Below are 288,358 nucleotides of genomic sequence, written 5' to 3' on the forward strand. Positions count from 1 at the left end.
CTGCCACTGCTGATTCCACCTGGCATCGCTGCAGCAGGATCTGACACGTGAACCTCTTATTTCTCCACTCAGTAGCCAGGGAATTACAAAGGTAACTCCATGGGAACAGTCACGCTAGCCTGAACCACCTTACTCTCCTTGGTCTTGGTACGAATTTTGCTTCATTCACTATCATAACATTTAGCTCAAGTTAAAAGAGAACAAAAACCTCTATCTCCTTTTTGCTCCAAGAAAATAACTTCCATATACCTTCATGGCAGAATGAATTGTATGGGATAAAAACACCAACTTTTTTTTTTTTTCCAGGATCCCAAGCATCAAGTCCTGTTCCATGTCTGTTTACTGTGTGTGCGCTTGAGACGTGATGGACCTTTATTTTCTCTGCTGTTTAGTAATTACATGGTCAGGCACTGTCGCTGCAACCCAAGCCTTCAGACTTCTTGCCTCGAACTCTGCCACTGACTCGGTGGAGCCGGAGCCTGAGAGCAGGTGAAGGCACACCATGCTCAGTGACTCGTGCCCTGTGGATGTGGCTAGCCCCTTGATGCCTGTGCCCCCAGTTTAGCACCTACGAGCTGATTTCAGAGCAATGTGAGTTCAGGTCCCTTACAAAAAAACCCATAGTCCAGCAAAGGCAGCATCAGCTTTCCTAGCAGGGATTCCAGAACAGCTCTGCTGCCCCACATCTGGCCAGTCCAAAGCCAAATGAAAAAGAGTAGGAGAGAGTTGTGCCAACACTTTGCCTGATCGCACCGCGGTAATGGTTGTGCACTTGACACAATCAAGGGGTCAGTGCTCAAAATGTCTTCTCCATTAGTATCCAAACTGACCCAAAGCCTGCTACTGAGCAGCCTGAATCCTAAATAATCTTCTGTAGCCTTGAGAAATTCACTTAACTATGGAGGTTGGAGGCCCCACATATTTAGAACGTGTGTGATAACAAAAATTACAATATTCAATGTATTACTGTGAGTGGAATGTAGCAAAATCTCTACCAGATGGTAAATCCACTGAGGTTTCTACTTCCTCACCCTATGTCACACATGGATTTTAAAATCTGTAATAAAACCATATATTTAAAATAGCTTTTTATTTTCTCTTTGGTTTCACAGTCCATGAGGGGAAAAATTAGCCAGTTACTGACCATCTTGGAAGAGTTACTCAAGTTAGATGTTCAATTACCCAAAATAGACACTCTGCTTCTGCTTTGGTTGGAAATCCTAAGGAAAAGCGGTAACAAAAATTCCTCCCTGTTATAAAGTTAGCAGGGTCAGTGGACTTTACACTAAGGATAATGAATTCTGAATTACACACCTTCTACTACGGTTCCAAACATACACCCTTGTTGCATAGAAAACTGACTGGGATCCCAAGACACTGGATGTGGGTAACGTGTTTGCAACACGGCGTTAGCAATAGCCTTCCCCCGAACCTCTGCCAGATGTTCGCTCTTCAGGAAGACTTAAAGCTGCTGCTGCTTTCCCAAGTCTTGAGAGATGCTCACTGCTCCCATCGCTTCTCTCCTGATACGTGCTGCCCAGATGGCCTTTTGGGAGCAGGGTTTCCCACTGAACACAATGCAGAGGCAAGCACCGTTGCTAATGTGGTTTGTAGTCAGGCACACTTCCTTTGTGGCAGGAATGAATATAGTTAAGAAATGGTGTGGGAAACGCAGAAGTACACAAACTTCCATAGCTTTATGTTAGTAAGTCATTTAGCTTAAAACGCTTGGGAGCAGGGACAGGGCAATGTTTCTGAATAGAGAACGGGAAAGACAGCAAAATGTAGGAGAATCAGTTAGCACCAAGTCCTACAGACCATCCTGAGGTGAAAAATAAAATGGGCCCAGTCCTAAGGGCCTTACGCGGATCCTCACTGAAGTCAACAGAAACTTCGGGCTCCGTGAAGGGTGAAGCACACTGCTAGATTTGGCCCGCGGCTTTTGTACCTCCAGAGCTATTTCCAGATCTCCAGTGAACTTGTGTAAATACAAATTAGCTCTACACCTACAGTGGAATTTATCAAAAGTCCTAATCGGCAAAATCTGAGCCTGAATTTTCACCTGCCAAATACTAAGACCAGAATCTGGTCTATTGTTTCCCATCTCTTTCATCCAAGCAACACAGAATAGCTTCAAAGTATTAATGTAGAGAAAAGCTTCCCCCTGGGATTACTGGTGTAAAATCTGATCTAATTTTCCTAAAAGCCAAGCACAGCTCCTATAGCTCTACATGGGTCATTCGAAAGTATGGTCCATAGGAGTCATCTTTTTCCCTCAGCACCATGCCGCAAAGAGGTGCAAAAATCCCATTGCAAAACTACAGTGAAGGCTGCCTGGACGGGACCTGCACGGGTTGTGTTTCAAAGCTCAGTATTTCCAAGTTTTTGCAAGGAAAGCCCCACCAGCTGGCACGTGGAGCCAGGGAGTCAGTGCCCACTGCGGGTGATGTGCTGTATTGGTTGCCATCGTGTTTGGGCAGGCCAGCTTTTGATAAAAAGAACAGCAAGACAGAGATCCTGGGCAACCTGGGGTATGGGCGCTCTGACCGTCGAGTGACACCTGGTAGCAGAGTCTCTTGGTATCTGTCGGTGGCTCCACAGAGAGTCCGAGCAAAAAAACCCCACATTCTTCTTCTGGGCAAAGCTGAACTGAGGCAATGCCTCAACTACAGCCGAGGATCTCCAAACTGGCAGGAGGAGATCAGTCCTGTATTTAAACCTTATATTTAAATTACAGCAAACAGCAATTCAGATTAACATGCCAGGGTAATTAAGGATTGGAGGAGCTTCTGTACCTGTTTGCAACTATTTGTTGCAAACATCAGTCAGGTACAGACCCTGACTAATAGTAAGGGTCTGTGTTTCCTGGGACATATTTAAAAAATCTGGGGAATTAAAGAGGCAAATAGAATATGTGTCTCAGAAGTCTTAGTGTGGGCCAAAACCACCTCTGCCACCTCCACTGGGGCGGTTTTCTTTGGGCTTACTGGCAGATAAGCAAGATTCTGCTCCCGCAGCCCCTTTCCCTGTCGTTCCCTCCTAGCCCTTCCTTGCTCTGCTGCTTGGCAATCCCTTGTGCAACTTCTGTCTCTCTGCATGGCTTCCTTCACTTTTCCCCTTTTACTCAGGGTTTATTTTCCCTTCGTCCAGTTTTTATAATCTGATTTTTCGTTCTGTCACTCTTTTCCCCTCTGTCTGTCACAGGCAGATGTGGTTTGAGGACAGGAGTGTCTTACAGACCACGCAGACTGTGTGAGTTTGGAGTTCCTTCCAGTTTCCCACACTGCTCTCCTATTCACCGCATTCAGGCGGAGGATAAAGGAAGTGTGCCATGCTACAAGCTGAATTAGAAATGGTGTTTGACTTCCCTTTGTACTTCACAGAAACCTTGCTCTGGGTAGACCATCTGCATAGCACTCACTGTGGAGAGAACCATTGATCAAGGCCTGTCAGCCCAGCTGGGGGAACTTGGGAAAGTAATTCCTTGTGCCACTTCAGTTCTTTAGGGCTTAACATCTGGCTGGAGGGGGAGGCGACAGTTGATGGTTTAACAGTCTTGCTTCCTTTCAAGTTTGGGATGCTGTTTTGATCCCCGATAAGCCTTTCTGAAATCCTGATTTTAATAACATGGAAAGCATCCAGAAGCCTAGGAATAATGCCCTGGCTTTGCATTTTCAAAGTGCTTTACAAATACCAGCTAATGAATTCTCAGCAACCTCCTCTGTGAGATAAGGTTGTATTATTAGCAATGTTTTACAAAGGAAGAAAAATGAGGCAGACAGAAGAAAACCAAAATCTCAATATTTCAAATAGCCTACTGGTTGTAGTGCTTCTATTGCCAAGTGGTTATTTGAGACATCTGGTTTACAAAGATGCTCAGCACCCACTTTTGTTTTAATTAGCTCTGGCATCTCTGAAAAGGAGCCAACTCCCAAGCTTGTGGGAGAATTTGGATTACTGGCCTGGACCACACTCGCAGTCATGCACCACCTAGATAAGCAGATGCAAACGTTCTCCTTTGTACTCAAGTTCAGTAGTGGGTTTTGAAAACGTTGTTTAGTGCCATTTCTTTAAGCCCACGAAATGGCTGAAAAGGAAGATGCACTCAAATCCTTGATCAGGAAATACTTAATGAACTATTCAACAGAAAATAACTTTCTCTCTCTAGAAAGTAAACTAAGTTTTAATTTGTTTATTCATGCTCCTGAAGACCTACTAAACCTCAGTCTTAAGCTGCAGCTGTCCTTAGTCCTTGTGCAGATCTGTCTGTCAGCACCATCTAATTTTGATCAGCTGCCTCCCAGCAGTTACGGTTATTCTGGGTTTAGAGCTCCTCAGAGGAGAGGATGCTGTGTGCCCTGAATTACGTGAACTCTCTGAGTTTACAAGGGACTTTCAGGCCTTAGACACTTGGCCTGGATAAATTAAAAATGAGAGAGGAGCCACAGCGCTTTAGTTAGCAAGTCCAGTGCAGCTGCAGCGTTGTGTGCCCATCACTGGTCCTGTGCAAAAGGGGTCTGCCCAGTGTCCTGAGGGCAGCTCCTGGGGCTTCGTGCCACATGTCTGGTCCTTCGTGCTCCAGATGATTGTAGGGCATGGTTTATGCTACCAGCTACACTGGAGATGTTGAGGGGGGTCCTGGTCCTAGTCTTAACCCTCTCTAGACTGTTTCCTTTGGAGTCTGGCTCTGTTTACTGCACTAGATCCCCCTGATCCTGACACACCTTGCCCTGGGCATGGTGATGAGGGCACCCAAGCCTGCCTTGTGTGCCTTACGAGGACCACGGTCTGTCAGTTTGTGCATGTGCCCTCTGCTAGTGCTTTGCATGGCTCAGAACTAGGTTATCTACCTTCTGAAAAAACCTTCTTGCCTGCAAGGCAGGTGACTGCCTTTGTCAGACATGATCTCCTCATCCTGCTGCCAGCTGAACACGGCAAAGTTGTTCCTCAGTCCTCCAAAACCCACCTGCCTGCCAGGCTGGGACCTGACGCTGAGCCCCAGGACACTTTCACCAGACATACGTCCGTTGTGCTCTGCAGTGCGGTGTCTGGCAGCCGCCGAGCATGAAAAAGTGGATTCTGGTAGGAGCTTACATCTCAGAGCTCAGGCTGAGCTCAAGGGAAGGGGAGAAATTCGCTGTGGCATACGGGAGAGAGAATCAGCTTCAGGTTCCAAACTTGTTCCCAAGGTAGGGAACAATCAAATGAGGCTCGAGGGACGCCAGGGAAGCTTGTGACCATTATCTCCCCTCTTCACCGCTGCCCTAGCTAGAGTTGAGTGATTAAATATCTGACACATGCGGATAGGATTAATTGCTGCTCTTCTAAGGGGAGAGGTGACTGCCCTCCTATCTGGCACGAACACACCATTCCCATCTTGTCAGCGACAGCAAGCGGTTGTTGGGGCCAGACCTCAGGAGCCACACTCTCAATTCTCAACCTGCTCCTCTGAAATATTCTCTCTGCAGGATACCTTCTCCGTGCCAAATGCCTGGCAGCACTGTTTGGTAAGTCTTGTGAATTTTATCATGAGGCTCCCAATGCTTACGGCCTTCCGTAAGGCTTCACAGCCAAGCCTCATGATTCTGTAAAGAGAGAAAATTGACGATATCGATCCAAAAAAAGCCCAAATGCTCACTAATCAAAAAGTTTAAAAAAAATAAAAAAATCCATCAAAATACTTTTATGGAAACATTTCTGCTAAATCCTTATGACTTTCAGCCCACTTCTCAAAGCCAACTTTTGACATTCGAAAGGTTGGCGGTAACGCCAGATCCTCAGAGATGCTGACCCCGTTGTAAGAACTGGATACCATCATCTTCCAGAAAAAAACCACCCAAAACAATGAAGGAAGAGCATGAATTCAGCAGCTTCCGCGTTTGTTCCCTCCACTCCCTTAGCTAGCGACAGGCTGTTCCCCTTCCTTGGCCAGAGCCGAGGAGGTGACTGACTGACGGGGTCTGCGTATTTCAGAGGACTTTTGGGGAGCGTGTGTTGCCACCAAAGTCAGCGCTATTGGGGGTGTTTTAGGCAAAACTCAGCACTGTCTGGCAGCGTGTGTGGGAGAACTGCTGGGTCTCAGCCCTGTTGCTGAGATCGGAACTAATTTAGCACTGGCTGGCATAACCACAGAGCAAGGTGTAGCTGCGTCCCCTGGTAAAAGCGGAAGGATAGAATATATTCCGTGGTTGGTTTATATGGGTTTTTGGAGGAGGAGGGTGGTAAACACGTAACATGGTGGCTCCCGCAAAGCCTGCTCGCAGGGCAATGTGTTCCTTTGAGACATAATTGATTCCTGCCATCAGGCACCAGCCTGCTCTCCCCCAGGGTCAGCGCTTTCCCACATCCAACCCCATTATCCCACAGACCATGCCTTTTGTACAACACACTCCAGCTATTCATGTGCAAAGCAGCTGTAATCCCCAGGCCTTTCAGAGTCAATATACCAGGAAATAATAAATCCCTCTTGTGCACTCTTGAATATGCCAAGAAGTGACTTGTGGGAATTTCAGCTGGGCAGAAAAATAATAAATTCTCCTTAATTTTTAATTATTTGTCATACTCACTGTGGAAAGACTATGTCATTGGTGCATGACTATTTCAGGGTCACCCACACAAGCAGCTATAGAAATTGCTTTTTCCTCTAACAACCCTGAAAACGCAGATCAAATTGTCTCAGACGTTCCTTAACGATCAAAGTCCACTTTCCTTCACTTACGCACCTGGGAGTGGCAGTATATTAAGCATTCTGGATCTCAAGAAAACTAATTTTAAAAGGTTAAACCTGTGAAGAATGCACTTTACAGTAATAAAAGACCCCTTTTTGCCAGGGTTCTAGTGTCTAAAGGAGGCAAGATAATGCCGTGCTAATGACATCTAATGGAATATTTTATACAGTAAGTCTAATAACAACATAACCTTTTCCCCTGAAGGATGCAGATTTCACTACCCTTCCACTCTGTTGGTTCACACAGCAGAATTACACTTGACTTGTGAGAGTGGAAGAAGCCAATCCTGGTTAGCAAGTTTTGCAGGATAATCTCTTTACATATCGCCTCCCATGCCAAACAAGTTTTTAAACTATTTACTGTGTAGAATGTAATATCATTGAACCCCCCCGAGCAGAACATGGTAGGCAGGGTTAGGTGCACCTGGGGGGCGGGGAGAAGGGATCTTCCTCTGTGACACCAAAGCAAGCAGTGGCTCATAAGTTAAAAACTGTCAGAGGATCATTAGGGTTCACCTCGAACAGGCAGTACCCTGTCTTTTCTAAACGCTGTCCAAGAAACCTCCACAGAGCAAGTCATGAGGATGATGAGGGGATGTGGTAATACTGCAGAGGTTTGTGCTGCTAAAATTCAAAAATCTTAAACATTAGGACACATCCACCCAGCAATAGTAAGGTGTTGAGTGTGGCACAACATACAGACCCAACAGTTTCATCAAGCATTCAAAGATAATAATAATTTCCACACAGATGTGCAGCACAGGTCTGCTCGGGACCCTGGAAGGTGTTCTCATTGCTACTGTCTTCCTCGGTGGTGCTGCCACTAGCACATCAGCTGTGAAAGTGAGGTCAGAGCTAGCTTGGTCCCAAAAAGCCTCCTGTTTTACCTGGGGCAAGAAGCCTTTCCAGCCGTGCTGAGCGTGGGCTGGCCCGGGCAAGAGACGAAAGCTGGCTAGACTGAGATTGCACACCGGACAAACCCTGCAAGGCCCTGCAACTCAGACACGGCCTCGGCTCCTGATTCCAAGAGGGCTCAGTGAAAGAGTTTGTCAGCACCACTCCCATTTCCCAGAAGGGCAAACTGAGGCACGGTGAAGCAAACCAGCAGCCCCCGGGACAGCCAGGGCTGCAGCTGAGCTCGCTTATTCCTGCTGGCCACCCCAGTGGGTGCACCAGTATCTCTGCCCCCTTGCCCCACGTTGCCCCTTTCTCCTGGTAAACACAGAGCTCTGAGAAACCCCCGCCCGCCCGGCAAACAGGCACCTTTCAGCCTTCCTCGGTGAAAAAGCCGTGTGAGTTCATCGTGCCTTGACAGAAGTGCAGGCTCCACAAAGGAGTTATTAGCACCAGGCTGTGTGGGTTTGAATTTCTCTGCGTTTCCCATACTTTTCCCCTATTGATAACATTTCTTGTTGGGACAATAGAAGTGTGCCTTGCAACTACTCACGACATTAGTGACGGTGCTTGAGCCTGAATGATTTAAAGGGAAAGAATCCAACTCCCAAAAGACCATCTGGCTATCAGTTATAATACAGCAATAAAGGTCAGGGCTGCTTCTCAGGAGTTGGGAAAAAGATGGTTTTTGACACTGAAGAGTCTCTTCAACCAGCTCGGTACATGCCTACCTGTCAGCTCCTAGCTTCAAGGCCTGCCACCATCGCTCCCTTCCTAGGAAAGGGGTAACACAGGACACCAGCTTCTGGAAGACGGCCAGCCAAAGGACGCAGGAAAAAGGGCAACATCTTATTATAGCTGGCAGAAGCTAGGGCATAGTCTCTGAGCTGTATCTTATTTTGTATCATAATCCTTTGACTGCTTCAAAGTGTTCCTGAGATGTCTTGTCTCCTGGCTTTCCCACAACGCAGGGAATAAAGGCCTCCAAGGACAACATCTGCCCTTCACAAAGAGCTAAGCCCATTCAGGCCCATACAATGAAAACCACGAAGCTGGCTATTTCGGCGACACCTCCCTCCTTCCTGTCAACTGCCCATTAAACTCAGACTGCACTTCAGGATTTTCAAGTAAGAAATTGTCTTGGGCTTTCTTACCTCCCCACACGCTTCCCTCCACCATTTCCACTTCCACATTCTCAGCCACGCTCCTGCACACAAGCAGAGCACTGGGAGGAGCTCGCCTCTGCCTCGGGCTCTACAGGCTGGACCCTCGGATGCAGCACAGCTTGTCTCAGGTAGGCTCTGGGTTATATTCAGTTCTGCCTCAAGGACTGTATCCAGGCAGAGATTTTTCTCGTAATACAAAATCAGAACTGACCTAAAGCGTCCACACAGCTTCATTCTTTTTATTGCCTTTGCCACAAAAGAAATAATGTTTGCTTCATTTTTACTGACACAAAATTTTTATATCCAAAGATGGGTCTCGGCTACTAAATCCCATTCACAACCTGCCTCTGAGTTCCCAAGGCTTAGGGCTTCTGGGCCAAACCTGAGGCTATTCTTTAGTCCATCTTAACCACCACTCTTATAAATATCTGTATGAAAGAAAGAGAGTAGAAAAGGGAACAGAAAGAGCTACAACAGTGACAGGGCATGGGCCCAGTTCTGCTGGGAGGTGTGTGGCTGTCCTTAACGAAGGCAATGGGAACAGGGGTGCCATGGGCTCGCAGACCCCGGTGTGTCCAGGGGAAGAGAGAAACGGAGGTTACCATTTCTGTTTGCTTCCCATTTCCTATTTGATCACCCTGTCTATCCAACATCCTGCCATCCTGACTCTGGATTCTCCACAGCAGTTGGAAATGTCACGCAAACAAACCTGTTTCACACTGGTAACACTTTGCCTCACCCATTAAAAGTGAAATGACTGCGTGGACAAGTGCAAATACACCCTCGCTCTGGCAAACCAAGTGCCCCCTCTAGCCAGCAGAGATGTCCTTGGGGCTGTTGGTTTTAACCCTAACAGCGCTCCCCTTCTCCTTTTCCCGCCTTTCCCCAGAAGCGTGCCTCCTCCGCGCCACGAATGTGACTGGCACATGCAGGGACTCAGGAATGCAATTGATCCCAGACAACCAGCTGGAGGGTCAGTGTTTTCCCAGCTCCCTGGGCAGCCCCGAAGAGCCACGCTGCACACTCCACCAGCCAGCGTGGGCAGAAGGTTATTCTCTCCGGGGCATTTGCAATCAATGTACCATGCACTAATAGATGCTTCCTCTATTGTTCAGCTGTGTGCCTGGATTGGCTGAACGGCTGTGGGAAACACCAGCGATCCCCAGACTCACATATCTGCTGAAGCTCCCTGACGTATAAATAGCGGCAGTTGGGAGCTGCCAGAGCATAGGCGGACGCTCAGCACAGCGACCCGACGTGGGGGTCTGTGCCCAGGACTGAGAGCGCCAAGAATGGCTCCCAGTAACACTCTCCTGCTCCACATGGAGGAGAAGCTGCTGCCAAAAGAAAAGAATAAAGTAAGTAGAGCCCTTGACAGGATTGGAAAGGCTGGCCTGCGCTCTACGCAATGGTCTGCCTCTATCAAATAAACACTACATGAGATAAGGAGGGAGAAACTGGTCTGGGGGAAGGCAAGTAGGTCAGAGAGATAAAGGAGACTATATAGGTTTTTAAAAATTAAATTGAGCAGGGAACAGGTAGGCAGCATCTCAAAGCTCTCCTGCCAAAAGGAAGCATCTTTGAACATGTGTGTTTCGGAGCATCAGAAGGGGAAATTAGGTCAGGTCTCAGAAAATCCTCAACGATCTGCTCCATCTCTCTTACAGCTGAGGAAGCCGGTGGTGGAGAAAATGCGGCGTGACCGGATTAACAGCAGCATCGAGCAGCTGAAACTGCTGCTGGAGAAGGAGTTTCAGAGACACCAGCCCAACTCCAAGCTGGAGAAAGCCGACATCCTGGAAGTGGCCGTCAGCTACCTGAAGCAGCAGAGCCAGCTGCAGGACCAAAGTGAGTGCAGAGCACGTATTGCCCACGGCGTAGAGCCTGCTCCCGCGGGCCTCTGCCCTCCCACACAGCCCCGGGGGGCTCTAACACACCGGGCCTCGTCACATGAGTAAGGCTCGTGGACTCAGGCTCTTGAAAGAAACCTAACGCATAAATCACCACTGTCCCATGTTCTGGTCACGATCTTAACCCACTGCATTTGCTTGTTTCTTTCTTTTCCAGCATTCGTTCACAAGAATCTAGAGCAGGACTTCAACAGTGGATACCTGCGGTGCCTCAGGGAAGCTATGCATTTTCTGTCCTACTATGAACCCAAGAAGGAAACTCAGGTGCAGCTCATCAAGCACTTCTGCAAAGCTCAGATGGGTGCAGATGCCATGTACTCCCCCGCCCTGCGTAGTTCGCCTCTGTCACCCTGTCTGTTTGCCAGGAAGCAACCTGCCCAGAAGACTGTGCCTGCTGCTCCTACCATCTGGAGACCCTGGTAGACCTGCTGAACTTTGCTCTATTCCTTGTGTTTTGCTCCAAAAACTAGAGGGACCTGTGATTTAATAGTTCCTCTTTGAAGTAGGAAACATTGCTTTCCAAAGGTGGGAGGGGGGCAGTTACTGTTTTTCTGTCACAAGAAATGAGGGTCGCTGAGTAGTTTCCCTTCATAGTGAAGGACTGCGTGTGTATCTTGCAGCAAATTTGCTGCTTTTATTGGTGGCTCCTAGCCAAAGAGAGGACCAAGTTCTGCGGTGATTTAGAGCGCCAAATGCCCTTCAGTTTCCATCACACTTTTTGCTTGGCAAGGCTGTTGAGTCTGTGGCTGTCAGTGGAAATCTTTCTACTAACTCCCTGGGTCACTGGTTCAAGTGCTCCATTGTCTCTAGATAACGTATTGACCTTCCTAAAGAAGGAGCACTTTGAGGAATGTATTTTGTATCATAAAGAGAGTATCGAGCCTTTACCTTCTGAGTGAAAGACATTAAGAAATGCTGATTCTTCTGAAGGTCCTATGCTATTTTTGGTATATACCTTCTTACAGAAAGTTATGATAACAGATAGCTCTAGGGAAAAAATCTCTTAATGTCAGTATGCGCTACTCTCACTTGAGGGATAATTGATGCCTTTTGTAAAGGATATACCTGTGATATACCTTAAGGAAAAGAGGGAGAAAGGGAGGCAATAAGTACTTTATAATCATTCACTGAACATGCTAAAGAGCTTAAAAAGCTTTTATAAAGTTGTGATGTATTCATCCTGTGTGATGTTCAACTTTGGTGTCTTCACTGTACAATACAATAAAAGTGGTTTTAGTCATCAATCCTTTAGTTTGAAATTATTAAAATGGCTAATAATCCTGGACTAAGTGTTGCATGTGGACTCCTCCTGCAGTGAGGAAGCTCTCAGGAGGTGTCATATTGCTGAGTGCTTCGTTCCAGTACATAATTTATATTTGTGAAATTCATTTGGCAGAACAGGATCTCAGATCCTGCAAAGCAGCAACCAACAGAAAAGTTATCAAAAATTAACATGGACGTAAAAATGAAGTGACATATTGGGAGGTGTAGACCCAGATACCTGACAGCAGCCTATTCAGACTTCAACAAAACACTAATTTATCCCCCCCCCATTCCCCATTAATTTGCCCACCAACCTGGGTTCAGACTTAACGCTTTCTGCCCATTTGGGTGGTAGCAATGTGAAAACTCGTAATAACTTCCAAAGGGCTTGGCACCTGACTCTGCTCGGGGATCTTACCTTCCTCTTTGAAACTACCCACAATGGGGTGAACTCGTTTTTGTTGTCTTTCTGTGACCTAAACATGAATTTGGTTTGGCAATAAGAGAGTTGCTTTCTGAAGTGACGTGTGCCTGTATATGGCTACAAGTAAACATAATTTGACAGCAAACAGATTGAAAAAGCGTTTCCTCTCCTAAATTTTTTCCCCATACTCTTCTTCAATCATTTTATTCTTTTTCTTTTACATCCACCTGAGGGTCCCAAACATGCCATGAACAGGGCCTGTGCCTCAGAGTTGGGAAACAGCCACACTCCACCAGGCTTTCGAGTTTGTTTCTACTCCGCCTGTTGTAGAGATGGTCTCTTTGCCAAGTATCTTTTAAATGATCCCCCCTTGATTTTTTTACCCCACCTCAATTCAGAAAATAAATCCAGCATATCCTCTTACACGGAGATTTACAACCACCTGCCTCCTTGGCTTGCACCAGCTGAGTGACCCAAACTAAGCAGCCGGGCTTCCCGTGAGCTGCAGGGAGAGGCACTGCACAGATCTGTGCGCAGGCTCAGCTCGAGCCCTGTTAGACTCTGCTGCAGTTCTCTCTGTACCAGCCACGTGAGTCCTCTCTCCTGAGGATTAATTCAGCTGCACTCTGGTGATGTGAGGAAGAGGAGCACATATTGTAAAGGATGTGCCTGTCCTCCTCCCACACAGCTACAGAGGGAGTGGATGAGGTGAACCAGCAAAAAGGGATTCAGAAGGTATATGGGGAAGCAGGAAGAAAAGCACGAGAAGGGAATCCTAAAGCCGCCCTAGAGCACCTTAAATACCAACAGCCTCTCCAAAACACAGCACTTTCCCCGGTAACATTCACTCACTTCACCTTAGAAGAATTCCCATTCATGGCTCAGTGGGGAATATTGACCTTTTACTTTCCCTTCTCTTCCAAGAAAATAAATCTGCACAAATAATCAGTTTACAAAAACATCATCTAACTACAGTAACACATCGATTTGGATATATGGCAGGGAACCCTCTTCTTCTTCCAGAGATACAGTAACAGCATGAAACACCATTGGTCAACAATTTCAACTCTCCTCAGATTCCCTGGGAGATGCCCTTGAAAATCTTCATTTCTAGCACAGGCTTTTTTCCTTAAACAAAAGGAAACCTAGAATATCTGATCTTGTCAAGCGGCTGCTTAGTTAAGCAAACTCAGATCTGCTAAGCTGACAAGACCAAACTGCATCCAAACACTGCTAGCTGTACCTGGCCAGTCCTCACTTGCTCCGTGATGAAACCCTCGGCTGTATGGAAAGGCCCAAAAAACCAGCTAGCCAGGTCAACAACATATTGCTCTACCTCAATACGGTGGCAGGGATCCTGTTGGTTATTATTTTACCCTGAACACTGGAACTGGTTGAGTGCTCTTCGGCTGTCTGCCAGTGCAATACAAGGTGGGTTGTTGGCACAGTTCTGCAGTTCATCAGGGGCTGACACCAATCCTGCAGATAGATTTGCTCTTCCTAATGAACTACTAAGTAATTCGGTAGATATTTTTAGATTTTATGGTTGCTTAGCGATCTTGAAAAAGTCCTTTCACCTTGCTGTGCTCAACTTGTCTTTGTCAATTAGTAACAAGCTTCTGAATCCCAGCAAAATTCAAGCTGTTCATCCACGCCTGTACGTTTTTAAATCAAGCCTAATTAAGGCAGTTTGTGGATGGGAAGTTTGGGGGAGTTCAGACTCAGACAAAATGCAACGCACCCCAAAGCACACCGCAACCACAGGGACTGGGAAGAGGGTCACACGTGGCACGGAGAAGTCTGCTGCTATTATATGGACGGGTGTCTTCTGCAGGTAACGTGTTACCCCCCAAGTAAACCCCGGTGTGAACGTCACAGCTGGCAGCATCACTGCAGTCAGTTTAAAACTGACAGCGTAAAGGGAAAAGAGAAAAGCAAACCAAAGAAGAGCTGCACAAACAGAAGACTGTTGGATTTGAACCCAGTCCCTCTAGTTCTAAGCTAACACGGGGACGGGCCACAGAAGTGACAACTGTGCAAAACTCCTGTGAGATCACAGACAGTCTTCTAAGGCCACAGAGCTCCTGCCGCCCGCACTGGCACGTCTCTGGAGAGACACAGCTACTGTCACTCAAACCACGGGCTCTGAGTCTCGTTTACGCTGAGGCTGTATTACATGACTCTGGCTGTAGCGGGGAGTCGATCCTGCTTAGCTGTTAGTGTACACGGGGTTCAGACCTACTGAGAGGAACAGTCAGCGCTTCCTTTCTGGGCAGGGGGGAGAACCCAAACCCCACCAGAAAGCCCCCATTTGCTCCAGGGAGTCAGATCCACGGCTGGTGCAAGTGCACACCGCTTCTGCTTTCTGCCAGCCCAAGCCTTGCCCCTCTGGGCTTTAGTTTACCAGTTACCTGAGAGCTGAAAGCCAGATCTCTGCTTTCACCAATCCTAGCACAGCAAAGGTTATGTTTACAATTTATTAATTATTATCACTTTTAATAATTGAATGCAAAGCTTCTTATTGCTCCTCTGTCCCCTGGGGTGACTCTCCCCTGCTCCAACACATTCCCACCCTTAGGGAAGATGTTGTTTATTATGCTGATCCCACAGCCCAGGAATACTCTCCTGACAAAGCCCCTATTAACCTCAGAGTGTGGGCCTGAGTTTCTCAGAGTTTCCCACACTTTCTTCCCTATTTATGACATTCAGAGGGCCCACAAAGGAAGCGTGCCTCACAACAGCCCACATTAGTGACGCTTTTTGGCTCTGCATTGTGATGACCAGCAATTCCTGTCCCGATAGACCATCTGGAGAGCTATTTTCCCAAGGAGCACATTGATCGATCAGTATTATGTGAGAGCCCTTTTAAAACTTGGGAACATTATGCTCTTTGACACTAAATAGGTGTCTTGAGAGGCGTTGTCAGAAAGATTTTAAACCATTTAAGGAAGGCACAGAAAAAATAAAAATCGTAATTATTTCTTTAAAAAACACCATCAATGGCATTTGTGAGACAGGCTGACATGAATGTAGGAAATGGTCTAAAATAAAAATGCTCTGAAAGTGATATAGAAAGGAAAGCTCTAGGCCATCAAGTTTCATGCTGTAAGTACAGCCACAGACGTACAGAAGCGCTGCTTGTTAAATCTGCCTAACACAGACAATGCAAGTCTGGTTTTCTGGACTCTTTTCTGACAGTCTACCTTCCTCCAGACTTGTTGCTGCAGTGCAATACACTGGGCTCCCCTCCATGGAAAGCCAAGTATCAGATGGGCTAAGCAAGCTGCCAGTTGCTATTACAAGTAGTAGCAGCTTTAGTGAAAACAGTGTGTGTAGTAAGTCTGCACCTGGGCTGAAATCACCACCTACACACCAGAAGAAAGCTCCGTGGCCCAGTATCAATTTCTGAGGCTAGTGGTCCCCCAGCTGGTTTGATTTATGGACTCTAATGAACACAGGCCTACTGACGATAGTCTTGTGGTTGGTCCGTTACCCTTCCTGGATCCTCTGTGGCTGTTCCTCAACTCCGAGCAATCTGTGGCACGCAGATCACACGCTGTAGCTCAGGGTCAAATGGTGAGCATCTAGAGCTGGAGACAATTAACACGGGGGTTCTTGCCTTAGGAAAAGCTAGGACTGCTGCCCGGTGTGCAAGGGCTGTACGTACACTGACAATTGTTTGCACGTCTCTGTTTCCCCTTACACTCCTCAGTCTTTCTACCGAGTGGAGCCACCTCCCTGTTTCCACATGTGATTTTGCAGCTTCATGATGCAACTCATGACTGCTGTGATTTACAGAGACACAAGGCCACTGAGAGAGAAAGAAGCCTCTTTGTCCACAGCAGAGCTGTCATCTCTCCAGAGCGGGTCCAGATTTCACACCATCCTCCAAAGAAGGGAATTGTTGTGTCACATTGTTTAGTCATCTCCACATGTCTGGCAATTTGGGGGATTTGTTTCTTTTAATCCTTCATTCCAAAACCAGGGAAACCCATGCTTCTGAGCCTCGGACAATCAGTCTTTGGCTCTGCAGCGACAGTCAGAGGGGCACAAACTCCTCCCATGGATACGAAGGACAGTGACGAGGATTCGGATCACAAATGTGTTTCAGCCAGATAATTGTGCTAACAGCTGAATTTTTAAAAATCCCAAACTGGGCAAACTAGTTACAGACTTTTAACAGAGAGCAACAGGACTGCCTGCAGCACACGATCTTTTTTCCTTACTGAAATCCTTGCAGGACGTGCATATTGCACAAGTCCCCTACAAATAGATTCTAGGGACAGTCTTAGTCTAGACTATTTATTATCCTGAAACATCAGTTGGGAAATATTGTTGTCATTAAGTTTTCAGGCCTTAATAATCGAACCAGATGGGGGGGGGGGAATATTTTTTTTTCTCTTTTGTCCATCAACAGTATACAGAGGGTAGGTGAGGCAGGCAAGGGGGGAATGGAAGATTTGCTGTATCTTTTGAACTGACAGGGAGAGGGGGAGAGAAGCTGGGAGTTTGTGAGCGCAGAGGCTGTTGTTTTGTGTGCTCGCTGCAAGGCAGCATGCCTGGTTCACCATTCACATCAGATGGTGCAAGTCCACAGTTGGGAGGATTTCCCACATTGCCCCATTCACAGTGTTAAACTGTCAACAAAAGAAGTGTGCCTCTGTGGGTCCTGAGAAGAAAGCTCACGCCTGCTGCACCATCTGCCCAGCACTTAAAGGAAGGGATAATGCTTTAATCAGTGGGAGTTGGTTTAGCCCTTTGGAGTCCAGGGGCATTGTGCTGGGGATAGGATGGCATTACTGAAAACCACTCATTTCATATTTCCAGAACTGAAAATTGGGTCAAAGCTGCCCTTCCCATTTCCCTGTACCTGCTGCATACATATTCCTTCCCACGGCGTGCGTGGCAGGACCTGCTGTCCGTTCCATCTCATGCGACCCCTGAGAGAGATGCACAAAGCCCCGTGCTTGACTTCAGGCTCCAATAATGGCACAAACACATGCAGCCAGAGATTGCCCTGGCTGCGAGCAATACTGCTGATTACAAGCTGCCAAAATAATTCAGGGAACTGATTTTGAATAGGACCCATGCTCCCTGTTCAATTATAGGTTTTTGACAACCATCCACAATTAAAATTGTTACACCCTAAGTGATCCATCTAAATGTAAAATGTCTTTGGGCTGGGAAGGGAGGAGGGGAGAATGCCTAACCTATGAAAATCACTGCCATGAGAAGCCAGGAAGTTAAAAGGAGGGTTGTAAGCTTCAGGTTAATAACTAGTTACAGGATCATCTTTGCAGGATCATACCCTTCTGTGCAACAACCCCACGTGTGCTGGAACACGTTGCTATCTATGTACCCACAGAGAGAGGTGTTGGCCCTTATCAAGAGGGATGCTGAGGGCAGGTGAAACAGGCTGACTGCGGCTGACAGTGAAATGAAAGGTTTCCTCTCTGGTTTTGAAAGGCAGACACAGGAAATAGGGGTTTCATGAATGTTGTTGGTGTCAGAAACAGGTATTCAAAAGCGAACACCCTCAACCTGCTAACCTCTTAGCAACAATCTAGCTTTACTCCCTGTTCTAGCCCCTGACCATGGAACATGCATTAAGGAAAAAGAAAATGATGCCCATGCATGACTACCCTTAAACCCACAGAGCTCCACATGCTGCAGCTGAAACAGATATGCCATAAAGCATAACTGGGAATTTGTCAATATGAGGCCTCACACAAGCCTGACTGACAGAGTGACGAGCTTTGGATTGTGCTCGGGGGCGGGGGGAAGCAGACCTGAGTAGGCAACCTAGAGTAGCCTGAAAAAACAAATACATCTCAAAAAGGCAGCTCTAATCCTGGATCCTATCTGGTCCTTTCCACTTCATTACCTGTGTTCATTGCAATACACATGGCACATATACTGAGAAAGCCCAAGAATGAACAGTCACAGCATATCCTAGCACCCGTATTTACCTCCTGCGAGTGGGATAATACAAGCAGAGTAACAGACAAGAATTGACTTTTCACTGCACATCATCTGTAAAGAGAAAATATATTTAGGGGCTTCACGTGGAGTCTCAGGACCAAGGGAACAGTGAGGCATTTGCAAAGTGGCATGAAATTAAATAGGACATGTTTGGGAAAGGCATCACAATCGTTACATGTCACGGGCTGCCATAGGAAAGCCCAGATTACCCAAACAAAAGCAAGGAATTGCTCTGAATATCACTTATAGAGGCACTCTATTTAGAGAGGAAAATATTTCAAGCTAACTACTTGGCACAAATTGTTTTAAGGGTTCTTCCCTCGATTTTAGTCTCTAGTTGCCTGAAAATTATCTGGTACTGTATTCATCTAAGCATGGTTTAATGTCAATGAAAGGGTTTAGTCCCTCTAATTCTGCATCTTTTCTTTTTCAACCTCTCTTTTGGTCATGGGCACAGAGCATTATCTCTTCCTGGGATCAGTCTTCTGTGCTTAATTTCACCGCAGCCTGGGAAAAGGCAGCACATTGAGATGTTGACGTTCCCAACATCAGGCAGAAGTTTGATTATAATGACGGCAAACGCTTTCCCACGTTCCTACCCCAGCGCCGTAATGTCAAGCCCTATTGTGTCACACGCTGCCCAGTCCACCTGCTCCTTTGGGAGCAGGGTATTATCCCCAGGCAATTCACAGTCAATTTGCCATGCTGTAATAGATGCTTTCTCTATTGTCCCGGGGCAGGCATGGATTGGCTATCGACTGTGGGAAACTCAAAGTTGCTTAGGACCCATACATTTGTATGCAGCCACCACGTATAAATAGAGGAACTCCTGGCTCCCTTCTCCACCTGCTAACCAGCAAGCTCCGAGCTGAAACCAGCACTTGGGATCATGGCACCCAGTGCTCTCTCCCTGGAAATCCTAACGCCCAAAGAGAAGAACAGAGTAAGTATCTGCTGTCCCTGTGACCGCAAGGGCAAAGAGCTGAGAAGGGCCGAAGCCCCTTGGCAGCAGGTTATATAGAGATGGGAAGGGGAAAGCCTCACTGCTGACTGTCCTCTTCCCATTTTGTGTTCCAGCTCAGGAAACCCATTGTAGAGAAACTGCGGCGTGATCGGATTAACAGCAGCATCGAGCAGCTGAAACTGCTGTTGGAAAAGGAGTTTCAGAGACACCAGCCCAACTCCAAGCTGGAGAAAGCCGACATTCTGGAGATGACCGTCAGCTACCTGAAATACAGCCGAGGTGAGTACACCCCCGATCACACTTACTGCCCTTACTTTTAGGCAAAACTCCAGCCTGAGTCTCCTGTGTAACCCTTCTCTCCTCTTCTGCCCTTTCAGCTTTTGCAGCATCTGCCAAGAGCCTACAGCAGGATTATTGTGAAGGGTACGCCTGGTGCCTCAAAGAAGCTCTGCGATTTCTGTCTCTCCATTCGGCAAACACAGAAACCCGGATGAAGCTGATCTGCCATTTCCAGAGGTCACAAACAGTGCCTAAAGACACTGGTTCTTCTTCTGCACCCACTTCCACCCACCAGCCCCCTGCAAAACAAGCGGCACTGAAACCCTCCTGCAGCCTCTGGAGGCCTTGGTAGGCCAAGAGTACGCTTACGTGTTCCTGGACATTTGCTCATATTCCAGAGGAGATCGTGACTTGCTATACAAGTCCCCGCACTCCTCTCACGAGTAGGGAAGAATTTTTTTCCTTTTGCAGAGCATTACTATGCTTGGATATCTGCTTCCCTTCTTGCAGAAGGACTGAAAAGATCCCACCACGTGGAGAGAAAGTTATTCTAAAAGAATGTGAGATGTAATCCTCCAGCTAGGAGGACTGAGAGGCGATGTTCAGAGAGGAACACCGACTGTTCTTAACCTTAGTGAGGTTGAATGTGTACATCTGTTGAGAAAGCAGTAACTTCTAAGATGTTCAGGCTAGCATTTTCAGAAGTGTCCGTTCAAGAGGAGCCCTTTCCTCTGACCTGCCCCGCTTGAGACTCCTGAGCGTCCCAGATATCCACACCCACACTGCCTGGCTGCAGCTGTAGCCGGGGAGGGGGGGGCAAGGTGTCTCAAGCAGAGCAGCTAGTCTAACGGGACACATTTGAAAACCTAGCTTTCCTGCGGGTGCCATAACGGGTTCTATAATATTTGTAGACTGTACTGAGCATGCTCTGAAAGATGGTTAAACCATAACTCAAACTACGTAGAGGAAATTCCTCAGGATGTCTTGCTCACAAAGTCAGAGTACTGTTTGTGAGGTTCAGGATATGTCTGCCTTTTATAAAGGCAAAAGCTCATTTTTATATCCTTATAGGACAAAAAGTTACGGCTGTGTTGTCGATTTTACGAGAAATATTTATGAAAGTCTTTCATTAAAGGCAGGTGTACAAATTATATTTACTCTTTGGTACCCTACCACCAGGGGAGAATGTGAATTTGTTACTGTCCTTGGAGGATGATATGACATGTTGTGTGTGAGCTGCACCAATTGTATAACCCATGCCAGAAATGATCTTGAACTTCAGAAGTTGCAGACACTTTTAACAGCGCAAAAATAAATAAAAATCTAGTTAATAAACCCAGCAAGTTATTCTTTCTTGAGTAGTTCGCATAGCTGATTTCCCTGTGGTCCCTGGGGTTAAAGGACACGAGACGAAGATTTCAGTGAAAGCAAAGATACTCAGAATTCGTATTTAATAGCCTCACTGGGTTTGTGCCCCTTGGGAAGTCCTGCAGTGCTGTTCTGCACAGCAGAGAATACACAGCTACGAAATATCAAACCCCAGCCCTCCCAACGCGAGACAAAAATAGAGGCATGCCTAACCACCAAATTCTTTGGAAATTTAGAGCCGAGAGACTTGTCAAGAAAGGTCACAGCAAGGGCAAACTCAGGAAAATTCATGCCTGACTCCCAAACCTAGAAAGTACTTTTGATTAATAGATTTACGTTTGCCAAGGCACTTCACCTTTCGTCTCACGGATCTTGTGGTACGTACCCGAGTCACAAACCAGCCTGAACTGCAGGGAATTGAAATCTAGGTTTTTGTCTCGAGGGGAGACACGTATGGCTGCTCGATACGTCTCTACATGAGGCACGGGTCAGCAGTGCGTTGCCCTCGCTCGTTGCACGGGGAAGAGAGAGGCTGCCCGGGCATCCCCGAGCCTCGGGCTGCGGGCCGGGCACCGGGCACCGGGCACCGGCCCTCACAACGTCCCTTCGCCCCCCGGGGTCTCGTTTTCCCGCCCGCGAGGTGCTGGGGCTCTTCCCGCCGCACCCGGGGGTGCCCGGGCCCCCTCGGCGGGTTGTGCCGTGACATCCCCCCCCTCCCCGGGGGCGGCGGCCTTCGCCCGCAGGCGAGTGCCAGTCCCCGCCTCATTCGCATAATCTATGCGCCGACCTCGTTAGTATGTAGATGTATGCGCATACATTTGCATATCGATGAGGCCGGGCGACGAGTGGGTCGCGTTCAAAATGGCGGAGCGGGGCGGGCGAGGTAGCGGCGGTCACGGCAGTTTGGACAAGAGCATCACCCTCCCGCCCGACGAAATCTTTCGTAACCTGGAGAACGCCAAGCGCTTCGCCATAGACATCGGTAAAGCGGGCGGGACCGGCGGGACGACGGCGGCGGCGGCGGCGGGGGGGGGGGGGGGGGAGGCGATGGCCGAGGAACGGGCGGCGGCTCTCGGCCGCTGAGGGGAGTGGGCGGGGCCGGGCGGCGCGCGAGGCACGCTGGGAAATGCAGTCCCCTGAGGCGCGCCGGGCGGCGCGGGCGGCAGGTGGCGCACTACAGCGACCGGCATGCACCGCGGTGGGGGGCGCGGCGCGGGGCATGATGGGAGCGGGAGTCCCGCCGCCCGCCGGTGGCGAAGGGCCCGGCGGGCGGCGGCACTACAAGGCCCGGCATGCCGCCCGCCGCCGCTAACGGGCCGCGGAGGGAACCGGCTCAGGGGACAGCCTGGGGCTGCCCTTGGCGGCGAGAGGCAACCCGAGGCGACCGCCCGGAGCGGGCTGGCCTGCCCGAAGGGGAAGGGGGCCGGCGCCCCCCGCCTCCCCCCCCTCTGCGGCGGGGCCCGTGGGCGGCCGCGGGTAAGAGGACGGTGCACCGGCGGCCCTAGGCCCGAGAAGGGAGCAGCGCTGCGGATCCCGACCCTCGTAGCTGGCCGCTCCTCCAAGCTCCCGAACGGGGTCTTGAAGGAGAAAGAGGGCTGGGGAAAGCTGCTGTGCCGCCTGCCCCGCGAAGCGGGGTGGCTGCAGAGATGGGGGGTCTGGTGTCGGTCGGGGCCTGTAATGGCAGCTGGCTGCACTTGCTTCCTCGGTCACCCCCAGAAACACCCCACGTCCTGCATATAAGCCGGAGAACATAACAATCCTGGGTGTACAACAGCGAGAGCAATGCACATCAGTGACACCTGAGCACCACAGCAGGGAACCGTGCTGGTGGGGGGGGGCACACCGGGACACAGCTGAGATCAGCCCCTAAACAACAGTTTCACCTGGGCAGGGATTAGCATTAATTCTACGGAGATCTGCAAAACCAAAAATGCCGGTTCACACATTTTCCTTCCGTATTGCAGTTTCTAGGTCAGTTGAACTTTTAGTAAGAAAACCAGAAGAAAAGTATTCCTCAGCCACGGTACTGTGTGGTACTGGTGCAAGCCTCCCTTAGTCCTCTGGTTAACACTGCTCTGGGTGCTGTAGACTTACCGTGTAGTGGGAAGAATATATACACCATAACATACAGTCTTGTCATGTCACAAATCTGCTTAACTCCTTCAGAAGCTACTTGTTTCATGCCTGTTTAAATAACAGCTGGAATTGGTCCTTTCTGTGGGTCAGAGTGGAATTAAGAGTTGTGGGATTAGTTACAAAGCCACACATCTCAGCTGGTGTTCTGAATGGATTTAAGTCTTTAAAAACTAGGAGAGGAAGGGGAAAATGTATAAAGCATAGCTTGACATACCATTTATCTGTTGGTAAATTAATTGCTGAAGCACCTGTATCATTATCAGTGTAGTACAAACACTATGACAGTCTCAACACAAGATTCACTATTCCTCTATTTAGAGATTTGGAAGGAAGCTTTTTTCCTCAGCACAGAGCTACCGAGTTTAGTTTATTGGAAAAAGCTAAGAAAAACCTCACTTTTAAACAACAAGCTAGCAGAAGAGTTTGAATTTTGTTTACCATAAACTTTAAAGCGTTGGGTAGTACACTGAAACATCATCTGAGGTCAGGAAAGCTTTATTGCTTTTGTTACTATAAGCATTGGTCAGCAATCACTCTTTAACAACCTCATTTAAATTTTGCTGGAGAAAGCCACCAATTTTTCTCCTACAGGCTGCAAAAATTTTCCTGTTTGAGCACTATGGAAGAGATGAGACTACTGTTACGAAAGCAAAGCTATAAGCGCTAGCTGGTTATTTTTCACCTGCTGCATTTCTTGGTGACATTTATAAGGCAGCAGAATGAGAATGTAGGGCCACTGAATTTAGCTGTTTCCATCGTTGCCAGGTTTTTATTTACCATTAGGACTTTAATTTTAACGCAGTAGTTGGTCCTAATTACTTCCTGCCTTGCATGCAGTACGTTCTGTGAGATGCACAGTAAACTTGCCAGAGAAGTGGCATGTTACCCCTTTCAGCAAGAGGCAAGTAGCACATCCAGACTTAAATTCAGCTACACCTCAAGCCTGTAGCACTGAGATACCGACTGCCTGACTGCCTTGTGCTCCCATTCTGGCAGCATGGATGCAAAGTTTGAAGTGTCTTCCTCTAGAGGTAAGGGTGGTTTACCCCTGCAGCCCAGGGTACTTTTTATGCAGAATTAAAATTCAGGGTTTTTCCTCCAGCAGCCAAAGCAGCTTAGAGGTTTACAAAGCAAACCAAATACCTTAATCAGATCCTGATACTCAGGAGTGGTTGAAGAGGCATTTTTCTTTCTGAAGGGGGAAAAAAAAAATATTAAAAGCTTGTTTTAACAAAGATAAGCTGGCTTTGAGAGCTTCCTATTTTCAGGCTGAAATATCTGTTTGATTAAAGTGCCAAGAGGTATCAGGCACCAGCAGGTACTGCTTCGTCCTAAGGAAAATCGGTTAGTCAAGTTATTCAGTCTGACTTCATAAATTCACTTTTGCAGGTCAGATGCAGAGACAGCACAGGTAGGGCAAGGGCTTAAGTTCCATTTCAGGGTGCAAGTTGGAAGTTGTATTGCCTTGATGTAATCAAGGCCTGAAGAGAAAAGGGTGATGAGGCTGCTCTGCTCAGACTTGCATGTTGGTAATACCACTAACTGGTGTGCTTGGAGAGCATCATTCTAAGCGTTCTTTACCCCAAAGCCAAGAATAATCTTGCACAACAGTTATTCAGTACACAGAGTCATCATCTAACCAGCTGTGAATTCCTAGCTTGTCCTTGGAAGCAGGTTAAGAATATCTACTTAAGTGTTCTGATGAAGCACTTCTTGGTCGTGCGTGTGGCACGCGTTGCTCAGCTGTGACAAACCTCCTTATAAAATCTTCTTATAAGCAGCAGATTTAGGGGTTTATGAAGAGTTTTCAAACAAGATAAATGAGTGATACATGCAGTAGCCTAGCCAGTTAAATACTTCCACTTATTTCTGCTTATCTTCAGTCATCCCCACTTCAGCTGGGCCTAAGCTTAGCTCGTGGAGCTTTTCCCATAAGCATTTGGGGTTAACCATGCCAAATCTAGACAAGGGGTTTTTGGCTCACTGCTTTATGCATTTAGCTTAATTATATCTGTCTTTAACTGAGGAGATCCTTGAAACCAGGAACTCTATGGTAAAGCATACATAAACATAAGTTATATTGTTTGCTCTAAAGTGGGGCATTAGTCATAACTTGTCATTTTTTTATTAACAGGTGGTTCATTAACCAAATTGGCCTATTATTCAACTGTGCAGCACAAAGTGGCAAGAGTGAGATCCTTTGATCATTCTGGAAAGGTGAGAACATTCACCAGTTGCATCCAATTGACTCCTAAGGGTGAAGCACCAGACTGGCTTCTCATAGCAGGATAGAAGTTTCATCCGAAACCCATCTAGTAACTTGTTCTATATAAAACTTTATCTAGCACTTTCTTATAGTTTGACCTTCTGTTACTCTGAAGTTGTCACAGCCAAAATGTTTATTTTAAAAAACATTCTAGTACGTACTGACACAGCCATCCCTAAGCATTTATACTGCAGCTCTGGTGAGTGTGTGGCTCCTGTTAATAACCCTTTGCTATATTCCAGGGGAAATTAGCTGTTAGCATGGGTTCAGCAATTATTTTTGCTTTGCAAGCTTAGTATAGCTGAAGATCTAAATTCATGTGATGATACATCATACATGCTCTCTTTACTGAGAGACTGCTTGCAGGGCTTGAGTTGTGCAGCCCATGCCCAGACAAACTCAGTTACATTCTTTGCCTCCTTGGAAGTGCTGGCCAGTTAGTGTTTAAAATAGCTCTTTTTCTAGACAGTATGGTACTTGTGCCAAAAAAACAAACTCCCATGCAGACATAACTTTTTTCGCAGAGATGTTTCATGCGTGTCTAATGCACAGGAAAATTGATTATATTCTCAGCTTGAGGAGAATTAAGATCTGTTGAAACTATATTCCTTGAAAGGAGCTTGGGATCTTATGTTTTTAATAGCATAAACTTAACGCAGTTTCAAGGCAAAGGAAGCACAGGTGTGGATGTTCGGTAGTTCAGCATTTAACCTTGTTTCTCAAGGATTTTGAATGATCTATAAGGAATTCTTTTCTCTTTTAAAGGACATAGAAAATGAACCTTTATATGAAATATCTGTTCAGGAGGAGATTACAGCTCGACTTCACTTCATTAAATTTGAGAACACTTATATTGAAACCTGCCTCGATTTCATCAAAGACCATCTTGTCAATACAGAGACAAAAGTCATCAAAGCTACAGGTGGTGGTGCCTATAAATTCAAAGATCTTATTGAGAAGAAATTGGGGTTGAAGTAAGTGGAACTGTTTAAACTTACGGGAGTATATTTTTCCTTTGATGAGATTTCAGAAGGCTAACTTGCTGCTTTGCCCATCTGCTCTCAAGAGCCACCCACACCACAGGAGAGAAGCAGTAAGGATGGGTGTGTGCATCGTGGCCAGACCAGGCTGAACCGACTCGTTAGTGAACGTCAGCTGCAAAAAGGAGCTGTCTCCTTAACTGACATGGGAGCAGGGCAGGAGTAGAGCCAGGCAGGAACACAGGGCTCAGGACAACAACAGTAAAAAGAGAAAAGCAGGGCTTTTTTCTTTAAAGGATCTAAATTGCATCTACTCCATTTTTAAGTTAAATTAATCTCCATCATGAATAATCATGATATATAATATATATTATATAATACATAATATAATGATAATAGTTTTTACTTCTCACTGCCCAGCTAGCAGCATTGCAGCGATGGGACCCCAGCTATCAGGAGCTGGCTTTAGACACACTGTTGAACTCTGCTGGACTAGAGCTCCAAATACACAAAACCTACAGTAATGTATAAAATGAAGTAAAATTTGAAATAAAGTAGCAAGTAGTTAGTAAATTCATTACTAACAAGAAGTTTAATTGGGGATCTTTGATCAGTTACTGTGGTGAGGTGTGTTTAAAGGTGTCAGTCTTCCTACTTCAAGTTTAAGGATGAAAGCCACAAGACAGATTTGTTATTACAAGCCAAATTACTGCTGGCAAACACCTTTTTTCCCTGGCTATACCTAACCTCTGCAGTTGCCTAGGTTCTCAAGTTAGAGTTCCAAAAGCTTCTACCATGTTTCTGTGCCTGTTCAGGAGTGTGTAATTAATATGATATATTAACTTACTGTATGGCCTTTGCCTAAACTTCATGCAGAAGCATAGGCTTGCAGGAGCCTAAAGGGCAGTCTCGTGAATTTACAGCCTTATAAATTTACCATTTAAGCATCTTTATCAAACACCATATGCTAAAAAGCTGCTGTAAGTATAGATAAAAATATAATTCGTCTACACCAATATAAAATATTACCTGATGTTACTGGGGAGGGCTTCAGGGCACCTCTCACACAGTGATTCTACATAGTTATTCTTCAGTTTCTCAGGTACTGTGTTCATCTTCTTTTATACTACTTTTTCAAATTACTTTCTTCTTCTGATAGGTAGGATTCTGTTAACTTTTTTTCAGACCAGCCTACGTCAGTACTTGATTGGCTGTTACTAAGTAGCAATTAATCAAGGCAATGAGGCAATCCCCCCCTTTTCTCATGTGCTGCACCTGGTTTTTTGTTTCTTATTTCATTATGGCTTTTTGGTTTTTTATTTCATTATGTTTTATTTTGTTTTTTATGTCATTATGACATGCTTAATTGGTCCACAGGCCCCCAAAGCAGCACCTTCTCCATCCTGACAAGCACAAAGCACTCTCTATTAATGGAGATGTATATTTGTGCTTTGTTTATGTGTTTTCAACAAGGTTTAGGATATTTCGTGTAAGACATTTACCATAAATCAGCAACAATCCATAAGATACAGCATTTACAAGAGTCAGTAAGTGTTAGCTGACTCAGCTACATCCTTCATCTTACCTAAATTACATATCGTGTTGCCAGACTCTGTGCTCAGGATATGTTTTGTGAATCCTCTGATGGAGAAATCTTTTTTTCCTGTGTTTGGTAATCCCTGTAGTAGCTCCTTGCAGTCACTTTAATCTGTCATAAACAAGTGCTGAATTGTTGAAGGGACTTTTTTACCTTTGTTGAGAAGGAAGGGGAAGAGCAATGGAAAATTATTCTATGATAGGAGATAGTTTTGGTAGCTTAAATTTCCAGATGACTTTCCTGACCTGCTTTATTGCAGGAGTGCACATACACAGGTGCTGGCACCAGGGCACTAAAGAGGCAGTATAAACAAGCAAACAGGGGAGCAGGATTACTTTTAATGACAGCGTGGTTAATGCAAGATTAAAGTTACTGTGGAACAGCCTCATTTCAGACTGTGTGTTCTGGCATGGAGGATCAGCATCAGAACATATGGAGATGTAGGTTTCATGTTTTAAGACATCTGGACTTCTGCCATGTGGTGTGGGTCACTATCTCCTGTTTGTAAAGTCTTTAAAAACTACTGTTCTAAAAGATATTTGCTTATCAGTGGAATTCATGTAAGGGTTGTTTTTCTTCCCCTTCTCCTCAGAGTAGATAAAGAAGATGTAATGACCTGCCTAATTAAAGGATGCAACTTTGTGCTAAGGAACATACCCCATGAAGTTTTTGCATACCAGAAAGATTCAGATACAGAATTCCGATTTCAGACAAACCACCCAAATATTTTCCCTTATTTACTGGTGAATATTGGCTCTGGGGTTTCTATAGTGAAGGTGAGTGGTTGCTAAAATGTTTTATTGCAAAATTTAATCAAGGCGATCTGAAACATCTTGCTGTTTCAGTTTTGTAGTTGTTTACTCTTGGATAATACAAATTTTAGAAAGAAAATCATGATTGCTTTTTAAAATTTTCATGTTTTACATAATTATGAATGCTTTTATAGAAAAACCTACCATAGGGTTTTTTAATCACATTTAAATTGGTGTTTTGAGAAGTTGTTACACTAACTAATGAGGACAAAGGCTGTCAGATCAGAGTGATTTTTAATATTTGATTGCTTATTTTGGTACAGTGTTGAGGTGACCAAATTTTATGTCTATATTTAGGACTGCTGACAAGAATTAAATACTAAGATTTCAGAAACTTCTTGTGGTATAAATATGTGCACCTCTGGAGAAGTTCTCACCTGATACTTACACTATTAAATAATTCCACCTACACTAATTCCACTGTTCAAAAACCCCTGCACGCTCTCATACCGAACTGTGTGTTTATAGTTATCATGGGACTTTCTAGACAAATCTGCCTTGTTTTATGGACAGGTAGAAACAGAAGACAAATTTGAATGGATTGGAGGGAGCTCAATTGGAGGTGGAACCTTCTGGGGTCTTGGAGCACTGCTCACCAAAACAAAGGTATCCAAGTGTCAGTTTTAAGGGGTATGGGATTAAATGAGATGCTAAGAAGGAGCAGGAAGCCTTGGAATGCCAGATTCTGAATGGGGAGAAGTAATTATTTGAAGTAATGTTTCTATGGGAAACCAGAAGTCCAACATTAGTGTACTAGAAGATGAAAAAAATTATGTCTCTTGGGAGGGGTTTACCTTTTATTCAAAGAATTGCTGCCCTTGTGCAGACACAGAACAGGCAATGCTCAGGACAATTTTAATACTCTCCGTTAGGTGCTTGTGATCTTAGATAAGTCTGAATCCTTATGTTCATATTTTTGGTGCTTCTGATGCATAAAAGGAAGCTTTAAATGCAAAAGGATACTAGTCAAATGTAGGGACAGAAATTATAAGATGCTCATCAGTGGCAAAATAGTAATCCTGCTTGGGACTCGAGGAGTTTGTCAGCAAGGACAAATAATGTCTGTAATGCAGGGAACAGCTGCCTCAAAGCGGCCTGTTAATTTTCTGTACTTTTGTTCAGCGTGAAGTGCCTGCCTAGTTCCTGCAGTGCTCTCTGCAGAAGCCGAGCAGAGAGCACCCGATTACTGCAAAATGTCTGGGAATAGAGAGGAGAAATTCGAACTCTTTGTTTCACATTACGGTTTCAGGGGTTCATCACTTAAATCCCAGGTTGGTGATATGCCAGAATAAGGCCTGATTTAGTAATGCTCTGCCTAACTCAGCTCTTAAATCATGCTGGTTTTTCCTGTCTCAGAGATCCATTTGACTTAAATGAGTGTCCCTAGATGTCAGTGGTGTAGGAAAAGCTAGAGTTACATATACACCGAATAAGAAAATGCCAAAGGGAAGACCCATGCTTGGAATATTTTGCTTGATGCTTTTAAGAAAGAAATCTTAGAACAGGATAGTGTCTGCTTTTAATTGTCTCTGATTTTGTAGAAGAAGAAACTGGGGTTAACAGACTTCTAAATTAAGTATTGGGGTAGTGTAGGTTGTGTGCCAGTTTAATTTCAGGGGCGTTAATGCATTTCTGCAACAGTAAAGGCAGACTTAGTCTTTTGGGTTTTAACCATTTTTTTCTTAGGCTTCAGGAAGACATTAATTCTGTTTGCTCTTAGTTACTGCGTTTCTGACTTCGTTCCAAGATAAGAAATGCATGAGGCATATTTTGTATGTGCTGATCCATCTCTAGTTTTCAAGGGAAAATTCAACAAATTATTTGCAGATAATGGCAGATAGGATAATTGTGCTTTTCATCATTAAAGGAGCTCCACTTAAGATCAGTCTGTCTGATAAGATACGGGTCTGGACAAGTCCTTGTAATTAGAACTAATCTATTTCTTGCTGACAGGGTTGATTCTAAGAGAAGCCAAAACCCCTGGTTTTGGTCCGTAAAGATGCTGCAGAACTCTGGGTTTATGGGCAGGGTTTTCTGGCTGGCCAGGAAAGCTGCAGTAACTCTGCTTCTCCTCCTCAGAAATTTGATGAATTGCTGCAACTGGCTTCAAAGGGCCAGCACACAAATGTAGACATGCTGGTGAAAGATGTGTATGGAGGCGCCTACCAGACCCTGGGGCTGAGTGGAAATCTGATAGCCAGCAGCTTCGGGAAATCTACGACAGCAGATAAAGGTATTGGGGTATGAAAGATCTACCCAAGATTTGCTCAGCAGTTAAGACTTTATATTGCCTGTCAGCTCGGATTTGCTGCTTGTGCTAGCTTCCTGTGAACACTTACACGGGTGGAAAAATAGCTGCCAGCTTCATCGGCACAAACACATCTTGCCTTACCCAGTGCCCTGTGCTCCGTGTGCTGGGCTGGGGCAGCTGCTCGAGCTGCTCCAGTAATTTGGAGTTGTTGTTTGAAACTAAAGAGGAGTAGAAATGCAACCAGCTCCTCCGGCCCTTGGGCAGCGGATGTTTGTAATGATGGAACAAGCAGAGCTGCGAAATAACCACCAGTCCTTTTCATGATCTCACCTGCATGTGTTTCAGTATTTTACTGAATAAAAACGTTACACAGCACTGCTTTACAAACAGGCACGCACGTGTTCAGTTTGGGACTGTGTAAGTCCAGGCAAACAACACAAATAGCTGTCGAGTTAGCCCAATGTTAACTCATTCCTGTGGGAAATACATGTGGCTTTCTTGGTCCAGAAAAGGACCCATGGCAGTGATTTACTATGATTTGCAATTTTATTTGCAGTATTATAATGAAATGCTTGCAGAGCATCTCAGGTCAAGAGGGATGGGTGAACCATCATCTGTGGTTCCTAGAGAGAAGAAATGGAGTTCTTGCCATTTGCTGTTGGCCTTTCACGCAGGTTTCTTTCAAGCAATATTTCAGAGGCTTAGTGCTTTTTTTTTTTTTTTTTTTTTCCGTGATTATCTTCAGTCAAATACACACTCCTTGTTGTTTGAAGTGTAAAAGATTTTTGGTGGGGGGGGCACACCTTTCTTCTACACACATAGAAACCCGTCAAACTCCTTTTTTTTTTTTTTTTTTCCTTCCAGCTGTAGGCTATCTGTTAGAAAAGTCCATTCCATTTGAGCATTATTCAGCCGTTTTTAATTTGGTTTACTATTTCTTTCCTTTAAGAATTTTCCAAAGAAGATATGGCAAAAAGTTTACTACATATGATCAGCAATGACATTGGTCAACTCGCCTGCCTCTATGCCAAACTCCATAACTTAGATAAAATATATTTTGGAGGATTCTTTATTCGGGGTCACCCTGTTACTATGCGCACAATAACCTACAGTATCAACTTCTTCTCCAAGGTAATGGAAACAGAGATTTTCCTAATAGCACAATCATGTGTTTAGTTATCTTCCTAGGGTGTTGGGAGACTTTAATGAATGAATTTGCACATGAAGTAAGCTTAGAGGGTGCTGTTTAGGTAGGTAAGGCAGGGCTGTAAACATCTATTGTGGGAGGGGTAAAATCAATGTGAAATGCCTGGGAGTTCTGTCTGGCCTCTCTTTCCCTCTCCCTCCCTCCCTCTCTCTGTTATTATTTTTTGATTGACAGTCTGTCTTGTAGCTGCCAAGTAATGAGTTTTCGCTATTTTCTTAGACAGCTGCCATTGTTATTCAATTCCTCTTGCTGACTTGCATCTATTTCTTTTCACCCTCTAGGCTGTGCAATGTGGGATTGTTCTGCTGAGATAGTTAGCAGTTAGTATTGGGGGGTGGGGGTGGTGTTTGTTGTTCAAACGGAAAAAAAAAAAAAACAAACCCAAAACAACCGAGCTGTAGTTCTTTGCAGGTTTTGAAGCTGTGGAAAATACTGAAGATTTTTCACTAGAAAAACAGTCAAGTCCAAAAGCTCACTTAATGCTTGTTACAGGTAGATTAATTCCAGCACTTCTGCAATTTTATAGAATAGATGACACCTTTTTTTTTTTTTTCCCTCTCATCTGAGTGCTTCAGGCAAGAGACTCCTGTATGCTGCTTTTTTTTTTTTCCCCTTTATTTCACCATTGCAGTCCCTTTCTGTAAAACCTTGTTGGGTTTCACGTAAACTAAAACCAAAAACTTCCACTAAAACAAAACTGCAGCTTGAGATTCTTGCAAGAATAGCTTGGTTCAACCCCAGATCTCACCGTGGCCTGTAGCAGATCTTTCACTGTAGGTTACCTCAGCATTAACTGTTCTTCTCCTCTTACCCATTTTCCGTTAGAGAAGGCAGTGCCCCTCCCAGCCGGGCCTGGGGAAGCTGAGGGTCCCTGCTGCTGGGCTGGAGGGTGTTACTCTCCCTGGCATTCGTGTATTCCATTAACAATTAAACTCATGTGATGGGGGAAATGCTTGCCTGCGGGTAATATCCAGCGTGTCTGTATGTTGCTGAGCGTTGAATAGCTGTGTCAGGAACCAAAGATAACGAGCAGTGTCTGGAATGTGCGGGATGCACAGTGGCACACACCTTCGCTGAGCACCTCGAAATCAGATGACCAAATATTTCCAGCCTGCTCAAGCAAGAGGAGTTGAATATTCATGGAATGATGCAGTGGTCTTTTCTAGTGAAGGCGCTGGCTTCCCTCTGCTTCTGTGGTTGTGCAGGCTTAGAACACACACCACTTCTGCATGTGTTTTGTTTTTTTTTTTTTTTTCCCCAGCTGTTTAATGACGTGGAATGATGTATGTAAGCAGTTTCTCCTGAAGCTGTGTTTCAGAAGCACAGTTAAATAAAGTTACTGAATGTGTTAGAATGTAGCACAAATGAATATTACCATCTTCTAGTTGTTTCTATTAAATTTAAGTGTAAAACTAGTGACAAAGAAGTACATATTAGCCATCAGGGACCATCCAATTGCAATGTTTCATATTGTGGCAGGGAGAGGTTCAGGCATTGTTCCTGAGACATGAAGGCTACCTGGGAGCCATTGGGGCATTTTTAAAAGGAGCTGAACAAGACAGTAAGTACAGCACTGCTCTGTTCTGTATATGCTGTGTTCTGAAATGTCAGTGTAATGTCCAAGTTTCTCTTAAGAGGCTGCATGTAAGTTGTTGCCTAAATGAATACATCTGGCACTAACACACACAGATGCTGGGCTCTGGTTTTCTGTATTCTGGCAGGGACATCCTAACGTCTTGCTGGTTTTCCTGCTCACCTGTGAGAAGCCAGCAGGATTTGGCTCTTCTCTTTCCTGCATTTCTGCAAAGAGCAGTCCTAACTCTCAATCAAACCGGGGAAACGTGATTTCTGAGAACTTCCCCCTATTTAAGAGGCCAGCTTCTGCATTCAGTTAATGTTCTGAAGACAACCAGCATCTCAAAACTGTGTTTGTTTGAGAGTGAAAAGCCTCACAGACATTTATGAAGGATGAGACACCTCTGTCCCACATTCTTTGGGTATAGGGCGCTTTGGTTGAATTCTGCCATTTTCCTTTTCTTTTTTTTTTTTGTTGTTGATATACTAGCAAGCCAGTCAGCATAGTAATTACAGTGGAACAGAAAGTGAGGTTGTTAATGGTTCTTAGTTTTAGTAAATATCAACTATACCTCAGAATAATGGATGTGGAATTATTTTCTTACCCATTTTATAGCTATGGGCAAGGAACCAGCTACTGAGAAATTAAAGATGTTGCTTCTGGAGCATGTACTGTACATCTGAACGTGATTAAATAAAAAAAAAATTCTGGAAGTAACTTCAGTGTTTATATGAAACTTGCACTGTGATTTGGGAGTTTTGTAATTTTATTTGGTTAATAATCAATCTAGATTTGAAATTAGCAATTACCTCTCAGATCAGTGATAGTGAGTTGAAGGCATGCTGGTTATAGCCCTTAATGGCAAGGGAAGGGGGTTAAAGAGAAGAGTGATTTTAGAACTTTAATTGCTTTACATCTCATTCAGGTTGAAGCTCTTTAGAGCTCGCTAACTCACTGAGTGGTGAAACATTTCTTTTGGGGGTTAGAGGGAAGAATTATGTTTACTTATAAAGGCAAGGGAAGATGGCTTTTGTAGTGGAGCAGCTTCTCTGAAGGGATGCTAACTCATGGGAGACTCGCTCATGGGAGTATTTTCAGTTTTATTTTCAGATTATGTGTCTCTCTGTCTTTCTCTTTTCTAGATCCAAATCAGTATAGCTGGGGAGAGAATTATGCTGGGAGTTCTGGTCTTATGAGCACATCACCTGACGTTTACCCCATGCAGAGAACAAGGAGTGGTACAGTATGTGGTTGTCCTTTCTAGAACTAAGGGCCTTCTCTTAGTAACGGTGATTTGAAAACAGATGATTATTCTCAAGCTAGTTGCTTCTTGCCCCTGGGACTCCTGCTTACCAAAAAATACGGTGTCTTGTGTCATGTGTGATGTTGTCTTGTGTCTTGTGTGGTGGCTTGATGTCTCATAAAAAGAGATTGTGGCAGATTGTGGCTGCTACTGTGTCTTGTTCTCCCTCACCAAAGCATGGGAGGGGGGGGAACGTTCATCTCTTACCCTCTTTCTGAAGTAGCTGGATTTTGCTACAGGTGAAATACTGTGATTCAGAATTTTGAATCAGACGTTCCACTGTCTTTAAGCAGCGTTTATTTGCTTCCTATGAGAAGAGAGATAGATAATTGGACAGAAGAGCATGAGCCCAGTCATCTCTTAAATACACTGACAATACAGTAATTCCGATTTCACAGGGAAACTGGCATACAGTAAGCAGTCAGAAAATGCATTAAGGATCTTAAAATATTCTAATACCGCATCTACTGGAGCGCTTTTGAAAAGAAGCTCAAATAGTGGCGCTCGTTGTGTTTTACGGTCTCTTACCGGTGCACGTGTCAGTGTTTTTCACGTCACCTCTTTTTAAATATCCTCCATCACTGATTTATCTCCCGGCTTTCAGGAATGAGCCTGTACTTGCTGTAGGGTGCAGGGGCGGGGAGAGCAGGTCTTGGCTGTGCTTAGTTCTTTTCTGTTGGTTGCTCGGCTTTTTTAGGCTCAGGACAAGGCGCAAAACTCTTACTGAATGGTTTCCCAGACCAAACCTTAATATGAGCCCACTATGAGCTGCAGACGATGGATTTCATGGGATGTACTTATATGTAAAAAAAACCCTATGTAATTTTAAGCTCTGCCATAACTGAAATTATTGTAATGAAATTGTGAATTAGAAGTATGACCGCAAAAATGATGACATGATCCATCTTAATCACAAAATATATGACAGATTTTGAAAAGTATTTATTCAGCAGTGAATTTAATACTAAAACCAGTTGTTCTATAGCAGCTACTTTGGTTTATGTCCACAAACTCTTGTTACATTGTGGGCTCTAATCTTTACTTTGAACATTTCTAGGCCATGCTGTGTTCGCAAACGCAACACGATTAGATAGTGGCATAAAATAAAGATAAATGTGCACTTTTTTTTTTTTTTTCCCAGACACTAGAATTGAGGCACACTGCATGTACAGAGCTGTGTAATTATACCTGTTTCACATGAATTTAATCTCTAGCCTTAGAAATTTTAACCCAAGCATTGTTTTCGGAAGGCGTAAGGGACAGTTTTGGAGAGTCGATCAGGATTGTAACAGGTTGTAAAGCAGCACAGCAACGTCCCTTTACAAATAAGCCTGTGCTCAGCTCTTTGTGCTCCTGTCTCTGAACCTGATAGCCCAGCGGATTTGACACTACTGGGGAGGTAGGGAAGGAAAATAATCAAATAGAGAGGCTACAGTAAATTTTCAGTGTGAGACTTGATAATCTCTAAGGGTGGGCGTGGATAAATAATCCGTGCAAGGGAGTGGTGTATTTATGATGACACGTACTCGACTATAGGCGTCTGCAAATGTGTCAGTCTTAACTGTGGAGGGACGTCTGTAGCTCTTGGACTAGTTTAATTTGTTATGAATCAGTTTCTGAGTAAGTTCTGATAAATCTCTGTCATTTTTCCACCTAGTTTGACATGCTTGAAATGGATAGGTTGGAGAGACCGCTGGTTAACCTGCCACTGCTGAAAGACCCATCGACCTATATTCCGGACACCGTTGACCTCACAGATGATGCCATGGCCAGAAAATACTGGCTCACCTGCTTTGAGGAGGCACTGGACGGGGTAAATGTCACAAAACAGTCCTGTGTGTGAATGACACAAATATTTAGCAAATAAATCTGCTGTGGGCCAACATAGACCTGCGGGTCAAACCTATTGTAAGTACAGTTCCTCCTTCCCCTGTTACCAGAGGTGTCTGATGTTGTCCCAGGCTCCTAAGTTACCATGTGATACCTTCAAAGGCAGAAGTATTCTTCTCCTGTGGTGTGCCTTTTTTTTTTTTTTTTTTAAAGGTGTTTTCAAAGCATATTCTCTTTTAAATGGCACTGACCCCCCACTTTATGCAGAGCTGGCAAGCAGGGGGGGTTATACAATCAAAAGCTAAAAAGGCAAAGGCCAAAAATACTCACAGTGTTGTTAGTCCTGGGAGCAGCCCTACGGACCTACAGCCACTTTTGCATTCAAAGAGCCTAGTTACATCAGACAGGAGTTATTTTTTCTGCACTGTGAAACTGATTCAGCCCGTGTGTGCGGATACTTAAGAGCTGTGTATCCTGAGTAAGCAAATCCAAATCAGAAACATCATGTGTCAGGAGAAAAAAGGCTGGGAAAAACACAGGGGGAAACATTGACTCGACCTGACTGTAGTAAAGGCAAAAAAGAACTCGGAGGGTTGATGTGGACTGCTGAATTTCTGCCTGTTTCTCCTTTTGTGTGTGTGTGTGTGTGCATTTGTTATTTTTTTCCCCGCTCCTATAAGTTGTTAGAACTTGTGTTTCATTTCTGGAAGTACAGTCTTAAAAATAAACTTCCAATCTTTTGGGAAGAAAGAAGGGATTTAAAATGATTCTTTGGTGGCTGGAGTAAAGGCAAGCTGGAGGATGCTGCGTGGGAGGGACTAGATGTATGCAGGCACTGAGCAGTAGCAGATGGAGGGGTTAGTTTCCAGACTGAACTTCAGATCAGTTCCAGGGAAGAATAATTCATTTGGTAACTTCAGTCGTGCCTCGTTTGTCTACCAGGTGGCAAAGCGTGCTGCAGCCAGTCAGCCAGACTCTATTGACGCGCTGCAGAGAGCCGAAAAGTTCCGACAGAAATACTGGAATAAGCTCCAGACGCTCAGGCAGCAGCCTTTGTAAGTGCCTTTCTTTTCCCTTTTTCAGCACTTGCTGCTCCCGTTGAGCAGAGCAAATGCAAAGCTAACTGAAAACCAACAAAAAGCTAGATAAAGGCTCGTTAGGTTACGAAGCAGAGCAAACAGAGCTGAGTGGGCTGAAGGCTGTAGCAAGGTGATGTGTCAAACGGCAAGTCTGGGAGCTCAGATACTGGAATTATATCAGCAGAAAATTTATGATTAAAAATGGTAGCGTGTTGATTCAAGGATCCAGCTCGGCTCTGAACCTTTTCTCTCTCTATTTAAAGAAACTGTACAGCAGAGTTACCACTTGGAGACAGTCTTTAGCTCATGTGGCATGTAAAGACTTAACTCATGTGACCTGCTGTGCCTTATGGAGGAGACAGAGGGGAAAAATAACTTTTTTCTGTTTCAAGGAGTTGATCTCTTTTCCCCCCCCCTTCTCCCTTTTTAAAGTGCGTATGGTACCTTAACAGTTAGAAGTCTTTTGGATACAAGGGAACACTGTTTAAACGAGTTCAATTTTCCGGATCCCTATTCCAAGGTAAGTTCTTGCTTTACAGGGTGGACAACATGTAAGTTGAAGACGCTTTTTCCATACTCTGAAAGTCTGTATAAGTAACTGCTTGGCGGGGGGGGGGTTAGGAACTGGCTGCCTGCGGGGGTTTTAACCAGCTGGTGGTTGTTGCCAGAGTGAAACGGCCGTGGGTGAGGGGATGGGGAGCTGTTGGCCTCTAGCCCGGGGGTGGCCACCGTGTGGGACTGGGGGGCACAGAGCTGGGGCGTGTGGGGCCGTGGCAGCGCTGACTCGCTCCCGGGGCGAGGAGGCACCTCTGCCCCCTCGGGACTGGGGCAGGTGCAGGCACAGCCGGTGCTTCTGACCGTGGGGCACCTCACAGCCCACCTCAGGAGCTCAGCTCTGAGCACAGGCGGTGTGTACTGAGGCTGCCACTGCACTCTGGCAGACTTCGGGGATTCTTCTCATTATTCTCTTCGTGGTGTGGAAGCCATTTCCAAATTTAAAGCCCTCTGTAGCTCTGTAAGTACTTCCCAATAAATACCTTGATTGCAGGCAGGTGTAAGAGTCACCTGCATTGTTACCCTGTTAACAACCTCAACAGCTCCTCGCAGAGAAAAGGAAGAGGAGGGGGTGTGTTCATAAACAGCTCGTCATCCTCCCCCACCTCATCCCATCCAAAAAAAAAAAAAACCAAAAAAAAAAACCACCACCTGAAAAAACCCCAAACCCTTCACGCATTCCCTTGCTAGCTGAGGCAGTCGGTCCTTAAACCCAACTGTGCTGCTTTCCTGCACGTTGTCTCTGGATTAATTTGCTGCTGTGCTATAAATGACTTTTTTAATTTTGGAGGCACTCAGCATGGGTTGCCATATATACAAATCCATAACCTCTAGCTCTGAAAAAAATAGTTGTGGCTGTTGTGCAGCTGTTTAGTCTCTGTATTTTATTCTGTAACATAATACTTGTAAAGTCAGTATTTCTCAAAAATAACTTTTGGTAGGTCTGATCCTCACCACTTGTCTGTGTGGACATGTAAACAGTATCAGTGCCAGTGGCTGGTTAGAGGCTTTTTTCTGACTGTTGATGTATTTCTCCAAAACACGCAGAAGGTTCTCCCTAGCTGTATTGTCAGATGTTACATTCACTCTAAGACAGAGGTAAAAAAATATGGGAGATGGCTTTTACTTATGTTTGCTTTTTGGCAATTCAGACGAGGTACTGCCAAGAAAAGATCTTGATGAAAGATGGTACCCAGTATCACTTCTAAACCTTTTAAGATAACTAGCTATGTAACAGTGATCTCACCGGAGATAGAGGCACAGGAAAAAAAAATCAAGAGCTTCTAAGCATCTGGGGTGATAAAAGTCTTGATGACAAAATAATAATAAAAAAAAAAAAAATCTCCAGTTTTTGTAAGGCTGCTGGTGGTAAGCCTTCTGATGGTAATTACCCGGGTTTGATGGATTGTGTTACTACTAAAGGGGTTTGTGTGTGTGTCTGTTCTCCCATTTCCCAGTCTGCTCAAGATCTGCAGCTCTGGCTTATTAGGAAAATAATGCTTGGGCTACAGATCATGTCCTAGCACTAGTGAAGCTTTTTATTAGAATCCCAGGAAACTTTTTTCTTGTTGATACCAATCATGCTGATAACAGTAACTTGTTGGTCCATTAGAGGCCATGAACGTAGAGGAGAATGCTTGAACGTGGTCTTGGGACTGAGACAACCAGTGCTGGGTAAGAAATTTTTGTCTATAAATCCAATGTTTCATGTCTTTCTTACAGGTAAAGCAGAAAGAAAATGGCATAGCCTTAAAATGTTTTCAAAGCGTAATCGAATCTTTGGATTCATTAGGCTGGGAGGAGAGGCAGTTTGCTCTGGTGAAAGGACTTCTTGCGGGGAATGTCTTTGACTGGGGAGCAAAAGCAGTCTCAGAGTAGGTGTTAAATATTTTAAAAGCACCCTTTTAAGATACAGACTATCCAATTGTTCTTTTTTAAAAAAAAAAAAAAAAAGAAAAAATAAAGTGCACCAATCTAACTTTACTTGTAGTTCGTATTTCGCCTTACTCAAATGTTGGTTGTTTCTTTACGAGCATTGTTGTGGTGTGGGAGAGTTTCCATTTCCACCCTTCAGATCTGGCAGAATGTTTGAATTAAGCGACGGAGCGTTTAACAGTCCAGCCTGGCTGCCTCCCGTAGCACCGTTACCGTGTGGTACTGCCTTCCTAGGGCAGAAAATCCCCTTTGTCCCTGCACCCTCCAGCTGTCCTGCTGCCACGGTGTGTGTTCAGCGGGCTGCACGTTAGGGTGGGTGGTCTCTTGATGACCAAATACTAATTCTTTTTGATCAACGTACATTTCTGTTACCATTTGGAGAACTTTTTTCCTTATGTCCTGTCAGCAGCCAGGAATTTGTTTAAGCATATTAATGCCAACAGTCTTGAAATATTTTTGATTTTTCAATTCTAGAGCTTTTTTTTTTTTTTTTTTTTTTTTGTGGGACTGATAATACAGATCCAACAGCATGAGAGGACTGTACAGCTGACATTCAGCACTTCCTTTCCCTTTCTGCATCTTTGAGTTTTCCCTCTGATTAAATCAAGAAAAGTCCATTAAAAATAAGGTGATTTAGGGCTACATGGGCGTTCTTAGTCTTGTGGTACTTCCGACGTTGCCCACAACCAGAAACTTGAGCTGATGGTGGTTGGAGCATAATCCACTCGCCCCTGGTGTTGGTGTCGCTCTCATTCTCTTTGAGGAAGGAACGAAGAGATAGAGACTGAGTTAAATGTCACTTAGTACTAGATTTAAGGAACTTCAGGAGACCTGCCTGGCAAGCACTGCCCTTGTGGTGTCATATTTTAACTGGCAGAGTAGAATCGAAACCCTCCTCACCACCTGCGTCTTTGGGGCTGGTTTACTATCCATATAGCCACTAGTAGTAGCTTTTAAAACCTCTATCTGGTTATTTTAATTCCTTTTTTTCCCTGTGAAGGTACAACTTTAAAAAAAACCCACTTTTGTAGACCAGTCTTCAGATTAGACTTTGTAAAGCACAGTTTTACCAGGCAGATATTTTAGATCACGACTACATTTACGGTGGTCTGCAGACCAAAGGTGGTTTTTTTAGCCTGTAGTCTGGTGCCTGGAAACATCGATACATTGCTGAAGCTTTTTTCTTTTAGCATAAGAACTCTCAATTTAAGGTACAGCTGAGCTTTTTGTTTTTAACACGAGCACAAAGTATCTGTTCTCAGCCACTGGACCTACCACACTCCCCATTGTACCAATGCAGTCGCCTTGCTGAGCACCTGCTAAAGAAATGTTTGAGTTGTATTTATGCGAGGTGAAGTCGCTGAACTGCTTACCCTTTATTTCTCTTCTGGTGCAGCGTTCTGGAATCTGAGCCACAGTTTGGATTTGAAGAAGCCAAGTCAAAACTACAAGGTACAGGGAGCTCTGCGGCGGTGGTTGGAGCTGGGTGGTGTGAGAGCGGAGGGGAGCGCGCGGGTATCGGGGCAGTTCTGCCGCCCGGATGACCAGAACTCACTCGTGCTTGCCCGGGTTGTCTGAGAGGCTGCAGAGCTGCCGTGGGGTCTCCCTGTTCCTGTTCGTGTTCCAAAGGAACCGAAACCTGGAAACCTCTCTCCTTGAACAGAAGCCTCAGCTGCACAGCGATTCCCAGTGTTTTGCCCACGCTGTTTTTCATCACTGTTCTAACCCTGTCAAGGAGATACACCACCATCCATCCCGGGATGAGCTGTTCCAGTAGCCACCTTGCGTGACTCCATGGCTTTAGTCCAAAAATCCCACTTTGGGATTGCTGTAATTGAGCTATTCCTGTAATGAGGAGCTCAGGAACTCTTTGAATCTGCACATTTAACATTCGCAACCTGAGCCCAAATGCTTTAATGCTTAAGCACCTGTAAAGAGACGCCTCCTACTTTTCATAACGTACGGAATTACTGTTTGCCTGGAAGAAATGCTGACATGATTTTTGTCTGTGACACAGAACGACCCTGGTTAGAAGATTCCTACAGTCAGTGGCTGGAGCGACTGAAGGTACGACTCCATTGTTACCAACCGTTAGTAATTAAATTCATTAATCATAAAACCACTTCACTAATCCCAGGGTTTTTTTTAGCAGATTGAACAGAACTCTGTTCTGACAAAACAAATCCTGGTAACACAGTGTTGGTAATGCAGCAGCCTTACCATAGAGAAAGGAATAAAAGCAATTAGTCTGACACTTCATTACTTAGCAAGTTTCTCAGCTGAATTCCTTCAGAAACGGCAGCATTTGGTACCCAGCCGCCTTCAGAGCTGTTCCAAAGTGACCATATTGTCCCTTCTTTATAAGGGCACTTATTTCTATACAACTAGGCCCATCATTTTAAAAACTTGGGTCCGAACGTAATGTTTGGATTGTTCCTCCATCTGAGCAGCCAACCTAAAAAAGACTTTTAATTTGGGAGCTCGCTGAAAGTAATTAACTTACCAATTAGCAAAGCTTTTTCTGCCCCGTGTGATCTCTGTGACTCTTTAATTAAGGCTAATTGAAAAGCTTTTGTTTCTTTGTGTAAATCTGGTGTGTTGGAAATGATAGCCAAAAGGTTTGGTGTGAGCAGGCTACTGCAAATCGCTGCGTGTTACATCTTAGAACAAAAGTATCAGCTAATCTTGTCTAACAGCGATAATTAAGGAACTTCAAGCGCTGTCCTGACAAATTTTTTTTATTAGGAATTAAGCATTGTTCACTATAAAAGTTCCTCTGCCAGCATGAACTGGAGTGAACCGAGTATCGTAACATCAGATTTAGAACAAATGAAAAGGTTAATGGAGAATAGGCAATATCTTTTCATTTTAGGATGTCACTGCCCCCAGCAGCCCATCCTGCCCTTTCCTGGCAGAAGGGAATCCTGTTCACCCTACAGCTTGCTAGCTTAAAACGCCCGCGAAGGTAGGTTCACCCTGACCCCCAGCGCGTTCCTGCCGGGCGCTGCTCCCCCCCCCCGGCTGCGGGCGCCCCCACCAGCCCCCCCGCAGCGCGTTCCCGCTGGGGCCGGGCGCTGCCCTGCGCAGGGTTCGCTCACGGAGCTGCAAAGCCCCCTCTACCCCAAGAAAGGCTGGTTTAGAGAACTGGGCAAAGACAGCGCTAGGGAAAGCGATTTCCTCGAAGGCCGAGGGTAGGTGATTTCTGCTCTTAGGCTGCTGCCAGAGAACCAGACTCACTCGCCAGTCGTTTAAGGGTGTTGAATGTGGGGGCTGAAGCCAGTAGTTCTACGTGACACTGAACCGAATTCTGAACTCAGTCCTGAATACGTTGGTTTTCTCTTACAGGAGGGTCCCCCTCATAAATGTGCCTTAATTTTCGCAGATAACAGTGGAATAGACATAATTTTAGGAGTCTTTCCTTTTGTCAGAGAGCTCCTTTCTAGAGGGACAGAGGTAAGTGCTTTTCACTGTTTAATTCGCTTTGTAGTGGAGCTTTGGTAATTGGTGAAAGGTTCGTTAGCTACCTACCAGCAGGACTTTACCAGACGGGCTCCTAACATTTAAATTGGGAATAATCCAAATCCCTGGAACTCTCAAGAGTAACTCGAAGCAGGTTGGGAAAGGTGGCAAAGCAAAGGGAGCCTCTGCCAGAGCCGAGGCTGCTGCCCCAGGGTCTGGGAGGGCAAAAGACCTGAAATAGCTGCTCCAGGGAGGGAAAAGGAGGAGCAGGCCTCCAGCCTTGGTCTTTGCATTTCCCCTGTTGTGAAACAAGTCAGGCAAGGGGGATTTGCAACGAGCAAGCAGCTCTAACCCCGTCTGCGGTAACCGGGGAACTCTTCTGCCGTCTCGACCCCAGGTTATACTGGCTTGTAACTCTGGCCCTGCCCTGAACGACGTCACCTACAGCGAGTCCCTGATCGTGACCGAGCGCATCGCGGCGATGGATCCCGTCATCCAGTGAGTGGGCGACCCCCGGCCGTGTCTGTCGCACAGCACGGAGAGGGAAAACGTTCCTTCTTACGTAGTTCCTGTTTAACTCCGTTTGTCTGAAGCCTGCAGTCTGGAAGTAGGCTAAGGCAGATCTTTACTTTCCTTAAGGTGAAAAAAATGTAGAAATCAGATCTTTCTTGAACATCCATAATTGTATTTCTTGTGTCTTCCCTGATAATCACCGAAGCTACTAAAACAAATTTTCTACGTTAAAAAGAATAGAGGAAGCTGCACATATTTCACAGATAGTGTCCCCAGCAGAGGGTTTAGCTGACAAAATCACCCTTTTGCTCGTTTCTTGGTGAAGGCCCAGCAGGAAAAAAGCCTTTGCCAAGAGGCGTTAGAGACTCGCTGTAGAGCTGCTCGACCCTGTGGCAGCAGCTGTTTAACCTCTTTGCCTTTTTTTCCAACTAAAGATCTGCCCTGAGGGAAGAGAAGCTGCTCTTGGTTCAGACGGGCTCGAGTTCCCCGTGTCTGGATCTCAGGTAGGTTGGCAAAGCCCCGCGTTGTTGTTTCTCTCCGCCAGCAGCAGGATGCTCCGAGCTGGCTCTGGGAGGCTCAGCCCCCTTTGCTGAGAGGAGTCGCTTTCACACAACCACTCAGAGTTGCTTAGTCTGGATTTACAGACTACGCTTGATATTGATCAGGCCTTACTAAGCTGAAGATCTTTTTTCCCCGTCATTTCCACGAGCAGCGTAGTTACGGAGGATGTAAAATCCTTCATGTGACCACAAAATCCACTTGACTGTCAGAAGCGTTTCGTGTCATTAACGGGTTCATTTGTAATGACTCTGTTGGAGACTGAGCTTACCGGTGCTTCCTGGGAAATCCCAATTCTGCATGCCCTTGATGAAGCTTTTAATCTCACTTTGGCGCCAAGTGCTCCTCTTTACTGGCATCGCCAGTTCCGTGCCCGAGGCAGCCCCCGGGCAGGCTCTGTCCCTGGGGACCGCCCCTAACCCCGACCTCTCCTTCCAGCCGCCTGGACAAGGGCTTGGCCGTGCTGGTCAGGGAGCGGAAGACAGACCTGGTGATCATCGAGGGCATGGGCCGCGCCATCCACACCAACTACTACGCGGCCTTGAAGTGCGAGAGCCTCAAGCTCGCCGTTATCAAGAACTCCTGGCTCGCGGATCGTCTCGGAGGGAAAATTTTCAGTGTCATTTTTAAGTATGAAGTGCCATGTAAATGATACGGATCTGGTCAGCCGGGGGAACAGGAGCAGCAGAACGGACTTGCACTAGTTTTACTTTAACTGTAAAGAATGTATTTTTATTACAACAGGGAAAAGAGTTCACAGGAAATTCCGTATTTATATTGTGCTTTTGTGACTTAAAAAGCAACAATATGATTCACTCTATAGTATACACACTCAAATATATATATGTATATCACTCATTGTTTATTTTGGTAAGTGTTTATTTTAATGCTGCAGTATTTGTGATGAAAAGACTTTATTTTTTTGTTCTGTGAGACATTCATATAGAAATATATTTAAATGTCAATGAAACCTTTTTTTATACATCTCTGCCTACTCTGCCAGCAATGACATGGCACATACCAAATAGTTTTTAAAGTGCTAAGTGAATCTGACATTGCATTTTCCATGTCAGCTTTTAAACTTACCCAAAATGTTTCAGGCTCTTTGCAGTTAACGTGACTGAAGGACTGATCCACCCTCTAACCTAGCAGACCTTGCTCCACTGCATTTCCCAGGGAGCTGGCGGGACCCGGGGGCGCAGCAGGCACCGGGACAGCAGAAGGACTCCTGGTGCTCTCCCTGTTTGGCCTCACTAATGCTCTGGTGGGAGGGGAACTCTGCAGCTGGGCTGAGCCCCTTTGCAGCAGCTGGAAGTTGAGTCTCACGAGTTACCCTCCAAGCGGAGGTGCAGCGCTTTGGCCAGGAGCACCCAGCTATCTTCCTGTCACAGGCACGTTCGGTTTCTGTTGCCTTCGGTTATTTAATGCTGGGACTGGTAGGAACTGGCCTCTTTGTTCATGCAGTGCAGTTAAAGCCATTTCTAAGTAACTGAATTTGCTTTTCCCCCCCCCCAACAGATGTGCAGTACATAAATGGAGCAATTTAACCACGACTTTGCAAACCAACACGTGTTTGCATCAGTCGTTCCAGCTCTGAAATGAAAAACAGTTTTATTAGGAAACTGTTTCATAGGCAGCTGAGAGAACTGTTCCAAATGAATTTCAAAGATTCTTCTCCGAGAGCAAGAGAACAATGCAAACTGCCCATCACTCACTGCCTCGCCCTTGCCCGGTGACCCTGTACCTTGTTTTAATTGCCTGATGACTGGACTTCGTGCTCTGGAACTGCTGGATTTCAGCTGTCAGTTTTCTTCCTAAATCCTTCTCGATCAGGTTAACTCGGACAAAACCTCCTCTGCAGCTGAACAGGGAAACTCACCCTGCGCTGGGAAGTGAGAAAGGACAAGTCCGTGTCTTGCAGTTCTTAAGTCTCGTAGTCCCCTAATTGCGTGGGCTCCCTCTCTCGGGTTTTAGGCCACTGCAGAGTTAAGTCAAGCCCTGCACTTTTGGGGTTTATGCCACAGTCCTGTTGTTTCTGATTCAGAAATGACCTTCACAGTGACCAGCGTCTTCTGCTTAGAAGAGGGGAAGTGTACAGCCTATTTGCAACTGCCCTGTGTAAGCAGCAGTTGTTCCTGATCAGAACAGGCAGATGAGAGCTTTAATTTTTCAAGATTGTACCTCGTTCTGTAATTAGTAAGCAGAGGCTTCTTATTAACCTACCCCAAGTCACTTACTCCTACGGGCGTTCATGTACTTGCATATAGTAAACTTCTAAACTAAAATACGGCTCCACCACCTTCGCCATCTCCACTTTATTTTACCACGTTGTTAACCTCCCTTGTCTTTAAGACTACGCTCTATCCCTTATCAATTCAAATTCTTCCAAGCCACTTAATTTTCTTCTGTATCCAGCTCCACCACCAATCCAAAAGTGCTCTCTGTGTGTGTTTGTAATTAGAAAACTAACCCTCTAGACTTGCAGAAAAACATCTTTCTACATTGATGTAGTTCCTATGAAATATGTACGGTATAAACCTAACACGTGCCCATTCCTTAAGCAAAAAATTCTTAAGCATTAGCCCTCCCTGAAGTCTCCTGGCTTTGTCTTGTATTTTCTTTTATACGTAGACGCGTGCACATTTCTTCTGTGAAAACGGAGCAACAGGATTTCTGAAAAACAAAAGCGGGGGGGGGGAACAAGGGGGTGAGTGGCTGTGTGTGGTGGGACCCACCCGCGAGGGGTGCCCAGCCCACCCGCCGGGACGGAACACGCGGTGCACGCTCCGGTAACGGGGCAGTTTCATTTACATGTGTTTTTCTGCTTGTCAAATGACTTAAGAACAGCCATACTTGAGAATAAACTTGTTATTGATGACTCGCTGTCCTCTGTCCGCACTCAGCAGATCGGAATGCAGGTTGGCTGCCTTGGAATTACAGTGAACGTTTCTACTTCATATTTGGGGAGGGGTGGGGGGGGTGTGTTTTGTTATTGTTACAGATCTGTCACACAGCCCAAGCTATGAAATTTCAGCGCTGTAAAGAGTAAACACCTTTCTTCCCCCCACACCCTCACGTTGCTTTCCTTAGAAAACGAGGATCAGCGTGGAGCGCAGCAGCAGCGCCTGGCCCGTGCCTGCTGGGGAAGGGACACGCCACCGCCACGCACCTTCGCGTGCCCGGCAGCACGCCTGCTCTTGTGGGAGAGCTCCAGCACGGCCGCGATCACGCCCAGGGCCAGGCCAATCCCCAGCGTCAGGAAGAGCCCACCCAGAGCCTGGGGCTGCAGGGGGCTCCACCGCTCGCTGCTTTTGTGAAGGCAGCTGCTCTCCCACCACTTGTTGCGCAGGTAGTCGAGATCCCCCGATTCCCGCAGCTTGAGGACGGCGATGGAGAGCTTCTTGGTCCACGGGGACGCTGGCAGTGGTACCATAGAAGAGAGAGAAGAGATGGGAGAGATCCCACCCACCACAACGCTTTTAAGCCCCCCGCTGCTACGCTACCGGGCAGGGTTATTAGCTGGGGGCTGATTCCCCCTTGGCAGAGAGTTGTTCTGCAAACGGGGCAAAGACCGTTGGGCCAGAACCGATCCTGTCCTGTCGCGGGGGCACGGTGACACTTGCAGAACAACAACAGAGGGCAGGTACTTGGAGAAACAGAAGCAGTCACGGTCCACGAGAGAACACAGCGCCTGCCCTGCTGGCTGTGTGAGGAGCGTGGCATCCCGGGGACCGAGGCAAAGCAAAAAAACCCCACAGGAACTAATGACACCCCTGAGAGTTGGAATTTTTTGCTTATTACAGGTCAAAGGAAGAGTTGGTGAGCGCTAGGGAGAATTCATCTACAGAATGAACACACCGCGGAGCAGGTTACCAATTAGTTCATGCTGGGTTATTAGTGTTAACGCAGAAAGCGTGCGCAGGACTCGGCTCTGCCAGGCTTTGTGCTCTCTCAATCTGCTACTTCAGACCCATGAATCCACGTGGAGAAGCGGGACAGACGTGGTGCAGTGACTAACCCTGGGTGGTGGCAATGCCAAATCCTCTGGCTCCGATAACTTCAGGGGCCCTGATCAAATGGCAGTGCCTGGCAGCTGCAAGGTCCTGAGAGATGGATTCCCCGATGAAGGCGTAGTTGGATTCCATCACACGCTGAACAGCCTCCTGGTAGGTTTTGACTAAAACACGGTCTCGTCTCTTGTCCATATATTCGTAGATCATCTGGTGGATGGGATTCTTGGAGTTCTGCAGCCCAAAAATCCAGGCGTCAAACTGAAGCATAAAATAGTCATCCAAAAAAAAAAAAATCTGTGTATGTGTGCAAGGGCTGCAAAACAATTCGGAGAATAAGAGGATTTAAATCTTTGCCCTTTGAGCCCTCTGCTGAACAGCAGCACACGGCGAGCACAGATTTCCTCTCTAACTGAGCGTTACAGGGATAGAAATGTCGCAGACCACACGGAGGGGGGCGGGTGTTGCCCCGCTCGAGGGCAGGAGGCTCTGCAGAGGGGGCTGGGCAGGCCGGAGCCACGGGCCCAGACCAGTCATGTGAGGCTCAGCAAGGCTCAGTGCCAGGTCCTGCACCTGGGGCACAACCATAAAATTCCTTCAGCGAAAGGGCTGTCGGGCACTGGAACAGGCTGCCCAGGGAAGGGGTGGAGTCACGTCCCGGGAGGTGTTTCAAGACCTGTAGATGTGGCACTTGGGGCCGTGGGTTAGCGGTGAACTTGGCAGTGTGAGGTTTATGATTGGACTCAATGATCTTCAAGGTCTTTTCCAACCTAAGCAATTCTGTGATTCTATGACTAAATATTTCCCACCCACCCCCAACAAAAAACAACCTTTGCAGACACCCAGTTAACGGATCCAGAAATTACCTACGTCAGTCCTCGTGTTCAAGGTACACAAGGACAGCCCCTGAAGAGTAGGACCGCTTTCTTAAAAGAGAACACACTATGAAAATACAGTTCTCTGCATGCTTCTCTCTCTGAGAAAAGGTGGAAGAGACGCACAAAACAACAGATAGCAATTGTGTTATTTGAAATACTACAGGAAACCTGATAGAGTCTGCAGTGATGAGGGTGCTATAGCATGAGCTGGACGACTTGGCCCCAGGTTAGCAGTTCTAGGGCACGTGTGTATGAGCACAATGAGATTCTCTGCACCTTGAAGAAGTAGAAAGTAGAGGAGCCGTCCAGTGTCCCGAACTCAAGCTTTCTTTGCTTCACAAGATCTTCAAAAGTCTGGATTGGGAGCTGCTCGCTGCCAGAGCTCAGCAGCGCGGTGAAGTTGGCGACGTAGGCAGCCAGCAGGGTGATGGTGAAGAGCCACCAGACTGCAGCAATGACCCGCACTGAGAGCGCTTTGGGTCGAGGGGTGACACCTGCACGACCAGAGGAGATGATAAAACACACGGGACGGGCATACAGTGGGAGAGAGCCCAGGAACTCCAGAGCCGTGAGCCTCAGTGGAAGAGTTCCCTTTAAATAAAGTCCAAACTGCAGAGCCTGCCCTGCAGGGAGCCTGGACGGACCCCCTATGGCTGGTGTGACCTGCAGCAGTGCTGCCTGCAGTGCAGAGCTGGAGCAACGTCAGAGGCCGAGAGCAAGGACAAAAACTCCACTCTGCAAAGCACCGGGGCAGCGGTTAGCTCGACATTCCCCAGAGCAATTGCTACAGCAGAAAAGACACATCCCTCGGCTGACACCAGCCTTCCGGGCAATTCCAACGAGTCTGCAATCAAAACTCCCCGAAGCGGGGAGTTCTAGTGCTGCCAGGTGTCCCTACTGGGACACTTTTCCCCCAACAGGATAGCAGAGCAGCACTACGGACTGAGGAGAGCTGGATACAGCGTCAGGTCGGAGCCTCCAGCTCGCAGAGCTGCCCTGTGGCAGTCCTCCCGCTCACCTTGCAGGGCAAGTGCTCCTGCTCCAAACCAGAGGCTGTTCAAGAAGGTAAAGTGGTTCTCTTCATTCTTTGGCTCGTTCCATTCACAGGGGCTCAGCCTGTGGGAAAACGACAGGATAAAACCAGACATTCAGAGGGAAAAAAGATAATAAATAATCCTTCAGTGTGACTGCAGTGGTGCAGATAGCCTGGAAAGGGTAGCTCCTCCTTCACCCAAGTTCCAGTTTGACCAGTGCGGAGGAAAGCACTCCCGTTCAATCCCACAAGTAGTTTGCAACAGTGATGGCCCGGGGGTCCTGTCACAGGTTTGCCAGACACTTTCTTCCTGAGCCACTGCACAATCTGGTCTCCCAGGCACACCAGCAGCATCAGCTCTGTCCCGTAGTATCGGACTGAAGGCTGCTACTTGGAGCAAACCCTTACCTATGAAGATTGTGCATCACACCCAAAAAGCAGCACAGAGCTTCTGTTCAAAACTGCAGCTGCAGAGAGCAGTAGTGTGGCCTAATCTCTCGGGAAGGGGGTGGAGTGGTGGCAGAGAGAATCTCTTCCACAAGTCAGTGCAGGATACAGTGCATAAAAATACACCAGGAGAGAGACCTGCACGTAGGAACATGGTCAAAGTTCAAAACAAACTCTGTTAGAAGTGAGAAAGGAGCTGAAGCACAAACACAGAGACCTTTTAGCAACCCTCAGTTATCCACGTCAAGAGATACAGTGCTCTTTGTGGGGAGATCCTGCCCTTAATCTGACATGATTTAAGCTTTATTAGCCCTGCACAGAAGGTTCCTCAAGGCAAAATGCACCCCGGTAATTTCTTTAAAACTGAGATCTCTTCACAGCTGAGAAAGCACCTGAACAAAATCTGTGAAACAAATGAATTTGTACCTGGCAACAAGAAAGAGGCAGAAGCACGTCAGCACATAAGCAAATAAAAGGCCAGTCCAGGTCTCCTTACTGAAAGGAGCCAGGAAGTGGAAGAAAGACATCTCCTGCGAGACCGTGTCTTTTCGAAGCAAGATTCCAATCCCAGTCTGCAGGAACGGTGTGGTGAAGGAGACCACCTCTTCCCTCGCTGACGTGACGGTCAGAGGAGCCACTGCAATGTCTGCTTCCTGTAAGGTGGAGACAAAAAATAATCAACCATCCAACCTTCCTGAGGAGCTCCATCGCTCAGAGCACTTCAGCCCGAGTGGGCAGATACCTGCACAGCAAATCGCTCCTGTGTCAACAGCCAGCTATGGAGCTAGACCCTGAGCTCCACGAAAAAGCACTGGTTTCCACTTTGCACAGCTCATACCGGGGTGCTGGTTTCCTACTGCCACATGACACACACCCGCCGAGGCCGTGCGCCCTGAACCACGCTGGGTTTGTTTGCCAAAACCAGAAGGCACGTTCCTTTCTGCTCCTGGCTGCAGCACCTCACGACTGACAGCTGGACACAGTACTGCGTTCAGAGGAGCAGAGAAGGTTTAATTCCGATGTTACCAACAGATGACAGAATGCTAGCCATAGGGAATGGCTCAGGATGGGGCAAGATCTGCATTCGAGCACCTCCTTGCAGAGTCCAAGGGATTACATTCTGAGAGAGACTGTTTCACCTAGTGGTTAAATTCAGAGTAAGTTTTCCTTAACGCCATTATCTCTGTTTTATTAGTGAGATAAAATGTCTGTACGGTCTCCCAGACTAAAAGAAACACTGGGTAGCCTCTGAGATGAGACAAGCACCACACCATGCCTTGGTGTAACAATGATTTCCTACTGTGGCCACTGTTTCCTTCTGCCTTAGTTTCCATATTCGTAAGCCGAACCCAACTACAAGCCTTGCTATTCATTTGTTCTACACAATAGGCAGGATGACTCCAAGTTGCTCAGTCCCTGAGCAAATTCTAATGAGGACCAAGAGCTGTTCGCACTGCTCCTTCCTTCTAGAGCTGCAGTTTGTTGAAAATATAAATTGAAAATTACCTGTCTCAAAATTTCGCCAATCATCCCTGTCCAGTTGCCACTGGAAGCGACGGCGCCGTACCGCCCGTCGCCCACCACCTTCACCCTGTAGCTGAAGCGGAGCATCGTGGCGAGTGCTTTCAGCAGATCGATGCAGTAGCCCTCCAGTTCTGCACTTCTCACCATGACGTAGGGATCTTCCTGCATGTCGAGGGGAAAATACACAATTCCACGCTCCCTCAGTCCGCAGCGCCACTGAGGGTGAGTGAAGCCAGTTTTTTAGCAAACCCTCCCCAAAGACTTCTGTCCATGTTATCGGGGCAGGGCGGGGGACACACACAACATTTCCAAACTTGACAGACATTCACGGGACTCAGGTGCCACCACTAGTCACAGACTGCAGCAGGGCAGGTGCGTTCCGCAAGCCACAGGTACCACAGAAGTAAGTGCTAATCTCTTCTCACCCTAAAAGCCCAAATACATTTCATTTGGCCCATCAAAGCATCAGACAAGGGTCACGTGCTGGTGCAGGACTTGTCACCAGAATCAGAAAATTTACTGCTGCAGCTTCTCCTGAATAATCCTGCTTGTCTGGTGCATGTGGTTAATGCTTTTTTTTTTTTTTTTTTTCCTATGGCCCGTTTTTAATCCCTGCACGTGTCTACTCTTTACATATTTCCACTGCAGGACAAAACCAATATCTAGGTAACAGGACAACCCTTAGATGCAGCTAAACAGAGTGAAGAGGCCTGGCTGTCTTCACAGAGCAGTCCTTTATAGAAGTGTATCCCCAGTCCATTTTGTGGGCTGACTTTGATAGTTTATACAGAGCTTGCACCTCTACACCACAGAGCCAGCACTCTGGAAACACTGTGCTGAACAGGGCTATCGGTGTCACAGCCAGCCCCAAACCACCTGCAAATATATAGGGGGGAAAAAAACCTCAAGTGCAATTCCAGCTGCCTCCCAGCCAGTGTTGTGTCACTGCCTTACCAGGATTGTTGTGACAGTCAAGGTTGGAAGAGACTCTTCTGGTCCCCTTAAGTCAGTGCCCTGCAAATCAAAAAATGAAGAAGAAATAATGGATTTCAAAGTCCCAGAGGTGGCCCCGCTTAGCTAGGGCTTACACTAGAACTTGGGGTGGGTGTCAGGGGAGATGTGTGCGGGCGTTCAACCAGCTGTAAGTCTGCCTGTAAACTGCAGCATCTCCCCACTGCCGTTCCCTAACGGTAATTAGTAAATCACAAGCATTTCGCCTTACTGCCTGTTGTCAGCATACTTTGTCCGAATAAAAATCACTTTAAATGTTGTCACAACTTTTCAGGTGCAGAGTCTTCCACAGAAATCCATTCATGTTGCAGACAAAACAGTTAGCAGGCAATTAAGGTCTCATTAGAGAGCAATTCCCGGAGAGGCAGAACAGTAGGAAACCTGAGAGGAGAGGAAACACGGAGTCAGTTCTGCAGGGAACATCCACCCTTACCGAGTCACACAGCTCGAGATGATTTCTGATCAGTAATAATTCGGAACAAATCAAGCTTTTTGCCTATTTCTGTAAGATTTGTTGGCCTTAAATGTATTCTTTTATTCTAAAATGAGAGCAGTGATGTTTCTAGACAGAGTGAGAGAGCATGTGTGTGTAAGTGTATTTATATATTTATTCATGCATGCAGTACAAGATCTGCAAAAGAAGCTCCAGTTCCTCCAGGAGCCAAACGATCTCGCTTTGATTCTCTCTTTGCCATGGAAGGATTTGAGGGATGAGCGTTGTCTTTGAAGCTGTGATCAGCAGTTACCAAACGCAGGGTAACAAGTAATTTCATTTCCCAACGCTACTGTAACCAGCTCTCCCATTATTCTGGGTTGGAAAGTCCTTAGGACAAATACTGTCCTGTATAACGTGAATATATCCGTGTTCTAGCAAATTAGATTTTAAAGATGGCATTTGCCACCTTTCTTCTAAAGCCCGAGGAATTATGTCCCACACGGACCTTTTTTATGTTAAATGCAAGCTTTTAGAAATAAAACACACATCTTAAGAACTAATAAAGGTATCTCTGCATGTTTTATACATGTCTGTATTTTCTTTGATATTAAGAAGTTTATAAAAATCCTAAGTGATGCGATAATTCTGAGGTTTAAATTCTGTAAGCCATGAAGACAGGGCTATAGGCAGATTCTTCCCTGAGCCATGACTGAATTTTGAATTCTGGACAAAAGACTGAGTGAAATAAAAAAAAAGCACAGACACACAGACAGATTTAGATATGGCCATCGTTAGCCATGAAAAGCATATTGAAAATAATAACTCTTCACAATTAAAAGCACTGCACACTATGATCCCATCTATTTCTGAATTTCAAACATAACACCTTTTGCACGTACGCCTTCTTTGGGAGCTCTGCACCAGTGGACAAACTTACCTTACTCACAGCATCATCATTCCTTGTAGTTCCTGAAAAAATACAACAACATCATCATCAGCTTCTTGCAAGGTTTATATTATTGCTCCTTAAAAGTGAGGTTTCGTAGCCCCACTTCACACGGCACTTAAGCAAACAGAAGGATCCCCCGTGACCCACAGGCTCCCCGGGCAGCGGCCTGCAGCAGTTCTGCCAAGTGTGCTCCCTCCTTCCCAGCCCAGCGCGAGTGTGAGACACGTGGAAGCAGAAATGGAAACAGCCAGACTGAGGCTGCAGAGGTTCCTTGAGGATTCTGTCACTCACACACTGAGGAAGGGATGCTGCAGAATCCACTGCCTTACTTCCTCGTTGCCCTCCCCGACAAGGTGAAAAGCCAGCTCTCCGGCTACTTCACACAACTAAGATTTCCCCCTGACTCCTGCAAAACCTTGTCTGTACTCCTAGGGAGAAGCCCTGTAAACAACCAGAAGTTCATCACCATCAAGTTCCAAGGCACAAGATTTTCTTCTGCTTCCCCTCCCTTACTAATGACAGGGTCCTACTGTCAAAGCAGCCAAAGGGGTTGCAACCACTGGGGTAGTTCTCCACCACGTCCTACTCCGTCCCCCCTGATTTTTTCATTCCTGTGAAAATTAACACCTCCCAAAGGGCCACGACCAAAACCAGGAACCAACAGGTTCCCTAAAAAAAAGAAAGAGGGACCAGGAAGCCCATCTTGTGCTGCCTGTTCCCTGTATCCCATCAAGGAACAGAGAGGAAAACAGAAAATCAACAGAGTTTAAGTGTGATGAGAGCTGGTGAAACCTTGTAGACAGCACTGAACACCCAACGTCAAATCGTCAAACCCTTTTCTGTATTATTTCTCCCTCCCGTGTCTCTCTTTCTCATTTGTAAAACCAAGGTAATGAGAGTTCCCTCTGGTAAAAACACCAAGATCCACCCATAAAAGTATTATTCTTGAGGTTAGTCATGCTTCTGGGTTCTACTCTCTGCTCTGCTGTGTGATTTTTAACAAGTCCTGTTAAATTATTTGCTCCACAGCTTCCCTTTTCATCATACTCAGAATACCTCAATCCCACCCCAGCTGCAAGAGAGCTAAACTACAATGAGATGCAGAATTAAAACCACAATTGTGTCAATATATGACTCATTAATTGCCCGGGATGTTTTTTCTAGAATGTGCACGGCATTGCTCCTTGGAATCAAAGAGTTCACAGTGCAAAAGCCAAAAATCCCTCAAGATAAAACAAAAAAATTTAGGGTGTTTTCAGTCTTTCAAGTAAAAGCTGTGAGTTTTTCATTAAATATAACAACATATTCATTCATTATGTATTATTCATTATTTGGTTTTGCATTTTCTGGCCTTGTGCTGAACTCTACATTATTGTAAAACAAAACCTGTTTTTTCCCTCTCCACTACAGTTCTCCATGGGAGCTGGAAATCTTCACAAAGGAGTTCTCTTGTCTCCCTTTAGAAACTCATTAAAGCCAGTAAAAGCTTTTTGAGGCTCCTTTTTGAAGACCTGCTAGGGTTTCTTGGAAGAAAACAGCCTGTACTGAGGGCTCCAGCTCCCCCACAGCGGCACTGGATGCAGCTGTTCAAAGCCCCACTGTGAGAACTCCTCAAAGGACCATAAGTAATCAAGTTGCAGCACTAACTCGGAGTTCATTGCAGTGACACTTCTCAGAAGCCAAGTTGTCATTGTGAGAATCCTTTGTGAGAGTCTACAAAAGCATAAGACAAAGACGAGGCTCATCCCTCCACTCTTGTTCCCCACAGGCCAGTGGCTGCAGGAAATTACTTGTGGTTGCAAAAAATCAGCCTTGTCCTTACCCCTCTACCCTGCACATGGCCAGCCTTCTAAAGGGAGATGGCTCCCTGCTTAACTTCGTGGGGAAAAGCTGTAGCACTCTTAAGAACTGGGCACCTCACCCCTATTTTCTGCCCCACCCTCCCTCTCCAGGCACGCAGCCTTGCCTCCGTGCCCGCTGCCAGCACTTCCCCTCTTCCAGCTTGTGACCAGGAGACACAGCTGGACTAAAAGAAGAGGCGATGGGTCAGGTAGATTACAGTTCTAGAGCACACTGGGACCTTCAGGATGAGAGAATTCTCAGTATGAGAGAATCTGAGCGTTGCCACAGGAGCAAACGGCTGAAGTATCTCAGCTGCTACGGCAGCTACGCCGTGACCAGCTCTGGGAGACAGGAGGGGCGTGTGCGAGGAGACAGCCCAGGAAGTGAAGCTGCTCTCCCAACCCTCCAAACAGAGAACTAAATTTTATCTCCCAGTAATCAAGTTAGTACTTGGCCTGAGCTTGGCCTCCAGACACAGAACACCACAAAGCCACAATAAGAGTGAAACAATAGCATTTCTCGTTCTGTTGTGAAAGCAAGTTCCCCAGCTCCTCACGCTGAGAGCAAAGCAGGATCCAACCAGCTGAGCGCTGTGCTGAAGTCCCTGGCACGCTCCTGCTCCTGTCCCTGAGGAACTTCAGGGGGAATGGAGTGTTACCCGTTGTCTACAGAAAGTGGGGGGACTCACAGAGCTGACAACTTCCTTGCGCTAAATCTCTTACCAAAACACGCCATGAGCAGAGGGGCTAAACAACTAACGTGGAAAACTACTCACAGGGAACAAGTTAACCAGCGTTATCTTGCTGCAATTCAAGGGACCACAGACTCGAAAGAATGCAGCTTTAGTCACAACAAAGGTGTTCATGGACACCTAATAACCCTTTTCCTAGGCTCTTTCATCTCCCCATCTGATTTACAACTGTAGCAGCAAAGGCACTTTGTGACAGGACTCACAACGTGGTAAAGTCACAATCACATGCTGTAACAACAAGGTAGGCCCTGGTGATACCTTAATAACCAATTCCAAAGCAAATTCTGAGATTAAGACAAAATCCTGTAAGCACTAGCAGTTAAAGACTAAAAAAATGAATATTCCATAAAGAACAAAACCAGATTTGGCTTCAGCCAGCATTTTTGGATCATTTTTCTCACCTGTCTGGCTTGATTCTCTCAGGAGCAGCATAGTTGTAACCACACAGAACACGAAGTGAAGACCTTTGTCCATTGGAGCAGAAATATCTACTGTCTAAGGGAAACCTCCTGCTAGAGATGAAAGGCAAGTGGTTAAAGCTGGTTTTACAGTTCTTCATTGCTGGGTTAAAATCAGTACGTCCTGGATTTTCTGCACCACATTCTGAGGAGTCCCAATTCAAACAAAGGTCTCCAGGTGAAAACAGTCACTTCTGAGACCAGCCATAACAAATACTAAAGAAAAAGATTCTGGTGAACACCTCACTGCAGCAAAGAGGATGTGACAAAGCTACAGGGTGGATTTAGGCACCGGGTGTTGCACTGTTTCTCTTACAGTCAGCTCTGGGGAAGGAGAGGCGAGCCCCAGGCGGTGTGCCGGCTCTGGAGAGGCAGCAGGTCCCGCGGCGCGGGGGGCACGTACCCTGGGTCAGGGAAAGGAAGGGAAGCAGCTGGACTGCTCCTGAGGACTGGGCCCTCACGCTCTGAGAAAGGGGGAAGGTGCTGTTAAAGAAATTTTAGGAGCCAGCTGAGGCACTAATAAAACAAGGAAGAATAAAACCAGGAGGTTCTCATGTGGGGGGCTGAAATGCAAACCCTTAATTTCACTTTCCATTCGGGTTGCAGAAAGCAAAGGTCTTTGTTTCATTTGCACCGAAATGATCTCAAACAAGCGTGTTTCACCTGCATCTAGAGACATCAGAAATGGTTTCTGAAGCCCTCTTTCATCTCAACCTCCTAGCCCTAACTGAACAAGGAAAAAGGGGTAGGGGGAAGGAGGGTGAAAACCAGCGCGTTTTAGTAACTTTTTCCACTTCAAACCCTGCAACATTTCTGCATGGCTGGAAATAACTGTGTATTTGTCATTGTAAAACAGCCACAGAGCTATGAAAAACAATCAATGCCAGGTTATATTAAGTCTCAAGCTGCTGCAGTATTTTTTATCCTTTTTGTCATCACAGTGTCAAACAAGGTTCAGGATGCCATGACCCCACAAACAAAAATAAAGGTATTAAAAATGCCCAAGAAAACTTACCATTTAGGAGAGTATGTAGGCAAAAAAAATTCCTACATATGGCATTCCTTGCTTCTGACCGATGCTCAGAAAACACTGGCTTCACTTAATGTTACCTCATCAACTTTTATGAAATTTTCCCCAAACCTGCACTGCTGTGAAATCACTTGACATCACAGCTCAGTAGTTTCCCTCACTCATTTTCTCTACATTTTTCACCTCATAAGAGAGGTGAATAAAATTTACACAGAAGATTCTTTCTGGGTTAAATTTAAATGGTTTTTTGTTGTTGCTGTAAAAAGACTTCAAAATGGGATTATTTTGATCCTTGTGAAAGGATCAAAGGAGAGGACTGGTATTTCAGTTATGGATCAGTCTACATTTTCTCAAAAGTAACCATAGAACATAGGCAAGGTGGTAGCTACTCAGCTGTTGCCAGAGCAGCACATGAACTGAACAGCTGAATCACCCGCCAGGGCACATAAAGGAAAAGCAGCAGTACTCTTCAGGTGGAGCCAGTGAGAAATTGCATTTTCCCTGGTAGATTTAGCCTGTAAATTACTGATACTTTTTCTTACAATTTGGTACATACTACAAAAGGATCTTTCTTTCAAGTGGCCTCCTTCAAAAAAAAAAAAGCTAACGAGAGCTGGTAATATATTGCTTGCATCACCTTGAAAAGGAAGAGCTGTTAGCACACTGGCTGCTGACTGTCTAAAAGAACAAATAAGAGTGTAAATACGTGCAAAAAAAGATTTTTTGCAAAGGCTAATACACTTCCCTAGCTCTAATTCAGTACTAGAGTCACTGACAAATGGAATCAGTTAGAGAATAACGGGAGGGCAGTGGGGTTTAGTGCCTCCCAGTGTGTAAAGAGTTCCTTAGATACTGCTTAAATTAACCACTGCAATATCCATTCACCATCTGCCCGAGGAGGTACTACAGAGTTTTCTCATGCTGGCTTTAGAGCGAAACAAACTAAGGCTTTAAAAAGTTACTTTGCTAAGATCAGCTCTCACTGCTCAGAGGTTTTCAGTCTTTCAAAATGTAAAGAAACAAGACAACATTACTCCTCAACCAGTCTTCTGTATGCAGCACTGAAGGAAGGCACCAGTATTAAAACAGCAGTGGAAAAGGTGAACGACCATCGGCTAGGAAGGAGAGAACCTGTTGCACACAGGCTTTGATCCTCGTCATCTAGAACAAGAACAGCAGTGATTGAAGGCAGTATCTCACCTACAGCAATTCCTTCAGCCTCTCCTAGTTCCGTTTGTCTGACTGGGTATTAGCAGAAGCAACTCGGTGAACAGGCACACTGAAACTGCTGGAGCACTGAATGCTCCCAGGCGTCCGACGCTGTTATAAAGATAAAAGAGAGGGAGGAGCCAGGCTGAGGGGCTCATACTGCAGACTCTAGGGTTTTGGGAAAGAGAGGAGGAGATTTCACCCAGAAAAAAAGACAGCGTTTGGAAGCAGTTGAGTCCAGCAGCTGAACAGTACATTGAGACTCAGAAAATACTATTAGTGGCCTGCTGCGTGGTCCTCTAAAAGTCCCCTCTCTCTAGAGTAGTGTCTTACCAAGCTGCGCCCATCTCTCCTGGCTGTTGATAGTGAAAGCTGCTCAAGACTTTCTGCACTCTGTGACTGTCTTGGATCAGCTGGGGAACTCATGTATAACACCAAAAACCCCCCAACTCCCCAAACTGTTACATACATCTGGTATTACCGCCGAAGGAAGGCCAGAGCTTCAAGGTAAAACCATTAAATTCCTGGTGTGTGCTGTTCTGTGTAACCCAAAGGCACAGAAGTGAAGTCCTGCCCCTTCATCCTTCCTATGCTAGCTTCACTTTGAGCTAAAATACAATGCTGCCAAGTATCTGATTCTCTTGGGCCAGGTCATTTATAAATACACACATCAAGGCACTGTAATAACAAAGAAGTGCCTTCACAAGAATTCAGCAGAGTGAACTAGCACAACTCATCCTGCAGGGGAGTTGGAACATGTCCACACTTAAGTAAGAAACAGAAATGTACTCCCTACTTGACTTTAAGCACTTTTCAAGATGGAAAACTCCAGCAGCTTGCACATCTTGGCCTTCTTCCCTAAGCTTTTTCTATATGTGTCTCTGAGTAAATCAACTAAACATCAACACAGCTTGCCTCCTGCAGAGTCAAAACTTGCTTGCATTTCAATAAAAAATGCTTAGAAGACTGCATTTGGTGAAGCTTGCCCTAACAGAGTTCAAGGGCTTGATTCATAGCTTGATTCGTGCAATTAAGGGGAGTCCTGAGATCACTTTTAACGCGCTTCAGACCCCAGATGGTGTAAATCATTCTTGTGGTATGAATTACAGCAAGATGCTAAGATATGTTATAAACTATAATTATATCCTCTCTGTAGGACAAACCAGAAAAAGAATCCAGAAAAATGTATTCACCTTGGAGTTCTCTCAGAGGCTTTGGCACATTTACAGGGCCATTTCCAGGTGCTCTTTCATAGTTTGAATGTGATTTGTTCATCGCATTCTCACCTGAGAGCAATGCCCTAGAGATTCTGGCAAAGGCCTGCAAGTAGGGGGAAGTTGGAACGAGTCAGATAAGCTGAGGTTTCCAGCTGCTTTTCATGAATATTTCCTAGGCTTTAAAAAGATGCACATTATGGTATGTGATTTTTCACAGCTGGTAGCTAACAAGGGCTGATAAGCTCAACTATAAGCAGCTGAAAGCACCTCAGCAGAGACAAAACCAGTTTTTAAAAATACAATCAAATGTTCATTATCAGCGTTCTTAAATACTAAGTTGGATGAATACGGACCATAAACCCCAAGTCCAGCCATCTGTAAGACACTGCTTGTAATTTGAAAACTTTGGACTTCTAATCTTACAGTTTAATGAACTGAAAAACACATACAAGGGGCTGAGGCCTCCGAGGAAGGGAATACACTTGCTGTCTCTGGACAGCCAGCAGGACTAGACAGAAAAGGGGCTCTCTTCAGGCAGCGCTGTCGACGGGACTGAGGGGTGAGGTACAGCCAAGGAGGTGTTCTCCCACGTTAGCAGCACCCCATAGCCGTGCTGCCCTTTCGCTCTCCTCGCTCAGCAGTTTCATTCCCAGACTATCAGACCTGACTCCAGTCTGTCACTGACCTTCCTGAAGAATAATGATTTCAACTGCCTCTCTGAATCCCTTCAGGCCTGCAGGAAGGGGTTGTTCCGTTGCACATCCTGAACGGAGCACACGAACAGGCGTGCTGCACTAGCAAGTGCCTCTGGCCAAGACCTGGATGCCTTCTGTGGACCCCTAAGTCTGTTGTACTACGGGTGTGTGATTCTAGTAAAAATACACAGCTCCTGCATGGCAAGCGGTGATTACCACGGATGTGGCATTGATGTCACGACCTCAGCAGATGGGACGCGCTGGCCACTGCGGTTTCATGCTCAACCTGTGTCTGCATCGTAACTGCCTGCGGTTTCACATGGAGGAGGGAGAAATCTTTTTCATCTCGATTATCATCCGAATGGTAGAGAAGATCATCAAGAGAGCAAGAGCAGTGAGGCATTCGTAAAATGAAAATCAGTGCTGCTTGGAACCTCAGCTCCGGACTCCCTCCACTGTTAGCAAATCTTTAATGCTTTCCTTACCGTTTTAGATAGCACCCTGTCTGCCGAGAAGATCTGAATAAGCAATTTCCCTCTTTCCCGATGAAGACTGGATGAACAAAGAGCAAAACCGCTTAGTAAGCTTCTGCTACTCAACAGTGTAGGTACCACGAAATAAATTCCATTCCTAGGAATAAACGGACACATCATGAATGGTCTTATGCAATGTAACAAAACAAGCTGTAAACTATTAATTTGGAAGCAGAAGGGAAAAACTCACATGTCCTCTAGTAAGTTAAATCCACTGGTTTTTAAAAATTTGAACAAAGATCAACGTTTTGAAGCACTACATGATATACTGCCTTCTGTGAGGTGCATTGATTTAACGAGTATTGCTTAATCAATTAAAGATAAAAATAATCTGCTTGTGAAAGTTGGTCTTTGACAAGACACAAATAGGCCTTTTAAACATTAACTTTCTAAAGCTGTCAAGTCGCATGTACTTTCCTGCTTTCAAGATAAAAAAGCAGCAACTCCCTGCAGCTCTTCAGCCAAAAACCGGAGTATTACAGAGTGACTTTTCGCCTAGAGAATGTTAATGAAATTTGCTTTGTGTTAAGACACAATGTGAGACTAATCTTGGCAGATCACACATTCTGCTGCTGATTTACCTTTTTTTTTCCTTCAGAGACTGCAGTGATACTGTCGGGTTACTTCAGTGCATGTTCCAAACCTTTGTTGCACAAAACTCAAGGGCCTCTCATCCAAATTATGAAGACAAGCAATGCAGATCTGAGCCAGGATGGAAAACTGAGAGAATATTTTTAGACAGAACGTACTGAAGACCATTTGAAAAGATTTAATCAGAGAATTTAATCCCTCGCAGCCCCCATCTCCATGTCATGATGACATCATTAGTGACAGTCAGCCTTACATTTTGGTATCTCGGAGTTTAAATGCTTGTGGCCAAATGATACTAAAATCAGAAACCAAGAACTCCTTTCTAGCCCTGCAATCCACAAGTAAGCTGATGACCCTTCCAGGGGAGAGTATGAAGTAAGTAACACACATTTTTACTTTGCTGGGACAGGAAGAGAAGAGGTTTTTGAATGAGACAAGTGAAGATTAGATTTTTGCTGCAGTATTTTCAGCCAGACTTGAAACAGCCTCAGTGACGAAGCAGGGCTATCTATCTTGGAGAGCTGTAACAGAACAGATCAGGTCCTTGGATTATGTCTGTTTGGTTACTAACTACGAGTTTCCCTAGAATTCCCATCTACGCAGCCATCACTGGCTGCCAACCAAAGGCTTTGCTTCAGGACAAGCCCTGTGCCATGGATCACACAACAACAGAATGCCCGTCTCCACCAATGCTTGCACTCCTTTTGGTGGACCTGAGAAAACTGGAGCTGGATCTGAAACGGCTGCCACTCTGAAACGGAGTAAAATTAATGTTACCCACTAAGGAATTTTTTAAAACAAGGCAGACAGAATTAACCATGTTTATGTACCACAAACTTCTGGACAGCATAGAAAAAGTATTGTTACAGCTAAAGAGTCGATAGCTGGAAGGTTAAATATGTTTATTTTAGTAGTCTAAGGTGGTTTTACAAACAAATTTTTAGATTTTTGCAGTATACACAAAAGAATCATTACATAAAAAAGCAAAATATCCTCTCCGTAACAGGGACTCTATGCAGACTGAAATAAAATTAAACCTCTGTTTCTCTTTAAAATGCATCTCAGTAAACATTCTTCTCCATCACTGATAAAATGTACATCTATAATAAATGACATAATAATTGGGGGGGATGGGACGACATCCCTAAAAATAAAAAGTAAAAAAAAAATGGGGAGGAAAAATTATTACGTTTAGGTTGGTATTTAATTCTAAATATGTCCATCTAAAAAAATTAAATATCTCTCTTTTTTTTTTTTTAAAACATATCATTGAAAATTTTGCATGGCAGTGCAATACAGAAATAATAAAATTCATCCAAAAAGTGCTATGTACAGCAGCATTGTTAAAATACCATAAAGAAGGGAGGGAGCTGTTTTCAAGAAAAGACTAGCATGCTTTTTAGCCATTTCTGAATTAAAGTCAGGAGATATTTCCCGTCTGGTTTTAGTAATTCCCTTCTCTCTCCCGTCTCATTCCCACAGATGATGTTTTGAGACAAGGAACAGTCACAGTTCAGTTTAAGTGTGTGCATGTGTACATATATGTGCAGACGTATGTTTGCATACACACAGATGTATATATATATATTTTTATATATAAACAAGATTGGTTTAAAAAAGCATTGCTTTGGAACATAGTGAGAGCTCTTCTTCAAAGAGTGAGACAATATGGATTTTCACTAAAATAAACAGGTCTGTGATGGAAGATGGATTTTGTCTACGACATTATTAATTCATGAAACAATTTCACTGCAATTTTGAGTATTTCCCAGAGAAGACACCTTCAGAAGCCTCAAACACTTCCAAAAAATAAAACAGAAGAAGGAACATCTTTTTAAATCTAGCCTCTTTTCATGGATCCACAATTTGCAAGAGCAAAATTTACCTTAGCTGTCGTTAACATCACACAGATGTTTACCTATTGTAAGGAGCAACTGCAGAAATTAGTAGAGAACGTGAGATCTGCACAGAGTAAACTGCAAATGCAAGAAGTGGTCGCATACAAAACAGGTTAAATTTGAGGCTGGGAAAGTGTAATAAAAAAAAAAAAAAGGAGGTCAGATCATTAGGACTGTAAAAATATAAGTCTCTGATTTCACTTGATTGTTATATTTCCACAAATTGCTGACAAATTTAACACTTATCTATTTTTTCGGAGTCGTGACAGGAGTACCCTTACAATCAAGGGAAGGCCAGGAAGCACTAAGCCATGGGAGGATATCTGGTGCCTCTCGGGCCACTCCGTTTTGACAGGAATGTAAACATTGCCTTATTCAGTGCTCCCCAGAGTTACAGTTTCAGCATAAAGAAGACTTCTGTGTCGGCGTTATAATCAGTTTGGTTCTTGGGCTGGGCTGTAAACACGGCAGGAGAAGCTATATCCATACAAAGGGCTTTTGCCACGCTGCAGGCTCCCTCTGGATTTCCCCTCTCCTCGATGGGGCTCCCGCTGAGCTGGCCCAGGCTCTGCAGGCGCTGTCTCTCCTGAGCTTGCTTAGCCCTGTTGGCAATGTACCGCACCCGGCTCTGACTGCGAGATGAAGACCTGCGAAGGAGTCCCAGGCTCTCCCCTTCCTCTTCAGATTCAGTTGGATCAAGACTGATAGGGGAAGTGATATCGTTTTCCTGCTGGAAGGCCGTCAGCTTCTTCAGCTGCTCCGTCAGTTCGTCCTGGGCTTTGCCTGAGGATCTCAGGCCTGAAGAGCGGCGCTGCTCCCGCATTGAGCGAGTGACAAAACTCCTGCTGATGCTACGGTATTTGCTTTCAAAAGTGCATACAATATCATCAGAGGTAAGGTCTCCAAGACTCTTGGATTTTGTCTGGTTATTCCCAACCATATCGTGTGATTTGGATTTGTTAGAAGACTGTCTGAGACTTTCTATGTACAGCCTGCTCCAGGTGTGCCTTCTAGGAATGGATGAGAACGCATCTTGAGGGCTCCTGGCAAGAGGACGGGGGCACAACTCATCTGCTGGCAGCTGGCCAGACCTCAGGTTAGGATTGGATTTGCTCTTGCTCACCATGGGCATCTCGTTACAGGACGTCGTAGCAGATCGGGGGCGCATACCCTTTCTGATGGTGAGGGGCTCCAAATTGTCATGACGGATGCCGAGATCTGGGAGGCTTTTGCGAGCCAGGTTGGGTAGAGAGAGATCTATCACAGTGTCATTGGAGGACATGCTGGAAGAGGAAGACATGCTGTCACGATGGTTGCTGCAATCTAGCTTGCTCCAGATCCGGTCATTAACAGTGGCGTCAAAGTATACTTCTGCTGCTGGAGACAGGCTACTAGGAATTTTTATTAAGGCTGAGGAGTCTGTCATCTTCAGTCCTTCGCTCTTTGACCTTCTTACTAACATGTAAGAGCTCATCTGAGAAACAGAAACAGGTGGAGCCTGTGCAGCCTGGGCTTTCTGGAAAGTATCTGGGGGCAAAGTGGTCTGTGTACTGTTAATCACGTTGGTTTGCTGCAGTAGAACAGCTGCTGCACCAAATTTTTGCCCTTTGGAGTCAGCGGTGCTTTTCGCGTCTCTTAATACCTGACCTGGTCGGTCCCTCTGCTGCTGGCAGTTTTCAGCAGGTTGGCCAGCAGCGTTACCTGCTGCCACCACCAGCCAGGCTTCCTGAGGCTGCACTGCCAGCCCGTGCCGCTCCTCGGCTTTCCTGCACGCCTGCGTCCAACCGTTTGCTTCTGTGAGACATCCTGCCATGCTTGTCCTCTCATCTTCTTGCGTTACTAAACTTGCGTCAGCTGCTCTCGTGGCGACCTGCACTTGGTCTTCTGCAGCCAGGTTTGTTCTTTGTTCTCTAGTGAGCAGAGATTCTTGAGGTTGGGTGGATGTGCTGCTTGCTTCTGATCGAGACTCGGCGGAATGATCAGACATAGACCCTTCTTCAGAATCACTGTAAGGAGTAATGGGCAGAGGGAAGAAAAGGCTGGCATGATGGTTTTCATTGGCAATAACAGGCTCTTCAGTGATAGTTTCTAGGCTGCATAAAGAAGTGACTGACCTCTGCATTGAGAAATGGCAGACATCTACTTGGGAGACATGAAAAGACAGGAAAAAGAAAGAAACAAGAAAAACAGAGATAAAGGGTTAATTCGCTATTACAAACTGCAGTTTAGCTGAAGATTTATTCTTTATGTGTTATCGTTTTGTTTTTAAGGTAGTAGTCACGTATATTAACCACATTTTAAAAAAATAACTTAGGATTTCAAACACCTGCCTAAAGGCAACAAAAAGTTTCGCTCATTCGGTTTTAGCTGCCCAAAAGCCCTGCTGCTTTCAAAAAAATCTCAGTCCATGCATAGTGGCACCATATTACGTTTCTGATTTTCTTATTCAACAACAATTGTACCCATCGATTTCTTTGTGTCCTCTCTCATAAACCAACTCTTCTTCCTCTACTGTCCAGCACTACTTGAATTGCTCTTTTCCTTCCTTCCAGCGCTCAAACACGTCAGCGTGTCAGATCAGAACCAGACCACGTGCAATAATCAGAACACCACTGCCCCACCAACAGATAGGATCCCAAGGATCAGCTGCTCAGAAGAGAAGCAGCACCGGGCTTCTGGAGCAGATGATAAATAAAATTATCTGTACGCACACGGTAGAATGTAGTCAATGTGCTTTTAAAAAACAAAACAAAAACTTTTAAATTTTTTTTCCTAAAATGTGTAATTTCTTTTTCAAAAAGCTATAGAGATGTATGGTTCATGAACACCGGTCTGGCAGTACAATCCTGAAGAACCACTACAGCCACCAAGTACCTGAAGAAAACGCTCTGTCCTTCTGCAGTGTTTACAACCTGTACCCTAAGAGCCAAAGCAACCATGCCAAGAAGACTGTCCCACATCTCCAAACCACAACGCAGACATGCATTCGAGAGCTAGCAAAGCACCACTGAGCCAGACAACAAACTTAAGAATATAGGAGCAGATAATTATAAGGCAAGAAACAAACAAAAACCAGGACCACAGGCAATAAGGTGCTTCAATCAGTGACACTCAGCAGACAGTTACCTTTGACTTGCTTGTCCTTTCAGTTCTTAACTAGGGAGAGAGAGTGTGCATGTGGAATAATAGGACAGAACAGAGGAAAAAATCCAGTTAATGTAGGGAAGGCAGGTACAGATAATGGGATAAATTAGTGCTGAGGGAGGGATGGGAAACACAGAAATATTCACACATTATTGTAGGATCCTAAGAATTTCTGACCAACCAGAGCACTCAATGGAGTCCATAAATGGACACATATCAAGTCCATTATTTTGTTGTAGAACAATAAAAAACAATTTTTGCTACTGTTCAAGAAATGCACTCTACTGGACCAGGGAATGGAAGCTAGCCTCCTCTTCTCCAAAGCCCTCTGCTAGTGCCATGGAAAAAAAAAATCATCTGCAATACCAAAAAATGTCAAGGAAAGATTTGGCCTTTGCCTTCGGCACCAGTATTCCCCACCCAGCCTAGGGACAAGAAGCTTAACAATGGGGACAGCTGTTTGGTGACCTGTACCACATGAATTGGGAAGGTTAAAAGGGAAGAAAGCACACGTGCCCATAAGCAAAATCCACCACTGACCACAGAGATTTGCAGTATCTGGAGGAGTCCAGAGCTGCTCAGACCACTGAGCTCCTTCTCCCCGTCCAGCCTAGGCCATCAGCATAGATTAAGGCACACTTACAAGGCAAAATACTGGAAACTCTTAATGCTGTTGCCATAAAGGGGACAACCTGAGACTATAGTTTCCTGTCTCATCCTTGTGGCACTTCCCATCAACAGAATGTTAATTAGGAAATGCAGCCATCTTAGGCTAACGTTATTGGTTTCCTTGGTTTCTTGGCCCAAGGCACTAAAATAGCAGGCAGATGGGGAAAGCATGCTGTTTGTGCAACCATAGTGTTTGTCACTGGATCATCAGCATCCAGTCCAAGTGACTACTTCACCATTTTAGAGGTTTGCTGATTCCATGCTTGAGAAGTCAGATGGATTTAATCAAATTTCAAGCATATCACAATATTTATTTAGTGACTTGGGGGGCTGGCGGGGGAGCTGGCACTGATAATGGGAAATGGTTTCATATGTCACACTACTCAGAGCTTATGAAAAGCCTAATGCCAATAATTTAAGCACAGAAAGAGTTCTGCTGCTTTGGATTAGCTTCAAGTCATGGGAACCGGCAAATTTCTCCTCTCCCCCTCCCACTGTCCTGTATTTTCCTAAAAGCTCAAAGCAGAGATAGGAAAAAATACATTTAAAAAAATGATTTAAAAAGAGAAATAAATTGCAGACACCCAACCAGGATAAACTGATTAAACAAATAGAATATTTTAAATTTTCTGTATGAGGCTTTCAAATAAGCCCACTATAGATGGGCAATCAGAATCTATTACTAAAAAGGGGAGGACATCTTAAGAAGCACCAAAGTCATTTAACTCTTCCTGAAAATGTAATCATCGATGTTCAAATTCCTTGGACAATTAATGGGGAGAGGGAGGGATTTGAAGAGAAGCTCTTGTAGTCATAGGCAAAGGCTGTCTCTTCACAACTCTATGAAACAGAGAAAAGCTTGTCGGAATCTCTTTCCTTCCCTCTCCTCCCTGCCAAATCAGGAGAATAAAAAAAAAAAAAAAAAAGCCAGTTTCCTTGTTAAAATATTTATCTTGATTGCCTCTGTTGCCATTTGCCATCTTTACAAAAATACAGCTCACGAGCAGACACCGCTGTGTGATCCCAGAGACCACGTGCATGTTTCTGGCTGTAGCTCAAGCAGCCTTCCTTCAAACGGACACATTCTGCTTGGCACTGGGGAAGCTAACAGGCCGCCTAGCTTGGCTGATGTCAAGTAACATCAGATCACACACCTTGCTTCTTTAGATTATGCATCTGTGCCCTCAGGTCCCAGCCAAATCATACACATAACATTAAGCACATCTGTAATGTTTGCATACTGGGGATGTATGCATTTAGGACCAGAATGGTCTGCTATGTCATAAAATGTGATCTCCTGAATAACCCAGACCAGAGAACTCTACCTGGTAATCCCTGAACCAATGGCAGTAATTCTGCAAGTTCTCTAGGAAGGAACTGGTTTTACTGGTAGCAGAGTGCACATTAGATCTCATTTCTGATGTGGTTATCCCTCAGCGAAGCACAACTACCACTAATGGAAATATTGTTTGTTAATATGAGTTTCCCATATTCAATCTCTATTTAATGCTCTGGTTTGGATCTTAAAATTTACTTAGTATCATACCACATTCACTAAAAAAACCCAAGGAGACAAAAATCCCTGAACAAACAATCCAAACATCCATGGACTACTGACAGTTTTACTACTGCAGATGGTTAGCTAGGCATGGAAAGGACTAATCTACACCAGACACATCTAAAAAATAAAATAAAAATATTTATGCAGACTTTTTTTTCTGTCATTGCCAAAAATAAAGAAAAAGAGCTCTCGATAGCAAAACAACATACAGGAGCTTCTAAGTAAAGGTGCTATGCAGAAGCTGAGACAATGATGTGATCTAAGGTGGAGAAGGGTGAAGAAAATCTGGTCTTACCAGTAAAGAATATAGGGGATTTACTTCGAATTTCCTCCAATTTTTGAACGAACAAGGCATTCATTTCCCTCTGTAGGGTGCCCACTTGCCTTCGAGAAGTTTCAGACCAGAGCTTGGGGAATTCTGGGCTTCCAAGGCTTTCTAGACTGCTGGAGTTGGAGGATATAGAGCCATTGCTGGCTGCCACCAAGTTGACAGTGCTTCCATACTTGCCACCTGATTGGCACTGCCACCGCTGCCGGGAATGAGCCTTTATTCCGTGACATTTAGATTCAACATTTTTCTTCCCTGGGGTCACAAAAGACTGGGTGGTCCTTGTTAGGTCATCAGCAGTTCCAGGGCTGCTGCAAGACTGCGAATCTGATTGCTGCCTGGGCTGACCTTTAACACCCCAGGTTTTTAGCTCTAACCTCTCTTCTCCAGTTATACTGCTATACTGCTCATGGTGAAGTACATCTTTAGCAAGAGGCCTGGTAGGATGGTCGCTCCACTTGCATTCTAGATCTGGGCTTTCTTTGGAACCAATCATGCATTTCATGCAATTGGTGGCCACTCCAATCCTACCAGAGCTGTTGATGGCACAGCGTGCAAAGACGCTTGGCTTCTCGCTCTGGTGCTCCTGAAGCCGGACCCTGTTAGACCTCCGTAGGGGTTCACTGAAAGCAGCACCCCCTTGAGCACAACTTGGGCTTTTGGCTTTACGAGAACTATGGGCCTTACCTTTCAACCCCTTGCCATGTACCTCCCCACTGGCACCATCTCGGGGAGCTGGTGACAGAGGAGCACTTTCTGGCTCTTGCTCAAAGCGAGGCTGTGAGGCAGCTTCCACTTCGCGGTCTTCAGCAGCCCCTTCAGAGCTGTTGTCTTTTGTGTCGAAAGCAATTTCAGGAAAGCCCTTCTTGTTCTTCTTCTGGCTTTTGGTGGGTGCACTGGCCGTCCGCCGCAAGATGTGGCTGCTAAAGGAATGTTTGCGATGGAGCTGACCAGCAGCATGACTGTCCAGAGAGGCCTGCTTTGGATTTCTGAGAAACAGGCCTTTTAGACCTAGAGCTTGTTTGGCCTGGAAAATTTAAAAAAAAAAAAAAAAAAAAAAAGAGAAGTCCTTAAGAGAAAATGCAAATCTCTTCCTTCGGGCGTAGGAACAAATGACCAGTTCACATATGCACGCCCATGCAGAGTCTCCTGCCATATTCCTATCATCAGCATGAGAACTAAACCAGAAATAGGACAGATAATAATAATAAAAAAAAAGTAACAGCAGCTTTGCAAAATTTCACATCTTTTTTGCTCAACTATGTTCTTAGATAAAATTTTCCAGCCAGGCTTATCTCTGTATTTGTCATCATATTATCATCATTTGTCATCATTTATTTACTAGCATATAGCTACTTACAACATAAACATAATTATTAGATATTGAAAAGAAAAAGTAAGGAAAAAAGGAAAAACTTCAGCCTACAGTGATCCAATTCTGAAAGCTGAAGAGTTTCTCAGTGTGTGTTAAAAGCCACAGAGCTTGAGGTTGTTCATAATGCCACACGTTTCAGACTTTAAATTCAGAGTGCTTCCTTTTTAGCAAGACAGCTTTCTGGGGGGTTTTGTTGTTTGGTTTTGGTTTTTTTTTTTTTTTTATAAACACAAAGCTCCTGAGGTGCGGGTCAGATTTCCAACACAATATGCACATTTAAAACAAGTCTGTCCCAGCAGTTTAATGACATGGATATACTGAGAACCTGGAGGAGGCATAGGAAATCAGTTCACTACAGGAATCTGAGGATAAGTGGAGACTTGCAGATTTGCTGCAAACTTAAGTCTTTTCTTTAAAGAAAAAGCTTCTTGGAAATGAACATAAATCTACTCCTGAGCATTTATGTTATAATTATACAAAATATAAATCAACCCCCAGGCCCCCTTAAGTTGAGAGGCAAGTCTCCTAGATTCCCCAAGTCATCAACTACAACAGCTTGTACATCTCCAAGGGCAACGTGGAACAGTAAAAACAGGTTCTGGCTCTGAACCACCTCTGAGAGGACCTCACAGGTCATAGAGGGGACAGGGACCAGCTTTCTAATCCGGGCACCCAAAGCATATGGATTTAAAGTACGTGGTGTAAAGGCTTCCTCTGAAGGGCCACCACGGAATTAGTACAACCTGGCTTCTGCACCGTGAATTCACAATCTAGCACACTGCACTCTACTAGGAAACCCTGAACAAGGCTTCTGCATCACACCAAAAGAAAAATAAAGCAAGAAATGTTGCAAGCTTCTGTTATTTTGAAGTGTCATTACTAGCTTTGGGGCCTTGCCCAAGTTCAGTCCAGCTATAAAATGCAGTAGTTAAAAAAAAAAAAAAAAAAAAAAAAGAAAAGTAAGCACGTTTTAAAATAAAATAAATCACCTGCAATTTTGTAGACTTAAACACATTAGGACTGGGGGAATGAGAATTGCTGGTGATTTCAATTAAATTGGAAGCATAGAGCTGAATTATCTGCCTTGTGCAGAACATTATACTTGGGCAGAACTGGGTATCAGATGCTGTCAAGCCTAATTTTTCCTGTCTCAAACTGGAGATGGTGACTAGCACTCATCCTTTAGCCAAGAAATCTGTGGCATGGAACAGAGGTTGCAAATCTGGAAGAAAACTGAATGCACTGAGTAAATAAACAGCACAAACTGAAAAAAAACCCAAAACCAAACCACAAAATAAACTATAGAAATGTTGGTCATTTAAGAAAGTTACTTTAAAATAAGTTTTAATTTTACTTGTCATACTACATGAGGTGGTTACAGAATTTAGCTGATAGTGACCTCAAGCTAAAGAATATTCTTGACTTAAAACAGGCAATAATAAATCAGATGTTCAAATGGAGATTTACATTCTATAGGAAGTGTTGGGAAATAAAGCACGGATGTAAGAATACTGTTTTTTTTTCAGTATGAAGTAGATCTACACTTCAGTTGAATTGAACACTGTCATGAATAGCAGTTGAACTATATGCATGACAAATGATCATCAAATATTCCACTTTCTAGCCGTGTGTGGTAATTTCCTACCATACAACACTTATCCAAAGACTCTCATGTATGTTTTCCTCACCGAAGAACACACTATAAACAAGTGAAGTTAGTCAGGGTGATAGTACTTCATGTATTTCAGTACTTATTGAAGCATTAAACAGATATATAATCACCATCATAAATCTCCCGCCATCATACAACTGATTTACACTTCAGTGAAACAGTTCCGGCATTCCTGTAAACATTCCAGGTGTACTTGCCAACTTTTAAAGCAAGAGGCTGACGCCTGATAAAGAGTATGTTGGTTTTGCTCTGGTAGAGCCTCATACACATAAATCACTTCGAGAAAGAGGTATTTCCCTTCTAATCTACTTCTCCTCCTTTGTTCCCTTTATTTCCCAGTGAGATCAAACTCTCTTTAGTAGCTGTAGCATAAAGAATGAATAAAAATAGAGTCCGTAAGCCTATGATTGAAACACATTGTAAGAAACCCATGATAAAATGTGACCAGCATCCATGCTTGGTGGCACTTGCTGTCAGTTCAATTTTTACACTGTGAGGCCACATTTCTGCAGCGCCAGCCAATGGCACAGAAATGTCTCATTTAAATTACAGTGGTTTGTCTTTTCACCCCAAAATATTCGAGTGCATGCTCATACATTTCGAATTTTGCTTTGTAGGTCTGAATGGATAGAAATTAGCTGCACTGTACAGTAAGCTTGGGTTAAAAGCTGCTTTTATTCTTAAGTGTCCTGCAGAATCTGGCATACAGGATCAAGGTTTATTTGTCTGACACAAAGCCCAGTGAAAGCATTCAGAATATTAATTTTATAATTGACTGAAGTTTAGTTACCACGTTCCAAGATCAAGCATTAGGAGGAGATGTTTAGAAAGAGACCTAAATTAGCCTTTAACAGTAAATACAGATAAGGTAAAGAAGGCAGGGACTGATTTTTCCCATACAAGGCAAAGAAAATGTAATTTAAATATTAATAAACCTTCTGTGAGAGCCAGACTATTGAATAGTCTGCTTAGACCATTGTGGATTCATTTTCACTAGAAAGCTTCAAAATGAGATTATGTATTTGTTAAGGAATGAAGGGGAAAAAAGCATTCTGTTCCAATAGAGACAAGTTGGCAAGTACATGAATTTATTGCTGTAAAAATCAGACCATATAAATATATGCAAAACCCAGAAAAAATTGTCATACATACACACACACAAATAACATCCAACAGAAATAAAAGCAAAGCACTGATGGAATGGGTGACGCAGTGCAGGGCCCCAGGTATCATTCTAGCTTATTTGGTGCATCTTTGTTAAGCTAGTCACTCTTGCTTGAATCAGTGGAGTGATTCAAGAACCCAAAGACAAGTTTGGTTAACTTAGAAAAAAAAAAAAATTTAAGAAAAAGGGGAAGAAAAAAAAAATAAATAAAAAAAAGAGAGCCATTTTGACGGAGATCCAGAACATGTGCTTTTAGCTTCTAGTCCAGCTTTTACAGGACTTTTTCATTCTTTAAAGCAGACTTGAAAAACAGCACAAGAGGCTTTCCCACAATTTAGCAAACAATTAACTAATAATGTTCTTTTCCGTGAAAGAAGTGGTTTGTATTCCAGTGCACCAGAGGAAAGACAGTAGAGGTAGAGACTCAAAGAAGAGCAAAAGGGAGGGTATAGAAGGACTTTTATCCTGGATCTGCTTCACACATGGAGGGCTCTCTGGCTGATCAATGACCCAACAGAACTGACCAAGTCATTCCTTACATGAATTGAAGAGCTTCAAAACGCTAAAAAGGAAACATTGATGCTAATGAAGCAACTAGTTAGAGGCATGCAGGTGTGTGGTGGTGGTCACTACACCTCCCTGAGACAGGAGGGGGTACCTTCAAGGCGTCTAAAAACGCTCTGCTTCTAAAAGTAGACTTTTTTGACATAGAGAAGCCCACTGAAATTACAAACAGACAAAGTAAAGGCAAAATAACAGTGAGGGAGGATCTCAGAGATATGCACATCTAGAAAACCACAAGAAATTCTGCAATACATGAATAGACTACAGAAGAGACAGAGACAAAGAAAAGCGTCTCCAGGAAATAGTGCAATCTAAAAGAGATTTCAGTTAAACACAAGTTAAGGTGAAAAAAAAAAAAAAAGTCTTAGACTCTGCTTTAGTAATACCAAGCTACTGAGCAGGTAGAATATCTACATTTAGAAAAAAGCTCCAAAAAATTAATGCTTGCTTTAGAATATCTGGATTAATAAAGGATGGGTAAAACCAGGCTGATAATTGTGGTGATTTTGCTGCCCATAATTAAGAGAGGGGAAACAGAGAAATAACTCTAGTTTTAACAGATCTCATTAACTGACCAATCAAAGCAGAACATGATTCAGAGAGACCAAACCAAAAAGGGCCGTGTAATATTTGTTCCATGTTTTCAGTAGGTTTTATTAAAAATTATACATTTATAACCAATAAACACATACAAGCTGTCCTTCCAAATGCTTGTATTTTAATCATGTCAGTGCACAGCACCAGCAAACCCAAAGAGACTGCAGTGATAATGAGAAGCAACAAGGGATGTCTAGTGGACTTAGAACATGAAAAGGGAATAAAGCAATCAAAACCACAAGTCAGTGCAGTAGATTGGAAGCTAGTGGATAAGGACAGGGAGGAGACACCATAATACACAAGGGTCTTTCAGTTTAAAACACCAAGAACATCTAATGTTCTCAAAATAGCTGCCAAAGTTTAAATGGGCATGTTGCCCTACTACTAATTATAACTACCACCAGCCAGTTACTCATGAAGAAGCCAATAAAAGCAAATAATTATGAAGGGCTAGGTAAAAGCAAGGATGAAAAAAGAGATAATGTCTTGCAATATTGCCAAAGAGGATTTGAGGTGAAAAGAGCAGTGACCTGGAAGTTGATGAGGTTTAACTAATCAGTGATTAAGGCAGGCAGACCCAGTTTGTCTTTTATTTAAAAATCTCATTTACCAGTGGATACTAAGCTACAGACTTTGACTTCCAATGAAGGAGACTGAATTTTTATCTTTACAATAGTACTGAAGGGCAGTGCAGGGGACGTCACCCGAAAGTAGCAAACTGGAGCACCATGAATGCACACAACACTGGGAAGAGGAGAACAATCTGCCTATTCTCCATCACTTTGACTAAGAACGGAACAGAAAAGGAGAATTTACAAAAAGAATGAGTAGGACTGGCCAGGGCAGTCGTCTTCTCTGCTGGATGCATACAGCAAAGAGACTCTTGCTTTCATTCGGCAGAGGTGAGGGACACAGTCACTAACCAGATCAGGCCAATCCCCACTGCCTCATGCCCAGGGCTGAGCTGTCTGACTTTCTTGTTGCAACAAGTTTGATAGAGTTATTCAAGAACAAAAGATCTGAACACAGGAAGTCCAAAGAAGTTCATAACAAAATTTAAAGCTGTTTGAATCAGGGCCAAGTGTCTTACAGCAAGTGCCTGTAAGGTTACTGAGACAATGACATCCCTTACCTGTCAAAACAGGCAAGAGTTATGTCCTATACAGTCCCCTTGAACCCAAAAATATAGTCAGGAAAGATCTTAGCATTGAAACGTTCAGCCTGCCATCACTTTTCCCTGAAGCCAGGGACTAAACGAGCTTTTTACCACGACCTGGGTGCTAACCTTTTATCTGTGAGAGACCCTACAGTTCAAAACTAAGCACTGCTCATCCGCTGTGTCCTGCTCAGACCAACACCGACCACCTCTCTCACCTAAGTCTTCTAAAGTGTCTTGCTCAATAGAGCTAAATCCGCAGAGATTCATAATGCCACCACAGGGAGTTTCAGGCAAGAGCCCTACTCCTGTCAGGATGAAGCTGCCTAAAGGTTTTGCATTAGACATCAAATAAAAAAGTAGGAACTGAGCTAAAATGTCTAAAGTGACATTCTTTCCAGAAACAGCCCTTATTCCTCTAAACACCAAACGAAGCTTTCCTGGGATTTATGTGTTTCATCCCACAGAAATTTGGATTTAAAATCTAGCAGTTTAAAAAGCTGCTTTTCTTTTCAAGAATTGTTTTAATTCCTCTTGGAGGAACAGCATCCCACGAAAAGGAACTCAGAATTCCCAGCCTGTTCAATGCCGCCTCCTGCTGCCACGATGCTGATATTACAGTTTGCTGCAGAAAGCTCAGCCTGTCGTTGCGAGTGGATATAAACTGGTTCTGAGATTCTCGAAGCACTGTAACATGCTTAGCTACCTGAATTTCATTGAAATTAATACTATAAACGGAACTAAATCCAGTGCACTGCGAGGAGAGATGCTCTCTCATTTTCAGCTGGCCTAGGAAAAATTGGAAGTTAGGGCTTTACTTCCAGCTTGGAGTTATTCACGTGTGTTTAGATATAGCACCCAGAGAGTTGTATTTTTCCTGCACGTGAAGCAAACACAGTCTTAATAACGGAGAAGCAGTGAAAATAAGTTCACAGCTATTACAAGGATCATCTTTCCTCTTCATTTTAAGTGTTATTAGTAGTAAATACTAATAGTATTCTAATAATATAATAATATAATAAAATTAGTAGTAAATAGAAGTAAATAAACCCTAAGAGTTTAATTTATGAAAGCATCAGACAGACAGAGCCTTTATAGAATAAGCTTTGCAGAAAACAAGCACTCACAGTGCAGGTGTATAACCTTTTGTTCAGCAAGGTGCACTTACTGTATTGGACATAATCACACTTATTTATATAAATGTGTGTATGTTGCAATGAAATAACCTTCCCCTATAGCTCCCTCAAAAAGGCACGGGCAAGAATCTCTTTTTATAACTTTCCTTATGATTTTCCTCTACCTCCATGTGTATTGAGAAAGATCTCAGGCTACCATGACAATCAGAGAGATGAAGTTTACTCTAGTTGAACAAATACATTAGCTCGGACCTTCACCCACGGGGCTCCCCTAGCGTGATACACAATCCTGTCAGTTCAGTACGAAAGCGAGCTGCAGCGCGCTGCCCTGCAGGCACTCACCTTACCACAGATGTCATTAATAGCCACGTGAACAAAGATGGATGCCTCTTCTATACCTTCCAGGTACACGTGTCGGTAACCTGAAACAGAGTGAACAAAGCTGACCAGGAGCTGCAACAGATGATAGGAAGAGCATCTAGAGACTTCCCTTTTGCAAACAGCAAAAGAAATTAAACAGTTGGGCTTTTTTTTTTTTTTTTTCAGCTTCTCCCAGCAATAAGCATTCAGGTTTGTGCATCACCTAGCCACACTCAGTTTTCTAAGAGTCACACCACTCTAGAAACTAAACTGCCATTTCTTCATGTCTCTTCTATTTTATAAAAAAGCCGTGTCCTGTCTTTTCCAATATTCATTATTGCTGCTGTCAATCCATGACTTGACTACATTCTCTCTTGGGGACTTACAGTCCATTATTAATACTAAAAACATTTCAACCAAGTTCATTTTATTGAGACTGGATGTTTTTTTTCAATCTTAAACACAAACTTTTTTCTTTACTTTGGAAAAAAATATACACAGAAGCAGTTTTAATGTGAAAAAAGACTGAATTGAAAAGAGAAATAGGAAACTCACAGAAAATGGCATTTAATAACCTGAATCCCATCATGAGAATAGGTAACTACCTCTTCTATAGTAAATTATTACTGACAGTGATAAATCCAATCAAAACTCTACTGTCTTTCAAAAACTGGTGTGAAGAAAATGGAGGAGAAAGCAGTGTGAGATAACAGGTGTAAAGATTCTATATGGTAGTCTTCCAAACCCGCAATATTTACCCATCCTGCTTAACAATCTTACGCATTTTTTGAAAATCTAGTCCCATAGAGTTGGTTTAGTCTTCACCATCATACAAGTCAGTAATGGACCAAGTTAGAGAACTCAGGGTCCAAACTCCCAGTCTCTTGTTCTAACTAGACATTTCTGCAGCAGACACATGCACACACATTAATTCACCATTTGCAGCTTCAGTTATCATAGAAAAAAGTCCTAGCCAACTGCCTTGGGATTTCACCATTTCTCTCTTACCTGGCATCATACTGCTGAAAGCTATTGTTCTCTGCCCAATAAAATCACGCCCAATTGGATCATGATCCCACACAAGGAACCGAATCAGTGCAATCTCTGGCATGTGTACTGTGAACACCAGCGTTTCCTCCCACATTGGGTTAAAACCTCGGAATGAAGGAATCAACTTTTAGATATTTTGTTCACAAGATGCAAGAAGAAAAAAGACTGCCTACATAACGAAAGCCTAAACTGCAACATCATTCTAAGTTTCCTAACAGTTTAATCAAAATCCAGTGCTTCCACTCACTTCAGCAGGAGACACAACAGCACAAGAATCTGCAAGAAACAGAGTTGGATCTTACTTCAATTTGGCCCTGCTTTCAACAGGTGTTTGGACAACCTGACTTTCTTTTGGCCACAGCAAGCTCAAAATACCCTCCTCTCATACACAATGAGAAGTCAGACAAATGACTCATTTTACACCAACACATTCACAACATTCTACCGACTCAGTCAAATAATTCAACACATCAATTTTTCAGTGCTTGGCCATAACAGGCACCAAATTTAATCTACTCCTATCTTTATGAACAAAACTTGCCTGAAAGAAGATGTTTCAGCCATAAAAAAATTAAAACCACATAATCTTACCATTATCGTCAACTACTCTAGTTTGTTCTTTGAAGCAATCAACAGGTAACCCTATAACTTCTACTTCAACAAATGGATCTATGATCTGGAAAACAGAAAGTAACAGATATTGAAAAGAAAGAGTGACAAAGATGACATTCAAGCACATGGCTTTTACAATGTGGGCATAGAACATTATTGTCTTAAAAATTATTGGCCCTGAGCCTTTTTGTAATGGATTATTATGCTGATAAAAGATCTCTGGCTAAGTCATCTAAAAGCATAATTTAGAATAATCATGTTGTATGTGTTTGTGATCATTTCTCTGTTCTATTCTATTCCTCTGTTCTAAAATGAACTTTAAATGGTCTGAATGTGAACATTTTTTAATTTAGCAGCTATTTGAGTAAAAGCTTTAAAATATATCCAAAACAGATATTATGATAAATATGTTCTAAATCAGCAACATTTAAAAAATCCCAATGAGAATCATCTGCTAGAAGTCTCCGTGTCATCATGGCAGAATAGACAAAGGAATGATCAAAACAAATGGGAAATATGAGTTTTACGTCTGGCCGACGGGTAAACATCTCTTACTACCTTCCATTTCTGGGATGTTTAGAACGTAAGCTTGTAAAACTAGAGCATGTCATGTAGAAGGTTGCTGTGATTACCCAAGCCTAGGGAGCCTTTGACTCTGGTGAGACCTCAAGTGACTTGCAAGCTCCCTGAAGGCAAGAGTAGGAAGGACATTCTGGTGATCACAGAGGAGGGCCACCCTGGCACAGAGTCTCTTCATTCCACTAGGTAGCCACAGAAATATTTCTGTAATTGGCCTGAACCTCTACAGTTTTTAATTAGTGTATAATGTTCGCTTGTGTCCTCTGGAAGGATGACAGAGTTGAGTCAAAGTTTTGACAAAGCTGAGTCCCAGGGTGACACCTCTAGCCTTATTCACAAGGAGTGGGAAAAGGCAGGTAGCTTTGAAATATTAATCTGTGCTCCAGCATGTGATGTGGCTCATATAAAGACCTGTGTTGGACCTATTCAGTTACATGTCATCTGAAACAGCAACCTGACACTCAAATCCACCAGCCATCTCCCAGTGAGAAACACCGAAGACAAGAGCACCTCTAACCAACCATTAGATTTTTTTGAAAGCTTCCTAGTGCTTTCAGATATCAAGAACGTAAACAGACAATGTGATCTCAGCAAGAATGAAGAATCTTTCTGATGCCTAGGAGAACATAAATGTTCCTTGTGCCCTTGTCTGTGTAGAATACTTTGCCACTAAAGAAAAATCAGATGTGTTATATTTGCTCTTTGTTACCCTCTGAAAGAGAGGTTTGATTCTAATTGCAAAAGGCTAAAGGAAATGTTAATTCTGACAAAACTTCATCCTAGCAGTCACTAAAGACTAGTATTTATTAAAGTCATGTGGATGACATTGCAACAGAACAGAAATGAAGAAGAAAAAAAGTTGCCAAGAGGTTGCAAATCGGGCTCTTTTTAGTCTGGTATTTCATCAAGTGAAGTTGCCAGTGGTTTTATAAAACAAATAAGGGATCACCCCCAAAAAAATAAAAAAAAAATAAAAAAAAAATCACTCAACAGAAGCCATAATGACGTACAGAAAGAAAACATGTAATAATACTGTGCTACATGGAGGACCAGGAGCAGATTCATGCAAGCAGAGGGAAGGACTCCCAAGGAACTCTGCTTGCCTTGCTTGACAAGCTCAGCAGTATTCTGTATTTAAGAGACAGACTGACTTGGCTCTATTTTCAACGGTGTTTTGGAGGAAGTAGGACACTTAGAGTACTGTGGTGAGTAGAAATTCATCACGATGAGCTTATTGGCCCTTTTTTGCTTCTCCAGGAGGCACAGCACTGACAAACAGAGGGAAAAATCAAACCATTGCTGTGATGCTTATAAGTGAAGAAAGCCACCTAAAGATCTAGGATGCTAATGACCTAATTTATTCATGTTCTGTGTCTCCTGGAGAAGCAAAAGATAAGTGCAGGAAGTTAAATCCTGATCCTTAGCCCAGCCAGTATGGAAATAAGTTTTCTCCCAACACACCACAACAATCCCCAGTTGTCCCATACCTCTCCTCTGTCTCCCAACATGGAATCACGTGGTTTTGGAAGTTGTTGACCACTGATAATTCTCAGAACCAGCTGTTTCTTCAATTGACCAGGCAATGGGTCTTCAGAATTTGGATTAAAGACACCTGGAAGAATGAGAAGTCAGATAACGTGAAAGCAGTACCATTTGGGGGATGAAACTAGTTATAGATAGCTTCTGGTTTATTTGCTTCTGGCATCAGAAATGCATTTTTAAACAAACTATAATAAGGATCCACACCCACTCTTCTCATGCAATGAGTGATCCACTTATTTTGCCCATTTTTCTTACCTTGACACATGCAGTTTGGTTTGAGGACATAGCCACAATTCCCATTGGCACTGAATTTGGCCCGGTTCAGCTGCAGCATTCTCCCCTCTGACTGGTAGTTTAGTGCAACTATTCAAAAGAGAAAAAAAGGTGATAGCACTTAATGAGTATGTTAACAAGATTCTGTAGAATCAAGTTAAAGGAAGGACACCTAAACACGTTTTCATATGTGACTTCTTGCATGCAAAAAACTCAAATGTTTTATGAAAAAGAATTCTCATATAACATATATCAGCTTCAGGTAGGGAAACTCTCCAGATGAGTCTGAACTCTGAAGTCCTCTTGCATTTGAGAAGTTCATTTATTTCCATTTATCAGACAACTACTTGCATGTAAGACACATGTTTGATGTAATCTATCAAGGCACCAACATAGACAGCAACAAGGAGGACGCAACTGCCAGTGAAGTTGGATGAGCAGACAACTCAAGAGTACTTTAAGGCGTGATTCTGGAGCTCCTATTGAAACACCCCTCCCAAAATAAAACAAAAATATGTTTTCTTTCTGCTCACCAAGTTGGCAGCCAGCATTCCAGAATGGCTGGGGATTGTAGTTGCTAGAATCCACACGGTAAGAAGATGGGTAGATGCGAGACAACTGATGCTGGTTGAAACGTAGATACTGGGCTGGCTTCTGCTGCAGGATCTGGTGGGCTTTTGTTTCACTGAAAGATGAAACCTGCCAGCTGGAAGAGACTACAAAGAAGAGAGGAGGAGATTAGAAGTAGTCTCCTTATTTATTTATTTGTTATCTAGATAAAGCATTCAAAACTACATAGCACTAGTTCCTTATAACTATCGAGCATCATTTGACTGCATCCCACTGAGCAGGAGCTCTGCTTTTCTTACATTACAGCAAAATCATTGTGCTTATAGGAGGAGTTATGGTTGGGAAAATGAAGCTGAATGTAAAGAATGACCTGAATCTTCATTAAGAAGTTTTTTTTTAAAAAAAAAGCCAAGATTTTTTGAACTTGCTCAAGGAAAGTATGTTTTCTGGCAAGCAATTCTCTCCTTCTGCTATTTTTAACTAAAACTTGATTCCTGCCAAAATAAGATGCAGCAAACTTAGAAAGACAATTGAAACATTCTAGAAATCTAATGCTGATATTTCATCAGATCTGACTTGAAAATCTAAACTTTAAGCTTGAAACTCTCTTCAGACCATTCTGCTCAGGAGTTTAACTAAATCCTCTGCTATTTCCCAGGATGTAAGTGTCCTGTGGCAGCTTTTATAAAAGCTAGCAAAGACTACACATGTGCTACCTGTAGTAACTTTTTCTCCTTTATGGAAGCTGTCACACAACTCTAGACTCACTTTGTGGATTCTGAAGAGCAAGTGATCAGCTAGGTCAAATAGTATAGCTTTGTGGTGTGCAGCTCTTCTGTTAAAATCTTTTCAAGGTGGAGGAGAAACAAATAGAAACCCAACTTTTCATATGAAGATACCTAAGATCATAAACCTTTCCGTTTCTCTGTATCACAACTATTCTCAGCAGACTTTTAGTTCAACCTACCTTCAGTTTCAACATCGTGGATGCCAACAGACTTTGTGTATTTCACCAGGTCAGAGAGTGCCCTGGACAGCTTCATCGTTTTCTTCTGTCGGTTTACCCTAGAAAGATAAACCAAATTAATTTCCCATTAATTAAGGGGTAAATTTTATCTTTCATATTTAAAAATAAATCAGGGTAAACAAATATAAGGTTTTCTTCCACCAAGGAGGTACTTGACAGTTTTATAGCACATAAAGCTTCATTGTCAAGGCACAGAAGCAGTAGGACCAACGGCATGGAAGTACAGAGCAAGTCTGTCCTGTGCTCACAGGTTCATGGCAGACAAGAAGTATTCACCTGCTAAGGTCTGGTGGGAGGACACTAACTTGCTTTGGCCAAAGGGTGGAATATCTTTTCATATATATATTTACTTCTCAAGTCAAGTGCTAACAAAAAACCTTTTTTAAATCCCAAAGAAATAGTAAGAAAGTAATGCTCTGATCCTCCTCACTTGCTTCAGGTTATCACTAACAGCATATCTGCTAACCTTCCAAAGAAAGCTCCAAAGAATCCTAGAGCACTGCTTGATCTGGTTTTGTACTGTTGAAGCCTGAAGCTTAAGCAACCATTCTGCAGAGGATCTTTGATGTCAGGATTTTTGAAGAGGCAATTTCAAAAGAAAAATCAAAATCATCACCTGAATGTTGAAGCAACTTCATTTGGCAAATTAAAAAACAATTTAAAAAATCAGCTGGGAACCTGCTGCACTGCAAATTCACCTTCATGGATTCACTGGGCCACCAGTCAAATGGCCTATATGTCAGTTGGATGAGGTCACAGCTCAAAACACATACAAGATTCACTGTACTTTGCTAATCAGTCTGAACAGCACCAAGAGATCATTCTGATGATCTATCCTCATACCAGACTCCTGTCACATACCTGCAGCCCTCATCAAATTGGTCCTAGACCTGACGCATATCTATTTAGTGGGTATATTTATGTAGGTATCTTTTTTAGAAACAAAATTGCCAAATCTCTTGTTAACAAACCTGCTGTAGTGTACAGAGCTCCTGGCTAAATTTGCTTGAGAATCCGAATCATCTTCACCCTCTTCCAGACTTGTTGCCTTTTTCAATTTGCTTCCTTTTTTCTGTGCCACAAGGAAATAAAAGCATAATATCATTAACTGTCTGATCAAAGTTTGAGCAGCTGGATACAATTCTGCTTTGCTATGGCAATGAGTATGGGAAATAGGAGATGAGAGAGTTTGAAATACTCAGTATTGCAGAACCATATGCATGCACATGGGGAAGACTGAGCCCAAGGTCAGAGCCTTTTTATAAAGGAATCACAAATCCTCAGATTAAAGGTGCAAATGAATTCCTGTGTTTTTCAGACTAGATCTTGGATACTTTTAGACCTTGATGTAAATTGAAACTATCTGTTATGCACAATTATAACCCGCTTATCTATTCAGCGAACAGTCTGATAGCAAACCTCTGCCAGACAGTCCAATTATGATATTCCTCTCCGCCACTGTATGCAAAGAAAGGCCTACCCAAGAACACAATATTTAGTGCAGACCTAATCTACCGCGTGGCTCACCTTGCGTTTAGAAAAACTGCCCATCAACGACCGGCTGTGCCTTTTATTGGTACTGAAATCTTCCCCGGGTTCCACATCATCCTCAAGTTTATTCTAAAGCAATCAGACAGAAAGGATAATGTAGCAGACCAAACAGAGTGCTACAGACAGCATATCTGAACCTCATCAGAGGTAGTTTGGGAAGCAATCCTCCTTAAAGTGTCAGCTGAACTGAAGCAGACCAATGCAGACTATTTTTTTTTTAAAAAAAACACAAGTTGAGTACATCAGTTTTGTCCATGGGAACTACCAGAGCAGACATAAATCACACAAAAACCTAACCCCAATATTATTTTCATCCAGGCAAAGTTTGAATGCCCCCATACCACGTACATTCATTGACACCAGGCTGCTTTGTAGCTTAATATTTGAAAAGCATAGTTTAACAGGACTTATTTCTGCCAATTACACAGTTTTACTAGCTACTCCATGGTAAGAAGGAAAGAAAATTCTTGTAATCCTTAAAAATGTATATATTTAATTAATTCCATCAGTTTTTAACATGATCTTACAGTTTGTTTCCTAGCCTAAGAAAACACAGACTATTCTGGTTAACACCTGTGCAAAAGGATTCTTGAAGTCTTGGCCTTGTAGTGGATCTTACAAGAATAACTAATACATAATGTAAATCATTAGGCTTAAAAGTACATACAAAACGCATGCCACAGAAAATTTTAGGAAGCTGATTTTTAGTTCTCATCTAGTTTTAATCCCTAGTTAGTACACCTCCTTATTATTGGCAGATCTCCAATGTTTTTCATTTGTATGCAACAATGTTCCTAACCTTTTTGTGTTTTATTACAAATTCTAAAATGACAATGACTCAAGTTCATGAAGTGTAGCCTGTAGGCTGAGTACGTTTTTATAAGTAAGCATTAAGTATAAAATTAAAATATAAATGTAAATGCATAGAACATAGAGAACCAAGGAAAAAAAGCCCAACTCTCATATGCACTTTTTCTAATGGAAAATAAAATTCTTTCTGTTGAAAAGTCATTTCATGTGTACATTACATGCTCCAATTGCTGTATGAGCAAGAAAAAAAGCTTGGTGTATCTGACAGTGATGTTCACCTGGCATCATCATTAACTGAATGAATTCAGCTATGAATCTGAAGTCAATAATATATGATCTGTTCAATAAGCTAACAAAACACAAGAAATGGAAACGCTAAACACCTCTTTCTCTGAAGTCACTGGAGAAAGTCACTGGACTTTGGAGAGAGAGGTGGTTAGCATTTCAGTTTATATTTTGAAGGGCTGCCATATTTCATTATTCATCTGCAGTAACAGCCTATCCTATCCCTCTGCATCAAGCGTGAATCAAAACCAGCTCCAATTAAAATCTCATTATCAGCAAACTAAAAAGAAGCTTCTAGTAAATGGACACAAATGCAAAAAGTATTCTTCCTTATAACATAGCTTTTATATAAGCAACATGAGTTATTAATAAGATGTTGTGGCAAAATATTACAAGGAAACATTGCAGAAGAAGGGAAAACTTTTTCTTATGCAATAAAATAGCCAAATACGTGGTGGTCAGAGCAGTCGCCCAAGAATGGAAACTATTGCTTCAAAACCCCAGTTCCACCTCAGTTTGAGTGGGGACATGAACCTGGACCTCCCACATCCCAGGTGAACGTTTTGGCTATCTGGTTACTCTTGAGTTGTATTACCTTAGTTAACCTAGACATGGACCTAATGGCGAATAGACTCCACAAAATTCATCATGTGACTCACACTATCTTGTTTTAAGGGAAGTGCTGAGCATTGTTTAGTGTCACTAGTACCCTGAGAGATGCAGACACCTCCGATAAACTGAGCTGTCTCTTGGGGAGTCTCAGAAGAGGTTGAAAAGCCCAACTTTAGACATCCATCTTTGAAAGAACAAGCATTATTGTTATGAAATAATAACACTATGTAGCTGCAGAGACAAACAAAAGAACAATCAGGTCTAGGAGCAACTGAAGTACAACAAAATATGTTCACCTTCTTGCTATCTGATTTTAGACCAGCCTTTCCTGATGATGGTAGAGTGGTAACTGTAAAATTGTTTGGATCTTCACAGTCACGGATTTTGGATTCTTTTATCAGTGAGTCAAGTTTTTTCTTTGCTATATTCTCCACTCTTTTCCTATTAGTAGATGCCTACAAACAAAACAGAATCATTAAACTAGGTAGTGATGAAAAAGGTTGTAGCAATTCCAGCTGGGATTAATGCAAACGAAAATGTTATGTGCAAGAAAAAAAAATAAAGAGGTTCTTCATTTGCATAATGTGAAACAGTTACCTGCAGCTTGGTATCAGACTTAATGTAGGGTATGGAAGCATATGAAACCCTGAAGTAGATGTGAGATCTAAAGTGTAAACAGATTGTCTGAAGTGGTGAGAGAGTAAAACTAATGAAAACAGTTCTAACTAAACCAGGACTGACTGTTAGCAGAGCTGCCCAGATGTAATGTCTGCTACCAGCCAAGGGTGTGCTAACCCAGAAATAGTTAAATATTACTGAGATGACTCCCCATTCTGCACTGGATTAACACGTGCTGTGTTTTGCAGTACACATTCAGTAAAAAGTCTGATCTGTTCCATGGTGCCGTCCAGTGAGCCATTCTTCATGGGAATTTAATAGTGATGGATAGGTGTGGAAATCCTGAGTATACAGTATTTCTCTCACACGTTGGGGCTGATGGACGGCATTCGTATGCTAGGTCAAGGTTGACTCTGCAGCTACAACAGATGCAAGATTCTACTGGATGGAATGGGAGAAGCTTTAGAATCTTAATTTCAGCAGTTCAAGGGCAAAATGCAAGAGAACTCCTGTTCCTTCCTTCTGTGTACATCATAGCCCATGTGAGGAAGTGAGGGAAACTAAAATACAAATCCAGAGTCTTCTTTTTCATCCATGAGGCATAAACTCACAATCCCAGGTCTTTTGAAGAGGTGACAGATTGTGTTTTCTCAGTAGGCCTTAAGAATTCCCAATTAAATTTGTCATGAAACAAGCTATGATTTCCTGAGGTCTTCAAAATTTGGCTTGGAAAGCAAACCAGATGTAGCAAATCTCAGATTTAAAGCAGCAGGAGACCTCACAGCAAAGTGAACTGTTAGTAACAAAGACCATTGATGAGGTCAGCAAAGCAATGCCTACTGAGCCTTGAGTGAGAATAATACACCCAGCCACAACACGTTACTACCTAATTTTATTATAAAAGATGACACTTTTCTTACTGGCATCAATTTCTCTATCCATTTAATGAAAGAAAAATAAACATTATTTGACATCTCTTTATAAATAGCATATGTGTGGGCTAAAAGAATCACGGCAAAAGTAATTTCTAGCAATGAGACCTGCTGACATTTCTGCTTGTTCAATCATCTGGATTAGGATCCTCTTGAAACAAACCATCTTTTAGCCTAGAAATTATTTGGAAAACTTGCAAAATCAAGTACCACGGTGCCCCCGATTTCAGCAAGGTTATCAAATCACCTGTCTTGTTTCCTTTGGGTATTGGAAACAGTCTGCCATGCCTTGGATACAAACAAAAGAACTAGAAAACACAGGAAACCAAGCTGAGTGAGCTTTGTTGATCGGTGAAGCTTCAAAGTCAAGAAATGTCCAATTCTCATTTTATTCAGTTTGCATAGTTCTAGTTTCCCTGTACAGTCAACTCCATAGGTAGCCCCTAAGTGGGTGTAAACGCTTTTTGGTTTAGCTTTCATTTTCTCCCTGTTCAAAAGGGTCATGCCTTGATACCAGTCCTGATCTTATGTAGGTGGGAAGCCTGCTGGACTGAACCATATCACCGCTGGCTGTACAGTACCTTCCACTCTGAAAAGATGCCTCGTCTAACAAAAAAGTGTCAAAAAAACATTAAGTATTAAAACATCACAGATCTCAGCTTTAAAATATTGAAAAGTGATATGCTAAAGCATAATAATTTTAAAAGACAAACAAATTATTCTTCCCTTTTGGTGGGATTATTCATAAAGAAGTTTCCCTTTTAGTTTTAGATGAAAAGGATCAAATCCGTAACACACAATGAGGAAACAGCCTGAGGGAGAGAGGACTCAAAGTGCAATCTCTCTCCAAGGCAATCTAGTTTATGATATTAGAAGATTTTGCTGTGTATTTTATATTGTTTCTGTAAGATGCAATGTCACTTGCCAGAAGATTAAAGTGACAAAAATATTAGCTTTTTAAAAGGATGAAGAAATAAGGGATTTTCAGATCGAAGCAAGCAGAGATTAAAATATTCCCCCTTTTAACACCTCCTTACAGTAAAAATCAACTAAATGCAGCATCCAGCAAACCAAAGGGATGCTCTGTAACACTGACCACAATCTGACTTAAGTAGAATTTTTTTTTTTTCTTTTCTGCATTTGACAGGAAGAACACTATGATGCAATAAAGAACCATGAGATATCGCTACTTAAAATATTAAAAGACACAGAATCCCAAACTTGTAACATAACCGCTAGAACTGGTGCTGCCTAGTATGCACTTCTGTCAAATCTGGCCCCATGAAGGTTTAGAACCTGAAAGACTTGTGATGAATCCCAAAGATTAGACCACATCCACATTCCAGAGAACTCACACAAAGTTTCTTCTCACTGGGACGGAAAAACTTAACATGCATTTACATTCAAACGGTCAATTAACTTACATCTCCATTCATTATTTTGCAGTCATCATCAATCTCATCAGCACTGTCCTCATCAGAAACTTCACCTTCCTCTGCATCATCACTGATGTTGGCTGGAAGTTTCTTCCCCTAGAAGATAAAATGATTACACAGGCAGGTTAGCACGCAGCTCTTCCTATCACACATTTTAAAAAGTAATTATTCAAAGCATGCAACCAGGTTCTTACTGACTGAGAAGACATTTGTTCACAACTTTATGCACCAGGTTCTTAAGGACTGCTTGTTGTAAAGTAATTTAAGTTTGGGGATAAGTGGTAACCAAGCAGAAATCATAATCACCACAAACAAGAAGAGGGATGGACCAAATGAAACCTTAACCTTTTTACCTTAACCAGTATCTTTCCTTTAAGACTTGCTGGTGAAGGGAGTGTGGTAGAATCATCACTGTGCACAGAAGACAGATCCAGTTTGTCCCCCAGAATTTCTGTAAGATACTGAGCCATCTTCTTCTGCTGAATGACACTGCAGTGGTTCTCAATCGACAAGATAACAGGGTACCTGGCAGAGACATAAGCAATTATCATCAACTGCAAATTTAGCTTTTATAGCATTAAGAGGATAAGGGTTATTACTGTCTGAGCCATTCCTGTGACAGGCATCACCACCAGTGAGATCCACAGGGCTTAGTGTGGGCACTGGGCTGATACCCCACTACTCAATCCAAACTGAAGGGTCGATTTTTTTAACACCTACAGGATAATTAAACTTCTGCAATCTGATTTGATGTATTTTTTACCAGGGCACGCTTCTCTCCTTCCTACACTACCCAGTCCTGACCTCTGCTTCCTATCAAAGAGGTTCTAGCAAGCCATTCACAAGGAAAACCTAAATAGACAGTGTCTTCAACTCTCCTCTCCAATCAGTGCTTCAGCCCTTCTGTACTCTCACAGGTAAAATAAAGGTTCCAAGAACTAAAAAGATCCCCAAAGGGGCTTTGTCTTTGCCTTCCCATTTGTGTTAGTTCTTTCATGAAAACTTTTCTAGCTAGTAAGCAGTGTCATAGAGACAAGTAGTCTAGAAGAGCAGAGCAGTGTCATAGAGACAAACCTGCAGGTAAAACCTCTTCTACAAAGACAGTAAGTATTATTTGCAGGTTTAGTTTTATTGTTGTATTTATTGTTGATTCTCCAGGCTGAGAAAGAAATAACAATGTCTGGATGCTTGAAAGGCATCAAGATAAGATTTCCAAAACATCAACTGCAGCGTGGTTGGTGCCACGTGAAAGCACACTGAAGATGCTTTTCTGTTTAGAGATGATGCATTTTTAGGATGAGCACAAAAGCAGTTTGTAGGGCTGAATTACGAAGGATTCATTAATTAAAAACTAATCGTGAATAAAAAGGTGTCTACTCTGACATCTGGCCCTCATTAGATCCTCATCAGGAAAAATGAGACTTTCAGCCAGACAATGCCTGCAGGACAAAACTCTTCCAGTTGATGACTACAGTTAAATTCCTGGCTTTGCCTGAAGCTAGTTCCTTAGCTGAATGTGCAGCCTACCAACAGCTATGCCTCCAGCCTATCCTGGGAAAGAAAACACCTACAAGTCTAAAATATGTTTCATTCAGTACCAAACTCTGACCGAGCATCAATACCTATCAAGAAAAAACTCACCACAAATAATAAGTTGTAATGCAGTCCCAGTTAACTTTTCTGTAAAGCTTTTAAGAACTATAACAATTTCAGAAGCATTGCCACACATTCCGCTGGACAGCTTTCCTTTGATTTATTTACCATGTCTTCAGGCAAACTCCAAAAATTTCAGGCTCACACTAAGTTTACCTGGGCTGAAATTTCAGTGCACGTTTAGCTCTATCAGTGAAGGTAGATGGACTGCTTTGAAGAAGCTACTAGAAAAATTTTTACAGAGATAAACTAATTTATCTGACAAAAAAATAGATAGGTTGACAGACACATTTTGACTCTCAGGGGAGGACAGTACTGCCAAGGTATATGAAACCTCCTATTGAATAATTTTCTGATTTCCTGAGCAATGTGCAGGTAGGGAGAATAACCCATCTCTCTTGAGCAGTCTGCTCTCTCCACAACTGGGCTACCGTCTCTGCATTCCTTTGCTGTTTAACTTGTCTCCTATCCCTGGAGCAACCCAGTGTAACCTTGGCATCGCTGGAGTACACATCCAGTGAGAGATGTGGTTAAACTGTCAGCCATTCCCTGAAAACATTCGCTGTCAAAACATGTTGATCCTTTGGTCTTCTACGAGTGGGATGAAGACAGCCCCACAACTATGTACAGAATGGCCCTGCTCAGGCAGTTTTGCCTTGTTATTTCTTCCTGAAGGCTTTCTCCCCACTGAAAACAACTCAGAATTCTGTCTGGCATATGCAGGAACAGGTTGGATTTTCACTAACTGCCTTTACAAGGATGCCAGGAAACACTCTGGTTTATAGCCCTGAGACTCACAAGTTGGCAGATTGTATACATACTCATTTTTGATAAAGGCATATTTGTTGATAGTTTCAATCACATCTTTGAAGAGAATTTTGGAAGTCAAAGTGTATCCATGGTGGACAATGGGTTCACCGTCGGGCCCATCCCAGCAGTCAACTGTAGAATAGAAACAATGATACTCATCAGAGGAGTAACAGCTGGGGCCACCACCCGTGGAAGACTGTGAGACTCTGCAATTCCCTTCAGCAACCCAGCCAGACATTTACCCAACAAAGCAGGGTATAGGTTCATTCCCACCCTTCATCTGCATCTCCCTCCCACTGTGCTGACGGCCTTCCTCTGAAGATACTCCCTGGCCTTGACATTCTACTGTGTACAGACTGTTCCCATTGTTTGAGAAAGCCCCAAGCAAAAAGATCTCCTTTCAGCAAGTGCTGCGGAGTACTAGAGAGATGACAGAGCACAGCAGTACTTTCATTATGCTAATGCTAAACCTGAAAAGGAAAGCAGAGAATCTTAGCCAAGCTTCTCACACCACAAGCAAAGCCAAGGCCTAGTCATCTCTAGCTCTCCCTGGATTCTGCCTAACTTTATACTTGTTTACAATCACATTTCCATAAAGGTTTCACTGCTCTGAAGCACCCATTGGCATGTCCACAATGTAACCTGAGCAAACCATAATACTGGCCTTCTGAAAAATCGTGAAAACACTGTAATGGTCGGGATATTAAAGATGATTATAAAAGAGGTACTGTCTCAGAAAGGCACTACAAACATCCGAAGGGATTTCACATAAAGGCTTCCTAATCGCTGCAGAGATCGGCAACATTTCACATAATGGAACTCTACCTCCCTTATCAGAAATATCAGCTTTTCTCTTAAGTGTAGCAGAAACTCTGCCATATTTGCCAGTTCGGTTGACACACAAGTATACACACCAATACATCCTACTGAATGTCAGTATCCTCTTTAAAAAATATTTTCACAATTTTTTTTTCCTGAGTACCAATGACACTGCTCTTCAAATATCTGCCTTACTTCCATGCTCAGAAAAATTTGTCCATTCTATGGCAACATTATTTTGTTGTTCGTTATGAAAGGAAGACACCATTTTACTAGGCTTTTTTCTCTACCCAGTTACCATGTCTTCTGCAGAAGTCATGAGTCTTCCTTTACAGAGGAGAAACAAAACCACCGAGTCTATTAATGATTCCTTTTTCGTCTTTACCTTCTACACAACGACAGCCAGATTGCAGCACCCATGCATACATGTCCACCCTAGACTGGGACATCAGTTGATCTCCCATGAGGTAGGTATTATGTGAAGAGGTAATGAAATAGTGACTCAAAGGATAACTCATGTCCTGGTTCACTTGGTAGTGTTCCGGGTTGAATATGTCCCCTGACGGACTCCGCATGTAATTGGTGAAACCTGTGAACAAACAATACTATCAATAATACAGTTTTGTTCCTTTTTGCTGCTGTAGCCTTCTTAAAACCAGCCTAAAAATGCAGCCCTGCATTCACCAATACATTTATGAACACACAAATAAGACAAACAAATAAATAGTACCACCACATCCCAACTGTCACAATGACCAATTGCAATTATTGCTTTCCCGAAATTTCTAGCTGCTTTATACATTTCTCTGCTCTGCCTTTCCTGAAAAAAAATAGGTCTATTTAATCTGAACCTGACATTTTAGGCTTATATTTTTTTGTCAAAAGACTCTGCTGGGACACTAAGTCGCAGGGCATATAAAAGCCTCGAGAGATCTGCGGCCATATCCCGGCATTGCTCCTCAGTGAAATGAGTTGAAAGATAAATGGTATTGTACTTCCTAGAGATGGTTTCTACTGGCCCAACACAGTGTGAATCAAGGGAAATACTCTCCTCTACTTGTCCTGAAAATACCAGAAGAATGTCAGCACACATTGGCTTGTACAAGCAACAGCCTCTAATTTTGATGCGACACCACATGCACAAACATGCGTGTGGATGGGAGAGAGCTGCAGTATTTCATTACTGTCACTTGATGAGACTGAAGTTCACTTGACACCAAAAAAATCAATTATCTGTAGTACTTTCAGTGATGTTACCAGAAGAATTTCTTTTCTGGAGTAGTGATATTCTTGCAAATCATGAAGACATTATCACCTGGACATTTTCTGTATTGCAATCATCACTGTTGTTGAGAAGCAAAGTTTTAGCAAGTTATGTTTTTTATCTTTGTATGAAGTTGCTGCTCTCAGAACACCAGTATACATTTGTGCACATATATATACACAGACAGTTCCACAAGACAAACATTAAAAACTCCTCACTTCCATTTCAAGTCTCCCCAAAATTCTTTTCATTCACCACCAATGAAAGACGAAGTTTTCCATTCACATCCTGGCTTTAGCAGCTGCTGACAGCAATGATGCCTCCATTCTCTGCTTCAAGAATTCTAATTCTCCTGACATTTCACTCATTATTCCATAAATAAAACAGTGTCTCTATAAAAATCCTGACAAGCATCTAAAGGCCTTAATGCACCTTCTCTGACTGTGACAGACTGGTGCTTTGTTTCTCTAAAGCTACACAAGGCAAAATAACTCCAGTCCTCAAAATCAGTCTACAGAAACCAGAGAAATTGAGGTTGAACAGAATTTAAGCTAAAATCTCACCTTTATGGTGGTTCTCATAGGCTTTTCATTTTGTGCTGATGAAAGTTTTATTAAAGGAAAAGAGCTGATAGATACAAATAGCAGCCAAAACTTTTTGAGCAATACACTAAGAAACAGTGCTAGGGAACCTCAGTCTAGCCTAATATTTGAGTGTCTTGAGGCTCATATCATGATCAACTAGCAAACCAGTAATAGAGCTAGAGTAAAAAAAAAACACTAACCAGTTCAGAGGAGACACCATGAAACATTGAGAGGGCACAGTGTATGTTAGCAAACATACAGCTAATCACTCATGGCAAATGAATAATTTTATTTTTACTACAAACCAATCAGCTACTACAAGACTATTTCCACAAAACACCGGTAAGGCAGCCTCTGAAACAACACTATCGTTTGCTTTAAGCCCTTGTTAAAATATCAAAATTGTTATAAAGACTTCACACTAACTGGATCTACCAGCCCTAGGATGAAGAAATATGAATGAATCGAGATATTGTTGGCAGAATGTACCGTAGATCTCCAGTGTTTACACACTCAGGAAGAGTGTACTGACACAGTGTTTTATTTTGATAACAGCAGAAGATAAGAGGGGTTTTTTGCAGGATTATGTTGAATGAGCTAACTGTCACAGGCCAGGCCAAGGTGCTTCATGATAAAAGCTCTAACAGCTGAGGACACAAGGCAATACAGACACAGGAATGAGTATGAATGGGCAGAGACCACTCTACTACTACTCTACTACTACTGAAGTGCCTCTAAGTGTGGGCAGGATGCTCCTGTCTGGGCTGTACCAATTTGAGGAATAAACACACAACTTCAGTTTCCATAGCTGTTGTGTTTCAGTCTCCCTAGGCAACACTCGATTCGTTTTCTGGAAGACAAGAGGGATCTAAAGTCTCAGCTACATAAAAAGACAAGAAAAGAATAACTTCTCTGGGAGTGCACGTGCACACACATGTGCCTACATGTTTACGCATGCAGATACATATTGATGGTTTTTAAGCAGTTCTTTCTTCTTCGTGGGTACCCAACCCAGCAGCGTGCCCCTTGTCAGCTCCTTGGTCACCTCTGTTCGGATGCCATCAGCAGTACACTCCAGAAACCTCCCACGTTAGTTAAGCTCTAGGTTAGGTATGTTCTGTTCTCTTGCACTTCCAGCAAGATACTGGAGTAGTTAAAGTCTCCCATAAAGAGCAGAGTCTGCTAACACGAAGCTTTTTCCAGTTGTCTCCAGGCCACCTGATCTTCTACTTCCTCCTGACCAGGAGATCTGTCGCAGACACCCAGCAATATGTCACCCATGTTGGACTGCTCTCTAATCCTAACCCATAAACTCTCAACTGTTTTGCCATCCATTCTTAGGCAAAGCAATTTGATACATCAAGCTAGTTTAAAAAACTTTCTGGTACGAAAAAACTACACTTGTTTGAAAAGCCTAGTCGTACCTGTCTAGTTATGAAGAAGGCAAGATAATGAACGTGGTTATTCATTATTTATGTGACTGTCACTGACTGTAAAGCACCAGAAAATAAAAATGAATATGTCAACTGCTGCACTCACTTGGCATTAGTATAAGCTTTAAAATAAATTGGAAATGTGGTCTGAAAGTAGAACAGACCTCAATCCATCCTAAATAACCATCATTTCTTGAAAAAAACCCACCTTACACAATATACCAGAAACTACCCACTCCTTCATGAGGTAAAAAAACCTGAACTTTTATTTTGTCATTTTTCACTATGACAACACACCCACACAAATGGACAAGACTGATTTTCAAAAGGTCCTAGAACTTTTGCATAGAATCTAATTCCAGAGGAATATACTCTGACCTTGGAGTCAACAAGATCTGGCAGATTTACTATTTAGGGGAAAGGATTTAGAATCAGTCCTCAAAATAACAGCTACCATCATGATGGTACAGCTTCATTACATTCAGAGTGAAGGCTTCAGCAGCAGAGGTCATGAAAGCATGCTTCTAGACAAATTTCACCTATCATCCCACTTCACATGTTTACTCTGCATCAGATCACTCCTCTTATTAAAACTTCAAGGACTTCCAAAAATACCTGCAGGAATGATGCAACTAAATTCTACCATATTTTTCAAAGGCACAAATAAAGACTCATCGAGCTCCAGCTGACTTTCAATGACTGTTGCTTCATGATATGTACCTTTAAAAATCTTCCAAAGAGTACCAATTTCCCTTTAGGTTCCTCAGCAAATGATATTTAAAAAAAACCCTAGTGAAAAGCATACCCTATACAACATGACAAAATTCTATGACTATATATTATGGAAATGAACGCAATATTCTCACAGGCATTGAAACAGTTGCCTCTTTCCTACAAAAGCTGCACCAGCCAGCTTACCATCAATCCCCAGAGCTCCCTCCTTCTTGTTCTCCAGGCATGGTTCAAACTTGCTAATGATTTCCAGGCAGTGCTCTTTAGTCACGTTTGTCATCTGTAAAAGTAGCAAAACTGAAGTGTTACTAGTAATCACACCTTCTCTCAGCTCCTTTCTCTGTATACAGTTTAACAACTTTAACAACAGATTATCTATGGTGCTGCCAAGGATTTCCAGTTACCCAGTGAGGTTCTCACTCCTGTCAATCAGTGTCAGGTCAGATAAGAGCTGGACCAGTCTGTGAAAAGGTTCAGTCCGATTGGCAGCTGCCCGATCGCAGCCAATAAAGACGGAGTTCTGCTTTGTAGGTCAAATTTGGGTAGAGTGTTATTAGGCACGTAGAGCATCCAAACAGAACAAGCTTTGTCACAAACCAATGGGATTTCTTGTCTTGTAGGATTAAAGGATTAGTTTGCATTATCAAAGGGTTTTTACTTCACAATAAAACAAGAAAATGGCTCATCTTTATGCAGCAGACAGAAAAATCAGTTGCTAGCACGGTAACAGAATCAGGACATAATTGCTCTCAGAAAGCTCCTTGAGGAAATCTGCTAACTTCAAGGTTGCTTTGCATTTTCAGCTGGAGAAGAGTCCAAGGGGAAATAACGTGTTTGTAAATGTCTTTGATAATAAAAGGGCCACTTATGATAACCTGTATCTTTTTTAAACCTTGCAACGTTTTCATAATTCAATTTTAACACCATTCTTTAATATTCCTGCTATTTACTGTTGATTTACCGTTTAATTAATATCCTGTTACTATTTAATACTCCTGTCCTGAGCGGTCCAGCAGATCCTTTGTGATAGATGCTGTACATGAGACATGAAAATACAGGCCTTGTCCCCAGAGGGGGGACCAAGTTGATGACTGTTTTAGCAACAAAGAATCTTTGCTGAGGGGGAAGTGAAACCACCAGCATATCTGCTACCAGATCAATATCTTTTCTGGGGGTAATTTAAAACCTAATAAAGAAAAGTAAAAGAAGAGGAAGGAGAAAATCTGAACGCTTTATTTGCCCACACGTTATAGGTTTGCTGGGTTCAAAGGATGAAGCTCTGGAGCAACAGAAGGTTTTTCTGGTGCAGCTTCAAAGGCACAGAATGCACCCTTGTTTTCCCTGTACATATTGTATGAGGAAGGGTAGCACCAGCCAAGGGAGAGAAGCCCCACAGGCGTGAGTTGCCCACGTCAGTGATTAGCTGAGCTGTTTGTGTCCTGTGGTGAGCGTTCATTTTCCTCTCACCATCTGGAGGATCAATTGACCAATGAAATGGAAAGATATCCCACTTCTCTAAAAAGATAACTGCCAGAGAGGTGGCTTTTTTATTCATTCATTTCTTAGACAACATTTGAAACTGATGGAGGTTTATGATTTACAGGCATGCAGCTTCAAAAGAGATCATGAGAGAAAAAAGGCAAAGATGAGTCAACGCATTTGTTCCTGCGTTCACTGCATCTTGCTGTCCAATTATTTCTCCTCACTTCAGAACCTTTCACAAGTCTCTAGATGAAAGATCGCAGTTCAAGGACCTCAGCAAGTCATCCAGCCCAAAATCCTGCTCAAAGCGGGGTCAGCTACAAGGTCACATCCGTCAGCTCAGGCATTGCCTAGTCCGGTCCTCAAAACCTCCAGGGATGGAGGCTGCACAGCCTGCAGAGAGCCTCTTCCAGGGGCTGAAGGTCCTCAGGCTACAGGTCTTAGATGCCTTGACATTTTCTGCTCTGCCAAATTACCATGTACCAAAAAGACTCAGACTTGTTTGGACCAAGGGGTATTTGGGATAGGAGGAAGTGTTGGGCTTCCAGGCAGCTTGGTTACAAAGATTCCTAATGCCATAAAGGTTCAATTCAGTGACTGAGGAATGAGATGAGTGGGCATGTGGTGGTGTACCATACACACAGAGATAAGAAACTCTTATCTTTTACTATTAGAAAAGAAGAATATATCAACACTAGTTTATTTTTTTTTCATGAAAACATACACGAACTGTCAGAAAATGGACTTCTGTAACTTTAATGCACACAAGTGGCTGACGGAAAAAATTTCTGAAGCGACTGATGTAGGCTACCCCCTCATTGGACACTGTAACACAAGCGGATGGCACTGACTGCAACACAGCACACGGTTTGCTGCCAATTTGCTGAATGTGCACAAGCAACCCTAAGCACAATGTATAAGTGCACTTCACTACCTGAATCAGCTTACAAATATAAATTTACATCTCTGAAGAGCTGTAAAATGTCTCAGATTTATAAACAACATTAAATATCATGTTCGTCATGATCTACTGGGTGCTGCTCCCACCACACCCACACCATGTTATTGTACAGGGCATATACAGGTTCTTTGGTCTGTCAGACAAAGACACCTGTTTCAGAGCAGCGAAATGGGAAAACAGTCTTTAGTACCTGCTCCAGCAATGGAGTTAAAGCACTAAGAGACAACTTAATATGTACTACTATCTATTCTCAAAAAACTGTCCCAGACATGAACAATCCTCTCAACAACTCTTCAGAAACGTAACCTTCCCCTTTACAAACTGAAATACTGTGACAAAAATTCAGTGTCTCATCACGGACTGTGCACCAAGTCAAAAGCAGAGCCAGAAATGCCATTTTTGCATCAGGGTACTGAACACTGGGAAAAGACAGATATTGATGGAACTGTCCTAAGAGAACACATGGAAGAAACTCTAGAGACTATATTTAGGGGCACAACAAAAGAGCCTACGGAAAAAGGAGGCAATGAGAGCACCAAGATTCAGGAAATAGTCATGCCAGCCTACAAGATGAAAATCAAGAGGCTTCTAACTGTCTATTTCTCACATGCATGACAACAAACTTCCCACCCCGTTTAAAAGGCAATGCATCCCCAACAGCAAACAGAAAGGCTTGCAGACTGGAAACCTTTTCCTGGCTTGGGCCTACCTTCTGTTCAGTCTCCAGAAAGCGTCTCAGGTCATCTGTATCTAGGTGGTCCTTGTGGTTACTGTAGGTGAGCATTAGCAGGTACAAATCACGTCGCGTTGACATCATCTTATAGAAGGCGCAAAACTCATCGAAGCCCAGCGTGCCCTGGTGATCATCCGTATCAGCCTCCTGCATTACACAGCAATGTGGCAGTGAGATACCCATCCGCCCAGCAAGTGCCTGAACAAACTTTAAATAAACAAACCCCTGCATCAGAATAAAGCAACGTGGAAATTAATTGCGGGTTGATACTGCCTGACATGGCTACGCACTACAGGGCCTGCCAGAACAGGTTGATTTATCAGGATGGTGGTTGTCGTATGAATGCTTTGCTCAGCTTGCCCCTTTGAACATCTTGAATGTATGCGTTAGTGCATGAGCCAAGAAACAACTTTTAAGGTCTTTTTTGTTTCACAGGAAACCCTGCTTGAGGGATTTCTTCTACCTATGGCAATGAAGACAGACAGTGTACCCTGCAACGCAGAACAGAACATGCCTATGTCTGGCAGAATTAACCTTTCATATTTTCTTGGGATCATTAGAACTTAAATCATCTTGAAATGAATTTTATATCCAGGATTTAGATGAATACCTGTTAAATCCATGGCCATAAACCAATAAGATCTGCAAGAATACTGATTTCGTAAGTAAAGAAAAAGTCATCAGTCAATGGTGCTATATTCTCTGACATATCTATCCCCTACAACATGTATGTTTCTTGGGGTGAGGTGCTCCAGCCCGTGAGCCAAACCACCCTCAGCTGTATCAGCAACACTACTTACTGCTTGCACACAGTGGAGATAGAATTTCTTCAAAGAAAACTTGTGAGAGCCTGATCACAATGGGACCTGCCCAACGATATAACTATTTGGAGGACAGATTATGAGATTACTGTGTTTTCCTAAAAGCCTGTTCCTAGAAGCGTAAAAAAATGAAGTAGAAATTCTGCCAGGGGAATGGATGAAAAAGGAAAGCTGCAATGGTTCCCAAACAGGACAGACAACACGTGCATATTTTATGAAAAAAAAGCTTATCCAGTACTCCCTACTTTGTTCTCAGTAAAGGAGCTGTCAGCATACTGCTTTGCTCACCTTCACTATAGACACGTTTAAGTAAATTCAGGCCACAAAATTAAAAAATAAACAAATCAGGTGAGTTTTTAGCAAATCTTTGTATTTTTCACTACATTTCCTTTACATGTTGCCATACTAAGCTCACACAACCACGGGTAGCAGCACTGAGCAGCCTTCACAAAGACTTCTGTCCTGGTAAGCTGACATCAGTTCAGTTATTTGTCCGAGAACAAGTACTGCCATAACCCTGCAATTTATCCTAATGCACCCACAGAGATTTTCAAAAACTTACACAAACAGCCTCCTCTTTCCTTGTTCCCAAAGGACACCCTGCACTTGCTCCCGACTCTTTAATCTTCACAGACCTCACCATTTTGTCTCTTTTCCAGTCTCTCACTTCAGCAGTTTCAGAGCCTGTATCAGCTACACGGCTGAAGCTGACAGCATGATAGAGGAAGTGGCTGGAAAAATGAGGAGTCATGAAGTCACAGATGAAGCTTCTTTAGAAATGAGCCCCAGGTGAAAATATGAACGCATTGTGAGCAAGGAGTTGCTAATAAAAATGGCTTTTCCCACTGTAACTATGGCAGGATTTTTTTAAACAACTCACTACTTTAAGTAGAAAAATTAATATTTCAGGTAACTTTCTTCAAGACCTACATATAATCTACCCTATCATATCTTAAAATACTTGGTGTAGCTATTTCATAAACCACGAGATTTTTCGTTTCAAGGCTGCTTATCCTGATTCGAAGCTATCAAACAGCAATTACATTTTCAGTTGAGAACAGCTCAGTTTCAATTCTGCATTGCATGTGGAAAAGCAAATTTATTCTTCTTTGTCAACAGCATTTCTAAGGACCCGATATGTGTAGCAATTGTCATTGATTATAAACAGTAAAACCAGAACACAGCAGACAATAACTGCAATTTTCTTCCCAGGAAAGTTTTACCCAGTCTCTTCTGTTTGGCTGGTATCAAACTTAATGGTTCATCCTGGAGTCACTTTAATCTACTAATTTTAATGAGATTTTAAATTCAGTTTTTCACTGAGCTACATCCCTAAGCCTAGTATTTGCTGGTATGAAAGAATAAAACTAAAGGAAAAAAAAAAAAGTAATGGATAAAACCCCTTGGTCTTATCTGGCTGTACATGCATGATTCTCAAAGGTTTTTGAGCTTGGAAGGGGTCCCAGAACTGAATTATTGAAAATCCAGCAACCACTAAACTAGCATGACTTGGTAGTAAACGTGAAGCAGTGCTCAGAGAGCTGCCATTCTAATTGTGAGATTTTCAGGCACCTGAATGTACATGATGCTTCTTAAGGTACAGACACTCTGTCCAGATGTTGCTTCAGAAAAATTAAAGTAGCTAAAAAGTCCTCACCTCCAGCAGTCTCATAAGGTACAGCCTGCACCCCAGAGGTAACAATTCTGGGTATAGAAACAACCAGGACCTAACGCAGTAGCACGTATCTTGCAGAAAGGATTACAACCATCCATCCCATAGCCAGTACTTTTGGAATTCAAAGAACTTTCAGTTCTTTGACAGCAGAAGACATCTGTTTTGCATAAGCTGCTGTTTAATGCGATAGCCTCATGTGAAATTGTTTAGAGTCATAACCATACAGGTTTTCATCCATCAATCAGACAATTTATCACCTGCAGAAGTAAAAGACACAAACTGACCTTTTTTTTTTTTTTTTCCCCAAACAAAAGCAAAGGCAAAGGAGAGGGTACTTTCAAGTTCCTGGTGACTAGCATTTCACTCCATTTAAAAATTTCTTTTTCTATTTGGGAACGTCTATGGTGTTATAATGCAACAGTGTGCAGCAGCATGGATAAATGTACTTTCAAAATTCATTCTGGTCCACGTAAGCTGTATGCCATAGAAAGGGAAAATGGTAATCAAAATGAGGGCTGGCACAGGAATATTAGAAATGAACACCCAGCCTACCGGGCATCTGTGTGCTATAAAACTTTTATTTCTCTTTTATTCAGTAACATACAGAAAAAAAATGCTCAAGTATTTTAACTCTACTTCTAAACTTCTGTTTAAATTTCCCCCCAGGTGTAAACTTTTCCTGTATGATTTTCTGCCTCTAAAGAACAACCCACCCAAATGATGGGTTAAATATCAGCCTGATGCATACACCAGGATAACCTGTATGAGCTGATTAGTTCACCATGCTGAAAACTATTGATTCAACTTCTGCTCAGGTCCTTCACACAACAGACTTTTTGATTAGAAAAGCATACACTTCTCCATAGTTCAGCTGCCCAATAAATTGGGTCAAGGTCAGTAGAATTGAATGTCAAACAAATAGCTCTTAGCAGTGCAAAAAACATGACAGATAAGGAAGTTTTCATACTGGATATATTATTAGTACCAGTTATTGGAGGATACTGGATACTTTACTAGATAATATTTATTAGAAAGTAATCAGAAGAGGAAACATGACTGAGCTTCCTATCAACAAGTGTAGCAAAAAGCAATCTTTGTACCGTGTGCCTGTATGTTATGTAACACCAGAAGGTACCTGGTGTAATGCTTTTTTCTATGAACCTATGACGTATTTCTGGAGCTCTTTTCAATTTACCAAATGGACTGTGTAGTATCTCTCAGTAGAGTGGAAACAAACCAGCTGCTGAAGTATTTACAATCTCTCCTACTTGGATTCATGCTGAATCTCCAGCAGCTCCATCCTTGTTCTTTCAGAAAAAAACCTGTATTTTCATTTCTTACCTTAAACATTTGCTTGACTTTTTGTCGGGGTAGGTTCACATTCAGTTTGTGCATTAGCTGGAGCACTTCACTAATACTCAGACTGCCATCACCATTTTTATCTGCCTCATCAAATGTCTGCTTCAACCACATTGAACAGGAGTTAAGGAGCAGCATGAAATATTAAGGGATATTACTGAACATTATGTATATATGATTTTTTTCATGTTAGGAAAGACTGTATATGAGGCTAGGGATGAAAAAATATTCGAGGTAATACATAAATAGCTCTACTCATGTTATTTCTGGAGCAGTTTGTAGACTTGCTGTGCTCAACGTGCAACACGTGCTGTTCACCTGCTCCACAGCACAGAACAACTAACTTGGGAGCAAATTGCAACGTTGCATCACACGTTGTCCTGTATAACCAAATGAAATGGACAGCTTTACACAAGGAGAAAGGAATATGCCTGTATGTTTTTCAGGCCACTCCAGTCATTCAGCTCCAAATCCTGCCCAGAAGAATCCTCTTCAAGGACTCTTCTGTCGCTGGAAACAGGGAATATAATGGGAACCGCTTTGAAGCTTTGAGCTTAGTGCTTACTTTTAGCAAAACAAATACTTAAAGGAATCCCTGTGCTAGTGGTAGCTCTCCACCAGTGGGAAATACTCTCAGATAGTATAAGAAGGATATTGGTCTCTGGTCCTTTGGCGTTTTGAGAGGCTGTCTTCATCACTGATCCCTGCCATCAGGTATTTCAGCCCCGTGATCCAGGTGCGTGCTTCCTCTCCACTGGAAGATACCAGGTCGAGAGATTCCATATGGTCTCCATAGTAGATGCTGAAGCAGCAGTTGGGATCAAAACTGCCATCGGCATAGCGCTGAAAGATCTCTGATTGCTTCCCCTCACAAACCTCCTGAATAGAGTCGATAGAAACTAGAACGACAAAAGCATGTGGTTCGTTAATGACTGCGTCAATGAATGCCCGAGACCAGACAGGCTGCATTTACCCTGTAGAGAAATCCTGCAGAGAAAGGGCCCAAGCCTCACATTGCAAGGTCCCCAGTTCACACAGGTTTTGCTCACAGCTCATTTACAACACACTACACTACTGCAACCTGCACAGCTAACGACAGCAACTTCATCTTCATCAACTATTAATGACAAAATCATTTACTGCCCTTTAAATTCATGTACAACATTCTTCTTGATCACCTGTGAACGAGTCAAATCCTTCATGCTGTTGGTTTATAAGAGCGCAAGAAGGAATCAGAAGAAATGTTCTGTGGTTGACACTCACTTTTGGCTTTCTCATTCTTTCGAGAGGGTCTCCAGCGAATACATGACTTGTGCTCATCCAAGTAATAAAAGCGGACCAACCCTTTGGTACTGCCACGGAGCTTGATCATTTGGGTCCCAGTTTGCATGGAACTCATACATCTTTCCACTGAAGAGAGAAACAAAATGATACCAGTAAATCAGACTTTGCTGCCTTTAAAATTGCCTTTACAGGAAGAAAACATACCAATCGGCTGCCAAATTAACAGTTCAAGTAAAAGGACTTTCCTGTACTGTCTAATATGAGAGGTCAGGTTTTAGGAACAAAACGTCAGAAAGATTCTGGGCAACTGTGGACTTACCTGTAAATGAAAAAGTTTTCATTCCTGTACCGATAGGCATGAAACACATGTATGTTGGGACTGGCACAAGGTACATATGCTTCTTAAGACCATCCTGAATGTTTGATTTGAGCCCCTAGAATATGTAAAACTTGTGCCGGACACAATATGAAATTTCACCTGGAAGTTCAGATCCTTGGCCAGCAAAAACTAGCACAGTTCCATGTCAGGAAATTATTTCATTTTGTCATTTTGATTATGCCTCATGTTTTTGCCTCTTAAACATAGAGTAACCTTGTGGCATAACTTCAAAAAAATTTTTTCACTTTACTCTTTGTAATTTCTGGAGTTCCTGTCAGCAGTATCGTGGTTTTGAAGTACCATGGCTTCTTATGAAGCAGTTTAGTTCTCATTCTGTCTATTCTGAATCAAATTTAAAAAAAAAAAAAAAAAAAGTAATTACTCAGTTTTGTCATCAAAAGTATTCTAGGAACCCTAAAAATAATTCAAAGGCTTTTCTGTACAAACGACTTAATGGTGTTAAACCATTTCCACTGCCTTAAAAATTAACAGCAAGAAGGTGATTAGAATCCAGTTTGTGACTGCAAAGTTGAAACCAACTTCAAAGGCAACATTCTTATAACGAGGTCTACGGTTAGGGTCAACGACAGAGTAATTTTATCCTACACCAGTCAGGGAAACGTATAACCAACCAAACAGCCTAACAAGTAGAAAGGGACATTATCTCTAGGATAAATAGTATTTTGCTGTGCTTGAAAAGATTCCAAAATTTTCTTCTTAGGAAGAAGCTGTAAGACAATTCTGAGCAGGTATCATCTGCACTGATCAATGCTCAGCATACAAGCAAATATACCGTATCAACAAAAAACTCAGTATGGTTTTTTCCTCTCCTATAACATGAGTAAATCTTCATATTTGCATTAAAGTGGATCTGAAATATCTGTTAAATATAGTTCTTTATGACCGAGTTAGAAAAAACACTGAATGCTAACAAATAAATTCTACAAATACTTACCCAGATAAGCTGCTCCCAGCATGTGAACAATCCTAATAAGCAAACTCAGAAAAACACCTCTTCCTACTAAAGCAGATAGGACCTAAAATGCCTTGTGGATCTATATAATTGTATTTTTGCGTTCAGTCCTAAGTCGTAAACATTTAGCCACCACTTGCCAACACCTGTGACCGATGAAACACAAAGCACATTAAAACCACGCTAATAAGCAGAGTATAACAGAACAACTAGCAGCACAGGTATTTTGGGGAATTTAGCTGAACTAATAATATTCACCTGTTGATCACATTCTAAATCAAACTACTACCAAGTATCAGTTTCTAGAATAGGCACAAGGAAATTCAGACAATATTCCTAACATGCTTGTTAACACCAGGGCATCACAATAGGTCTGCCTAAAGGAAATCAGATTTGGAAAGGAAATGTTTGATCTTGCACAAGAGAAAGAGTGTGAGACAGAGCTAAGCTGAACTTATCAGCAATGTTATTTTGAAGCCGACACACTGGACGGAAGGGATGTGCCATCCAGAGGGACCTGGACAGGCTGGACATGCCGACCTCATGGAGTTCAACAAGGCCAAGGGCAAGGTCCTGCCCGTGGGTCGGGGCGATCCCAAGCACAAACCCCGGCTGGGCGAGGAGTGGCTGGAGAGCAGCCCTGAGGAGAAGGGCTCTGCTCTCCTGAACCCCCCCCTGCAGGGCTGGGTCCAGCTCTGGGGGCACCAACAGCAGAAGGATACGGACCTGCTCCAGCGGGGCCAGAGGAGGCCACGGAGATGCTGGGGGGGCTGGAGCCCCCCTGTGAGGACAGTCTGAGAGAGTTGGGGGGTTCAGCTGGAGAAGAGAAGGCTCCGGGGAGACCTTAGAGCGGCCCCCCAGGGCTGAAAGGGGCTGCAGGGACTCTTTATCAGGGGGTGTAGGGGTAGGATGAGGGGTAAAGGTTTTAAACTGACAGAGGGGAGATTCAGGTCAGATCTAAGGCAGAAATTGTTCCCTGTGAGGGGGGTGAGGCCCTGGCACAGGCTGCCCAGAGAAGCTGTGGCTGCCCCCTCCCTGGAAGGGTCAAGGCCGGGTTGGACGGGGCTTTGGGCAACCTGGGCTGGTGGAAGGTGGCCCTGCCTGGGGCAGGGGGTGGGACTGGATGAGCTTTAAGGTTCCTTCCAACCCAAACCAGTCTGTGATCCTATGAAGCTTCTTTAGTATAAGTACAGCACTTTTAGAGTGACAGAATAACACTAGGACTTCTGCAAACCACGAAAAAACCTTACAGCCCACATATTTACTTCTCTCCAGAAAGAAGAATGCCCGTTTTCATTACATACAGAGCCATCACAAAGGCACTGCGTGTCTGCTTTTTACATCACGCTTTCACTTGCCATCCAGGCCAAAGAAAACAGTAATCTGTGGAAACAGTAATTCTACAAAGCTGATACGGGGTATCAGCTTTTCCTCCCACTGCTTCTACGGATTAAGGCACTGACCCTACAAATTTGCTTCTAGATGTTGTGGCAAGAACCTAACAGATTTTTCTTCTTCCAAATCACTTAAAACCACATTCTCCTAGGACGAGGCATTTCACCTGTGCTGTACTTTGTTCCCCTCCCGGGGATTTGGCAGCATTACAGGCAGTGCAGCCAGTGGCCTTCAAAGAAAGTCTTAGAAGCAGCTCCCTCAAAGAGCAGGACTGCTGCCCCCTCCTTGGGGACTGCTGCCCCCTCCTTGGGGACTGCTGTGGAACCGAGGCTCTTGCACGTGAAGCCCCTGGGAGCAAGGTTGGGCCCTGCCTACGCCTGCCCAAACAGGAGACGTTCTTTTGAAATTCAGCTGTTGCAAGGAACTAAGCTTGACAACATGAATGCAAACTGTTAGCGACTGGCTGTGTCCCAGGAATGAATGCAGACTCTCATAGTTTCTGCCAGGTCTCTCATTTAATTCCCATAATGACAGAGCGCAGCCTGTGACTTAATTTTCCCATGGCTTTTCTGCCTGATCTGTTTAAGTAAAATTAGAACTATTACCATGTCCTATGTATTTATATATTTTTTTCAGACCTAGAGATGAGAAGTGTAAATTACTGCTCAGATTCTGGATGGTAGAATGAAAACGAATACATATAATACATATTCTAGTGAGTAGGGATTTATAAATGCAAAGGAATTCTGAGGTCAGGCTCCTCTTCTATCAATCTGTACACACAGACTACAGATGACAGTGTCCAAACTAAAACACTCATTCCAGGTATTCCAAAATGCATCAAAACCAACACAGTTCTTCAGGGAGATTCAAGTCTACCTCTCAGGAAAAAGGAAAACACTCAAGAAAAGCAAGGTAGAGGAAAAAGAAATGGAAAAAGTCATTGATGTTCCTGTGCTTTAGAGCTCATATTCAGACAAATTCAGTTAATTTACTCAGGAAAAGAAGTTCCACAAAATAGATTAATTCGAAAGCACATCACTAATAATAAAAGAAAATTTAAATGTAAAGCCACAATTCTGTACATTGTTCATGTTAACAAAATAGTTATGAAGAGAAGGTGTTAAATTTAGAACAATGTAATCCCTCAGGTAACACTTTACCTCTTAAAGCTGACCCCTTGGCTTCAATCTCAGATGCCCTTAGATGAAATCACTGTGGTCAGCAGGTATCAGTCACAAAAGCAAATGCTGTGCTATAGCTCAGAAGCATTACTGGAATTCACTGCAATGTCAGATCCAAAGTGGATTCAAACTTGGCTCGACCATTTCCCAGACACTGCAATGTTTTCAATATCGGCTTTCATTCCAGTTCAGAAGAAAGATAAATACTTCTAAAATTTCCTGTGAGATAATAATTACGGAAAGCTTGGACTTATTTTAATTTTACAAGGTTTATAGGTTGTTTTTTGGTTGGGTTTTTTTTTGTCAAAATAGCTAATAAAAAAATCTCTATTAGAACTAATCACACAGACTTTAAGCCACATTACATTTCCAACTTCCTCTCTGGAAGTTACTGCAGGAAATAATTTTATTTGAAGAAATGAGAAGTGCAGAAACGGGACAAGTATCAAAGGCCACACCTGCTACAAAGCAGAAAATACTTCCAAATCACCAAAATAAAAGTACATTTTATCCAATACCCATTTTCTTGGCTTTTATGTGAAGTAAGAATATACACCTCAGCTGTTAAAATTTTAATAAGCATCCTTGCATAACTTTTTGAATGCAGCTGTTAATTTCTGCTGCAGGACTGCTCTCCAAACCTCCCCGGAGTACACGGTACCTCAGCAGCCACCTGCTGCCAGTTCCAGCTGATCTGGACACTGGACTTTAGTGATTCAACGCACAATTGCAATTAATGTCTGCAGACACAAACCTGAGTTCAGTTCTGTTCAGCGTACCTGCCAACGCCTAATACTTAAGTATCTTTCTGGTTTTAGGAAAAATGTCTTCCTTTTTGTGTCAGGAGAACAGCAGCAACTTTTCCGGATCCTACCAACGGGATGGGAAGGAAAGCCTTTAAGGTAATGCAGAGGCCTTAGCTAGGGGTAGCTGGACAAAGAGCAGGAGACTGAGGGGAAACAGTGCACCTCCACATCCCTCTGTGTGTCTGTGCACTGAAATGTACACCCTTACCTGTCCGCATGACCAAAAGTTTAGGGAACTAGAAACACCGGCAGAAAAGTTTTCAGGGGAAAAAAAAAAATAAAATAATAAAATCATAGTGGTACTTCTATCAAACAAAAAATAAAAATTTTTTTGCAGTCTTTCACAGCATGTAAATGAGAATAGCACAGTGAGGAGAAGACAATTATAACTGCTTCTCCATACCAGTGTTCAGATACTTTCTTTAAGGATTCATTTCTATACTGCAAATAAAAATACCTCAGTCTCGCATTTTTTTAGGAGAAATGGCTCCTAACTCTTCAATTAAGCCTGAAGATTTCTTCTTGGTTAAATAATATTTTGCACTTCAATCGTACCTTTTTGCAGAATTTGGTTGAGGTTCAGCTCTCTTTTGATCTCAGGAGTTGCCTCAATTTGCATCTGGACAAAACAGTCACGGAGAGAAGATGGATCTCTGTACTGCAGCAAAAGGCAACGTCATAGCAGAGCAGGAAACAGAAACGTAGAACACTTACATCCATTCTTGTGTTCTTACAAAGCGATGCTAGACTGACGCAGCAAAAAGACTCAAAGTGATTTTTCATAGTTCATAGTAACATTTATAGTTACTATAAAAAGTTTTAAGGTAACAATAAATAGCACAACTACACAAATCATAAATCCCTATAATTTGTCCTGATTAAAAAAAGCGCCCAATTTCAAGCTTTTTTTTAGAAAGATGTTCTAATGTCTGCTAATTAATTATTTATGGTTCAGTAGCATTATTGTCTGTTTCTGGGTTTGATGTAAATGTGTGAAGAAGTGGGAGTATTTTAGCATGTGAGGATGAAAAGAAGTTAGAAAGATTGAGTCACTGAGTATTTTTATACACGGACCAGCTTTGTCAAAAGATTCACATCCAAAGTCCAACAGGGCTCCAGGTTACGTCGCAGAGCTTCTTCAGAAAAGTCAGAAGGGCAGCACCACCCCACCCTGCTGAGTTCCTCCCCGTTAGCAGATTCTGACAAGACACATCCGGATTCTTCTGCGGCAAAACAACCTCTCTTGTAAATTCTATAAGGAGAGGAAAATAGATTTGAGGCTTATTTCTCTTCAGGGCCTCCAGAAGATGCAACCTGTTTGTGAGCCTGGAGAAACCCCTCCGGTACACGTGCACTGTAAGGGCAAGCTGTTCCCTTCAAGTATTACCAAACCAAACCAGCTTTCCCCCGTGCAGAGGACTCCCACGCTGGTCAGACATTCAGCACTGCAAATCCATTGAAGAGATAATCATTGCTACAGTTTTTGAAAGCCTCACTGAAATGGTTTTGCAGCTACAACTGGCTTGTCAATAGGTAAACCAAAGAACTGACTGACTCCAACTATTCCTGCCAGGAAGATCAGTTTCAGTTCAGACAGGAGGCATCAAATCTTTCAAAAAATCAATATAGAAATATAACAATATAAAAGCCTATAAAATACATTATATTTTTATATATATATATATATATAATATATCCAGTACAGTGTGATGGGAATTCTGTTGAGCTAAAAAGTCCTGGAATTAGAAGATATTTTCAAAATTCTGCACATGAACTGTACAACTGATTTCTGTGAGCTTGAGGAATCTCCGTGACAGTTCATTATACAGCTCTCATAATAACAGCTCCCAGAATGTCCCTTCTGACCCTGAAGACATTCACTCAAGTAATGGTCTTATCACAGAATCTTAAACATTAACTGTTGGCTACAGCAACCCGGTTTTGCTCTTTCTACGGGCACCTCTGCTAATGGGACACAGCAGTAGCAATTCCTACCTGACACATTGCCTGACGAATCAAATGAATTGCTATTAAAAACAACGTCTGTTACCTAAAGAATTTAGCATCCTGTGCTTCGTAACAGAGGCAAATCGTCTTTATTTATTTATATATTTTTAGACTTTAAGTTTAAAGACTTAAACTAAAAGAAGTCTTTCCTTATTTATTTTAGCTTTATTCATTATTGCATATTAGAACTACAGCCTTTTCCTTATAACATGAACTGAGGGAGGTACTGGTTCAGTTTTCTCTTACATAAAACCTGAACTGTTCTTACTGGGTGGATTTTGCTTCATTCACACACACAGAGAAACCTCCAAACCAAATTTAAAAACCCAACCAAATGAAAAAAAAAAAACAAACAAAAACACCAAACAAACAAACAAAAAAAGCCCACCCAGAACCAAAACCCAGAAAAACCAGAGAAGGAGACACTGCCACGCAGCGAGTGGCATGGTCAAGAGTTAACCTGAGATCTTTTCTGTCTACAGCGTTCACAGATCAGGTACAGCAGGCTGATTCGCATCATTATGCCGAGATCCAATTAAAACCCGGACCACATCCAACTTCACTGATCTTCATTTATTTCATTCTGCATTCCTACAGCCTTGAGAGCAGGTCCTTCTCGCCTTTTAAACCAACCATCTCATTACTAGAACGAGAACTTTCTTTCACTTATTTGCTCTCACTGACTCAAGCCTCAACTAAATTTCAGGACTCTCTACTATTCTTTTCAATTGCAAAAAAAAAAAAAAAAAAAAAAAATCTCAAAGTATCTTTGAAAATGAAAAATTCTGTATTAGTTCTGCCAGCAATGATTGGCACATTGTCTGCTGTGTACAAGAGATAACACAAGCCTGGAGCCGTCCTTAAAGTGCACAACCCCTAATAAATGAGATGTTAATGGGAGAAGAGATGCTCTCAATCCTGTGGAAATTAGGGTGCTTAATTCAAGGTCAGTCTGTCAGCTCTCCATCTCCCAGTTAAGACTCCATCAGCCATCTGGATAGAGGGAAGTGCAGAAGCGGAGTAGGATGGCATTTCTGGACCTCTGCAAAAATTCCCATTAGTTTCTCAGCTATCTATGCCTCCAACTTCCTTGTTGAAGAAAATCTCTTTGACTGGTGAAGCTGACAGACAAGTAAGACAAAAAAGTGCTTCCAAGGCAACAGATGGTTGTGGCCAAGGCCACTGCAGATTTCCTTACCAGACACGAGTGGCTCAAGAAGAGTGCTGTTAAAAGGCACTTACCAGAACAGGAAACATCTCATTTCTCCAGCCATTTCCAATTAGGTTTGCTAGTGTTATTACTCATTTAAAAGAAAGGCTGCTATAAAGCAAAAGGGGACCCTCAGATAGCTGGTGATAGCTTAAGAATTTTGCCATTATCTATCAGTATTCGGAAAAAAAACCTCCCAAGAGTCCAGTGACCTCCTATGGAAGAAGACAAGAGAGATACTTCTAAACGCTCACTGCAAAGACTAAAAACTACACATATTGCATGAAAAATAAAACAGTTAAGAGGTGTATATATTCTGGCAGATAGCAAACCTATCTTACTGTGGGTATGGAGAGGAAGATAGAATCTATCGATAAACCAGAAAAATTCAAAAGGTCTGCACACATCAAAATGTACATCTCTGCATTTGTTTTTCCAGAAAAACGTAAAGAAATCGGTATTGAAATTCTAACTGAGAGGTTCTTCAAGACCAAGAGAACTGCACTAGCAACCATGCAAAATAACACAGGCTCTGTCTCAAGTTCTTTTTTCTTTTCCGCTCCCCCACACTACTGCTAGACAAAGTTGTCACGAAATAAGATTTAAACACGAAAGTCTTCAAGATGATACTGTCTTGTTCAATTAAGTGGCAGGTATTCAGCCTGCATCTTACCAATGTGGCCGATTTTCCATTTCGGAGAAGCTACGATGCTGCCACCAACCCAGAAAAACTCTTCAGCCAGACGGGCCACTGAAAACTTATTTTGAAGCAAGGGAGATTTTGAGGCATCCATATCTGAGACAAAGGCCAGCTTCAGAACTGAATACAAGCACTGACGGCCTGAGTGGATATCAAGATTCTGTAGTACACATTTTCAATGTAATAGCATAAAAATATTACCAGGAAAAACCAAGATAATCGGTGATTTCCAAAAATCCAGTGGTATTTTTCAGGTTGTTACAGAGCAGTTTCAAAGTAAATTTAGGCCTCCTCCCCTGTCCACATTTAGAATATTAAAATGCCAACAAAATCCTTTTTATTCTATGTGACGTACCTATGTGTCTATTTTTGAGGATTAGATGGGTTTCAGTTCAACATTTTAAAGAAGACACGTTGGACACGGACAGGGCTGTGAGGTAAGATGGCATATAGATGAATTCATTTCTGGACAGAAAGGCCTCCCAGTGAAATTCTTTCCCCTTTGCTACTTTACCAGCTCCTAAGCATCCACCAAAACATTATACCAAATTTACAGTTGTTGGCTCCTCCATGTCGCTTCCTCCTTCTGGCAGCAATTCCTAGACAGAGGAACCCTTTTATATATTTGATTACTAACAGATTTGCAAGTCCCTCTCTTGCTGAGGGCTCTACTTGCTCTTCAAATCTGACCAACAACATCCACTGCAGTAAGTGCAAAGTTAAGAGTACAATCCATTCCCCTCTCTGCCCTCCTGAGCCACCCTTGCCTTTCACTGTGAATCTGTCCAGATGCTTAAGCTCTTCGGTCTCTTTCCAGGTCTGAAAAAAAAACCAATCACATTTTCTTCTCATACAGCTCTTCAAAATATCGTTGTACCAGTCTTCATCTTTTCTCAGAAGGTTCTCCTCAGTATTTTAATGGACTTGCTTGATAAAAGAAAGAACATTTCTCTCTAGGCAGTAAAACTAGACACGATGCAAACACAGCAACACATGTTTGCTTCAAATCCTAAATCCATCATACGTACTAATCCTAAAGCTGTGGTTCTGCCCTATCCAGTCAAGGGATTTAGGTGATACGTTACAGCTGTAGGGGAAAAAAAAAAAAAAAAAAAAAAGAACGTTTAAAAAAAAGTGCTTTCTTTTTCTTCTTTGCCTCTGTTAGCAGCACCTTTTCATCTCACAACCCATCTAGGAATGTCTTTTCAAACTGAAACAACCCCATGGAAGATGCTTGCTTAGGACACCAGCCAGGTAGCTGCACTGTACAGAACAAATGCACACACAGAAACCAGGAACAGTGAGGGTGCTTGAAAACGGACAGAGATAAAAGCAGGTAAGGATTAATTCTTAAAAAGCACTAAAAAGTCACTGTCTCATTCCATTTGAAATGCATCCATTAAACTCCAAGTACAGAAATCTGTCATTTATGTTATCACAACCTCTTAATCTACATTAAGTACACTATACAATTGCTCTTGCCATCTGTAATCCGTACAAAAAGCCCAGTATACTCCTAGCTTGATGAGCTAAACACAAATTGCCCGTTTAAAAACACATTCATTAAGTGCTTCCCACTCCTCCTTTCATAGTTTGAAAAAGCTTCAGAGTAGATAATTCTAGAGATGATTGCTCTCGATTAGAAGTTGTTTATTTCACCACCTATCCCCAAAGTTCTTATATTAAGCTGAACTCAGACTTTAACCACAGACTGATTCCAAATTAAAACAAAACTGGGTCTGTGCTAAGGGTCAACAGTGGCAGTAACGTTACATACACGCTTGTCAGGTTCTGCCATTTATTCAAACACTTCAGCAATGGTCTTCCATTCTCCTAAGGCATCTTTCAAGGGTAAATTAGTGAGATGTCTGCAAACTAATTGTCATCAGAGGAGGAGCAACTTCTTCTTTAAAACGCTAAGAAGTGCATATCCATACAATAGAAAACTGCTCCACAGAAGGTGAGAACCCATGAAGCACGTTCTAAAGATCCTAACCCTTTCTGCAGATGGAGCAAGATCTAGCACGGGCCAGAATGAGACCTGAGAAGTGTGAACTCAGCTCCTGCTCTACCTCATGCTACTCCGAATTTCTTAAATAAATCAGCAAACACCTTTGTGAGTAATTTCCATGCTACAGAAATAACATTTTAAATGGAGAGAATGACACTGTGGTACTTCACAAGGGAGGAGATGGAACTAAACTTTAAGGCTATAAGGAGACAAAATCAAAGTAAAATTTTGCAATAAACCAGAAGTACTGCAGTTGTTTAGCTCTTTTTTTTCCTCTTGCAGCACTAACCAGAAGGATTCCTTGCAGTCGCTCAGGCTGTACATGCCACAAAATCTCAGCAGCTGGCACTCTGTGTGCTATACAGCAAAAGGAACTCCTTTTAAAATTCAAAAATTAATTCTGCAAGGACATCCTAGACTCTGCATTAACCATTTATGTGTTATCAACCTAGGGGCAAAGGGAAGGGAGAAGAGTGAAATGTAACTCCTACTGCAGCACTGCCCAAGATATTAGTTTCACAGTTCAGAATTAGAATTCTGTACAAGCAGGACTTTGAATGTAGATTTGGTTTTACATGAGTACAGAGAAATGTCAGTGATTTATAGCACCAGAAAAGAACAACTATTTCAATGTTCGAGTTAAAACTAGGTTAGATTTCTAATCCAATGCCCACCAGAGCAGGTTAATTTACATCCTTTTAGTTGGCACTATCAAACCATCCTTCAGGCCTTCTAAGATGATCACATAAACAGAGAAAAATAAAATCTTTCAGAAAGCCCCTCTATTTACTGATAACGCGGGATACTAGTTTGGGAAAGCCACAGGAAATAACAAAGGGTTAAATGTGACATAATCCCTCTCCCAACTCTTAAACATACTGAGCTGAGTACTTAGGATATAAGCCTATTGAAATGGGTTTCTATTCTTGCCTCACTTGACATCTTCTGAAAAATCTTGCTCACCTGACAACATGCAGATTATAGACTTCTTTCCATGGCTCTTCAGAAACCTATTATTCTCCAAGTTTAACAAAGGCTTTTCATGCCACAAAAAGATTTCAAAACCAACAATGTTGGAGTCTGCAGGCTGGCCTGTGGCTTAGCTAAAAGTGGAACTCAGAATACTTGACAAACAATGCTAGGATGTCAAAAGTCTTGCAAAATAAGAAATTCCCTTCAAGAACAGCAGAAAAACCAGACTGCATCGTACAGAGAAAGAACATCCTGCAGAAGATATAGGATCACAACATACATATGGTTTGGAAGATAGAGGAAAGTGAGCAAAATGGCGATCCTCCTGAGATAAATGGGTTTAACACTGATGTAATCCATCAGTATGGATGGATTCCTTTCCAACGTGCATGCTTTACTGTTGAGGGAAGGAGAAAAGAGTTCAAAGTCATTTAATACACAGGGAAACGGCCGTAGCCCTCAAAGTAGAAAAGACCAAACTAAAAATTTCGATGTGGGGAATTTCAATCCCTAGGCCAGACTCTGATGTCTCTTTTGTCTGCTATACAGCAGGATTCAAGCAGAGACAAAACAAAGAAGCAACACAAGAGGTGAATTAGGCTCCCAGCGCAGCAAGGAGCTGGAGTGCATCAGGTAACAGCACGCAGACACGATTGCCATACCTCAGCTCGCTACCAGTTGAAGATGTCACAGAATTTATTTCAGGTGTACTTAATAAACTGATTTTCAAAGTTCAATATATTGATCACCAGAGACATTCAATATTACAGACGTGGTACTATAACTGAGCTGTAAATCCACAAGGATTAGATTTGTAACTTCACAGCCATGCACTCCATTTACCCTTGCATGAGCACACTACAGACCCAGTTTACCAGATTAACAAACTAACCCCATCACAAGAGGCTGATTCTAAAATACTTAAAAACACATGGGCAGCAATTAGTGAAACACATATTAACTTTAATACAGGTATCACTATTTCCCACTTCCCATCCAGGGGTATCTTGCTCCTAACGGCTGTAGAAGAAAATGATTGCCAACCCACAAGTCATAAAATAAAAGGAGGAAACAAAAATTTTTCATGTATCTGGCACCGAGCCATTTATCTGTACGCTCTCTCACTTGCTTTTATCCTCCCCATTGCACTTTCAGCTGTAAACACCAGGCAAAAAGCTCTGGGAAAAGTGCAGAAATTACAGTTACAGCTACATCTTAGATACCCCAGCCTAAGATCTTCATATGAGTTGGTAGGCCTGTCACTGTCTTCTGAAGATTAAATGCCAAGAGGTTTCTAAAGAAAAATAACAAAAGCAAAGTAATCTTGTTGAAATGCACATCACTAAATAAAGTTTAGAAATACATCTAAACTATGGTAAAGGTTCAAACCCCAGCATAGATAAGCACAAACACGAACAGCAGGAGCACAGAAAGTTTGACTTGATGAACTGAAGTCATGATGCTCATTCTAAACGTGTGATTTATGTTTCTTCCCTTTCTCCCAGAAATGCTGCTTCCTAAAGGTCAAGAGCAGCATGATCTAGACAGCAAGGCCAGTCACCTCATTTTCAGTTTCTCCTCTGCTGGAGCCATTTGCCTTTGGGTTTCCATGGCGCTCCATGTTCTTTGACTTCTCGGTGTCCGTGTGTAACGGCTGCCTGTGTTTCTGATGTGACCTCTCCCCAAGAAGATGCTCCATGCCGATGGAGCGTAGACAACTTCTGTCATATTTTCTATTTTCTATTCATATTTTCTATTTTTGTCCGACAGATTAAAACTCCTGCATTAGTTACATAAGAATTCACTAAAACGATCACTTTCAGATGGTTCTGGTAACTTCCAAGGAAGGCAAAAATTCAGATACATGGAGAGTTATAACCAAATTTCCTGCACTCATTCAATTGCCCATTCACAAGCTCAGATAGGCCAGAGCACCAGCTGGGCTACAACATTATCCCAACCGCATATAAGCTGCCTTTTCCTTAATTCTAACATAACTCAACCCTACTGACCTTTGACATGGACACAGACAGAGCTATAGTCTACCACAGACCGCTAGACCATCTGGACAGCAACTCTGAGCTCAGTAATCCACACTCAAGATTAAAGCCACACATCTTGTGCTGGCAAGTGGAAGCCAGCTTATTTACTAGCTTCTGTTTCTCACCCCCCATGCTCCAAAGCTTAACGTTCCTGCGCTGCCTCAGAACATATTCAAGTTACTCAGTTTGAGTGAAATACATCTGTTTTCAGTAGGCACCAATTTACAAGGCCACTGATTCCACTGGGAGAAACACCAGTGGCTGCAACATTGCCTGTCCCGGCGCATCCTTTCCGAATTGGAATTCACAAGGGGTAAGCCCTGAGACAGCTGCTTTATCTAAGCAACCACAAATATGAGTATTTCCAGGGCTTTGCAAAGCTGTTTAGAAAGTTGCATTATTAAAATGAACTGATCCTGAAATCCTTTAAATTACTTTATTCACATGAAGGAATATTTGTGGAAAGGGAAACCATTAGCAACAACAGCACTAATGTAATGACAACAATTAGTCTGCCTCCTTCCACTAGGTTTAGTTTTCTTGACCTCATCTGAAAAGAACGATGCAATTATTTTAATTAAGTGAGAATAGGCTTTGTGTTTTGAGCCTTCGAGTAGGTTTTGTGTTAAGGAAGATTGTTTCTTTAATAAACATCTTAAGATTTTTGTGTCATGCTTTATCAGTGAAACTGTAGAAATATTATTAACCCTCTTCCACTTAAAACATGCACCATCGCGGAGGTATTTCTATAGCTTTTGCCTTCAATGATTAAAATATAATAACAATAGTATGCTAATGAACTCTACTAAGAATTCTGATGCTGGTTTTCACAAAGGAAATTCAATTTCCAAGATATCTTTTGTAAAAAGGATTTAAAAGCTATTTGAACTTTTTTTTTTTCCTGCAGAGCTGTAATGATGAAATTTGGTTGACTGTAGAAAAATGTCAGCATAAAATAAAGATTTTAAGGCTATAAATGTTGCTCTAAGGTCACCTTGTTTCCAACCTCTGACTTGTGTAGAAAATGTCCCTACACACTTAATTGAAGTAAGATCTTAAACTCTTTACATTTAAAGATCTTTCCGCACTTTACCATCTGTTCACTGACATGGGTCATAAACACTGAAAAGGAGATTAAGGCAGGTTGGGAGGGAAGAAATCTGTCCCTATGATTGAACAACTTCTATGAAAACTTCCCTAAGAATTCAAGAATCCACGGCAAAATGGGTACAGGAAAACAAGACAGATTGAAAGACATTCACAGAAAAGACATCTGCTACTGAAATGCATCACCACAAATTGATTTTAACTCACAAACTTTGCTTCCATATTTGGGGTGAGTTTTAATATATTCTACCTGTAAAAGATTCAGAACTCTTCTAGACCTTCCTTTTGTGCCATGTATATTTAAAAATATGTGACAGACTCCTTATTTCTTCAAATACATAGCAGTTTCATGAAATAAATGGAATAAATGGAGCTGCATTTTCTCTAGGCATAACCCAGTCTCTGTGTTCATTCAGCGCTCTCCTCTGGTTCTGTGTCATCCAAGAGAGAGTCTTATGAGGGTATACTGTAAATTGAGAGAAAACAGCAGGATTAAGCCACCAAACTTAAATCCACAATGGACACGCAGGTCATCCTGCTCTCTCTTAGAAATACAGGCAGGTTACACGGCAGCACAGAGCTGCCGGTGCACGAGGCAACTGCAAGGTGCTCGCTCAGTTTTCAAGGGTTACTCGAGGAAGACGTAGCTGATGGGTGAGAGTGGAGACCTTCCTCTAGAGCCACTAGTTTAGTCCATCCTTTGCTGAAAACAAAATGTCAGAATCATTCATACCAAAAACTAGAAATCTGTCTGCAGTGAGGCAAAGCAGATGGCTTGTATTTAAACAATCTGGGAGCCAGAAAGTCCTGTGCCCAGGAACTTCCGTAAAGAAATGCATCTACCTCACATCCTTGAGATTTCTTCCTAAGAATTTATAATCATCAGGTGTGCTTCCCCATCCCAAGGACATTAAAAAGTTCCAGCCTCTGCTGATAGGCCTGACAAACAAGAAATATTAAATTTTAAATATCACAATAACTTAAAGAAAATCAGATTAGGCTCAGAACCACATTTTGGCTTTGAACTCTGTCAACAAGGACACACTTTCATAGGGACTTACCTAATCTTGGACATTTTCTTTGGACTAGCAGGAAAAGGGGTTGAGGGGTGACAATATAATTTTCATTAATTATTAGCTGTTGCAGAAAATAATTTTTTTTTTTCTCATTTCTACCTTGTAAGAAAACACAAAGCTGACGTTCACATCCCTTGTTGACGTTTTAATGGGCGACCGCTCACGAGACTGAAATGAATAGGTAAAGCAATAATTTTGTAATCTGAATCTACGCCACAGATTATAACATGCAATCAGTGTGTGTTCTGAACAAAAGAGAGCATGAAGCACTGAGCAATGAAGACAGAAACGTGATTTTCTAATGATGGAGGGCACTAAAATTTCCAGTAGTACCTGTAGTGTTGGACTACGCAGACTGCAAGGTGTAGGTTAAAAGGGAGCTGAATCTTCCATCGGCTAAAATAAGGCAAATGCACTTTCATGGGAGATCACTGCCTCAAGTTCCACTCCAAAGAAATTAGAGGTTTTAATATTTGTGACAGAATTCTTGAGAAAGCATTCATTTATCAACTTACTTTCCTTTCAAAATATATCACTCTACCAATCCAGCATCTGTAAATCTTAGAAACCAACTGCAGATCTTTTTGTAAGCTTAAAAGACAACCATAATTGTGGTTTTCTTCAAGCAGGAACCACCTGCTGGAACCCCTGAAGGGGAAAGATTACAAACAGTGAGAAGCACGGCTGCACAGTGAGCGCGGGCTGCTGGGCTCAAGTCCACAACAAGGTCAGCGAGTGCAAGTCAGTACAGCTTACTGCCCCCGTTTTTTTTAGTCTTGGATTCAGTATCTCTTGGATAAACATGCAGGAAGTAAAGTAACTGCTTCTGGGCTCCTACAGGAAAAGTATTTCTATCTTTCGCTATGGTCTCCAATATCCACCTCAGTTTGAAACAAAGCAGTCTGACAGATTCATCTCTCCCCAGGGTTTAGAACCAGAAGATAAGATCCCCAGGCATGCGAAGGCTGATGAAAGAGGCAGCTTGCTGGCTGAACTGTGAAAATGCTGGAAAACATTTTACAGAGATCCACATTTAACAGTGTTTCTGGACTTTGTTCAGTACTGGGCTGGTCCACATTCATTCTGTGTCAGGCCACATCATGCCATAAAATTAGTTGTCCTCTGCCTTTAGACCTGCAGAAGCCAATATTGATTATCCCTCCTCCTGTAATTCCCTAAAATGGGAAAGCTTTCCCTTTTAGCTGAACTAAATTCTCAATCACCACACGAATTATTCTATCTAGGGACAGAAGGGATATTAATTACAAGGATCTGCATGCAAGGTATCTGTTCTTTAAGCTGTTCACTTAGCATTAACATGAAATTTTCTTTGCAATGTTTCTCTCCTTTTTTTCTAAATCAAAATTGAAGATAAGGCATCTGCAATCATCTGTAACTGAGGTCAGAACAGCAAAAAAAGAATGTGCCTTTTTAGTAAGAAGGCAAAATCAGTAGATATGATGCTGGAGAAACAGAACATGTGTGTATTGATTTTTCTTTGGTGACCTACATTCCAAGAATAATCACCTTGATTACATCAACTTCTCACCAGAAGACCTTTAGAGAACACTTGCAAATGGTGAAACAGAAATAATATCTAAGAAGGTGGATCGTACCCATGTAAATCCGTTTAATTACAAGCCATGTTAGTATTGGGACCTTAAAAGCAAATTCTGGTCCCTTTTTTCTGCTTTTTTCAATTCATCATATTCACACGTCAATTCACATTAAGAGTGACAATAGGAAAAATAAAATAATCTTGCTAGAAAATCTCTAAAGATAGAACTGAAAAGCAAAACTGTAATCATTCAACAAGTCAACAGACTTCAAAATATAAACCTATAACAAGCTGATATTCAGCCTAAAGAGTAGCCATTATTTCAAAATTAAAATCCTTTTGGAACTCAAGACAGAGTGAGAAAGAACCATGGGGGCATATTTGAAGGAAATATCACCTGCCAGTTGCTGTATATAAAAATCAACATCAAATGCATCATCTTTTCTCCCTCACTTCTTATATCACTGTGTCAAATAGCATAACACAATGGCAGATCAACAACTCTGCTAAAATTGAGACAAGAATGATTCGTTACTGATGATTATGGTCTTCACCTTAGAAATTCTGCACTTCTGCTGCTTTATTGCTTCCCACCATCCACCTGCAGTGAGTCTGGAGCAGCTATTGCTATGGGACAATAAAGAAGTGGTTTAAAAAAAACCAAAAACGTGCCATGATGTTAGTGAGCATGAAAACATCTGTTTCAGTGACTTTGTTCTGCTAAGGTTTCTGTGACTGTCAAAATAAAGGATCCATCTTGATTTATGTTTGATGTTGTTCACCATGAAGTTTGACCTGAGAAGAACTTGCAAGATGTCACAACTGCCAGATATAAAAATTAACTGAAGTGCATCAAGAAACAACAGACAAATGATGCTTTAGGTTCCAAACCTATCCTTGCTAAGCACCTCATCTTTCATCATCACGCCATAACAAGGACTTCTCTTACTCTCTTACATCTTACTGAAGATAAAAACCTGCTTTTTTATTTATACTAAGGACAATGCATTTTCTCAGCTGAGAAACTGATTTACAATCCTAAAATTAGACAAGGATTCACATCAGCTAAGTGTACCTTTAAAGAAGTGTTATGTTCTTCCTCTTAGAAGCAGGATATTCATCATTTCCATTCTATAATTCTATTTATCTGCTTAAAATTTCTAGAATTGCTATGGAACAAAACCTGGAAAGATATCTGCTTGATAAATTCAACTGAGAAATACAGCTGAGAACATTAGTTTATGATAAGAAACAGAGAAGCTATTTTCGGAGGCATTATTTTTTGCAGGCTCCCGCCTCAGTTCAACTAATGGGATGCTGAATGACAGACTGTAGAGTTTCAATCACCTTAAAAAAAAATTCATCCTACTATAAAAGGGTGAGGATTCTGAAGGAGCAGCATTTCACTGTATCTGATTTCTACTGGACTTCTTATCTTTTACTCTGTATTACAAATAATCTCTAATTTATTCAGTACCAAAGACAACGACGCCACAGGAAGAAATGCATCAAAACTACCGATTGGACAGCCTGCTCAGAATCACTGCTGTGCCCACAGTGGCTGAATACATCAGGAAAAGAGCCAGAGTTCATTCTGCGGATCAGAATAAAAATTTCTGACAGGAAAAAAGGATGCATGATAGCCTGATTTTCTCCAGCATACTGAATTTTCACTTAATTTCATATTATGCATTTTTTTTAAGAACAGCATTGGTCTTTATCAGAGCAATGAATACATACATGAAGTGATTTAAAAAGGGAAAGAAGTGCAAGTAATCTCTAGTCCAGAGGCACATAAATGGACAAATGTCTGCGAATGATTCCTTCTGTGCCACCTAGGGACTTCACTAAATGAGAAATGCTTCAAATCATTATACTCTCAAGAAGAAACAATGCTTTCTTCTTCCCAGTGTTTAACAGTCTCAGACTCGCGTTAGGTACTTTATACTCTACTTTTTTGGTAACAAACAGGTAGCACTGCATAAGGAAAGCAGAAGGTCCATTCCAGCAAATTTCAGATCTCTATTCCAAAGCATGTCATCATTTCTGCTCGTGAAAAGTGGATTTGATAAGCACTGCCACTGACGCAGGGTGAGAACTGAGCTTCAGAAACAGTTTGCAATTGATTTTTGCAAGTACAATTGACTGGACAAGGTGCAAGTCAGCAAGAAAGCCGTCCTGAAATGTTTTCTGAAGACAAAAATAAGCGCTTTTTTACCCTAATTAGTTCACTGATCCTTCTTCTGGATAATTAATGCACAATGCTCATTGTTCTTCTCACTCCACTGCACTCACGCAATTAGAGCAAAGGTGGCTGGTTACATTAGCTTCTTCAGCTGAATTCTGGTCGTATTTTTATTCCCCAGATCTAACTATAACTAATCTAAACCTCCTGCTAAATCAATGAAGGAAAAGCTGTTCCTCCCTCTCACAAACAGGAACACTACCAGAAAATAATTTCACTGAGACCTTTCCAGGCTGATGTAATGTAGTCACCCTCCAACACTTAAGCTAAATTTAAAGTAAGTCCACAGTATAGTAACTTGAAACCCAGCGCAATTAAGCACAACCTTGATAACTGGACTTCTGTTCTCCTCCATGTAATTTGAAAACAATATCCCCAATTTTGGGATATGAATCTGAACTTAGACTGTATTAAATGATTTTGCCAAAGTTACACAGATATACTAAGTAATAGGGATGGGAACTGAGTTGAGTTCTAGGAACGATAGCAGTACTTTGCCTAAAAGATTATTTTTTTTTTTAAATATATTTACTGGTGGAAGATAATTGTCACATCTACCTTCACACCAGGATAAATGGTCTTCCAAACTTAGGAAGGAGCTGAGGGCATGCAGTTACAGATCCCACGGAAAAGGAAATTTAACCCATGAAAGAAGTATTTATATATTTTAAATAATTTTCTTCTATTAAAGGTCTGTCTGAAATCACTGGGGCTATTCCAGATTCCATTTCTTGACCTCAGGTTTCTGTAGTTTTTTCTGATGATCCAAGACAAGGAGTTCCCTCCTCAGTCAAGACAGGACTCATCCCCAGGTGAGAGGGAACTGTGCAAATGCTGTTTGCAGGAGTCTGCTGCAGTGTGGAGGCTGAAATTCTGCACCTACAGCTCACAAGTCCTAATCTTCATCAAATCAAAAGCCTTTGGGTCAGTCAGGTCTGGATCTTCAGATTTGGATCTGGAGCTCCAGCTTCTTACCCCTCCTCAGTTCATACAACTAGTAGTGGTATTACTGTTTGTTTGTATACACTAGAAGGAGGAGAATGTTGCTGTTGAGAAGGACCAAGTACTAATCACAGTCACTAAGAAGCGACTGTGAAATGGTGTTAATCTCAGTACAAAAGGTAAAGCAGACTAACAGAAAAGGACATGAAACATCACAAAAGGCGTTTTTCACCTAGCACTAGCTAAATGAGCAGGCAGGATCAAGTACGGTGAAAGGAATGACAGAAGTACTGCAAAGGCATTCCAGTAATTGGGCAACTACCGTGTCAGCAAAAGACACGACAGACACACTGTTGATATTCCATAACTGGCTTGTCACTAGGAAGTGTGGATCTGATTCTGCTTCCCATTAAGATGGTGTAAATCCTTAAAATGATGTAGAACCCATCATTTTAAAAGGGTTACCCTGATTTACAATAGATCATCTGAAAGCAGAGTACTTGTGCTTCCCAGGTTAGGGATGTTGGATCTCAACTCCAAATCCAACGGAGCCAGTGGAATGATACGCTTCATAACCAAAGTCCAATTCACCACAGACAGGAGGTGGAAACAACTTCCATCCCAAGTAAAGCAATCGTGCTAAATCACAGGAACAGAGAAAATGTAGAGCGAGCGTTATTTTTATTTGACAGGAAAATATATGCATTTATCATAGATATGGAGAGCACAGAGATACGTTCAGCCACACACAGAATAAGCAGGTAAGTTATGCTCAAGCTAGTTTCTAACTAGATTGGCAAAAGGAGAAATAACCGTCTTCTAAATTCCACTTTTCCAATCTCTCCCCGTAGCACAAGGACCGTCAGTCTGAACCCAAAAGGTACTGCTGCCTTTGGGTTTTCAGCAGTACCTATTACACGGGAACCTTAGCTGCAGAAAAGGTAGAAAATAACTACTGTAATACAGTTTTAATAATGATCTAAACATGACAAAGCCTTCATCAACACAACTATTTTTCTTTGAGAAAAAGTTTTCCTGACCTCTGTTAAGTGGGCAAACAGCTGACACATGGCATATGGTTACAACAGGTAACAAAGCAGCCCAAGAGAGGAACACGGAAAAATCACAAACTTCAATCTCACCAAACAGACCAGAGCAAGAGAAAACACGAGGCTCAGTTAAGCCTTCCAGAGTTTCGTGAGGTGTTACACTGGAAGATCACTGCCCACTGTCACATTCTTAAAGGACTTTCCCAGACAATGCGTTTTACTCAGTATATTCTGTTCCCAGTGGTACTGACAGACAGTATGAATTGTTTCTTCAGTGATAGCTGAACATTGCAGAATTACTGGGAGCAAGTAATTTTTTAGATGATCATCTGTGACTCATCAAATTCCAGACAGCCAGAAACTTTTAAAAGCTAAGAGAGAGTGGCAAGTCACTACAACACTGAAGTCTTGAGAGCCAGCATGTTAGTATATCTCATTATGCATGTTTTCATAGTACATCACACGAAGACATTTTAGAAGCATTCACAGAATTACTGGCGTCAGTTGTCCCATCACTGTTTTATACCTGAGCGAGGGGAGAACCCCCAGATGACAGCAGGGAGGTGGCCACCCTTCAAAAATAAACTTCATTTAACCACTTTGCCTGTAGTTTCAGGTTATGGAACCTTCCCTCTTTTAAGTTACCCCATTTGTTTCCAAGGTGCTTCCACTAGCTAGCTTAGAATGACCCCACCTGGCAGAGACACGGAGTTCATCAACATCCTTAAATCTCAGCCTCGGTATTTTCTAACTGCAAACAAGGAATGAACCTGAGTAACTGCTACATGAGTGATTCTCCAGGGAGATCCTCCACTGAGAGCCCTTCTCTCTCATACCTGTTTTCAGAAGTTGGAAGCTGAACCTAGTAGCAAGAAGTCAAAAGGACTTTGGGTGACAAAATTCCTGCTCCATCATACCTTCCTCGGGGACCTTGTCTGTTCACAGTCCATCAGGTTTCAGAGAACAATAATTAGTAGAGGAATACTTGGGCTGTCCCATCGTGACATTTTCAAAACCAAAATATTTTGGGTTTCGGTCCTGAAACACTTCTGATAAAAAATGCAATCAATAAAAGTATGTGAAATGAAAAGGTTTCAATCAAACCGTACCACTTCAATCAACTCAATCCAAAACTTGGGGATTTAGAGCTTACGAAGATTTAAGAAAATCACCTTCTTTCCTTCAAACAAGAAAAATTATTGCACATAGGAAATAGTTTCTCAGCATTCTATTTAGCATCTTGTTAAACGAAAGCTTGCGTGCTTTCAAATCTCTAGACTCTATGCCAGCAATATGGCACAGGTAAATAAACCCTGATGCCAAGTTTTAAATTATGCTTCAATTTTTTTTGCTGTTTAAATAAATATTGACAATGCTTAAATGCATCTCATCATCTCTGCTTCATTCTTAACAAATCTCAAAGGAAAATACCGATTAATGTTTTCCTATTCTTCTGATACAGACTGGGACTTTCATTATTTATGTGTATTATCTGCAGAGTTCTCACAACCATTAAATACGTCAGAGACTAGCAGTATTATTGGATTTGATATTATTTTTATTACTAAAGATTTTAATTTAATCCAAAGTGGTCATAAAATGCAGAAAAAACAATGTCCGTTTCTAGTTATGATAGAAGGCTTTTTCTATGTGATGTTCTGTGGACATCCTCCTTTTTTAAATTACAGTTCTGCTCTATAATGAGACTCTTCCAAGTCAATTTGCTTTAATTTTCATATTCACATCCTACTTCAGTTACTGGAACAGTATTTGCTGCAGCAACCAGTGACTACACAGGTACAGCCACCCCTCTCTGCATTTCCTTTTCTCACTTTCTGAATGAATAGCATTGCTTTAGCTTATTTTTGGGAGGCTAATAATAAAGACATGGAGGAGTCCAAACCAGAGTGAATGGATACCAGGTCTGGTTCCAGCACCTAAACACCAAGTTCGATCCAAGCATTTTTCCACTTTGGTTAAGTTTGAATCTAGATATGATTTTTTCAGCCCATGTTACAAATGAAAAACAAACTTTAATGAAGGCATCCTTCAAAAGATACGGCAGGATATTCACTAACATGTGACTAAGTATTCTATTAGTTGAAAATACAGGGAGTCAGGGCTACTGATCTGCCTTCCTAAAGACATGAAGATGTTAGAATAGTATCCAGTGCACACTGAGCAGCTTTTCTGAACACGCAGAAGCCGTATGACTTCTTTACTTGTTGCACAACTATTGTAAAATCACGTAACCAACAGGCATAAAATACAAAATGTGTAGAGAAATGCAGCTAGGTGTTTGATTCAATTAAAATGTATCACAAGTAAGGGTTTCTCTCTCTGGGCTTTTACCAAAGAAATCAATAAGAATATAAAGCTCTTAAAAAGTAAAAACCAGGCTTTTGGAATTGTTCTTGAATTAATGTGATTCCTTAAGAAGCCATCAGTACAGGAGGTATGACCTCCAAGTTCAAATTGCTGAAAGCTGCAGCACAGTTTTAACAGCTTGAGGCAGTTCACAGAGAGGACTGAACTCATCCCTGGTATAATTCCACCAGGGACAAGTTCAACCCAAAGTGATTCTGTGCACTCTTCTTGTTTGATGGGTATAAAGAAGCTATATCTAATTAGAAGCAAATCACATATTTTAAAATAAAATGAAAACAATACAGCTGACTCACAATAGTACTGGAGTCTCTTTTCTAAAGTGGGTAGCAGAAGGTCTGTGGTTAAAAATAGAAAGCCTTTCTTTATGGTGACAGCTAGATACTTAAGCGAGCAGAAAAGGGACAGGAATATACCTGGTGCTCTCCTCCTTTGCACCCTTCGTGTAGGAAGAAGCAGCCATTAGAGATGCATGTATTATTTAAGGTTTGGAGGTAACCGAAGGCAAAGGTATGGTACAGCAAAGGCTACCTTAAGAAACTGCTATATATTTGCTTTAAGCATTGAAGTTGGAATAACAGAAAACAAGTGTCCAGAAAAGCTCTGTAAACTATACTTCTCTCTACAGTGAAACTAATTTCCCTCAAAAAAAGTGGTTAAAATAACATTTCCCCTTACCTTTATCTGGGCTGAGGCACTGAATGGTGCTTGCATCATCCATATTCCAGTGAGAGAATCAAGTGAACAAAACACCAGAGGAAGCAGCAAAGACCATATGTACATCACTGATATTTCAAGAGACTTTTTAAAATAATGCGAAAAATAACACCGCACGTCGGTCTTCAATGTAACATCAGAAGGTTCCTAAGAACGCTTGCTGCTTCTGGTCTGAGCAAAATCATTTTTTATTCCCTGTAAAGTAGTGTATCAGTGTATCAGGAGCTGCTGACAGGTAGAAACCAGCACAGGAGCTCAATGAACGTTACCAGCCTTTCACTGCAACTCAAGTGTTCAGCCACCTGGGATAATCGTTTATTAACTCTTTGTCTCCCCACTCTCAGACAGGATATCTGGATGTGTTTTGTTTCACTCAAAAAAAAAAAAAAAAAACCAAACAAAACACAAACCTGAAGGAAATACTTGTGGATGTTAGGAAATACATACAAAAGATAACTCACTTTTAATTCCTCTGGGATGTATAAGAAACATCAAGAGGGTGCTAAGAAGAATAAAAAAAAAATTTAATGCCTCCCCTGTGTCCATACAGCATCCTACATATTATTAAGGTATCCTCCCATACTTGCTTAAGTTAGAAAGAAAGTCTACAGTTACTGATAAAAATAGACAAGCTGTTCTCTTTGGACTTCTGTCTGATTTCTTTTCTTGGCAAAGATCTTACATTTCCCTCCTTTTTAACTCACAAGGAACTACTAATGCAGAATTAATGAAAAATGGCTAGCAAACAATGCACATTATTGTATGCTGTGTCCCAAAACACAATGCACAAGAAGGCAGATGCAGACCTTTGAGGTCTGCCTAAATTGTGGAGAATTTCAGCATCTTTACATGATGGTGCTGCCTAAAAGTTCCAAGCAGGAATAGTTCCTGCCTGTCCTACATACCACTGAAATGACAGGATAAAACAATTTGTGCCTTTGAGAACCTGAAATCTAAATAAACAGGGATGATTAATGAACGGGAAAGAAGTATCCCTTCCTTTTTTTAAGGAAAACTCACGCATGGGGACAGGGTAACAGGGATAAGAGCATCCTGCTCAAAACCCAGGGCGTATCTCTTGGAGAACCCTGCAGGCATGCACCCCGCACAGATTTAGCGCGCCTTGCTGGTCTCGATCCTCTCCCCACCCAACCACAGTAAATGAAGTCCATGCATTTGTGCTGTCTGAGGTTGTTTTGTTGCCTTGTAACACCCCGTTTCAATCTCGACCTACTTAGGAGTATATGTGAGGTGCTGTGGAATGCTTACAATTATCTTTCTGCCACCCCATTCAGTCTTTCCAAACTAGAAATGTTGAGCTCATTCATAGCTTCCCGTTGTTACAGCTAGTTTGTCCTGCTGTTTTCATTCTATAGCATCTTTGCATTTTAGGCATCAGTCAGCACTCCAGACAGATCAAGATCTTTGCAAGATCTGACACAAAGCCCCTACAATTTTCATTAGGCAAGAATCCCATTGTCCTTACCATCTAAGGAATGATTTCAGAATTTGGCTCAAGCCTAATTTCAGCAAAATATTATCCTATTTGCTTGCTTGTTTTCAACACTAGCTACGTCCCCTGAGATATCACCTCCTGAGCAACCCAGTTTGGAAGCACTTGAGGAGCACTTACTGCAGGAGCCCCCCGGGGCATCGTGTTTTTACACCACATTTGGGCTATTCCTACGGCATCCGCTGCATTTTTAATATCTGCTTATCAGGGCAAATACTGAGGACCGTGACTGCTGTACTGCACTGTGCAAGCTCAGGCTGACATAATATACATGACAGTGGCAACGGCAAAAGGCACAAAGCTACTGCATGCATCATGATGGGGTTTTTTACATATAAAGAAACCATAAGCTGCATAATAGGTTGAGGTCTGGCAGTCATCATCCTCCAAGCTTATGAAAGGGGTGATGATTTCCTATATAGTCCGCTTCACTGCTGATACACCACTTACTCAAGGATAATCAGAGACAATTCCTTACACAGAAAGCAATATAGATTTTGTGTGCTAGGAAATTAATTGCTATTAAAAGACTCCAGTCCTCACCAGAAGCAAGTCAAGAACTAATTTAGAGTATTTTAAAGGCAAAATATATGCAGCAGCTGAATGCAGACCACAAATCCTCACAGAATCCAGTACTCCTTCAGTGTTTTCCATCCAATTTAGACTTGCATATCTTATTTAAAAAAACTAACCTAACAGGTAAAACACACTGGTGAAGGACATAGCATCATCCTGTGCCCATGTAGAAGCTGGTTTTCACTAATGAAAGTGTTATTATCTAAACTGTAATGCTGAGAAAATAAGCATTCTGCAAGGTAACGTTTCATCTTTCAAAGCTAACACATTTCAATGTGACAATTATTTTACAAGTTCACAAGAAAGGCAGCTCCAAAACTAACAATGAAAATTAATCAAAATCCATTGATAAGGGCACAGACATGATGAAATTTTACTCTGATTTGGTGGTGTGTGGAAAAATAATCCATGTAAATGTGGCAAGTTACCTTGCCTTTTGTTCTTAATTATTAATTTATCTTTTTCTTCCTCTGTATTGAATCCTGCCTGCGTAAAACTGTTCATATGTTGCCCTGGAATTTCAGAAAAAGAAGAAATTAGAAACAGAGACAATAATAACAAAAGGGGCCTCTTAAGGGCAGGGCAAGTGCTGAGGCCCAGAAAACGTCTCTAAAATTTCATCTCTGGGGAATACAGGGACAGGAAGCTTTCACACCACAGGCTAGGCTCAACACATTACCGACAAGACATATCTCCCCTTCAACACCGAATATTCTCCACAACTTTATCAAGAAACGGAACAAATTAAAAGATAACAGCCATGATTGATCAACTAATTCACTGATTAGCCACTCAAATTGATCAAAGCTCATTGCTTTTCCAGGGTTTACTTCTATAAAAATAAATGTTTAACTACTCACATCTGAGACTATAATAGATTCAGAATCAGTATTTAGCTACTGTATCATATTTCATAAAATAAAATGTTTTATTTCTCTGGGAGTTTTTTGCTATGCAGTTTAAACAGGGTCATAGAACAAGCGTCAGAGAAACATTCGAACGCGTTCACAATACATGCAAATTTGTTGAAGCAAAGAAAACACAGACTGTGCTATCTTAGACACCAAAGCATTTTACAACTAAAAGATGCTCTCACTCCAAGTGACATGTAGTCTAAACCACAGGAGATTTCTATATGAAAAGTCAATCCACTGCCTCTTGAAATCATTGACAAATTTTGATCTGGCTTTCGTGCACGCAGAAGTGCGTATGTGACAGGGAAAGGTCACTGGCAGTCCAATCTGGAAAGCACAGTGCTAGCATGGAACAAACCTAGGCCACTGTCAGTTCCATATTATACAAAGCCTAGCATGCCCCAATTCCTTCATTCTCCACTCCCAGCTATCGAGTTGTACCAAGCAGAGCAGAAGAGTGACGTGCGGTGTGGTGCCATCACATCACATCACAAAGATTTAAGTCCTAAGGAGGGCCTGAAAGGGGACAAGAATTCTCTCAGCTCCTATCTTCCCAGCTCTGCAGAGAAAGCACAGTGTAATACCACAGAGCAGCTAACCCTTCGAGTTAAAACCGCTAAGCCATTACGTGACAAAGATCTGATCTTGCTTCTGTTCAGCTAAGGCTGAAAAGCACAGCGCTGTATCTGACGCGCTACTACTCTCTCATCTGTAAAATACAAGCCACCTTTATTCGTGTCCTTAACGTTCAGTTGAATACAACTCCATCACACGGTTGTGACTGGTTGGCAACTGTAGATCCACCACCCATACAGGATACGAGTCCACGACAGATCTCTAGCACACGGCCACAGCACCTCAGCTCTGGGCACTATCCTGGCTAGCCAGCTAGGAAAGGAAGGAACACTTCCAGAGCAACAGCACAAGCTACCAAAGCTTCAACTAACAACCGAGGCTTTGTCTTGTGACAGTGCTACACACTGTGATGTTACGTTATACTTTGACGATACATTCACCTGCACATTCATCCGTCGTCCTGAGGCTCCAGAGGTACCGTTGTCACATATTAGCACATGTTTCCTGATAGAATTAACAGATCTTACTGCCCAACCCAGGGAAGGAGCGTTGCCACTTTCTGGGGACAAAATAAGGCAACTGGAAATGCAGCACAACGTTATACTGCAGTTAAGACAAAGTGAGAAAGTAACATCCACAACGCCAAGGACATTCTACATAACTTATGAAAGTAGAATACTTAGCTCTTACTGAAAGCCATCAAACTCCAAGCCAGATAGTTCCGTATCTCACAATTCATGGCATCACTTCAAGACCTTCTATAAATCAACTTCAACACATGTGGGAGTCTGTTCTTAAGTTTTTGTTCCCATAGTTACCAATGTACTTTACCACAGAAGAAAACAGCAGGTGGCCAGACACAGAACAAAATCACCGTTCTTTTAACATATGAAGAGTTGGGAAGTTTCAAATGAAGGCTTTATTGCCAAATGTTTACAGACAGTTCCCGAGACTAACACATCAGATCAGCAGACTATAGGATCCCTCCATACGTTTATTACTCAGTGACAGTAAATGCAACAACATCCAGTAAAATGATGTATTTCCAGCCTTGCATCTGATGATGCCATGGGGTTGCACAATCTAGTGCAGAAAAATAGATTCATCCTTTTTTTGTGATTTGAAATACTGCCCAGGTCCCCTGATACCTTTGCCTCTGCTTTTTGAGGAGAAAAAGTAAAGAAGCCCAGCACACTGTGTACAAGATAGATTTCTTGCAGTAAGATCATCTTTGTGGGATAAAACCAGTAAAAACAAACATCGACAGTCTGTTCAACCAAAACAATTTACTTGAAGGTTCCTATCAAAACTATCACAGCTTGCAAGGTAATACCTTTTCCATTTTCAACTAAAATTGAGGGTGAAACGCACTGACATTTTTCTGGTATTGAATGTGCTGCAAATAACAACATGACGCTTTGCATTAATATGTTTTATGAGCTTCTGTATAATAAAAGAAGATGTCGTACTGTGTGCTGCCCATTACCTTTTGCTTTTTTTTTTAGGTGGATGAACAAAGCTCATGTCATTCCCATGTCCAATGCCCATAGGCTCACTCACTGTCATGTGTGTGTGACAGCAGGACGGGAAATAGAACTTAACAGTCACATTTTTGTATCTGCTATAGAAATCCTCTGCAACCCTAACTGGTTCATTTCTCTGGGGCTCACCAGCCCATTTATAACATGGAGAGAACAACCGTTCCTTTGGCTTCGGAGATCCTTCTCTCCTACTCCAAATACACATAACAGGGATTTGAAAAGCCTCTGCTCACCACAGCAATTCAGTCATTGACAGGCCACTGACAGGATTCTTCCTTTTTGTCCCTTGACAGATTATGTTAATTGCATGTTTAACATGCATTGAAACTTCAGAAAATAGATTTCTCTTTTAAACTCCAAATGCTGAAATAATAGTGTCATTTTAATTAACTTCTTGAAGCAGTAGGAAAGACAAAGGGAAAATTCCATGAATATTAGGTTTAACTTGAAAATGAATTTTACTTTGGTTATGTTCGGTCCCTGCTATATCTTTTCTGACAAGAAATTTAAAAAAAAATAAATGTTCAAGTTCCATGCCACTCTCATTATCCAATGAATTAGACTACAGTCTGAGAAGCACTTCATCCTCAGCTGCACCCTTTAGCAGATTGAGAAGCTGGAACTACACTGTCCTGCATAGTTTTACCAAGTGTTCTGCCTTAGCGCCCTCTCTGTAGTACCCTGCTACACCCAGATGTAACGTCACATGTCAGTTTCAAACATCACTGAAGACTTCAAAGTGATAGGAACATATCACAGTTCTGATTTTATAAATGTAATAATATAGGCCCACAAAGTCTACACCTCTTGCCCAAAGATCCCAGAAGCCAACAGGATTCTCTGAGAATGGGCTCTGCTACATGTTCTAAATGATTCACTTAGAACTGAGTGAGCAGGAAGGTGAATACGAATCTCGTCAGTCCCATTTCATCACAATAAACAGAAGCATCTTTCTCTTTTGCAGTTAGAGCCTCCAGCTTATCGTGGCCTAAGTGAACTGTGCCTACTCAGCCTCCACAAGGCACAACAATTCTCAAATTCCACCAGCCTAGACACAAAGTAGATTGACTGACTTTGATCGTACCACTGGCTTTTCAGGTGAGGCAACAATACTTTATACCACTATAATGGCTGCAGTGGCTTTAAGTCAACATTTGGCATTTTGCAAGATAATTATCTTTCTTTTTTATCTAAGGTGCAAGCCTCCACCTGAAGCTGTTTGGGGTTTCCTCCGGAGCCCCAATATCTTTATTACTGAAGGGGTTCTAACATTCTAGACTCATAATGAAATGGGATTGTAAGAAAATATCAGCTCCTTGTTCTGCTGATCTAGAATAGTTTGCCCCTCTGTCAATTAAGACTGAATCAAAAGCCGTTCTTATCAACTCCTGCCTCAAGTGTATTTTCTCCATTATACTAGCTGATGTCAAAACTAATCTTTCTAAATCCCGTGTTGTTTACTGCAGGCCACAAAGCAGCTTTTAAATTTAACTTCAGGTCACTAGTAAAATCCTGGATTATCGACCAGTTTCACTAGCAAAATGATACCGTTACAGTAAGCATTCAGCCTCCAGCAGGTCCTCAGAGCCCCCACTGCTGGGCTGGCGATGGCAACCAGATAAGGAATAGGGAAGACACAAAGCAAATAAAAGAGAGCATCGGGAGGGAGAGATCAGGGGCTGAGACAGGGAAGGGAGAAATACTATAAATGTGAGGAGCTAGCAGTGTAGGAACCCTATGAGTAAGGGAAGCTTTTAAAATAGAGAAAAAAATATCCTCTAGCTTAGCATCATAGTAATAATTGACATTATATTGTAACTATCCGCAACACTGGAGTTTAAGTAGGAATGCAGTTTACTGATGCAATATTCTGTGGGGTAGCAAATAGCTGTTGTTTCCAGGCAGGAAAATTAATTACTAACCAAATGCACAATCTTTCCATAATTGGCACTGACAGCAAAGCTCACTCCTTTCAACAGTCGCTATGGTGGGCTTACTGCTCTTTAAAATATATTGTATTTCTATATTTCAAAGTCCAACAAGTAAATTTTCTGTTGAAGATTAGAAGGCAAGACAACACTGAGAAAGTTGTTTTAACTAAGCAGGTTTAACCTGATTTTTTTTACCGCAGCATGTCTGAATAAATGACATGCACAACCTTTATATTATTTCAGTCTTCACTCCCTAATTTAGAGGCTGGAAGAACTTAAATATTTCACTAGCATATTTTCTTCAAAGACCCATATATCATCTTGGCCATTCAAGGTTTTCAGGGAACCCACGTTCTTCCAAGAAAATCTGTGTTAAGCAAGGTTGGGAGATGCTTGTGTCTAGCCAATGGGGAAAGGCAATAAGAAAGGAAAGACAGTTTCAAATAGATCTGGGGTCTTAGAAAGCCTTAAGAACTGAAGCTGAACTACCTACCGCACTGGAGTACTGATGAGTTCTCAACGACTTTGATAAGAAGAGTACTCCATAGTGCTACAACTTCAGCAACACATACACCATAAGCCTTGATGCTGCGTTTCTATTTCCTGTGGTGTTTCATAAACAAGTTTCCAACACGTCTTCAAACTTCTGACTCAGAATCTGGAAATGAGGAAAGGCTATCATCTGGGCCACCTTGCTTAAGCAAAAACACTTTGGTAAGTCGTTTACACTGTCTGCAGGAGATAAAATCTACAGCTGCTCCAGAGGCAGCTGCAGAGATACAAGGCTTAGGCTATTTGCTGCTGGAATGCACGCTACTTATTTTAACATTGTTAAATTCAAAATATAAAAATCCCTTGTCTTGCTACTCCTCTCCGTCCCTCTGGGTTTTATAATTGAAAAGTCAAATGTTGTGTTATGTCTTGCTGTACAACTGCTCTCCCTGGAATACCATTAAATATCTAACAAACCACAACCGGCCCCTATTCAACAGCCAAAAACCACCTTGGAGAGCGACTGCGTGGCTACGCAGATGCCTCGCCTCCAGCCATAGCTCCTTCCAAAACGTATTAAGTCTGTACAAACAGAGTTCTCGGGCAAACATCCATCTGCCTTCAGGAATCAGACAGCTAAAGGAAGGCAGATCTTAAAGGTATCCTAGGAAGGAGTTGCGTTTGAAGCATGAACCTGCGCTGTGGTATTCCTAATGTCTATATTTTATGGGAAGTAAAGGAAGCAAAATATTTTTATTCACCTACAAAGTGGAAGTCCCTGACAGAAGTTATACAGTGAAGCTGACACTCCCCCTGTGAATACTTGTGAAGAATCTCTAGTGCCCTCCTGACATCAAGAAATATTTTATTAGAACACATCAACCAGTGAAATTTTGATGCCTCTGCTATTTAAGATTAGAAGCTACTAAACCTCTCTAAAGGTCAGGCTCAGAAATGGGAGTTTTATTGTCCCTCTCTGAAGCACCTTTTTGCCAGCGGGAGGAATGAGGGGAAGGACATTTCTCAGTGACAAGATGCGTATGCCAGTCATTCGGCTTCAACCAGACTTGGGAGAGATGGGCAGTCAAATCCTCCTCCTGTCACAGCCTTCCCGAGGAGCATCATAAGCCACTTAAATACTATCTGCCAGATTTTAAAAGGTGTTTATGCCAGTAGACAGGTACATAAGTACCCGATTTTCAGAACCAGAGAAATCTATCTCCTATTTACTTGAAGCAGACTCAGTCATCTAGAACTTCTGAAGACTGCATTAGCTGCCTACATGTATCAGGGAACGCAAATATTTTAAAATCCGTTCAACATCAAAACAGATTTAAGTTCTGCCTTTAGGCAAACTGCAAAGCATTTGGTTACCAAGTGAATAAAGTCCACTTGCATACTTGTCTGAAAGCTGCATGGATTTCAAATTCACATCAACCAAAACCAAGCCAAACTTGACTGTAACAGCTGTATTGGCCACTTCGGATTGTAACACTGATACTCACTAACTCTGAGTTATTTGAATGTCTCCCCCTTGGCTTACAGCCCGCTCTTTAAACCCATATGACCAGGAGCAGAGTAAGAAGTATTAAAAAAACGTTGCTCTTTCAGAAGAAACCTCATCTACTTCCACAGTCACAACTTTGAAGTACAATCTTAAAGGGGAAGGCCAGTGCCCATGGCCTTCCGTATGAGCGGGGAGGTACATATCTATGGCCTGCGTTAGCACAGGGCAGGACTCAGTTCAATATCTAGTCCAAGGGGAAAGGGGGTGTGTTTGAGCATATATAGCACAGAACAGGCCGTCAGGCTTAATGCCTCATTCGGCTACTAACCTGAGGATCATTTCCCTTCTTGGTGACTCTGCTGTTCCTACCTCCCCATACCTTCTCTCTCTTGTCTTAGTTTTGTAAACTCCTCAGGTGAGGAGCTAAATCTCAGCTACTGCAGCCCAGGCCTGGTTATTACATCCAAGCAAGAGTCACAGCTCGGAGAGAATAACACTAAATTACTTCAGAACCCTTTGCTTCTCCACATAATCTTTTTTTCCTCCCCTTAAAAATAGAAATGCGTTAAAATTCTTGCTTGAATGCAGCCCAGCACAATTCCTTTATTCCGTTTTCCTTCTGTCAGTAGTGGAAGGGAGCATGCTCACAGCTCCCTTCTCCGTGTTACTGCTTTTGACAGACTTTTACCCTACAGCCTATTGCCTGCAAAGCTCAGTTTCCTCTAAGAAGCAAGTGTCAGTGCTATCAGAGTGCTGTGGAAGAGGTGCAAAACAGCCGCAATCAGGAGAGAATCCTGGCTGTGAGAACGACATGAATTGTCCTCAATAACCAAGTAATACCGTGTTCCATGATAAACTGCATCTTTGTTGCATGCTGGGGACAGGGGACAAAGTACAAGATACTCAAAGACAGGAACTGAGCAAAGAAACAAGTTAATCTCTTCATTTTTCAGAAGAGAGCGGACAGAACATATGACATATATGGCAAAATGTGTGTGGTGAGTAGCATTTGGAACCGAAACCCGTCCTGAGCTAATCCCCTCCCCAACATATTCAGTCCCAGCTATGACCTGGATTTCTGAAGAGACACAGTCTTCAGTCAGTTGAGCCACGAAGGGCTGAAAAATGCACAGTGAGGTGGTCGCAATTACTAATTAGTAATAGAATACAACATATGCTTGCATGTATAAAAAGCAGCTGTGTTGCACTCTGCTCCATTGTTCCAAATAAATTGAAAAAGATAAATGCATTGCTCTGTATAAACACTAAGTAGATGAAGTATTCATGCTTTGTTAAACTTTTCAGACACTCCAGGGTGTTTGAAATTATGATGCATGTTAAATCTAAGCAGATTTGTTATCCACGTGTTCTGAATGTAATGAACACTTCACTGCCTCACATTTCCTACTTAAAAAATAGCAAATTTTCTAAACAGAAAACACACGTGATTCTTGTGTAGGTCTAACAAAAAAACCTTTAGTCATATAGATACTCTGAACTAACAACGAATGCCTAATTTTAAACGTTTTCCCACAGGATTTTTATTTATGTGCACACAAAGGCAAGTGCCCACAACAGTTACAATAAAACACTGTTTATTTATTATTTTTATTATAAGTGTTGGGCATTTGTAAGCCAAAGGGCACTTTGGGTATTTGGCACTGAAAGTAAAGTTTCATCATGAAAATTCTAGCTAACACACTCAGATCACTACCTGCTACCAAAACAAGAACAAAACAATTTGCACTAAGGCCTCATATTTAGATAGCTGCAATTCTAATATAGTCGGGTTTGGATAAACACTTTCCAAACTTTGTTTTCACACATGAGGTTGAAGCAGAGGGTAAAGATGCAGCTACACAAGGAAATCAGTATAGAGTGTGGAAATTACAGTTCACTAATTTGGACTCTGGATACTTAAGATGAAGTAACACAGCCTCTTGCACAGTAAACAGCCATTTCAAAACAGGAATTATTCCAGTGTACTGTGGTTTGTGATAGATATTAAACTCCCATATCAGATACTATGGGGAGAAGGGTGCAATTTCCAGTGTCAGATTTTCAGTGTATAGATGAACAACCAAAACGAGGTATCCAAGTACCACTTGAAAATTTAGGGCTGGTTTCTTTACTTCCAAGCACTCTTCTTATGCAATGCTTTAATTTAGACTATCCTGAGTACTGGCGCAGAATTAATCAGGTCAGGGAAAGGAGACTGCTAGCCCCGATTACTACACCTTTAAATACTTTTTACTGTCAGTTACACCGTTACTCTCACATTTTTACATTGGTTTCAAACTCAAGACCCACAGTGCAGAGGGGCAAGTCCTTCCCCAAAAACACCACTGAGGAGGCCAACGCCCTCAGCTCTTGAGGTTATTCCCCTTTTTTCTACAGCTTGTTTACTGGATTGTTAAGCATTCTGGCAGCAAATGGAAGGGGGTGGGGAAGAAGACGAGCTGCCACATTTCTAAAATTAGCATCTTCTGTTCTGAGAAGCCTGTGGAGATTTAAAAAATTAGGTTTCTCTGTAAGATGCAGAGATGTGGAATTTAAACTGTGTTACACAGCTAAGGTTTTAAGCTCTGTTTCATACCAGAAAGCTCGTTCACCTTCCCTTTTCCCCTCTTGCTCCCAGCTGTCAGTCAGAGACTATTCCCACAAAACACCAAGTCGATTTTATTATATAAAGTAATTGCATTCATTTGCCCTGTCATCCATAAGCAGCTCCATGACACCTTCCCCAAGAGCTTGCCTCTACAGACACAGACTCATCCCCGTTCACAGGTCCCTCCCGCTGCTGTCCGAAGGGCCCTGGGAGGACCGCAACTCCCTGTTCGCTGTGGGGTTTTGGTCCTCAGGTACCAGGTAAAGTCCTGCTCAGAGAATGTGTTGTGCCTGCCTTCAGGCTTTAAAAGGCAAACATTCATGAGAGAAGCTGCTGCGGGTAGCTGCTGTATCAGACACGCACGTGGAGATACAGCCATCGCTGTACTAATTCTAATGCCAGAGGAGAATTAGTGACATGTTGTCTTTAACACACATACTGTCATGAAAACACAATTAAAGGTGACAATATTTTTATCTTTGCTATTTATGAATAAAACCCAGCACTAAAAGAACCGATTGTACCTCAGTTCCTGTCAATCACACTCATGCTACCACTACCACTTGCTCTGTACAAAAATATGAGAAGCAGAAATAGACCTGTGTTCCAAAATCTTAACTCAGAATGTTGGTCTTTCACAGACAGGCTTTAAGTTAGAAATGGAAGAGACTCAGGAATGAAACCAAGTTCCTTTCCAAGAACCAATAAGTGTGCCAAAGTCTTACTCTGATTTACCTCCTGAAAGGAACCAAAGACTCAGCCATGAAACAAATGCAGGCTAGCACAGACAGATTTAAAACATATGGGACTGGAAATTTTTGTTCCAAAATTCCCTTTTTTTTAGTAATTATATGTATTCTACTCCTGTTAAAAGTCTCAGTTCATGTCTTGTAACAACTACATTTGCTCAGATCATCCAGCACCACTTCTATCAGATATCAGAAACCCCAGTGGGCAGCATTGCAGCAGAGAATTGTGAAAAGAATAGGGAAGGTTTTCTTTCATGATTTCCACAAAGTAAAGTGCCCAGAATAATTTTGGGTCAAAACGTTTTGTTTCATCAAAATAGTTACTGACTTCAAAAGCACATGATATAGTAATATATATGAAGTATTATATATACTTAGTAGTATATAATCTATATATGGTATTAGTAATATATAGTATATAAACTACTAATATACACTATGTACTAATATAGGTATAAACTTAAATGAGATGTTTCAAATCAACCAAAAAATCTGCACATTTTGTTCTAAAACCGAAGAAACAGGTTTATTTGAACATTCTGCAAAATACTTTTGTACTCACACAAAAAAATAAACAAAAAAAAAAATCAACTTTACAACAAGATGTGTCACATTTGGTGAAACTCCATCGATCCAAAATGAGTGATTTCATTTAAGTTACTTTAGCCATCTCTAGTTTAGATGTTTACTATAAAATTCTTCTGGACCTGCTTTGAGTCTTGAAGTTAACAACAGCTGGTCTTCCCAAGTACTAATACCTGAGGGGAGACAGACAGATCTACATAAACCTGAACCGAAATCCAACAGAGCTAGTGAGAGGGTTCAACAGACGGGAGTCTAGGCCTTGTCACATCCTAAGCATGAGGGCTGTCCTACAAATATCGCAGAGATGCTGTTATTCATTGCTTCACACGGGATCTTGCTGCAAGTTAAATCTCTACATACATCCCTCTGCATATTACTGCTCAATTAGAACTACTGTCACCCCTTTTAGCTATTTCCTACTAATTAAACAAAAGGACAGAGTTCCATTCTTTTTATTAGGCAGTCTGAGCACCAGAAAAATAGCCTGCATGCAGCAGCTTCACCGTTCTTCATGACATCTTGTAACTTTGTTTGCTCTGACCTCTCAGGCACAGCCCTCAAACTCCAGGATCAGTCTTTGTTACTAAAAGCTGAGCTTAAAGGTGACCAATGGCCCCAGTGTATGAAAAAACCCCTACTCCTTAAGGGAAACCACTGCCCTTAACAACCCCGTGAATTTAGTCTCTCCTCACTGTCCACAGGCCATGGTTTGTTCATTCTTGGTGATAAATTATGAATGCCCCCCTATACGCATCTGTTACTCAAATCACCAGCTAAATAATGTATGAATAAATTAAGAGACTCCTCTGAGGGGAGGGAACTGTGGGGGACTAAACTTTGAATCATGTGCTACAGCAGCAAGCATCAAAGCTTTACTAGCAGGTTTGACCCCAGCTGGGTTTTATTTTTTAAAAAGGGCTAGAACTAACCTCCTCTGAACATGAATGGCTGAACAGCAGGGACACGCCATGAAAGCTTGCCCAGAAATGCAGGGTAAGAGGAAATCCCAAATGAAAAACTTGCCAAAAGCACATGGGTATCAAAGGTGTACACTGTCTTGTATCAGTCCGAACTGGGGCAGAAGGTCACAAGAACTACCAGAAGTATTATACCTTGGCAGTTAATTCCCACTAACAAGGATAGTGTCCTAGTTCAAGAGAACTGATGCGATTTGAAAATACAAAACTTGCAAATAAAACAAAAGGTGAAGGGCTGCTCAAAGAAGATTCTAAGCTCATAATAAGCTTAGAATGACAGAAAATTAGAATAAAAGACAAGTGGGAGGACTTGACAATATTCCCCTAATGAAGCCACAGCCACGCAGCTACACCTAGTAAGATCATTAACTTTGTTATTCTTAGTTCATTATGAGGCAAATTTATAAACTCATGTGCAAATAATTCATAGTTCCTCTTATGCAGAGATCTTGCTGCTGCTTCAGGCAAAAAGAATCTGCATGAAAATACATCTGCAAAACCGTATTTCAAAACAATACCTTTGGAAAGGGGAAAAAGGGAATTACCATACTGCATCAGGCTGTATCTCCACATAAGACAACCGAGGTATATTCCTGGATCATCCAATTAAAGCTTGTTAGACCAAAATTTGAATGAATTTGAAATGAACCAAAATTTGCCTAACAGATCAAAGGATGAAGGGCGTGTTCTAGTGTCATGGAGAGAAAGAAAAGGGAATTCGTTTCATCCTCAGATGCCTTATCTGATTACACTTTGTATCCAAGGAGTCAAAGTATCCAGTATTATCTGGAATTACTTGTTTTAGACAATCTCTGATGCATTACTAAAGATATCTGATCATATAGCTGGCATGCTGAACTCCCTACCACATTCTATAGATAAGCAATTTTTCTTTCTTCATCCGTGTAAATTGAGCTTGGCAGCACTACTTCTAGTTTCATCCCATGGAACATAAAAGCTTCATTACATTTAACAGATCCAGCAAGTCAGTCTTTAAATCCATTTACTATACCCATTACCTTAATATTCTGCCTTTTTCTCAGGATGCAATCTCCTGATTTACACCAAACAAGTTGAACTGTTAACCTTTTACAGGTTCGTGACAACAAAACCCGTGCACCACAATTCCAAACTCCTAATGGATGCAGATGGCCCTGGAGTGGGAAGCGGCATTTAAACGGTACCTTTCTTCCTCTCAGAAGCCTTCATTGACAGAAGTTCCAGAGGCACATCTGACTACTCCACCTGAGTTATTTCAAGTTTTTGACCAGTCAAAAACAGAATAATGATTTGCAACAGAATAATGACTTAAGGATACTTCCACTGTAACATTTTCCACGTGCGCGTTGATTCTTTTATACATTTGCAGCACTCCCAAGCCTCTAGCCTGTTAGAAATCATTACATAACTGCTTCACATCTCCCTCAATGCTACTGCTCATTGTTTGTCCTTGTAAAACACCTTCCTCTAAGAATCTTTAGAAAAGGTAACTTCTCAAGCCTTGCTGTCCGCAGCAAATGAAGGATTCATACCCAAGGAATCAGTTTCCCTCCAAGACAGACATGGGAAAGCATTGAGGGGAAAGTGCCTACCACCCGTAAACATTTTTCCAGACAAAAGCAAGACCAAAAAGAATGTTACATTGCACCTGCAGGGAGAAGATTTATTAGCAGACAAAAAGGCTTACAAACCAAGGCACCTCTAGCATCAGTTCCAGAAGGAAACAGGGTAACCGTGACAGTTTCCATCCTACTGCTGGGCTGCCTGCTTTGCAAAATGGGACCTTGCAATGGCAAAAGACCACCAAGTCATGTTAAGCCTGCCCGTCTACCTTATTTAGCCACTGTATACAAATATTTGTAGATTAATAAAGGAAGATTTACTATTTCTCCAATTCTGAAAGAGAAAGGAAAAAAATTGTTTTATACTATTACCATAAACTGACAGAAGCCAAAGCCACAGGTGGCTTCTGAACAACGGCACCGACAAGATGACCAGTTAATCCCAAATGTTTGCAGCCTAATCAAAAAAAGTCTAGCTGGTGTTTTGTTGTTGCAGTTAAATCAGTGACATGTATTGCTCCTTGGCAACATACATATTATTCATAAACTTCACAATGCAGTTTCCTGAGCTACATCTGGGAGCTGCTTTTTCCTCAACACTAGATGGAAGAGTAAGGAAACTTAAGACACCATAGGTTGCATCTGTTGCTAAAAATCACATCACTTACTAAAGATGTAGCAGACACAATCTGTTTAATGGCCACTATTCCTCGTTTATTTTAAAAACGAGTAGTCAAAAAAATACAGGCATACTCTCAGGCTAAACATGAAAGCAGCTGTAGGATTCAAATTCATTTAAACTTCACAAGAGTGATAACATCCAAGAGTTATGCTGTCAAACCTTCTACAGAGCAGTTAACGTGGCGTTCATGGAATTTATAGGTTTCATGCATCATTGTATAGCAGAGATACAGAAATTAGAAAATAAGATTTCAGATTCCAGATCTTACTCTATAATTTCAACTTTCAAATTGAAATGTTCAATTTGAAAATAATTTCACCTTTCAATTTCAAATATTAACTTTGGGGTAAAAGTTAAAGCCATCACCTCACAATATTATTCCTTAGAAATGATGAAATAAGTTTAGTTTGGAAGGGACCTCTGGAGATTATCTAGTGTAGCCACCTGCTCAGAGCAGGGTTAAAACTTCCGATTTAGGTCAGGTTGCTCTGCACTGGTTCTGTTGATTTTTGAAAATCTTCTAACATGGAGATTCCACAGTCTCTTCAGGCAACTTGGTGTAGGACTTAACACATCTTAACCACTGCCGTAGAGGTCCGTGTCCGCCCGTGGTCCCGTCCAGGTCTCCCTGTTGCAGCTTGTGACCTTCCTTCGTGCCTTCTCACCATGTACCTCCGAGACCATCGGGACCCACCTTCTCTTGGAGCAGAAATTAGGACCAGAAAGCCGGGATTCCATCCCTCCCCGGCTCCTCTTCCCCGAGCTAGTCCGATCCCATCCCCTCACCCTCCTTCCCTGGACTTCATCTGCTCCAGACCCGTAACATCTCCCGGAGCGCTGCTGGAGCCTCGGGTTGGAAACATCACCCACGCGTTGAGGAACCACAACTGGACTCAGTATTCGATGGGGCCTCAGAAATGGTACTCGTGGGGGGAACAATCGCCCCCCCCCCACCGGCAGCAGGACGCGCTGCTGGGTGACTTCGCACCGCGGGGAGAAACCTCCCATGGAATTGGCCAGGTTTTGAGGTAGCCCCAGAAAAAGCAACCACTGTCCAGGGCAGGAAGAGAAACAGAGAATGGCACGTCTACAGACTGTTCAATCTTCACAGAAACTAGAAATATACCTTTAATTATCTCACCCTGTAGGGGGGCACAAGAATTCAGTGCACAATCCACCACATGAACTACACATCTTGGACACAAAAAGCTGTGCCAGTGCAAACAGTGCTCCAGGTAACTGCCCAAACCTCCTTACTTTTTTAATGCATCTCATCCATCAAGAGCATAAGTATCACCTGTTCAGATGCTGAGGACAGATAATATTTATTTCTCCATTACAAAAATGAATGGAACAATCTGTCACTGCACCATCTCTTATCCCTAAGTTACCCAGTTACACTGCATGTTTCACAACAGAAAAGGAGCACAGGACCTTCACAACTCACACTTGTTACTTTTATTATTGCCTCAAACTTTGTTCTGAGCAAAGCAGGAAACCTGCATAGCTTGGATGTTACTTGAAGTCAGTCAGCAACTTCTACTGAGAAGTAGAGAGCAAACTGCACCCAGTACACTCAGCCAGGTCACCTGAACTCACCACAGGAAAGAAAATCAGGTTCTAAACCAGACGGTAGAGAACGCAGCACAGACTCGGTGGTGACAGTTACTGGCAAAGTCGCTCTGATACCAAAACTTTATTTTCGTGTCATTGTGGCCATGACATGCAATGCAGAGAATACAGACTTTATTCCTTATCCTACCTGTCTGTAAGAAGCTTGAATCCAACATCAGCTATGAAAAAAAAGCTCTTCCAGTGAAGGATTAATCATGAGCATCTCAGCAGCACTGTGGCAAATGGATGCTGTAAGAGTGGGGAAGGTTATATAAAGCTCACAGAGGAAAAAAAAAGATGCAAGAAAAGAACTGTTCTGTTGGAAGAATATCCCTAGGTCACCATTTCTGTGAGCACAGAAAGAACAAGAAGGTAGCACTACACCCTGCAAGACAGTTCAGCAGTTGTTCAGCAGAGCTTCCAATAAACTCCAATCTCCCCATTTAACTTTTTCTGAGGACCTGGCTTGCACAGCACCGGAATGCCTGCAGGTGCCTATAACAGTTAGATGCATTCCATGTGTTAGCTGTAATTTACTTGTCAGTCATTTACTTGACTAATTATCTACTCAAAATGGCTCAGCACACAGGATACCTGAAGTGTTACAACCATCATTAAAGACGTGACAGCTTTATCCTCAGACAGAACAAAGCTACAAGTAGCATCACCCTCTATACAAAGATGCTTTGTCATAAAACATGCAATCGACATGCATCTCCAGAACCACAGAACACACGACACCGGAGGATAAATCTGAGATCTCAACGTGTTAACGGCTCACGGGAACTATGTACCACCGCCAAAGATAAGAGTGACTGCACAATCAAAACTGATCAGCATAACCTACAAGAGTAAAACTACTGTATAATCACCGAGTGTAAGTACATCAGAGCTGGGTGGCAGTTTGCATAAATGATTCTATTGCAGATAGCAATGATTAATGGCAGGAGGGAATGATGTGTGGAGTTTAGCACGCTGCACTGTGGTGTAGTCCCTCTTATTTAAAAGCCAACCTTTGTTTCCTCCATCAGTCAAGTTTGCAAGGTACACTTAAATATAATGTCTATAGCTAATTAAACTGCTCTGAAGTAAACAAATTTGTCAGAGAATTATGAAGTGCTCTATCTTTAGCATTACCAGTTCTCCGAAGCAGTACATATTTCAGTTACAGTAAGTAGAATGGATTTTCATTTACTTCAGAGTCTTTTTATTCATCTAGCTACTACGGCCATAATTAATAAAACATGCCTGCTTAGAGATAAAAGAGCTTTTGGAATGACAGTGCGCTGATAAGGTCTAAAAAATATTATCCTCTAAACAACCAGGGTCAAAGAGCTGAATAAATATCTCTGAACAAGTGAGAAAAAATTAGAGTAATGTGATGTTATCAAAGTACTACTAAAAAACAACTGTGCCCATAAGCACGAGTACAATTTATCCTCTAGTGTATACAGTAAAATGAATAAATCCACCTACTGTGCTTCTGCGGTTGGCTTCCTAAATCCATTGTCTTGAAGAAATATTTTTTCAATTGCCTATGTTAGAATGTAAAGACACTCAGCATTTTCCCTCCGTCTTGCTCCCTCTTCTGCAAGTCCCTCTTTCTGTTCGTGTGAGAAGGCAGTTTAAATTTCATCCCATTTATTAGCTCAGTCACTGAGGAATCACTGTCAGTTTTCCGATGGTACAAGCTCCTTTACTGTACACAACACCCGAGGAAGCGGGGGAGAGAAAAGAGGTAGGATTTTATCTAAACTACTTTTTGCTGTAACAATTAACTCTTCAATGACTGACATCTCCTTCCTAGTATCTCTAGTGTCAGTTGACACTGAAATGTCTGTTCCTCTAAGACAACAGGGAATTCTCTATGACAGCTGTTTAATGTTCATGTTCCTTTTAAGATTTCCTCTGCTTTTGTCTTCTGCTGCTTAAGAAGGAACTACAGTCAGACAGTGCCACAGCCATGATTTCTTACAACCATGAGGTGTCTCTTCAATTCTGCCAGAGTGATTAAGGATCACAAATCCTAAGAAATTTAAGTTTACTGTGATCCCCTGTCACTAACAGCTTCTGAAACTTCTAGAGATCTCTAGTGGAGATTTATTCTCCACCAACTAATGCTTGCTTCTTCTTCAGATGGAGTATTTAAAACCTCTGAGCCTCAACAGCCAAAATAACAGAACAAAGTTATTTGCAAAGAAAACAAATTCACTGCCTCTAGAAAAATAAAAAATGGATGCACCTGTATACACCACCTTCATCCCCAAACACTTAAGTTTTCAAGGTAGCAGAACAGAACTGTGTTCATTCTTTGGCTGTGATTTTAGTCATGTAAAAAAGGACGATCTTGCTCCACTTCTCTCAATCACCTGCTCTAATAAAGAAATACAGTTTAGTAACGTCACCCACTAGCCAGTTCAGTGTAATCAACCAGGACTGCAAAGGTTTTTCAGGTTTAGTGTTTTCCTGGGAGTACTGTATGCTCTGTAGATATCTGCATCTCTTAAGAGAGAGTTTCAACTTTTTTGTCCCTCTCCACAGTAAAACTTTTCTAACCATTTTCCTCTGGAGGACAGCATGCTGGATTAAGTGCAAACCTTTTTTCCCCCACCTCCGTCAAACAGTACTTTGTTGTCCATCTATTCCTTATTTCTGGTAGTAAATTATAAGAACAAAACCTGTTCTGCAGTCATGCACCTGAATGCCTGTGCTTCTAACAAATGACCATTCGGAACTTTCATTAAGCTCCACTTCCTGACTTTTAAGCTTGATCTTGACAGCAACCCAGCTCCTACATCTGCCACTATTACAAAGATTTGTCCTGTGTGAGAGCACACTTTCCTGGAATGATTTTCCTCGGATTTTCACTAATGCTCTTGCACGTTCTAAGTATCTGCATATGTAAGCACAAGGTTCATTCACTGTGACATAAACCTGAAGTTTTTTCTTCGTTGGATCCAATCACAAATCCCACTAGCCTACAAGAAACCAACACTCCCCCTTCTGGGTCAGTAAGAGATACACCAGACTTAAGGGGATTAGGATGGTCTCCAAACTGATGCAGTGTCTTCTGTCTTCTCCTTTACTGAGCCAACTGTCTGAAACTTCAGCATTTCGGGGAAGAAAAAAGATTCTTACTACAGGGAAATATCAAGTGTTCCTGGCAAGTGGTAGAGTATTAGATTCGACTATTTCATCCGCTGACTATAGTGCCATGTCCTATTACTATCCAGAAGAGAAAAAAAAATAATCAAACAATACCTTCCGAGTGGTTTAAATAGTTGGTTTCAATTCTCCATTAAATTTTGGAATATTAGCCTTGGACACGGTTAAATGAGTATTAGTCAGAGAACTCTTCCATTTAGTTATGGAAATAGCCAAAATGAAATATTAAAAACATGATATCTATCTTATTGTTTCACAATTATATATTGCAGTGGAATACAGTACTTAACACTCAAATATTTAAAAGCATGAAAAGAAAAAAAGTTTTAAGTACAAGGCAAAGGTACACAGGCAGATCGACATGATGACAACATGTAAAATTCAGTAAAACACCAAAACACATTCTAATATACTCAGATCCTTGGTGCGTTTATTGTGTGAACCTCGGCTCTTTATTTCCTCCCAGAGAAGTATCTCCCAAACTTCACCCATATCGAAGGAAGAGAGGAACTTGTTCAGTCCTTTATTTCGTTTTACTGTAACTTGTTAACGTTTCTGTATTTAAGATACATGACACCCCTAGTAGGCTAAAGGAAGCCTTATTTGTTACTTGAGATAAGAGCCATGTAAAAAAAACAAACCAAAAAACCACCACAAACATTTCTGACATCACTAGAAAAGCCAAGCGCTTGAGGTGAGCTCCAGCTCTGCAACTACCAACTGCACATTACAGAAGGGTCCTTAGGTCCGCTCTCCACAAAGGCTCTTGCCAAGCTGTTGCATGGCACTGTTCTCTCTCATTTAAGACAACATCCGTCAGGAATTACAGAGGAGAAAGGAGAGAAAAAAAAAAAAAAAAAGGAACACATTCGCTAGTAGACCTTCTCATCATTAGAAATAACATTTGTTTCTCTCAGCAAGAGCATCTACACCAACGGAGAAGGATATCTTTCTCAAAGATCTGTTTAACCATTTAAGATATTTTTGGCTTATACTCCTGAATCTCATGCATTCAAATAAACAATACGGCTCCCCATCATTGCAAGCATGATCCTTGAGACTCATTCTGATCACTAGCTAAGGAGTCTGTCTCACACTGAGGGGCAAAAAAAAAAAAAAACCAACCTTAAAATATTGCCAAAAATAATCTCATTCACTTTTCCCTATAAACCACGCACAACTCTATCCTGTGCAGAGCATTTTCAGCATAAAAAGCCCATAATGGAACAGCTTCCCTTCACCTTAGCTACAGGGGTTTAACTCATGGTTTGTATCATGAGTTCAGAAGAAGATTATTCTCTTTTTTTTTTTTGCTATATAGCCAGAGATGCAGCTGAAGAATCCTGGATTTTCCTAGAAGATAGCAGCAGCCCTACATAAAGCAGTTCCTCGTAATTAACTGTAGAAAACCACTATGATTTCCTTCAGAAGACAACTGAAGTTATTTGTTCTCTCAAGAAACAAAGCATTTGTCTCTCTGATGAAGTATTTAACCTCAGATCGAACTGACAGATAAGACTGTGATGTGAACAAAGATAAAAAGTAAACTGCTTGAAGATGAAGGGCATTCAAATGTTTTGGGAGGAAAGCACTATCTAAAGGCAGGCGGGTTTCACAGTATCACACAGTCGGGGGGGCTTGGATTTTCAAGTCATTTGCCAAGCTCCAAATGCCAATCAAAGCCAGACAACAGTCCATGCTGTAAGACAGGAGAGTTGAGTCACTTGGCTACATCTGCAGTCAGTGACTTTCAGGGGGGTTAAGTTTACCAGAACTATAAGCAGATACAAATAATTTACTTGTGAGAAAACCTATGAGGGAGAGGCTCAGCTTTTGTTTACAGTGCTTGCAAGAGCAGCATCCTTCTGGGCTGATTTGATTGACAGACTTGTTCACAGCTAATGGCTGTATCTTAAGAACTTCCCACAGATAATGCCAATATAGTTGAACTTTATCAAAGAACACTGGATTCCCCCCCAGTCTTTGACAGACACACAGGCTAAGCACCCATCCAAATGAATGAAAGGAACATATTTTTCCCCTCGCAGCATTATAAAGATTTTATTTTTGATTGTTCCCGAACTGGTTCAGTCAACCCAGAACTGAGTTTACTACCTCTAAACATACTGCACTTACTCTAACCATCTGACTGAGCATTATTTTTGCTTATTTCACTAGCTCCTAACAATCAAACGATAAAGAAATCTAACTTCCACGCTACCAGATACTCACACCTGTCAAGAATTTCTATTCTGTCTTGCAACTAGGAGCAGTTTTGAGGCAACACAGTAGTAGTTGCCCTAGATAGTAACCACCAAGTGGTGCCAGGTACAAAAGCTCTAGGAATAACAGTACTCTGACAGAACTGGTTCTGAGGCAGCATGAAACGTTCTAAACCTGCACTCTAGAAGGATGAAGTGAATGTCTGGAGGCTATGTAAATCTGAGCACACATGCAGTGTAGTCTCCTGGGATTTCTTTTTCATGGAAGCCTGCATAGTACTGGTCATTTAGGGTAGAAGAACCATATTTATGCATCACGCTTTTGTCACTGTACTGTTTACAAGAACTGTTTAATAATCATGGAATATGTATATCTAGCGATAAAAATAGAACTTCTTGTTCCAAAGCCTCCTGTCACTCCTTTTTAGCTCGCTTTGTGCACATGATGCCAGCTTAGCATTTGTGCATTTATCCAGTAGATGGCAACAGCGATACAGACAGACCACTGCAGTAGCAATATTCTTACCCTAGACTCTGGAATGTGTGCGCAAACAATGCTGTTTATTTTGCTTGAAGTGTTCCATTTCCCACTACATATTTCTAAAATCTTTACAGGCAACAACAGGTATACAAGAGAAACAGCAAGAAAACTTAAAGGAGGAGATTTTGGCAGAGGTGGAAAAAACAGAAGGTCACATTCAGGTGATGTAGTTTCTGGCCCATGTTCAACCATAAAAGCTCTTAACACCAGCACACAAAAAAATTAATACGCCTCAGACTTTACCTCAAGAAAATAATTCCATTTCTTCCACAAGTGACATAAAAAAAAATAATCTAGTAACACTGCAGCGGTAGCTCGGACCAGACGATACTATGGTATTGATGGCATGTTACTCAGTTGTTGCAGTCTAAGCCTAAAGAGGGGCTTTGCTCAGTCTCCTCTCCAAGACTGGTTATTTCTGTAAGGACATTATAACTTGCTCACAGATTCTCTAGAGATTTTTAATTGTCCTGGAATAATATAATAGTCTTTAGCACCTCAAAAAAAGGGAGTCTGAGTTTGATTTTCTGCTCATTAGAAGATTTAACCCAAACCTGCCATTTTTTTCAAATTTTAAATGAAAGCCTGATGATTTTGAGTTATAGAAATCAAAATCTGAGATGCAGATATCTACTATAAAGCTAACATATAGCTATATCTACATGTGTAGTACACTGCTTTTTCTCTCCAGTACAGAAAAACTACCGATTCTGCAGAGATCCGGCAGTACATTTAATCTTGTTTTCACTAGTTAACTTCTACAGAGCAAACAGAGCTAGCATATAAACCGACTATCCCAGTAACTCTCCCCTTTTTATTATAGTCGCATGACTTCAGTAGCACACAGCAAAGAAAGGTGAGGCCAAACTGCAATATTCCTACTGCCAGAGGAGAATGACCCAACAAATCAGACCTTAAGCACCTTTAAGGTTCCGATTAGGATTTCTGACAGTTTCACAACCTTCCATGCATTTATCCTAACAGAACTCCACGAAGACAAAGACAGGCATTTGTTAGTATTTCATGATTCTAAAACCAGGTTAAAGGATGTGTGAATTGGAGATAACTCACTGAAGACCTCTCTGCTTCATTGCGGGTGTCAAATTTAAAATATTTAGGCTCCTAACTTCCAACACATTTCAGTGGGAATGTCTGTGCCTAAATAGGAGTTAGGAGACTAAACACCTTTAGGCATCTTGGCGCAGAGCCTCCAAGAGCTACATTACTAAAAAACCCAACCAAACAAAACCCAGAAAGAAAAGACTCTAAAACGCTTGACAGTTTTTCACTGCCTGCTCAATCTTTTTGGGCTAAATGGCAAGGTTTAAAAAAAAAAAAAAAAAAAAAAAGATCATTTGTTCCAAATTAATATCCGTAAGAAAACAAATATACATTCCTCGAAGACAGGAAAAAGGAATATATGAATCACATCAGCTGAAGGACAAGATACTAATGTTCAGCACAGTCAAAATGAAATGCAAGATCCTCACACAGCTTGGTTCAGATTTACTGTTGAGCTGCTCCTTGTATCGTCATTTATTCTAGGGAAGGATCCAAAACAAATACAAAGCAGAACTGTATTGTAAGGCCGCTCTGTAGATAGGTATAGGAAGATACCAGCTGAGAAAGAATCCAGGTTGTAGAGCACTTGCAGTAGTCTAAACACAAGCCAGAAGGTTTCGAGATTGGTCACTTTTGTATCATGAGAGCACAGATCAAGATTAAACTGGACTGAAATATTCCAGATTTATTCTATCACAATCATTGTGAGATGAGTTTTATCTGGTTCATCATGAACGTTATCAGTCTCAAGATTTTCATTCAGTGCAGTGCATCAGAGTACTTCTGAACCTTATCGAAATCTCTTGAATTTTAAATTTCAGACACAGCAAGATTAATTTTTGCACGAATTATCCAAATATAAATTAGCTGCTTTATATATCTTTGAATATCTCTGAACAAAAAAACGTGTATTGCAAACAAGCCTGACTTTCTGTTTAGTTAAATTTGTATGTTTATAAATTTATAAGTTTATATGATTCGCAAATCTTCACCCTGCATCAGATGTAGGTAATGTATGTATGGAACATGCACATATCATGTCATGAATGTATGGATAAATTAAGAACTCCGCTGCCCTCTACTGTTAAATTGCAGTCAAATATTACCTTCTGCACTGCAAAATGACCTCAGGACTGGAAGTTGTTCTTGTCACCAAGTAGTTCAAGATACCTTCTCCTTTACAACACACACTACATTACATAAACAACACAATTTCTTAGAATTCAGTCACCTTGTAATGGGAGATGAAACAGCTCAAAGACTGAATTCTTTCAAACACTTTTTCTTCTAGGACTTTAATGCTACATGAGCACGGACAACAGAAAGCCTTTTTCACAAACTGAAAATTGATCCAGTTTCACCATTTCATCAGTCCTCAGATCTGCTCCAGACCACCACCGCGCGAGATGAAAATACATCACTTTGTGATTTCTCAGGCAAAACACCCACCTAAATATTTGGCTGCTTATTTGCACGTATGTGCCTACAAACAGAACAATTTTTGGTTTAAAAAAACTGAAAGTCTGGCTAGAGATTGCCAGTCACGTTCTGAATCTGCATTAGGAAGCAGTAAAAGCCTAATCTCAGAGAAATTCTAGGCTGAAATGAGCTCAAGTAGTAATACATCTCAATCTATTTAGCTCTACCGTTCCAAGTCTCAGGGACTGAGGTTCAGAGTGCTAAACCTCAGAGCTGCAGATATGCCTGTTGCAGCACAGGTCTCTTACCAATGTCTAAATGTTTACACCTCTTCTGCAAATAAAGTTAATAGTGTTAATTTTTTACTCACCCAGAAGCCTCAATAGAAATTCACCCAGTACACTACCTGCAGAAACACTTGAGCCCTCTGTTTACACACTTTTTAAAAAATTTATGTATTCTAGGACAACTTCTGCCCCTCAAATACACACAAGTTTACAAAGGAATCATCGTCTTACATCCAAGGCACAGAATTTACATGATAGAAATACCACATGTAGGTGAAATATTATTCAGAGAGGGACTGCAGGGGAATTCTCTACCCAGACTAGGAAGTGTCTGCCACCTGGAGCAGGCACATACAGCTGGCTGCCGCACAGATCATCTCTTATTGTCCTCTGTTTGTGGCACAGAGCAAGGATTCAGCTCATCCAGGATAACTGCAAAAAGCAAGCAGCAGAATTTGGAACCTGCTGACTGCCATGCTTGTGTACAGTTCACACAGACAGCTCAATCACCACTGCTCATAGCCCAACTCTAGGTCTTTCTCCAACATTTTAAAATGGTAACCTGACAAAAACCTTTTCCCTCCTATTCTTAGCATGTCTTAGATCACACATCCCTAAATGGAACTAACTGCTATCCAGAATGCATAATGAGAGTGCTAAAAGAACATTTGCCTTATACAACAGATGCTTCACTTGAACAGCTCTTCATCATAAGAGATGTGTTTGTTTTTTTTTTAATACAAAAACATCTATAATTTTTTAAAATTTCTGTATGCTTAGATTGGGTGGCTTGGGCTTTGCATTTTTTTGGTTGGTTTTTTTTGGCAGGAAAAAGGAAAAAACAACATACCAAACTTATTTTCACTTAACTCAGTGTTTCTAGCTACACAAAACTTCCAGGGTTCAGGCTTTTTGGGGTCTACATACTGTATTTTGCGGGACAGTTCCCAAGCAGCTGATAACAGTATCCACAAGTGTCACTGTCTAGAAGATCTTACCATAGTTATTACATTTCTGAATGAAATGAGGTTGAACATCATTATTATTTGTGTTCCAGCATAGGTAATAAAGATGCAAACATGACTGGGAAGTGTCTGCTGTGCAGGAATAGCAGTTCTCATTTATAAGCAAAATAAGAGACAACAGAAGGATAAAGTGAAATTAGTAACAGAATCAGAACTCAGGTCTGCTGAGCAGCCCAGTATTAGATTCATGTCTTCATTACAACAGTCCGTGGACTCATGAACATTTTAAATTAGTGTAAGCTGACATTGCCAGCAAAGGAAACAATCGTGCATTCTGCACCTTCCCTTGGTCAGTTCTGCCTCTGCAGCAAAAAAGGACAAACAGCAGCTTGCAGTGTTCGTTACACTATAGCCTTACTCTCCATTCAAGAAGGAAAAAAGGTGTCGAAAACATAATTCTTTAAGTGGAGACTATGCAAAAACTTCAGGATTTGGTGTCAGAATTTTGTAGTATCCACTGTCTATGTAATACCAAATCAAAGAGAATGACATATTTAAGATTAAACACTCGGGATAAACAGTGTGTCTTTTCAGATTTGATTCAAACTGCATCAACAAGAAACAAACCCAAAGCAATATCCATTCTTCGGTCACTCACTAATACGTGCAGAACTAGTAGAACCACAATATCAGTTCACATTTTATTTTTAACTGATGGGCAGTTTCACAGAAGTTTAGCTTTAATTCAAGTTACTTTCAGACAGCTGATGCCAATTCACAAAATATCACTCGTGTGTCTGTTCTTCAGCTAAACTTGTATCATAGAATCCTTTGGGCTGGAAGAGACCTTTAAAGATCACTCGGCCAAGCCCCTGCCATGCCAGAAGCACTGCTCGTGTAGACAGGCAGCATGTTAGAGCCACAGGCTGAAGGCCATCTTAAGTACTTCTCTAGGCTAATCTGATGTACTATGTATCTAAGCAAACAGGATTTTTGCATGTCTGTGCACAGCACTCTTTCATCAGATTACAAGGGCAAAGTCAGCCTAGACATGCCAAAGCATATTTGAAAAATAGAGGATTACCGAATTTGCCATATACCTCCTTGATTTCGGATGTTCCCAATGCTGCTGTAATAATGTTGAATCACATTATACAACAAAATTTTGTAAAAGTTAATTGTATTCCACTCAGATTTCATTTTTACATAGAAATCTTTTTCTTTATCCATATACAACCTACACAGAAAAGTGGAATTTTTCTTCCAAAAAAAGCAACAAGTTTTGAAAACTGTCTCAGCTGATGAAAAACACTCAGAAAACTGTAGAAGAATGCTAAAAGTTTCAAGCCATCTAAGAATAACAATTATGGTACAGAAGTAGATGGTCGGTAGCTACCATACCATGGGACCAAATGACCAATTGAGCAGCATTTCTGTAACTGCATGGATTTATTCCAGCTAGGGATTTAACTCTTTAGATCCATCCTTTCCTACATTTTCTTGGAGATCTGTTCACCCAAATGAGAAAGCTGAAGCGTTCCATTTGACAGCACAAGCTTGATAAAGCTGAAAGAGTAGGCTACTCAACAACTCATCGGTATTATGATCACTCCTGTGTAGATTGCTTTGCATGCATTAGAATACAAAGCAAAATAAGAGCTGTCAGTGCACTACGCAGCATTTAAACTGAGTCATATAAAGAGTTAATGAGGGAATTAAGAACCAACTCAAGTGGGTGTTCCGAACAAGTCTGCAAAGGGATTCCTGAGCTGCAGACCAGCTTTTGTTTAGGTTCAGGCCCACTTGCACTGGAATGCTGGAAGTGCTGCACGGGCACAATGAAGACTTTCTCTCCCTCCAGCTATTTCTGCCATTTCTTTGCACTTTGTCCGACGTGGGCACACTGATGGAGCTTTATGCATATTAGTATGTAATGGACAATTCTTGTTCAGGAGGCCACAAATTACAATTCATCCTACAAGCAAAAAGTAGGTCCCTAAAAGTCAGTTTATATGACATAGCAATAACCAGAGCATACCATCTTACTTCTGTAGTGCCAGGAAACACACAAATGATGTAATATGCCTATTCGCCTCTATATTTCTGCACTTTCCTTTTTCAATCCCCTTGCAAGCCAATTTATAAGAACGAACTAGAAAAAAAAAAAAAAATCACTGTTGGTGTGATCTGCAGGTGAGAGGCAGGAAACAGTTTCTGTGAATATTTCTCTTTTCCAATTGACACACTATAATAGTAGTATTGGGGCAGCCTTCCCCGGAGCATATGAATGAGCATATCTTCACATGCTGAGGAACCCCAGAGAACCAAACAGCTTGCAGAGCTGAGGGCAGGGGAGCTCAAGAGTTGTGCAAAGGCAAGAGAGGGCAGTGGAACACTAAAGACCCCACTACAGGCCTTCCATCCGCCAGAGATTTGTCAGCTAAGACTAATAGCTTTGCAGGAACATCCCAGTTTTGCAAAGTACTTCAGCACATGATTCGTTCCATTGCGAGTAATCGTGACACTCAACACAAGCTTCATTTAGCCAGCTGCTCTGGAATTTGCCTAAACTGCAACAACGCAAACAAGACACCACCAGAGGCTCAACAGACTTTTGAAAGAATCAGATTTCTGCAACACTACTGAAAAAAAATGCATATGCATTTAACACACACATCATAGCAAAACTGTAGTTACTGTTCGCAGGAAGTTAAAATTTTGTCCATTTCCTTTAGATCACCTTTCCATTTAAGAATATGCTTTATGGTTATTTTTCTAAAATAAAAAGCAGGCATTGGAATAATTTATTTTTGAACAGATGCTCCACTTACCTGCATAAATTCAAGACTAAATACAGAATAGTTAAGTACTTACTGCATACAGTGAACCCAAGAAGCTGAGTTAGACGATGATCAAACACGATGGCTACCTCCACTAGGGAAAAACTAGTATCGCTAAACATATAAGATAATGATAAGAACTAGTGTAATGACAGTTAATTCTGGATTATATTTTCACTGACAAGCTATTTTTAATACGACAATAAAAATATATTCAGCCCAATTAACACTAGTAAAAAATATACATATCAGCCCAAAATTTAAGCCAGCAGAAGGCAAAATTGATTTCACAATAGCTGGAAGTTTGGCCAAAGTGATGAAATTAGTTCCTGTGAGAGCCCAGCCCAAACTTTTAGTGTTGTCTTCTTCATGACCATAGGCAGTAAATGAGAATGTATTTCAAGCAAATAAGTCCTGTGTTGAATACATGAAGTTCCGATTAAAATCTTGGGCTAAATCAACTTTTTAAAAAAATTTTTAATGCAACAAAGCAGCTCCTCCTCCTTCAGATCTCTCCTGTAGCACAAATTCATCTGCCACAGACATCAGTTACACAATTCCCCTCCTCCTACCCAATTTCCAGTCAACACCTGATGTGCAAAATCACATCTGTAATCTACAGAGCTTCCTAAGAGAAGAGCTCATTTTCCTCTGTGCAAGCTGTAAACACGCAAAAAAGAGCAACAGCTAACAATAGTTATTCTTTGAGCTCTGTATCGTTCAGCTCAATTCAGACAACTTCATGGCACAGAGCCACAACCCGAGGCAGTATAAATCCCACTCTCATCAACTTCAAGAAATATTTTCCAGAAGCACTTGAAAGAAACAAGGAAAAAAATCTGCAATCGGTTTTGATAGTCTCATCCTATGATGCTAATTTACATTTTTAAAATATGTGGCCCAAAATGTTTTGCTTTGAGAAGAAGGCTGGGTTCTCCTCACTGCTCTTACGGCCTTCAACCTGCATTCTAGTGCAATGATTCCTCCCAGTTTTCTCAGCATTTAGTGTTCCCTCTGGAAAATATCTGGTAAAGATTAAAGAGTAAAATATTTAGGAGCACTTGGAGCTGCTGAATAGAGGAGCCTGTTGAAAGCCAAAAATAGTTGACAAGTTAACTACACCAGAATCACCCACAAAAAGGATAATGCTAAATTACAGGCTACCACTGCTTGTTTCTTACTAGCACAAATTGCTTTGACAAGAAAAATAATTTTTTGTCTCACAAAAAGATTCAGCATACCTCACTGCCTTCTTAAAAGGAATTCAGCTGACACAAACATTTGCTCTCGCAAAGCTGTGTAGACCAAATTCTGTAATTCTTAGAAATTGTCTTTTCTCCAACAATCACCCTCCCTCTTAAAACCACAGTTCTTAAGAACATGATTTCAGTCAAAACACTTTTCTATTTCAGGACCAATGACCGGCACGAGATGTTTCAGAGATCTATGGAAATAAAACTTGCAGTGCCAGATATGAAAATACATATCTCTCCTCCTGCTGGATATAATCCTGATCTCTACTAGTTCCTGGCTTAAACCCTAAAAAGGAAGCTTAAATGGGATATGATACCATTGATAAATGGCAGATCTAATTTCTACCTATATTCAAAAGCCAGTTCTTGCTGGCCATCATCTGTCTACTGGTCTTGCAAAGAAAAGCGATCCACATTCCTTTTAAATTCCAAGACTTATCTCTTAAACCATCAAGACTTTAAGACTTCTATTTTTTTTCTCTCTCTCCTCTGTGTTTGTGTGTCTGGTCAGCTTCATTTTTACATGTTTTGTATCCAATCTACATTAATTGCCAAAGGGAGCTACAAGCCACCAAATTACTATCCACTGAAGATATTCCAGCTAATTAATTCATCTCTCAGAAAAACATCGCTGTTAGTCAGCATTGGGAGGCAGCTAAAAATGCAGTGGTCAAATTTAAAATGGGCAGGCTTGCATTCTTTCAGAAGAGTGTTGACTTTTATTAGCCACATTTTCAAACTAAACCAGATACCCATTATCTGGGGACAAGAAGGGGTAAGAATAAGAAAACAGACTAATATTGGGTTCCCACTGCATTTGGATATGGAAACCTAAAAGCAGGAGCACAGTTTCTATGTACAGCTGCTTGGTTTTATATTTGAAAACCTTCTTATGTTCAAAATATGGTACTTTTCAAACATGTAGACCTTACATTCTTACAGATACAATGGAAGTCACACAGCAAGGAACACAGATGCATCTGCTGGTTTCTGTGAAGGCACCAGTGTTATGATTCTCTGTTAACAAATCACAGATGATATGTACATCATCCCTGGTTTCAAAATTTCCTTAACTTGGGAGTAGAAGCCAGTTTCCCATCTATTTAAGTGCATCTCAAAACCACACTGATCATTTATTCAAGAATAAATGTCACTAGTTATGTGAAGATGCTATGCTGTCTATCATGTCTTGGGAAACATTGGTAACAGAATCATAATCTTATGATATCATGCAGCAAAAGGGTTCATAACAATTCATGCTGTACTTAATGGCACTGAAAAAGCAACTAGTTCCTTCATGCAAAGTAGTTTATAAAATACACCCATAAATTTCACCCTCCGTAAAATCAGCAAGGAATTAATTGTTTTAAGGGAGAAAAGAGTTAAGGGTCAGGGGATTGGTCTAGGAGTCAGTTTAAAAGAGCTAAAAAAGCACTTGGTTTTAATCATATCTTCCTGCATGTTAGAGGGTTTGCTACTAGTAGGTGAACACAACACTGTGCTAACAAACAAATAAAAGCAGCTTGAACCTTTCTAAGACTGTAAATGCAAAGTTCATCATGCAGAACCTCCAGTCTAAGAATATGTGATGCTAAAATTTTAGGGATTCTACACATAAAGGACCTTTCGCATGACTCAAATGTCCAAGACTGTGTGTACAAGCAAGGTCTTAAAGATTGATTCAGAAATACCGTTATTGTGTAAGGCAGTATTCCAGAAGTTATTTAAACTTGCTACAAGTTTTGCCTTCCAATACCACCTCATTTAATTACCAGCCTATATCAGACATTTACAGTCTCATATATGTCATCAGCTACCGGGACAGGTCAAACACAGGCCAGAGAAACTCTGTTGTTTGGGGGTGCTTTGTGGTGGATTTTATTTTTGTTTTGGGTTTTTCTGGGGTTTGGGGGGCTTTTGGTTTTGTTTTTTGGGGGGTGGTGTGTGCGTGTTTACACTTTACCCCAACTCCAGTCATCATGCCAACTACACAGTAAAAAGGGACTGAGGAATATACAAACACAATTCCCTCAAATTTAAGGAAAACTGGAAGTGCCGTATAAAATCTCAATACAGTAAATGTAAATTGGAAGAAAAAGAAACTATTTTCAATACAAACTGTTAGATGAAAAGACAGTAAATTTTCACTTACCTATTGTGATGATGTTCGCAGAGAGGAAATGGAAACAGTTTCCATCATGGCGCACAAGTTCTTCTCTTTGCATCAAATCCCCTGCTACAGATTTTGGAGAAGTCAGAGCCATCGCAAGCTTTCAGAGCAGCCCAGCAACAGTGCTTGCTCCAAGTCAAACAAAGTATTTCAGAACAGATATCTGCAGAAATACTCAGTTAAGTAATAAAAGTATCTGAGAAAAATCAAGAATTTCAGGATGTTGCTGGCTTACTTCGGAAGTCACAGTGAGTGCCTTCTCTGAGATTCCATATTCGGGAGACTGTCCTGATTTAATCCTGCTGACACATATTCCATGCATTGAAAAACAGAATTTATAGCATCAGTGTGGAGAAAACTACCACTGAGCTCAGTCTTGACAGAACAGATGTGATGGTTCTTCCCAGGAGCGAAGCAGTTACAAGTATTCAGTGTAACTTCCCAGGGTCTCTTCCATGTTGCAAGCCTGCAGAAGATATTTTTTTTTTTTAATAGAAGTTGCTTTAGCAGTTTATTATACAGTATTTACTACAGGAACATAGCTAGATGACATACAATGGACTGACCTCAGCAGTTGCTTACACCTAGATAGCTCCTCACATATCAGAAGGCACTGACTCTTCTTCCCTCACCCCAGTATTTTCTATAAGCATAGAAAACAATGCTTTTGCCAGCAGCAACTTCTCCAGAAGCCAGACTATGTGTGCTCGGTTTAATTTTTTACATATATATATACACACACACACGGAGATACACAAACACTCAATCATTCTACAGAATAAGTGAACATATCAGCTATATTCCCAAAGGGCAGCTTTGAGAACTATGTTGTGACGTTGGCTTGTTCATTCAGTTCTGTCTCTCACCCTTTAAAGCTGCTCTTTTTCTCTCTTACACGCCATCAATTGTCTCCATACTACACATCTTCCATCGTTGTCTGGCGTGCTCCTTCCCTCCTCTTACCTATCTGCACTGGATACAGAAGACTGACCTTTCCAAAGCTTTCAGAAGGATACCTTCCTCAGAGAAAGAAGGTCAAAGGCTCACTGAGAACAGCAATCACACACGACAGAAACCTTGTGCTGGTAACTGAATCTATGGGAGTCTCCTTCTGTTTGTAATTACAAGTTGAGCTGTGAAACATTGCCCTAACATGTTTTGTTGTGAAAGCACAGATCCAGTTTGACATTATTTTAAAAGAGAGAGGGCAATGAGGAATCACTGTTAATTTACAGTGAATAGAAACAGAGAGGGGTTTGAGACATTTCTAGCAAAAAATGACCAAGATGTCCCTGTTTTAGCATCTGCCAGTTTGAAGTTGTGCCTCTCTTCTTGTCTTTGGTCCCTCATTCAGCTTCTTTGGGAAGTCATTTCCTCTCTACGACTATCTTTTCACCAAGCTCCACCTTTTCCATTCTCTATCTTGTCAAAATCTCCTCTGTTGAGAGGGAGCATGTCAGTCAATGAAGTAATACCCATACACAGAGCCAAATGCATAGCAGCTGCATTTATGGGACAGTAGTGCTTCGTAATATTCATCCTGTAGAAATTCAGTATCACTGAAATCACTCATTTCCACATTTAAACTGAAAATATCTCAAAGGGTATCCCGTGGCTCTGAAATAATTTTGGGCATATCAGAGGGTGAAATTCATGTGGCGAAGGATATGTTTATTAAAAAGCACTGCTAAGAGTCACCAAAACCAAGATTATCAATTTAGGACAGGTTTTACAAACTGACTAGATTGAAAAAGGAGGGAGGTAATAGGTTATCCAAGATACAACCTGTCCCCCCAGTACACGTCCTTGTACATGTTGTCATCTGTCTCCATTATTGTATCCCTTCATCATTGGCTGACATACACAGAATTAGTTAAAAGAATAAAGAGCAAACAGTCTGCTTTAGAGCGAACAAAGACAATTCCTGCATTTCTATGTATTCATTTTGTACATCTCAAACGTTTTTTAAGTTAATCCTCAAATAAATACCAAAAATGTATTTACATACACACACAAAGATGACTTGCCAAGGTTCATTCTAAGCTTTTCTATTGTGTCTGTACTTTTCACCAGACCCTTTACTGAGGCACATTTCTGACACTTTTTGAAGTCCAGCCATAACTCTTCAGCTTTTAGGACTACTTGCTCCTACACATCAGCTACATCTTCCATGACACCAGAAAAAAAGTTAAGCTTTCACAACCCTATCTTGGCAATACACACCATTATAATAATTGGGGGTGCACCTCTTCCTGCACTTCATTTGAGGTTGTTCCAATGAAACTAAAACTGTTTCTTTTGGCTTTATTGATCTGGTAAAAAGAAGTTATTAGCACTACTACATCTTCAATATTCTACTACGAGTATAGTAGGGATGGTATAGCAGCTCTTGCTGAACTAATACTCTGCATGTTGAGGAGTAGGAGGAACAAAGGGCTTGAAGCAAGGTGGTGTCAAACACAGCAGATACTGGACTGGACTCAGCAGCAAGCCTGAGTTATCTACCAATAGAATTTAGGGGAAGATACCAACTTTTTGATGCAACTCACTGCCTGTATAAAAGCACCTAATAAACCAGAATACTGATTCACAACTGCAGTCTGCTCTCATGACCAGCCTGTAAAAGTTTGTTGATAGATCTATTGATGTCACTCGTATTTTCAGGTGCAGCTGTCCGCATGACAGCACCTGGTTACTAACTGCTGTCTCCTCAGCACGATGGAGTTTGCAAACAGAACCCACAGCCCGGGTTAATTTCTCTTTTGCGTACGAGGTGACAATATGAGAAACTCATCCTACAGCCACTGGTTGACTTCCGTCTCCCAGGCTGTCTGCTAAATGCTGCTCTAACAGAAGGTGAACAGTGCCAAAACTCTTTTGAGCTTATCAAGTCCATAGCACTTTCTAGACAGTACTGTGGTTTTACTGGCTGGTTTACAGATCAAGGACAAAAGAAACCCTGCAACATTTTACCTGTACCCAATCCAATCCCTACACACATCCTACGCTACAGACAACAGAAAATATCATCACCTAGTCATGGTGCTTTGCCCTCTCCTCTCTTCTCCCACCCAATTCTCAAGCATGGAATTTTTGGAAGACTCTAGAATCCAAAGCAGATATTGAAGAGCTGGCCAAAGGGAAGGAAAAAAAAAAAATAAAATAAGGTGCCTTTTTTGTGTCTGCCTTTCAGTATGAAAGTCGGGGGGTAAAGTAACTTCTGACATTTAAGTATGCCTGTTTCAGCTATGAGTGAACACATACATACTTTTTAAAAATGGAAAAACATATTAAGCAACTTTTGTTTCTAGTTAGTATTCTTCAAATAACCATGTACCATGCATACCCTGTTCCCTTTCTTTTTTTAAAGGAAGTAGAGTTCTCCCTTTCTGCTTCTATCTACCCACTACTTCTAAAATCCTACAGTTTAAACGTAAGTCTCTTAGGAAGGAATATGACAGTCTTGTTATCTCTAGACACAGCACCTAGTACAGGTATCCCTGAAAGGGTCTGTGCAGCTGAAACAATAGTAACATTTAAAAAAGAGAAAGAATTTCAGCGAAGGAATTATCCTAGTTTTTACACACAGAGCAACAGCACTGTAGCAAGGTTAGACCAAAGAAAAAACCTACACACCCAGAAAACAGTCACTGTACACACTACCCAAATATTTCTGTGTGTCAGTGACTAGAAGATACCTGCAAATATAGTTGCTGAAACTCAGTATTCAACTGTGCAAACAATTTACCAAGAATTAGACTCCTCACTCAAAGGAAGACAAACAAATTCACTCAAAGAAGGACAAACAAATTCAGTGTTGATGCTGCTTTGGGCAGAAGTTTGCACCTAATATGACCTACCTTCTGAGGTCCCCACACACCTGAATGATTCTAGGAACTGAAATTAATCTGTTACTTGAAGTAGAAATTCTATGTTACTCATCAGAAGAATTAACGATCCTATAATCCACCAGGTCCTTACATGGATTAAAATACAAGAGAAATATTTTCTGTTAGAAGAATTAACGATTCTATAATCCACCAGGTCCTTACATGGATTAAAATACAAGAGAAATATTTTCTGTTAATGGCTTTTATAGAATTATCAAAGATCCCAAAGTTAAGAGACCTGTCAGACTCCTCTAACGGCATCACTTTATCCAGCAGTGATGTCATTAAAGCACGCAAATGCTGTAACAGTAAAGCCCTTGTTCTCAGATGAGGTGAGCAACATTTGCTTAAGACTAAACTCTTCTGTTCTTACATTTATTGTGGCTGCTCTTCCCATACATTATTTATACTTTGCATTTATATAAGCTTTTGCTGAAGACAGAAAAATGCTGAGACAAAGCATAGCAGAGAAAAGTCTTAAGATACGATTCTGCCATGATCACTCTCCCCTGTAGCCTCTCCCTATACCTTCCAAAACAAAAGCTAGGTAACAGACCTTCCTTCTCTAACTGTCCCAGCCTACTCAGTCGGCATCTTCAAAATTTCCTGAGCATGACAAAATATAATGTAAGGAAAGGTAGACTGAACACAAAAAAAGAAGTGAAGCAGCTACAGTTATATAGCTAAATGCACATTTTTCAGTCTATTTGCTTTCACTGCACCTGCCCCTGATGTACAATGAATCAGAAAAGGCTTAAGCATGTGTTGGGTTTGGGGTTTTTTTTTTTAGAACTTTAGGACAGAACCAAAACTAGACCTTAGAAGGCATCTCAGGAGTTAAATCAACTGTGTCCACTGAAAAAGCAAAAACTGCCCTCAACACCATTTCTGGAGCTACTTCACTGCATACTCAGAGCAAGTGCATCTACAGATGACAGGCGCTGCCTCACAGCAGGTGAGTTATCTGTCTGCTTTGGTCATCCAGGCAACTTCTCCTAACCACAATTTTATAGCCACTTAGCCACAAAGCACCATTTCTGGTACCTGCACATTAAATGTTTAACCCTGAGATTAATCCTGGAAGCCACAGCTCATAGGACTGTTTTAATACTGAGACAAGATCTATCCATTTCCTTTTCAGAAAGTTGAACTGGTAGGTAGTTATTTTGCCAGACTCTCTCACCTCTTTGCTTTAGGGTTTTTTCGAGAGGTCATTTCCTTTGCAGGAAGTTCAATCACTGTGACTCATTATACGCCAAAGAACACATCCATGAGATGAGGAAGGCTGAACGGGCGCAGATGTTCGTGCTGGTATATACATACTGGCACAATTTCAGTGAAAGCAGATGAGCTGGAATACTTTACATTGCACAAAGATGTGGCTCACTGAGTATTTTATTGTCTTGAGTCCTGTCAAATATACATTCTTTACTCTTTTTTCTGATCTGAAAGCTAAGCTATTGTGACTCAGCTGATCTCTAAATGTTTTCTGTTTTCATGCAAAAGATATTCTTTATTCTCTTGGTCTTACCTTCTAGAGCTTCTGTACAGGTCTTCAGACCTCCCCTCCTCTTCAGCATACCTGTACTGTGGTGGTTTTTTTTTTTAAAAAAAAAAAAAGGCCCAGGCCCTCTCCCCAAAACACCAAGCTGAATGTCCCTATAAATCCTAGGCAGCCAAAAGAAAAGCACACAATTAATCCTTAAAAATACAGCAGGATTCAAACTGGTATCCCAGAAGAAGATTCAGGGGCCAGACTTCCTATTAAAGTAAATGAAAGAAGCTCAGGCTAGCTTTCCTGGAGAATTTCTTGTGAAGATTGTATGATGAAAAAAAACCCAGTTACATTCTCTGAAAACATTTCACCTCTGTTACACTAGGAAACACTCCAGCCTCTGAGAACAGCGCTGCTCATTGACAAAAGTCACAAAAGAGCCAAGGGAGAGCAACGGTATCTGTTCAGACTACATGAACGAGATTTAAACTGACTGCACAGATTGAGCCCTACCTAAGCATTACTGCCTGAGGTTCCATACTCTCGTAGAAAACAGGACTTAAAACCCTTGAGGAAGGTTAGATATCACAGAGACAAAAAAGCTGTGTACACCATTAACAATCCTTTAGCCATTTTTATATCACTGTTGTATTTGTCATTGACCCCAAAAGACCTGCTTCTGTGTTCAGGGAGGTATTGTGTGGAGCCCACCAGAACTCAAACAAGCTCTGATATCCTCCCAGAACAGATACACTGATACTGTGGATGAAGCATAAAAAAACCTGTCATCACTTAAACCTGAACAGTTTGATCTGAAAGCAGATCAATAGGATAAAGGATCAAATGGGAGAAAAAAAATACTTCAACATATTTTAACCTCAGACTTGGGATTTTCTTTCAAACTCTGCTGTGGTTCACGACGACATGCTGTTCATTTTAAAGAATGCAACCCCATTCACTGGGCAATTCCATTTGAGATAACTTGCACGCCCAGGCATGTTACTTCACATCCAAAGCAACTGCAAAATGAAAGCAGTCTGCTTCAGTGCGGTGGAACACGGGGGTAAGCCCACACCTTAGGGTGTGCTACAGCAGTCTTTCTCCCAAGGGACAGAGCATGCACAGAAGAAATCGGCATGTGATAGAGCTCTCTGGCAAACAATTCAGTTAAAATACAAGGGAGAGCACAGAAAAAGCAATCAAGAGGACATCAGAGTATCTTTCTGGCAGCCTGATGCATTCACCTTATACCCAGAACACAGTCAACCCCCAGTAAAAGGGACACTTACCATCTGTCAGCTTTTCTTCACTCACCCCTTACAGCCTGAACTAGAGCTGCACATGCAGGACAGCCCTGCATTTCTGCTGATTAACTGAATATTCCCTATGCAAGTAAGAAGATTTATTATTAAATCCAAATCATTTATTTCAGGGTTATACTGACAGTGTCATAAAACCTTAACAAAACTTGAAATTTGCAACACCTTCTATATGTAGGGGATAGACTTGTTAGTAATTGCCTTTCCTATTTATCCCGAGTTGCCTAAAAGCCTCTCGGTTTCATAATCATGACTTCTTGCTAGCCAGTTCCCAGACCTATCTGAACTGACAATGGAAACATAGCACACAGCAGCCTCCTGCTGCTTAAGAGTATTTGCATTTGTTATTAGTAAGGAAGAACTGGAAATTTTTATTAGAAGAGCAAAGGGAACTAATTAAGCAAGGCTCTAAATCTTAACCAATAGCTTGGCTCAGAAGTCCTTTGAAACTCCAAGTTTCATACTATAGACCATGAAAAACAAGAAGCCTCAGAGAAGGAATGGGGAGAGGAGTATCTCGTTAGGAGGCAGACAGGAAGTGACTACTGCTGGAAAATCTAAGCTTTTATTGTACATGGAAATTTGTGAGTCATATTAAAGATGACACATAGATTATGGGCTCCAATGCCATTTGTAATCACGAGATCTATAACACTAATACTGCTAATACTCTCAATTATGTTAGCAGGCTTGGTCAGCCTCCACAAGCCCAACTTTCTTTTTTTAAACCTCATCCAAAGAGGCAGGAATTTATTTTAATAATAATGCCTATGACATTTAACCAAGCTGCTTTAGTTCCGTACAGCAGTTTATTGCTGTACTGATCAGTCTCTTAGATATTAAAGAATAACTTATGCAGGGGGAGGTAGAAAGGAGGTGTCAAGATCTATCCTCCTTTTGCAAGTCAGTGGTAAATGATGAGTTTTCTCCTGAGGATGCCTAGTAGGACCAGATACAAAAGCCTAGGCAGAGGAAGAAGGATGGTAAAAGAGAATAGGAAATAAAGTTAATATATCTTGTTAGCTAAGCAATGAGTTAAAACGGTAAGGATTTAACTGTTGCTAGTGAAATGAGGATATTACCCTAATTAAAAGGAATTTTTTTTCACCAGCCTCGTTCCAGCCATCTTTCAGCACACATTTACTGTAGTTTTCCACCACTTGTATCATTGCCAAGACAAAAAGTTCTATAGCAGAAATGTATAACATCACTGGAACAATATGAAAAGCCAATCAACGCAAATGAAAACCTTTCAGATGCACAGAACGGGCTCAGAGCACAGGGTTAACAGCACTGATGACTACATTTCCCAGTATAAAACGGCCAGTGCCCCCAGCAAGGAGGGCTGCGCAGGTACTACAGCTCTTTGACCCGTATCTTGATTTAACTTCTCTAACCTATGCTAGGTAATTGGAAAGAGATAAAACTTTGGCTGTGTTTGACTGAAAGCCAATAAGCAGGATTCATTCCACTAGAGAACATCAAGCACCTGCACACACACACTAAAAAAGCTGAGCTAATTACATGCAGCTTTGGGAAAAGAGTACACAAGCCCATGCAATGAAAACTGCAAAGATAGGACAATCTAGTATTTAAGTTCTGCAAATGGAAGTCAAGACTATTATCTTTAGCTACACCATAGCTCCCTCTTGATAACACTGTGCAAATACTGCACAGATCTACGCTACTTCCGAACATTTGACTTTCCTGAAAGCTTTACACAAAGTAGAAGCCGGTCATGACAGACTTCAAAACTAGAGGTAATAGAAGGACACAGACATAATGAAATGTCCTTCAGTGACAGGGAGAAAGGTGATGAGCAGAAAGCACGGAATACCAATTCCCTGCATAAAGGGGAGAATGACACTTGGGAAAGATCTCCTACAACTTAGATTGCTTCAAAAATTTCACGCCATGAATTTAAATAAGCGTAGATGCCCAACTTTGCAATTTAAAGCTGTGTATATCTGTGAACATCTCTAATCTCTCTGCATGGTCCTTAGGGTCACATGCTGCTTTTTGTTAAGATTAATAATTGATAATTGATCTATATTTAAGTGCTTTCTATGACACACAGTTAAGTTGTGGAGCATCAAATCCTCCTGGTTTTGCAATTCACACTTAATTTGCAATAAACACTCCTAGAAATGAGTCAATGATTAAAATATTTTGTGTGCACTCTCCTAATGCCCTTGTCTATAAAGATCATCTTTCTGACATTTTTGAAATGCCTAAGGCTGGGCAAAGGTTTTCATCAGGATTTGCACAGCTGGCAACATTTTAATTTACCAGCTGAACAGAATCATAAGCATGGTCCCGTTTCAAGTGGGTCTTTCTTCACACCACCCTACTGTAAGACAGAAACTGAGCTGGTGAAAGCGACTGCTACACGTGTACACTGCAAACAAGAAAAACACGCTCACACTTGGCAACTTAAAGAGAAGGCTGTTTGGTTGTAGGGTTTGGGGTTTTTCTGCCAAACACCCAAACCAATTTCTTAAATAAATGAATCTCCTTCCCCATCAGCAGGAAGGAGTCTGGGAACCACTCAATCCATGCTCCTGTTGTCAAAGAGGGCAGTGACATACACAGACACTAATGGACCTGCTACCTTGTAGCAAGTCTTTAGGTCCTAATCCAATAAATGTCGAAGTACAGCTCTGCTTTGTTCACCACCTCCCCCTGGACTTTAGTACTTCGTTAGTCAATAAATAACATTACTTCAATAACCTCATCTCATCCAGAATCTGTCTAAACTCACAGAAGGAGAAGAAAGAAGTGGGATAGGTCACTCTATACTGTAGGAGACAAAACACACACACTCCCACACCCCCCCCAATTGAGTTATTTAGCAAAGAATGATCCAAAACCAAAACTGCAGCGTGAGAAGTGAGATCTCACTATTCAAGGCATATAGCACCAAATCCACTCAGTGGATTCTAAGTGTAAACAAAACCCACCACGCCACCTCCCCAAATCCACAGACTGGAGGTCAGCTCTAAGCGGGCATTACAACAATTGGTAAACCCCATCTTTACCAGACTCACTCCCAAGCCGAGGGAGTTTTCGCAAGTCTTCCTGGCAGTTTCAGCCACCTGACAACCCAGCCAGCTACCTCTGTACAACCCAATGCAGTCATTTCCTTGACGCACTACATCTAAAGGAATATATTTCCCTTAGTTCTTGCAGCAATCCCACTAAACCATACCAGCACACACCACGATCTGAAGTTCTCTGGTTTTCACTTTCTCCTCTGCAGGCTGTATAGCTGCTTCTTCTAAGCACTTCAATTGCATGTGTCCGTTGTCTCCTCAGGCTCCATTCCTTGCTCCATTTTTTTAAATAAATAGAACAAGAATTACATGTTTTCAGTTAAAGGCAGAGAAAACTTCTAGAAATATGTTCCAGCATCTAAGAGTACTAGGAAATCTGGAATAACAAGCTGGGGGGGGGGGGGGGCACACTGAAGTTGGGAGAAGAGGCAGGGAGGAGCTTCTTTTGAGTTATTTTATGGTAACTAGTCCTGCAAAGAGAGTTATGAAGAGACACCCTCTTAACATCAGATTCAACACAAAAGGTGGTATTGCAAGTTTCTGCATAACGGCCTTTGGCAAACAACACCTGGAGGGGATGGGAACTACATAGTTTTTGCAGCACTTTCAGTCTCTCCCAGGAATGTTAACATGTAAAGCTCCTTCAACTTCCCACCTGATTTCCCTCTTAATTTCTGAGGCAATCCAGAGCTCCCTGACAACTAAAATGCCAGAAGATCCTCCAGGAGCCATTCCTCCATTAAATGGAAACAAGCGAGGCTGTGACAAACAGTTAAAAAAATGCAGGGCCAGATCAGAACCAGATACACAAAAATCCATCTCTCAAGTTGAACGCTGCATTTCTGACCCAAACAGATCTGAAAACCTCACTCATCTAACACTTTCAGGTCCACGGATATGGGGAGACTGCACTTCTAAAATTATTTCGGTGCTTCTTTTAACATTTACCTCATGCTTGCTTAAAATCCAACCTCAGATGGATCAGTGAGCTCTAACAAATGAGATCCAAAGGCCTGCAGGCTAGCTTCAAGCACCTAGAGGCTTAGCAACCAAATTCTTATATAGCTCGTCTCACTATTGTCCGATGCACATGACTCAAAGAGTTTATTTTACTGTGGCCATTTTGCACCTGAGGAGGTTGTTCATGACATGTAGGCCTGAAACATCATCTCCCTACCTATATAGCACCTTATCCTTTTCCTTTTCTCATCTCTGAACACTTCAGGATTTTGGTTCAATTCCTGTTTGAAATATGAAACCATTTTTCAAGTGTGGATTTCAGCTACCACTGTTCCTTTGTTAGCTATTATGCCTCCTGCAGAACAACAGATTCTCAAAATACTGAAGCATTAGACCTGCTTGTTGGGATGTCTATGCTCAGAACTTCTATCAATAATGCACAGATTCACATGCACTCCGCCAGGTAGTAATGTACAAAAAACCACAGGAAGGAACGTCAGAACTCTGCCTAAGCATGTGTAAAGATTTGTCACAGCCTGCAGTTCTACAGGTACCTATCCAATGACTCTACCGTGTACTTACGTGTGCTGAAGGCAAGTGCTCCACCCCCACAAAATGGAGGCAGATTAAACAATGAATAAAATGTTTGGAAATTCCCCACAGATTTAGAGTCTATGTTCTACGTAGTAATGTGGAAGTCTAGAACTTCATAATGACTTGCAGCAAACACCAGGCTGATAGATTCTATGAAGTGGCCACGTACATTATACTTGGTTCAGGGGCCAGGGCGGGAGAACAGCTGGCCCTACGGAGCAGGACACGGCTCATGTTATACAGGCCTTTTCTTCACTGTCATCTGGTCCTGAATGCACGGTCTTTACCTCCTACTCATTTCACATATGTCATTAAGAATTATTCACAATAAGAGATATACAGAAAGGTTTGCTATCATTTAGCAAGGCTGGTGGCATCAGTGGGAGCAGAGGTTAACTCACAAATAAGGTCAAGACAGTGGAAGTGAAAGAAAATTCACGTGTAACACTGGAGAACATACTTCAATAGTAAGAATAATTTAAGTCTATCATAAGAAGCAGCGGGTCATTTTATAGATAACTAATGCAGAACTGAGATATCTTGGTGCATGACAAATGTATTGCAGTAAATTCAGATGATCCTTAGTAACTGAGAGACTGTCTTTACTGAAAAGTAAGTATCTTCAGGCTCATCCTATTACCCACTCAAATTTATTTATACGGTCATTTTCTCAGCTCTGGACAAATTAACAGGACTAAAAAGAACAAATTCCAGTGAGATTCACAAATAAGTTGGCCCCTTTGAAGTATATTTAGGAACTGAGTGTTCTGTACATTTCATTTTAAAACCAAAGTCAGGTTGTGGTGCTCTGAAAATGAATACAGAAATTTAGAAGAATGATACACTCTCTACCTTTTATTCCTAACCAAGAGTAAAGATTCTTTCACAAAAGAATTTCAGTCTTTCACCTCCACAGTTATTTACAATATGTGAGTGTTATCAACAAGCTCTCACAGTGGGAAAGACTTCCTGCAGCAACATTCTCTTAGATGCTCTCAGACAATTTAGGGTACGTATGGAGTACCTTTTAATTCAGCACACATTACAGAAATGATGAATGCCACAGAAGAAGAAAACAAAAGGCTTTTCAGATAATGTAAAAGGAGCTTGGCCATAAACTAGAAAGTCAGCGTTTTTGCAAAGCCAGAACAAAACCCAACTAAAAGCAAGAAAAAAAAGAAAACTTTACAGTGGTCTCTAGGTCATGAATTTAATAGGTTTCACACAAATTTATGGGCAAGATACTCCATCGGAAAGTCTAATTTACTTAGCAATGACAAGACACAAGTTTAAACAACCAATCCATATATATGTGGCCCTAGAAGACTTGTGGTTCCATAAAACGAGCATCAACATGAGTTGCAGGGACAATCGGAGGAAAAGCCCTATCTTTTCAAGACTAATGTAAGGATTAGACAAACTAATAAAAAATACTCAAAGTTCTCCTGACTTTAGACAGGAGGCCAAACCTTAGGCAGGGGATTGGAACAACAGATTCTTCGGGCTGAGAGGGATCAGAATATGATAGATTACAGGAGCTGATCTTCCCAACATATTAAATAATACAAATCAGCAACCTCTTCGTGTTTCAAGATTCAGTTATACAAGCTTATATTATACACGCATGTGTGACATAAGTAGATGTGATAAAATATTTTGCTTATTAAATAGAAAAGCTCACTGTTAATTGGTCAGCCATGTCAGCTGTACCCATATCTGGTCGTGGTCTCTAGTCTATATATAATCGACCCTCAGTGTCCAAAAGCAATCTAAAACAAGTAGTCCACCTACGGAAGAGCTCAGAGACAAGTTAGCATTTATTCATCTGTTCTTCACACGCTGGTACTGAGGCCACTGGAATGCCATAACTGTGACACCACGCCATCTCGCCCGCATTTAGATAACCAGCACTTTTCATCAGTAGTCCCTGACCTTCCCTCGCAATCTCTGTCCTTCGTTCAGACTAAAGAATTCCTTCATACCCAATCTTACTAGGCAAAAAAGAATTATCCCCAGCTAAAGCTTTTTTCCCCCCTTCAGCAAGAACAGAATAAGCCCTCCTAATAGACAAAACTTTGACCACTATCTTTTGAGTAATAAACAACTTAACTTTGAGCTAGATTCTGAAGATGGCATCGATTTCCTATCTCAAAGTTACCGCAGTCAGCAGCAAATCACACTCTACTTTTATTTTTTAACAGTTGAACCTACCTCTACCATGAAACAAAACATGATTCCAGAAATTATCACCCTTAGGATTTTGGGCATGTTTTAAGACCTACACCTAAACTCTGGAGCCCGAGGCTTTCGAAGCATACACAGCACCAGCAATTTGGCCATCCTTATTATTTGCCACATCTCTGCAGTCACAACCCACATTTTTATACCAGTAAAGAACTGAAAATTCCTTCTCCACAGCCCAAAACAACCACCAAAAAAACCCACAACAGTGCATATATCCTTTCAAAGGGTCGGGTATGTCTTTCCTTCCAAGTTACGATTTACCAAGTGTTAAGTCACAGAATCAGCCAGGTTATATTACTGAACTGGTATTTTATTTAAATATCTAAAGTTTATTTTACATTCAACTTCTCTTATCCAAGTCAGTTTTAGTTTTGGCTTAGTACACCTGTGAAAGCTCAAGGCTTAGGTTATCATTTCAGAATGAATGCGCTAGTCTCAAGCAGTTGTCCATTTAGGAAAGTCTAAACTTAAATCACAAATGCAGTTTGCTTCATCCCTACGAGTTTAGGGAATCTAAAAACTTCAGATTAAAAGAATCCCAAGGTTCTTAAACAAGAGAAAGCATGACCAAAATAAAACAAGCACTAGATATCATGCTCTTTCCATGCCCTCTCTTTCTTAAAAAAAGACCAAAGCAAAAGTAGCAGCAAACTCTGTTGCAGTCATAAAGCTATATATATTCCTGATGTATAATAGTATATTATAAAATTTGTTGCTAATTTCTAAGAGTAAGCAAAAGTGTTAAAAGTACACCAAAGTTATTCCCGAAAGAGAAAGGAGCGAATTAAAACAAGCCAAAAGCAAAGCAAAGACCCCACACACCTCTGTGTCTCCTCTCTGGACAGTGCAGCCAAGCTGTCCGAGCTTTCCTGCACGGTGCATCGGAACCTTCAGAACCGTGACAAAAAACGGGGGGGAGGGAACTGTAAAGTCTGCGAATGGAGGCTCCGCCCCTGCGTTTTACATGTTAAGGGCTCTCAGCTCACTAATCACAAAGCAGCTCTTACAGTCCTTATTCAAACAGTTCAGCTCCAGGGTAACAAGTTCAAAGTGGGAGGAGGCAAAAGGAATCAGAGGGTGGTAACAATCCTGAACAGACACTTCGTTCCTTTTACATCCGCAGAACCTGTTCTTCAGGTTGGAAACTGAAACATCTGCCTATTACCGTGTTTGAAAGCTCCACTCCAAACCTCTTCTATACTAACAGGTCTGCAGAGGTAAAACCATATTTAATAATGCACAGACAAGCAACATGTGGGAGGAAAAGTTAATCATTACTGTGCACCGGGTTTGTTTTACATTTTGGACTTCCTGATTTTAACATCAGTGAAGCAACTCACTCCCTTATCAGGTCTGTTACAAGGAAAAGTGGAGAAGCACGCAATGGAAATAAAGTCCGCACAGAAATTCGCCTTGCAAAAAGCTCAGGTAAAACACAGCAGGTAAATTTTAAGAGATACGGCAGTTTGCTGCTGCTGCCAATATCCATCAGAACACAAAGCAGAAGAAACAGCTTTTTCTTGCAGACCACTGTGTAACAACTAACTTTAGTCTGGTCTTGCTGTACACGATGAAGGGAACAGTTAGCCACGTTAATCCCAAAATGTTTCCCCATGACACTTCCAGTATCAGCTGTGCCATCACGTTGGTAAAGGATCATCGTGGGCTAATGATCTGGACAATAATTCTCCTGACAGTGTATTCAAGGGACTTTCACCAGGTTAGTAGGCAGCATTTGAAAGGTACTAAAGCCTCCAGTCCTTAAGGTATGGCTGCTGTGCTTTTTCAGCTTAATACACTTAACTGCTCAGTATTAGGTTACCAAAAAAGTGCTGGTTTATTATTTTGGTAAATATGTTGCATATTTCTTTGGCTTACAAAAGCGCACTACTTGGACAGTCTGCATTGAGATCAGCCACTTCTCTCATTCTACACCTTTTAACTCATGATTTTTGTTTTGCCAGAGGATGAAATCTATGGGAGAAGCAGGTTTGGCCCAGATCTACAAGGAATGATCCCAGACCATATGAAACATCATCTTTTTATTTTTTGGGGGGTGTGGAAATTCTAATTGTAGAATTTCCCTCTACTGCTCCCCAGTTCCAGCAATGGTTTTGTTGGAAGGTTTTGTAAAGGGGTCGTGTGTCCCCACACAGGATTTAATACAATTCTTATTTGGCAGCTTTTCTGTTCCCCACTGTACAAAATAGTATTGCTTATAAATGTTGCAGTAATCATTAGCTGAAATTCTATGAAGCATAGCAAATTCTGTGAAGCAAACGGGGGAAAAAAGCTCAGGGTAAAACAACACAGAGGACTACATTGAGAAGATCTAGACTTTCTACACAGTAGAAACAAACAAAAAAATAAAAGGAAAAAACCCAACATTTGAAAATGCAGATTGATAAAACTTCCTTCAAGGGAGAGGTGAACCCCAGCTACAAGAACACAGAGAAACACTGCACAGCACTGGAGCAGGAGCCCTCTCATACTGCGTTCATATGACTATCAAGAAAGGTTTACTTACAAATACATTTTCATAGAACAACTCTGCCTTTCAAAATAGTTGTGCTCCGAAGAGGAAGTATGCAGAGTCATATGGAAGTGAGAAAATCGAAGGGAGAAGTAAGGTGTCATTCATTGAATACTCCACACATCACAAAACATTTGCCAATTCATGTTTTCTCCCTCAGACTTCGAAGAATTGCCTCCTCGCTTCCACATGCCCACTGAACAGCGTCATCTTTAGAGTGTATATGTAGAGCACTTGAATTCACTACCAGTGAGTTTCAGTTCCCCTTCGAATCAGCAGTCGCAAATCACTGTGCCAAGTACCACTTTACAGTCCTTTTGGCTAACAAGTCCAACTCCACAAAATAAAAACTAAGACAACTGGTTTCCTGTAACACACACCCCCCCCAAATAACAAATTTTTAAGGAATGAAAATCTGACCTTCAGAAACCTAAACTTACCTTCAGCTTTGTAAATGTTTTCCAATCTAATAATTAAGTGCTCTTTAGCCAGCATTTCAGCTTTGCAAAAAAAAGTCTCCTGAGCTCTTCTTTGGTTTCTTGACCTATAAAACAAGAAAACTGTATATATCCACTTCAATAAAATGGCAACAAACATTTACCCTGCACACTTAGGAAAATGTATATCTCAGAGCACAAATGAGAAATTACACCCATCACTCTAATCAACTTTACAGTTGCTCACAACCAAGCAGCTATAGCTCAAAGCTAAGTTAGTGGTTCTAACAAAATATCACCATTTGCTCCTAACTCCCCCTAGATTTCTTATGTTCCAATTTTCTCAGGTGCAACTGATTTGAGATATTAACCTCTTGATTGCTGAAGGGCACAAGGCCAAGGGAAATACTACCTGTCAGTCAGTAGAAAGATTAAACTGTGGTTAGGATGCACTCGTGGCCCTGCCTGTGCAATGTTGAAATAGCAACCAATATTTTTTGTGGTAAGAAAATTACCAAATCCTCTAATTTTAACCACAGTCTTCCCATGTTTGGTATTTTTTCTTAACAATTGAGCTCCTGGACACATGAGGTAACATGGAAATCATAGCTCTCACTTAAATGTAGAAAATATGGGAGTATGAGGTGAATAGGAATTCTGAACAAAATGATCTAAAGATTGGCAAATTTGTTTTAGTTTCGTACTTTTAAAAAACGCCATCATAAAGAGGGGCAGCTTGAACTTGGGACATATCAGCTCACTGTGATACACCAAGATTTAAGTGGGAAGTGCACACTAGATGTGAAAATTCCACATTCCATATCCCGTTTCTCAGGGAGTATTTTCTTATGCAGGTGCTCCCCCTACTGTTTTACTAAATAAAACGTTCTCATGCTTTTCCTTAGTTGCATTAATTTTATAGCTACAGATTGAACAACGTGCAATTTCATTTATGTTACACACCCTTCCATACACTCGCAAATAAAAAAATGAATCGCGCCTGGGGCAAGGAGGGAGAGGATAGGGCTGCATTATCTAACTGTGAGATTCATCACAGATTTACTTATAGTTGACAACTTTTGGTACAGTTAAATTAGAACTTTGATGTCACAAACTGCATTGCTAATAACAGACTACCGGAAACTAAAGGACTACAAATATCCTGTTTACTTGTGTTTATGTTTGTTAGAAGTTAACCTTTCTTTCTGCTTCTCAGCACTGAGAAGAAAAAAAAAAAAAAAAAAACAAACAAGTACAAGCTCCAGCTCTTTAACATTACTTTTAAGTGACTTACTGCAATATTAGTGTGTAAACTCTTCTGGAAAACATCTATTTTCATCCAAGTAGTTTTGTCAAATCAATTACATTGCAGAACTGTTTAACTTCCCCTTCACTTAAGCATGTTGCAAAGCTGAATTTATAACTACATGACACTAAAATCTGCTAAGAAAAACGACATTTTTTGACAAAAATGAATGTATTGGACTTCAATATGCGTATAGGTAGTAAACATTTACAGACTACCGTTACCTTTGTTAAAAAGGCTGTTGTTTGTAGGGAGCATATTAAAAAGCTGGGGTTTTTTTCTTAATAAAACACTAGTTACACCTGCAACAGCCTGTAGGTAATGAGAGCCTGACTGTCTCCATGAAAAAGCCAATAAGCCCTATGACAAGTCACCAGAGGAGTACACCCTCATTTCCCTAAATAAACTAGCAACTAGACATAACATCAAGAGCAGTTAATCAGAAACACTGTTGACTAAGGTCTCAACGCCTGTATTCACTGGACTTTCTCCAAATCCCACCTTCTACCAGTGAATCAACCACAAAGGGAAACCATCCAGCTACAGGCTGTGGCAGGTGGATGTTCAGGGACAAGCAGCGCTGTGCTCCGGATCACAGAATCACAGAACAGTTTGGGGTGGAAGGGACTTTAAAGTTCATCCAGTCCCACCCCCTGCCCCGGGCAGGGCCACCTTCCACCAGCCCAGGCTGCCCAAAGCCCCGTCCAACCTGGCCTTGAACCCTTCCAGGGAGGGGGCAGCCACAGCTTCTCTGGGCAGCCTGTGCCAGGGCCTCACCCCCCTCACAGGGAAGAATTTATTCCTTCTATCTAATCTAAATCTCCTCTCTTTCAGTTTAAAACCTTTACCCCTCATCCTACCCCTACACCCCCTGATAAAGAGTCCCTGCAGCCCCTTTCAGCCCTGGGGGGCCGCTCTAAGGTCTCCCCAGAGCCTTCTCTCCTCCAGCTGAACCCCCCAACTCTCAGCCTGTCCTCACAGGGGGGCTCCAGCCCCCCCAGCATCTCCGTGGCCCTACACAAAGGGATCCCTTCAGCCTACACAGATGCACCGGGGAGGGCTGAGACGCGCTCCCGAGCTTGCCCGGCAGCTCAGGCACCCAGCACAGCAGAGCCCCTCAGGAGCGGCCACCGGGGAGCCCAGACTCCCGCCTTCGCCTGGCCCGCACGATTTACCTCAGCCAGGCACGGCCCATGTTTCAGGGCCGCCGCCGCTGGCCGCTCAAGGCGGAGGCGCCGAGCCCAGGCCAGCCGGCTCTGCGCGCCGAGGGGGGCAGCCAGGGCCGCGGGGCCGCCGCTGCCCGGGAGCACTGCGGCGCCCAGGCGCTGCCCGGGCCGCTGGGCACCCACCCTGCGGTACCCGGGGGACGGCAGCCCTGAGGGGGCGGCGGGACGCGGCTCCCGCCATCGATAAGGCGCCGACTCGGGCGCGCGCCCTTCCCGCCACCGGCGGCCGCGACCGACACGGTAACTCTGCGCCTGCCGGCGCCCCGCCCCTAGGAGCGTCTCCCCGCCCCCCAGGAGCGTCTCCCCGCCCCCCATGAGCGTCGCCCCGCCCCCATGAGCGTCGCCCCGCCCCCCATGAGCGTCGCCCCGCCCCCATGAGCGTCGCCCCGCCCCCATGAGCGTCGCCCCGCCCCCCGGAGCGTCGCCCCGCCCCCGCGCGGTGTCCCGGCTGCCCCCGCGCGCCATGGCGGGGCCGGCGCCGCTGGTGCGGTGCGGGCAGAAGGACGAGCTGTACCGCGGCGGGCTGCGGAGCGGGGCCGGCGCCGCGCTGCACGGGCTCGCGGGTAACGCCGCCGGCCTGCACCCCCACAGAGAGGGGCCGGGCCGCCGGGACACCCTCAGGGCTCCGAAACCCGCCGGGAGCAGCCGAGCCCCCCCCGGAGCGGGTGGGGGAGGTGGGCGGGAGGGGGGTGCCAGGCCGGTGTTGGAGCGTCTGGGAGGAATTCCTGGGATCGGTGCGAATTCCCTGTCCCGTAACTGCCGCGATCCCCTCCCTTAGGTGCAAAGAAGTGGCTGGAATGGAGGAAAGAGCTTGAGCTGCTTTCGGATGTCGCCTACTTCGCCCTCACCACTTTGGCAGGTACCGTGCCCAGTCACCTCCCAGTCAGCATTTCTCCCGAGAGAGGGAAAATGTAGCTCGCCGTCCCGGGCGGCTGGTAGCTGCTGGTGACCACCGGCCAGAATGAGACCGCTTGGCAGGGATTTTCTTTAGGCGGGGGGGTGGAATATGTTTCTTAGGTTTGGTTTTCTATAAATGCCTTTCAACTATGAAATCACGAAACTGTCAGAACTTAAAGAGAACTTAAAGTCCCAATGCAGTTTATCAACGCTGATGTAACTTCTTTTAAAAGCAAAAATTATTTCCAAAAAAGGGATGCATGACACCGTGAAAAAGCATCCCTGCTTTAACCCTAAAGCCGTTGCGGATACTGACAATGCAGATGCTGATGTAAATGTAACGCTCCCCTCATTCGACGCAAAAAAATGCAATTTCTGCAACTCCAAGACCCGATGTGTTCTGACCTGAGCAGCTCTCACCGCGGGTCAGCCCTATGGAGAAGGATACTGCAATTGCCATCTTACCCCGTGTGTTTTCTGTTGCACACCTTGTTTAGGTTACCAGACTCTGGGTGAAGAGTATGTTAACATTGTACAAGTTGACTCCACCAAGAAAAGGGTGCCATCTTTTCTTCGACGGGCTGTCTTCGTTTCTCTTCACACCCTCGTACCCTATTGCTTAGAAAAGGGATTGCTGCATCTGGAACACGAGTTGCAGATAGAAGCCGATGAGTCCAGAACCTCGCAGAGCGACCCAGCGCTTGGCTCATCATCCAGCAGGACCTTAATACGAAACTGGATACGGAAACAAGCTGGGGAGCTCACAGAACAGCAGAAGAAAAAAGTCTTACAAATTGTGTATCTCCTGAAACAATGCATACCTTTGCTGCATCGGCTGCATCTGGCAGTATTCTACATACAGGGCACGTTTTATCACCTGTCTAAAAGAATCGCAGGAATCACGTATGTAAGTGGATGCATTTCTTGTTTGCAGATGGGGTCTGCTGCAGTATTTTGGCCTCTTGGGGTGCCATGTGTGCAAAAGGGATATAGAATTTGGCTGGAGCCGATTATAATATGGGCAGACTGGGTGAGGGTAAAATTTTTAATGCTATGTAGGTGGATTAGGAGTCCCTGCAGCCAAAAGATGATGGCTAATACATGTAAATGCACTGTCAGCAGCTAATACCCCATGTAAACTTCAGAATGCCATCTAGTCCAGTCTTCTACAAATACACAAAAAGTGAGAAGTGGCTTAATAAATCCATGGGAAATACCTCCATACGGTTTTGAACAAAAATCAGTACGCGCTTAGATAGCATTTCTCTGTATGAAAAGCTTAATTTCACATGGTATTTTCAGTATCTTTCAAAAAAACATCAGCCACTGGCCCAGAAATGTGTGTAGACACACAACTCCTCAACAGCTCCCAAGTGGGAGTGGAAAAGAGATGTCTGACTCTTTACTCAGAGCTTCATAACCAATTAAGGCAGCAGTTTTGATGGACAGACAGACAAATCAAGACAACTGATGCTTGCCCAAAGCAGTTAAGTGGAGCCTGACTGACTGAGACCCACCCAGGACACATTAGACCTCCTGGGAGACAGCAGGTTGCTAAGTGCTAGAAAAAATGTCAATTTTTCAGACTGAAATGAGAATCCCAAATCAAGAGTTTATTGGTGGGAGGGGCAATAGTTTCATAAAATCACAGTAACGAGGCATCTCTATTTCTGTGAATTATGTAGCTGCCTTTTGGAGGACTGCAAGGAGAAGATCAGAGTATTCGAACAAGTTACAAGTTTCTTGGAATAATTTCACTCTTCCATCTTCTTCTAACAATTGGTGTTCAGATGTACAGCTTCAAACAGAGGCAGAGAGCAAGGCAGGAATGGAAACTACACCGCAACATGGCTCACCACAAGTATGATTTTTACTTACTAGGAAAGAGGTGGAAGCAATGGTGGGAAATGGAATAGTTTTCATGAAGAGGGAGAACACTGGAGTGACACCTTGACTTGTTAGAACCTGATGTAATGTAACAGTGGATGCGTTCCTCACTGATTTAAGCACCTCTTAGATTTCATGCTTTGCTTGTGTGTTGTTGAGATATTAACAAACAGTGTTAATACTTGAAGACAGGCTTTACTTTAGGCTTGTGTATTCAAATATTTCTTGCAAGCAGACTAAATAAAAATAATATGTATCTATGTTAATTAGAAATACGACCAAAGGAAAAACTACGGGGCGCCACTCCCGCTGCACTCTGTGTTTGGAAGAACGGAGACACACGACAGCCACCCCGTGTGGCCACCTGTTCTGCTGGGAGTGCATCACTGAGTGGTGCAACACCCGGGTAAGTACAGCACAGACGGAGGCCGAAAGGGGGAAACATGATGAAATTTCTACCTGAAAATACCTGTCAGCCCAGGTGTTGAAATAATACCCTTTCCCTCACTAAGGCACCCAAAATCCCCAGGCGAGTTTACCAGGACCTGTATATTTTATCAGAATAGTCTGACTATGCATTATATAGATGAGGTAAATAAGGTGAGCAGTTTTTCTGTCCCGACCACTGAAATGCAGTTGGATTACTTGGGAGTCAGACATGGAGATAATTCCTTTACCTACAGACCTAGGCTATAGTTCTGACTGCAGACAAGCAGAAGTCAATGTTCTGAAGCTTTCTTCACCTGTTTCCAGTGAAAAGGAGTGAGTTAGTTACAACCAGACTGAGCTAGCTCTTACACGTGGTATTTTAAACTTGGATTTTGCTCTGGATTAATGAAATACAGCAAATTTTTTATCCATTAAATACTTTATAGGCATTGTGGAATAAGACACTGTCCATTTATTTTCTCTGAAGAATGAAAACTGCTTGCCAGAAAAAAAGGCATCAAGTGTTATGTACAGATAACATACTTTGTGCTATAACTCGGCTGTATTACTGCAGCTGTTTTACAAGTGAGCAGTGGGATCTACTGAAATTTTCCTACACGGACACTGGTCTGGCTGTGGTGGAACAGAATCAAGCAAATAAAACCTCTCAGAGAATTTCCCAAGATACAAAATCAATCTTGACACTAAAATCAGTATAGCCAAAGGCCTGTTATTTCAAGGCACTGAAGTTATACCTGTGCAAGATGTTAAGTTCTATGACAGACACAACATTTCAAGACACAAACTAGAATGTAGCTTGTGATGAGCTGCTGCCTTCCTAACATCATCCTGACACAAGTCAGGAGACATCAAGTCACTTCAGATTTGCTTGTAGAGACCCAGCCACGTTTTCCTCAGTCTTGCCTGAACTGTATTTTTTATGGTATTTGATGAAAAACGTAAGGAAGATTGTTGAACATTCTTAATGTAACAATATTTAACTCCTAAGTACTGCCTTAGGAATCGGAAATTAAGAAGCAAAAAACTTAGTCCACTTGAAAATCAAGTACAAGGAAACAAAAGAAAACCCTAAACAACAGAACCAACCACCACACAAAGCTGTCATTAGCCAGCAGATGCAAAATGGATTTGTATCTACCTTCCAAAACTTTAGTCTGGGCTTTTATAGTTTCCATAGGAAGCTGAAGCATCACGAACTAAAGTTTTCACACATACTTTCAAAGTCTGATTAGAATAATTTAGGTCAATGATCCTTTTGCAGTGTGGCCTTATTCAAGCTTATTTAGTCTCTTCTGCAGTTGGGCATCAATTAAAAGTTGTTCTTGTAATCTAGCATGAAGATTAGTCCTCACTTCCTCTAACACCTCTGACTGGAAAAATTAAGGAAGAACTTCAAATGAGTTAGCATTAGAAAGTGCCCTGCTGAGTCCCTGCTTGAAGTATCTTCAAATAATGTGAAAACTAGAAATTTTAATATAACAGAAGTACACTTTGAAGGCTACTGACAATTTCAGTTATCAGTTTTCAGTGTGAGTCCTGGCAATAGAGCTATACTTGTTCAAGGACATTTATTTTAGACTTTTTTTTTTTTTTTTTTTGCATTGCTCTCAACTCTAAAGCTGTCCCAGATGCACATATATCTGTACACAGACAGTATTTAAAATGCATTAGAGTGGCATTTCAGATCTGAAAACAAGCATTTGCTCTAATTGCAACTTCACCTTATCCTTTGCCCTGAAGACTTGGTGACTAATTTACTACTTGAAGAACAGTTCAATGTCCATGGTACAGGATTTTTTTGTTTCAGATGGAGACTTTGGGTTGGTTTTTCTAAACACTGACAGCAGTTACCATGACAGTAACTTGTAGTCTTTTGGAATGTAATAAATCCTTTGACTCTCCTACTAATTCACCAAGCAAAGATACAAAAAATAAAGAGCTCTGATTTTTAAAGAAGCAAGAGTATCTTGCAACATGCAGTCAGTATCTTTAAATACTATTTCTAGTGTACATGAATAAATGTTGCCTCATACTGACTCTCACTGTAGCTTCTTCTGATTCCACTTGTTAGCAAAATTAACTGAAGTAGTAGTATTGCCAGCTAGATTAAAAAAATAAACAAACAGGCAAACACCAAATGAACTGTTAAGAATCCATCCAGTTTTTAAGCACCTGTATCACTTCAAGTTGCTCTTTAAATTGGACTAGCTTAAGAGTGCTTTATATGGTTAAGCTTGCATCACAAACTGGATGGAAAAAAATATATTTTTTTAATGATGATTATTTTCTAAATGTAGCTAAACAGTTACATTTGATTTTTTAAAAAAAATTTAAATACAGCAATTCAGTACATATTCTCTATTTTCTTTTTGTAGACGGAATGTCCACTGTGCAGAGAGAAGTTCCATCCTCAGAAATTGATCTACCTACGTCACTATCAACTGTAAAGGAGAAGTCTGCTCTGTTTCATGACAAGGGCCTCAACTCCCACACCCTTTATAAAGTTGTCATGCAGCTGGAGTTAGTCCAAGAAAAAGACTTTATTATAAAACTGGTAACTGCCTGTGCAAGGTAGCACTTCATTCCTGTTTTACAGAATAAAGGTATTTCTGCCTCTACCCTTCTGTTTCTTCCAACATGGTTCTTGACCATATTAAAAATATGTCTTTCTAAAAAGTACTGAACACAAATGTAATAGTTTTCTTCACTTTGGACAATGAAAAATCAGATTCTCATTCCTTAAATCTAAGTATAGATAACGAGTCTTCCAACGTTTCATAGCATGCTTAAGGTATTAGTAAAATTCTACGTTTTTTAAGGACAAAAGCTGTAGACAAATCCTTAGTTTAACGGTAGTGGAGGTTCTGGTGATAAAGTATATCACATACCATTCTGTTTTCGTAACAAGATTAACAATAAAGCAGGTTTCCTTGATTTGACAAACTGAATTTCCCTTAGATCAACAGAAGCAACAAATGCCACAGTAATGCACGCTACTTTGCACTGATAATTAACATTCAGTTCCCAAACTCAAAGCTCTTCTGTCACTATTAGATAAAGATTTTTCATCTGAGTATTCTAGACATTTAGACTAGAGCAATGTAGTGAGTGTTTCAACAAACTAATAGAAACTAAGGTCAACTAGAAAACATCAGTTCTATAACAGCTTAAGTTTTGTCTGCGTGGTGCTTTCTACAGTCTAACACAGATAAGGAAGAAGCTGACTTCAGCCACAAGACCCCCTCCACTCGTTATGGCAAGACAAATTTATTTGTATTCTTTACATACAGACGGGGAGAAAAAGCCAGATGATCCACTCTGTGGATCACGAGTTACAGTTTCAATAAATCTTTCGCATATGGCACCAAATATGGACTTGGGATGGCACGGGAAGTGTGCTTCTTTTAAGAGGGGTATTTGTACTGCAGAGATCCTGGTTAGCTAGTTAACAATTAAATCTCCAAGTGTTATTAAAATTAGTTTAACTTTTCCTATCTATAAATTGAATAAAAAATAGTTGCTGGTAACTACGCGAGCATTTAATCATTACTGTACAAAAGTGATTTCTTTTGTCCCTTTCTTATACCAGAAAGCTTTCAGGCATCCCTCACTTACTTAAAACTGTCAAGGCAACAGTGGAAGAAAAATGGTCCATATCATGAATCAAAACATGACTACCTAAGGAAATCACTACCTGATCTCCTTTACTAAGGAACAGTAAGGAAAAACACTTGGTTGCACGTAGAAACAAACAGGAAGCAACTGATGACTGGGAAGAATTTGTGAAGTTGTCAAGCCAAGGTTTTCATGCATTCTGTAAGGATAGTTTATTTTTAGCACTTCTAAGTGTTAAAAATAGAGCAACGTGTAACAAAACGCCTTCAAACTTGTCTGGCCATTGCATGCTGAGAGTCAGCCAGGGAACTATACCACTGTCCCAACATCAGCCACAGCCCGTATTTGAAAACCAGTAATCCCGCAGAACGTAGAGCACCTACGCCCACCTGAGAATGAGAAGGCACTAATCTCAAGCTGCCACTAAAGTTCAAAAGTAAGTGGAGATAAAAATGTTTAATTTGCAATGGACGTTGTTAACACTCTGTTGTTTAGTAGGAGTCATCCCAGTCATTAATTTTAATGTTAACAAACAAACATCATCTTTTTCTCCCCGCTTTGCCTGTATTGTTCAGAAACTCCAGCAAACCTGAAGACAGTTTCTCCAAGTCAGGTGACTGGTGCTCCTGTAAGGCCCTTTCTGGATACTGTGTTTTCATATTTTTAAATTTTGACATTACTAGTTTCCATGCTGCTAATAAAACAAACGCATACAAATAAACAAAAACCAAGAGATCAATGAGAACTAAAACTATCTGCCATTTTCCCAGGATTACTGAAGGCTGAATTCCAGAGTTCCATAATGACTCCCTTTGACAGTAACAGATGAAAGGATGCCTACATACATTTTCCAGTTAGGTGTCTGTTAAAGTTGCCACTATTCTCCATTCACAGTCTTCACAGAGCTAATCTTTTCCTACTTTCTGCAAGTGAATGCTCCCTGAAGAGTTGAAAAAGGCATTGCATGAAGGTAAGTTGAAGGTAACCATTATTGAAAAGGAGCCAGAAATACTGTTAGATCAATATATGTATATAAAGATAGAGAACAAGTAAAGGGGGACACTGTCTTTTAATAAATTTTGGAATTAAAAAGTCACTTAATAAAACTGCAGTTGTATCACATGAAAAAGTTTACATGCAGGTCATTTATCTCTGATTTTTTTTTTTTCTTCCCCATAGAAAATGAAAAGCTGTGTTAAAACCCACACCGTTTGTCTGCTATGGCCAGCTTGGGTATATTCTGAAGGGGCTGTATGAAGTCATCTTAAATTAATCAAGAAACCCCTAAGTATGAAAGAAACTCCAACTAATAACAATTAAAATATATATTTTTATAATTCCAGGTCCTCAAAGGAAATTGTGATAGAGTTTGAACAAAGTTTTGAGTCATCATGAAAGAGCCCCAATTTTAGCATCTGCTGGAGATGCAATGCTGAAACTGGCATTGAAACCCAACACAAATGAGTAACTTTAGAAGCTATTATATTTTTTCCCTACTGCAAACCCCATAATCTAGGAGATTTCTTATTCCTATCTATATTTGTTTGGTTACAACTCAGTAATACCATGCATTTAGGAAACTGGCTTAAGTTCTGCATCTATAGGTCTACTGAATTCTTATACGAAAATAGCACAGGCCATGAAGCAGAAAACAGCATCATGTGTGCCATCTTACATTTTTCCTCCACGTATGTGCACAGCACTTCAGGGTGATACTGAGCAGGAGAACTATGTAAAAATACTCAACTCTAAGCCATTAATCGCTCCAGTGCAATGGATCTTGAAAGAAATACGTTATCCCAAATCCATGGGATTATCCAAAGTTTCACCAACTGCTTACAAAAGATAATACACTCAATGCAATTTGGTTAGAATGCCAGTTTCTTCAAGAAACCGATATTTCAGATAAAAACAGCAAGATCCTCTTAAAATGAAAATTCAATTGCTTTGTCACCACTCTGTTAATCATTTTTTATGAAGAAAAAAGGCATTGTTACAATGGCTCAAAATCGTTCCTTTAGTTAGAAGCAGAATTGGTCAACAGGTTGATTGCATCTTCTAGCTAGCAAAGGTCTTTCCCACATCTTCTTTCCCTTTGTATTTCCTCTTGCCATGTGTGAAGGGAATATATCTGTACTTTATCATGTGCTGTAAAGAGAAGGGATCAATTTTTGAGGCAAGAAAGTGACATAGTACTAAAAAAAGTTTAATAACACATTGTAAACTAAAAACTCCTCTAGAAAAACAGTTCTTCGGTATTGTAAAGGTAAAGAAATATCTCATCATACACCAATTTACATCTAAATAGGGGTATGAGCCCAATCTTATAAATCTCAAATTTGTGTATACCCAACAACTTAGTACAGCAAAGATTACCGATTGGGGGATCACAGGAAACTGAAGAGAGCATAGAGGTACTAATTCTTTACTACCCCTTGATCTTTAATTTACAACTTTGAATAGCAGCACCTATGCAAATTCTGAATGTCTGGAAAAAAATAAAATTGGTTCTCTTTTTAAAATGCCAATGAACTGTAAGAAATTTGTTATAAATAGTCTGAATGACTTACTTATGTTCTTCTTCCCCTTTTCTCCATCTACTTTCTCACACCAATCTGTCAGAACTTCCCTTTTTACCCATTAGAGATCTTACAAGACCTCTTCAATTAAAAATAGCCACAGTTAACTGAAGAAAGGAAGTTGGTAAGAAATTATAAGATTCTTCTGGCATAAAAACCAGATATTGAATTCTGAGATTGAAACCTTTTGAAAGCAAGCATAAAATTTTGTAATGTAGCATATGAAGACTTCTTTTACCAAGTATTTTCGTTTCCCATTGTCAATATTTGCTCAAAGTTCAACTAATGTTTATGTGTTAGTTGTTCAAATTCCTCCAGTGAAAGAAGCATGTGCAACACATTTAATAGCTCCGAAGTGCTCAACTGGGTAGAAGTTTGCAACGATAATGTAAATTCTGACATCACAAATGTCTATCCATTCTTGGCAAGTTACCTTGATTTGCCTCTTCATAGTGATACAAAACAGCATAATGAAGTACATCACAAGGATTGGCCAAAAAACGGGAACGTTGAAAGCCTCGAAGAATGTACATGCCATAGCAACCAGGATTCCTTTAGTGGCAGAGTGCCTTAAAAATAATATTAATAATTAATCCTTCAAGCCCAGCTACCACTAATTTGATGCATATATTTATATCTTTCAAAAGCAGAACATGGGCAGATGGATCCACTCACCAGAATTTAAACTCTGGGAGCCTTCTGATGAAAGGCCGAAATTCTTCATTTTGCCTTGTAGGTAAGGAAGGACCATCATCTGAAAAACACAGAAAAAAAAACAAAACAAAACACACAGACCCTCTCACACTAATTTTCTGCACTATTCAGGCTTCAGATTTATTTTTTTTTTTTTACTTTTTATCTTTAAAAAACAAAGAAAATTTTCATTGAGTTGGCTGTTTTATTGTAAATTAACAGTTTCCCAAAACAAAACAGATAACAGAAATGAGTGCCAGGTCACTTAGGTTACTATGAGGAGAACTTAAGTCACATAAACTTCTTTCAAAACATAGAAAACTAATATAATATGGAATATGTTGAAGTCCTGAAAGAGGGACAAATTTTATAGTAACATCTGATGTCAACTTGCAGAGATTTTTTGCACATCTAAAAACACAATGTCATGCTAGAACTGCACATCTTTACTGTATCAGAAAAAAAGAGCTGGAAGCTTGACTAAGTTCAAAATTATCACAAAATGAACTATTCGCCATACCTGAATCTTCCATTAAAGAGGGGTCTACCTTTGGCGACAGGAAAGCTATGAAGAGATTTAGATGGTAGATTCCCAAGGCATATGTCACAATGTACCAACCCTGAAGCAGGAAGGGAGAAAGCTAAGATTAAAGTCTTCCTGAAAACCATTTGCAGACACTGATTTTTCAACAAGATTAAACAACCTGGGTTTTTTGCTTCCCTGAGAAGTGCTTTTCTACATCCTCACAATAGCATGAAAAGTTTTCTCGACTAGTTAAAAATTTAAAATTCACGCTGTATAAAATAAGCATTCTGAATTTATGAGAAGATGAAATCACCTTTATCAATGTATTTCTTTTATTTGCGTACTGACAGATAACGTAGGTAACCACTGTCATTTAAAGGTGCCTAAATACTGACTGAACTTACTGCAATACAAATAAGTAAAAGCGAAAAAGAAAACCTACTAGCCTTTTCAAGCTACATGTTGTCTAAGGTATACTACTATAAGCCTAATGTATTAATCGAAAGAAGCCTTAGAACGTGAGAGCAGGGCAAATCCCTCATGTATTGACAGATTTAACCTGAAAGCTTTTCTCAGGCATCCAGGCTCTATGTTCAAGAAGCAGACACTGTAAAAGCAGCATAAAAGTAGTAACAGCATAAACCCACCACTTGCTCATCACCTTTGCAGGCTTCAGTCTCTTAAATGTTCCTGTTACTACCACCTGCGCAGCCTTCACATTCAATCCCTAATCTTTAGATTTTGGGAATAACAGTTCTCAAGTTGTTCACTGAATATCAGAGTGGCATGAATCAGAGGCATCTGGTTAGTGGAGGAATGCTGCTGGCCTGCAGTGACAAACACGCTGAAAAGGCAGTTCTTTATTGTTTGCATGACAGAAGGTAACCACTGGCTCCTCAACATGCTGTTACCCAGCTTTAGCATAAAAGCAAAAGCTTAATTGCAACAGAGTTTTCAGAAGTTCACTATGTAATTTCATCAGGACTAACGGAGTATTTCCACTTTCTGTTGCCATCAGAAGAACATCCTCAAGCATTTGCACATTCTCCATTCTGAAGAACTTTTAACACCAGTATGCTCCTTCTTCAGAACACCTAATTTACCTTCTACGGTGTGCTAAATGACACCGGGTGTCATTCCAAAGCAATACCATACTTCAAAAACACTCTTAACACAAAAAATAGAACAGTAATGGTATCTAAACCTACTTTAACAGTAAATTCAGTTTTCCTACCTGCAGTAAATAAACTCTAATCATGTAGATAAAACTCAGACCCAAAGTTACAATCCATCGCACTGCAGTATATGGAGTAGATTTGTCTAGCCAGGATTGGTAGATCTAGGAGGAAATACAAAGTGTACATCTGTAAAATACATGATGCACAATGAATAAAGTTTATTACAGGGTAGCACTAGAAATAGTAAGCATTTGTGAAAAGTATTTTGGGAAGGAGAGTAACGTGAAACATTTGTATTCCTTATTACAAATAAACTGAATTAAACATAAACATACTTAAAAGCCTTTGGAAAAATGCTATGTTTTTATAAAGGCAAAAAAAAATTCTTAGTGCTTGGGACATCATAAAGCAATTTAAATTTTCAATATTTTATGCAAGTTTACTTCCTTTAAGACAAATATGACATGACATCTGAAGTCACTCCTCTATACATTGTTACTCTCACTGTACTATGTCACACATATACACATTAAATATTCCATTGATCTATGTATTAGAGTATTCGTTATCTATTTTTAAAAGGCTTCAAAGGAAAACTTTCGTACAGATTTTAGCGTTACAACAACTCATCCAAAAAGTAATGAGTTTAAGGAGCTGCACTGAGGCCTGCTTCTAATGGAGTCAGAAAAACCCTACAGAAAACCAACCTGTCCAAGTCTTGAGAAAAATCTATAGACCACAGAAGGCTTTCCATGCACAGACTCACCAATACTGTCCCCTTCTGACATGATTGCTGTGGAAACAGAACAGGATACACAGATAACGTTTAAAACAAAAATCTAAGCTCTATAGTAGTGAAGCTTTACAGTACTTTATTTGAACCAGCATTTACATATGATACTCTTTTGGATTGCTGTTTGAAACAAATTGTGCTTAATGAAATATTCTTAAAGAGAGGACATTTATTCCAAAATAAATTAATTTCCAAAATAAATTGTCAAGAAAGCAAAGAACAGGTTATTTTACAAAGGCAAGACAGGATCCAATCCATTTTAGGGAGGGGGAGGAAAAAAAGTCCATACAGAAATGCAGGAATGAGCCTCATTAGACATCTTCACCTTGATAAGGCAGGAGCTGAGTTATAACATCTAAGCATTGAGATATGAACTGCAGCACCACCCTCCTGTCACCTCAGATTCTAAAGGCAAAGAACAAAACCAAAATAAATATTTTCTTTAAAGCTGCTTAGGATTTTTAAATACTGAGTAATTAGACAGCGAAGAAGTTTAATTTCAGGACTCCGTACACCAGTGGTTACAGACTAAATTCTACCTAATTACCTAAACCAACACACTGGCCACTGCTAGAATTATTCAATGAGTTTATCTCCCTCTTGAACGTGAAGAGCTCAGCAGTCACAAAAAAAAGTTTTATGCATTAGCAAAACTGTGTAGTAAAAGGGCCAGGATTCTGAACTCAGGTGAAAACATTAACAAAAGGAATTATTTTTTAGTATATGCTCTGCTACCAAATTAAGATCTTATTTTACTTTTCAGTTAAGCTCAGCTAAGTTTTACAGTTCACTCCAAGATATAAACCAAACAAAATAAAATGGATTCTAAACAGAAACATTTTTGCCACATCACCAAAAGGAATCCCTGACATCACTTCCTGGAGTCCTCATCGGTGGGTGGGACTCCATAGCTGGGATAGTGGGAGTACTCTCAGCCCTGTATTAATACCTCAGGAGCCTCAGATGACAATAAAGACACACGAAACATGACTCAATCAGAAAAATGTAAATTATCTTAGATGCTGCAATACAGTAACTGTTGCAAAAAGTAATTTGAGACCAATGACAATGTGGGGAGACAGAGAACCTTAACGTTATCTATTTTTTCTGTAAACATCTATAAACTACATACTATGGCATAATTAGTAAGTAGAAAAAAAGGAGTTCTATTACACTTCAAAAGATAAGGGCATTCATTATGGGGCTTCAGGAGCTGCAGTCCACTTTAATTCAAGCTATAGCTAGAAAAAATCAAATCAAAACTCATACAACACAGATACAGACTTTTTCAACATAGGCAAAAGGAACCAATTATTATTCTCTCCATTCACTGCACTGCAGAAGAAAAGTTACTCAGCATTATTAGTCAAGCATAATTTTATGCTTTAGTCTGGGTTTTTTTTGAAATGTCCTGAAGTATAAAACCATGACAAAGATATTGAATCTATTAATCAGATAACAATTCTCTGAAAACCATGAACATAAGAATTCTCCTAATATCAAAATTAATTTTACAGATACCTCCATAACAAATGCGGGCTATAAGTACACCTGACATTACAATCTTCTAAATGTTAACTTATGCAAATCAAATGAAGAATCATGCATGTAAGGCTACTGATGGCTTTATGACAGAATAGGCATTTTGCTTGGTATAAAAAGTGACATTGTATGTGATCATGTGATTTTTTTTAATTGTACGTACAGCTCTTCCATAGCAGACCAAGAAATACAACCAGCTAAGACTGTCTTAGTGAAACTCTCACCAGCTCAGTTTAAGTAGCATAGACTGAAGTGTATCGCATGACACAGTTTAGAAGTTAATATTTCTTATCACATTAAAACTTTACTGAAAGAATATCTGTATTTAGACGATTATCAAGAAAAGCAGTCTTTGGCACTTCTTTGAAGATAGTTTACAGTTAAGAACAGAAGTCAGACCTCACTGGTTTAAGGGAATAATTAAATCTAAACAGCAGCAATCCCCCTTCCATAATGTAACATAAGACTTTACTGTTCAACATAAGGAGTTATGATAAGCCTTCAGCCATTTCCCTAAAGCCAATTATCGGAAAGATATACAAAGATTACTATAACAAACAATTGAGTAGGTTGCTACTAGTGGAATATGGACTGCTTCTAAAACTAGACCATATCAAAATGGTTTTCTCTGCTGAAAAATACAAACTAGGCAAGTGCATGACTTTTAACAACTATGTTTTCTACCACAATTGTTATGGTACTATCATTACAAATGCCACTGCACTGCTGAGTTCTTAAAAAGGACAAGACCTGGGGCAGTAAAGGCATTTAAGTTATGACTCACATCATCACATACAGAGAAGTACAGAATTTTTAAACAATACTCTGATTGATAAAGATTTTTCTTAAATTTGAAATAGAAATGAAGCTTATAACTACCAAAACCATATTACTGCTCACACAAGTTTCCTTATTCATAGAGAAAACGTCAGAAGAGCAACACCAATGCCATTTATTAAGAACAGGGTGAATGGACAACCGCAGGAAAATGACCCGTTGGTTGCGCAAAACGGGTTTTTATCCTAAAAAAGTCACCGCTTCGCTTTACCCGTTACAACAGCAGCCCGGCCTGTCAGAAACTCCCAACTGCCTGAACGGCAGCACCCGCGCTCCCTGCATTTACCCGGAAACGCGGAGTTCACGTACCCTGAGCGCTACCTAAGGCGAAACGCTGCGGGCCAACAGCAATACAAGACACTCTGGAAAACCGCAAAGCTTTTGGCACTGTTCTGGCACAGAAGCCAGAACGAGAGGCCCGAGAGGGGCCCGCTAAGGCGAGGAGGGCCCGGGACCAGCACCAGGGCGGACAGCGGCTTGGCGGGAGGTAAGCAAGCCCTGCGGCAGGCCCAGGCAGGCCGGCCCAGCGCGCCCAGCAGCAGCCGCGGAGCCGGCGGGCAGCGACCGGCAGCGCGGCCCACAGGAGCGCCTAGGCCGAGGCCGGAGAAGCCCCCGCGCTCCCGGAGGAGCCCCTCGCTCGCCCGGGGGCTGTCACCACCTCCGCCCCGCCAGCCCGGAGGCGCAAGGTCCCCCCGCTCTCGCCCGCGGCCCCGGCCGGGCCCTGAGGCGCCGACACGGGGCACCAGCTACTCACAGCCGCCCAAGCCGGGTCCTTCCTTCCGCTCCCCCTCCCCCCTACTTCCACAAACCCAATATGGCGGCACTGGCGGCGACTCAACTTCCGCTCCCGGGGCGGAAGGGGCGGGATAAAGTGTCGGTACTGCCTCGCCATTGGCTCTGAGGGCGGAAGTGGGAGGTGCCGCGGCGCCGAGCGGTAAGGCGGGAAGTGGTGCGTGTGAGGCTGGGGAGCGGCGGCTGCCGTGGCGGTCCCGGCTGCAGGCGGTGGCCGCCGCGCTACCGCCAGACGAGGCGCGTCCTCAAACCCGCTCTGCGGGCGGGACGCAGCCCGCGAGGCCCGGGGCCGCCCTGCGCGGCCGTTCCGCTTCCCTCAGGGAGCGCCCCGCCCCTCGCTCCCGCGCAGCCAATGAGGCTGCTGCGGTGGGCGGTGCCTGCGCCTACGCGCGCGGGCGGTCCCTGAGGGGTTGGGCGGGAAGGGCCGGGCGCGAGCTCCTGCCATTTTCTCATTTTCCCGCCTCTCCGCGGGCGGGAAGGAGCCGTTCCCGGGCGGGCCCCGCCGCGGCGCCGCCTCAGCCTGGAGGGGCGAGGACCAGTCTCCTTACGGCCGCCAAGTCCGGTCTCTTGTTAAGCCCGCGCTTCTGGGTGTAAGCTAACGTAAATACAAACGCTTTTCCTCTCGTGGGCTGGCTTTATTTTCTACGCTGTTGGTTTATGCAAAGGTCGCGTAGTCGCTAACGCTTTAGCTTCTGGCTGTAGCCTGTAGCGCTTATAATGACCGTTAGATATTTAAGAACCTGAGTTCCCCTTACATTGTAAAGTGAGTATAAATAGTAAGCAAAATAATATGTTTATCTTCACCTGAATGTTGTTTATACTGAAATTATAACATAAGTATTCCTGAGTAAAATGAACGCTTTTACTTTTGATTTACTGGTTACTCAGTGTTCAGTCTAGCCTTTCTGGGTTGCTTAAGTAATTTCAGTTGTTTTTCTTTAAACACGATGGGCAGGGGTGTGTGTGGAGGCCTCAAGTGAGTCTTGTCAGAGGAATCAGGGCCTGTTGGGTGTTCTCAGGGTCCTGACCTGAGGGGCATAAATTAATTGAGCTTGCAACAATATTTTTTCATTTATTTTTGGCATAATAGGGTCATTTGTTGTCTTTAAATCTTTTGCATGCTGTAAGGCAGAACAAGAAGGTAACAGATCCCTCCCTTTTTACAAAGTACAGTAAATTACTACCTGTAAAACTAGCATAGCTGTAGAATTTACAGACTGCTGTGGGAGTCAGATTCTTGACTTCAAGAGTTTTAATAACTTACTCCATTCTGTTCTGTTAGAGCCAAGAGGGAAAAATTTAATTTCAAGGCTTTACGATTTCTGCCTTGTAAATACTTCGTAAATTCTTTCAGTTGGAGTCCGTGTTTGGGTGTTAAAATGGTAAATTTGAAGTCTAAAGCATGTGAAGGTGCTGACAATGCATAGATATAAATTTAATCATATAAAGGAGAAAAATGTGAGACTTTCAACTTTTGACTGCAGTTGAGAACAGAAGTGGACATTTGTCTGTTAAAAGGGGTTAGAAGTATTGTTTTATTTTCTAGATCAGGACAAGCTGTTCTTTAAAGACGGAAGTTACTTTGAGGGCAGGTTTGTCAATGGAGAAATTATAGGGAATGGATTTCAATATTGGGTCTTGACAGGTGAGCCAATAACTATTACACGCCTTTTTAAAAAAAAAAAAATCTCTATCCCCTTAAATTCTGAAACGTGAATATAGCAGCCAAACTGATTTAGCCCAACTTATCAGACTTCCATGATGTTTATTGGAGAGGTACGGTTTTTGTGTTTTCTTGTTGGCCTCTCAGTGTAGTCTGGGTTAACTTCTAGTCGTCTCAGAAAGCTAGTCAAATGTGTTTAATGGTAGAAACCAGAAACACGTATCATCAATTTGTGATAACGTCTCAGTCCTTCAAAGATGCACACATGTGCAGACTCGTGTTTATATGAAGTGCTCCACAAGATCAGGCCAAAGATGTTAGAGAATTTGAATAAGCTATCCATTAGGGAGGGGTATCTCATGCCTGATTCACCAAGGGAACATTTCAGTGAATTCATTCTCCTGTAGTATCCTGAGCAGAAGGAAGTTCTTTGATTAAAGCACTGTCCCAGTAAATTGCTCCAGAAAATAATTTCTCCTCTTTCTGTTTATTCCTGTACAGGTGAGTTGGTGACTTCTTCACCTGCCTAACCACAACAGGCAGTAAGGCTGACAGAAAATAAAGGGTGACCACAAGGAATACAGTGTATTATATAAATAAATCGGGTAAATACTTGACAGAAAAATAGTTATCTGTTGCTCTAAAACCACACATACATCAGGAAATTCACAGTACAGTACTCCTAGTGCTAAGCAGCTGATTTTTCAAGCTTTGACATGGAAGATTTTAATGAGTACATGCCATCAAAAAGCTGTTAAGGTGACTGTGAAATTCAAGTACCTTTATACATTCCTTAACCATAAAAGAACATATTATGAATCTTTCCTCTTTAACACCTCACTCAGTTTTAAAAACCAGAAGGATTATTAGTTTTAAAATGAAGCCTGAATGAGCATGTTTATAGACTTTATTCTAGACAGCATTTGTAAAACAGTAGTTACTAATTACAGACTTCTAGTCTTTTAGAATGTATTCTGTCTGTGCTCTGTAAGTCACTGGTGAACCTTAAATACATAAAAAAAACAACTTTGATAGATTGTTGGGTTTTTCTGTTTAATTTTCTTATCTGTTTGGTTTAAGGGAACACATATTCCAGTCAGTTCCTATTTGGAAATTCCATGGATGCAAAGTCTTGCAATGTAAAGATGGTGGGAAATACAAAGGAGAGTTCTACGAAATGAGAGAAGGTAAGTTAGACACTTTGAGTAAGCTTTATTTAAAATTTACCGTGTCAAGACTGAACAGACGCATTTATGCTGCATAAATACAATTACTTAATTTGATTTTTCGAAGATGGCGTTTGTCTACTGAGAGCCAGGAAACTAAGCTCTTGTTCTCGCCTTATGTTGACTTAATCTGTGAAAATTAGTTTTTCTTTTAAAAATAAGAGCTACAAAATGCTACGTAATGTTTGAATAAGTATTTTGGAATAACGTTTAGTAAAAATTAAAATATGGAAAAAAAGCCGTTACTGGCTATAATCTACAAGAGAAGAGGCTGTACTGATGTTAAGATTCAGAAAACAACTGGCACTGTCGCAGTTCTACAAATAGTTTAGTAACAAAGCATGGGAAATGGTGCTGTTGCCTTAAAATCATTGCCTTTATACAATTGATTAGTTTTCAGACAGAATGAATTGTTAATTAGGAAAATTTTTATGTCCAGCTCTCTTAATTCTAGTCACTTTTTCATATTTAGGAATTTAATACATTTTAAAACATGCTTAAATGAAAAAGGTTACAGCTGAATTCTAGGACTCATACTTGTCCTAGAAATGGTAGAGCTTGGTTGACTGGGTTTGTAACACTTAAATCATGTGAGAATTTGGTACTTTAACAGCCTGTGTGCTAATTGATTGGCTGCAGCCTTTGGAAGAGTTGGAATGAATTTGAGGGTTCCTGAAAGCTGAAGTAATACTATTCTGGTTTTTACTCAGTTTCAGTCTAGCAGGACTAAAACAGATGGGATCTTGCATGTCTTTAAGACAGAGTTTAGGTACAGCTCCTCAGGTTTGCAAATAATTTCTTAATTGACTCAATGTAACCCATCTAGTCTCCCTGTCACGCTCCATGTTAAGGTATTTGCACTGAAGTCAAGTTCCTGGGTGGTGCCAGAGCTTGCAGAACCACTGTGTAGCGAGATCTTTGGAGTAGCAATTCCTTTGTCTATCCAGTAGCTATTCCATGTAACTTTACAACGTGTCTAGCCAACTGACAGTTTTTCCTATGGACGTGAAATCACAACCAAAAATCTACTGAATACTGCTTATGTAGTTAGAGCATAAAGCACTTACATGTTCTGCAGTTCAGCCTGCTATTGGTATATACGTAAGCAGGTATCTTGGCTTTTCAGTTTGGCTTTTTGGTTTTGTTATTTGCGTTTTTTTCACCTATCAGCACCCCTAGATTTCTTTTAAATATACATGAAAAATTTCTAGTTAAATCTATTTATCTGAACATAATTATTGAATACAGTTTAAAAATCTTTATGTATTATGCCATGGACACATGAAAATAGGGAATTAAAATCAGTAGGACAAGATAATAAATACGTGCTAGATAAAGAAACAGATGACATAAAAATACGTGCGGGTGCTGCTGTGCATTTGTTTTATTATCACCCAAACACTGTTAAACAAAAAGCGTGGTGTAATAGCTTTTTGAGACATTGAAGACAGGATCTTTTGTATGTGTGGGCATGTGTGTACACACAGTTTTGTACCACTGGGTGTCTCTCTAGCATCTGTTTTGAGACTGAATTAGTAAATTCTTCAGGCTTACACTTGTTCAGTAACTGGTCTGTCTGTAGGATTGTAAGCGTTTAGTACTATATATAAAGTTTACCATGGATATGTGCTCAAATGTGACAAGATACTTTGGCCAAAATAAAAAAAATTGTGACAGTATCTGTTGATTGATTTAGTATTTGTATTTTAAACAGAAAACAAGACAACTGTTTAATGCAAGTGTTCACTCAGCGTATACTGCTTTCAAATTCTATAACTTAGCATAAAACATTAAAAGGATATAAATGCTTTTTTTTCAGGCAAAATAATAGGTTGAGGTTATTTTTTAACCTGTTACCATAGAATGATAAAAGAGCTAACCAGCTTTCTGGAAAAGAGCTAAGACATACCTGTGACCTGCACCTTAGAGGTGAATGATTTAGCCACTTGTTTCTGCAATTTTAATCTTGTTCGGCATGTTGCTTGTAGAGCTGTTCCCCTGAGTGGTGGTACTATAAATATTATTCTTCTTTCTTTCTGTCCTGAGCACCGTCTCACATCTGAAGTATTCTGTGGCTCTAATTCTCTGACAAAGTTTATAGTATGCCTGGTCAGTTCTTTCACTTAGGAGTAGAAAGCTGACAATAATATATTTTGAGAAGAATAATAACTTAATGAATATAAAATTTTCAGTGCTGCTTGTTTTTTAATCAGCCAGTTTTTTCACAGTACAAGTAACTGGCAGAACCTAGCACCTACTTTAATGATCTGTTGTTGTCAATGAAAAATTGACAAAAACTATGTGATTGTTTACCCATCAAGTTTGTGTACACAGTATTTATTAAGTTTATACCAGTACATTCCTGACAAACATGGTAATAGATCATTATATACTGAATTCCAACAAAAATCAAAGCACAGTTCCCGCAAAACGTGAGCCTATGTAATACGGAATTAAACGGGAAATCTGTGAAAACTAATAGAGGAGTTATGTATGGGCAGCACAGGGGATGCAAAGCCAGCCATAACACAAAGGGTAAGACTTGGTTCGGTGCCCGAAAAAGGGCACGTTGCTGAGAAGCTCAAGTTAAGGATGTGGAAATTCTACTTGCTTTGTCTGCATAAGCTTTTGCGCGTAAGATTTAGAAGTTTGTTTTGTATGGTCAGGTATTTCAGTGAATATCAAACTTTCCTGCTAATCACTTAGTGTACCCCCACTGTGTACAAATAGTTCTGTGCTTGTAAACAGCATGTAACTGGGTTTTCCTTTACTGAAGTAGTACCTTGGACATACAGAACTAATCTGCAGAACAGAAAGAAGAAATTCTTCCCTGTGAGGGGGGTGAGGCCCTGGCCCAGGTTGCCCAGAGAAGCTGTGGCTGCCCCCTCCCTGGAAGCGTTCAAGGCCAGGTTGGACGGGGCTTTGGGCTACCTGGGCTGGTGGAAGGTGGCCATGCCTGGGCTTTAAGGTCCCTTCCAACACAAACCAGTCTGTGATTCCATGAAATATTTCAAGCTCTAGGGTATTCTTCTAGCATTATGTTTATGTGGGGTAGAATAGATGGAATAATGGCATGAATGTTGAATTTGAATATAAAATGTTGAATTTGTCTGGTTTTCCTCTTCAGTTTTAATTGTAATAATGTCGGGGCTAGATTTTTAGAGCAGTCTTTTGCAAGTGATAGATTTTTAGCAAGTGGATGCTGTCAATTAATAGCATATTGTAGTCTGGAAACCTTCAGAGATTCCAGTTGATTAAATGTCCAGTAAAAAAAGCAATAATAACTATATCAACAGATGAGTCCAATAATAACAAGCAACTGATTTACCTATTGCTTAACTATAAAACTGATTTCACGTTGGGTTAGAATGTTGTCGAGAGATGCAAACTAGAAACTATAACTGAACACTGGGGAACATGTAATGAAACAAAGCCCCTGAAAAGCTGCTGATTAAAAATGAAAAAAGCAAAGCAAAACAAAACCAAACAAAAAATCCAGTGACCTGTGGCAGTCTGTCTGGTTTTCATGCATTTGTTTGTGCGTGCATTTGAGAATGAAAGAAAACAATGACATGTAAATGAAGTTTGCAGAGGTTAATGAAGTAAAACACTCATTTTCTTCATGAAAGTGTTTCCTTTCTGTGATTTCTCATTTCTGGCTGCTGGGTAAGTCCCAGTAAGCAGATGCTGTGTTCCATTCTGTCCCTGTTGCTGCTTCTTTGTGTGTTTTGGCTGTGTGTTGTTTGTCGCCTTTCCCAGAGGAAGGCCTGCTGCTTGGTACACCTGTTAGCCACACTGAGCAGGTGGCAAGCCTTATGGGCTTCCTCACCTGCAGGCTCGTGTTCCCCATCCCCCCCGAATCCATTGGAGTTACCTGTTAGAAGAGTCATCGTTTCAGTTCTGATGCAAAATATTTAAATTACTGGAGTTTCAGTTGCTTGGAATTATACTGCTTACTAGTAGATAATAGGAAATTTGAAGATACAATAAATCTTTCCAAATCTTGGTTATGATTATAATTACAATATAATGACATATGATATAAAAACATAAAGAAAGCTTTTGCTGATATAAAGGTCATGAATGAGTCTCCCCACTAGTAAATATTGAGCTCCGTTATTTTGATTGCTTGACCTATTATTTTGATTGCTAGGACCACTGCCTACTGCATCATTCATAGCTCTAGTACTTTTTAGAAGCTAGAAGTGTGCTGAACATATTTCTGAATGCATAATCTGGGTATTTCATTGCCTTTTGAGTGTTGTTTTTAGTGATCTTTAGCTGATACGTAGTTCTGATGCTTGATAATAAGATGCCACCAGGAGTGGGAAGATGTGATTAGCAGTCCTCATGTAAGGATAAAGACCAGTAATGGCAAAAAAAAGGCAAAACAAAACCAAAACCCCACCAAACTACTATTTCTGTAGTTTGTCTAGATTTTGCCATAATATAGAGCATCTTATACTGAGGATTTGTTGAAAATCTTGTCTTGTGGTGGTCTGTCTCTCTAAAGAGAAACATTATTGAATGCTTTTCTTACTCAGCCTAACACAGAAATCATCAGGGCTTTGCTTGTTACCTTTGCTTTAGAAGGCAGGTAATGAAATACCTTCAGAAAAGGATAAAGTGAGGTTTTGATAGAAATTATCAAACCAGAAATAGACCCATGAAAAACTAACTGGAGAGGGAACTTGTGTTTAAAATGGGTGCTAAAGTCCCTGCAGAATTGAGGGTTTGGTCTTATTCTGACATGCGTGCTGATTTGAGAATAAGGTAGTCTGTCAGATCACACACATTCCTGTATTACAAAATGCCAGCAAAACATTCTCTAATATGTCTTGATTTAAAATTACATTAATACTTTATTTACTTATTCGAGGATCAGAAACATTGGAAAGTTGTTATTGCCTTTTATGTCTGTTAAGCCAGTGTATTTTCTTTTATTAAAACCATTTCAGTGTCAATAACTTTCTGAGATTTTGTTTAGAAACTCTTTGACGTCTGAGGAAGAAATAAAACTCTGTGCGTCTTTTGACATAAACTGATTTACATTTGAGACTATGGTTCTTGGAAAGGCAGTGATTCTCCCAAGTTCTAAACCAGGCCATATAGCATGAACTATCTGAACGTATTCAGGCAGATGAGTAGTCAGAATATACTGGAGTAACTCTGTGTATTTAAATATAGATGTGTTTGTCTAAATTAATGGCAGTCGAGGCTGTATGCTATAATGCCAAGGATTTTTATAAAGGAAAGCATGGTTCAGTCATTAGTCAAATTTGTTAAGTAATTTTAACATGATCAGGCCCATGCAAATAAGTTTGAATAGTTGAAGCCAAGTAATGAAAATGATTGATAAAAGCCCAAATTAGAGCATGTGGAAATCATATACTGTTAGAGACAGGCAAGAGTGAATTTGAAATGAACAGAATTAATTGCAATTAAAAGTGTAATAGCCAGTAATTGAAAAATAGAAACCTTTTTGATTAACTGAAAAGTGCTTCCTAAAATAAAAAAACCTGTAAGTACTTATGACCTGTTCAAAACATCATTTTTGATATTGATAAACAGATGTCTTTGAACACCTTGCCCTGCCACACAATGTTGGGAGTAACTAACAGTAAAAATGTTGTTCGTTCCTGAATAAAAATTGACAAAATTTCTATCTATCAAAGCTAGTATTTGGAAATCGTGCTTGATAAGAAACTCCCCCAAGTAAAGCTATATGTGAGGTTCTGTAGTTAATTTACTACTGTTTAGTTGTTTTCTTGGACATAGTTGTTTCAGAGTTGTCACCCATGATGAATAAATACCTAACATGTCAGGTTTTTTAAACACAAAATGAGTCATGTTAACCTATTTAAGTAGGCCGTTGCAGGAACAAGTTAATATGGTAATGTGACCTTGTGAAATTGTTACTGTTCATGTACTAGGTGTTCTTATTTATTACCTGTAGCATTTAATTTGTGGTTTAAATAAATTCTGTATAAACACTTTTACTTTAGAATTTAGAAACAATCCACAACTACGCTGTGCGGTTAGAATGAATTCCTTATTGCTGGTTCTTGGGATAGGAGGATTTTTGTGGTTGATACCTAGGTAATGATAAATGACTTTGCCTTCATCAATTACTGTTCTTCACGAACTTGATGTTTGTTTTGGTCTCTCCAGTGTCTTTGTCTACTGCATTGTAAGTCTGAATCACAGAAGATACAGGGCCTTACTAAAACTCAAGTGCTTTGTTTTGTTTAAAGCAGAATTTCCTGTTCTAGTTTTAAACCAAAACCAAACACAAACAAAAAACCCCGCAGCATAATACAGGCCATCACTGGAAGCTTGTAGCTTTTGCTTTTTCTCCATTTCCTGCTCCCCTTTGTTTGTGTACTAACTGGTAGCTCTTTTTCTGGAGGCCCCTATGTCACTCTGGTTGTTCACGCCTTTGTTTCTCTGCATAAATGTGTGATGTATAGATAGTGCTTATGTGGACGTCAGCATTTCCAAACCTTGCATGTGTTGCATTGCTAAGCAACTTTTAGCAACACTTATCTCTCGTCCTTATGCCATCTGGAAAAGAGGATTAGACAAGGAAATGTGCCAGAGAGAGACAAAGGCACATCTAAGAAAGAGGTGGCTTAATTACTTAAGAGAATGAGTGACATTAATAGTAGGCAATCATCAGAATTGATTGAAAGCAAGCACAATGCCTTTACAGGTAGATAAGGCACCACTGAGAAAGGTTGCATATTTTATACCCCCTGTCCTTTTTCCTTCCCTAGAGGAAGCAGTACACAGCAGAATCCCATTGTGTGTTTACATACACAGCGATGCAAGATGAAGGCCCCTGTGATTTCCGTACAGAATTTAGATACAATTCCAGTTACAGTGGGTTTTCTCTAGACCACCTTCCAGTTACGTGCCTGCAAGAGTACAGCTAGCTGACTGCCGTTGTAAAGGTCTCTTCCAGTCGGCAGAGGAGGTTGTGAAAGTGCCAGTGGAGCCTGAAGCTCGTGTCCATTAGTTACCAACAGTACTGCTCTCAGTGGGGTAGCTGCTCAGGACAGCATCACGTGCTCTAAAGTGGTGGAAGGAGTAGACCAAAGCGAGTACTATCTGAAGCATATTTTCAAAGAACTGCTTTGTCTTTGCTTTTGTCTTCTAGCTTACTTCTGTAATTGCTAAAGGTGTAAACAAAGTGCTAGAACTTTAGCTGCTAAATCCATCTGGAGTTTCAGCTGGGTTCACAGACATTTTAGAATTGTAGTAGCACTTTATTTGATAACTCTACTGTTATCACACAAAAAGCCAGGTATCCAACTTGATAGTAGGAGGATAACTTTAGATTTTAGTCCCTTGTCTAGTTCCTCTAGTCCTCTAACGTTGAAATAATGTTTTCAGATGTCTAAACGGGATTTAATACCACATAAACCAAGTGAGATTTGTCACTAAGTTGTTTTACTTCCCATACCTGGACTTTTGGCTGTACTTTGACCATTGTCTGATTATTTCTTTAGCAGTTTCAACTCTAAACTCTTTCAGTAATATTGGACAATTTAGACTGATTTTCAGTGCTAGCTCTATGCTTCAAGATGATGTATCATGTACATTTTTACAGGTATCTTGTAATAAAAGCCCATACTACAGTATACTGTACTGTACTTTCTTCTCATGTCTGAAACACCAGTATTCCTGATTGTGACCTTCCCTGTCCTGTCAGCAACTACCTGCAGAAGGTCTGGCAACTTTTCCTATCCTCCCCTACTATAGGACTGCAGAGAGCAATCGGTTGACTCCGCTATCAGTTAATGTTGGTAAAATTGTGGCTGTGAACTAATCATCTCAGGATGATACTGTAGTCAGTAGGAAAGGATACACTAGAAAAACAGCACGTTCATCATGACGTCATACTAAACTGCACGATTACGTGTGCAAGTGTAACGTTGCTAGAAACTTTAATTGGCTCATACCTAAGCTTCCGTGGTATTTGGCTTTGCAGCCTGAAGAATCTTTCAACTTTCATGTAAAGGGTATACCTTGGGTGAACTGTAGTCCAGATTTAAATAACCGAAGCTTTTTGGAATTGAGTTTGGTACACTTTTTCACTTTTCACAATCTTTAAAAAGCAAAATAATGTGTTATTCTGTATGTGACAAAGCAGTTATTCATTCTTGCCATGTAATTTAATGCAATGTAATATATGAACTGAAGGATCTCACATAATAGTATCCCACAGTAACAAACCTTGGGCAAGAAATGTTTGATTCTCCCCCTTTCCCTTTTAGAGGAGTGCCACATAATCCTTGGTTGTTGTGTGGTCTCCTATTCAACTTTTCACACAAATGTTAGAAGGGTATTTATAAAAAGCCTTGAGGACCACCCACTTTGCTATTGAAAATTGGCTGAAATAATCCCTTCTTTATAATTTAGCTGTGGTGTTGTCCAAATTTAAAATCCATGTGTATTTTTGTTTAAAGGGGCAGTGGAGAAATGACGTATTCAATGAACGGGGTGCTATAGTTAATTGTTCTGGTGACATCTGTGATGGACTGTGGATCAATGCCTGCCCTGCTAGTACGTACATTCATTATGCTCTCCAGTTATTAACAAGTCTTTGACATAATGCCTTGGTTGTCCTTCTTTTGATTAATATGATCTGACTATAGTGTTCAGCATCCTCTGACTACTCAGTTCTCCTAGAATGCGTGGCTCTCTGCAGCAAGGGGGATTGCTGTTTGACTGAGACCTTTTCTGAAGGGAGGGAGCTGTTCATTCCAGTTAAATGCAGAACTACAGTGAGGTATCGAATGTTCTTATAATGAATTTTTATTCTTGCAGTGAGAGAGACTTTCGGTGGTTTAATAATGTGGATTTTAAATTTTAAAATGCAAGTATTTGGGGATTAAAAAGTTGAAAAGATAGCAGAAGAAACAAACTCTATGTGCATGCACAGTGTGCGTGTGTCGTAAGAGAGTAATCCCACTTAGTTTAAATTATGTCGTTGGAAATAGTCAGGAATTGCTCAGCAGGTTATAATTTGTTAAGCACAAAGCAGAAATGAATCCCATCATAGTGCAAAGATATGGACTCAATGAGTTAATAAAAAGCTTTTCTAATCCAATTGACTTCTGCATAAGGAGACTGTTTACACAGAATATAGTAGTTCCAGCTTGAGTGCAGCTGGTCAAGAGATGCTTGTAAGCAAATTTCTGTGTTGCCTCACTCAGATATGAATGTATCACCTCAAAGAAAATAATCCAAAAAACCTCGAAACACAGCATATATGTATGTTCTCGTAGTGTCAAGCAGCGAAACATAACGGAATGGAACTTGGAACAACAGATCCATGCAGCAGCCCATCTTAAGAATATTTGCACATCAGAATCTCTACTGTAGGATGTTAGCACTCTAAAATTGAAATATTTAATGAAAAAATCAAAAAATATAGTTCACCCACTTGATTTATTTCTGTTTTTAATATTAGAGATACTTGTAATACTAGTCATATTTTCTGAACCCAGAATGTACATGTTTACTTTTAGAAGCACTTCCTATAAAGGAATAAGTTTTTGTAGGTTTTGTAAGTCTCACAGTAAAGTTCTTCTTTAATCCAGTCAGAGCTGATAGTAATCAAAATTCATAGCTATGTTCAAACCCCATAAAATGTTGTGATGGTCTGTTTCATGATTAGTTAGCAGATGTTAACTTTAACAGGCCCTTTTTTCTGGCTCTGTAAGCTAAACAATAAGGAATTGAATAGGTCTTGAAGAAATCGCTACACAATCATGGATGTATTCTCTTCAGATTACTATAAGGATATATTTGAAGAGAGAAAATTTGTTCTACTCCTGTTCATTGGGTACTTAGAAGACTTAATTTTCCCTTTTCTCAGCAGTGCAATCATTTACATTCTGTATTAAGAAAGCGTGATATTCCTGTTTATCTCTAAAACTTTAATTGTTTTTTAAATCTTTTTAAAATGCATTTTTGTGAAAGTCAAGGTTATTCACAGTTTAAAGTAAATGTCGAGATAAGTATTTCTGGCAGAACGATAGCTTGGCTTTTGTGAAGAAACTACCTTCATTAAAAGCAATGAATGTATATCTTCTTTCCACCTTTCTGGAAAGACAGGTTGGCTTTAATGTCAGGGTTGTCCAAGCCAAGTACAGATGATATTATTTGCTCTGTCTTGAGAGACATTCACCTTCACAAGGATTGGAGATGCTGGATGTCTTGGGCAGCGTTTTAACTGTATGGTTTTTGCTACCTTTCTGTTGAGGCTTTGGTAGCTAAATTTGTTGCAAAGTTCCAAGTGGTTTTTACCTCTGTAAGTGAACTGTTTAGTTGTTGAGCTGCATTTGTATTACTTTACCCTGAACATATGATTGCTTTCAGTTTTACAGTAGTTATGTCAGGAGAGAGTCAAGATTGTAATTATTTCCTTCACTTTCTCCTGTTCCCTGAAACAACGAAAGAATAAATTTTACAGGTGCCTAATACAAAAACCTGCTGTACTGAGTTCATTCTTGAATAAACAACATAAAGATAAAATTATGAGCAAAGAAATCTACTCTTCGTGGATTTTTCCCTCTGAATAATATTTTAACTGAAGTAACTTTTAATGCTGTATTAGATTTATGTGGCGAGGTTTTGGCAATGGGGGGGCTGCACGTGTGGCCTCTGCTGGAAGATGCCAGGAGCTGCCCTGTGCTGGACACAGCTGGTTCCTCCTGGCTCCACAACGGACCCGCTGCTGGCCAAAGCTGTGCCTATCGGCAAAGCTGGTGGCACCTCCGTGAAAATGTGTTTAAGAAAGGGTAAACCACTGTACAACAGTGAGGAGTGAGGGGAAAAAAAAATGCAAGAAGCAATCCTGTGGAGACAAAGGTGAGAGGAGGAGGAGGAGAGGGAAAGAGGTTCACCAGGTGCCAAAGCAGCTATTTCTCCTGCAGGCTGTGGAAGTTTTGGAAGAAGCCATGGTGGAGCAGGCGTTTCTGTGCAGCCCAGGAAGAGGACTGCAGTGGAACAGATATTCACGGTGCAGCCCATGGAGGACCCCACGCCAGAGCAGGTGGGTATTTCCTGAAGGAACTGCAGCCTGTGGAAAGCCCCCGCAGGAGCAGGTTCTCCTGACAGAAACTGTGGGTTGTGGAGGACCTATGCTGGAGCGGGGGAGAAAGGGAGTAGGAGGGAGCAGCAGGGAGGGACGGTTATGGACTGACCACAGCCCCCCATTCCCCATCCTCGTGCACCACTCGGGGGAGGTAGAGGAGTTGGGAATAAAGGGGTGAGGTTGAGGCTGGGCAAAAAGTGCATGAGGTGGGGGTCGGGGGAAGATATTGTTGTCATTTATCTTTGTTTCTCACTATCCAAGCTTATCTTAGTTTGCAACAAATAATTTTCCCTGAGCCTGTTTTGCCCGTAGTGGGAATCAGTAAATGATCTCTTTATCCTGACCCACAAGCATTTTCATCTGGTTTTCTTCCCACTGTCCTGTTGAGGAGAGCACAGTTGGGTGGGCATGTGGCAGCCCACCGAGGCCAACCCACCACAAATGCTACGAAATATATCTATAACAGATAAAGATAAATTGTTTCTGGTTTGGTTGAGATTTTCTTTTGCCAGAGTTGCGATTTTTAACATTCTTCTTAATTTTACCCTTAGTCGTTGCCATCAGCCATTTATTTTCCTTTATTTAATGCTGCTGGCCAAAATAGAGAGTTCTGCTGCCTTTTTGAAGAAGTGGTATGGTAAAAGTGCTTAAAAACTTTACCTGAACTTGTATTACTGTGACACAGTAACAGTAATAGATAATTCATATATAATTATGACATGCTGACTATTTGTTGCTCTTTTCATGATCATCTGTGAATAGTTGTGGTCTGGAGATCTGGGCTGGCATCAGAAACCACCAAATCTCATCAAGTTCTACTACCAACTTATCAGAGTTAATTAGAGAAATGGAGAGGAAAACAGTTAACTCCTGTGTATGTAGTGTGGAGAGGAGCCAATTTCATTATGTATTTCCCTCGATTAATATGTGTGCGCAGTAGTCTAAAACCAGGTAGCTAGTCTTCCAACTTAATTACAGCAACAGTGCAAGTGTTATACCCTAAAAGTAGTAGCAAATACCTTTTTTTTTAGTTGCTGAGGTGTTTTTGTGATTGCCAAATACACTTTTATAATGTAATATTCAGCCTTTAAAGAGTGGAAGTTGTTTACTGCCCTCCCCTGCCCCCAGCTGGTGGCTTCTGACTATTCAAGGAAGGATTCTCTAATCAAGGAAATAAAGCAAGCTCAGTCTTCAAAAAATAGGACCATAAAAATTGTCCTTCTAAATACTGATTTGTGATCCCAGTTAATGACTAATTTCTGAAGTATTGATAAATCCACTGAAGTCCCTGGAAACTGCTGAATGTGTTAGGACTTCTAAGAAGCCAAGAACCTTTAAATCTCACTGAAATTTGTTTGTAAAAAATCTCACCCAGTATTTGGTTTCTGTATATATTTTTATAGCAACAATTTTCTTTTTTTTCCCCCTGTCAAGGATAATAGCAGATGTCAGAATTGTAAATACTTGACAATAATTACTTGAAGTACAGTACCAGATGAAATAGAATCTACAGTGAAATACTTCTTTGAAGCTGTGACACATACTTCTTTGTTTATTAGAAAAGTCACTGCTTTAAGTTTGTGTAGCAGTTCAACAGAACTTGAAAAACACGAGGAGAACCTAAGTGAATTGTATATCCTCACTTGTCAGTTGTATCTCCAGTTTGACAAAATCTAATACTCTTAAGCTGTTGGAGAGGTAGTTCTCAATACTGTGCTTAATGTATGTTTTCTGCTGTCTGCCCAGCTGTAAATTAAATACACCGAGTACCTAATGACTCACTGAATTTATTCTTATGTGGACTTCATTAAGATTTAAAAACCTATCAGCACAAACAAACAAAAATGTCAAAACTGTTTTCTTTCACTGGATTTGAGTGTATAAACTATCTTTTGACATACTGTTTCTGTCATTAGCAATTCTGGATTTGCACTGGCTGATTTACCAGTCCCCAATGGAGATAGAGCCAGAATCTGGATCTGACACCCTGTATGGAGTAGGTGATGCTTTGATGATAAGTAAAGAGAATGGGTTCGTTGACTGCTCAGCTTTTTAGTTAACTGAAAAATGAAAAAGTGTTTTTGCATAGCAGTAAAATAACTTCAGAGTATAAGGAATTGCCTTTGTAATACAAACAGGCAGTTCTTAACTGATTTTTTTTCTAGCACAGATTGCTGAATTTCTCATAATAAATAAAACCAATAATTTTATTACATGGATTCCATTTTAGAAGAGAAATCTATCCCTCCTAGGGTTTCTTTTCAGTTATTTTCATCAGGCACAACATACTGGTGTGCAGTAAGATCAGAAGAGTTCAAGTAATAATTTCTACAGTCTTAATTTCTTTACCAAGAATGAGATAGGGCCTAAAATTTGAATCTGGAGTCCAAATTTTTATACCCTTCACTAATGTTCAGAAATACTGCCGGTATTCAGATCCTTTTAGTAACAACTTTGACTGGCATGTGAAACTTGTCCCATAAATGCAGCAGTTACAGTATCTTAAAATGTGGGAGTCCTAGGCTGAAGAAAAATCAGAAATAGTCAGCCATATAGGCTTTTATGTCCATGCAAAAGCCATTTTATGTTGATATAAAATATTCATGCAGATGGTGCGGGCAGAAATTTTTAATTTTTTCCTGATTTAATATTCTTGTTTCCTGTCATGTCTGTCTTGTAATTCTCGGTGAATGAACAGCCCACAAGCTTTAACCTGTGAATTACTTTGATGCTGGAATAACAAGTTCTAGTACTGCCAGTGCAAGCAGTGAGAAGTTGAGTGTCAAAAAACCCCCTTTTTCAATCAGAAACACCCATGACCTGATCTAGCTTATTATATTAAGATTGTAAAGGTGGTGAATTTGGGTTCTGTTTATTTATACTGTGAGATTTGACAGATCAGACTTGACAAAAGTCTTAGTATCCATAACACTAGAAGACATAACACTTTCTCTTGATCCACTAATTGCAACAAAGAGGTTTAAGGAAAAAACCCTCAGAATACTCCTGGCCATGTAATAAAATCACAAGAGTTGGTGACTTCGAAGTTTCGAATGTGATGCTTCTGAAGAGGCTTTTTGTTGACCACTTGGTAGCTGGGACTGCGGAGGTGACTGCCCTAGCTATCTGTTACGTTTTGAAATTCATGAAAAACAAGCAGTTGCGGTTGCCATCCATGTGCAAATCCTGCCTGTGACTCATGCAATTTAATCAATTAGAAACAAAATATCTTGTGACTCTCTGGATGGGGTACCATATGTTGCAACAGAAAAAGAGCACTTTCAGAGGAGGCATTTTGGTGTTTTTGGAAAGATGGCGTTGCAGAGAAAACGTAGAAAATGTGTTTTGCTTTAAATATTAGGACTTCAAAACAAAACCCAGTAATTTTTTCGGGTAGTTCACTGAGCTAAACATAGTTTTGGGGATCCGAGGCATCCTGTTATTACAGGCAGTGAACCATAGTTTTCTAGTCTTCCAGTGTGCAGGTTTGTGTGCGTGTGCACGTGTGCTAGTTGATTGTTTTTGCTGTGTCTCTAGGAGGACAGAATAACAGATCTACAAATGGTGGTTCCGTTTTCCATAGTTTCGAAATGTTCTTCTGTCCTGTAAAAAGATGGAACAGCAGAGTGACCGTGCACCACCTGCACACACATTCATCCCAGCCATCCTTCTCTCTCCTGCTGTCCTGCCCTTTTTATTTTGATTCACACTGACACACGTAATCTGCAAAAAAATCACTAGTTCATGCAGTTCTATTTTGTCTTTTTTCAGTTGTTTTTTAATTCACTAAAATAAATGAAAAACACTTAACCCCTGAAGTATTAAAGATATCTTAAAATTGCCAGTATTAACTAAATATATCCCCCTTTTGGTTGGGTTATTTCAAGGGCATTTCATTACCAGACCTTGGGGTCACACCTAAAGATAATGTTCTTCCTTTTGTGGGACACTGAAACAGAAAGAGTGGAGGTAAACTTGGGGCACAGTATTTCCAGATGTTATCGTTCCACAAAAACCCCTAATCTGGATCAGGTAGATGCTTGGCTCCTCTTGTACTTTGTAAGTGAAAATAGTACTCTGTATTCTCTACTAAGACATTGCAGATTAATTTCTGTGTGTTTTTCAACTTGAAATCTTTTGTATAATTATGTGTTTCATCAGGCTTCTATGAAAGGGAGAAGGATTATAAGGTGCTTTTGATCACATGTGAAGTCAGAGGAAGCAAATGTGGACCTATGGGACGTGGTATTTTTAATTTTTAGACTCTTTTGATTCACAGGTCAAGTTTGCCCAGAGCAGCATGCCTGTCTGTGACGGTCCCTTAGTGTGACCGTTACTTTAGCAGGATGTCCTGGACCACAGCGTCCTAGTCTATTCGTTATTGTCAGCTCCAGCACACTGAGGACCCTGCTACTCCATTGTCTGGACTGGATTGAAGAGTACAGTGGTTTTGTGGTGCTGGGCTTTTACTTTTGAATTTTTAAATGGAGTTTTTACATGAGGTCATGTCCACAGTGATTTCTTCATGGCATGGTGTCTTTCTGAGTGTTCATGGCAGACAAATAATGGAACTTTTTAGAGTTAACTAATGATTGATTTCAGTGAATGGATTGTGTGTTTGGTTAGGGATTTGGAAAGCGAGTTAGATCAAGTGAGGCAGAGGTGATAGAAAAGATGGGAAAAGATACCAAGGAGACTAGAAGAAAGGAAAGAAGAAAAGGGAAAAGAGATGAACACTTAAAGAGCCATCGAAAGATCCTTTTCTTTGGCCATTGCTCTACTGATTTCTCTTCTGATTCTTCTCATCTCAGCTTTTGGAGAGAACTGTTGGCTAACTCTCAAAATACCTTGATAGTAACTTCTGCTGATGGGTAAATGATGAGTTCCTTGAGGCTTTCATGCCTCACTGCCTACAGTATGGATATAATTACGCAATGATGGAGAATCATCCAGTTTTTATCCAGCATTGATGAACTGACAGTGAAAGAGTTCCAAGAGGTTTTGTTGTTTAGCAATAACATATATGTAGCTATTTAAATATGGATGGCTTTCCATATTTCAAATAGGTAATGAGATCCATGCCCATGAAAGATGTATTAGATGTAATTTGACTTGAAAGCCTTTCTAGTCACTATTTAGTAACATATGTTTTAAGCTTACTAATTAATTTCTAGTAGTTTCATGGTGTTGGCCAAGAAAATAAGCTTGGTATCAATGCAGCTCTTGATTTGTTGTTCTTTTTTTTCCTTACTGCTAGTGATGTGTTTTTACAACACTTTTATTTCAGTGTTAATTCTTTTTCAAGACTCTTCTGAAAAGATAACTGCTTAAAGTAGGATTAGATAGATTACTAAAGGGACTTAGAGTAGCAATGTTATCTTGGTTATTTGTTTGCTACACTAATGGAAGCGATGCATGCATGAAGAATGTTCTCCATATTCTTGATGTTATTACAAGGCATCACAGTGTAATAAAGAAAGAAATTTCCAGGCACTGGTATCAGTGACATAATGTTCCTAGTTGTCCAGATTGTTGTAATCTCTCTGTTTTACATTTGCTTCATATCATCACATTTCTGCTGCATCAGCTAAAATATTTTTCATATTTCTGCACTGAAGAACATTATTGTGCTACATGTCTTAAATTTATGGGCATTTACAAGACTGAGTAACAAGCTTTCAATTGAAACCAGGGCTAGGAGCATACGGAGCTTTTCATATTAAGCCAACTCAAACGTATTGCTGGTTCATTGTTTAGAAGATTGGAGCTGTAAAAAGTTCAAGTTTTGGCTCCTACTGTTTAGGTCCCAAGTGCTTAGCCTTAAGTATTCTGATATCTAATTCAGGTTTATCACTATGGGATACTTTTCTTCTTTCACCCACTGACTCCACTGAGTTCCACTAAAAGTTTATCGAATTGAGAGACGTTTTTAAAGGTTCGCTGTGGATGAATGGATTCCCTTCTTACTTTACCATTATGAGTATTCAACTGGTAACATTGGATTTGAATGAGGAGCAAAACACACTTAAGTGAGGTAGTAACGGATAATTTTAGTTGGCCGTTCAAGCAGAAAGATCACAGTTCAGTTAGGCCTGTGTTAAAATCAGCAGCTAAGCAGAATACAAGATCAAACAAGACTGGATTTCCAAAATTGGAGCTCATGGAATTGTAGGCGAGTTGTCTAACAAAAAAGAGCTCCTCCTCACACCATAATGTCACAGCTCCAAACTGTACTGGTTTTGGCTGGGATAATTTTCCCTTAGTAGCTGGTACAGTGCTGTGTTTTCCATTTAGTGTGAGAATAACGTTGATAACACACCAGTGTCTTAGTTGTTGCTAAGTAGCGCTTATCCTAAGTTAAGGATTTTTCAGTTTCCCATGCTCTGCCAGCGAAGAGGTGCACAAGAAGCTGGGAGAGAGCATGGCTAGGAGAGCTGACCCAGACTAGCCAAAGGGATAGGCTGTACCATAGGATGTCATGCCCAGTATATAAACTGGGAGGAGCTGGCCTGGAGGGATGGATCGCAGCTCGGCGGGTGGTGAGCAATTGCATTGGGCATCACTTGCCTTTTCTTGGGTTTTATTTCTCTCTACCTTTTTGCTATATTCATTTTCATTATTATTATTATGATATTTTTTTAGTCATTAAACTGTTGTTATCTCAACCTACAAGTTTTAGGTTGTTTTTTTTCCAATCCTCCTCCTCCCCATCCCACTGCGGGGCGGGGAGGAATGAGCAAGCGGTTGCGTGGTGCTTAGTTGCCAGCTGGGGTTGAACCACAGCACAAACTAACCAAAAGTTGACTGTGCATAAATTTAATCACATCATAAATGCTTTAATGGATTAAAATGGTGCATGTAGCTAAATAGTCTGAAGTTCAAAATGCCTTTAGTAGTGCTAAAGTTTTCTTTATGGCCTTGATAATTCAGGAGAATACATATTAATCTGTAACAAATAATTTGATCATAAATGTTTTGGGATTATCCTTTAATTGGCAGTACTCAGTTTGATTAATTGAAGTTTTAGATTAATCAGTAGTGAGAAAATTTACATGATGAGAGATTATTTTTTACAGGAATTTATACAACGAAATTTACCAAAAAAAAGGGGAGGGTGAGGATGATGATTTATCTTTAGAGCATGCAGGAGGGCTGAGCCAAACCTGTGTATTTTTGTATGTAGTTGGATGTGTTATAACGTGAGGATTTGGAGTGGTTTTATACCTGCTAAAGCAGGGTGCCTGGAAAAAATGTCGTGTTTTCTCCCCACTATTTCTTCATCCTAGAAGCCCTTTTTAGACTATTTGACAAAAGTGAATGTGTAACTTAATTCAGGAACAGCATCAGATGACACAGAGGCTGTCATATGTTAGTTAAAAAAAAAAAAAAGAAAAATAGTTACCATAACAACTGACTCACCACTTGTATTTCCAAGAGAGAGAATATCTTAAAAGAAAATATAATAGGTCAGTCACATGTTAGTAGTGTTTTCAGTGAAAAAGCATGAAACTTTTTTTTTATGGGTGGCAAGAATTAATTATTTCTCTTCTCCCCTCCTTACTCAAGGAAGGTTTTGATGTAAGAAATAAGATTGTGCTTCTTAAATGATCATACCCATTACTGGAAGCAGCAGCAAGTAAGTATGTTTAAAAACAAAAGGAAAACCCCCAACCCTGAATACTTGATTTCTAATCATATTAGGGAATACTCCAACCAGACAATCTCTATTAAATGGAATAACAACACTACCAGGTGCTTTATTTATTTTTTTTTTTAGACTGATTCCTTTTTTAACCTTGAAGACTCAGAACAATCATTTAGATTTTTGATTCATTATTGAGGACCTAATTCAGCTCATGTTTGTAGTCAATGGGAGTTTTACCTTTGGCATCTATGTTTGCATGATCAAGCCTTAACATGATTTATTTCATATTTTGTGTCAGCTTTCTGAGCTAACTTCAAAGCTCACTTCCCCATCCATGCTTCTTACTTCTCTACTGCAGCCCTTAGTGCTAAAACTTGACATCATCAATAGAGGTAGCCTGAGGATTATCAAAGACTTCTTTGAAGACTTGTTAGTAATTTCCACTACAGACAAATATTCTGCTGAAAAAAAGGTTTTGACTCTACCCCCTCTTTCCTGCGGGCAGTGATAAATAAAGAATTTCTGCGAAATCAGATTATTTTAGATCTGGCATTTCAGATGTTCTCCTGGGTGAGGGCAAAGGGAAACTGCAGCTATAATTAGGTTCTCCTCTATTTTACTATTTAGTTTTGTTGTTATCTGGCCTGCATTTCAGCTAGCAGTTTCTGCTTCTTGTAGCTGATAAATATTTATTAGAATTTTGGTAATTTTATCTGGAATTTTATGTGAACCCATCACTGTATTATTTACCATATTTCAAAAGTAAAGAAGCCTCACTTCTCCACATGTGGCATGGAAAAAGAAGTATTGGGTTTGGGTCTCATGTAAATTAGCCATCTAAGGAGAAATAATTAGCAACAAGATGTAATTTTAGTATCTAAACTGTCAACAATAACTTCTGTTCTAAAAGTTTCTCCTTTAATTCTCCTAAAGGTCTGAAAAGACGCTTGTTTGGGTATAGTAACAAGAACCAGTTAGAGCCCAGTTAGGCATTTCAGTGATGTGCCTGCAGCCCTTCCTGGGCACCTCTGCTTCCCATTGACTTCTCGGTGCCACGAGGCAGTTGCTCGGAAGAGTTAATCAGTCTCAGTGTATGTAAGTTCTGTGAATTTAACCATACACGTTTACCTCCTTGAGACAAGCGTCAGAACCAGAGACCCAGTATCATTACCTGGGCAGAGCACGCTGTGTCCTGGTGGCAGCATCTCGAGATCTCCGCTGTACTGGCTGGAACACAGTGTGGTTATGTAGAATTTCACTGCGTGTCTTGTGAGATTTTTTTGAAGTAATGCTAGCAACAAAACTGCAGTATCTGCCTGCGACTGCAGTTTCTTTTAGTGTTGCTTAAAATGGCGCTGTTTAGGCTTTGTAAGTCCACAGATCGACCAATCTTAATATTTTAAAAGTAATAGGGGAAGTCTGCCCTCTAAATATCTACACACATTTTAAATCTACTCAAATAATAATGAAAATATTATTTTAATGGACCTAAAAGAAAGATGTTGCATGTTTCCCTAGCTGCCTCTGTAGCAGCTGGAATAAAATATTACTAATGCTCATCCCAGATCTTTGTTGTATTACTATGGCTTTATGTGAACATTTAAATAAAAATTGGCATCAGGAGCACTGTTAGAGATATCTACAGAAATTACTGGGTTTGAGTTGATTTGATTTATGTGCACAGTAATCTTTACAAATTTGAGGGATACTTTATATAACGAAACTGTGTGCAATTTAAAAAAAAATATTAGAAGGGAAAAGTTAGAGCAGTGCCCTGCACATTCGACAAGAACAGGTAGAGGGATGTGCTGACTGCAGTGCACAACTGTACCCAGCCAGAGACTAGACAAGTTTCATGAGCCCCATACAGGTGCCCCTAGGTATTATCCTTTTACGTATTTTTGAATGTTTTGTAGCTTTTATTTGCTCTCTTTTCTCACTTCTCAGGGACCTCTCCCTCTGCTGGAAGAATGTGTAATTTCCAGCTGTTAAAACAATTAGTGTGTGTGTCCCTAAAAGTAGGAATAGATACAACATAAAAATTTTTGCCACTATCCGTTGGTTTTGAGGAGGAAGACGACCAGTGAGTGAACCAGCTCTATTGATAAATGACCTAACACATGATGGAAGGGAAAAAAGAATACTGAAGCTGGAAACCTCGGTTGTCTGGTACCATGGGAAAAATTTCAGCTTGAGACAGCAAAGCCATGGTCATCTAAACTCTTTAATTTTTTTTTTTAACCCGTGTGAAACTTTAGAATAATAATTTTGTTGTAGTTCAACAGTTTCAAGATTTCAAATACCTCATGTGAAAGTAGGTTTATAAAATCTGATCTTAAAGATTGTCTGGCACATAAGTACATTTCTGTAGCTGTTTCAGTGCAACGGGGTGATTTTTTACTGAACCTAACATTCACATGCCAGCTCTGGAACCGAGTTAGCAGTTCTTTCCGTTGCATTGTTCACCTCTACCCTCATACCTGCTTCACAAAAATCCCCTTTTTTCCTTAAGGGTTTTGTGGTTAGGAGGTCTCTTGTCATCTGTGGGTTTTGTAATCATAATATTAATTAAAATATTCATTAATATTCATTAAAATAAGTGTGTTATAATATCAGGAAGCCGGGGGGGGGGGGGGTTTAAAAAAAAAAAAAAAGTAAGAACAGTCCCATTTCAACAGGTTTGTACTAGAATGTGTATAAAAGTTTGTAACCTGACTCACCTTTTAGGCAAATGTTAGTACACTGGCAGCCTTAGAGAAATACATCTAAAAAGAAGTCATTATTAAAAGTGCTTTACAGTACTGTGCTGAATCAATTTGTTAGATTCCCCTCTATAATCTCTAATACATATCTGTCATCTCATTTCACAACAACGGGGCAACCAAGCGATGATTAACATGTTTGCTGATTTTGCAATTAGAAACCTTGGGCTAGTCCTAAACATGCTGATTCTATTAGACTTGCAAGGAGTGCTGGAGATGTTGCACTAATTGTGATAAAAGGGGTCCCAGCATGTGTCAAGCACATCCACATTAACTCCATTTAATGAGGCTTCACTTTGGAGTTAGAATCTCACCGTACAAGTGTCTCACCCGCTTTGCTTTACTGCAACTTCTATCACCTATGCTATGTTTCCCAGGTAATTGTGTTATCCTGAGATCTGTTAATGATTTTTTAAAAAGATGCATTATTGGGTGGTAAAAGGAATTGAGCTTTCATGTCAAAGTTTGAATTTATCTAGATTCAAAGTTCCAGCATGACTATTCATCTTGTTGACAAAAAACACCAAGGACAACCCAGATAAAAATTGACTTAACATTTGTATTTTTACTGAAGGTGCTTCTTGCTCATGTCTGTTATACTTTTATGTTCTCATCAAACTCAGTGTTTTGATTTGGTACTTTTAATGAGCAGAATTTCTTTGTTTTCATCTGTTCTGCTTGTATCTTCAGTCTAAAGAAAACAAAGCTGTCGTCCCAAGCATTGTGAAAAAACAAAAATTTTTAAATTATTTTTTTTAATTTCCTCTGGTAGATACACAAAAGTAGGAGCCACTTTTGAAAATATAGATGTGATGTAGTGATGACCTTTTGAGAAAACTAGTTAACAGAGTTCAGGCGAGTCCAGAAACTTTTAGCATACTTTATTTTGAGCACTAAAATATTTTCCTCTCTAAATCAGGCAATAAAATAATTTGGGACCATATAAAATGGTCATTCTGAGCCCTGATAAGAGTGATACTCATTTTGGTGCTAAGCTTAAGAAAATTTAAAAAAAAAAAAACTAAACAAAACAAAATGCTTTCCTTTCTTTGGGTCTTTGGTTTGTTTTGTTTTAAACTTTCAGATTGGCTGCTTGGCATTTTCCTTAAAAGAAAAGCCAAGCTCACACATATGGAAGATTGCCAGATACTTTAATCCCTATTTTGGTTAAATTACAGTACCCAGATTTCGGTAACAAAGCGCATTGATTTTATATTCAAAAAGATTTTTATATTTAGTCTGTTAACCTTTTGTAATTCCCACCCACAGCTTTAAACTGTAGAACATTTTTATGCTAATTGTTGTCAGTAGGGTATCTGCCATGGCCCCTTGGTAATTTAAATCCATTGAATTGTAATGCAGGTGCTGATAATTGCAGAACTGTTATTGTCTGACTGGCTGCAGCATATATGTCTCAAACAATTCTTTTCAAATTGGATTTGAGAACACTTTGAAAAAATATAAATCCTGTGTTTGAAGATAACCTTACATCGTATTTATAATAATGAAAAAAAATGGGAGGAATTTTTCCTCTTACTTGTAAGAGTTCTACATCCAACTTTAAAACAGTCTTCACTGTGGCAGATTCTAGGGTTCAACAGCTGCTGTGTAGTTTTTAAACCGTCTGTTAGTCCGTTTGGTTTTGGAGGCTTACAGGAGTTTTTGTCTAGTAGTTTCTGAAAATACGGTTGTTTGGTGTGACATCGTAATCCAACGAGTATGGCGTGAGAGTGGGAGGGGAAAAAAGGGTTTGTTCTGAGCCCAGATCATCTGAGTGATACTGCCCAGATTACCTCCTTCTAGTCTTGCTTTTCCCAGTATAAAATAATGACATTGCTTTTCCTTTAAACCTCTCAAAACATTGCATCTAATCTGAACTACGTTATAGACAAGAAAAATCCATTTTATAATCTTAATGGTCTTATGTATATGTGTTTTCTATCCATAAAAAACCCTTCATATTCTTCATTTTACTAGAATCTTCATTATATTCTTCGTAAGATCTACATAGTTCAGCGTTAATGATTATGCAACCGCACTTTGTTTGGAATACACAATATGCTAAAGTGCTGCCTGGGAAAATATTTCAAATACAGAGTAGTCATTACTGTTATTAAATGATTATAATTTTAGTGGGTTTGATGAACCCTCCCTCTGAGTGAAGTCTTTGTTTCTACAGAATGCTTTAATATGGATGAGAGTCACTCTCAGGAGAAAAATCTTTGGTTAACTGAAGTTACTTTACAGAGAAAGAAGGTACATTCAGGGTTAAAAATAGCAGCTTTTTGTAGTCTTCACTGTAGGATGGTGCGAAACACTTGAATTCAATATTAATTTCCGAAGATGGAATGAAAGTGGTGTTCTGAGGGTTGGAAGGCAGTGATGGATAGTATGGGCAGCTGGAGACCCAGGTTCCGGGCTGGGAGCGTGGCTCCCTCAGCAGACCAGGGCTCAGGAGGGGCTGCCTGGCCTTGGCTCTGCTGGCTCTTGCTGTAGAAGTTTCTCTGTGGAGATGCAGTTACGTAGCTGCTGCGGTATCCAACGGTGCTGATAGATTGATGAGCTCCAGCGGGTTTGCGTTAAGATACAGAAGACAAGAGTTTGCTGTTTCCTCATGCCCTTTACAGCTCTTTGTTTGGTCCTAGTTAGCAAAGTGCTAGAGATTGGGACAATTTTTTCTTTAGTTTCACCCTGAAATAGTTAATTTGACTTATTTTGACGCAAAATGAGTTGATATTGCAAATACAAGAAAATAATTCTGCAGAGGCCAAATTACCTTGAGTTTAATATCTAAATCTCTTAGTGAATGTTCAGAATTAATTGGCTAAAAACTTCAGTGGCAAATAGCTGATTAGAGTAGAGCTTCTGCTCTGCCTGGGAGTTACTCTTCCTACCGGAGGACTGTCCATTTAATTCTTTTCAGGTCCTGTTGGATGCGCATGTGTAATAGATCTGTTTTTAAGTGATTAAACTAAACTTCTCCAAGGGTCTTTTGAAACAGAGACTTTTTTTTTTGTACTTCTGGTGAATAGGTTTATTATCTTTACTACCTTGCTCATGTAACTCAGATGGTGTGAGCCTGTTGAGATAGATGGGTGCAGCTTTTATTCATATAAATGTACATTCTAACTCATGTGGTACTTTAAATCCCTTCTAATGCATGTTGTCTGTGTATGAGAAATTAAATGCAGCTATTAAGAAGGTAATTTTGGGGAGTAGCCCCTGACTGGAGCTAAATACTTGGAATTCTTGTTGAGTCAGCCACCCTGGCTCAGGATTTGGGGCATTCTGTTTACCTATACTACAGTTAATCCTGCTGCTAGTAACAGTTCTTTCTTCTTATTTCTCATAGTATTTATGTGAGTATGCTGAATAAGGTCGTTACCCTGTGGCGAGACAACTTGGGCTCAACAGCATAAACCACAGATAATACAGAACCCTTAGCTCTTAAATGCTTTGGGTTTTATTAAATTAACCTAAACCCTGGCTCTGACATACTATTGGGGTTTTTTGTTAATTGAAGTTCGCTTTGCAAGACACTAATGAAACCGTTTTCTCAGTTAACAGTTGATTTCAGTCTTGGTGCCTTCATGGTTTCGTATTTTTCAACCAGCAGTGAAAGCAAACTATTTGTTAAATATGTTGTCTGCGTTTTACATTAGGGCAGTTTGGGTTTTGCTGTTGGAAACATGCAATGTGTTTTTCTTATGGAAACTGGCAGTCTAGCTGTGTGTGGTTTATTTTTATTACAGGTAATTTGAACACCATTTTATAACACTGGCTGTATTTTTAAAGCAGCACTGAGAGATAAATTCACCTAGTAATTGTTTCAGAGTGTGTGCATGTGTGTGTTTAAAAAAGGGGGGTTGATATAATGGAATACCTGTTTTGGAATGTTCGTAGCTTCCCAGACAGGATTTATGATGAAAAAGAACAAAGCTGTTTAAGCAGTATCACACCAGGCAAGGTGTAGATCCCCACCAACTATACTGGTTATAATACTACCTGTGCAATTTACACCTGGTGGAGCCCTTTCAAATGGCAGAAACGGACACTGCTTTAGTCACTAGGTGTGCCAGGTGTGAATTTTAGGGTGGTGGCATCATATTAGAGTGATATAAAGTCTTGTCTAGAAACAGGCTGGTCATTCTGAAGGGTTACACTAACAAACTTGGTCACCAAGTATCAAACAGTTATCAGTCCCAAAGATAATCTGCAGCTGAGCTGTGCCTGGGATCTTGTCATTTCGAACCATCAGCGAAATGTGGTGTTCTTTTAAAAACAGTTTTAACCCAAATGACAACAGCCTCTCGTGTGTTAGCAGCCAGGTGTAGCTACAAACATTGCTTATCATTAGTTTAGGAAGAAATATGTATATAAATATGAATATGAACATATATTTATTTAACAAGAATGGCATAATTATATTACTGCATATGTTGTAATATAGTTTTCAGCATAAGACCTGTTGAACTGTAACCCTAAGGAAAGGGAAGTTTTCAAATTGCATTAGAAGACGTAAAGCCAGTATTGTCACAAGTTGATTCTTTCTTCTGTTGGAAGTAGAAAAAAATTTGATTATTTGCTTAATTCTAACAGTCATGATATTCACTACGGAGTTTTATAGCTCCTCGGTTTTACTGCATTTTGCCCATTTGCTGAGCACTGATATATGGAATTTGGCAGTAGAGCTAAATTACCTCTTTGAAAATGGCTGGCAAGACATCTATTCCCAGCGACCAACAGAGGAGATCCTCTAACGTACTCCTCTCTGTCATTTTATTTCATGAATGTTATAAGTGAAAGATTCAAATTTTGGTTTTGGTTGCATACACGTTTTGCATATACTGATGTGTTTGTACATGCACTCATGTAGCAATACTAAATGTGATCATAAATTAATACACGTTTACTTATATACTAATAATTCTGTGGAGTGCGTTGTTGTAGGTATATTGCACTTGATAACTTCCTTTGAGATCAGTATAGCCATGAAATAGTCCTCAATAACTTGAGTTAATATTAGTTTATTTAGCAGAAGTTAAATATATTTTGCTTTCTGCTGAATAGATCATAGTTCCTTTCTTTTTTTTTTTTTTTTTGCCTTAATGAACAAAGCTCTTCGGTGAATTGACTCTAGCATAAAGACTAATGCAGTGTGTCTGGTCACCTTTAAATGAAATGGCTATTGCCCCTAGGAGCAATAACTAGTTTTAAAAGAGTTCTGTTTAAATGAGGGTGATAATACAGCATTTAGTCTGCCACAAACAGATAATAACTATTTGCATGATGTTAACAAATATTACGCCTGCAACTGTAGGGTTACTGCTTTGTCATCCTTACTGGAGGTTGTTCACTACCAATATCTTTTCCTTTCTTTCTCCAACCGCCCCCCACCCCCAACTTCTGGCTTGATGTCCTACGCAAGTGATTAGTGTGCTGTAATTGAATTGGCTGTAAAAAGATAATTAATTGATATCTCACTCCCAGAGAGGTCAAGCTGCCCTATCTTGAATGGTTGTTAGGAAAGTAGTCATCCTGCTGCCACTTCTCCCTCGAAGGTGGCACATGATCTTTGTCTTGCTGTTAGTAATAGTTGTTGTAATTAAAATTAACGTGAAGGGGGTATTTAAATTGTGATTCTCCGATGTGGACGCTTTAGCTTCGCTTTAAAAGCATGTGAAACTGGAATTTATAAACCTTATTAGATGGCTGTCTGGGTAGTATCTTTTTAATGCCTGGCACAGCACGATCTCATTTGCTGTCTAAACCTTCTTTGTGCCATATCACCAGTAATGAGGGACAACAGGAATAGGACTGTAGATGTGTAAGGCTTCTGAGATGACTAATGTGGATTTCTGTCTGGCACCTTGAAACCACTGATCTTAAAACACTTTTCTTTGAACAGCCGCTTATTTTGAGATTACTTCAGCTAAAGATTGGCATGAAGAATTTTTTTAAGAAATGGATTATCTACATATAGGACTTCCACTGATGTTTAAGGGGCTCTTAAATAAACAAGAGAGCAAAACTGTACAAGTGACTCACTTGGAAGAATGTGGGAAGACACTAGAAATAAAGGAGGGAGTTGGGTTTGCTGTCACCTATGAAGAGTGTATTTAATTATTTGCTTTGTGTACTCACAGCTGTATTAGAGAAGGATTAGGTGATGCAGTAAGGTCTGTAGGCCTAACAGCTGTGGCACTTACTTTTTAAAGACTATTCACAGCTGTAGACTTAATGGCAACTAAATAATTCTGCCATTTGTAGTAAGTCAGGTATGTACTGTTACTTCCCTGTACATCAGTGTAGGGTGATTTACTCAAGGTCATACAATCGTGTGAATTCAAGAGTTGTTTCTAGTGCTTCCTCAGATCACATGACTATAGCGACTGTAGTCTTTACTTCTTCCTGTAAGTATCTTGACATTCACTGTGCAAATAAATACATTATGAGCAAGCCCCTTGGAGGCTTGTGTCAAACAGGGAAAAAAATGTTTACACTAGAAATATTCGTCTCTTCTTTATTCCCTTAAGGGTCACAGAACTCCTTCTCTGCACTGTTAAAGAAGAAAAAGCGAATTAGGTCCCTTTTTTTTTTTTTTGTAACTTGATTTCCCATCCCTGATGACAGTTATACTAGCCTTGCGACTGTAGTGCGCTGCTAAAAGTATCTTCTCAGTGTTAAATATTTCCTTTGAAACTGTGGGGCACAAGAGCTATCAATTAATAATTTTTTAAAAAGTTAAATTTAGTGATGAGGAATCGTTCTGTGAAACTGTTAGTGCATTAAGGAGCTGGAGTTATTCTGTAAGTGGTGTGGTTCTCATTCATTGCCCAGAGAATAAATACTGCTACTACAGCAAAAGCTAATGGAGAGAAAGATGTTATTTAATGTCCTTGCAGAGGCAAAGACTTTACTTTTATCTTGCTATATAATGATAAAGTTATGGCACTGTGGAGATAACTGCAGCATTCGCAACTAGAAATTTCTTACTTTTAGGTATTCTATCTAGGATAAAGTATTACAGTTAGAATATTATCCTTCTTTCACACTTCACACCACAGAATTTGAGACAAACACTATTATTTTTAGGTTTTATCCTGAATTATTCAACAACACCTTTCCAACACAGTGTTCTTGCCAGGATGGGAAATTGCCTCCCAAAGCATTCTCTTGTCTTCTGGTTTCTATTATGAACTGCTTCTTCAAGTTTCCACTCATTAAGAACATGACCAAAACAGCCTTCTTGAAGGTTTTGCAGGAAATAGAAGTTATTTAATTGTGAAATTTGAGTTTCTGCAGGGTGGGTTGGTAGAAAATTATCATGAGTAATTGCAGCATTATGCAATTGTTTGCTATGCTGGTTGTGATGAAAACCATACAAGATGGCATCAGTTCTGTTACACCTGAATCAAAAGAGGAAAAACCACAACCCTGTTTTGTAATGCTGCCAGGATAATTTATCAGGCTTTGCAGTACTTCTTACAGTGGGATCCTGAGGAGTATTTCAGAAAAGGAAGAAATGTGAAAGCTATTAAACTTCTGTCTGTACCAACCTCAATGTAAAATGCTCCGTTTGCGTGGGTATGGTACACTAAAAGGAAGAAAACAATGGTGTAAGCATTTAAAAATTCCAGGAAATCATCCAGAAATTTACTTGTGCTGCTAACTGAAGGCTTGAAACTGTATTGGGAATATTCTCGGGGAAAGCCTAGATACTGTTGTTTTAAGTTAGAAAGTGAGACGTGCCCATTCTGAAAGTTCAGGTGTAGATAACTCCTTAGTTGACTCCCAGTAAGATTTTAGTTGTAAAAATGAAGAGCAGATCAGAGTTTCAGATCAGACAAATAAATACAACTTCTGGGTTTGAATTCTTTTGTCTCTTAAGTTGAACATTTTGGCTTTTATCTTTTTTATGATTTGGCTTGAGTTACTGTAGGGGATGCTAATAGTTTAGTGACCAGGATCCAATTTTGTTTACAGAAATAAATAATAGGAAATCACGAGAGAATCTTAATATATGTAAATCAAAATCCACCATATTCAAGTGCTGATGATTTTGCATTTGTTCTTAACTTATGAATGCAAAGGAAAACACTAGCACATCATAAATTACACCATTTTTGGCACTTTCCTTAAGCACTACAGAAATACTTTTTTTTTTTTTTTTCTTTCTGTAGAAAGGAGGCAAAAAGCCAAGTGGCAGGATATCTGCTGAGAAAGCTGAGAACATGACAGTCTCGCAGGAGAAAATGGAAGACAGCAGGTATGTGTGAATCAGTATTCCTACTGCTCAGCTGGAGAATGCTGTCTCTGCTGAAAGCCGTTTTTATCTCTTTGCAGTACACCACTTCTAATTGGTTTTACTCTTTCGGACAAATGGCCCTGCCCTTTTCTTAGCTGACCACTCTAATATAATACTGCCTTTCTCATTTTATACCGGCACATCTTTCACTTATAACCTGGGCTTGTTGTTTCTTAGTCCTTCAATTTGGAGAGTGTTTGGTGTTGGGTTTTTGGGGTGTGTGTTTGTTTTATTAGAGCTTTCCCCCCCGCCCCCTCCTTCAAATGAAGTAGATGTGGGAGGTTTCACTGCACCTTAAAACCGCCGTCAAATCTACTCCCTGGTTCTTCAGCTAAGTCTTGCAGTCTGATTGCTGTGTTGCTGTGATTCTACGGAGTAGTTACGTATAACCTGGCTAGTTTAAAACTGGTGTGTTTAAACAAACCTCCATAACTGTGTTAGATATGATTTGGATAGTTAAAAATAATTACGTGGAGAATAAAAACTTCTTCTCTGCTTACTAGGTTAGTCAAGTTTTGCAAGAGTGATTTGAACAACTGTGGCAACATAAATATTACAGTTTGTTTAAGCACAGAAAATCCCCGTTCTCTGGGGAAAAAACACTAGTTTGAGTTTACTGAAAAAAAAAAAAAAAAATCCCAAAACACTAGTTTGATTTTACTGAAAAAAAACAGAAAAAAACCTAAAAACACTAATTTGAGTTTACTGAAAGTTTAGAACAGAATTAGGTGAAGAAAGGAGTATATTGTGACCCTTTGTGGCGTTTATGTATTGAAAGTAAACTCCAGCTATAGATTTTCAGTGCGTGATTGACATGCTTTCTGTGCTTCTACTGTTTGAAAACAGCACCAGTGGTATTGCATTGCATGATAGGAAGGAATTATCTTGCACTGTTTCACAATTACAGGCTCAGGAAGGTTTAGGTATTTTGTATATACTCTATAGTTTCATATTCTGTTCCATGCTGAGATACATAGACTCAATATTTAATTAAAATGGAAATATCAAAATTCTCTTTGAACATGTATCCTCAGTTGTGGATGGACCAATGGCAAATTCCTCCATGCAGGAACCAGGTAGAATTATCATTATCAGAAAAAGGAATGAGGATGTAATACAAAAACCCACCTGAAGTTGCATCCTTATAGGTTAAAAAGAAAAAGGTTATTTCTAACTTCCGTCAGTGCAATTACATGGAAACTGCAGATTGCCTAGACATTGTTCTACTTTTACCTATTGGAATTCAAAATAACTGTTAAAGGTTGTGATCTGTTTCATAAAAACTGCTGTGATGTCTTTCACGTAGCTTCACATTTCAACCCCCCTGTACTACTGGCTGTAGAAAAGTTTGTGGTTTTTTTTTTCTAATTGAGACAATCTGTGTAAACTAATGATTTTTTAACACTGCAGATAGAAGCTACAGATCCGATTCCAATTCTGAAACTTAACTGCAGTATGTAAAATATTAATTGGAGTAAGCTTTCCTTGCCAGTGTCAAAGTCTAAGTGAACTTTTAAATCCTCTTACCCTGTTGTAGGGAAGAATAAGGTGTCTGCAGAAGCCCAGCTTGGGAAAAGTGTTGGGTTCTCCTTTATCATATTGGAACACTTAAAATGTGAAATTCTGGCTCTGGCTGATGCTCCATCCTGTTACCCACTTTAGATATTAGTCACAAACTTTCATATCCTGTTACTTTAATTGCAGTTGGAAAAGAATTGATGCTCACATTGTAGTTTTGCTAATGGAAAGGTATGGCAGGCATAAAGTAATAGTAGGAGGCTTTTTAAAAGGTTGAGGTAGCTTTGAGTAGCCTGGAAGAGCAAGAGAACTTGTAAATGTTGGGATACTGATGTACAGAAACTCGAGCCTTTAACAAAGAACGTGACATCTACTGCATTCTTTGAGGTGATCTATCCTGATACAACAGATTTCTGGAGCCTCATCAAAGCTAAATTTGGCTCAGCATGTGTAAATTGCCTTGTATGTGTGTTAAAAAGAAGAGAATAGTAGAAATATTTTTTTTGAACGGCATTATTTCCTCAAAACAAAAAGTAATCAGTTTTCTTTCATGATACTGCTTAGATGTGAATTAAAAATATATTTTTAGCTTTTGGATAACTTTGTGGCTTTTCAGTTGTTTTCTGAGAGAATGCATGTGCAAGTAGACCTAGTCCTACTTTTTACGTTCAGTATTCTCATACAGATATTTTTATGACGTGACTAACTGGAAAAATAAACTGATTTCAATACAGTGAACAAACCTCCCTTTTTGTAAGTACCGTATGAGAACATAGTAAATAAAAACTCTGGTTTCTTGTAACCATTTAATCGATATGCAACTCAGAGAGCAATACTGAATCTTTTCCACGATCCAGCCACAGATGTGCTTGCATTAAGGCTGTGGTATGAGATGACAGTAAATGAAATTGCAGCTACAGCAGCAAGTATTAGGGGGAAATGAAAATTCCTGACTCAGAGGAGCAGGGCAATGACAGAAAGACTCCTCATTATAGATCTTTTCATATGGAGAAGAATGACTGGTAAATGAGGTTTCTGTGACACAAAGAGGATGGAAATACAGTTGGACGTTCATGCAGAAATTGTGCTCACTGTACAAAACAAATAGAAGAATAGGGGATATCTAATTTGCATTTCTTAACTGACAAAATGAGTATGGAGGTATCCTCTGAGACGGATGGCAGTTGCAACAGTTAACAGAAAAGTAATTGTTTAACCTTCTCATTTTTTGGGTTGTGATGAAAGGGGCTTCTACTATAGTAAAAGTGATGGAAGTGGTAACTTTTCCAGTGTTTAATTTTATTTACTGTACAATAGGTTGCAGGCTTCTTAAAATACTGACCTGAGCAGATCTGCTGTGATGACTAATTCTCCACGTTTTTCACTAGTTCAGCTAAGAGCAGAGCATAAAATAATTGTAATGGGACTTGCTGACACGAGCAGGCATAGTGATTCCAGTGTCTAATCAGGTTGGTCCCACTGATTTGCAATAGCTTCTGTGTAGCAGACAAGGTAATTCTTGTCTCCAACCACTATGAGAAGTTCTGTTTATGTCAAAATAGACAGAACACTGTGCACTGGCTAATAATAGAAATCAGAGGTACATAACTATTTAAAGCACTTTCAGAAATGCTTCCCTTAGCACATGCAGCAACCGTCTATCTCATTTTTGCAGCGTGACCGGGGAATTTAGTGTAAACTGTTGGGTTTCTTGTTTTGCTGTGTTCTTCCTTAAATGGCTTCACTTGGCTGCATTCCAACCCCTTAGTCTGAACCTATTTTACTTTGTCCTATTCAGCGGCCTGGAGAGTTGCAAATTCCCACATTTCTGGATCTAGACTAGGTGGAGGTGCCTTCACACAGGACACCACTTCTCTCCTGTGGTCTGTCTTTAGATATAAGGTACTCTAATTATTTTATTTTTTTGTAAGTTCTTGAGGAAATAAAGAGGGAGAAGGTTGTCTTTCAGTCAAGCTTAGTCTTTTATATTATGATGTGAAGGCTGTGTACTTGTGTTCTGAGAAGGGGATCTATCTTTTCAGGTACTTGAGAGGTACTTGAAACGCTTGACTTTATCTTAAATATTTTGTACGATAAAAGATCAGGAATAACCTATACAATCAATGTAGGTAGAAAAAAGATAACGCTGAGGTTTCAGACAGGTCATTTAATGGGCTTGCAGCTGTCTCGCACATCAATCTTCACTGCTGTCTAGTAATTCCTTCAAACCCCCAGTAAGTCATACACTGAGTCATTAATTAGCTTCACCTAGAAGTCAGTCTCTGCCTGCAGTGGCAGCCACTCCATTATCATCTGGTGTACTTCAAACAATAGAAATGATTGAAACAGGAACTCCTACATTTCTATGAAGATTAAGAATGGCACACCACCCTGTAATTTTTAGGTAGTTTTGCAAGTTTTCATTTGCATTAGCAGAATAGTGCAGATTGTGTTAAATTATTCCATAAAAATATCTTCAGGTTTTGAAAGATTTACTGTGCCATATGTATGTTGTTTATTTTGGAGTGTTCTGGTTTGGTGGTGATGGATTTTGTGGTTGTTTAAATATATGTGTCTCCAACTGAAGATGAAACTAAGATTCATTAATTCTCTCGAAGCCCAGAGAGTGGCACATTCGAGTCTCAGTGCTGGTTTTAAGTCTTGAGAGCCACCTTAAAACTCTGAATTACATTTATAGAATAGCTGAATTTAATTTTAAATCTATCAGTCAATTCCATTTCCTTTATTAGTAGAATGAACTTTTCGTGTGTGACAGTGACGGTTATTGCAAGCAGAGATTTGTTATCGCATATTTTTGTTTTCTTTGGTTATGTGGTAAGTAGGGTCACGTTTGTGTTTAATTCAAACTAATTGAAATTTGTATTTACTTGAAATCTGGATGAAGCTGGCTGATGTAGTTTTACAGTGTATTTTTCTGTGACTTGCATGACTTTGATTTAGACAGGATAGTACTTAATCATGCCAAAAGTGTAATTGATTGTTACGTACTCATAATTTAATATTCTTTTCATCTTTTGTTTTGTCCCTTTAGCTTCTCCATCCCTATTCTGAGCACTGGTTTTAATCAGTTGGGTACACTTTAACACATTGTATGTTCACAGGAGAATGTCCATTTTCAGTGTCGCTGCAGAGATCTTTATCAGGAGTGCTGGTCAGAATACTTCTGTTTAGGAAAAGAGGCAACAGTAACTGAAGACACTGGAGCAGTATTAAAAGTTGATTCAGTTAATTTAGAAGAACTGGAACTTACTTGGCACCTAATTCTGCAACTGTAACTCACATCAGTGTGGCACACTTGAATTCAGGATTTTGAAGGAATGTCACATTCACAAAATTGGACATTTGTTGATAATAGTGACAGGGCTATACCAACTTCTTTTTTTCCTTGTTAAGAAATGTTTCATTTTAGTTTTATAAAAGCCATTGTTTTATACGTGAGATAGTGTATTGTCATCTAGGATATGCAGAATTGTTGCAGCTAGTGATAAAACAGACTTATGTGGCTGCAGAGAAGATTTTCTAGAAATTTCAGGACAGCAGTCAGCAAACTAAACTGCAACACGGAAAATATTTTTACTTTGGACTTTAACATCGTATATGCAACGTTTCATCAAAAGTGTAGGTCCTATGCGTGAGTTACATCCAAGTGGAAAGTTGGTTTATCTAATCTCAAGACACACTTTTTTTTTTAATCCCATTACTCATTTTAATACATTGTTTTAAATAGATTAGTCTCAGCTGTTGAGGTAGAAGCAGCTTGTTATTTTCCATAGCAGAGGTCACTATGCATTGGGGTAGTCAGGTGGCTGACAAATAAAACTTAAAATAAGTTCTATACTGCCATCTTCTTTACTTGAAAAGGATTCTTTTAATTGCGTGGTCATTTTATTCCTGCAGGAAAAATTCCTTGCATATTACAGAATTTCACTGTGTGACGGAGATCCCGGTCAATTTGTGAAGAATATTGGCGAGTGAGGAGGATGGGGCTTCACCCAATAACGTGTGGAAGTTGTATATGAATCTCTGACTGGGTTGGCTGGTGTGAAGATGGAAGAGGAAATGTCAACTTCCTTTATTATTTATTCTGAGCAATATTAATTACCTGTTTTGTGATTGGAAAAAAAGCAGCCACATGCAGAACCTAGCCAAGCACCAAGCCCTAATCCAATCAGTCTGATGTATGCAGAAAGTTTACAGAATGACCTTGTGCATAATTACTCATTTGATGGCTGTTAGTAAATGGCACAAATGGAATCTGACATACATTATAACACATTAATGATTGCCTTCCTCCCTCCATCCTCTTCTGTACAGAAAAATGATTTTAATTAAGACTTCCGTGATTAGTCATTTAATCAGTCATTAGGCCAATACAGATGGAGTCAATTAATTTTTTTACACTTGAATAGAGACTTGATGCTACTGCAAACCATACAATCTTTTTTTTTTAAACATTGTATCATGGGCAATTGCCTTGATGTCTGTCTAGTAAGTGTACATTACTCTTCCCAAAACTGGATAGCATTTACAGCACGTCAGTATTATGGCAACTATAGGTATATTTTATTATATGCTATCCAAATTTTAATGAATCGGTTCGGTTTTGAGTTCAGATTGGTGGTTGTTCTTGTTATGGAGTGTCCTTTAGTTTTTTGAAGAGTAGTGGGGTAGAGTTACCTTTTTAAAGCAAATGTATTCAGCATCTCCTAATGTATTTTGTTATTACAAGGGATAATTCTTTGTGTTTCATTGCTAAATTTCATGCAAGAATTTCAAATGTTTCATGAATTTAAGGGCCTGTTTCATTTGGTGTGGGAAGACTTTCTACTTGGCAGACTTAAAAAGTGAAGGGTATATAGCTATGAAATTGCTTGCTAAAAATCATAATAGGAGTTGAGTGATCACCATCCATGTTAGATCAACAATATTTAAAATGACTCATTGACTGTAAATCAAAGTCCTTGGTCATTTACAGGACAAGAAGAGATCAGATGTCTTGTAGTTTTTTAGTCTTATAGAACTATTTTAGAATAGGTCATCAGCCATTGTTGTGGTTGGCTGATGTATCTTCTCTTTAATAGATAGCACTCCAGAACAGTAATAAAGCTTCTTTAAAAAAGACGAAGCAACTTTCATTTCTATTCTGTGAGCAATTAAATACAGAGGAAACTACTGAACTGATGAAGCTCCATGATGTGTTTCTGATGCTGTACGTTGGCTCATAAAGCAGCATTGGGTGTTTCTAGTGGTGTGTGTTTGTTGAGATCTTATTGCCCTGTTTAAAAAACCACAAACCCTCCAGATTTTTCTTCCTGATAATACGTTATGAATAAAAATCAATATAAATACCCACGGAAGGTAGGGTGGGAGCAGTGAAAAGCTTCAATAGTACAGGAAACATAGAAAAACATTTTAGTAGGTTTTTGTTGTCAGAAGCGTAGGGCAGAAATGTCTGTATTCTGTGCTTATGTTTAAGCAGTATTACAGCTCCATCTGCCAACTCTATCATGTTCCATCCATATTTTTACTTAGGAAGAAAGCAAGATTTATTCAAGGGTAAAAGCTTCAAAAGCAACGAGCTGTTTTCTCATTGGATTCCACCGTCACCTCCGTATCTCCGTATTTCACTGTGTTTTCTGGTGCTCATGCTTATTGAAGCCTAGTGCTTGGTGAGTCAGCTGGTCTAGCTGCCGTGGACATCCTGACTGCCAGGTTGCAACGAAGGGAAGAAGCAGAATGTCCCCTGCAACAAGTGAATGAATTGCAAACAAGACACCAGTTTGCTCCATTAATTATTAACTTGGTGTACTAGGTACAGGAGACGAACAACTGCACACGGGCAAGTGTTTGTGCAGTAAGTACAAGGAGGTCTGGTGCATTTGGCTTGCATTTTAAATGTGACTGAATAATTACTGTTGGACGGTTAATTAGAAAGATCCAAATGTACGACTGGCCTGTGACACCAGAGAAGATTGCAAGAGGAATGACTTATGAGTCCCTGTCTGGAAAAATTACGCGATAAAAAAGGACAATGAAATGCTGAGGCAGCGTAATCTCCTAATAGAGGACAGGAAGGCAGCTCAGCTGGGCTGCCAGCAGACAGGCTCTGTGGAAGGGTAGCTTGAAGTACGAGTAGAGATCCCCCTGCATAAAGTAGTACATAATTAGTTTGTTAATTCACCGCCACCCAACCCTCTGGAGTCCATTTCCAATGTAAATTAAAAACAAGGCAATTGCAATCTGTGCAGTCTGAGTAAATGGGGTTAAGAGTCTGTGCTAACAGCAGATTTTTGTAGTTGATGGTGTTTGGGTTCCATTTTGGTACGTTGTTGCTGTGCTGGGAGATAAGAGGTTGCTGTCCAGCCTCAGTATTGGAGTGGCTTCCCACTAGGTCAGATCCTCACCCTGTCAGTAGTTTGTTTTAGTGTTGTCTTGGTGGGCTCTTGCAGAGGCAAAAGGGAAGGGAATAGATTGATTTGAGTCTTTCTTAAGAAAGCTTTTAAAGAATGAAAAATGAGCCCTGTCTTGTCTAGCCCAGGAATAATAAATAAAAGCAGGTGTGAGGTGTTGGAATTGAAAACAGCTGGATATGACGGATGTGATCTGACTTCTCTAGAGCTTCAGTCTTTAATCCCTGTGGCTCAGTGTGAATATTTCCCTCCTGATGCAATGCAGAAATAATAAATAGAACACAGCATATGGAAGGGTTCCTAGACTGAGAAAGGAGGAGGGAACAAACCACAGTTAACTCTCTTTATGCTCCCTTTTCCTTGTATATGTATACCTTGGCAACCTTAGTGCATTCTACTAATCCTCATTGTCTGTTTCTTGGTGTTTGCAGCAAGGCATGTCGTGCTAAGATGAAAAAATTAGAAGCCTTTGGAAATTTGTGTTGCAACTGAAACCTACCTTAATTCAGAGCTATATATGTGAACATGTATAATGAGCCCCACCCCAGTTTTGATGTAGCTTTTGCATGTAAATGCTTCTTCCCAATTAAACACTGAACCATTGCTATAAATTCCAGTGAAATGCCTCTCTGTACCATTAAAATGATCCGATGTTCAGCTGAAGTGTAGCGTCATCCATCCTTATCCTGTAGCTTGAGTCTTGTCAAATCCTGACCCTTGTAGTCTGCCAGAGGATGGGTTTGTCCACTGGAAAAAACTCTGCTGTCTGATTTAGAGAGTTCCATACAAGGAATGGATAGCAAGAGCAATTCAGTTGATTAGAGCTAACATGGTAATTGAGATGACATCAAATGATTCATTACACTTGTCTGAGACAGCAGGATTCAAAAATAGGCACAGTGCAATTCTATCCTACCCAATAATGGTTTTTTATTTAACCTGGGTTTAAAATGTTTTGTATGTTGGAATGAATACCTTGGAGTGAATGTGAAGTAGTATGTAAAAGAAACAAAGAAATGCCTGCTTAAGTAAATGGGTTTGTTCTTCTGTGTTTATTTTATACCAAGAGTAATGATAAGATTCATCAGGGTCACACTTGGAAGCTGTCTTGCAAAGTAGATCATTTAGAAAAACGTTTTGGCACCCTGCTGTTTTGTCATATATTCCAAGCAGGTTGTGCCAAAAGAAAATCGTAGAAACTGCTGTCAGAGTACAAAATCATTGGATTTATAATAGGGAGTCAGTGGCGAGAATTCATTATACATTCACACCTGCAGATAAAGAGCATCTAAAATTGGAAGTTTTATTCCACTCATCTTTGATCCTGATATTATTAGATGATATTAGCATCATCCTACACTAGATTTAGGAATTGGAGCAGATATGAATTCCCTCCATTAATTTTTTCATAGAAGTCATTCTCTCTGTACAGCAAGTGTATCCTGTATTCAGAGCAGTAGTTTGGGATACTGAGACTCTTGGTTTCTGTTGTTGTATAGTATGGTCCTAGTGTCCTATACGTAATTTACCTTTTGTAAACTAATTAATTTAAAAATCACTCAACTCAAATTGTTCTACCATCCTGAATAGAAATTTTTTCATAATTCTAAAGTATTTGGCATCATTTCATCAAGCTCTAGATCCAAAGTAATACCTTCACATAGAATTGGCGAATTTAGGCTCTTTATATTTGTAAACACATATCTGTCAAAATGCCACTTAAGCATTAACACGTATTAAGGCAAGGAATCCTCCTTAATCTCAACCTAACCTTGGGAGCTCGGATTCTCTGTTCCAACTGAATAATCATGTGTCTAGTACCCCAATTCAGATATTCCTGCCCAGTTTTGGAGATTAAACCCCAGATTCTACATATGCTGTTTCCTTTCCTTACCCTGCAACAGATAAATTATTAATTTACACTTGTTTATACGGAGCTATTTCAAACAGAACTACAAAATTTGGGCCAAATTTGTATCTTATGTAAAATAGCTATAGTCATATTGAAATTATTTTTACTGATTGGTAATAGCTGAGTATTTCATCAGTTGGGTCTAGTTAAAGATGAAAATCATTTGCCGTAAAGAACGATCACAGCCAACCGATTCTGCATTTCTAGATGTTTGAGAGATAAATTTTCAGAGCTTGTACGGGGAGTTTTTGCACAGCTCCCGTTCCCTGCATAATGGCTGGAGATACACACTTAGGTCTTTAAGTAGCCATCATCTGTGAAAACTTGCATTGCCATAAAGAGAGTTTATAGCAAAGTAAAGATCTGTCACCTGAACGTTTTAATTTGTACCCTGGGGAAAGTTAAAACAGGAACGCAGATTTTTGTCTATTGTTGTAAGGGAGTTGGTAATTTACTCAGATGAATTAAGGCAATATTATCTAAAGCTTTATAGAGAAATACTGTACAAACTTTGTGAAGGCCATTAAATATCTAATAACAGTCCAATTAAGTTATTTTTATGACTAGATGATGAGTTACTGGTAGTTTATTTGTAGGCAGCGGTTTAAGTAAATTCTAAAGGTTACATACTGCACAAAAGAATCTGAGTAATTCAAGGTCCTGAAGATCTTTGTACATAAACATTCAGTCTGGACATTTTTACCATATAGACTCTGTATTCAGCTATGAAATCAGTAGAGCATAGAATGTTTCTGCTTTTAATTGATGGGGAAATTGGGATAGGAGTTAATTATCCAGGATTACTTCACTTGAGATAAAAAACCTACTTCCATAAGAGTGTGTAGATTTACTTGTGTAGTCCATCGTAGTACTAGCTTGTGATTTTCATCCTGGGAATTTACAGAAATTAAACCCTTAGTTTTTGAATTACATGCTTTTCAAGTGGGGTATAAAATAAAACTAGTAGAATAGAACTAAGATAGCAGCCAAAGTTGAAACCAGAATAGCAGTTTGTAATGAGTCATGCAAACTTACCATTGTCTTTGTCTCCCAAAAGTCATGATACTGGCAGAAGGAATGGTAGAAGGAACGTCTGTAGAGTGGGGAGATGCCCCTGCGTTTCTGAGGGAGATTGATAGGAAATCATTACTGTGGTTTATAAAAAGAAGGCAATTGAACTGATAGAGATTCACCTCTAATGGAGAATCAGACTGGCTGTTCCTAGAAAAGCATGCAATGTATGAAGGAGAGACTGTATGAAATGTAAGGTTTTCTAAATACCTAATTTTGGATTTGTACAAAGAGAAAACAATGTTAAAAATAGGCTTTCTATAGAACAGCATGTCGTTCACGCTGTATCGGACACATTTATCATTTTATCTGCTTGTGGAATATCTTCTGCTAGACTGAGGTTTGGATTTTCCAAATACATTAAATGACTGACAAGATGCAGTCATTGCTACAGTATATTCTTTGGCAAATATTTGCTGGATTCTCTTTTGGCAAATACTTGTATTAAATAGTTTGTCTTTAGGAGAGTTGTATGCCTAGCCATAGTTTCCTCATTGAGAATCTTACGGAAAGCCTGTGGAACAACTTTTGTTTGCTGCTTTACTCCATGGGTAGAGGGGGATTTGAAGCAACAACGACCCTCTCCCCTGAACTTCAGTCTTACGACAGAATCCACCAAGACGTAAAGCACTTCTTTCCTGTGAGACCCATCCGGAGCAGCAGGGAGCTGGAGTATTACCTGTTCCCTCTCCCATCACCAGTGCTCATTTGTACAACTTGGAATGATTAACTACGAAGACTTTTAAATCAAAGTAGATGGCAGGTTCTACAACCCCTCCCATGATATATTTGATCCATGGCTGCTGAAGCTCTAACAAAGAAAAGAGAAAATGATACTCCATTTCTAATTAAAGAAGTAATTTTCCTTTGCAAATAGACTTTTTATCTCAGCTGCAGTGTTAAGGATCAATGGTTGTCACATGTATGTCTTTTTAATAAATGCCAGCTGAGATGACATTAAAGTGATAGACTGATCACTGTAATCAATGCAATTCAAAATTGCTTTATGTCTTAAATGAACTTGGTTCCTTTCTGTGATTCTCCTACAGTTAACATTGTCTGAGCAATGAAGTACAAGGTTACATCTTAGTTTGAAGTAAAAACTGATGATGATACGGAATTAAAATTTTTCACATAGGTGCAGGGTTTGCTGTTTACCTCCTGGTTTTATGCAATTCCAAGGACCTCACTATATATTCTTGTTGCAAAAAAAAACAAGAGAGAAAAAAAATTGAAGTAGAAAAAAAAAAAATTACTGTGAAGCTTCCCCTTTCTTCCTCCCCGCACTACCCTGCTCCCATGGAAAGAGTGAGTGGCCAGGGCTTATGAAGATTTTTATTTGTCTTATGTTAAGCCATGAGTATTGACACTCTGAAACACAGAAATTACTCACCTCAGAGGCAATCGGAACTGGTACGTAAGCATGAGTGCGTGGTTCATCTTAAAAGAGTAACTGTGTGTATGTGTTGTGCAGTGCCTGTACAGTTAATGCCAAACGTAGGGTTATCAGTGTTATTTAAAATGATACTGATATGTTTTGGTCTCCCATAAGCACATCTCCCCTGGCTTCTGACAAGGCAACATCTGTGAAAAACAAGCCCTGCTGGTGGTGCAGGTGGTGATGGTACAGGAGGGCATAACATAACACCGATGAACAGTCTGATTTTGAACTGAAGGAATCTTCCCTTACCATTATTCTCACAGTCTAATCAGTGTCTTTAAAATCTATTTATGCGGAATACTTCAGAATTCTTCTTGTTCTGGCTTTATTTTTTCAAAACCCTAGAGGTTCTGTAAAAACTCTCAGGTTCCTGGTAAACCTTTTTATTTCTCTTAAAGTTGGCAGACTGACAGGCTTTAGTTATGCTTAGTGCTAAATTGTTTATCTTCCTTTTCCCTCCTAGCCCTGACTTCTGAATCTTTAACTTGACTCTTGGGATGTATCTCTTTTTTTTTTTTTTTTTTTTTTTCTTCCCCTTTCAAGTGAAGCCATTTTTATCTTTTGTCTTTAGTGTTTCACTATAAAAAAATGTACATGTAAAATTTGGATGTATAAGTGTTTAAGATGTGGTATCTGATTTTCTGTAATGGTAATTCTAAGTGTAACGAGGTAACTAACTAGGTCATATAAACTATTTTATGTTTACTTGTATATGTTTCTTGCTCATCACCTGCATTCAATAATGGATATCATATTGGTTTATATGTTTTTTAAATACCATTCCTATTCTGTCTCATATCATATGATATAACGAGTCTTGAGGCTTTCTCCTCTAGGAGCAAGATCTTTCAATTGCTAAGAGTTTTTCAATGGTGATGTTGAAATGCTGCTAAAATAAAAAGTTAAGCACATAATCTCCTTTACATCCAGCTTTCTGCCAAGTACAATGTAGTGTCACTATATCAATCTATTTTTTTTTTGATGGGATATAAGCACACAAATACCTTCCTAGTGATCTTGTTGTTGTGAGCTTTAAGTTATGTATGTCCTAATAACTTCCAAGTAGGAAAGAAGTGAATAAATGGTAGCAGAGAGAACCTTTATAATTTTTGTTGCTCATCAGTAGTAAAAAGGGTTTGTTTTTACAAAATACAAGGATAACTATTTAAATACTAGCTCTTTTCAGTATGTTTTAAGCTTTCATATATACAAGGACTTTCATACATTAAAGTATCAACTATACTATGAAATGTGAACAATATGTACACTATTTTAATGTAAGTGAGTTTGAAGTCTACAGTGTAACATGTAGACTTGGGTAGTGCTTGTTAGACACTTGTTTATAATTTTTAAAGTATGATTTCTTTATCTCAGAAATATGTTTACACCTTTTAGAACTGTTACATCAATTGTTAATAGCTGGCTTATTTTGACAAAGGCAGCAACGTGGCTTCAGGATACTGAATGCTTTTGAAAACCCAGCCTAAAGGATCTGAAGCTTGTTATTATATTGTTTTGAAAATGGCTGAGTATTTTACATTAAAATGAACCATACAAACCATTTTACAGTAGGAAGACTAGTATTGAACTGTCTTATGAGCTAATAACAAGCTCTTATCAACATGTAATGAAGCATCGTTATTGGTAGCAACAATATATTTATTCTACTCTTTAGATCTCACATGACATCCAAAGAATACAAGCTACAAAAGGATCGGCACCTCATGAAGAATTCCAAGATATGACGAGGTAAATATCTTTCTTTCCCTGTCTCTGTTATCATATTCATCAACTGAAAAGCTGTAGAAGCTGGCTTAGAGTATAATTTCAGGATATGAACATATTGGTCTTGAAGATTATGTCAATTCTTCAATTACTTCTAAGATTAGTAAACTTCCCTAGAAATTTTTCTTTCAAAACTTCTTTAGTGTCTTGATTAAGTGTCTAATATGTCATCCTTCTGACAATTTTGGGTGCTACTTTTAGAATTCTGTTGTTCTTGATATTCTCTGAAACCATTATATTTGTCTTGTACGTGATTATAAACAAGATTGCGGGAGCCCTCAGTATTCTGCTGTTAACGACATCAAAAAGAAAAGTCACATATGGAAGAAAACTTTCACTTAAGTTTACTTTGAAAATAAGTATGTGGCAATAGCATGAGAAAGTGTGAATAAGTGCTTGTTCTTAAGGCTGCAGAGGAATAGGAGCAGCAGTGCAACGTGCTGCCCACTGGGTCCAGATCATCAGTTCACATCAAATAATGTCACTGGGTTATGCTAGCGAGGTTGTGCCTACATGTGTAAGTCATGAAACTGGCAGTTACTGTCTGAGGGGGAATACTATTATCTCCTGACAGGAGGGAAAAGATTAAAAACCCCCCCTTTTATTTTCTTAAAATGGATGATGTATACTTGTTCTTGTGCTGTAGTGAGTTTTATTAGTCACTTTAAGAACTCAGTTATTTGTCATTTCTTTAACAACATGACTGACAAAAACAAAGGCTATTGTTATTGTAGAAGACATGTTTCCTTGATGTTCTTCTTGCTGTGAGCTTGAAGCATCCCATGCACACAGCATAGGAGTAACGGAATGGAAGATCAGCTTTCTTTGCTGATGTCTAAACGCAATAACCTTTTTCGGAACATATTTCCAAGGGACGTGATAAATTTCTCCGTCCCTTGGTGTCTGTAAGCCCTGATCCTAGCTTTCCCTTCTAGCTTAGAGCTATGAGTCTGCGTACATCTGAATTTAAAATACGCAGAGAATGTTCCAAATGCATCTTACTCATCGTGAATATTCTAGTTTTGTCTTTCTTCATTCCAAGTTGTTGACAAGGTAGATTTCTGTATCTTGTTTTATATGAGACCGTTCAAATTGCCAAGCGTGATACTTGCTATAATACTTCTGTTTCATTGTTACTCACATTAGTATTAAACAGGAACTTTGTATTCTAGTTTTGAAGTTGGTGACCTCTGAAGGATTTGGAACTCTGAAAGTTTCATTGGTGGAAAAATATCTGATATCATATTCTGCAAAGCCTACGGCTCATTAACTTATGTCTATTAATGGCTGCAAAATTCATAAACCTTTACATAATGATTTTCTTTAACTGTAGTACTATTAATTTTTATGGTAATTTTACTATTATTTATGATCGTCAAAAGAGTCTGTTGGAAAAAGAGGCAATCACACAAGGCTTCCAATTTGTAGATCCTCTATGCCTTATAGTAATTGTTGCAGGCTCTATTAAAGATTAAGGAGGTTACAGGCTTTGACTTTATAAGGTGAAAGTAATTCTTTGAAGGGAAAGTTACATTATTAATAGTGATTGGAACTGATTACTCAAAGAGCTGTAGTAATTCATTCATGAATTCCGTTCATTTTCACTTCTTTAAGAGTTTAAAATGTTTCTGTCTAATCTGAGCAATCCCAATTTCTTATCGTCTGTCTGCTTACCAGTTGTAGGAGCTTTTACACTCTTAAAAAAACCAAACACAAAAGAAACAGCACACAAGCAAACAAAAAAACCCAACAGCTGTGTAATTAAAACCAGGTCAGGTTAAAAAAGTTAAATCACTATGTTAGCTTTAAAAAATACTGGAGAAAAAATGATCTGCACTTCTGTTTATCTCCCCAGAATATTCATATGGTAGTGCAAGATCTGTACTGGATATGGCATTACAGATATTTACACAGAGTGTTGTTTGGATAGTGTAATACACCAGAACTAGAGCAGCTAGCAGATATTTCCTGTAAGGTGCATAGTAGATACCCTAAAATTTGATCATTTTACACGCACAGAGTAGAGCAAAGGAACACATACAACAGGCAGAAGATGTTGAGTTTTAGGATATGTTAGATTGTTTTACTTGGCATCCTACATATTCCCAGGTTCCTATAAGAAATCCCTTTCCTGTTCATAATTCAGCTCCAAAACCTGCAGCCTGAAGTCTCATTAAAGATTTGCATGTGAAGACACTTCAGGGTCGGAGATTGATCGATCTGTAAGTTAGGATTTTTTTTTTTTTTTTCTAGTGTCAATGTAATGTACGTAGTGCCTTAAAAATATTTCTTTCAGGCATGTTGCACTGTTTCTTGTTTTTCAATCTCATTCTGTGGGGGAAAGCAGTATTCTTTTAAAATTATTTCCATTGCATAATATCTACTTATCAGACTTCCCAGCTATGGCTCCTACACTACACAACGACCATACATTTGTGTTATTTCTGTTCAGCTTTCCATCTGCTAAGGCAGAACAATCATTGGTGTCTTGTCTATTTGTCGGTGTTTTGAAGGTTGTCATTAGTTTCTAGAAAATTTTGGACTCGTACATCTGATATGCATGGACATTACAGATTCTAAAGCTGTTTTTGTAAGAGTCCTTAGCTGAACTTTCACTACTTTTCTTATTATTAGAAAACTCCTAGTGGATTAGTGGCCTGCTTGCGTTAGTGTTGCGCAGTCATGGCAGCTTCTCGTGGCGGTTGTATGTATATTGGTACTCATCCAGTTTTACATACGTGAATAGTCCTGTAGGGGCTGTTAACACTGTTCACGTGCCTAAAGGAGAGTACATTTATACATACTTGTGGGACTTGGCCCATTGTTGATTTTATTACCTGAGAGTTTTTGATAGAAGTATCCTACCAATACACCAGCTATTATGAAAATCCTACATTATCATAAATCACTGTTTAAATTACCGTGGAGGTGTCTGTGTTATTTTAACTGTGTATTGTCTTGGGAGGTTATTGTGTATGCTAATAAATGATAGTCCTAATTGGTAGCACAAATTGTCATGCTGTCTACTCAGTTATTACAGTTGTCTTCTATTTGTGATTTAGCAGAAATAACAGCATTTGGCATTGGAATTGTATAATTATTTTCATACTTCTATGATAGTAAATTTTTTTTTTCCTGTCTCTTCTCCCTGTTTGTGTAATGAAACTGTTTTGTTTGGGGGTGGTTTTGCTTTATTATTTCCCCGTTTGAAATGTTTAATTCCCAACTCTCCCTTATCTTTTTCAGGCTGGTATGTGCTTATGGTCCATGAAGTGACCATGCCCCCATTCTTGGGCCAGAGTCTCCCACCTGCCTTGAAACTCTCGAATTTTTTCCAGAGAAAACCAAAAACCAAGAACAAAGATTCTTTCAAAGTCACCAGCAAGTAAAAAGGATCAATTCCCAGAGCCAGGGCTCTTATCCAAGGCACACTGAAGTCAATGGAGTTTTTCCCATTGAATGCAGTGGAAGTTGGATTCGGTCTTTGCATCCCAGTCACCCTTGTAAGGCTTTTCGTGCAGGAATGTGGCTTCCGTTTTGAAAATGTAGTCTTCTAATAGCCAAGAAGATAACTGACTTAGAGATCTGTGTCATGCTCATCTTCTTGCTATTAACATTTTTAGAAGAGAGAGAGAGATTCTCTGTGATTTGAGATACAGATTAAAAATTTTTATCAGTTCTTTTCTTCAATATATTTCTGGGGGTCTGTTTTGAAGAATTTTGATCAAATAATATAGTAAATTTTTTTGGTGACAATTGTAATGACATCTCTAATGTGGCGTTGCAAGGCCTGCCCATTGTTAAATCTGGACTCTTTTTACCTTCAGAATACCAGATGCTGGATATTTTTTCAATTCTAGCGAAGCTAGTACCAACCAGTTCATGAACAGAAATACTCTGTGGGAGATGCAGTAATCTATGTTTAATCTCAGAGTAAATCAGTAACTAGCTATATGTGTATTTTATGGCATTGCAATTTGGTTGGTGTCTCTGTTATTTTAAAATACTATTTGGAGAAATCAGTCACATTTAGAATAGTATTTCTTTGTACTCTATAATTTTTAGTGGTAATTGTATAGATTTGCAACAGAAAGAGAGATTCTAGCAGGAAATTGTGAAGATGACCCTAAATTTGGAGTCTTTCTGCATTTTTATAAGTATTTTCCCCATCACCATGGGGCTCAGGAGTGGAGAAGAAAATTGAAGGTAATAAGAAAGAAGCAGTCCTCTTTGGTTTTTTGTGTACAGTTCTCTTTGGTTTTTTGTGTACATGTGCTGTAATGAAGGTGAACTCAGAAAGTTGTTTAATGTTTTCCTGGCTTCTTCCAGATGTTGATTTTTACTCTTTCAAACCAAACTTCTGTAGAGGAATGTCCTTATTTTATTACAGATATATATGGTTTACCCCCTAGCTATCAAGGTGACCCATTCTAATATGTTTAGTTGCTTGGATCCCATTTGATTCTTCAGTCTTTGAAAAGGCCAGCAGGTAACATTGTTCAGGTTTTTTTACAAGATTTTGATTTGAGGTTTTCTTAGTAGTTTAATGAAATACAGTTATTTTTCTTCCATAATAGAAATGTGTTCTGTAGCCAGTCTCTCCCTAATTGTAGGTCCCAGCAGGGACATAAGGAACAGATGACACTGTTTGGCTTGCATGATAAATTGTGGCTAGTAAGTATGAAAATACCTAAATAAGAGAGCTCATTTGATCAGCAATCACCTAGTTTCAGAAGTAGACTCTTAGCCTATAGATGGGTTTACAGTGGCCCAGTGTGGGGGCTGAATCTTTCTGTAGCTCTGCAATCAAAAGGAGATCTTAACTCTTCCTTAATTTTCTTTAGTCCTGCGGAATTTGTTGAATACTGAGAGTCCTGTAACAGTATCTAGAAGACAGATTTCCATATATGACAAGATGGTTGTTGGTTTGGGAATCTTACGTTCCAGCAGGATGATGTATTAAACAAGGATAGAGCCCACAATTTTTGAAGTAACTGGCAGCATCTATTTCTCAGCCACAACATGTGTGTCATCCAGAAAGCTAATAGGAAGCATAGAGATAATAATTATCTCTTTATCCCTTTAAGGTACACAGGATTGGAAGAGATTTTGGAAAGAGCTGGAGTGAAACCTTTAACTAACTAGTACTGGTGCACTGCACCTCCAGAATAAGGTTTTGTGTAATGTCATTGGATTAGAACATAGATAATCCAATTATTGCTTAAGGCTCAGGAGCCAGTTTGGTAATTTTTCATTGTATAGACATAAATAAGTTAGGATGTTCTGGTTTGGTGGTACCTAAATGGTGGAGTCCTCCCATTATTTATTGATGAGCATGAACAGTTATCTGGACACTAATATGTGTGGGAGATGCAGTATCTTAATCCGTTCTGACTCCTGTAGAAACAGTCAGACCCAAATGGATTTTTTAATGAAATCTCAATAGTCTCAGTGGAATAATAGAAACTATAAATCAGGAGTGAATAGATGGTACTGATTGAATGGTACCAGCTGAAAGCAGTGTGGCTGACTTTTGTTGTTTTATTAGGCACCCATTCATGAAGCAGAGAATGTTTCAATTGCAATAGAGATTGTTCAGCCTTTTTTTTTTTTTCTTACGGACTGTAATTTCTTACGGATTTCTTACAGATTTCTTACGGACTGTAAAAGACTCTCTTAGTGTGCTACTGTTCTCCTGCAATAGCCTGAGCTATGGTAATCAATTTAAATGTATAGGGAAGTTCTAGCATGCTGTTGGAGTTACAGCCAGCCACCGCAGAGGTGCGAAGCAAGAGGGAAACAAAGGTATGAGTGGAGCAGGACAAACAGTGTGGAGGTACCAGTGGACAAACACATCCTCTGTCTCAGTTTTATCACCAGAGAGGATTTTGCAAAGCATTTGTATGCTGAATCTGCCAAGACACCTAGTGGCAGAATTGTCTCGTTTTATTCTTCCCCTTTTGGTTGCAGTCAACAGTAAGACTGTAGAAACTGGGGCAAAGTCTGGGATGGCATTTCTGATTGTGTAGATTTTGCTGCAAGGATATACTCTGCCCCAGAACTGCTTCTGTCTCACCCAGATCACAAGGCAAATCCCTGATGAAGAAATTGTCACTGTCTCCTGGCTGTTTGGTTGAATAGAATATTTTATCCGTAGGGGTTTGTGAATGTTTTCTGAATTTCAAGTATTTACCTAAATAATAACTTATCCAGAAGTCTTGACGAAGGTAAGGATATTACAGTGAATTTGATTACTTTTGATCTGTTTTATTGTAAGTGGGGAAAAAATACCAAAGTTGTATCTTGTTTGCCAAATTCTGACATTCAGAACTACATAAAGAGAATCTCGGATTAGAAAAGCAGAATTCTAAAAAAAAAAAAAATAAATTAAAAAAATCTAGTGTTAAACAACCTAATAGAATTAAATAGAAAAATACCTGAAGATGTGTCCAACACTGCAGCTGATTATATTGGCGTAGTTCATCTCACTAGTAGAGCTGAGGCTATAGCACAAAAGTTTCAAAATACAAACTTCTCGTTTATTAGGCTTCCTAGTACAGATAACGTTAATTCATATTTGAAAATTATTTATAAATTAAAATACTTGACTTGCCAAATGGAAACCACCGTCCTTTCTTTTCTGATCATTTTCTGCTTCTGTAAAGAAAATAAAAATAAGAGATGAATGTGTAACAGAGAAAAGCAATAAATAATGTTCCATAATGATCAATGATGAGGAATATGTGCTTGGAGACTGGGAAACAAATTGTTCCAGAAGCATGACTTGACACTGCTTAGTGCTTTTCTATAAGGCAGTGCTTTTTGTCTTAGTGGTAGCACACGGGTGCTGTGGTTGCCATGGTAAGGTACATGTTTTGTTATGAATGCTATAAATAGTCACATCATTGGCCAGAAGCGTAAGTGAAGATCCTGCTCTGGTCGTGTTTATTGTGAGTTTTGGTCGTGGTCACAAAGGCTGATGTGAGGCTTTACATGGTAAATTAAACAGGCATAAAGACAACCATCTCTGTGTGTTTCTGTGGTGGAAGTATCTGCCACATATGTAGTCGCTCTCTCATAAATCATAAGTACTTCTGAACTTCTAATTTTAAGTGGCTGTGAATGAGATTTTGTTATTGTCTTTCCAACATTCTGTTTCACAAACTGTATCCCTGACTTAAGGAGAATAGACTGCTGGGTAGACATACACAGACCAGAAATTTAGAATGTATGACCTTTGTACCTAGATCTGCTTGCAGATGTGCAGATTGGGTAATTCTCTACATTTGAGAAGCAAAAACAGTAGAAAGGGGTAAAATATCTCCTGTAGTGAGATGGAAAACCTTAAGTCTTCACTGTTTCTGGGTGTTTTGAGATGTTTGGGTGAAGAATGCAAAACATTACTATGGCACTTCTTGACACAGTGCATTGGGACTGTCCTTGTCATTGTGTACAAGTCAAGTTTTATAGTAATACGGATATAAGGGTTCAAACAGGATTTTTTTTTCAGAGTTGTATGAAAGTTGAACTGCATTCTAAAAGGAACTGTTGTCAGAGTAATTCCAAATCCGCTCGCGTTAACAAATAGCACATAACACTGCAGTTTGATTGCTCTGAGCAATGGCAGAACTGCAGAGTGAGCCTTTCACAACACTGCTGCATTGCCTTATGCTATAGCCATGCTCCTTTGATGATTATAAAGAATTGTATCGGTCTTCTGTGTAATTCAATCCATTTTTTACAATTTGGCATCATCTCAACCTAGTGGGAGGAATTTTTCGGGGCTGAAAAAGTATGATGACAATGATTTTAAAAACTTAAAAATTTTTTAAAACCCACTCCCATCCCAACCCCTTGTTCCCCAATTAGAGCTTTTACTATATACATTTTCCTATATTACTTGGAAACATGGCAGACCTGGATTTTCTGTCTGTTGCGTCAGTTCTACAACATCTGTAGGAAATTCTATAAATGTCTGTTATGGAAACATTTGCCTAATCATCCCTGTAAAATTTTTGAAAAGCTAAGAAAACAGCCTGCCACTTAATACATGACATGGCAATACAGACAGCCACACCAGGAGAGATATCCTGTTCTCAGTAATTGAATTTCTGTTACAAAACACGTGCTTACTAGAAAACATACATGGAAAGATTACGTCCTCTTTGAGTCCTCGTGAACCTGATGTAAAATAAACCCCTTGTGATGATTCGTGGGGTACTTTGGAAAACCTGGGGGGAAAGATTTCCTAAATATACAATATTTTCTCAATTACCAGTGGAGAAGTAACTCCATTGTTGGTCAGGCTGCCATTTTGTATCGGAGAGCACAGTCCAGAGTCGTAAGAAATCGTGTTTCTGTTCCTGTAAAGGCAAGTTGTATATACAGTTCCCTGTGACTCAGCATAATAATTGCTAAAAAATAAAAAGCCCTCCTCACAAGCTGTCGCTTGCTGGGTGCTCAGGGTAGAGCTTGAGTGATAAGCGAAGGCTGAAGAGATCTTTGCATTCCTGTACGAGCGGTAACTCCATAGTTTTTTGGCTGCCTCACTATTACAAGATAGAATAGACATACAGAGTTGAGGAAAATGGAGCTGTGTGTGATTCCTGGGGACCTTGCTGAAGGAAAATGGTGAAATAATTAACAGCTATATCAGAAAAAGCTTGCTGAGGCCAGAGCAGCCCAGATTTAAAATGTTCTGAAGCATTCATCAGCCCTCGCTTTCTAGCCTAGTGAAATCTTCTAGTGAGACTTCTCGTTCTGTTACGCCATGCTGAAAATCTGCCTGTAGAGGGGAGTTTTTACACTTCATTACAACAGTGGAGTGTTTACTAACTGAGAAAAATAAGATGGATGGATGGATCCTTGAGGTCCCTTCCAGCCCAGACCCTCTGTGGCTCAATGATTAAGTCCTTATGGAAGAGGTGCGTAGATCTGCCGTTGTTAGCAGCTTTGCAGTCTGCTGTGGCAGTAGTGTACTGAAGATAACGATCCCCACGCAGCAGTCCTTCTCATTTTTTTCTTCGGTGCTGTTGTGTCTCAGTGAGGTAAGTGACTTTTTCTTATTTGTCAAAGTGTTCGGTATTGTTTCCCACACTACGCTCAGATTATTGCTTTGCTAATTTCCTTGGCTTCCTTTCAATTTATTTCAAAATAAACCAACATCAAGTGAAACTTTTGATGTTCATAGCAATACAGAAAAGGAATCAACATTTTTCGGCTACGTGGACTTAGCCTGAAAAAGCTGAAAGCACAGGAAGCAATTGCAATATGCATACACACATCTGTTCACAGAAACTGCCTTAATTGTTTATGGATTCGTATTTTGCAGGAGTGCTCAGCGGTGTTAACGTGACACGTGCTGTAAGGTAACGCTGGAGTGACAGCTCTGACCACTGTTTCATGAGAGATTTCGAGAGCAGAAGCAGAATCAACTTGTCGTGTCCATCTTGGAAGGTTCACTTTGCTTTTGCTGTTGAGATTGCTAGCCAGCCTGCTTACCAGTGCCAGTGTGGTCTAAACACCTCTTAATTAGCAGCTGGGTTGAGTTTTCCAAACCGCTGTAAACAATCCACTGAACATCCAGCAGAAGCCCATTGAATTAATTTATTACTGAATCTCTTTGGTTAACTAGCAGCAATACCCGTTAGACAATTCTTTTAGTCCTTTGGTGAAGTAGGGTCGAAGTCAACCTTCTGTCTCCTTTAATTCTGTGGCTATCAATAGCAGCTCCCTTTCTAACACAGGCGGAAGGAACGCACAGGAATTCCAGTTTGAGGAGCTCCATAATCTCAAACCATCATCCTTCTGCCACAGTTATTACTTTGGCCCATGTCCCCCCTTTTTCTGTCAAACAGAAAGAGAGTGAGTCGTGTAGAACGGGCTATAGCTGAAGGCTCTCTAGTTTAGAGTGAGATTTATGTACCTCTTTTAATATTAAGCTAGGGAATGAAGAGAAGGATTGGGAAATGGGACAGCTGTGATACTTGTATTTTGCGAAGTGCAATGAAAGCTTTATCCATAACACTTCAAATATTGCCATTGTTAATATATTCTGAGAGAGAGCTGAACGCAGATAGAAAAGTTTCTTGGGTGTACAGCAGTAGAAATGCTATGTCTGTCTGGTTTTCATTCTTTGCAGACAGGACAAGCAGTTGCTTTAAAACTGAGTTAGCAGTCAGCCTATCTGGAATATATTTTTCAAAAGTTTGGAGTGTTTCCATTAGTGTGTAAGTACCAAAAAATATATCATAAAAGCCAATTGGCCTCACAAACTTTGAATCTAATACCAGTTAATTGTATCAAGTTGCAGTTGTTTTAATGTTTTCTATGTAAGGGGTCAGAGTTTCAGCAAACATGTTTCTGGAGTTGTTGGCAGCTGAAAGAGAAAGGCTGCTTTATTGCTCTTTCATAACTGTTCTGATTTCCATAGCCAAGAAAGCACCATTAGAGTTTTTATTATTTTTAATTTTAAAAATGCTTTAGAAAATATATTACACAAGGACACCTGCAGGAGCAGAAAAGTTCTGAAATTTTGGAAGCTAATTCTGCTTTGGAAAGAGGCATTTTCTGTTATATGCTAAAGAAAACACAAAATTTCCAAACTTTTTTTTTTTGTGGCTTTGTAGCAGTGTTAAACTTCACTTAATAAGCCATCTTTCTGTTCAGTATCATTTGGTCACATCTTCACTGTGCTTTTAAACCAAGACCAGTCTTTGCTTTCATTGCATCTTCATTCCCATTCATGGCTTTCAAGAAGTATTATTAACCCAGATTTGATGCACACCCTCGATTGCTAATACACATGCGATGTTCTCCCCTTAATTTTTTGATCTGTTCCATGGGTAGAGTCAATAAAGAGAGAATGCAGATGTAACTGTCAACTCCTCTGCTCCCATATCAAGATGGAATTATGCAATGACAGAAATGAGAGATGGGAAAAATCTATGAGGTCATCTTGTCCATCTTTTCTGCCAGTTCATAATGACTCCCTGCAGTGTGTTCTCCAGTGAGTTGTGTAGCTTAGTTCTGGACAGTTCCACAAAGCCCTTCCTATGATTCTCAGTGAGTGTCTTTCCCTTGTCTGTTTTTAGTCTTGCATGACAGGGCCAGATTGTATCCATATTACTCCCGAAATGCAGATATTAATAACAGCAATTGGCATTTTTGTTGAATAAATTATTTGGATTTTAGGAGCAAGCCTACATCTTCCTGTTTCGGTAACTGGCTGAGGAAGCAAATGGCAGCTAAGAACTTCTGCAGTAAATTTCACCTTTTCTTGTATCTTCTACAGATAGTTCCTGATTTCTGCATATTTACTGGCAAATTGCTGAATTGTTTCTAGGAATAGCTCTTGGTCTGTGGTTCTTCCACAAGCAGCTTTGAGTGACCCAGAACTGAAGTGACAACCGCTTTGGTTTAGTACTGAGCATGTGACGTTTTATATGCCCTGGTAGGTTAAAATTAACCCAGTTTAAGTGATAAACATGGCAGCAGGGAAAGAGTATGTCTGGCAACCGATGCAGGAGAGGCAAGTCTTGTTTTTAACCCTGGCCACACTACTGAATCATAAGGAATTTCATCTCTTTGTGCCTCAGCTTGCGGTAAGTAAATACTGTCAGAGGATGAAATGACGGTGAAGTTTCCTTTCTCAGTAGGCCTTTGTGAAGGTGGAGGAGACTTTGAAATTCCTGGATACATGGTGCTAAAGAAGAATAGTGATCATCACCATAGTCTGTAAGGATTATTTAGTAACTTAATTGGATTTGAAAATTTCATCTCCACATTCCACTCTGCTGCTTAAGTGCCAGAGGAAGGATTTTATAATTGGTTGCATGAGTACTGCTGCTCCCCAGACTGACAAGTGATAGTTGCCCATTATGCAAATGTTCCTTTGTATTGAACCGTCTCTCTTTGCCTTCGCATTAAGCAACGTGTTTGCATTATTGTGTTGTGTTGACCATGCAGAGGTCAGAGCATGGAGTAATAGAATTACCCACTCCCTCCCGTCCACTGGAAAGGGAAGCAAGAGTGTGAGAGGCGGCCAGCGAAGGACTGCAGTGCAAACAGCTACTCATCGTTGTTAAATCAGACTTTGCCACACTTGACAGCTCTCCATACAAATATATAGGGCACTGCGCTCCAACAAGAACTGATAAAATTTTGCAGAGCTTGGTTCCAGTGTAGCAATTGCATATTAGTAACAAGCAGACTGTGTGAGAAGACTCAAATGTAGCAGATTTCTGTAAGACATGGAGGAGTTGGGTTTTGTGACTTGGAGAAAACAGGCCTATGAATTCCCTTGTTTCAATCTGCAGCCATATGTTAATTTTCACATATTCTGTGAGTAGGGCAGAAATGCCTTCTTCATAGGGTATGCTAATTTCCTTCCTAGGGATCTTTGTGCATCACTTCTGTGAATGTAGGGCTCATCTGTCAGAATTTTTCAGAAGGAAAAAAAATTTAGCTTATGCTTTTGAGAGGCAATGGACACAAACTGAAATACTTTTTTTAAATGTTTGAGTAGAAATTCCTGTATTTTTACTGTAAGTGTCATTGAACAGTGGAACAGTTTGCCTAGAGAGCTTGCTTATGAAGTCTCTGTCCTTGGAGATACTTAGAATATGACTGGACAAGGCCCTGAACAGCCTCCCCTCTTTGATCCTGCTTTGAGCAGGGAGGTTGGACTAAAATTCCGGAGGTCCTTGCCAACCACAGTGTTCCTGTGATTTTTGTGATTATCAGAAAGGCCCCCAACTTGGAAAAATAGGGATTTTTCTCTTGGAAAGGGAGTTATCCAGATTTAAGACAGATAACTTCAACTTTTTGCATCTTCTATATCTGTCTTTCTGAAAAATATCCCGGCTAAGCCCTAGACTAAAATTAGTGGTTTCAAATAAAATGACACCCTCATTACATTGTTTTTACTCTTCAGTCTCATCATGAAACCTAGTCATTGCCACTTCTGATCTTGATTTAACAGAATGAATGACAGACTGGTTTGGGTTGGAAGGGATCTTAAAGATCACTTAGTCCCAACCCTCTGCCCCGGGCAGGGCCACCTTCCACCAGCCCAGGTTGCCCAAAGCCCCGTCCAACCTGGCCTTGAACCCTTCCAGGGAGGGGGCAGCCACAGCTTCTCTGGGCAGCCTGTGCCAGGGCCTCACCCCCCTCACAGGGAAGAATTTCTTCCTTCTATCTAATCTAAATCTCCTCTCAGTTCAAAACTGTTACCCCTCATCCTTTCCTTATGCTCCCCAATAAAGAGTCTCCTGACGCCAGCCCCCGGTAAGCAGCACACCTCTAGAGAGTGTCAGGTCGGCAGATGGTGCCTCTGTACCTCTCAGAAGAGAGTTCCATACCACTTACCACCCATCCCCTTTTCTTAGTTGCACTGGTTGTTAGATGAGGAGCAGACCAGGCTGCCTTAGCTCCAGCTCTCCTCACGTGACAGGTCTTTCCTCTTCAGTCTGCAGAGCAGCGAAGCCGTTCTGTTGGCTCTGGGGGGAAGTCTCTTCCTCTTTCTTAAGTTTCCTTTAAATTTCTAGACAACAGGCACTGCCTACACAGGGCTGCAGTGAACCTCAGTTATCCCTGTATCAGCCACCCATTTCTCAAGAAGGCCCTCAGGATTGCTGAGTACTTGTTAATCTGCGGGAGCCTGCTCTCCTCTCCGCAGTCCAGCCAGTCATGAGAGACCATAATCAGCGGTGCCTTGCTTTCCGGGAAACCACAATGTATGTAGTAAGAAAGGAAGGGAGGAAGAAAGTCTTTGGGAGATCCTAACCCATACTGCTGCTCAGCAGCAACTACATTTCCATAAAGCTTGTGTCCATTTTCGCATATTTAGCATCTTGCAGAATGCAAGGCAATGTATGAAGTAAATATTTCGTTTAAAAAACCCCTTTATTTTCTCAATAAGCAGTCATTTTGAAGTAGTAAGTTATCAGCTTTAGAAGGTTTTGAGAGGCATTTATACAGTAATAATGTCATACAATCCTCATGGTCTGTTGGAGAGAGGAGAACGTCACTGTTTATGAAAAAAACAACAACAAAAAAAGCACTCCTATATGGCATTGTGAAATGATAAGTAAGTGAGTGAGATCTTGCCCCAGAAACTTGGCTTCTGTTTGGCCTTCATGTCAGTGCAGTAGTCTCTGCCACACACAACAGGTTGTTCCCATAATGAACGTTTTTCCAGTAGGAAGGAAACAAGACATGTCTCAATCTTATGAACGCGTGTAGACTTTTATGTGCTTTTTCCCCTTTCCTTTCTTTTCCCTAAATATCTAATTTAAGTAGCATTATTCTGATAGGTAATAAAGGACAAATGAGATGAACAGAAGAACTCCAAATGACCATGGGTAGTTCATCCCCAGAGAAATGCGCAGGTGCTTTGCTTTGGCCATTTTCCAAAACCCGCAAAGAGTTAAATAGCATTAACTAACTTTACAAAGAGCTAGGACATTTGTCTTCGCTCTGACTGCAGCTCTTCTCTTGAAGAACTTACTGTTTTAGCCCTACCTATGCCTTTTGAGATACCTCCGCTTCTCAGTCAGGGTCACCACCCTAATAATGATGTAGGGATGAAATCGCATAGGAATTGTGAAGAAATACAGATGATTCTGCTTCTTCCTCCTATCACTCTAATTCTGATTTATTTATATGTTTATCTCATAATGTAAATCAGAAAGGATATAAAGAATTGACTGGGCTGAACTGGAAAATGCTCTGATTGCTGCCTGGAGGGGGAAGGAGAATAGACCCGTGGGGGGGTGTGTGAGAGCTATCTAGCATTTGGCTGCATCCCAACACAGAGGGTACAAGGCTCTCCCCGTGTTTCCTGCCTAGGGTGGGGTCACCTCACATGCCTTCTCTCTCTTCCACTTTCCCTTCGTCTTGAAATTGCTTTAGGTTAACATCTGGAACTTTTTTTTTTTCCCCCTAATCAGCATCATTTCCTTAGCTAGAGCAGAGCATTTTTGTGATTGGGGAATTCCTACGGTTTGAGATCAGCCAGAAAAAAGTCAGAGAGGTTTTGGCTTCGCTTCCCTTCTCTTTTTTTCTAACAGGCGAAGAAGTGTGTCTGAAATTTGTGTAATGCCTAGTCTTACTCCACTGAAAAATTTAAAATTCCTCAAAAGGAATACAGCAAGTTCAAGGTTTTACTAGGAACCTTTGTTTATCCTTGGGACTCTGAGGGCTCTTACACCATAGGCTTAGGGACACAGTACGTGTCTGCAGCAATTCAGAGCTGAAAACGTGAAGCATGTTGTGAACTCCGCTCCTGAGTCACAGCTTCTCTAGGAAAGTGTACGAGAGGTATGCAGGGCTTATCTACCACTGAAGGGGAGGGCGAGTGCTTTTTTAACTATAAACACAAATGTTTAAAACAGAGTGAAGAATCTGTGGGCTTTGGAATTTCCATTGGAATGTAGGAAATGGAATGCTTGTTACATTTGGAATTGAATACTGAGCTGGAAACCCAAACTTTTCACGCTGTCACTTTAATAACGTCAAGTGGTAATGAATTTTTTTTGTTGCACCCAGAAGGAAGCCTTTCCCAACTGAAGTTCCTGTGCGTGTGCCATACTGCAGCAAGTAAGAGCAGCCTCTGTTTAATAATACTGTGTCCTGTTCAGTCTAAACACACTTCTGGTGCCTTCTCTGCTAGACAGAAGCCCGTGTTCCATTATCGTGGTTACTCCGTGGTTATTTTCAGAATACAACATACCGTACCGATTCTTGATATCTTTTCCCAGGCTACCTTTTGGTGCAGTTCTCAAGTGTATTTTCTTTCCACACACAGAATTGTTGCTGCCTCAGACTCGGTTTTGTTGCAATTTTTGCCCTTTTTGTAGTTGGCATAGATGAAGTTCTTGGAATGTAGATGGCACAGAACTGTGAATATTTCTGGAAATTATTTTTGGGGATTGTCAGCCATCATATATTCCTGGAAAGAGAGAATGGTCAGAGGTATATAATTGGGTTTCACTGATAAGGGATAGCCTTATTGGAAATGTGTCAAGTAGAGAAGAGACCTCAGCAACTGCTCATCTCCCTCAAAATTGTGTTTTAAAAAATGTCCCTTTACTCACCCAAATGTCTCTCTGTTTCTTTAGCTAGTAATTTTCTTTGTAGCTGTGCTGTATAAAGTTCTGTAGCTATGAGACTGCTGGGAGGTTTACACTGTTACTTGGCTTATTCTGAGAGCAGAAGATGGTAGTCTCTGCAGTTGCTTAATAAAAATCTATTAAAATAGATATACAGTGATACTCCATCCCACAGTACCTTTTTTTTTTTTTTTTTTTCAGCTTTGAGATAGCAGTTATATAGAAGTATTGAGATATAGACCAATTTTGATTGGGATCTGTTTTCCTCTGTGAGCTTTTTTTTGAAGTCATTATATGGTTTTTAACTAATTTATTGGTAGTACCTGGAAAAAATCTATTGCTCCAATTTTCTCCTTTACCTACATGCACATACACTTTTAAAAAGTGGTGTTCACAATTTCAGCAACCTGCAAAACCCAAGGCCTGTACAGTCAACTTGGAAACAGAATTAAATACCAGTAGGGGACTGCCCCACGGACTATTCCACTCCAAACAAAATAATACTCAGTGTTGAGGTGGCACTTCTTGGCATGAGTGTGCTGTCAGTGCGGTAAGCTATTGGAGTCTATGTAAAGGAATATGATGTAGCTTTTATGAACACAAAAGCAGCACAGGAGACGGAACGTGGTCTGTCCAAGGCCCCGGGGGGTGTCAGCAGAGCTGGTGCTGGGGTTCAGAGATTATTTCAAACGTTGGGAGCTTCGGGAGAGATGTGCCATGTCGTACTCAGGCATCCCATTTTGGTGACTTTCAGATGAAGCATCTCACATCTTTGTGCTGTCAGTGAGTAACACTGGCTGTAGTACCAGTGGGAGTACTAGTACACTTGTTACTGTTTGAGTGACCCGATGCTGCTTGACTTGATGCTGTTAGTACTTTGACGCTCTCTCTCTCTAAATCTTACAAGTAACTTAATACCTGCACACTTCCAAAAGGAATTCAAATTCCTCTTGCTTCAATGATCTATTTCCTAAGAGTGAAATGATATTAACATTTCTTTCCAAATGTTTTTTAGACTGTTCCCCCTTGGCTTTCCTTCATTGTGAAAAGCTGTTTTTGGTTTCTTGGCCTGATTTTTCACTCACATAGTTAATCTTCCTCTGGCTTCTGATAAGCTGCCAAATGTTTAAAATCTGCTTTGGTATTCCCTTGTAAAAGAGGTTGGATTTACCAGAGTTCATCCCTGTAAGCTATTTCCCAATTTTCAGTGTTTACTTTGCTATAAGATCTTTCTAGCAAACGAACAAACAAACAAAACCCCAACTTTACTGGTTATTCGTTGTCAAGAATAAGAACTGTCATTGCACTTCTAATGAATTCCATCCTTTCCTCTAGCACAAACATTGCTCTCCTCATTTGTAATGATTTTGTCCAGACTCAGTAGGACTCCTGTCTCTGAGCTGTTGCAGCTATCAGCTGGTTTTGTAGCTCTTCGGATGTTGTTAGACAGGCTACATGCTTTATGTAGAACATTCTGGAAATACGTCACATGAGCTTGCTTCGCCTCTCGGTCAGCAAACTCTGCTTCTAACTTCAGACTAATATTCAGAATTTTTTCACTGGAAGGGGTAGTTTCTACTTTTTTTCTGGGCTGTCGCAGTACTCATACATTGCAGACGGACATAGTTTACCCATTGTACGTTAATTAGTACCTTGCCTTTTGCTGTAGAAAATGTGACTCTGAAACTCAAATTTATAGATCTGTACCTACAGGATGCATTTATCATCATCTAGTCTGACTTTCTGCAAAGCACAGGCTAGAGATTTATACCTAGGTACAGAATCAATTAGGAAGATATTTGATGAATAGGAATCTGGGCAAGAGGGGTAGATCCTTTAATCACATTTTATTAGAAAGTTGGTCATTTGTCACTTGTCACTTTGCAATAGTACAGATTCATGGGTGGAAAATACTGATGTTGGGATGATAGATATTTAGGGATTCTTTGTGAAGAACAGGACTTTCCTGAAGCGGATTCATCAGTATGCTGGGTGAGTATATAGAGTATTGTGAGAGTATTGATGCCCATGATACCTTATGCATCTTTCTTGTATAGGCTAAAAGATTCAACTACCAAGTCAGGAACTGGTCATTCTTACCCTTTACCTGAATATCCCTGTGATCATCCCATTCCATTTTATAGTTGTTTGTGAAAAGCTTGCTTACTGTGTTCAGATGCATGGTCTTGCCCTTACAGAAAAAGATCCTGTTGCTGTTGGTTAATTTTTCTTGCATCTTACCCGGGTTTGTGCAAATGGCAATTTGCTGGGCTTTGGTGGCTGCCAGCCCATCCTGCCTCCCGTGGTGCTGAGCACCCCTAGCAACCAGAGCACGCCTGCGTGTGTAATTCACCTGGACAGCAACTTGGCAGTGCAGTGATACAGTCCTTCTGCACACCTACAGAACCTCTCAGAGCTGCCGTCGTGAAGTTACAGCCGTACCTGCAAAACACCTTTTTCACAATGATACGCTCCACTAGTTCCCACTGAGCAGCTGTTTATTCTGTCAGCAAATTCATTAGAATAATTACACCATTTGGGAAATATTCAGAGGTTTGTGAAACCTCGGGGGTACCTTTTTTTTTTTTTTTGAAGTTGCAAACACTTTTAGTGTATTATTTTTCACTTCAGTTTACCTTAAATTATTTAATTACAGAAAGATTTTTTTTTTTGTAGAAACCCAGATCTAATTATGGTGCTGTGCCATCAGCAAGATGTCTGGTTGGCTTGCCACTGCTGGTTGTCTCCTAAGAAAGTCCTGTACTTCGTGAAGCAAGCGTAGAGCAGGGAGCCTCCTTCATTGCTGAAGTCATGTGGCCCTAGAAGCTGAAAATTAATATCTTATGGGAGACTATAATCCTGCATTTCCAGCATAAGACATAAAGAAGAAATACGGAAAATAACACTGAAGAAGACAGACGTTCAGGAAAATGAGAGAAATGTCAAGATCTCAGGATTTTTCACTGTTGATTAAACCTGCAAAGCTTTTAAAGTTCATATAGCTGTAATTATACTGCATACAGTTTCTGCCACTGACAAATGTTTTTTCACCAAGCACTCGATCCATGAGATATGTCCATTTTGCCATCTAGCAGGAATTACGGGCTTGTTAAGGGAATCTGTAAGATCTACCAAAGTACAGAAAAGTTTTAACTGATGCATCGGGCGTTGTGTTGATTCTTTTACATAGATGTCAAATTCAGTCCCTGGCCTTTTTTATTGCCAATAATCTAAATTGCTAATGGGAAAAATAGAACCCATGCAAGAGTTTCCTCCTTTATTTATGATTTAAGAACAGTTTTATCAAATAGCCATGCCTCAAAATAAAAAACATCTGCTTGGCAGAAGTGCCCTGTCAGCAGACAGCAGCAATTACACTGAGGCCAAACAACATCTTAATTAGTTAGAAGGCAGGCCAGCTGACAAAGAGGGGAGCTGTTTAAAGCTAAATAAATCTATGGCTAAATTAATCCTTTTATTTAAAGCATTCCCCCCCTGCCTTTTTTTTTTTTTTTTTTTTTAATTTAAACCTCAGACCAGAAGAGTGAAATCAAGGCTGAACTTTAGTAACAGAGTGGACTCCAACAGGAAATGTTGATCTGTGTTAACATTTTTGCTTTTCATTTATCTTGCCATAACTACGCAGTGAGCCCCATCTATTTGCATTTTAGTGAGGGGCACTGATGGGATGACAAGCAAGAGAGTATTTAAGCAAAAGGCTACTTAGCCTGACAGTCTTTCCATTTGCCTTTTTCTTTACCGTCAATACTTAATATTTGTGGAGAACTTTCAAGTTTGTTTGGCTGTTTCTCCAACTTACTGCTGTGTATCACAGCTCTCTGTATGTCCCTGTCAGGACTCTCCAAGTGGCTTCCACAGTGTCACTCACGTTCTCTGGGACAGAAACGTGTTTTCTGAACCACGAGCTAGCATGCAAGCCAACAGACACTCCCCTCTCTTCATGCGCTGGTATCATCTTACTCTGTTATTATATATTTAATATCATATATATGTCAAAGATGAAAAGACCCAGAGGGGCTTGATAATTCGCACCCATTGCCAGATTTCATTTTCGACAAACCTGATGGGATTATTGCAATAAATCGCACACACAACAACTAGTGGTTTGCCAGGCACTGCGTCCATCAAGCTGCTGATGCAGAGTCACAGATTTTATAGTCAGTACCGACTCCCTCTTCGGTTTCGCTTCATCCAGCTGCGGGAGTTTCTCTTCCTCTGGGACTTGTAACAGTCGGTATTTTCTGTTAGTAATCAAGACCTACGTTAGCCAGAGAGCAAGTGTGGTGTTTTGTTCATGTTGTTAAGGCCCATACTCTTATAATAATTCAGATGGCTAATTCATAGATATTTCATGTCTCTTAAGATGCAAAGAACATTAAAACTTTGGATCTGCATTCTCTTTATAACAAATACAGATGAAAGCGACCTCTTAGATGGCTGTTATGAAGATAATAAAAGGAATCATTTCATGTTTGAGAAGACCAAATTAGCATCTAATTTTTAGAATAAAAGTCAACATTTTTTTCTCATAATCTTGTGTCATCTTAAATACTTGTACAGCACCAAGTAATACAGGCTTTGATTTTTTTTGTTTCGCCAGCACTGCAACTGTAGAGACAGTAATCTAGAACCTGAATTCCATGAGTATCTGGAGTGCAGCATCTTTCTTCCAATCCAGAAGATGAAAGCAGTGCCATTTACCTTATCCCATGTCTTCTCCCCACATTTTTTTTTTATTTTTGACATGATGCAGGAAGGGCAGGAACATAGTTTTTAATTTACATTTCAAAATACACAGGAAAAATGAATGGGATGTATATAGATCTTGGAAGCAGTGTTGCCAGAATGAAGGATGTAAGGGAACTGCATTCTATTTCTGACATTGCTTGATGATGTCCTGCCCTTACCAGTGCTCTTAGCAGACACTTAACCCATAACCACCATACATAGTCCTGATTCGCTCTTAATTCTGGAGAAAATGAGAAGTTACCCTGAAAAAATGAAACCTGATTTGCTCAGATCTGTAGGGAAGGTGTGGGGTCTTGCTAGACTCTCCCAACTCAAACTCAAAGCCAGGGAACTGGGCACCTTATATTAATGTTCGGATCCTGGTTTGCCTCACGGACGGTGAGGGCAAGAAACAAAGCCAGAACGTGAAGTACTTGATTTCTTCAGAATCACGTGTGGCCCAGTTCCTACAGGGACATCTGTTTTCTGTCCATATTCTGTTCTGTTTCATTCAATACTTTTGTAAGACAGGGGGCACATGGTCATAGGGAGAAAAGAGCTGCTGAGATTAAGTACAGAGGAATCCTTGCACAACTTCTACTCAGCTGTGTTCTTTCTTCTGTGCACTGCTCAAGCATTTGTAGGATTAAGACGAGTAAAAAAGGTCCTTGACTTGTACATGGTAGTTGATTCTCCCACCGTCCCCCAGTGCAGTGCAGCCCAGTTATCACATGAAGGGCCGTGAAGATGACTCAGCCAGCAGCATGTTGCCTGGTTTCTGGATTCCGTTTCTGAGCCATTAACGTTACGGACGGGGCAGTGTTACCTGGATGCCAAGCAAGTCCATTTCAGTAGTTTGAAGACGTGTGCCCAGTGCAGAAGGAGCAGGGAGAGGTCAGGAGTTTGGTGATGGGACTATGGAAAACATGGGAGCCATCAGCAGATGTTTGGCCATGTAATGAGTTTCGGTTTTTTGCTTTTCCAGGCGGAAAACAAGTGCCATTTGAGGCTTTCTCTTTCTGAATGAATAAAAAAAGATTTCCCTCCTTTGATGTTTCTTTGGGGATTTCAGCTGAGGAAATGGTAGTGGGAGGAAGTTTGAATGTCAGCCTGGATACACAAGCGAGTGTGAGCCATCAGCCAAGTGGTGAATCCAAAACTATTTGCTATAATGAAGGTCTTACCCAGCAGGAAAGTCTGTCAGGCTCAAAGAACAGGTAAAAGGCTAGAGAAAGTAACAACCTGTATTTCAGCATTTTATTCAGGAGAAATGGGTGTCTCTATGGGTAAGGGGTAAACTCCTATGAGCTTAATCCAAGCACCGTATTTCAAATTTTGAAAATTTTTCTGGCTTCAGCTTAAAGCCATTGCTTCTTCCTAGTCTCTAGTCATCTGATGCCTGATCTTTTCATCTTGCATGCTGTATTTATGTCACCTGTCAATCTTTTTTTATATATATTAAATAGCTTTCTTGGTCCAATAATTATCTTAGTACAAGCTATTTTCGCCAGACCTCAAATGCTTTAATCCTGTGTTAGCTCTTTGTGTTGTGTCTAATTTCTCAAACATGGTTGTTGAGAAGTTTTAGAAGATGTGCTAGTATTACCAGTGGTCCACACAAAGTTGAAATCATCCTTGTACTGCCTATTCCTGTATTTACACATACAATGATCCCATTAGCTGTGTATGCTGATGTTTTATTAGAGTGAAAGAAGACAGACGTGAAAAAGGTCTGAAAAGGCAAGTGCAACAACTGTTTTCCATTTAATCTTTATCAATGTGTGGCCAGGTTGGAGAGGGTCCAGAGAGGGGCCACGAAGGTGATCAAAGGACTGGGCAGTCTGCTGTGTGAGGAAGGGCTGAGGCAACTGGGTTGACTCAGCACTGAGAAGGCCGAGGAGAGACCTTATCACCGCGTTCCAGGATTTAAAGGGTGGCTACAAAGAAGATGGAGGTTCCCATGGAAAAGGGGCGATGGGTACAAGTTACTCCTGGGGACATTCCGATTGGACACAAGAGGAAAATTTTTGACAATGAGAACAATCAGCTACTGGAATAATCTCGCCGAGGAAGTGGTGGCATTGAATCTTAAAAGTGACATTGGACACTTTTAAGATTCAGGGTGCAGGGCAGTCTTGCCTAGACTGTGCTTTTGCCAAAGATGCCCAGATGACCCTTGAGGTCCCTTCCAACCTGGTATTCTATAATTCTGCAAATGTGTCTTGAAAAACTAAATTTTAATTTTTTTTTTTTGGAGACTTTTTGCAGAGAACATTCATCACTTATAAACCTCTTAATACTAAACTTGCTGAGTCCCTCTTCTCTTCCCTTACCTATGCATTCAGTTCTATAGAACCCTTAAATGGCTTCACTGAACGTGCTAGTGGGACAGACCTGGAACCTGGATCAGCCAGAGGCTCTGTAATTGTCTTCAGTCTCTGTAATGCAACTAATCAGAAGTGATATGTAGAAACTAAATCTCCTTTCTAATTCTGCTGATTCCAGCATATATGGAATTTAATATAGTGACAGAAAGTGTGTAGTCATGAGTTTGTTATGATAATACTGCATGCTCAAGGAAGCCTAGTTCTCTAATAACAATGTAAAACATCACTCCCTGTAATACATACGTGTATCTGCTTGTGTTCCAAGTGTCACTGGGTGGGGCCATAAGGAAAACCAAGAGCAGCTGTGGTGGTGAAACAGGGTGAATAAAAGTTTGAATTATTGTTAACATATGTACCACTGTAATAAACCCCCAATTTGATCACTTACATGAACACAGCATATTGCTGAATAAACCCCCTCTGGATACATTTGTATTCCAAAACATGTCATAAGGAAAGATTAACAGTTTTGGAAAGGGATCTTTTCCTTGGGATGAAGATTTCATTTCCTTGCCTGGTACTCTTGGAAACCTTTCAAAAATCTGCAAGCAAAATAAAAAAAAAGTTGTAAGCTGGTGTGCTAAAACCTGACCAATGTCTTGTTTAACTAGCACGGCATGCAAGCCCAAAGGAGCAAACTGCAAGGCAGAAGGTTGTGGTCTTGGGAAGGCCAATTTTACTCTGCGAATTAGGCTAAAAAAAAAATTTAGGAGTTATTGCACTTTGGGAAGTTTGCCCTTTTTTTTAAAAAAAAAAACACAGCTTAGTTTTTCTAACAAATCTTTTTTCGTCTGCTAGAAGGGAATGGTATAAAAGAATTTTCTTGAAATAAAGAGATTTGTTTCTGTTATACAGGATTGGAAGAATTTCACATCTGCCTTCTGCCCTTTTATTGCAGTCCCTAGAGAAATGCTTAGGTCTTTCTGGTTTCCTCTCTCAGCAATATCCCGCTGCCCAAATCCTACCCCGGCATTCATAACTTGCAAGTCATGAAGACAAATCTGCATCTAGTGACAATAGCCTGAATAATTTCAGGAGATGAATAAATGAGAACGACTTACGTCAGTGGGACTGCAGGGTTTTTTACACCAACTGGAACTCATGTTTAATCAGTGTGTCGGAAAGGATATTTGAGACCCCTCTATGGCCTCTTTATTGAACCATGTTGCTCTCCAATTTTTCCTCTTAGAAATCAAGTAACCACCTTCTCATCTAGCTCATTCTCACTAATGCTTAAGAAGAGCAAAGATAAATTACTGTTGTGGGCTAGTTCTATAGAATGAGCTGTAGCCAAAGGATTAAAATGCAAAGTTAATTACTGCCTTACAGCCAAGCTGGTTTTCAAGGGCTCTTACAACGCTCCTATCAACCATGGTATAACCACGAACAATGCAGGGGAGATGTTTTCTTGTGAGTGGGCTTACTACAGCCCGCTACATTTCAGATGTGTGACATGGTATTAAAAAAAAAAAAAAAAAAAAAAAAAAAGAGCGCGCGCTATGCTTAATTGCCATTAGAACTGAGGTATTGCATTAACCCTGATCCAGAACACAGTGGAGCTCAGCAGATTTTAGTGCAGCCTTTTGAATGATAAAGGCTGAAGAATGCACTAAATGGACTAGCAGAGAGGATCTGGGCAGGCATGCTTGAACGCTCGCACTATTTGTGTATATCGCTCGTCCCATTTTCCAGTAATGATGCAGCTGCACTTTTGCTAGCAGCAGCATAGTCGGGCTAGCTACCTAGTAATTAATAGATATATGAATTTTAAGACCAGAAAAGACTGTTGTCATCATCTAATACGATCCGTTGTGTAATTTCTCTCTATTCATTCCGGCCTCAGATTCGGTAGTGATGCTGGAAGGGGAATGTGGTGTTGCATTAAGAGCTCATCTTTTGCTGTTTCTCATTGTTTCCAAATATATAAGCTTATACTTGAATACAATGAGAAATATTTGTTTCTGTGCAAACCTTACAGAGCAACTCTTTTTGGTTTTGTTTTTTTGTTATAGGTGATAAGTACTGTTCATTATTCTCCATGCTTCCTTGTTTCTGTTCTAAATTCTCTACACTTTTTAATTTATAGTTGTTGCTATCATTTTATTTCATCTATGCCTTTTGTAGAATTAGCTGTATGATTACTTTTGCATCCCTAGTGTTTTATAAATGGGTTTATCTGTTTTTAACTAACTTAATATTCTTTAGTGGAGATTGCATTCTTTTTCCAATAAGTAAATGGTTTTACATAGTTTGCAAATATTATTCACATTTTTCTTTTATTTCCTCTAAGCTTTTTTTGCCTTATAAAAAGCCTTTTTTATAAACAAAATATACATTGAAAAAAGCCTTTGTTTTTATCACAGTGAAATTGTCCCCTTTAAAGCAGCAAGTATGTGTATTACTGATTCAACCTTTTTTTCCTTAAAACAAATACAAACAAGTAATATTCCAACACCGCTAATTTTTTATTACTAAATAAATTTCTTTTCGCTTCTCAAAAATTTCACTATGCCAGATACAGTCATTTTTGAGGGAGAAAATTATTGGCATCATTTGTAAACAGGAGTAAGTTTTTCTTTGTTTCTGGCAGCATGAAACCTTCAGCAGACAGTACAAAGATTGAAACCACTCGCTGTAATATATTTTTCCTACCCATTTCAAACAAATGTTTAAGAACTGGACATTTATTTCACTGGTGTGAGGAACTGTGAGTTCTCTCGTATGGGGAAATATGATCTATGGGGTAACAACTCAAATACATGAGGATGAGAGGGCAATGCTGAGATGATGGAAATCAGTGATGGGCTCCTGTGTAACAGCTCATCCCTTGGGTCACAAATGGGATTGAGCTGTTGAGCTTCAGAGCTGAAAACCTAATTCCATACCCCATGAATTAAAGAACTCTTGCCTCCATTATCAGTAGCAAACTCTTAACCCGCCATCAGCGACGTACCGGTAAGGCAGCTGCGGGATGCACCTGAACTAGAGCAGGTAGTGTTTATACAGACAAGATGCTTTTTCAGGACCGCTGTTCAAGAATAGAAAATAGGAATCTGTTCAGAACATACGAGCAAATCAAAACTGAAATATGAAACTGAGAAACAAAAGAGGGAAAAGACAAAGGAAGACACAATGTGTAGTATTTGTCATAGAAGTAGCTACTCAGAACAGGCACGTTCTCATAAGCAGACTTAGTTAAGTCCAAAGTGGGCAACAGAGGAGGTGGGGGGAAAAGTAGAGAAAGACTTCAGGACGAGTGCAGGAGTGCTGTGGTAAAGGACAGGAAGACAGTATGAAAATCTGGGCTCAGAATTGGCATCACACTGGATAATCCTTGAAATGTGACCCACTAACTGTGGGCAGGATAATATTCTAAACGGAGAAAGCGTATCAGTGACTTCGGAATTTTGTCCAATACCCTTGAAAATACCACACAAGGAAAGAGTCGGCCACATCACGTGTTTGAAGCGTGCATTATTTATTCATCACCTCACTGTCAAACACAGGCTACTTGTAAAGGTGCCATCAGCATTCAGCTGGGTAATTTCTGTTCTTTTCGTTTAGCACTGCTCAGAATGATCTCCGGCAGGAACTGTCTGTAGGCACAGCGTATCTTTTGTTTGCCGAGTATCACGGCTGAATGCTCTGCTTGTGGATAATTGGTTCATTTCTATAACTTACTGTATGTTCTCATAAAAGAGAAACATATACGGTCACTCTCCTGCAAAGTGCTACTGGGATCTCTCTGGAGGCTTGCTGTCTACTTCATTGTCATTCCTTAGTCTAAAATCAGATATTTTGAATTGAAAAGCATGTCTTTTGTCTTTTGCTATGAAGGGAAGTAAGTGGTCCAGTTATAAGGGAGGAAATACGGTTTCTTTGGATGGCTGTGATATTTGCACGTCATACAGCAGGAATTCTCTCGTTTGTGGCCTTGAATCTCCTTCCCCTTCTGTACACGCTGAAATTGCACCTGCGGCCCACGAGGCACCTTCCTGCTCGCTCCAGAGACTGACCTCAGCGCTGCTTCCCTCAGCACAGGCCTGAAGGACCTCAGGAAAATCACAGCTCTATTCTGCTTGAAGGTGTTCCTTCTGTAGGCATGAAGGCAAACGGGCATGCTGAAGAAGGGGCAGAGGCATTTCGTGCTAAAGAGACAGCTACTACCTAAAGGCACGTTGTTGTCTGGAATGGAAAACTTCCGTATTCTCCTTGTTCCTTTGCTTGAAACGGGGCTTAGCTGGTGGGGACAGGTGAACGTCATGGCTAAAGGAAGGAGCACACTGAGGGCAGAACGGAGCAGGAAATAGGAGAAAAAGAGAGTAGCAAGAGGCTGCAAGAATGAGTAGGGGAGGGTAACGTGTGGGTAATCTATGGGCTAGTCAAGCATCCTGCATTATCACTGAGCTGTCCCTGTGCTTGGAAACAGCTCAGAGTATTTAAAAGAGAAAACGAGATCATAGGCTGGCCAATCCCAGATAAAACAGTGCGTGTATTGTTTTTGTACCAATCTGAAGAGCAGACTATGTACTCCCTTGAAACGAAAAAGAAACAGCCTTTTTATTGACCATAGTTCTGTGTGAACAGCAGCTCTTCCCCTGCACTTGGTTTTCTCAGAATAATTTATGCTACAGGCTGCAGCGAAGCGTAAACACTCAATGTGCTTGTAAATAAGTGAGTTTAGGTATTGGATGACATCGAGCCACCTCACCACGAAGCTCCACACGGGTGAGTTTTCTGGCTTCTCAACGTGGTGCTCGGACACTGAACTCCAAGTGTGCTGTCTCACAGCACTGACACACCCTCAGGGATTCAGTTCATCCAAGTTCTGGGTGCTGTGCATTTCCTAATCAGCAGCAGTAATGTCCTGAAATGAGAATAATTAGAAAGTTAAAATAGTTCTTAGATGAGAAAACGGCCTTCAGGGAAACCGCAGAGGTAATGGGTAACCGTGCTGTTTGAGCAGGTGATACTCTCCCATCCAGGGCTATAAAGCCTGATGGGGGGGGGCTGTCAGTACAGGGTAACTGACCCCCGTTAAAGCATCTGCCCTCTACCCCAGGGGTGGCTAAACATCAGTAATGGGAGAACGGATACCTCTGGTGTATAAAGCAGGGAGTGTTCTTTGGGGATCAAAAAAGCACGGAAATTCAATGCTCGCTCTTGGTCTATTTTTTTTCCTTTTTACGTTCTATTTCCATGTATACTCATCCCCCTCCTCTGCCCATCTAAATTGTTAATGAGCTATTTATTGGCCTGTCCACACATCTTTCTGCAGAGTATGAATGTTTAGAACCACTCTGGCCTTCCTGAAGGGGCTGTGGGTATTTTACTAGCAGTCTTCGAATCTGAACCTTGGGAGACAAGGAAGAGAGAGCAAGCAGAAGCTTTCATGTGTTTCACAGCTGTCTTCCTATCAGAGTCAAGATCTGATTTCAGTCCTGAAAGGTCCTATTGTTTTCGGTGAGGACTGTGAAATAGTTCCTTGTTGAGTGACAGTGAAGGGAAGGGCAGCTGGGCAAGCAGGGATGGTTCTCCCTGAACAACTCACAGCTGTGCACTGGGATGGCAGATGTGAGGATCTGACACCTCCTTTCCCCCCCAGGACAGAGTATGGGAAGCTGCTGTTGTCAGCCTAGATGAGACTTTGCGTGGCAAATACCTTTCCAGATCTGAATAACCTCTTTCTCAAGCAGATAGTCAGGTGCTCTTTTATACAAGTCATTTCGGAAAGGAATGTACGTCAGATTTTTGATCCAGATTATTGACTTAAAAAGAAGAATTTTGTATGACATGGGAAGAGTAATGCAGAGAGTTGTGACTGAGAATCTGTGCACAAATCAGAGAGTTTTGATAAGCAAATGGCTGGTAACACGAGTCACTTCTACTTGGTTTTCTTGACTCTAGGAACCACACTCAGCATCTTCAGCCTGTTTGTATGAAACTAACTTCCTCACACAAGATTTCTGTTGTTTGTTAGTTTATCCGTAGTTGTTCAAGTGACTAGGTCTTTGTTCTTTCCAATGGGAGACTATTCTGCTAGCTTCAAATACGTTATTCCCAGTAGTCATACTGAGATTTCATATTGCTTTGTTTCATTTCATTGCTCCTGAATTTATCCTCTTACATTTTCACTGAGAGATACCAGTCCTCTTTTTTTTTTTTTTAAGACATTACACACTTATTAAATTTATACCTTACCGTTTGTTTTCATGTCTCTCACATTATTTACTGGTTGGCTGAATAGTGAGCTAAATTAAGGTTGGGGGCTTTCTGAGATTTAGACTAATTAGTGAGAGGGTAAATATGTTAATCCAAGTAAAAGAGCTTCAAATATCACTCCCAACTCCTGCAATAAATAAGGAATAAATTGTAAGGAAACAGTTCAAAGTTCCAAGGTCTCACAATCAAAATTTAGAGACAGACAAGACAGGAATAAAAGAGACACCAACATTTATTTCCCATCTGTTTTGGAAAGGAACAAAGTGGTAGACAGCTGAGAGCTTCCTTAAGTTGCACTTCATATTTTTCTGGAGTTGGAGTTTGTGGGAAAACATGAGTTAGAAATTGAGCAGCTGCTAATGTTGACGAAGGGCCTTTTGTCATGATCATCATGTTATACCCTATCGAGGGGTCTTGTCTTAGAAAAAGTGAGGAGTGAACACTGCACTGCATATTACAGAGCAGCCTCTCTGCTGTCCCCAAGCAAGTGGACGTATCTCCTATGATGTGTTGCTTGAGAATGTAACCCCTTCAGCCACAGGAGCCTCACGCTTCAGTGACCACACAGCTTCTTCTAGCCATAAACAGGGGCACAGTTCCGGGCTGTGAGTAACCACAAGCTCCATACTTGGAAGAGAATGGTTCTAACTGACGTGTGGAGGCCAACCATTGTGGTGTCAGAGGTGGAGGCAGATCCTGGAAGTTACATGATACTGCTCGGTTGTGGACAGAGCTTTCTCCTCTCTGTCACCTCTAATTCCGGTGTACGTACAGGCACTGTAGTCAACCCAGTGTGTGATAGCAGTAGTGTTCTTCTGTAGCTTTTTTGAGTTTGAGTATCTCAAAGTAGTAAACATTATGTTGCACAAGTCTCTCTCCCACCACAGTGAATCCTTTCCCCATTTGACAGATGGGGAAATTTTGTTGAACAAAGATAAAATGGTTTTTGTGTTCTGCAGCACCTGGGCAGCAGACGTGACAGAAGAAATGCTGATTCTCTGGGCTTTTCTGCTGCACTCTCTGCTCTGTACTCTGCCCTTTGCTAAGCAACAGAACCTCCTATCATTTCTGAGGCAAAGCTGTTTTCTAGCAAACTTTCTCAGCTGAAACTGGTAAAAAGAAGAATAAGGCTGATGCGAAAGAATAGGTGATTATAACAATAAGTTAAGCTGTGGGGCTCATCAAATCTTTCTTTCCTGTAACGGCGTGTTCTTACACCCTCAGCAATAGGATGTCTGAGAAACGGTCTAAAGCAAAAAACTCCAGCTGCTCTCTCCCAGCCAGAGGAATGCTCCAGAAATACAGCCAGTGGGTGGCCCAGATTCTGCCACTTGTGATACTGATGTTTTCAAGCAAGCAGGCGATGGCTAGCACCTACTGTGGTGACTTGCAGATTGCTAGGTACACAGGCACCACAAATGGCAAGCAGCAGCCTCTAGACCTTGGGGGTTCGGGGAGAGCTGGTAGGAGCAGCACAAGCTGTCATTTGGCTGGGAGTGGGAACAATTGCATTTTCTGAAAGCTGGTCTTAGTTTTATAGGGAGGCAGTTCCTGTTGGGAATGAATGCCATTTGCATGCTGCTTTACCCTGGCCATCAACAGCCCATGGTTATTTGAAGCCTATAAATAAAATAGGACAAAAGCAGCTACCTGCATGGAGTCTGTAAGTGCTTTTAGGAAGGAGAATAATTTGTCCTCGAGGCAGACAGACCTAACTCCAGTATTCACCACCCATCCCTATTGAAATCAGGGGCTTTAAGTTTAGAGAGACTGACATTACATCAGGGCCAGACCTAGCTGTTCTTTTAAACCCAATTCTGAACGGCTTCCAGCAGTTTGTTGTCTCCCTTCCTGGGCCTAGAATAAGCGACATCAATTCTTACAGCCCAAAAAGCTGATCAGCTCAAGGACAGAACTTGAAGATTGAGTGTGGAATAGGTGTCCATCAAAAAGCATAAACCCTTTAACAGGCACAGTTCTCATGTATACACACATGCACACACTTCAAAATACTTGTCTACATACAGCCATAATGCTAATTTTGCCCAAATAAAACCAATTACATATCTGTAAATGAACATACACCAACACACAGAGCACTGCACAAGCACATACCTGATCCCAGGCTTACAGTCCACATCCTCATCCGCTTTCTGCAAAGCCACCTCCAGCACACAAATAACCTCAAGCTGACACTCAAACGTGCGTGTTCACGTCAACAAAAATACTTCCACAAATAAACTATACGGGCGCGTTCATATACCGCAATAAAAATGCTCTTCAGCATATTTACACATACAAAATCTTACTGCTTGAAGGAACAAAAAAACACACGAGCAGCACATACATACACACACACACACACACGCACACACAAAAGACAGGAATCACTCAGCAGCTATAGTGTTTATGCTGGCAAGAGAATGTCAGTCACTGAGCAGCCTGCCTCCAAACAGATGTTTGATTGTTTTTGGGTTGCGGTTTAATTGTTGGATAGTGTTCCAGCACTCAGAGGGGATCGAAAATACTCCAGGTCTGCAGCTGCAGCAAATGCCAGCCTTAAAACAAGGCGGATTCTGAAATCATTGCTCGGGGGGGAAACTGCTTGCACAGGAAACCTTAGCCAAGCTCTGCATTAATACTACTTTGAAGTCAGAAAATTAATCTCTGCCATTTAAAAAAGTTCTGTTTTTTCAGGGCCTTTTGTAAGTTTATCTAAGACAAGCCAATTCCTTCTGGGCAACTGTGACAGTTTATTGACTTGCCCAGGCTTAGAGACTTTATTGGGTCTCTTTGTTTTCCCGAAAATCTTTCCTGGATTCTGCCCTGCACTTCAAGGCTCCTGGTGGAAGTGAGAAGCAACTTATTAGTCAGTCTCTGAGTTGCTAATCAGTTTTTATTTCATTAGACTTATTCAAAATAATTGACCTTTGTCGCGAGGAATGAGTACTGCAAGGCTGCAGCTCTGCTTCTCCAGCCACACGAAGTAGCAGGTTGCATTATCTGGATGTGCCACGGGGACTTTACGGTCGGTGGTAGGTGAAGGAGTGTAAGGGACACATGCTCCACAGGTAGCTTAGCTTTAGGGGAAAAAAACAAACCGAAGGGAGCACGTACCTGTTCTCCCAAGGACTGGAAATGAGAGACATCAGGAAACTCAATGACGGGTCAGGAGATATTCACAGGATCCTGCAAAGAAAACTTTACTGAGCATAATCAAAATAAAAATCCAAAGTGTGCTTGTGACCAACTATTTTGGATTCATTTAAAAGGATCGTCGCATCACTGACACTCTTGACTCATAATATTCCTTAGGAACAGTTTCACTGAAGTAGACAGGACAGTTTTGGACCTGTCGTGAGGATTCTGACATCCTTAAGAAGATCCTGTGATTGCCTGCTGCAAGAAAAGCAGATGGGATCTGTATCCAATAATTGCTATGTCTTGCGGGTAGCTTCGGATTTGAGATGTTGTATAAGATCTCTTATCTACAGTGCAAATGTAGAGCAGGTAACTGCGGGTTCCTCTGGGATGAGAGACATGAAACACTTGCAAGTTCTTGTGACTATTGTAAATATGAATGGATCCTCCATGTGGCCTTTAAATAATATAAATATTGTAGAATTAAATATTTTTTCCCTCTTCTTTTGAAATTAAGAGAGATATTTCCTGCAAGACTGTAGAGGAAAGTACAGGCCCAAGCCCAGAAACTAGGTTTCCTAATTTCATCTGGCATTAAACAGTATATACAGAGGACAGATAGTAAATTATTCTTTTGGTTCACTAAAACAGTCCTAGAATATGCACAGAAAAAAAATATCCTGAAAACACAGCCAAGAAAAAAAGAGCTTCCGTGCCGGGTCTGTCTCATTCCCCCAAATCCACATGGATTCTGTTAGTGTCCACTGCAGTGCTACCTTGACAACTCCAAACTCAAAAGCTGTAGATTTAATAGGTGTCAGGAGCAAGGACTGGAGCAACAAACTAATTTAATGGCCCATCAGAGCAAAATATGACATCATGGAAGTTGGTTGGTCAGCCCTCGGTTAGGTAAGCCTCAGCACAGCTGTCTCAACTAGATTCTCCATTGCAGATTTCCTTAGCTCTGAATTCTGGGCCCTATATGGGTTTTTTCACTGAAATTTTTCCATTTCCATTCCCCTCCTTCCCTTGGAAAAAAAAAGAACGACTATAATTCCACTATTTGTTCCAGTTCCTGTAAACTACCACTCCTGCTGAATTGACCTGTCCAGATGGTGTTCCTTTCAGCTCACACATACTAGTCAGGAAAGTAAAGAAACTGAAGTTTAAACCCATTAAAAATCTATATTGTACAACCTGGGGGACAGATGAAAGCAGTGCTGGGCCTGCTTTCAGGCCATGTTATCTTCCTGCTGGATTTCTACTATGGCTTGTTTTATCTTCCTGTAGTCTGATATTAGATTACAGTTTTTTAATCTTTTCTGAGGCAAAACCAATTTTCTTGTCATATGTATGCACACTATCAGAGTGATATATTCATTTCCAGGCTCCAACGGAATACAAAATAAATATTTTTTTAATCTCTTCCCACTTCATCCAACATTCTTTCCAACACTGTGATTCTCCCAAATCTTATTCTTGACCTCTGTGTGAAATCCTTGTTCTCTTTCTTTTCCCACAGCTTTTCAACTAGGTTACTAAGTGTCTTCTTATCACCATCCATTTGGTACCAAACATCAGTTCCAAGATTTTCAGCAGAATGCCGAATTCTTATTGCTTGTTCCTTTCTCTTCAAACTGTTTTCCGTGTTGTATTAATTCTTCTCTGCCTTTCTGAAACCCTTCGGGAAGTACTTTACCATACTATTTAAAACAGTCTCCTAAAGCTTACTCTTCTAACAGTCACAATCTGTGTAAATCTAGTTTTACAAAACCAACTATATTAATCCATAAAAAATATTTCACTGCTTCAGTTTGTATGTGATGAGCTACCTTGGAATCACTCCAGCTTAGACAGCAGGCTTCTTGGAGCAGAGACTACATTTTGTTCACTGCATTGTTTTGAACAGAACACCTAATACAGGATCAACTTGAACAAAAATGAAGTTTTGTTTCAGGTAGTGTTGGATGGGGTTTGATCCAAGCCCAGTTCTATTCCTGTTATGCAAATATTGGTAACTTGATCAACACTGGAGGTCTAAAAACAAGAGTCTTCCAGTTTGTACTAAATGAAGAGGCACTGTAGCAAAAAACTCTCCCACACCCCAATTTTCTGTGGTGAAATTCCAAGGACACGTGTCTCTACTGCTAACAGTGGGTTACACTTACTTCAGACTATGACTAAGCTATGTAGGTAGATGCAACTGCCAAAGAAAGATGTAAAGTAACAAAGGTGTAAAACCAAACACACTAAAGCAGTCAAGTTATCTTAGCAATCTTCCTGGAAAACTTATGTAATGCAGAGATGGAAAGTCAGAGGAAAGGTAATCCGTAACCAGGTAGCTAGTTATCTGCATGCGACAACTCACTTCTTTTTTCATCAAAAATCAAAGATCTTTTCTGAATCAAAAAGATTTCCTATTCTACAGGAAAGCCCCAGACTACAACCCAGGAAGCCAGTTTCTCAATTATTTTTAAATTTACCCGTAACAGTTTAATGGTGCCAAAACCCAGCAACGGATAAAACTCAAAATGGAAAATTCCTGGCATATGAAGAATAATTTATTAACTACTTTGTACATTTTCTGAGTGGAGATTTCAAAACAAAAATGAGCAGTGGAGAGGCTAATCCTATTGCATCGACCCTCCTTGTGGGAAGAACAGAATGATTTACTAATTAGGACTCCAACAGAACAGAAGTCAAGTGGGTCTCAGCACCATTACTAGGGTATTTCGTAATCACCTGGAAAAATATTATCACTTCCTCTGTGAAGTCAGGCAGTGTCCAAATACTCTATAATAAAAGCCAAATATCTACACAGATAGCTGGCTAGATTAAGGTTGAATGGTCCACTAAGGTTGAGCTTCCCTTCTTCTCCTGTTCCTCCAGATGGAACTCGGTGGAAGGAACCTGCTAATGCTCAGCCTGATCTGTGTTCAGAACCTCCCAAAGGTTTTCAGTCTGTCACTTGTAGCAAACTTCTAAAGCCCATCTAGTTAGGAAAAAAGTTGAAGGAGTCAGTACAGTTTACCTAATTTAGTTCCATTCCATCTCCTGAACTGAGCTAAAGTTGCTAAACCGTGATCCTAACGTTGTTCAGGTGTTGGTTTTTGTATAGTTAAACAGTTCAATTGAGCTATAATTCTTGAAAAAACCCCACCTTTTTCCTAGTCTAGACAAAATCTAAGGGTTTTAAAAACCAAGCACGAAAGGACCAAGTTAAGACAGGACCATGTCAAGGCAGGACAACTACGATTCAGACAAACTACTGTGCTTCCAGCTGCCTTCCTTAGAGCATGCCTTAAGAATAATAATCAAAAAAAGTCAAGCAACATATGTGAGAATTCTGCTCTTTGCCTTGTCAGGTGGCTGATTGTTTTGTTAAGCCAGTCTTTGAAAGGGAAGCAACTACATTCTTCCCTTCACAAACTCTCTACAGGTAGTTTTCCAGGAGCATATGTGGTTTTTAAACAATTCCTTCTAATCCTAGACTTGCTTTATGCTCTGAGAAGCCATTTCAAACATGATTCCCCACATAACCAGGATGATTCTGCCCCCTCCCTCCCTCCCCTCCACTACCTAGTTCAGCCGTGCAGCACTGTTCTTTCAAAGTTTTCTTGAGGGAGTATCCTGCATCATCTTGCCAAGCGATGCTCTGCTGTGGTAACGTGATGGAGCTTTAATGGGATCTGCTGTTGATGCCAAAGTCTCATCCAGAAGGGAGGTGGTGTGCATGTTCTGGCTGCCAGAGAGCTCAGGGAGGGGAAGAGCTGAATAATTTATGCTTTTTGCTTTACAGCCCTATCCCAGACCCTTTTAATTCTTTCCTGTTTGTTTTTCTCCCTCCTGTGGCTGCATTTAGTCATCTCTTCACAGTGTGTCTTCAAGAAAGGAAGGGAAGGGGAAGGGGAAGGGGAAGAGGGAGGGGAAGAGGGAGGGGAAGGAGAAGAGGAATGGAGTATTTTCCAGGAAGACATATCATTCTTCCCAAAGTGGGTTATACAAATTACAGTTTAAGCATATCAATCCCATAGGTCTGGGCTACTGAACGTTGCTTACAACCAATGCTGCTGTAAGGGAAGGGATAAAGCCAGAGCTAATCTCTCAGATGGTTTTTCAGAAAATATAGTGTCAGCACATGTAATTCTTTCCTCCTTTGAGACATGTTTCCTTCATTTTATTTGAAATTGTCTTGAGACAAAGTAATGCGCAGACATTTGGAGTACTGGATGTAAACTGTAAAGAAAGGAGTAGGCATGAAGTAAACTTGGACCAGACTAGCAATTACTCCAAGCATTCATCCTGTCTTTAAAGAAATCACAACCACCCAGGAACGGGTGCTATGTGCAGCTCTTACTGGTAGTGACTTCTGCCAATAATATTAGGTCATATTCCTACTGTAATGTAGGGTTTGAGCCTGCTTCTACTGATATAAAGATTCCCCTTGGTATTTTAGTGTCCATGAGCTGAGGACTTCATCCAAAGCTAATAAAAAAAATAGGTACAGAATGTGCTGGCATTCAGTTTCCAATCACTTTTCTCCAACTATTCTTATGCCATCCATGCCAGAACACCCAGTGCACCTAGCACCCACGATGGTTCAGACTTGCTTTAAAGCCACGTAAGTGAAACAATCTTTAGGGGAGACTAGTAAAACATTTTTTTAAAAAATAAACAAGAAATGTTCTCACTGATCTAAGATGTAATTAACTGTGTTTGCATTGATACAAACATTCTGTCAGATTTAAACGAATATAAATGGTTGTTCAAAAATAAAGGAAAGGATTCTTTTTTAAAAGAGCATAGTCTGCTCTAATGGGATCTAATAACTCTTAATAGTCCTCCATAAAAGTAATAGTGTACTTAAATCTCCACTTGGCAATAATCCGGGGCAGAAAAAAGTGCATTTTAAAAATGGGAACAGCTCAAGGCTGCATATTCCCAGCCAGCAACGACAAGCTGAAACAATACAAGGAATCCAGATAATGAAGCACATATGTCTCTCCAGTACCATGCGAGTCAACAGCTTCCTCATTTACGCAATCAAAAGGGGAAGAACGGTCCCCCATTAATCCCAGCACCTGAGGTGAAGGGGTGAGGACTGCAAAACTAAATAAGCCCTCATATCAGGGTTGACTAAGATTTACATAAGTGAACTCACTTTGTGCTTTGATTTCTTGTCTCTATTCCCTTCCCCTCTCTCTTCCTGATATATACATTTCCAAACCTAAGGACTCTGGGAAAGCAGATTAAAGCCAGCCCTAGAGGTTTGTATAAACTAAATGAGGCACATGGCAAGATGCCTGGCATGAAACATAGGGCCCAATTCATAAAATAGTTCAAAAGCATATATATAAAGTTAAAAATGGGGGGGTCTCTTGGCCGTAGGTTGTGGCAGAGTTTCTCAATAGAGCGCAGGCTGCTGTGCCACTGAAAGAAGCCCTTGAGGCTTCTATTTACAAGGCGAACGTCACATTTCACACAGCTGGAAACTGAGGCCTAAGTGACAGCGCACAACATCAAGCAATCGGCGTCATGTGCCGAGGAAGCAGAAGGAACCTCTACCGGTGGTTCTTTCAGTACTTTGAAGTAACTCCCTCAAGGTCATTTGTATTGACAGTGCCAGCTACAGGGCTCGGACCTCGTGGCCTGCGGCGTCCAACTACAGCCATCAGAGTGGGATATATTGCACCAGTACAAAGGTTTGGTCTTTGCCTACTGTTACAAATGGCTGTGGGGCTGCATTTTCATTTGCTAGCTCTCTGCCACACTGCACAATACCTTTTTTAACCCTGGGTACCCAGGAGAGGGGTAAAAGCAAAATAATTGCGAAAAAACCCCAGGTATTTCTTTTCAAGATGTACTTGAATGAAAAGCAGCGCATTTTTCATTTTGAGTTTTAAAGTCATCTTTCATTCGTAATCAACTCAAAACACTCCCGAATCTACTAGTCTAAAACAAAAGAGTGGCAACTTGTGGTTGTATATTTAGGAAAATGAATTCCATTTGAATTCAGAGTGATTTTTTTTTTTTTTTTTTCATAATGGGAGTAAGAAATCCCTCCAGACTGACTAATAGCAGATCCCATTAACTGCAAAGGCCAAAGGGGAGATTGACAAGTGAATGATTTGGCTATGAAATGAGGTGAACTAATTTGCAGAGGAATGAGTATTTCTGAGCATCTGGTGGCTGGCCTGCCTACGATAGCATGGATAAACTGCACGCAGAAATGAGTCTTTGGCTTGCTTGACAGTAGACGGCAGTGGCCCCAGGACTCTCTAGTGATTTGGAGCTTACAGAAATTCTCTGCATTACCAAAGATTTTTTTTTTTTTTTTTTTTTTTTAAACTAAGCTCTTCTTTCCTACCCAAATGTGTTCGCAGCTCGGTTCAAAGTAGCAGTGAACAAAGACTATTTAGGCACACAGTCACAGATGTTTCCCCCGTTTGTGTGATCTACGTGAAGCAGATATTATTCCATGCCGTGTTATCTCAGAGATTAATGATGGACAAGTTTCAAAAGGTTTGCAATTCACAAATAATTGATTTGGAGGAACTCCCACAACAGTGAAGCTTCTTTGGATCTTATCAAAACTCTCTGTACATAGCGGATCTGTACTAGCAGCCAAAGATGACTGAAACAGCAAAGGGAGCCCTCAACCCCCTGCCAGAGCAGAAGGGATACAAGTTAGTCAAGCACAAGAAAAGGAAATCACTTCCACGACTTCTATGGAGAGAAACTGTTTCAGAGAATTATGTTCTCTAGGAACATGTGCTCATTTTCCAGAATCAATTTGGTTCAGATTTAGTGAACAAAAAAATTGCGATTTAATCTTTTAAACATTGTCATTTTATTACCTGAAGTAGACTTGGATGATTACTGGCTTTTTCAGGTGAGTGACCTTACCAAAGAGTCAGGAAAAATCTCTCTTTTCTGTTGAGAAGATACAAGGCAATTGAGTGGAAATTTTGATACTTTTTTTTATTAAAAATCCTTCTTTGGAAAACTAACATTGGGGTTTTTTAACCAGTCATTTTACAGTAAGTATGAACAATACACCTTCTGAAGAACCTTTCCTACTATCAGGGAATAAACCACATTTGAAAGTGAATAATAAAACCACATGTAAAGTGAAGTTACGCAGTGAGAAGTATGTAAATAATTGTGCGTGATTCTTGCATATTTTTTAATCAGTAAGTGCTTTGCATCATCGACAGGGAAGATGCTCTTTTATGTGCCAGGCTCTAGCCTCCCAAACAGAGAAAACTAGTGAATTCGGCAACACTCCCTCTCTTCCTGCACACTGACAGATCTTGTTCCTGAAACCCTTCAGAAGGGACCTTCTCCACAAAGTGGGAAATGATTTCCCTCTATTCTGGGACAATATCTGAAGGCCGTCCCCAGTGCTGCTCCCCTTACCATGGCCAGGGGGCCTCTCAGCGTTCGGTTTCCACGTCGCTGTACAACGGCTGAGTTGATGACACTCAACACAAAGTGTTGTTATGTGATGACTCAAGGACAAGTTGAGAGAGAATTAGGGACAATGGTGCTGAGTGGTTCGGTTTCGGTGGCCATTACACAAGAGTTGGGGTTTATGAGAATGAAGCCACAACCACACTGAGATTGTTAGGTGTGAACAGACTGATGGGAACATTTCTTTCCAATTCTCTGCAAGTTTCCATATCCTGACCGATTGTTTACAGTACGTGCTGAATTCCACTATGAAGACAAGGGCAATCTCTCAAGTAACACCTGGATATTCACCCTGTGTGCTCATGGGGATTATTCCTTGCAGAACTTCAAAGCAGATGTCTGGACTTGAGCGGCAGAGTAAAATTATAACAGCAGAAGCTCTCCCAGAGGAGACTTTTAGAGATGTCCCTTGAATTAACAAGGATGAGGACACAGAGCCTGCTAATTAGTTATACTGAAATGTTCTTCCTACATATTTTTGTTTTTGGAAAAGCAATGGAGTGGAATTATGAAATATGTGGTCTTGTTTGCTAGAATCAGCTGCCTTCTTTCTGAAAGCATTTTATGAGAAGGGTTGAAGAACATGAGAAATAACAGGCTTTACTCCGGGAGTGTTAATTGCCATTTCTCATTTGTTGCTATTCTCCTGCTAAATCAGCTTGCATACATAAAATCATAAAATCCACAATTTTAAAAGTTGTTGCCATTAACTTCTTGTTTTGTGGAGGTAGCTAAATGGCAAAAGATAGAATTTGGAGTTCTGTTAAAAGAGAGAAGCAAGGTCCTTAAGGAGAACTATCTTTTATAGACCAAGTATTACAATCGGGAGCAGCAGCCAAGTGATTTGGTACAAGAGGATAGAGAACTGATTTGGTATTTGTATAAAATGGAATAAAGGAGATCCAGAGCAACTTCTCAAAGTGATGTAAAGCTGGAATAAACCTTTAGAGGCCAAGGAAGGTACAGCAAAATGGAGATAAGAATGAAGACCATAGGATGTTTTATCTCAGCCAATCAGTTTCATTCATTATTTCATACTTTTATCTCTTCTTACCGTTAAAGCAGACTGTTTTCTTTGTCTTCCGTGATTATAGAGGACATATTGCTTGCTCAAACCATTCTTTTGCCTCCACTCTCCATTGCTCTCTTGCTGTGTAATCTGTACAGAACTGGGTGGTGCTGCTGCAGCGCCTGGTTGGTGTTGGGGTGCTCTAAGGTGGTTTTGACCCTTCTCGTTCCCAGCTGCATCGTAAACTGCACTCCGGAGCCG

At 41.0% G+C, this 288,358-nt stretch overlaps 7 protein-coding genes across 21 annotated transcripts; 4 read left to right on the plus strand and 3 right to left on the minus strand.

Moving 5' to 3' along the window:
- Window positions 1-10,031: 10,031 nt before the first annotated feature.
- On the plus strand, window positions 10,032-11,928 carry LOC141969179 (transcription factor HES-5-like). Of its 2 annotated transcripts, none has more exons than XM_074924701.1 (3): window positions 10,032-10,145; window positions 10,455-10,650; window positions 10,855-11,928. In XM_074924701.1, exons 1-3 carry the CDS (start codon window positions 10,080-10,082, stop codon window positions 11,118-11,120), a joined length of 528 nt encoding a protein of 175 aa, XP_074780802.1. In that variant the 5' UTR covers window positions 10,032-10,079; the 3' UTR covers window positions 11,121-11,928. The 2 variants fall into 2 exon arrangements, with proteins under 2 accessions (XP_074780802.1, XP_074780801.1); XM_074924700.1 differs by having other exon boundaries at window positions 10,455-10,635.
- A 7,300-nt stretch (window positions 11,929-19,228) lies between these two features.
- Window positions 19,229-20,908, plus strand: HES5 (hes family bHLH transcription factor 5). 2 transcript variants are annotated; one of them, XM_074924704.1, is made up of 3 exons: window positions 19,229-19,309; window positions 19,444-19,609; window positions 19,708-20,908. In XM_074924704.1, the coding sequence occupies exons 1-3, from the start codon at window positions 19,256-19,258 to the stop codon at window positions 19,959-19,961; spliced, it is 474 nt and encodes a 157-aa protein (XP_074780805.1). In that variant the 5' UTR covers window positions 19,229-19,255; the 3' UTR covers window positions 19,962-20,908. The 2 variants fall into 2 exon arrangements, with proteins under 2 accessions (XP_074780805.1, XP_074780803.1); XM_074924702.1 differs by having other exon boundaries at window positions 19,444-19,603; window positions 19,669-20,908.
- Window positions 20,909-21,772: 864 nt separating this feature from the next.
- On the plus strand, window positions 21,773-45,687 carry PANK4 (pantothenate kinase 4 (inactive)). Of its 2 annotated transcripts, none has more exons than XM_074924489.1 (19): window positions 21,773-21,959; window positions 25,248-25,330; window positions 26,145-26,353; window positions 28,549-28,732; window positions 29,282-29,374; window positions 30,848-31,001; window positions 31,969-32,150; window positions 33,706-33,787; window positions 34,945-35,045; window positions 36,763-36,918; window positions 37,878-37,990; window positions 38,447-38,534; window positions 40,292-40,443; window positions 41,901-41,956; window positions 42,522-42,571; window positions 43,853-43,957; window positions 44,361-44,461; window positions 44,911-44,979; window positions 45,473-45,687. In XM_074924489.1, exons 1-19 carry the CDS (start codon window positions 21,806-21,808, stop codon window positions 45,684-45,686), a joined length of 2,346 nt encoding a protein of 781 aa, XP_074780590.1. In that variant the 5' UTR covers window positions 21,773-21,805; the 3' UTR covers window position 45,687. The 2 variants fall into 2 exon arrangements, with proteins under 2 accessions (XP_074780590.1, XP_074780589.1); XM_074924488.1 differs by having other exon boundaries at window positions 21,774-21,959; window positions 43,850-43,957.
- Window positions 45,688-47,592: 1,905 nt separating this feature from the next.
- Window positions 47,593-60,714, minus strand: LOC141969081 (putative glutamate receptor). Of its 7 annotated transcripts, none has more exons than XM_074924490.1 (11): window positions 60,604-60,714; window positions 58,317-58,424; window positions 55,320-55,342; window positions 53,881-53,940; window positions 52,909-53,088; window positions 51,829-52,055; window positions 50,941-51,038; window positions 50,199-50,416; window positions 49,053-49,278; window positions 48,204-48,451; window positions 47,593-47,707 (listed from the first exon to the last, which is right to left on the minus strand). In XM_074924490.1, exons 2-11 carry the CDS (start codon window positions 58,387-58,389, stop codon window positions 47,606-47,608), a joined length of 1,455 nt encoding a protein of 484 aa, XP_074780591.1. In that variant the 5' UTR covers window positions 58,390-58,424; window positions 60,604-60,714; the 3' UTR covers window positions 47,593-47,605. The 7 variants fall into 7 exon arrangements, with proteins under 7 accessions (XP_074780591.1, XP_074780596.1, XP_074780592.1 ...); XM_074924495.1 differs by having other exon boundaries at window positions 55,311-55,342; XM_074924491.1 differs by having other exon boundaries at window positions 58,317-58,427; window positions 60,604-60,705.
- Window positions 60,715-64,539: 3,825 nt separating this feature from the next.
- On the minus strand, window positions 64,540-165,383 carry PLCH2 (phospholipase C eta 2). Of its 2 annotated transcripts, XM_074924554.1 has the most exons (22): window positions 165,272-165,383; window positions 106,760-106,906; window positions 106,152-106,395; window positions 105,479-105,608; window positions 101,618-101,788; window positions 98,652-98,745; window positions 94,838-95,041; window positions 93,645-93,765; window positions 91,524-91,695; window positions 91,159-91,266; window positions 88,481-88,639; window positions 86,454-86,546; window positions 85,898-85,998; window positions 84,867-84,964; window positions 83,863-84,045; window positions 83,312-83,419; window positions 83,002-83,126; window positions 80,915-80,999; window positions 80,282-80,428; window positions 79,256-79,335; window positions 71,216-72,275; window positions 64,540-67,685 (listed from the first exon to the last, which is right to left on the minus strand). In XM_074924554.1, the coding sequence occupies exons 1-22, from the start codon at window positions 165,381-165,383 to the stop codon at window positions 65,938-65,940; spliced, it is 5,490 nt and encodes a 1,829-aa protein (XP_074780655.1). In that variant the 3' UTR covers window positions 64,540-65,937. The 2 variants fall into 2 exon arrangements, with proteins under 2 accessions (XP_074780655.1, XP_074780656.1); XM_074924555.1 differs by lacking the exons at window positions 105,479-105,608; window positions 106,152-106,395; window positions 106,760-106,906; window positions 165,272-165,383 and adding an exon at window positions 103,025-103,228 and having other exon boundaries at window positions 71,936-72,275.
- Window positions 165,384-184,777: 19,394 nt separating this feature from the next.
- PEX10 (peroxisomal biogenesis factor 10) lies at window positions 184,778-190,198 on the plus strand. The gene is made up of 6 exons (XM_074924632.1): window positions 184,778-184,909; window positions 185,125-185,205; window positions 185,741-186,150; window positions 186,929-187,104; window positions 187,401-187,536; window positions 189,956-190,198. The coding sequence occupies exons 1-6, from the start codon at window positions 184,810-184,812 to the stop codon at window positions 190,025-190,027; spliced, it is 975 nt and encodes a 324-aa protein (XP_074780733.1). The 5' UTR covers window positions 184,778-184,809; the 3' UTR covers window positions 190,028-190,198.
- A 2,047-nt stretch (window positions 190,199-192,245) lies between these two features.
- Window positions 192,246-200,183, minus strand: RER1 (retention in endoplasmic reticulum sorting receptor 1). Of its 5 annotated transcripts, none has more exons than XM_074924635.1 (8): window positions 200,098-200,141; window positions 197,290-197,369; window positions 196,879-196,964; window positions 196,228-196,332; window positions 194,988-195,087; window positions 194,450-194,528; window positions 194,208-194,343; window positions 192,246-193,343 (listed from the first exon to the last, which is right to left on the minus strand). In XM_074924635.1, the coding sequence occupies exons 3-8, from the start codon at window positions 196,957-196,959 to the stop codon at window positions 193,254-193,256; spliced, it is 591 nt and encodes a 196-aa protein (XP_074780736.1). In that variant the 5' UTR covers window positions 196,960-196,964; window positions 197,290-197,369; window positions 200,098-200,141; the 3' UTR covers window positions 192,246-193,253. The 5 variants fall into 5 exon arrangements, with proteins under 5 accessions (XP_074780736.1, XP_074780737.1, XP_074780734.1 ...); XM_074924636.1 differs by lacking the exon at window positions 200,098-200,141 and adding an exon at window positions 199,653-200,091; XM_074924633.1 differs by lacking the exon at window positions 197,290-197,369 and having other exon boundaries at window positions 200,098-200,183.
- Window positions 200,184-288,358: the final 88,175 nt, after the last annotated feature.

This window comes from Athene noctua, chromosome 22 (genome assembly GCF_965140245.1).
Source record: "Athene noctua chromosome 22, bAthNoc1.hap1.1, whole genome shotgun sequence".
Taxonomy (NCBI): Eukaryota; Metazoa; Chordata; class Aves; order Strigiformes; family Strigidae; genus Athene; species Athene noctua.

Bases quoted from the DNA above. Each gene is read 5' to 3' on its own strand.
- LOC141969179 (XM_074924701.1), top strand. From the start codon at position 10,080: ATGGCTCCCAGTAACACTCTCCTGCTCCACATGGAGGAGAAGCTGCTG. The intron at 10,146-10,454 runs GTAAGTAGAGCC...TCTCTCTTACAG, and splicing joins TGCCAAAAGAAAAGAATAAA to CTGAGGAAGCCGGTGGTGGA. The intron at 10,651-10,854 runs GTATTGCCCACG...TTTCTTTTCCAG, and splicing joins CCAAAGTGAGTGCAGAGCAC to CATTCGTTCACAAGAATCTA.
- HES5 (XM_074924702.1), top strand. From the start codon at position 19,256: ATGGCACCCAGTGCTCTCTCCCTGGAAATCCTAACGCCCAAAGAGAAG. The intron at 19,310-19,443 runs GTAAGTATCTGC...TTTGTGTTCCAG, and splicing joins CGCCCAAAGAGAAGAACAGA to CTCAGGAAACCCATTGTAGA. The intron at 19,604-19,668 runs GCCGAGGTGAGT...CTCCAGCCTGAG, and splicing joins CGTCAGCTACCTGAAATACA to TCTCCTGTGTAACCCTTCTC.
- PANK4 (XM_074924488.1), top strand. From the start codon at position 21,806: ATGAGGCCGGGCGACGAGTGGGTCGCGTTCAAAATGGCGGAGCGGGGC. The intron at 31,002-31,968 runs GTATTGGGGTAT...CTTTCCTTTAAG, and splicing joins ATCTACGACAGCAGATAAAG to AATTTTCCAAAGAAGATATG. The intron at 44,462-44,910 runs GTGAGTGGGCGA...TTCCAACTAAAG, and splicing joins GCGATGGATCCCGTCATCCA to ATCTGCCCTGAGGGAAGAGA.
- LOC141969081 (XM_074924495.1), bottom strand. From the start codon at position 58,389: ATGGACAAAGGTCTTCACTTCGTGTTCTGTGTGGTTACAACTATGCTG. The intron at 55,343-58,316 runs GTGAGAAAAATG...GTATTTTTTCAG, and splicing joins GAGAGAATCAAGCCAGACAG to GAACTACAAGGAATGATGAT. The intron at 50,417-50,940 runs GTGAGCGGGAGG...CTGGTCGTGCAG, and splicing joins AGGAGCACTTGCCCTGCAAG to GTGTCACCCCTCGACCCAAA.
- PLCH2 (XM_074924554.1), bottom strand. From the start codon at position 165,383: ATGGCTCTGACTTCTCCAAAATCTGTAGCAGGGGATTTGATGCAAAGA. The intron at 98,746-101,617 runs GTAGGCCCAAGC...CTACTTTTACAG, and splicing joins TTCTGGAGACTGAACAGAAG to ATGACAAACGTGACTAAAGA. The intron at 95,042-98,651 runs GTAAGCTGGCTG...GTTTGTTCACAG, and splicing joins GGGAGCTCTGGGGATTGATG to GTTTCACCAATTACATGCGG.
- PEX10 (XM_074924632.1), top strand. From the start codon at position 184,810: ATGGCGGGGCCGGCGCCGCTGGTGCGGTGCGGGCAGAAGGACGAGCTG. The intron at 187,105-187,400 runs GTATGATTTTTA...TATGTTAATTAG, and splicing joins CGCAACATGGCTCACCACAA to AAATACGACCAAAGGAAAAA. The intron at 187,537-189,955 runs GTAAGTACAGCA...TTCTTTTTGTAG, and splicing joins CTGAGTGGTGCAACACCCGG to ACGGAATGTCCACTGTGCAG.
- RER1 (XM_074924633.1), bottom strand. From the start codon at position 196,959: ATGTCAGAAGGGGACAGTATTGGTGAGTCTGTGCATGGAAAGCCTTCT. The intron at 196,333-196,878 runs GTTGGTTTTCTG...ATTTCCTCCTAG, and splicing joins TTTTCTCAAGACTTGGACAG to ATCTACCAATCCTGGCTAGA. The intron at 194,529-194,987 runs GTATGGCGAATA...TGTGTTTTTCAG, and splicing joins CTCTTTAATGGAAGATTCAG to ATGATGGTCCTTCCTTACCT.